Source organism: Danio rerio, chromosome 21, assembly GCF_049306965.1.
Source record: "Danio rerio strain Tuebingen ecotype United States chromosome 21, GRCz12tu, whole genome shotgun sequence".
In the NCBI taxonomy this organism is placed as follows: domain Eukaryota; kingdom Metazoa; phylum Chordata; class Actinopteri; order Cypriniformes; family Danionidae; genus Danio; species Danio rerio.
The window spans coordinates 41812501-42037500 of record NC_133196.1 but is presented as its reverse complement, the minus strand read 5'-3'; the positions used below and the strand labels follow the sequence as shown (position 1 = coordinate 42037500).

The window sequence follows — 225000 nt, the reverse complement described above, 5'->3', positions numbered from 1 at the left end:
GGTTAAATGTAGAAATTTGTCATCATTTATACATACACACACACACACACACACACACACACACACACACACACAAAATATACTATTAATTTTCTTTTAGGCTTAGTCCCTTTATTAATCTGGAGTCACCACAGCAGAATGAACCGCCAACTTATCCAGCATATGTTTTACGCAGCGGATGCCCTTCCAGTTGCATCCGATCACAGGGAAACACCTATACACTCCCATTCACAAACATACACTACGGACAAGGTTTAATACCCAGTTCACCTGCACCTGTCTTTTGACTTGTGGGGGAAACCGGAAACCCACACGAGTACGGAGAGAACAGGCAGACTCGACACGGAAATGTCACTGACCCAGGCGGGTAGCAAAGAATTCTGGCCCAGATTTGGCATAAAGCTGGCACAGCAGGCATTTGTCTGGCACTGGCATGCAGCATTTGGGCCAAACATGGCCCAGGTTTTGCTGAGGTGGAACCGTCTTACAGGCGGCACACAAGAATTGGGCCAGATATCAAATTTAGTTTTTGGCCTAGATGTTAAAATGTATATGTGGGCCTTGTAAGTTCAACCTATCTTGAACCACTTTTAAAATACATTTAAATTATTTTTGTGTAAAGAAACAATTCTATCAATCAGATTGCTTCAAGAAACAGCGCAGCCATAAAGCGAAATGCTTCGTGGGTTTATAAAAACATTGGAGTCGCAATAACACACCAACATATCTGGCCCAGTTCAGGCCCAGTTATGGTCCATGTTTGCCTATTTTATGTAAGCCAGACTTGGTCCAATCATGTACCGTAATTCACTGTGGCATGTGGGCCAAGCAAATGCTGATGGTTTGGGCCAGATCTGGGCCTAGAAATTTTGCTATGGGGGAGCCTAAGTTTCTAACCAGCAACCTTCAGGCTGTGAGGCAATCGTGCTACTCACCATGCCACCGTGACGCCCCACATAAAATACATATTTTTAAATAAAGGGTTAATGACTTACATTGTATTTTTGTATTTTTTTGTTTCTTTCAAAATATCAAATATTCATTCATTCATTTTCCTTTGGCTCGGTCCCTTTATTAATCTGGGGTCGCCACAACAGAATGAACCACCAACTTATCCAGCATATGTTTTACACAGAGGATGCCCTTCCAGCTGCAACCTTGTACTGGGAAACACCCATCCACACTCATTCACACACATACACTACAGCCAATTTAGTTTATTCAATTCATCTGTACCACATGTCTTTGGACTGTGAGGGAAACAGGGGCCCCCAGAAAACACCCACGGGAACACAGAGAGAACATGCAAACTTCTCATAAAAACGCCAACTGACCCAGCCGTCTTTTGAACCAGTGACCTACTATTTGAGTGCATGAAAAAATTTCAAATACTAATGATAAATATATGCAGATATACCTAATGTTGCATCTATGGTTTTTGCTGTCTGTGGTATTTTTTAAGAGTTGATTGAAATGAGCTGTTCAAAAGAACCGATTCGCGAAAATGAATCAGACCTCCTATTACCGCAGGCACGTGCTGCATTTGGTCCGAGTGAAATGTATAAACCGCTGCTGATTGGCTGCTCGAATCACATGAAGCGTCTCAAGTTGGCTGAATATTTGCATATCTCAATAATTGGTGTTTATCTCTGTCACTCAGGATTTCTTCATTCCGATTGGCAGCGCTGCTTTGACACCGCCCATGTTTTGGCCAAAATGTCGTCTGGGTAAGGCTGCTCGCTCGCTCGCTCTAGTCGATACACACAACTCTTTCGAGGAGGAGTGAAAAATGGCGTCTCCGAAAACAGTGCCCAAAGATGCACAGGTAAATATTGTTTTAGAAAATGTGTTTATCATTGCGGTGCGTGTTTTAATTGTCATTTTGAACATAGCGATTATATTGGCATGTTTGAGTTGCGGCTGTGTAGTTTATTTGCTTGAGTTTTTCTTCATTGAGCGCTTACAGACGTTAGCGCGCTAACGTTAACGTTAACTCGTCCCCTTGAATCAAGATTGAGATTTAATTTGAAGTAATGTATAAAAATGTTTTGTGGATTTTGCATTTAACATTAAATACTTTAAAATGTGAATTAAAATTGGCATTTGAGCATCGCTGTAAGTATGCAATTTTAATGCTAATAACTAAGTTTACAGTTATAGAATGCAAATTTCTCATTAATTTTTTATTTGGAAATTTTATTTATCTTTATATATTATTAATAATTAGTGTTATATTTTTGAATATGTAATTGTTGTAATTTATCTTAAAGGTTATGATGCAGATTCTTAAAGACATGGGGATCACGGAGTACGAACCCAGAGTGGTCAATCAAATGCTGGAGTTTACATACAGTAAGTAAGCCTTCAATTTTTACCAATTAAATATTTTTTTTTTTGTTTAGTTTTTTTGGAGGAAAAATTAAAAGAAATTTCACACAATAAAGCTCCTAAATTGAAGCAGGAAATGTTTACATGTGTGTCTATATATGTATGTATATGTATATTATTTTTACAGTACAAATAGGTAAACACTTCTTAAATCAAAATAATACCCCTAAGTGAGCTTACTTTTCGAGAAATTTTAATTAAAACAATTGTGTCTTTAAGCATGAACAAAAACCTTATTTTTCACATTTTATCAAATCCAAAGTTAACGTTTTTGGTTTGCTGATGTTTTTGTGAAAACAATGTAACTTTTATAATGGTTAATGATTGAAGAATTTATTAACGTTTACACTGGAAAATTATTGTGCATTGTGATCAGAAGTACAGTAAATTAATTACACATATTAGTTTGAGTATTCTTTTGTCAAACAAAGGTAGTATTGAATATTTGGAGGATTGGAAATTAAGTTTTGCTGATGTTTTTATGTAGTGAACATATAGATTTGTAATTAATTGATTGCTCTTCAAATGGTTTAGATTACAAAACAAATCTACAGAAACTTTGATTAACATTTATGTGCTAGTAAATTTACCTAATTATAACTTAACATTGCTAATTTTTTTTTCAGGATATGTAACCACTATTATTGAGGATGCCAAAATATATTCTGCCCATGCCAAGAAGTCCAGTGTGGATGCAGATGATATAAGGTTAGCGATCCAATGTCGAGTGGATCAGTCCTTCACGTCTCCTCCGCCACGAGATGTAAGATTCTCTTGATGAAGTTTTTCATTCATGAGTTGTGACGCTTGACTTCAGCTATTTAATAATAGTGATGTTTGGGGTATTGTTTCAGTTTCTGCTGGACATTGCGAGGCAAAAGAACCAAACACCTTTGCCTCTGATCAAACCGTACACAGGTCCTCGTCTCCCTCCAGACCGTTACTGTCTCACTGCACCAAACTACAGACTAAAGTCCCTCCAGAAAAAGGTATTGTTTTAAGCAGTATGTTGTGATAAAATACATTGTCATTCCGATGTAAAATTAGGATTTGGTGACACATGAATTCTCAGGTGAGTAACATGTTGTAGTAATATATTAATGCTGTCACACAGAAGTCACTTTTGAATGATGTTATCCAAAAATTCCAGATTATTATTCAAATTATTATTTTTTGATTTTGATTTAGCTTTTTTATGTGTATGGAGCAGCATTTACTGCAAACCGGATTTTCATGATCTGCTTAATTACATCAGATTTCATATTTACTGTAAATATAACTTAATATTTTAGGTTAGAAATTCGTATGGTATGAAAACCTTTAATTGAAAGAAAATGGGCATTTTCTCATCATTCTTAAACTATAAGAAATCTGAGAGATTTCTGTTGAAAGATTGTCCAACTCTTCAAAATATTCATAAAGATGTGACAAAATTAATCCATATTTAAGCTATTTAATTTAAGAATTTATGTTTAAATCATGGTTGAAAAGTCATTCAATGTTGACACAATTCTCTCAGATTTGATAAAAAAAAAATATATATAAATTTGTGTTTAAAAAATGTGTTTGGGTGATCGCTAAGCTTTTATTGTGTGTGATCATGTGTATCTTATATGGTGGTGTTTTACATGTCTAGGTGTCTTCATCCGCGGGCAGGATAACAGTCCCACGCTTGAGTGTTGGGGCGGTCTCCAGCAGGCCAAGTACTCCAACACTTGGTCAGTTATTTTTATTTGATTTATTTTTGATACACATATTACTATACACTTTAAATTGCTTAACGGCACACAGGACAGTTTAGGTGCTGATGATTTCTAATGTACATTTGTACATAATAAAACAACAATAATAATAAAATGTGATATACAGTTGAAGTCGGAGTTATTATCCCTCCTGTTACATTAGTTTAATATTTTTCCCTGAATTATTTAACAGATTTTTTCCAACACATTTCTAAATCTAATAGTTTTAATAACTGATTTATTTATTTTTTTGCTATAATGACGGAGAATAAATATTGCACAGGCGGGTGAAAAATGTCGCCCATAACTCTTTATTAGGGTTGCAATGCAATCAATTATTATATAAAATTTGAAAAAATGCAATCTAAATTCGCAAGGCATCGTAGAATTATAAATCCAGCTGTCAAGTCTAAAATCAGGGTCCAATCCCAATTCTATTTTTGTACCCATATTTAACAACATTAACAATATTAACATTATAGCAGACACTGTAAAAAGCTCATTCCCAGCCACTAGACTTTTCTGACAGGGTATTCGAGTGTCATCGAGTGACGGAATGTTGTGGAACTGCTGTACAGGAGTTATGATTAGGGATTATAGATCGAAATTTTGCGATGTTTATTTTAGCTTTTTTTTTAAAAAATTTATTTATTTTATTTTTTTTACTTTTTTTTTTTTAAAGCATGATGGTAAAACACGAACGTGATTATGAATATATTAAAACATGTGCTTGTTTGTTGTAAAAATTCGTAATAATGATAAAAAATACTAATTTGGGGATCTACTTCCGGGTGCAGCTGTGGCTGGTGTTTTCTGGGAAATTTTTTTACCCCTTGGTTTCGAGTTTGGTCCTGAAAAATCTTCATTCAAAGTGGTATCTACCCCTTGCCCTTAGCCCTACGCCTTTAAGCTAAAAAGAATTGGGATACCCCTACCCCCTTCACAGGAACGCGCAAAACAAGCGGTAAGGGCCAAGGTGTGGAATTGGGATTGGGCCCAAGTCTTCTGAAGGACACAATGACTATACGGTGATATATTTACAATTCACACACTAGTAAATACTGACATTTTAATTTGTGAGGGAGTAAATGATAAAATAACTTTTTTTTTATTCAAGTTTTTTATTGTTTTCTTCTGGTTCATGACAAAATAATACAAACGCATATTACAAATGATCACTGGTAGGCCTACTAAATGTAAAGCCAGGATGTGCACAGTGGTAACTATGGACAAAGGTAGGTACTACATTATAAAGAGAACCTGGTGAGTAGTTTTAAATGGTGTTACAAGACTTAAGTCACATAAGACCAATAGTCTTCCCACAATGCAATACGTACAGGGACCCCTGCTTTGTCCTTATTATGTAATTTGTAAGGTAAATGTTCGTGCAACGCTATTTTAGTCATTATATTGACCCATTCTTTTAACTCTGGAATTTTTGGAGTTTTCCAGTGTTTTATGATGACTCTAGCTATCACTGAAATACCCACCATGATCACTGTGAACTCTCCCATTGTAATATTTGGCCTCTGTTCCCTAACTCCCAGTAAGCGTAACCTTGGTGACTGTGCTTTAATGTTTTAAAGTTTGAAATGGTCATTTTGATACACTTTACGATTATAATTGTGATTGTTTTGACAGCTTATAAACTCGAGAAGCACTTCTCTGAGTGCAAATATTATTTAGAAGTCCATATCACATTTAGTTTTAGTAGTAAGATGTTTTAAATTTGTTTTGTATAAAAGCGAAGGGTTTAAATTTTAAAATGTAATGTACAAAAATCCACTGATTATCCCTTTAAAATGACAGTGTCTTGTAGAGTAATGTCTTATATTTTAGCTTAAAATATCATACTGTTAGTTCAGTATCATAATTTGTATCACATTAGTGAGTGTTTTGTTACGCCCTTGAATAAGTACAAAATCTCAATCAAGTTAAAGGATTGCCATCGTGCTTTTCACAGGTACACCGTCAGTGCAGACAGTGGGGACAAAAGTGGGAACACCAGTGTCACTGACTGGCCAGCGATTCACCGTTCAGATTCCCTCATCGCAGACTGCCTCGGTCAAGTCAGGTATCAGCTTCTACATTAAAACAGTTGCCTGAGCAAATTTGAATAATTTTGTAGATTCATTTTAATTTGTAATTTACAGAGTTCTAATAAAACAATGTATGGCCTATGATTTTTATTGAATTGAAAACGAGGAAGCAAAGTTTTGAAGGAAAATATTAGTGGCAAAGTTTCAAATTTACACAATTTATTGATTTATAAAAAAAAATCTGAGTGTTTCCTGAAAGGGCTTTTTTGTGGTTTAGAATTTAATGTTATTAAAGCAAATTTTCCATATCAAACAGCATTTGATGCCTCTGGATATAAAATCTATTAAAAACTAAGTGAATTTTTTGTGTATGAATGATGGTGACAAAAACGGCTACCCCTGATTTTTTTTATTTTTATTTATTGTTAATTTAAAATTTCTGACTCATTTATCGTGATTCATGGGATTTTAGTTCATTCCGTCATTGTTAAGTCTACAATTTTCATAGTGGATTTTGCCTTTTTGTTTAGTTTTTATGTACTGCTTTGATTCAGACATTTAGTTTTATAAATTTACACAGTTTAACCAAATGAAAGTTTGTAATTCAAAGTGTCATTTGGGTGATGTTCTTGTGTCAGTGCTCAGTGAGAAGACAACATTAAACATTTCATGAAATTAAAATTCACAGTGTTTGTTTTGTTAGAGCACACTGACTACGTTTACATGGACACCAATAATTTGATTTTAATGCGATTAAGACAATACTCTGATTAAGAGTTGTGGATAACGGCGTTTTTTTTTATTTTTTTTATTATTATTATTTTTAAATTAATTTAATCAGATTAAGATTCATAATCGAACTAAGAGAAATCGAATTAAGATGTGGAGTATGGCGATTTTAATCGCATTATTGAAGTGCAGTACAGACATGTAAAAACCTTAATCAAACTATTACCGTCATGAAGGACTTTTCACCGCGTTTTGCGACAGGATAGTCCACACACACACACACACACACACACCTGTTTTACACGCTTTGCCCCTACCGAGTCAGTGCAGAGCACAGACACCTGCATTGTGAAATTTCCTGCATTTCTTCCATTCAGCATGTGGTATGAACTTCCATTGAAACATCGCTTCCAGCAGTACATAGTTTTATCCAATATTTTGTTTGTCATGGAGGGCGTGCATAAAATGCTTGTGAATAAAAGTGAAAGTGCCAAACTGCAGATAAAAAAAATTAACCCCTGAAATTGTATCAAACTCTGGAGGAAATGCGGATAGCGCGGTGATGCAATGACGTTAATCGAATTATGTGCTATAACATGTAAAACGCGATCATGAAAGTAACACTCAAAAAGCAACTCATGTAAACACCTTAGTCTTATTATTCTCTTAATTAGATTAAAGCAAATAATTAGATTACTGATGTCCATGTAAACGTCACGTGTTGAGGTGAACAATTAATCCATGCAAGTTAATCTACAGAATGTTTTTAAAAGTCATTTTTAATCAAAATTGAACCATTTGCATCTGTTTTGAAACATCCGTTTAAATCATTAGTTAATCATCCCCTCAAATCATTAGTTTGCTATGAGTGAAATAGAGAAGAGTGCAAATACCTTCCCACTCCTGTGTAGTTTAAAAGTCTGCACGAACTTAAGCTGTTGATTTAAAAAAAAATTTTTAAATAAACACAGTCTGTTTTAGGAACAATACAATTACGTTAACAACTTTTTAAATTGGTTTTGTTCACAGCTACTCCTACCACTCCCACAGTGCAAAATGTCCTCATCAACCCATCTCTCATCGGCTCCAAAAACATCCTCATTACCACCAATATGGTGTCTCAGAATTCATCCAGCGAGTCCACATCTCTGAAGAGGAAGCATGAAGATGAGGATGACTATGATGCCTTATGACCTGCTGCACTACACATGCGAGTCATGGAGGCAAAGGTGATCCTGTAAATAAGCTTTCCATAACTCTGAACTTGCTTTTTCAGTAGTTTAACCTTGTTTAGATAATCAAATTGTAACCGTCAACTGCCAGTTACTGCTCATTTTTAAGTATAAAAAAAATAAAACTGATAAAATGTGTTTGGTGTTTTTGTTTGACTTTGTCGACTGGTGCAAAAGATCATAGCCCTTTTCACACAGTGATACCGGTAAATATCCGGAAAATTTCCGGAACGACCTTACCGGTATATTGAAAAAAGCGCTGTTCACACAGGCGAGGACGTTACGGAATTTTTCCGGAAAAGAGCATTCACACATCCATTCCAAAATACCGGTAAATTCTGACATCATTCACCACAAATGAGCTTTAAACGGCTGCGCTTGTATTTGTAAACATTTGACTAAATTACAAACTCTGTGGATGATCAATATTATGAACAACTTTTGCAGGATCACTTTCGCATTTCGAGATGTTCATAATATGTGCGTATGCAGGCGCTCATAGGCGCACGCAAAGCTTGAAGGTAAACAAACAACGGCTTATCATAAGCATCTCATCGATGATTATTAACACAGTTGGCATAAAGAAGAACATATAAACGTGATCTGACTAACGTCTAGCAGCTAAATGTGTCTGGAAAAATATTCAATGGCTTTTATTCTCACAAACCGTGCGGACGTGAATGCGTCTGACTGTGTGATTGGCTAAAGCAGACGTCTCACGTCAGCACGTTCTAGACGTACACGCGCTTATTACGGCAATCTTCCTTCTGCATTCACACAGCGCAGCATTCCGGCAAATTGCCGGTAATGTTACAACTTCTCTTTCCGGAAAATAGCCAGAACGAATTTATCGGTATTTTCAAAAAGGACCTGTTCACACATACAACCTTTCCGGAAAATTGCTGGCAATTTTCCGGAAAGGTCTGTATGTGTGAAAGGGGCTCTTGAATGCCCTGCCTTTCAAAGATGATTCAATTTTAATTCGTTACATAAATCTAGCTAAAATAAAATGCAGTTTCATTGGTAAGACTATAGAAATGTTGTATTCATTTATATTAGTTAATGTCATCAAGCTGAGCTTTTTTGTCATTCTGCTACATGTGTGGACATAAAGTGGACTGAATTGAAGTGTCTCGAAGCACCATGGTGCTAAATAAATAAACAATCATAAATATAAACACCACACTGGATGTAAGAGCAAATTTTACACCTATACAGAACTAACGAACTGTAGCGATAATCATGTATAATATAAGCTTAACTATAACCCAAGTTTTTCACACAAAACAAGCAATATTTTCCACAAAATAGGTATTTTAAGGTTGAAAAAGCAAGTGGTGCTTTAGTTTAGTTTATTTGTTTACAGGGTCAACGCAACATTAATAATCATTACTGTAAAATGTGCTAGAGTTAGCCAAGTATGGCTAAAAAATGTTAAAGTCGCACCTAAAATAGAAGCACAGCTTAACATACAATACACTATCATATATAAAATACAATTAAAAGAGTAAAAACAAAAACAGATTGATGGCAGCAGAAGAGGACAGAAAAGCCAAAGACAAACCGTATAAATAAGTGTCAAGAATGCAGTACTAATGCTGATTTGTCAATAACCAATTTTTAACATGAGTTCCATTCCCTAGCAGCTTTCACTGAAAGTACCGACTGACTGAATTTACTTTTTTTGAGAGGAATAATACAGTCCCCTCTTTCACCACCTCTAGTAGTTCGTTGAGCAGTTGTTCTTATAATAACAAACTGATTTAATGGTGAAGTCGGGATATGTAAAGTCTTAAACATTAAACAGATATGTACATATTTAATTAAAATTTCCCAACTAAGCAGGTTGTATTACTTTAATATTGAACAATGGTGAAATTCAAGTGCGACATGAATCATGATCCATTCACAAGTAAACACTGTATATCTCATTGAATCCTTGTAAGATGGAGTTTGAGTAAAGTGTCCAGTGCATATAGAGAGGGGATTGTTTCTTCAGGTGGTTTGTCAAACCTACTCACCTGTGTGTGGCACACTCAGAAATGCGCAATGCTTTTCTAGAGAATTATAGTAATTATATATATTAAGGGTGTCACGATCCTCCAAATCCTCGATTCGATTACATTTTTGATTCTAAAGTTACGATTCGATTTTCGATTATGAATAATTAATAATTAACAAATTAATTATTAGTTGCCTACCATTTAAACTACCTGACTTGCATGGTCTTTGTTTTACCCATAGACAAATCATACAGTAAATGAATAAAGGTAAGTTACACACATAATTACCACCTGTCAATCACTTTTTTCTGCGGGACTTGTGAATAGGCAGTGATCTGTGTCGTTATAATGGCGTCGGAAAAAAGGTGCACAACCAACAGACACCAGCCAACAGTATCTGAGGTGTTCGCTAAAATGATTAAGTACTTGTGTGAAAGTAAAAGATGGAAGCAGTCTACTGACTCGCTGACTGCGAGCGCATGACAATGTGTGTGCGTCTGTATCTGTGTGTGAATGAGTGTGTGTGGTCACGTGATGTGCGTTTTCAGCGGTAGAGAGGAAGGAGGGCTGCTCAGAAATGCTACACGCCAGTGTGGATGTGGATCGTTGTCGTTTTAAAATGCCATTTAAAAACAAAGACATATTAGTGTAAACAGGGCCTGAGTGTGTATTTTACGCGAGCGGATTTGCAACGGGTGCGGGGCGGAGGATCGCGATGCGCCCATCGTCTATCATCCCAACCGTAATAGGTACATAGCAGAGCTTGCAAACAGTTTTTTTTTGTCGACAACACGAACGTTGTCAACATAACTGACTGGAAATCCAAAATACTTCCACACCGGCGACTTCATTGAAAGAGGAGAGGGTTTAAGTTCTGTCGACGGGTCTCCAGTGTCTGCAGTTTAACAAGCACTTCAACAAGCATGTTTTTTTCCCGCTTGGCAAGCCAAGCTAACTTGACATGGGGGCGTGGCAGCATCGACGATTCTATTTTTTGATTCGATAATTGAAGTCGAGCATAAATTTAGATTGATTTCGATTAAAAATCGAAATCATGACACCCCTAATATATATATATATATATATATATATATATATATATATATATATATATATATATATATATTTATATATTTATACATATATATATATATATATATATATATATATATATATATATATATATATATATATATATACACATGTGTGTATATATATATATGTACAAGAAATATGTATTGTAAGAGTTTTTGTTGTGTAGTGAGATAAATGTAAAAAAAATGCATTTACTTACACGAACAAACAATGAACACTACAATAATAACAGTATTTATTTAACTGTGTTAATGTTACTTAATGAAAATAAAGTTGTTCATTGCTAGTTTAACTCTAGGTGCTTTAACTAATGTTAGCAAGCCTTAATTTGGATTTAAATAATACACTAGTAATTGTTGAACTATGATTGGGCCCACACTGAATCTGCACACGCAGAAATCTACAGATTTTTAGCCCATCATACATAAGTCTTTGTATTTACTTGCGTAACTGTGTAAATTCATATTTTATTCAGTTTATTATTGTAATATAACAATATTAAAATGTTCATAAGATTTATTTACAATACAGTTTGTAAAGTAATATGTTCTGTCTTTTAGTGGAGATATTATGACTACTTTAAAGAGACTTGTTTTGTTTACCAAAAAAGTGAATCTAATTGGATTTGCATTGTAAACAATAAAGTTACAAATTTATTTTTATTTTATACATTAAGTTTTTAGTTATGATACTCCTAAAATCATTCCGCATAAATCTTCAGATTCTGTCTGGCCCTAACTTTGATAAATAAACCGGTGACGTTAGTAAATACAGAAAAATAAAATAAAATGAAATGCCAGCAGAGGGAGCTGGTTAGACGGGACAAGGTTTGTGATGTTTTACTCTTCGAATACTGTAGAAACTGCTATGATATAATTATTTAATAAGCAGTTAATACACTCACCCGGCGTCCTTGACTCTGATTCACTGATGCTAGCTGTAATATTGTATTCATTGTGTATTTACATGCAAACTGTAATTTAAAATAAAAACAAAAATTAAATGGTTCCAGATTAAGAGTGAATGAGAAGAATTTCAAAAACATTGATTAGGTTATTTTAAATGCATTGCACAGTAAAAAAAAAAAAAAAAAAAAAAGAGGCCGCTTTCTACATGTAAACCAGTCAAAGGTCTAACGTTAAGATCATTATTGCTTTTGGGAAATAACAAAAACATTAATATTGTCACATTGTGATATATTATCTGAATGTATTTTAGAAATAAATTTATTACTGTGATTCAAAGATGAATTTTGAGCTTTATTACTTAAGTAGCACAACAAGTAGTGATGTTCAGAAATCTTCTTAATGAGGATGATGCTCAGACATTTATTTTTCATTCTAATTTTTTCATCAGACATTCCATTAGAGGAAAGTCCTTACCCCAGGTGGAAGAGTTCAAGTATCTTGGGTTTTTGTTCACATGTGAGGGAAGAATGGAGCATAAGATTGACAGGCAGATTGGTGCTGCAGTAATACGGTCGATGTACCGGTCTAAGGGGCTGAGCCGAAAGGCAAAACTCTCAATTTACCGGTCAATTTAAGTTCCTACACCTATGTTCATGAGCTTGGGATCATGACCGAAAGGACAATATCTTGGATACAAGCGGCCGAAATCAGTTTCCTTTGCAGGGTCACCTGTGAGGAGCTCGGAGTAGAGCTGTTGCTCCTACACATCAAGAGAAGTCAGCTGAGGTGGCTCGGGCATCTGTTTCAGATGCCTCCAGGACGCCTACCTAGGGAGATGTTCCAGGCATGTCAAACCGGGAGAAGGCCTTCGGGAAGACCCAGGACACGCTGAAGGGACTATGTCTATCGTCTGGCCTGAGAACGCCTCTGGATCCCCCCCCGGAGAAGCTGGAGGTAGTGTCTGGGTAGAGGGAAGTCTGGAGTTCTCTCCTAAAGACTGCTGCCCCTGCAACCCGGCCCTGGAAAAGCGGATGAAAATTACATGACGTGATTATGAAGTGACAGTAAAACATTCCATTGTGTTTAATTGATCAATTATTTATAATTTCTGTTCTTCAAAGAATCCTGGAAAGTAAAATGAAACTTGGTTTCTACAAAAACATAAAGCAGAAAGGATGCGTTCAACATTTAGCATAATGAAAACTATTATTATTGACTGAGCATGAACATTAATTGTAAATAAGCTTTATAAAAATAAGTGGAGTAACAGTGCTTAAAAATCTTTAATTCACTAAAATACCTCTTTAAAATTAAATAATATTTACTGTTTTTTTGCATTTCTAAACGAATAACACCTCATACTACCTCTGTAGTTACCTCATGCTACCTCCTTAATATTAAGACAGTGTCACTTTATCATATATCATATTTTTGCACTATATACTGTTTTGCATCTGCACAACTCCTGGTTTGCACTCCTTATCATGTGCCCTTAATTGAATTGTTTACAAATCTTAATTTTCACGTATATCTTTACATTATTTTATATGTGTAACATTAATTGTATTTATTGTAATTTCTATTTTAAAATGTAACTTTTTGTATCAATAATATCTGTTAGTCACCTAGGGTCTGAGAGTAACACAATTTTCAATGTATGTCCTGTAAGGGCAGCATAGTGGCGTAGTGTGTAGCACCGCAAGATGGTCGGTGGTTCGAGCCCCGGCTGGGTCAGTTGGCGTTTCCATGTGGAGTTTGTGTGGGTTTCCTGCGGGTGCTCCGTTTCCCCCACAAGTCCAAAGACATGTGGAATAGGTGACTTGTCCGTGGTGTATGTGTGTGAATGGATGTTTCCAGTGATGGGTTGCAGCTGGAAAGGCATTTGCTGCATAAAACATATGCTGGATAAGCTGATGGATAAGCTGGCGGTTCATTCCCCTGTGGGACTAAGCGAATGAACGAATGTATGTCCTGCACATGTGCTTGAATTGACAATAAAGTTGACTTTGACTTGCAGCCTCTGTGATGAGAAGATACTTCTTTCATTAACAACGAAAATGTTTCCAGAATGTTCACTGGTTCTGTTATTGATTCTTTCTCATTGTTTCTTTCCAACACGACAGTCTACTGATTACATAAAGCAGTGAAACATCGTGTGAAAGAACCACCGCGCAAATGTTTGCTGTTTACTTCACTACAGCCACTCACGCAATTACTACATATTCCGGCAACTCTTACATAAACCGCAGGAGCTACTCTCTGATTGGCTGAGGAGAGTGTCAATCAAACTTCCTTCACCCAATAGTCTCATTACTCGCTCTCAAACTATGGCGGCCATGTTGTATCCGCGGGGGATTGGAGGAGGCTACTCGGAACCGAGTCCGTGTTCAGTCGGGAGTGGACGGTGAGGCTCTCGGGCTTCAGCTACTCGGGGTTTTACACCATCAAACATCGACCGACACTCCTCGCCATGAGCCGTCCGTCCTCTGCGGGTGGAGCGGCCGGAGGACTCGGAGCTGGAAAAGCAGGAGGAAGTAAGCATGGAGGTTCTGGAGGAACAACTGCCTCTGCTGCCGCCGCCGCCGCTGCTGCCGCGGCCGCCGCAGCAGCTGCAGCCGCCGCGGGGGTGTCCGGCTCCGTCGCGGGTTCTGGTACGGTTCCCGCAGCAGCTGTAGCGCTTCCAGTCGCGGCTCTTCCGGGACAGTCCCCCGAGCTGACAGCGCTGTTTGAGTGCCCGGTGTGTTTCGACTATGTGCTGCCGCCGATCCTGCAGTGCCAGGCTGGGCATCTGGTGTGTAACCAGTGTCGGCAAAAGCTCAGCTGCTGCCCGACCTGTCGCGGCCCTCTCACGCCGAGCATACGGAACTTGGCAATGGAAAAAGTTGCATCTACTCTGCCGTTTCCGTGTAAGGTAAGAATTGCGCGTTCACGACTGTCATAATAACCAATGCAAAGTCGCCTGCAGTATTGTTTCAGTCAGCACTGCATGATGGCACGCATGAGTTTAGGAAGTGTAACTAAAACTCGAGATGCCACAGGTGCATTGGCTATCATATCAGATCAGTGTTTTTGTTTATGCTGCTGAAGTGTGTTTTTTCATTGGTTGAATATTATAGTCGGTCACTTAGGTAGTTAAATTGAGTTTTTAGTTGGATGAAATAACCGAAATTGAGAGACTTTAGTAATTTAGTGGCTTCAATATTGCTTCAACCAATGGCATCAGTTAGGAGGCGGGGCTTTGACTGTATCCAACCAATGGCTGGCTAAGGAGGCGTTGTGTATCGGGGAGACCTGTTTGAGAACAAACATTTTGTAATTTAGATGGTTGATGTTGAGGGCACATGTCTAAAAATTGAGACTGACATGGCTTAATCATGAAAACTAGTCCAATTTTATGATACTTTTGTTTTTTTATTTTATTTTTATGTTATTAATTATACTATAAAAAACTTTTGATCTACTTGAAGTGCTGTATATTGTAGATATCAGTCCATTTAATATAATGCAAGCTAAATTGACTGTCAAAGTTGAATTAAGGACAGCAACTACATTTTCTCTCAGTTGACTTGTCGTATTAGTAAATACTATTTGTTAGAAATGGCTATGCAATTTATCACACATATTTAAACCTTTTAAATCTTTTTATCCATTTTCTTAATTTTGTGAATCAAATTATTTTTGTTTTCGAGTTTGTTGTTACTTCCTTAATTATTTTATAATAGAATGCTGAACTTACCACATGTTGTGTGACAGTTGATGTGTAATAATAATCATGCTTAAAATAAAAATACAGAAAGCTTGATTTAATTGCATAAACTCAAACTCGTTTGTGCATTAATGCAATCACATATGAAATAATTTTTCTTTGTCACACTAACATCTCAATTTCAAGTAATACTTTTCTTTTGTGATTTATTCAGTCTATTGGCTAAATTGCAAATTACGCTGGATCACAAGTGGCTTTTTTACTGAATTTTCACCAAATCTCTGCAGTTGTTTAGTATGAAACTGACACGGACAGTTCACCCGAAAATGAAAATTCTGCCATCATTTACTCAGTTTGAGTTTTGTTGTTCTGTTGAACACAAAAGAAGATATTTTGAAGACTGTTGTAAATCATTGACTTCCATAATATCACATTTTCCTTCTATGAATTTCAATGGTTACTAGTTTCCAAAAGTTATCAACAGAAGAACAAAAAACAGGTTTGGAAGTCAAGGGTCATTAAATGATAGCAGAATTTTTTGTTTTTTTGGGTTGCACTATCCCTTGAATTAACCTCATTCATTCACAATTACACATCTAATTCTGAATCTAGAAATCTGACAAGAAACAAACATGACTTGATTTTCGAAATCTCACATTTTAGCAGCCCAGTTACTGAAACCATTGATTTGGTTCAGATGTTAGAAATCTTGTTTAGTATACCCACTACCAGAATAACTTTTTGTTGAATCTGAATTCACCCTAGATTAGTTCTAGCTCTCCACAGTTTTGAAAGTTTTCTTTTTATTGTGATTGACCTGAAACCCTTTTATTGCATCATCAGTGCATTAAAGTTGTATCCTCTGTTATCGCTGGCCTGTGAAAGTTGATCACTACTCTTGTTCCCTGGGCTAATGTTTCCTCCTTACAGTGGCTGTAATCAGGACGTGGCGACTGGTACTTGATGTAGAGCAGTTTCTAAAGTGATACCAGCCGTCAGCGAAGGAAAGTAGCCTTCAACGTTTGTGGTGAAAGTAAAGCTGCATCTGCTGCTTGTTTTTAAAAGGGCTTTGTCTGTTCTTCAATGGTCAGCTATAGCAGCATTAAAATGTATGTGTGTTTGTGGATGTATGTGAATTGTGTAATTCTGGAATTGTGCCATGTGCTAAACTAAACAGGTTTCTGACACCATTACCTCTTAACATTATTTTGTATTCACCTTTGACAATTAGTGTTTATACCAATGCTCTTGTTCTGACAGTTAGGGGTAGGGCTGCACAATATCGTTTTAGCATCGATATCATCGATAATGTGCGCATAAGCAAGAGTTACATTGTATGATCTGCAATGTTGAGTTGATATTATAGTGTAACCCTAATAGAGTAAAAATGTATCAATTGCCTATGATTGTAAGGATTTCAGGAAAGTTTAAAGCATTCAGAGTCAAGAAATGTTTATTGTTTGTGACTTAATGAAGGTTAAATTCATAGTTCATAAATTATTAATATGATCAATACTATACAGTCCTGTTTTATTTTTCATTATTCCTTTTCTTTAGCTGAATACTATTAAAAAACTCCCATGAAATGCACTGTTTATTTCACTTTTATCTTTTGATCTGTTATATTAATAAATGATTGAAAAAATTTTTTCCTCCATGTGCTCCGGTTTCCCCCACAAGTCCAAAGACATGTGGTATAGGTTAATTGGGTAGGCTAAATTGTCCGTAGTGTATGGGTGTGTATGGATGTTTCCAAGTGATGGGTTGCAGCTGAAAGGGCATCCTCTGTGTAAAACATATGCTGGATAAGTCGGCGGTTCATTCCACTGTTGCGAGTGCCGACCCCAGATTAATAAATGGATTAAGCCGAAAATAAAATAATTGGATGAATGAATGAATGAATGAATTTTGTTTATTAAACTTTATGCAAATAATAATCTTAACTAAATGAATGACTGATTTCCAAATAGAGCTAATAAAGTTATCTGGTATAATGGAGTTTATATCGCAATATATATTGCAAAAAAACAAAATGTCACTATGTCAGATTTTGTTTATATCGTGCAGCCCTAGTAAGGGGTCATGAAAATAAGTTGCTTATTTATTGGATGCTGGTCCGTCTGTGTAAATGCTGAGCACATTTAGTATCTTTTGGTTAAAAAAATTTTATTTTTTGATCGCTGAGGACATGATCATCTAGAACCTACTGTGGTCAGGAAAAATCCCATGAATTTCTCATGAGAAATTTCTCACGATTTCTTCTTTAGAAGGTTAACTGACTGAAACTCAAAAGAACATATTTTAAAGAATTGTTAGAAATTGAGCAGTTTTGGTTACCAGTGACAAAAACAAAACACTAATGCCGAGTTCAGACTGCTTGATTTTCAAACTAGTCGTGTCACAGATGTTTTCACACTGCATGACTATCTGGGCTAGCATTTCGTCGCTGCTTTGTTTACACTGCAAGATGGATCGGCAACATGGACATTCACATTGCATGACTTTACTATAGGGAGAATCGCGGACAACTTCAACCAAACTACGTCTCACAGCCAAAAACATGTAGTATATCTTTTGTTATTAACTACATAATGAGAAAGAAGCCTTTAATGGGGTAGAACACGTACATGTTTGCTCACCTGGGTTTAAAGGGAATTTGCCATTTCTCCTCAACGTTGATAATAAACTAATTTCTTTCTGTATGTAACGTCAAACAGACACGGTTGCTCCTGAGTCCTGTCAAACCTCCACTAGTTTTCCCTCCATTTCGTGAGTCCAAATAAACCGAAAAAGAGCGCTTTTAATTTCTTCTCCAGCCTCCCGCTGGCCTGCACAAGTGAAAGCTGCTCTCTCATTGGCTGTAGGCGATGGCTGATGTTATTTTCAGTCAAAACTCCATTCACACGGCATGATTTGAATCACCGACAACTCTAGATATTTAGCACGCCAAATATCTCGCAGGCATCGGCGACTCATTGGCGATTCTCTCAGATCGCGTCTTTGATCGTTCATACTGTGTGATTGTCACTCACGTGCACGAGCAGCGATTTGCCTGTGATTTCAGGCATTTGTCAGCGATTTCTCAAAACCTGTCGGCGAGCCAAAATCAGGGCTAAAATCACGCAGTCTGAACTAGGCATAAGGTACCATTTACAACAGTGTGTTTTCAATTTATAGCGGCATTTTAGATTGAAAACGCTCCATTATCACATTGAGTTTCAGAAAAATTTCTTCGTGCACACTTTACAGTCTAACATAACTACATGCAATGTGAATAACATCATGGGATAAAAGGTATCTTCTCCATGTTTAAGGGAGTTTTTGCCCTAACAATCTGCAACAGTGATGTGCAAAATTTCTATTTTAGAAATGCTTTCTTTCCGTGGCATTGTGGCAGAACAACAGCATATACTGCTTTGACAAAAAAAAAAAATCACCTCAGGTACAGTTTCTGTGCTTTATTCAGTGTTATAGGCTTCCAATGGGACTTTTAAGTACCGTTTTATGGGACGTTTATCACCATACTGAAAGCAGCAGCAGTTCATCCACAGATCTTGAAAATAAAATAGCTTGCATAAGGTTTGAAATTGAAAGTCAGAACTGTGATTCAGTGCAAACCAACAGCATTAGTCACTCGGTAGCCTATTATTAATGTTAATTAATAATAGACTAATAATTAATGTGGCGACGCAGTGGTGCAGTATAGTGCTGTCACCTCACAGCAAGAAGGTCGCTAGTTCGAGCCTTTGCTGTGTCAGTTGGCGTTTCTGTGTGGAGTTTGGAGTGTGGAACTTCCTCCAGGTGCTCCGGTTTCCCCCACAGTCCAAAGACATGCGGTACAGGTGAATTGGGTTGGCTAAATTGTCCGTATTCTATGAGTGTGAATGAGTGTGTGTGTGTGGATGTTTCTCAGAGATGGTTTGTGGCTGGAAGGGCATCCACTGCGTAAAAACATGCTGGATGAGTTGGCGGTTCAGTCCACTGTGGCAACTCCAGATTAATAAAGGGACTAAGCTGAAAAGAAAATGAATGAATGAATAATAATTAATTAATGTAATTAAGGTTGTATTAGTCGAGTTAGGGGGGCCTTTCGTAACTTGCGTTGTCCTACGCACCTTGCGTTATCCGTGTTAGGCATGGGCAACAGTATAAGATTACTGCTCTAAAATATGTTCTTTTTATATGGCTGGGTAAAAAAACAACTACTTTCCCCCATGAACACAATATATTTTATTTTAAGAAACTTTAAAGTATTTTGGAAAAGGAACATGTCAGGCTCAATAATTAAAGTAAATAATTGACTATTGCAACTACTGATATTGGGACACTGGATCATTTTTAAGCCGCGATTCATCAGTGGATCGCTCGTATGTCAGCTTATAGACAAACCAGCTGATCGCTCCAGTTTCCCTATTAGGAGTTGTACTCGGTAAACAGCGGTGACTTCTATCATGAACTGATCACCGTCATGGCCAATCACAGTAATTTCTTTTGAGCATGTGAACTCAATGGCAAATCAGTGCTGTTTAAAGAGCCCATATTATACATGAAATAGGGTCAAATCTTGGTTGTAAGTGTCTCCAACAACAGTTTAATATGCATGCAAGGTCAAAAAACACTTTCATGGTCTTATAATCTGCATTTATTTTTACCTAATTGTCCCAGCGACTCCCGTATGAATCGTCCAGTGATTCATTTGTTCCCAAACCCCTCCTTAGCACGAAGCTAATCTGCGCTGATTGGACCAATGACAGTCTGTTGCGATTGGTCGACTGCCTTCAGTGAGAGAGTGAAATGCCCAACAGCTAATCAGCAGTAATCACAGTTCATACACGCTCGATAGTGTAGGCGTGGATTTTAGCTGCCAGTGGGTCAATGTAAATACAGATGATGGACTTGAAAATACAGACGTCTATCTATTTTATTGAGCAAAAACAGTTGAGGAGATCTTCTAGCTTGTCTCACTCTGCTCTTTTCACAGACACACGCACACACACACACACACACACACAAACACACACACACCTCCGGACGACAGCACACGCACACACAGACACACACACTACCCTCCTCCATGGAGCTCCGTAAACAAAGCAGCACGAGTCGCGTTTTAAACGTGGCTTTGCACCCGATATGAGAATATAGCGAGTTAACCTGATACAGTACACGCGGTTACAAGTAACAAATCACAACTAAATACATTTGCAAGTTAGAGTAAACGAGGCAACTTTAATCGCACGTACTTACACTTGAGAAATGGAGGACCCATCCTGACATGTCCATCAGTAAGTTACTCTTTACTGATCCTTTAACAAACGCAGATGAAGTATTCTTTGTAGCATGTAGTTTCCAGAAGTTTCCAGTAGGTTCCAACTGCTTGGCTATAATGCTGAGGTTTCATCTTTGGGTAGAGACTCAATAATATCCGTCTGCAGTGTGACTTCAATCGACCGGCATGTTTGTGTGTGTGTGTTTGTGTGTGTGTGTGGGTTTCTGTGTTAGAGGGTGGGGCCGCAGGTTTGAAATCTCCCGGGTTTGTGCGTACACGTGAATAACTTGGTTTTGTTAATACGTCATGGCGAAACACCTAATGACTCGTTATCAAGGCGACTCGTTTGAAGCACTATGAGTCGACTCTTTTATAGATGAATTAACCGTTTTAATCACTGTATTCTTACAGATTTAAGCCTTAGCTGGATACTTCACTTCACTTAGAGCTGTGTTACAAACTACATCGAAGGGCATTTTCAAAAACCCATAATATGGGCTCTTTAAGATCGTGCTCAAATGTTAGCGGCAAATGAAAATTTTTTACATTTCAGTATCGTGGTATTATTTTTGTTATACCTTCTGAGTTTTACTGTTTCTCCAACTCTATATATTTAAAAATATAATTCATACATTTTCAAGTTATTACATTTAGCAGGTTTACACAGTAGTTTCTTTTACCTCCTGTTTGAGTGCACAGATTATTGTCTAACAGGCATTAGAGTCGCTGTAGATCTGTGATAATCAGACATTCCTATCTTGAGGCCAGAGCTCACAGATCTGTTACGTAATGTGATCATTTAAAATAAATCCCTCACAGCATGACGACAGCTCTTTATTACACCCAGTTTGCTTTATCAATTCATTAGAAGTCATTTTACATTACTTACAGTTTGATTAAAAGATAATGAAGACCAACATTTAATTTTTTTTAGACTAACATCTCTGTAAACCAACAGCGTTCAGCTGCGCGTCTAGCTCTGCCTTTTGGTACCCTTTCTCGTGTTTGGTACCCTTTTGAAAGGGTGCTGAAAAAGTGGTACGGTACGGTTCGGTACGCCTTTTGACAGTGAAAACGGCCATAAAAGCACACCAAACCGAACCATACCACTCAGTGGAAACGGGCCACTAGTTACAGACAGACTTTATGTGCGAGTTTTGCGTTTCATCTTCACCACCTCTGGCCAGAATAACAACACACGCGAAAATGACTGCCGTGGCTAGCAGGGGTCCGTTCTTTGTACGTGGATTACTCAGTTAGCTGGATATGGATATTGACGATTTGACACGATCCAGGATCGTTTCGTTCTTCAAAGCTGATCTGAGAGTTGTTGTCATAGCAACAGTTCTGCTAGCTCAAACCTGATCGGGAGCAGGTTCAATTCATATAAACAGGATTAGATCGGGTCAGTTCAAGCAAAGATAATAGAGAAAGTACCGAATTATGATATTTTCTTACAGTAGTAGTTACTTGGGAAAATAGTAAATATTTTTAACTATATATATAAAGTTATAGTTATTAATAAAATAAATAAAGTTATATTAACAAAACTTATGCAATCTGCACCCTCGAAATGAAAGTACAAAGAGAAAATTTATTGACATGAACTTTTTAGATCGCTTTAGTACAATTTGTGTATGAGAAATGCAGAATGTGACTTTTAAAAAAATAAAAAATATATTAATTAATGCAGTCATGAACATGTTGTGACAGTTAATATGCCAGTGATTATGCTTCACAAAAGTTGCAGACACCTTTACCAATATCAAAATGCTTTTGTAAACATCCAGTTATTCCATACAGCGATTAAAAAAACGGCTACTATAATAAAGAAAATCTTTTTCAAATGTAGAACTAAATACATTTATTTGCATTGAAATACATGATGAATACTCTTGACACATGAAAGTGTAAAGCCTGCAGCTCACAACAAATGTGGAAGGTTATTGCGTGTCATATTTAACAAACGGTTTACTGCTAATTTAATGTAATTTTGCTCACATGGATAATTGAATATTAATCAGATGATGTCATTACGCTGCTGTGCCGTCAGCCAATCGTTGAATTGCTGATCATGATTTGGAGGTTCGATAGATCTGTCCTTCACAACACACGCAGCGATCTCAGATCAGTTCATCCAGACATTCTAATCTGATTCGCAAACTTGTTTAAAGAACCAAATTAACCAGAGATCAGTTATCAAGATTAAAAGATCCAGGATCGGCAAAATCATCTTAGATCATTTAAGCGAGGTATGAAGAACGGACCCCAGCAGTGAGAAGATTGTAAATAAAAAAAGGATGTTGCCAGGGTGTTTTTTTTTTTTTTTCTTCTTGTGCATGCCAGCCGCTAGCTCCCTATCTGAAAAATTATTTAGCATAGTGACAATGTAGTCATCCGACTTCACAATTTGTAATGTAGCAGTATGTATTTGACTAATTTATTTTGACTATTGATTTTAGTTTTTGACTATCAAGACTTTTTGCCTTAGGAAGGTTGGTGAATTCAAATAAAGTGGTTAAATAACATAAATCCTAATAATCCTAGGATTGTAAAAATATTCAATAATAATCGATACCGAAATATATGAAACATTATATTGTGATGATTTTTTTTTGCCAAGCCCAGCTTTCTCGCTTTCTTACTTTTTATCATGTTCAGTTTTGCTGTTTGTCTCTGTCACTCTTTTCTCCTGTTTGTTTTCTTTGGTTGTTCTTTCACTTTTATTTCTTCCTTGGTTCACTTTTCGTTTGTTCTTTTATTAGTTTGTTCTGTCTTTTTCACATTGTCTATGTATCTTTCACTTTTGTTTGGTCTTTGGTTTGCCCTTTCTTTTTTCTGTTAGGCTTTTGCTTCTCTTTTTTTTCACTGTCAATGCTTCTTCTTTTTACTCTCTCCTTTGCTTTCTATTCCAGTCTGTTTAGATTTTTAAAATCTTTTTGCTTTCTTACAATTTGTTTGTCTGTTCTTTCATTCTCTCTTGTATTCTTTTATTTTATTTGCTCATTTTTTTCTTCTCATTTTTGCGTTTATTCTATTTTTTTGCTCTTTTTCTTGTTCTTTCTTTCCACTTTTCCTTTGGTTTTTCATTCATGTCTTTTTTGCCTTACATTACTACCTTCCAATTTTTGTTTGTGCTTTTCATTTCTCCCTTTCTATTCTTCCTTTCATTTGTTCTATTTTTTTTCTTTTCTCTAATTTGCTTTTACATCTATCACTTATTTTTTCTTTCAGTTTTTTTATTTTTCTTGCTTTGTATCTTTCTTTTATCTCTCCTTCTTTTTCACTCACTCTTTTCCTTTGCTTTCTTTCCTTTCTTTGCTTCACTTTTTTCTTTTACTCTCTTTCTGTTCTTACACTCACTCACTCTTTTTTCTTTCCTTTTTTCTTTCTGTCCTTTACTCCTTTTTTTATTATTTAACTTTTTTTTGCTTGTCAAATGCACACCAGATCCCTGTTCTCTCTCTTTCACACACAGACACAACAGGTGTTCAACAAATATCCGTGAGCTAAACCTGAAACAGGATCCGCTTCTCCCGCACATTCCTACCCATGATTTATTTGGGTTTATAAGAAAGGAGTGGAAAAGGAAATGGGAATCTTGGCTGTTCTCCGATGTCTCCGCAACTCGTGTAGGACGTCCGTTTGGAGTCAGGCTGAAAAAAAGAGCAGTTCCTTCTTAGCTGTCGCTGAGCCTCTGTCAGACTGGCACACGTAACCAGATTAGACATGGAGACACTTAGTCCCCCTCCGGCTTGGCCATTTGTTTGGCTGCACGGGTCTATTTTCAGCCTGTTCTGCGGCTTTAAGACACAAGCTGCTGTCACTATGAATAGAGGCGGGTGCACGCGAGGGGAATTAAAGGCTGTGATGATGCCCATGAGGCAGTGTTTGGAGAAGTGAGCACCCCAGTGTGGTGAACATTGGCGACGCTGAACAATAGCGCGCATGTATGGTATTATTGATTGCAGATCTGTGTGCAATGCTGGGCCGAGCATCTGTGGACACAACATTCAGAGCAATCTTATTGAAATCTGTGGTTTTTATTTATACTTGTTTACAGCATTCTTTCTCAAATAACTCTAGGCAAAAAGCTTGATCGTTAATATGTTTATATTAAGTCATAGATAATTAGCTGCCTATTTATATGTTTGTTTGTTTGCATATTGATATTCTTGGCATTTTCAAATTAGTTTGATCAACAAAAATGGTATTTGCCAGTCTTTGCTTTTAAATCCAAATAAAATCAACATGTACTGTAGCAAATGATCAGTAATGAACAAATAAATAGTTTATTATTTAAAACTTTAATATACAAAACTACTTAACGTGTTATTGTTAATAATGTGTAAGTTTGGTTTGTAAAAATGTAAATGAATGAACATTATGAATAATAAACAATTATTTATTGAAATATTAAATTACAGTATATTCTTATATTTGATTTTATTTGACAATTTTACCAAAAAATATACAAACAAGTCCAGTTAGACTAATTCATACAAATTTTAAAAACTGTCGAGGATAAAATACACAAAAAAGCCGCAAGCTTATTTCCCTTGTGGTCCTCGAATATTCTTAAAAAATGGACGAGCAAATCATTAGTGGATTGCAAACATCAACAGCTCAGCAACTCGGCACAGCAAAAAACTTCAACTTTTAAACAACCACTTTTTAATTTCCCTTTTAAAAACACTCTCAGTTTGAATCTCTTTAAAAATGGTGGGCAAAATATTCCAAGCAGCAGAGCTCGTACACAAAAAAGAATTTCTACCTGATTCACTCTTGAATCTGTATGGGTAAATATCTCTGCTGTGTGCTCTTGTAGAATGACTGTGCACCTCGCTGACTAAAACATAATAATTAAGAAAATATTTTGGGACTGTTTTCTTTCAAATCTTAAAAACCATCACTAATTTTAATAATTTTACCCTCTTCTCAACTTTGAAAAAATTACTTTGACTATAATGTTCATTATTTAAATGTGTCATTGGAGGAACTTTCATAATAATTCTACATAACTTATTTTGGGCTGTCTGCAATTTATTTTTCATTTTTTTTAGAACTACCGCTGTACCAAAAAGCTGCAGCATAGTCAAAGTATGGCTGCATTAATGCACTAGCTAAAATTTTTAGAATTTTGGTATCTAGGAGCACTGCCTGTCCTGCTAAAAACTTTATTCTAGAACAAATGTTTGAATGGACTATACCAGCCATCTTTTAACCTGTCAATTTACTATCTAAAATGCAACCTAAGTATTTCACTACCTGTTTTGGAGTAATAAATTGATCCCCTACTTTTATCTTTGCCCTGACACATTTTCTTAATTTTGCAGCTGAACCAAATAAAATAAATTCAGTTTTACCCAAATGTAAGTACAATTTATTAAGACAAAACCATTCAGAGACTATCTCAATTTGTTTACTTATTTCGTTTTCAATGAATTCACTCCTCTCATGAGACAAAATTATTGCTGCATCATCCGCATATAACAAAAGCTTATTTGAACAAGCCATTTTCAAATCATTAATATATATTAAAAAAAGCAACGAACCTAAAACACTGCCGGACCAAAACGGACCTAAAACATATTGTTAAATATTGGATTAAAAGTAATGCAATATTAACAATTAGTAAATTATTAATTATTTGTAACTATTTTGATTATTGTTAGAAATAATAATATATATTATATAAATGTATTAATAAAATATATAAGTGTTCGAAAATATTGTCATACATTATGAACACCTAAAGGTGCAGTAGGTGATTGTCTCTAGAAACATTTTTTGTTGTGCTGGTTGAAAGTCTCTTCACATTCCAATAGTAATGATTAAAGTAAATGATCTAAATGTGTTTTTATATTGTGGGTAAGTCATAGGACGATACAAAAATGTTTATCCGTTTAAATAATGTCGGGCTGATAATTCCTATAATTCTGATAAGTAGCCCAAACTGTCGGTCAACAAATGTAGATTTGTACAACTGTGCACCTCGGTTCACGCAGATCCGCAAATTGCGCACTCGCGCGTTCTTGTGCACACCCGACAGTCACAGCGGGATGACTGAAATTACGGGAGTTTTCCAGGAGAGATTAAAAAACGGGAGGATGGCGGAAGATGGGTCTGAAATACGGGAGACTCCTGGCAAAATCGGGACTGTTGGCAGGTAGGGTAATGTTATGTTTTAAAACTATTATACTGTTGATCTGAAATCTTCCAGGGAAAGATTGATGTGACTATTTTCAGTTTCAGAGGGGACCTTTTACAGCATCATTTCATTTAGTTTAACATCAAAACATCAGTAAAAAGCGCCATTCCGCCTAGCCTGCTTTACTGAGGTGAAGTTGGTTTTATATTCACATCACATCGATTGATTTATTTATTTTTTTTTAACTATATGATGACCTGGGACGCGCTTCCTATATTGTTCAACATGCTACTCTGAATATTCGCTCAGAAATAGGATGCAAGTATGGCTTAGTTATAAGTGTAATTCCTGTGTGCCGCTGGCCAACCACTAAGCATACAGTAGTCACTTAAGGACAAGTCCAGTAATCATTGCATGCATGAAATATTGGATATTATGAAAGTTTAACTTGCTACACAACTGAAAACATGCTAGGTATAATACAGTTTTTCATTGGAAATTGTAGTATTATAAAGTACTGTAAAGCTTTCTAACTGGCAGATGACTGATCTAGTGGGTTGCATGTTGTCATTTTTAAGGTCTGTGTGTTCGTGTTTTAGGAGGTGTGGCTTTGGATGACAGGGCAGGGACTTTATTTCAAAGATATTATGCTAATCGGTTGGCATAACAGGATTTTGGAGAAATAATTTTACTAGTTTTTGTTGAAAGATGCTAGTATTCAGCTTAATGTTTAATATTAAAGGCTCAACTAGGTTAATTAGTTATCTAGGCTGGTTAAATTAATTAGGCAAGTCGTTGCACAACAGTGGTTTGTTCTGTTTCCAATCGTAAAATAAAATATATTCTTAAGAAAGCTAATAATATTGATCTTAAATGATTTTATTTTAATCATTTAACTGGCCTTGTAACCATCTGATTGACCTTTTGTCCATGTAGAACAAGGGTTCTCAACCTTTTTCACTTTGAAGCCCACCTCCCTCTCTGAAAATTTTTTGAAGGCCCATATTGATTGTCGAAAGAAAATGCTTATTTTAAAGCTTTATTTATTAGCAAAACATTTATTTTCATTCATTCATTCATTCATTTTCTTGTCGGCTTAGTACCTTTATTAATCTGGGGTCGCCACAGCGGAATGAACCGCCAACTTATCCAGCAAGTTTTTACGCAGCAGATGCCCTTCCAGCCGCAACCCATCTCTGGGAAACAACCACACAAACACTCATACACTACGGACAATTTAGCCTACCCAATTCACCTGTACTGCATGTCTTTGGACTGTGGGGGGAAACCGGAGCACCCGGAAGAAACCCACGCCAAGGCAGGGAGAACATGCAAACTCCACACAGAAATGCCAACTGAGCCGAGGTTCGCACCAGCGACCTTCTTGCTGTGAGGCGACAGCACTACCTATTGCACCACTGCCTCGCCAACATTTATTTTGCCTTTTATCATTTTATTTTTCGACATCTTTTTATAAAAAAAAAAAAAAACAGACAGGTTCAAAGTTCATTAACTTTTTTTATTTCAGTTATTTTTTTTTTTACAACTGCAGAGTATTTGGGCCTTCAATAAATGAACCTGACAGGACAACATGGAGATGGCATAAAAACAGCTGCTGCTTTGAATTAGACTGATTAATATTCATCTGTTGATCTACCATTCATATCCATTAAAAAAAAATGTAAAACATTGTAAAAACACTCTAAATCTCTTGAAACGCATAGATCCGAAGGCGGATTGGTTTGTAGCTGGACTTTATTGGAGTTCGCTGATAGAAACAGTGAACAGCTGTTCACTGAAACACCATAAAGCAGGGGTGTCAAACTCAATTGCTGGAGGGCCGCAGCCCTGCACAGTTTAGTTCCAACCCTGCTCCAACACACTTACCTGGAGGTTTCAAACAAGCCTGAAGGACTCAATTAGTTTGATCAGGTGTGTTTAATTAGGGTTGGAACTAAACTGTGCAGAGCTGCGGCCCTTTTGGAACGGAGTTTGACACCTGTGCCATAGAGTCTCACTAAATCCTACTGTACGGGCGCGCATACGTTATAAAACACTCAGGACGTTAGTTTGGACAACTATGCGGATATTTTAAAGTGTTCATACAAAGAGAGCAAGCATAGTTTGTGAATCAATGGACTTGTGCGACTCTGATACAGTATGAGTCGCAAACGTGAGGCTCGCCGAGCAGGTTATTATTATAACCCTAATCATCGTTACCCTTACATTTGCTTGACGGTTTGATTTATACAACTGAGAATGTAATCCTAGTTGACGCGCAGCGGTTGAAAATTTAGACCACATGTCTGTATTTAACCGTGAGGCTGTTTTTGCTGTCCGAATTAGCTTATTTAATCACAGAAAACGGGAAATGTCCTTACTGCGATCATTTTAATAATGAAATCAAATAGTTATAGTATAATATTTAAGTTAATTTTAATCTCGCGACCCACCTGCCGGATCGCTGAGGCCCATTAGTGAGCCGTGGCACTTTGATTGAGAATCCCTGCTGTAGATTCCGGTCAATTTGTGCAGGTTTATTTGTGTAGTGCTTTTCCCACAATTTTCATTTCAAAGCAGCTTTACATAAGGTTAAGGTGTTGACTATATAGGCTTTATATACATAGTTAACCTGTAATTGTACAAAAATATGGTGTATAATTCAAAAAAGGTTGTCCGTATATTCAATGAAGTGATCTGATCATTACAGTAAATAAGAACAGTTTGTCCTCAAAGTCCTCTCAGGGTTTGCATCATCTATTCAATTCCTCTTAGGGTTGGCATCATCTCTTCAAGGTTAGGTTATCATTGAAACAAAACAAACATTGCCAATTTTGCTTAGAGTCGTTTAAGGAACACAATTTAAGGAAGTTAAATGGTTAAAGTTAAAGGGTTTTAAAGGGATTTTATTCTAGCCCAACTAAAATAAATAAGACTTTCTCTATGGGATAACAGGAAATATTTGAAAAAAAATTGCAGAGGGGCTAATAATTTGCCTTTAACTTTATAATATTATGGAAGGTTTATTGCCTATTTAACATGGTCTTATTGTACATTTTACTTTTTAATTTTCCTTCTCGAATATAGGCTTACAAACCCATACCTGCCGCTGTTCATAAAACGCACACATAGACAAATATGTCACATGCATTATAATACCAATTTGTATTACACACACAAATGCACCGAGCTCTCCAGGCACTCACTGTCAATTAAGCAAAGAAATGGAAGGATTAATGAGAAATCGGCAGTTTTCACACTTGAGCTGTGCTGAGAGGTGGATCAAAAGAGCATTTTAGCGGCCAGCGTTTCCTCCCCCTCTTGCAATCTTCATCATATCACTGGAGGAATGAATGTGAGCCGCCTGTAATTAATTTCACAGATGAATTGCTCGCAGGGTGACTCTTTCGAACCCTCTGCAGCTGCAAACACACACAAACACACACACTGCATGAGTGTGTTTGCAGGAACTAGTGTTGTCACAATACTGAAACTTCAATATGTATCCGTTTTCAATACCGCAGGGAAATTCTGCCACCGCATTAATTTAAATGACATTATTAATGCATGTCTTAATTTCTACGTTTGCCAGAGTTAAAAGCTCATGCACGGTTTAGTCAAGCGTTTATTTAGGTCAAGGATTTAGGTCAGTTAGCAAAAGTTTGATTTCCGACCTTTCGTTCACACGACGTCGGTGCTGCTGGTGCCCTGAAATGGGCTTTCACAGAGACGTTTCACGAACGGGTCACAGAGTGGAAACATCTCAAAACACTGCCTCTCGTGTAGTTGTGTAGATAGACAAAACGCTGCCATTTTGGAGTTAATCATGCCACACAATACCATGTGTCTAGAAGTCACTACAAGTTTAGCTTTATTTTCATTAGGCTACATGTGTATGTAAATATACAGCGGAACAAAATGGTTGTTTCTCAATATGTATTTTTAACTGATCTTTTGTGTTTATGTTCTCGTTTAATGTCATCATCACCCGCCAAAGTTCAGTTTCAAAACTCAAGAACGCAAGAACAAGGATTCATAACAGAACCCGGATGCATTCTTCATAACAAGGATTCATCTAATGCAGACTTGAGCACCAAACTCACTCTAGAAGTCTCAGAAGTCATTGGGCGAAATAAAGGAGATGGGAAGCACAGCATTTTATATAGATTTTATTACTAACTTATTTATGTAACTTATTCATCTCAGGAGATTCCCTAAATGAGATGGTGAAAGTAAACATTCACTGGACGTAAAAGCAATTTTAAACCTATACATAATTAATATACTGGAGAGTTAATTTAACAATACTAACAATACATATGGTATACTAGAAATATTTAACTAAACATAACCGAAGACAGACTAAACAAGTACTTTTACATAGGACCGAACAATATTATGCAAGATATTTGGCAAAAGATGTACTTATGGTTGAAAAAGCAAGTAATGCACCATCATTTTTGGTACATTCACAAGTAAACAGTCGCCCCTTTCACTCATACAGGCCTTTGCCCCCTCAGAAAGAATTTGTGCCACCCTAGTTTTCATAAAGGATTAGTTCACAAAACAAAATTCTTTCTGTCATTAATAACGCTCCTGTCATTCCAACATTCAACCATTTATATTTTATAATTTGAAATGGCAATTAAATTATGAAAATTGTGAAATTAAAGCTAGGCCTATAGTCCAGAGATCTGGTCCCCTCGTCAGGTCAGGGTGCGCCCGTATATAGTCTTTAAAGCGCGCACACGGCAGCGGAATGGCACTCTAAACTCACACGGGAGAAAACTGGACTAGTGGGTGTCATAACGACGAGCAGCCTAAGTCATTTCATGTTTTGGTTAACTATTTCTTTATATACAACTCTCTTGAGGTCTAAAGGGTAAAAACGCTGAAGAAACTAGCAGTTAAATAATTTTAGCGGTAACTGCCAGTCATTTTCACGTTAGTTTTTCAGTTAGGGGGTACGCAGCCTAATACAAGTGTTTAGTGCACTGCAAAGTCCCACAGTAGTCTACACTATTAATAATGTTTTAATTTATTATATTCATTAGGGCTGTACAATTAATTGAAAATCCGATTTCGATTTTGGCTTCTAACGATTATGAAAAACCATTAATCGAGATGAACAATTATTCCATTACATATTATATTTACGCGAGCGCTTTAATGTTCAAATAGGTGTCAAAATGCGATGTTTAGTAATTATTCATATTAACCCTTATTTGTGTAATAAACAAACGAGTTGGGGATCAAAAGAAACGTGAAAGTTAAACCATTAAAGTGACCGCGCACTATTCCTGCTGTTGCCTGTTTTGATCAGTAGTAATCAAATAACACAAGGAGAAAATCCCTCGCTGCTCTTGACTGAAGGGCTTTTGCAGCTTAAGTGTTTTTCTTACAGTGAAGATGCTAAAAGCACAAATTATTTCATATTTTTATTCTATTGTATTTATTTCTCTTTCCTTTGCAGGGAGGAAAATAACTGCATACAGTTGAAGTCAGAATTATTGGCTCTCCTGAATATTAGCAGCAACGCTTTTCCCCCTAAATTTCTTTTTAATATTTTTTTTCAACACATTTTTAAACAATAGTTTTAATAACTAATTTCTAATAACTGATTTCTTTTATCGTTGAAATGACAGCACATATTTGACTAGATATTTTTCAAAATACAAGCATTCAGTTTCAAAGTGCGATTCAAAGGCTTAATTAGGGTAATTAGGCAAGTCATTGTATAACAGTAGTTTCTTCTACAGATAATCAAAAATATATATTGCCTAAAAGGGGCTAACAATATTGACCTTAAAATAGGTTTCAAAATATTTAAACCTGCTTTTATTCTAGCCGAAATAAAACAAATAAGACTTTCTCCAGAAGAAAAAATATTATAGAAAATACTGTTAAAATTTCCTGCTCTGTTAAACATCATTTGGGAAAAATTTATTTAAAAAAAAAAAAAAAAATTTGACTTCAACAGTAATCATTTTGAATAATCGTGATTACAATTATGACCAAAATAATCGTGATTATGATTTTTCCCAAAATCGAGCAGCCCTAATATTCATTATTATCAATATAATTAAAATTAAGCTAAAATTGATCAAACGCAGAACCCTTTTGAATGTTTGCTTTTATTTTGACATGGTAATTTATACCGCTATTTGCTCATGCACACCAGAAAATACATTGTAGGCCTATTTTAACAGCCAAAATACAGTAAGCATATCGATTTAGTTTTGACTTTTAGCTCATGGCCCTAAAAATGAAAATGTAACAAGTTATTAAAATAGGCTTAATAAATAAATAAAATGACAAAAAGGCCTAAAAGTCTAATGGTTTATGATAGCATTTTTACAAATGCCAACCGAACATATCACACAAAATAAAAAATAAAACTATGAAAAAAAGTTATAGCCTATTGAGTTGCGTGTAATCCATGCCAAACTTTAACCGGTTTTTATGGTAATAACTGTGAATTTAGGTATCTCTTTAGATATTTTTCTAATGACTTAAAATGTAAGCAATTAACATATATTTTTTAAGTGACATTGGATTGCTACATTTAACTTTTTCCTAACACTGATATTAGTTGGGTAATGAAGCGTGATGACTTGGTTATGCTGATTTCACTATGTTTATTTACCATTTAGTCTAGCTTGCATGTGTGGGCACATTTTGATGTCTTTACCTAAAACTTTAAACATTTTTATTATTTGAAATAAAACGGAAAGAAATATGGAGAGTAAGATATAATTTAAAGCACTTGTTTGGCACTGAAGCCAAGATCTGTCTGTGTTTATGTAAACCAGGGGTGGCCAATCCTGTTCCTGGAGATCTACCTTCCTGCAGATTTCTGTTGCAACCCTTATCAAACACACCTGTCTGTAATTATCAAGTGGATTTCAGGTCCTAACTAATTGGTTCAGGTGGGTTTGATCAGGGTAGGAGTTACTGTACAGGAAGGTAGATCTCCAGGAACAGGATTGAGCAACCCTGATGTAAACGGTATCGCCTTCATTGATAAAATCAGTAATGGCGAAACTGTGCATATTATTATTATTACTATAAAAAGTTAATTACTGCCTTAAGTCAGTAACTTGGACAGTAATGCAAAGTAATAATAAATACGTGACTAAATAAAAGAAACAGGGGGGGGACCAAAATCTAGTGCCCCCTATGGGATTAAAATGCCCCTCAGTTATGACTTCCTGGGGGCCTGGAATAACTGCTATTAATCAACATAAATGGAAATCACATCGACTGAAATGAGTCGCTGAAAACTCTGAATAAAGTAAAACTGTGGGAGTTGAGACATACTGTAACAACTAATTAAAGTAAACATTTAATTGTTTCAAATATTTTATTTATATGTATTGAAATATCAATGCTTTTGATTAAAAAAATTGGTCGGATGAACTTAAAAGAGCTAAAAGAGACAGAAATGAAATGGTGATTGTATCTGTGAAGGCAGAACGGATGAGCAAAGTGAAGTGTTGAGGTTAATTCAGAGTGCTTTTAAAGGCATCTGTTGTGTAGCGCGTGTTGACTTTACACTTAAAGGATCTCTGTAGGGAATATAGGGCAATAACTGTTTACTGACATTTCACGCACCATAATAAAAGTTCAGGCCTTCAGAGATGATTACAGTGGGCGATGCTGCCCTCAATGTTATCAAGTAAATATTGTTAGCAGTTGCTCTGGAGAGACAAATGATTGATTATGTGCTGCCCTTTTCTGTTTGCTTATGGGAAAGTGTGTTCTCTTCTTATGTCTATTAATGTGAGATGAGCTTTCACAGTATAAAGGTATTGATTATAATTGTGAAATTGTAATTAATGCATAATTAAATATCATCACATTTATTAGATGTGTTGCAGTATACCAAGAATTTCAAATTTTGATACAATACCTGAAAATGAAGCCATTTTGATATGTCAAATCTGAAATCTGCCAAGTAAGAATTGTCCAACACAGGCTAATTGGAAATATGTACGTCATGCATACGTTTCACTGCAGTTTCTAGATAAAACGAATGCTACAAGGCTGTATCGTGACAACTTTTGGTTCTTTTTCATATTAACGATATTTACGCTCTCATATTATCGACAGTTCTCTGCAAAACACCCAATGAAAATCACAATTTTAATGATGTTTATGATTTGTAATTATGTTTGCCTCAGTCAATATCCTTGTGGACAACTTTTTCTGAATGTCAGTTTGTTGGGTAGCTCATTATGTGTAAAATCAAGATGAAACTGTGGTCGCTTTGTTTTTGAAAACATTATTGGTTGGGTTAGGGGTAGGGTCTAGATCAGTTAGGTGTCCCAGGAGATTAACTTTTCAGATAACGTTATCCTAAAGCTGCAGTCATTCTGGACTTCTCACCTTATAGACTTCCATTCATACGCACACGAATACGTCAGATGGGAAATGTAAGCTCGTGCGTCAAGTTTTGCAGTTCACTGTGCTGCACAGTTCAAACTGTGAACTCGTGACGCGTGACTGCATGAGACCAATCGAAGATCAAAACATGACCTCTTTGGACAGAAATTTTAAATGTGGATTAATCGCTCGCTTTTTGTAAATGTCCAATCATCTTGTTCAATTTCGCAGCTCTTTACAACAAAATTTCACATGCTCAAACTCTAGTGTGACTGCGGCATAAGACAAATAAAATATTTTTACAATAAACTAAAAATAATTGTTTAATTCATTTTAAAAATCTGTTTCCTAACAATTAACTAGTATCTTTTTTCATTTACTTGAGTTAAACCCCTAGGAATGACTCAATTCTAAGGATTTTCCATCTGACCTGGTCAAACTTTTCCTTGACCTGCCAAATTTGTCACTGCTCCAGCTGAAAGAAATGGAGTAAAATGTAGAAAAATTAAAAGCCTTCATTGTTTTGACCCATGTAATATTCTAATAAATAAGGCACCAATTTTAAATAGCAGTGAAATTATATGTAGTGACAGCCCTAATGTGGTATCTAACACTTGAGTTCCGGCTAAATTGTTTTGCTTCTACTAAAAAAAGAAGAAAAATGTCCATCACAGCAGCGATTACACATTAATAGAAATTAAGGAGCAGGTGTTGCTGTAATTTGCGTTTTCGTTAATTAGATGTTGTTGTTGTGAAATGATCTGCTCTAACTAGGAGCGTGTTACTTTCAGAAAACTGAATATTTGCCATAGGGCAATGCATCCATGAAAAAAATAGTTGTGTTATCATATTCCAGCTCAAACTCTCTTCCACAGCAGATTTACATTAATTTGCATTTTATTATGTGGAATTGTGAGATATTTCTTATATTGACAGTGGAATGAATTATACATTTATTCATTTTTGGAACTGTTTGTCATAATATAATGGAATATATGCATAAGTAACACAATTATGACTTGTATTTATTTAGACCAAAGCACTGCAGCAGTATTTTCTGGAAAAGGCAGAAAGAGTGCTCAGTTAGCTTTTTTTATATAACGCATGGCAATGAGGAAACTAATAGCAATTCTCACTGCTGCTTTTTGCTGATTTAGTGGATAGTGCCGTCATACTGTCACTTGTAGGTTCAGATGCAGTGAAACATTCTTCAAAATATCTTTATTGTTCAACAGAACAAAGAAACTCAAAGATATGGAACCATTGAATAGTGAGTAAATTACATTATTGGGTGAACTATCCCTTTAAAGGTCCCATAAAATGAGTATCTGGATAAAAATAGACATAGCTGAATAAGGGTGTACTCACACTATGCTATGCGAACTGTGCCCAGGCCTGTTCCCGGATTGTTTGAGAAGTGTGAGTGCTCTGAATTGGGCTCAGGCACAGTTCAGTTGGCCGGCCCTGGCCTGGTTGGAAGAGATGTACCAGAGCGCGGTTCACTTGGGCTTTGGCGCGATATGCTTGTAGTGTGAGTGCAAAGCACGCCTGAGCCCAAAACTGAAGACTAGACGTGACTTTTATGGGACTGTTTCATATGCGTTTATCATTCTTACTGGTAAATGACGCAAACTGTCATAGATTATTAAAGGGCCATGAAACCCCCTCGTTTCAGCAGGGTGTTTTCACACCTCTATTTTGGAAAAAGTCAGAAAAGTGGGCGTGTCCAGCTCTGTTTAAGGGGGAGTGTTGGAGAAAGAAAAGAGGCATGGTGTGGTAGTGTCTATTTGGGCGCGCTGAGTTTCAGAGTCAAAACACACACAGGGGAGAAAGTGATGGTTTTCACATGGACATCTGTAATCGAATTATTAAATGGTGGACTTTAACTGCAGTTTGGCTCTTTCATTCAGGGAATTCAGTCATGCCCCTTGCAACAGACGAGATATTTGATTCAAGGAACTGCTGTAAGCGTGTATTTTTCATGCAATGTTTGATACCGCACGGCGAATGAGAAAAAAAAAAAACCCCTCAGCATCTCCCGGAAACACACGGCAGTTAGCGTCAGAAAGCCGCGTGTGTTATTCCGGTCACAAAATGTGGTGAAAATCCTACATGAGGTTATAGTTTGGTTGTAGTGCTAACATGTTTACACTCGGTGCAATAGTTAGTTTGATACGAACAAACTGAATAAACAAAGAGCACTGGTCGCTCACTAACCAAATCTGTAGAGTCAGGACAATCACCAGCAACTAGAGCCGCGTCTTTATTAAGAGAAGACTACAAGCCAATCCGGATCTCAGCGTTTGCAGATGAGAACAGCTCTCAGGTTAACAATGTTCCTCCTTAGACACGTAAGTTATTGTTGTCGCGCGTTGCGTACACTGTTAATCCACACGTGACTCCAGCTGAGCTCTCACAGAGAGAAAATGAAATAAAAACTTAACTGCAGCAAACTATAAAAGCAACACTTCACGCTTGTTTTGCTAACAAGTGGCTCTGTCTCTGTCGTCTAAACACTGTGACAGTAATGAATATTAATGACGTTGCACAATAGAGCACGCTGATTGGTTTGAACCAAGCCTTACTCATGCATTAATGCATCACACTGTAAAACGTAATAAGATACACTCTGGCACAGACGTCCAGTCTGCACGCTGGAATACACGCTATTATGTCATGGCCGTGACGCAGCTTCAAAAATTCGTTTCAAACCGGAAGTACGAATTTGCTTGAAATAACGCAAAAACAACCAATTTACACTTTTTAGTGTAATATAGGTGTCCTAATAGTGTTTTTAGCAGTGTGGGACACATATACGCATATCAACAGCTCAAAAAATGTGTTTTGGTGTTTTGTGACCCTTTAAAAAGACGCAAACCTGTTACTGCACAACAGCTGCACCTTCAGCAAACCTCCTAATTCCTGCAGCACGAGGACTTGTTTGTGAGCGTCAAAAGTGGCTGATCCGTTCGGCGAAATATTTAACTGCGTGACACTGCATCCCAAAGGACTAAAACGATATTCCTAAAGTAATCTCCACTGTGCTGAGCGAGCATGCTTCCACTGAACAGCGCCTCGTCGATGACTTAAGCGTGCTCAGTCGCGAATGCAATGTGAGTGCTGGCCATCGGGGGAGACGGGAGGGGGAACAAGCGTTCTTTGGCTTGATTCAAGGCAGCAGTACATACTGTGAGTAAGCTACCCTAAGTGTTCAGTACATGGAAATGGCCGCCGTGTGATGATCATTGTTCTCTTGTTCTCATTTAAATCACGCAAGTGAAAAATATAGTGAAAACAGGCCAATTGAAAACATTGTTGCATTGCAAACAATGACTGTAAAAAATATGGACGACGCGACAGCCCTTTTTCCCATTGAACGCCTTGAGGGCAAAACGCCTGCTTGACGGGCACAAACTGTCGCAAAAGACTGCTGAAATTGGAGCCTGACATGCGCAGAAGGATTGTCTGATGGAGCCAGAGGAGGAGCCGCGAAAATGAGCAGAGTCGAGCTTCCAATCAAACGCTTTATGTAAAATCAACTACGCCCCCCGAACTTCTCAGCATGCGTTTGCTGTCATATCAACACAAATGGATGTAATAACGTTAACAAATATGAGGGTTTTATATATTCAATCGCGCCAGCTCCAGGCCGCAGCGCATAACTTACTCGTGGTGTCGCGGGCTGATTCCGCCTCGCATGCGGCAGCGCCTGCTCGCTCGGCCGCCGCATCTGGCTCGATTGACTCGGACTGGAATCGGGCAGTGAGTCCAGGCACCCGGAGTAGGTCCAGCAGAGGTAACATTAGTCAGTCTGAGCTCTAAGAGATAAGTCTCCGGCAGGCGAGAATCTAGCCGGAACTGTGTTTTGCTTTCTGGGTGGCTAGGCGTGTATCAGCAAACTAATAAAGCCCGAAAAAAGCCCTGAACTTAGCGAATAAACAGTGTTCCACCAGGATCATGTATGTCAGAAACTATAGTTTACTGCTGAACTCATTTTGTCATGGTAAAATAACACAGAAATCGAATATAACATTTCAGTCTACTTCAGTCTCCTGCCGAAGCTCAGACGCCGCGCTTTGAGAAACTGTCAATCACAGCTGTCAATCACGATGACACGCCCAGCATTAAATTACTGCTAAAAACAAACTGTTTACAAAAATTAAGATCTGCACCTATTTCAGCACAATAATCAGTGCCTTAATCGACCAGAACTTTCTTTCGGGACATTTTATTGCAAGTGTAATATTTTTTTTTATTTGGGCTCAAGTCTCCTTCATTAACACGGAGGAGGCGGGCTTTATGACTTGTACTGCAGCCAGCCCCCAGGGGGCGATCTAACGGCCGAAACCTTCACTCAAACGTAGGCTTGCGGCACACTTGATTGCAAATTGGATCATTAAAGTGCAATCCCCCAGCGTTTAACCTTAAAGGGCCATGACTCTCTCCTCTTTCGGTTAAAGTCTACTTCAGAATTTTTTCAAAAGATGCATGATTAATGGGCGTGGAGCTCCGCGAGCATCGGGCAGGAGTGGGCGTGGCCAGCAGGGGAGAAGGGGAGCGAATAACTGCTGTTGTCAGTTAGCTCACAAAATGAGACACAAAGAGGAGACGCATGAGTTTATAGTTTACAAAGTTAAAATGCAAAGAAATGAACAGTGATTTAATGCCCTGCTACATTTGTTATTTGTAATTTTATATACAGACAACAACAACTTATATCATTATAAAGATGTGTGTTCATGTAAACACTATAAATGAGGACTTCTCCCTCAATCCCTGTATCCAGCAGACTCAGTGCAGCAGGTCTCCTGACCTGTCTATTTTAACCATTAACCCTTCTGGTAATCTGGAGGATTTAGGCAAACACAGCAGCACAGCGATGTGTCTGAATGTGAATGAACTCCTGATGAAAGGCAGCGTCCGCCATTCTCTAATTCTCGGGCTGCTCTCCCAACAAAAATGCTTGCAGTACACACACAGCTTTGCTGTATGATCGGCCCTGACAAGATCGCGGGGGAAAGCATGCAACAAACCCCGTGGATGATGGAAACAAACGCATATGAGCCTTCATGAACGGCTACATACTGTGCCGTGGTTTCCGTGTCTCTCAGCTCGGGCTTGACACTGGCAGGTCTGGCAGGTCTCACAAATAATTAAGCAGCCGGCTCTTCTCATAGAATAAGAAAACTCTGCTATGAATAATAATGAGAAACCGACGCGTCATCATTGCACTTGCAGTACTGTGCTACGTCGCCGATTTTGATCCCGCCCCAAAAATCATTTTAAACCCGGAAGCTGAAATTAGCTGACAAAAGCTCAAAATTATCCAGTTTCCCCCACAATTACAGCTGACAGGTGCTAACATTTTCTTAATTGATGCTCAACACACACACATCTGTTAATACAAAAAAAAAGTTCTCCGTGGTGTCCTGAACCTTTAAAACTGTACATACCTTAGGAACGGTATAACAGAACATTTTAGTGGTTTAAAAACCTTGAAGCTTTCCAAACCACGTTAAAACTTGAAACCGGTTATTGTCCCATGCCTCTTTATCCTCTATAATCTTTATTTTAAACACACACAAAAAAAAAACTCTCAGTTTACAGAAAATCTAAAATCAGCAGTTCGTCTTTTGGCTGTATTCAGTAGCTAACAGATTTCACAGCTCGTCTGAATTATCCATTTTCCTCCTCCACTTCATTTTGGAAGCCCAAAGTAATAGCACGTCCCCATAAGCACAGTGGTTACATTTCCTGTGCAGCTCTTTAATATAAGAACGGAATTGCTTTTCATCTCGTGCTGCGCAATATCATCCTCGGCTCCGTCTTTAAATTGGATTATCTGATGCAGAGGAATGCGGAGCACCCCTTCTGCTCTCTCTCTGGAAAACGGTATTGACCTTTGGTGCCGCGTCAGCAGCAGTTTGTATCATTGATGCGTCACTCCACGATTCTGCTGTGCGTTAATGATGGACGCAGCCATCCTTGACCACTTTCTCTCTGCTCGGCCTGTTTAATGATGCTACTTCTGCCTTGCGTTCGCTTCTGCCCCGTAGGGCTCAACCTTCACCAATCATGCCTCAGTGGCCACAAGGAAAGTGGCCCGTGGTGAAATCTGGACAGGGTAATGGGGTACAACGATCCACTGAAAACGCAATTAATCGTTTTAAAGTTAACTGGCTAATTAAGCCCATTGTGACTACTTTAATGAAAGCTTCAATGATAAAGAAGCATCCTTTTTACACTACACTATTTTTGCATTCTGTGTTTTTTTTGGGGGGAACAGAAGAATTGTTGCTGTGTAAATTAGTCATAACTTAAATCATTCTAATGAAATAGTTCACCCAAAAATATAAACTACCCCATAATTTACTCCTTCTCAAGCATCCTCTGTCAATATGACCTTTTCTATCAGACAAACACATTTAAAGCTTTAAGTTTTAGCTGAGCTCTTCCATGCCGCAGGATAGTGGCTTTTATTTTGAAGCTTTTAAAAGTCATCAAACAAACAAATACGCCGCCGGGGGGTCAAAGCTAATTAGTCTGTTTAGGTGGATTGATGGTGTTTGGAACAAAAATATTTTAAGTAAACGGGTATAAACTGAAACGCTGCTTTGTTTACACTTTGCATGGCCGTATCAGAACCAGACATGAGCCAACGCAAGGCGACAACACAGTTGGGTTTTGTTGGTGCTAGTTGTTTGGCGTCAGCTTCGTGTGTACCGGCCCTAAGATGCATTCGTAGTGGAAGCTCCGGGAATATTTACTTACCATGGGAACCACTTCACACACAGTTGAACGAGAGAAGACTATGCTAACCAAGAAAACTTATGCCTAGTTCAGACTACGTGATTTTAGCCCCGATTTTGGCTCGCCGACAGGTTTTGAGAAATCGCCGACAAATGCCTGAAATCACAGGCAAATCGCTGCTCGTGCACGTGAGTGACAATCACACAGTATGAACTTTCAAAGACACGATCTGAGAGAATCGCCGATGAGTCGCCGATGCCTGCGAGATATTTGGCGTGCTAAATATCTGGAGCTGTCGGCGATTCAAATCATGCCGTGTGAATTGAGTTTTGACTGAAAATAACATCAGCGATCGCCTACAGCCAATGAGAGGGCAGCTTTCACTTGTGTGTGTGCATGTGTGTACCTGCTGCAGGCCAGCGGGAGGCTGAGGGAGAAGTTAAAAGCGCTCTTTTTCGGTTTATTTGGACTCACGAAATGGAGGAAAAACTAGTGGAGGTTTGACAGGACTCAGGAGCAACCGTGTCTGTTTGACGGTTCATACAGAAAAAAATTTGTTTATTATCAACGTTGAGGAGAAATGGCTAATTCCCTTTAAACCCAGGTGAGCAAACATGTACATGTTCTACCCCATTAAAGGCTTCTTTCTCATTATGTAGTTATGAGACGTAGTTTGGACGAAGTTGTCGGCGATTCTTCCTATAGTAAAGTCATGCAATCTGAAAGCCCCTGTCCCCGATCCATCTTGCAGTGTAAACAAAGCAGCGACGAAACGCTAGCCCAGATAGTCATGCAGTGTGAAAACATCTGTGACACGACTACTTTGAAAATCATGCAGTCTGAACTCGGCATTGTTGGCTCGGCATTACTGTATAACATTTTATCATATATTATTAATGCATGTGTCTACTAGAGCTGCACGATTCTGGCTAAAATGAGAATCACAATTATAATTTTTTTTGCCTAAAATAAAGATCACTATTTTCTCATGATTCTGTAGATGTAAAATAAAGGTTAATATGAGTGGGCTATTATTATTGTTATTTTTAAACGTGGTAAAACAGCAATAGGCTTTGTGTATGTCTACTGTTGGTTAAAATGCTAAATTTTGTATACACTTGATAACAGACTTTAGATTTGTACTGGTCATTAATGCTGATTAGAGCTGCACAATTAATCGTTAAAAGATCGCAATCTCAATTCGACCCCCTAGACCAGTGGTTCTCAAACTGTGGTACGTGTACTATTAGTGGTACGCAGGCTTCCTTTTAGTGGTATGCGGAGAAATGAAATATGTCATGTACATGCTACACACATTTCAAAATTCATCAAAAATGATGTATATAATATGCCATATATGACATATAGCCTATATTTCTGAGGTAATCTGACACTTTTTTTAACTGTGCAGAGTTATAGCTGCTTTACTGGGCCTACTACGCTACTGTATTTCAATACTGCTAATTTTGGTGGTACCTGGAGAGACAATTCTTTTCTGAGGTGGTACTTGATGAAAAAAGTTTGAGAACCACTGCCCTAGACGATCTTAATCCAGCATTTCTTCGATTCTGCCAATCATATTTTCAAGTTCAGGAGAGAAGAAAAGGCGGCTGCACGAGTCTTTTCATTGTTTCACACATGTTGCTCAGTGACATTGACACCTCCAAATAATGTTGAAAGAGTCACATACTGTATTTATAAGGTATAATTCACCTAAAAATGTCATTTTTGTCTTAATATAATGTTGTTTTCGCGATCGGGAAATCACACGTGATGTGTGCTGCCGACCGTGAGCTGTTATCACAGAGAGGGCACGCACATGCTGTACTTAATGATAGACACGCGCGCGTCTACTTTAGTGAACAGAACCTGCATATATTGCGAGTAACAGGTAATACAGTTGTAAAAATTATTCAGTTTCTGGCACAGAGTGATCGTTTGGGAGCTGCGCGCGAAGTATGAACAGCACTTAGCAATCAGAATGAAACCGAAATTTTCGTGAATGCAGAAGACTGGGTTGGTATTTTTGCATTTCGGCGGGTTTTGGATACCTTTTGGGCTGGAATCAGTCAGCTACATCTGGCAACACGGTGTGCGCTTTCGGTTTCATTTTCACTGCTAAGAGCGGTTCACTTTCCGTGCGGCTCCCAAACGATCACTCTGTGCCACAAACTGAATGTTATTTACAACCTTATATTCAGTCTTTTCATGTTCTGTTCACTAAAGTAGACTTCATTCAGAGGGTGTATTTATAAGATTTAAAGATATAAATAAAAAGTGTGATTTTGCATTCGCAAATACATTACATGAAGACAGAAGTTACATTTTTGGGGTGGATTATATCCATTAAATACAGCATGTGACTCTTTCAACACCATTTGGAGGTGTCCACGTTGCTGAACAACAAATGTAAAACAATATGAAGACTTGTGCGACCACCATTTCTCTCCTTAACTTGAAAATATGATTGACAGTATCGTAGAAATGCTGGATTAAGATTGTCTAGGGGGTCGAATCGAGATTGCGATCGTTTTACGATTAATTGTGCAGCTCTAATGTCTACATTCGTGACCTTCTGTGTGATACATAGGCATGGGACGATAACTATTTTCAAGGTAACCGCGGTTTGGAAAAGTCAAGGTTTAATACGGGCAAAATATTCTACCATACCGTTCCTAAGGTATATGTACGTTTTTTTATTCTTTATTTTTTTTTATTTTATTTTTAATTATTTTTAAATTGTAAAAAAAATGTGTGCTTTAGAAACTAATAAAGACAGCAGAAGTCGATGATTTATTTTAATTATTAGGCCTGGCATGTTTACTGTTCCAAAATATTTTTAATGTCTCTCAAAATAAAATATACTGTGCTCAAAGGGGAAAAAAGTTTTTCTTTTTTACCCAGACATTAAAAAAGGACATATTTTAGAGACATAATCACAATACCGTCAAATCTCGAAACGGTGATATTTTTATCCAAGGTTATACTGTCAGAATTTTATACCGGGCCTTGCCTATATACAGCAGACCTGCATAACATGTATTCAGTTGCTGCCTGAAGTCAATGAATTAGGATTATAATAAAAAAGATAAATACTTGTTACAAAAACGCATTGATCTGCTTCATAAAACCTGCATTAACCAATTTTTTTGGTTTATGGGTTCATTTTACAATAGATTTATGTGCTAAAAGCCACCCTTAAAGCTTTTACAGTATGGAACAGCCAGGATAAAATATGAAACTCTTTGTCAGCCCAAAGAAAGTCATATACACAGAGGTGATGGCTTGAGGTTGAGTAAATTATGGGATAAATTTTATTTTGGTGTGAACTATTTTCTTAATTTTTTACAACAGTTTTTTTTTTTTTTTTTTGCTATTTAAAAAATGTGTGTAAAATGTTTAAATGTCTGAAAGTTAATATTTTATACAACAGTTAGTCTTTTTTTTTTAAACAGAAGTACGGAAACGATATTTTACTAATGGTAAATTCAGAGAAACCAATAATACCTTTCATTATAATTAGACCAATGTTTAATTACTCTTAATGAATATTGTGTCTGGAATTATTTAACTTGTATAAAGTCATAAGATCAAGCTCATCATCAGCTTATGTTTGGGAAAAACAGCATTAATGTGTCCACAAGGAAAATGGCCCATCATGGAATCGAGACTGGTTAATGGAGTTCAACGATCCACTGAAAAATCAATTAATTGTTTTAAAGTTAATGGGCTAATTGAGCTCTTTGTGACAACTTCAAAGAAAGCTTCAATGATAAAGAAGCATACTTTTAACCTTCTTAATGTAACGGTATTGCCATACTATTTTGTGTTACTTTGGAACAGAAGAATTGTTGTTGTGTAAAATAGTCATGACTTAAAGGAATAGTTCACCCAAAACTAAAAATTACCCCATAATTTACTCACTCTTAAGCCATCCTCTGTCTATATGACCTTTTTTATCAGACGAACACAGTCGGAGTAGTTTTAAATTAATATCGTGGATAGTGGCTTTTACATTTAGCTTACATTGTACAAACCGTTTCCTAAAAGCTTGTTGTTCAAGGGTGTTTACCGTTATTTACACTTATGAACCGCATTATAGGACATTGATCTCTGCTCTCTCCAACAACTTTTCATGTCATGTTTATCGGAGTGTCTATTGTCGTCATGTTTACTAGATTGAAAGAATATATTTGTCATGTAAATATTGGCACAAAAACTGTGTAGTGATCTGCCAATACTTTTGTTTCCTGTTATTTTCTGAAATTATTTCAATATTTTTTATTTCCTTAAAAAAAATATGCGAATAAAAATGGCGAAGAACGCAAAAAAGAACCTAAGTCATACAGATTTAAAATCGTCAATTTTGTAAGCATTTCTGCCATTCGATAGTGTTTAATAGATATTTAAAGGTGCAGTAGGTGATCTTCCACAATGCTAACAGCTTAGCATAAATCTCTGAATTAAAGTCCCTCCCCTGCTGTCTAAAAAAAAGTGGTATTTACTTGTGTTTTGTTGTTAAACTAATTAAAATCTACATCATCGATGCTGTAAAAGGTTCCTTATGAAACTGAAAATAGTCTTATCAATCTTTCATCGGAAGATTTTATTGGCTGAACGACACTTCTGTGAAAATATAACCCGTTTGTAACTACATCTAACGTTACATCAGATTTGCGTGAAGCTAAAACATTACCTGTCTAAGAGAAATCCTTCTGCCATTGTGTCATCCTTTCTCCAGTGTGCAAAGGTAACTCCAATATTGATTCAGGTTTTAAAAAGGTTTTAATTCAGCAGGTTTTCACCGATCGTGCGCGTGCTCTCGTAAACGTGCAGCGGTCGGCAGAGCTGCGTAAAAAAGGCTGCGCAGTTGTTCAAATATGCATTCGCTGACAGACAGTTTCGGCTACTTATTGGAATTATGAGAGATGTCGGTCCGACTCTATTTAATTGGATGAAATTTTTTAGTCTTATGCCTTACCCAAAATATAAAAATACATATAAATACATTTAGATCATTTAATTTTATCATAACTATTACACTTTGAAGAGACTTTCAACCAGCACAACAAAATGCCTCAAGACAATCACCTACTGCACCTTTAATTGCCAAAAAAGTTTCTCATTAAGCTTCCGAGCATCTGTATGTGAATTAAAACAGCTGTACCATAGAGTTAAACGTGGATTTTCACATTTTGCTGAATTTGATGTGGTTTAACCTTGAGCCCTCATCCCATAAGCTTTGTTTAATGTCCATTATAGCGCAGTCAATGAGCTCTTTAGTCAGCCGTAATCAATCCCTTAATGGATGACCTTTCCTCATCCCATTTAACTAGCGCGCACTTACCTTAAATCCACGGATGGGTTAAATAAGCTAAGTGAGGGCCTCATCAATCCTTTTTGGCGATATATAGCTTAATATCTCCCCTTCCCAGATTAGATCCTCTATTTGAATGAGGTAAAAGGAAGTCAGGCGAGATTAATGGGATGGCTCAATTGTCTCGTTTCAATCATCTTCTCTTTGTAGCCCTTCTTCTTCTACATCCTCGTCCAGCTGCTGCCTCTGTCATTGGGCCATTCACTTAACGGAGCCTTTTAATCAGGGGCCGTTTGGAGCGGCGCGAGCTCTTTGAGCGACCGGGAGCTTGGGCTATTGTGTTTGGAGTGAATGAGTCCCAGGAGGCTAAACTGAAGGAGACGCCGCAATTTGTCATACAGCGGGGATCAAATTGAATGAAAGTGCAATTGAAGCTTGTTCTACTCAATTAGGATTCGAGGAAATTGGAGATATTGATGGTGGGACATGCCTCTGGACGCATTTTTAAACCTGTGATTTGTGTTTCCTGTCACGATGTGTAGTAATATTAATGTTAGAGACTGGGGTGGATTTTTGTGGTTTAGTAAGATTTGAAAATATTTCCCAAGCCAACACAGGGAGAACATGCAAACTCCACACAGAAATGCCAACAGGTCCAGCTGGTACTTGAACCAGTGACCTTTTTGCTAACCACTGAGCCACCATGTTGCTCATGTCCATAATAAATTATGCTTAATAATATTACATTTTATTTATTTAATCATTTGATTTAGTTTTATTTTCAAGTTCAAATCAAATTAAGCATCAATCCATCCATAACGATTTTGGAAAAAAACGAATTGGTTTTTCTGCTATTTTTATGTATATATTGCGATATAAATAACATTTCACCAGATGACTTAAATTTGAGGCGACAGTGCTAACCACTGAGCCATCATGCAGTGTTGCTTGATACAGCTGTCCAAAACCCACCCGAACGCACACAAAAAAAAAACAGCCAAAATAAACGCCTCATATAGCATCTAGTAGAGTTAATTTGTAGCCTCGGTTTCCTGTTATTTGCTGACAGGAGTGGTACCTGGTGTGGTCTTCTGCTCCTGTAGCCCAGCTGTCTTAATGTTTCACCTGTTGTGCGTTCAGAGATGCTCTTCTGCATACCTTGGTTGTAATAAGTTGTTATTTAAGTGACTTTTCTATCAGCTGGAACCAGTTTGGACATTCCTCTGACCTCTGCAGGGTCCTAAAAAGTCTTAAAATGTCTTTAATTTCAAAAATCATATTTTATGCCTTAAAGTCTTAAATCCACTGAAATATTGTGTTGTAGGTCTTAAATCATTTAAACGGGTCTTAATTTTCCTATGTCCATGTAACGCTATACCTAATTGGGTCAACAGCTATCCAATCCCTCACAATATAGTTCAAAAAAGTTTTAAGAAATGTTCATTTATTAAAGCTATTTACTTTTTAATATGGATTAATTATCTTCCTTACAATTGTGTTTGTTTTTGATGCTTTTTTTTACGGCTTCATCTTGACTATTTAATCTTAAGCGTTTGGCCTTGTGTTAGTCTAAAAGTTCATTCATTGTGGTCTTAAAATGGTCTTTAAAAGGTCTTAAAGTCTAAATTCTGACTTGATGAAACCTGTAGAAACCCTGCTCTGGCATCAATGCATTTTGCCCACACAGAATTGACTCTCACTGGATATTTTCTTTATTTCTGACAATTCTCTGTAAACCCTAGAGATTGTTGTGCATGAAAATCCCAGTAGATCAGCAGTTTCTGAAATGCTCAGACCAGCCTGTCTGGCACTAACAAACAAGCCACGTTCAATGGCCCTTAAATATATATACATACATACATACACACACGCACGCACGCACACACGCACGTCCAAAAACCAAGTAGTTCAATTTACTCACTTAATATGATTCCACTTTTATTTATATATATATATATATATATATATATATATATATATATATATATATATATATATGTATATGTATATGTATATGTATGTGTATGTTTATATGTGTGTGTGTGTGTGTGTGTGTGTGTATATATGTGTGTGTGTGTGTATATATATATATATATATATATATATATATATATATATATATATATATATATATATATATATATATATATATATATAAAATTAATGTCAAATTTTAAAACCTAAAACCAGTGAAAATGGCAACCTTGTTTGTGTGATATTTTTTACTTGCACATCTTTGTCACACAATTGTAAAGCACTTATGCCAATACACAATAACAAGCAATGTAAATGTGCATTACTTACTAATACTTTTTTGTTGCATTCATTACTTTTGGTCTCTTTGGTCTTTTCTAACTACAGTCTAATTGGTTTCATGCTGTTACTAATGCTATTAGATTTTGTTCAGACAACGCAAACACGTCTGCACCTTATAATAAACTACAGGATGTTTTATTTTTCCTGGATAGACATGTGCAACCCTGATGCTAACACATGTTAGTACTTTGGTTCTGATTGTCATTAGTAATGTCTGTAAATGTTGTCAGTTTGACACGGCCTGTCGTTGTTCCCCTCTGAATGGATGTTTTATTGTGTTGGAATTTCACATCAGAGGTTTATAATACAGCCTGGTGTAAATGCCGCGCGAGGCAGCGTAATGAATAGTGTTTAGGCTAAATGATTTGTGGCAGAATATAAATGTAACATAACGCCAGACATTTCCACGCAGATGCGTGTCGACTGCTGCTTCCAATCTGCGAGGGGAAAGACTCCTATAATTCATCCTCTCTTGTCTTTCCCTCCATCATTTACATTTCACACTCCGCCGAGCCGAAAATTTCCACGTTCCTCAGCTCTTTACATTCTGCTCATGTCGGCGTAAGAGCTGCTGTTCTCTCTAACATGCGCAGAAAAGAGAAATGGGAATGATTTCAGAGAAAGCACACACTGGCAGGCTGCCAATCTAGTCCCGTCAAGAGTCTCGCTTGGCTCGGAGGCTGATGGGCGAAGTTGATTGATTGATTGACAGTCGGTTTGCTCTCCAGTTTCTTCAAGAGAAGGCAGAAATGGGTGCCAGTTAGAAAGCAAGTGATAACAATTGCAGTTTAGCCTCTCCTTCGGTTTGGATGTGTTTGTTATATTCTATGCAGTGTTCAACACGATGTAAATTCTGTCATTATTCAACTATTCCCAACCCAAAAGAAATGGGAAAATGGGAAAACCCCAAAAGTGAGATTGACGGAGATTGCTCTGCTCTGTTGAGTTTCTTCAGGGGAAGGAAAACATTGGAAAGGTCTGTAAGAAATTGTTAGAAAGTCAGCTGTAATAACTGTTATCTTAACCTTTAGTTTGTATCACTTTAAACTTGAGGGGTGGGACAAAATAAATCCAAATGCTGAATTATTGTGATAATTATGGCCATGAGATATTGCTGATACTATGGTGCCAAGTATCAATATTTATTTTATCTAATTTTATTTGGCCTAAAATCAAACTCTCGATTCATTGAACATTTTAGCTTGATTACGATTAATGAACAATTATTTTATTTTTTGAATGTTTTGGTCCTTACTGACAAGTTTTATACAGTAATGCCGAGTTCAAATTGCTTGATTTTTAGCCCCGATTTTGACTCGCCGACAGGTTTTGAGAAAATTGGCGACAAATGCCTGAAATCACAGGCAAATCGGTGTTCGTGCATGTGAGTGACAATTACTATGATCTAGCAAAGACGCGATCTGAGAGAATCGCCGATGTGTCGCCGATGCCTGTGAGATATTTAGAGTGCTAAATATCTGGAGCTGTTGGCGATTCAAATCATGCCGTTTGAAATGAGTTTTAACTAATAATAACATCGGCAATCACCTACAGCCAATGAGAGAGCGGCATTCACTTGTGTGTGTGTGTGTGTGTGTGTGTGTATGTAGCTGCAGGCCAGCGGGAGGCCCAGGTGAGCAAATATATACATTTTCTACCCCATTAAAGGCTTCTTTCTCATTTTGTAGTTAATAACAAAAAGATATACTGCGTGTTTTTGGCTGTGAGCTAGAGCTGCACGATTCTGGCTGAGAATGAGAATCGCAATTATTATTATTATTATTATTTTTGCCTAAAATAAAGATCACGATTTTCTCACGATTCTGTAGATGTAAAATAAAGGTTAATATGAGTGAGCTTTTATTGTTATTCTCAAACATGTGGTAAAAATGCAGAAGGCTTTGTGTAGATGTACTGTTTGTTAAAATGGAAAATTTTGACTTTTAATGGTGGACTTGAAAAGACTAGATTTGTCCTGGTCATTAATGCTGATGATAATTAGTAAGACATATGCTTGCAATCTGTAATTTTTTGCTTAATTTTTCACTGACGTGATTTTCGTGAATACAGAAGACTGGGTGGGTATTTTTGCATTTTGGCGGGTTTTGGACACTTTTGGGGCTGGAATCAGTCAGCTACATCTGGCAACACTTTGTGCGCTTTCGGTTTCATTTTCACTGCTAAGAGCGGTTCACTTTCCGCGCGGCTCCCAAACGATCACTCTGTGCCACACACTGAATGTTATTTACAACTTCATTACCTACTATTCACAACCTGTGCAGATTCTGTTCACTAAAGTAGTTTTCATTCAGAGACGCGCTCGCGACCGCCCTCTCTGTAACAGCTGATGGTCAGCTCACGTCACGTGTGATTTTTTTGCTGTCATAAATACATTACATGAAGACAGAAATGGCATTTTTGAGGTGAATTATATTTTATAAATACAGCATGTGACTCTTTCAACACCATTTGGAGGTGTCCTTGTTGATGAACAACGTGTGTAAAACAATGTGAAAAGTTTTACGGCCACCTTTGCTCTCCTGAACTTGAAAATATCGCAGTCTTTTTACGATTAATTGTGCAGCTCTACTGTGAGGCGTAGTTAACACGAAGTTGTCAGCTAATTACCCACCATCTGCCACTACCCATCATGACCTCTCTATCATCCCTATCAACCGAATTGGCTCTATCATCATCTCTTCACTCCATCTATAGCTGGTGTGTGGTAAGCGCACTCGTGTTATTGTCCTGTGGCTGCCGTCCCATCATTCAAGTGGATGCTGCACACTGATGGTGGTGTGGAGAGACCCCCATTCCCCCGCCCCCAAATTGTGAAGCGCTTTGGATGGATGGTACAAATAAATCTAAAATAATTCAAGTCAGCTGTTTGCTGCTTTTTGTGGCAGTTTGACAAGTTGGCTTTTCTGTTACAAGGTAATTGTAAACCCACCGCAAAAACAGTCTTATTTGCTGTCTATATATATATATATATATATATATATATATATATATATATATATATATATATATATATATATATATTAAATCAAGAAGCATTTTTAGACAAGCAAAAATGTTTTATGAAACAATATGCCAAAATGAAGTTTTTCCTTAAAACAAGAAAATAATCTGAAAATATTCACTTAATTTTGGCATATTGTTTCTTAAAACATTACCATATTTTTGCTTGGTTATTGATTTAGGAATTTTTAGACATTTAAACTAGAAACAAGACAAAAACTAAAAAAAGCATTTTTTTTAAAGTGCAACTCACTATGAATAGTCTTTTAATTCACTTAAACCTTTGTTAACTTTATTAATGAGAATGAAAGCAAAGCAGAGTAAGGCCTTTTGCAAAGCCTAAAGCATCTGCTGTTTAAAACAAACAAAGCTCTGAATCGATTCAAATGAGAATAGCAACGTTTTTAGAACTTCTCAGAATCAATTTCTCAACCACAGCTCTATTTAAAATCTTTGTAAAAAGGCAAAAATAGAAATAAATATGAATAAAGTGGTTTAGACATTGACACACAGTCAGTAACTATGAACAGAATGACGTTAGTCTTTCACTCACTTATAACATTGATCAGCTTAAAAAGAAGTGCAACCAAAACTACTTGATGCATGAGAACAAACCCCAAACATGAGGATGAGTAAATGCTGATATTAATAACGGTTTGAACTGTCTAAATCTGTAATTATAATATTCAGTTAGTTTTGTAACTGATTGGGATAGACAAGTGCAGTTATTTATTATAAAGGTTAAATACAAATTCCTACAAATAAATACGACTATATGAAATTACTCTTTACTAATATTGCTGTAATTAATGACCAATCCACCTAAAAACAAACAGAATTAATATTACTATAATGTAAATACAAGGATATGGTGATTTTTTTTTTTTTTTTTTTTTTTTTTTTTTTTTATGCCTGAGGCTACTTTTTGAACTCTTTAAAGGCTTGAAGAGGGCAAAAACATAAAATAAATAAATAAATAAAATAATTGTTCATTAATCGTAATAAAGTAAAAATTTCATTGCGAAACATTAAAACAAACACAATATGTTGATGTTTTGTTGTCTTCTGTTTTTTAATGTGGTTTTTGTTTTGTTTTTCTGTTTAGTTTGATTAATGTTGTTTATTGTTTGCTTTCTATCTATAGCTTTTTTTTTTTACTTTTGAAGCTTTGACAGCAGCAAAAAATGCTGATTGTTTATCATATTGTTGTTAATTTCATTACGAAACATTAAAACAAACACAGTATGTTGATGTTTTGCTGTCTTCTGTTTTTTCTTTTTTAATGTAGTTTTTGTTTTGTTTTCTGTTGAGTTTGATTCAGGCTGTTTATTGTTTGTCTTATCTATTGTGTTTTTAACCTTTTTTTTTTTTTTTTTGGCAGACAATAAATATACAAAATTGTCAGATAAAAATGTCGTAGTAAAAATAACGTTAATGTTGTTATAAATAAGGTTGCTGTTCAAATGCTGTTTTTATATGTTTTTTAACTCGTCTCCTGTAAAATAAAAAGCCTTCAATCGATGCCCTAAACCCCTATCAGTATGACCTGTCTCACCGAACATTAAATTTAACCTGCAATCACGGGTCAGTCTTTCTTGCCCCATAAATCCGTGGTTTAATTGAATTGCCTTGTTTTGAGAAGGCAAGTAAGTCCAGCTTTCTCTGTCGTCTCCATCTCAAACACATCCTCATCATGGGCTTCAGAAAGAAACACACCAGGACTGTTGAACTGTGTGCGCGCGTGCGTGTGTGAAATATTCTCATTATGGCTGGGTGTTATGGCAGTGTATAGTGTGTGTGTCAGTGCAAATGTCAACAAATATGCAGTACTGCTGTCGGCTACATTATGCTGCTCTCAGCATGACTGAAAAGGAAAAATCTGACACACCACCAAGCCCCCCCAAAAAAGGTAAAAGGTGTCAAAATGGTAAATGCGATGTATTAGTATTTTGTTATTGGAGTTAGGATAAATAATAATATCTGTTGATGTTTAATATTAGCATTTTCATTTATCTGTAAAAACATTTTAATAAAAATGAAAACAAAAATTATAAAGTACTATGGAGTCAGATCAGTCTCAAAAAATAATACATTTACAAAATAAAATCCTTACATGCACGGCACAATTCACATTTACAAAATACAATTTGTAAATTTAAAACAATTCATAAATACAACAAACAATTTGTGAATTCACAAGTAAAAATCATAAGTATTTTTGCCAAATGGATTGGATTACAAATTCGATTAGTGTATGTTTAAATCATGTTCTTGTTAATTTAAATTTGTGTATTTAAGAATTGTGTTTTGAACTTAAGAATTGGATTTTGTAAATTAAATGTGGATTTATGAATAATATTATATAAATGTATTAATTTTGAGACTGATCTGGCTCCATAGAGTACATTTTGTAAGACCGTATACGGTATATGCCGAGCTAGTGCTGTTCGCATGCTGATACACTTCCGGTGACCTGTTATCGTGAACTTTTTTCCATTTTATATGGTTCCTTATACAGCATCGATGTTGTAATGTCATTAAAATACATTCAGTTAAATAAACATTAGCATTTATTTAGTTGCTCAAGCGTAAAACGAGACAAAAAGCCGTTTACTCGCACGCGCCCGTCAGAATCGGCAGGCTAACGCAGAAACTCCATTGAATATACTGGGGTAAAATAAATGCTCGGATATCACTCAGCTAGTGGAGATCGCTGATTTTTAAAGAAAACAGACCTTAAACGCACCAGATTTTGCATTGGCATTCAATTCGCCGGAAGCGCTTAACCCAGGTTACTGGCAAATTAAAAGTCCTATTAGCATGCTTCGGCATATACCCCATTCAGTCTTTATATTTTAATTTAATTACGTACTAATTTATATTCTGTTTATTTTTAATGCATCTTTAAATTTTTTATTTTTTTTTTTAAATGATAACTATTCTTCATTTTCAGCATGATTTACAGAACACATTTACTAAAACGTGACAACAGTTCATTTTAGGTCAACTTTTGTTTATGGAAAATATCAAAATCATGATTATTTCGATCAGTGTTGTTATCACAGTTATTCTAACATATTTAAGCGGGCCATATACCAAAACAATATATGTGAGTGATTTGTTTAAATGATGACACATATGCCGTAATATCAGTACAAAATATAATATGTTACATATTTTTAGTTCATAATATTTCAGCTTAAAGTGACACGTAAAGGTTTTACTAAGTTAATTTGGTTAATTAGGCAAGTTAGGGTAATTAGGCAAGTCATTGTATTACAGTGGTTTGTTCTGTAGCTGAAATCAATCTTAAATGTGTTAGAAACATGAAAAATTGCTTTTATTCTAGCCACAATAAAACAAAAAAACTTTCTCTAGAAGAAGAAATAATGCAGTACATACTGTAAAAGTGCTCTGTTAAACATCATTTGGGAAATATAAAAAAAGATTATAATTTTCACAAAAAAAAAACTTTGAAAAAAAAAAAACATGGACTTTGTTTGATTTGATTATAATTAAGCACAGTCAGTAGCAGGAAATTAGGCCACTGTGACTTTAGGAGCTGTCAATTTAACTTTTATTAAATTATTTATTCATCTTTCTTTAATGGTAGTTATTGAAAATAAAGTTGTAGATTATTAGTTTATAAACTTATAGTTAACTAATGTTACCAACTACAACTTTACAACTGGATTTTAATAAAACATTATTAAATGTTGAAATGTAATTAATAAATGCTGTAGAAAATTAGGTAGTAACTATATTCACTAATTAATTAAAGTACCTTTAAATCTTTAAACAATCACTGTTCTTCAAACCTCTAGGTTTTATCCATTTTTAAAGAAAGTTTTTAATAATTTTAAATATTACAGATTATAGAATGATCAATTATTTTATATTAATTTACTCATGCAAAACTTTCAAAATCATCCAATAAAACTATAAAACAAAAAACAATCATTTTGACCCATAAAATGTATTTTTTGATTTTTACCAAAAAAAATGTCCCTGCAAATTAAGATTGGATTTGTGCTTCAGCATCACATATATCACCACAGAATTAGACTATATACTGTAGATAATTCTTGTTAAGAAAATGTCAAACAGTAGCCTATCAGTGAATAATTATATTAATGGCTAAACAATATAAAATAGAATTATTGGCCACATATTATTCAGTTATCAATATCAAATTATGATACAAACGATTATATCACATATTATCTTTAAAAATATAATAACTTTTATTCATTTAATTTGATTTTTTTTTTATTTTAAAAATGTGCGTTTAACAAGTATAAATAATTCAATAAAATTAGTTGTTATAAACGGAACAATTTCTCAGACCTGAATGCGTTTAAAATCCTTATACTGTCACATGTCTCTAAACACATGCAAATGATATTTGATGTGCAAATGTTTCTGTTGCGAATGATAATTATGTTGCGATTTCGATGCTGAAAATATAGTGTGAAACCCTACTAGCTAGTTTTTGTAGTATCAAATATGTGGTATCATATCATCAGATGCTCTGGGAAAACTAATTTCTTTAAAAACTGGGAATGTTTTATAACTTACCTTTAACTCTCAATACCTTGCCTTCTATTTAATAGATGCACTCTCTTTCCTTTTTTATTTGATTTATTTTGGTAGTCATTTTTTTGTTTGTTTTGTTTTTAACTATTACTATCTTATACTGTTTAATCGTCAACATTTACTTTCAACATTGACAATGTATCTGAACATGATAGTTGAATGTCTGCATTCAGGTGGTTGTAATTGCACTTTTATTACTCGTTTCCATTTTTTCCACCTTATTATTCTTATTATTATCATTATTATTTTTTCTTTTTTTCTTTTATTATTACTATTTTTGTTTTCCTTTTCTCTTTTATAAAAAAACTATAAAAACAACAATGATGATATGTAACTAAATGTTCTGAAATAGTGTTTGTTTTTTCGCAATAGAAATTTTGAACATAAAAATAATATGAAAGAATGACATTTGTAAATTACGTATTTATTAACATGAACAAACTATGAATAATAAATTAATACAATAGTACAATAAATGTCATTATTACATGTTTCAAAGTTTTTATTAGTGAGATATTTTGGTGCTAGTTTGATGAAAGCTCTGCAAGTTTAATTGTTGTGCAAAACAATGCAAATCAGAGACCGGCTGTGCTGATGGGGTATATGCACACTGACTTAAAATTTTAGTCAGCCAGCCACAGCACTTCTGGTGAACGTCTTTCCTTTAAAAAATCACCACGGCTAAGGTCTGATTTCATTAAAAATCTGAGATTTTTCACTACCCCATAGATATACAAAATAAAGCGTGCACAAGAAGCACTGCATTAAAATGCATTTCCCCCCAGCATGTCTATAAAATATGACCGTTTATTTTATCTAAGTATTTAAAAATAAATAAATCAAATAAAAAATAACAATATCATCAGATCAGACTAAATTGGTAAATCCGTAATACATTATCCTTAATAATAATATTAGGTTTTATTTATGTGTTTATTTTAGTTTTATTTTAACATTTTTATTTTTTTTGGGTGTTTAAATTAAATTAGGCATCCTTGATCATGATTTTGGACAAAACTGATTTGTTTTCTGCCATTTTTATGTATATAGCGATATAAACACAATTTCAGCAGATGGCTTGAATGGCTCTGTTTGTAAAGGATTCATATAAACTGAAATGCCTCTTCTACTGCAGTCATGTCCCAGAAGCCTCTGCTTGGGCTCATGCATGTCATTGTAATCAAATGAGAATGTGAGTGTCAGTCTGTGTCTTCTGTACGCCTCTAATTGTGCCCTCCTGATTGTGCTGCCAGTCATCATGAGGCTAAAAATAGACAGGCCTAGAAGCCAAGAGGTTTGTGCGCATGTATATGTGTGTGAGAGACCACTCACCCGGAAAGTGAAGGAGGGTAAAGATGAGTCGAATGCAGCGCGACAGATTGTCTCTCCATGTGCATGAATGTAAATAAAAGCTGCGGCAGCGACTGCTGGAGCCACAGATGTGTGAAAGCATCCAGACTCTGAGCTCAAATCCTATTGCAGGAGGTCAGAGGAGACTGCGAGGAGAGAAAGAATGATGAAATGGACAATAGGGGATAAAAATGAATGCAGGTGTGGAGAGAAATTGTAGTCTGCAAGGCAGGAATCCAATAGCTTTAATGCTGTTTACAGTAAGAATGCACTGATGGGATTTTTTTTTGCTCAATACCTATTGTAACTATTGACCTGATAAAGATATTTGTCACTTGCTTATCTGTTTACAATACTAGTTTATTAGAGCATCAATTTAGTTTGACTGAACATGGACTGATTTCAGTCAATGATCCATCAGATTGTTAAAGGGTTAGTTCACCCAAAAAGGAAAAATAAGATTTTGATGGCATGGTAACTTTATATAAAAATGTCATGGTTTCACTTTATTGTGAATACTGCTTTAAAAAATTATTTTTAAATGTCTGTAAAAAAAACTACATTTAACAGCAGGAAACATGTCAGGCTGATTAATTCAAATAAATCATTGACTTCTGCTGTCTTTATTAGTTTCAAAAACACAGATTTCTTTACATTTTAAAACAGCATCTTTGGATATCTTTCTTTTTTATGGATATAAAGTAAGCCACTGCACTGTTCAGGTCCATAGCATGCATGGATGTTCGTGTATAAGAGATTTGTTTTTCCAAATGTTTGCCGAGGTACTGGGCTGACCAGTAACTTTTCATGTCTATTTCTGCTGGAGATACTGTTGCTGTAAAAAACTAAATAATATAGTCATAAAACATGTAAAAAACGTACATGTACCGTAAAATGGTATAACAGAAAATTTTACTGTGCGTTCACACTAAAGGCTGAGAGAGCTATAAATTAGCATCAAAATTAGCTACATTGATCTTGTATTTAAAATGGCCAATGCAGCAAATCAGTTACATTCCAGCATAAAAAAAAAAAAAAAAAAGATTTCTCGCGTGAAAATGTTGATTTGAATTAATTTAACTATGGAAAATCAAGTTGTTGTGTGTCGTGTAGCTTTGCTCCACTTATTCAATATGGGTCAATGTCTAAAATATTTTGAAGCAGCAATACTGGAGTCCGTTCTTCGTACCTCGCTTAAATGATCTAAGATGATTTGGCAGATCCTGGATCTTTTAATCTTGATAACTGATCTCTCGCTAATTTGGTTCTTTAAACAATTTCGCGAATCAGATTAGAATGTCTAGATGAACTGATCTGAGATCGCTGCGTGTGTTGTGAAGGACAGATCTATCGATCCTCGAAATCATGATCATCAATGCAACGATTGGCTGACGGCACAGCAGCGTAATGACATCATCTGATTAATATTCAATTATCCATGTGAGCAAAGTTACATCAAATTAGCAGTAATCGGCTTGTTAAATATGACACGCAATAACCTTCCACATTTGTTGTGAGCTGCAGGCTTTACACTTTCATGTGTCAAGAGTATTCATCATGTATTTCAATGTATATCAATGTATTTAGTTCTACATTTAGAAAATATTTTCTTTATTATAGTCGCTGTTTTTTAATCGGTGTAAAGAATAACTGGTTGTTTACAAAAGCATTTTGATATTGGTAAAGGTGTCTGCAACTTTTGTGAAGCATCAAATCACCGGCATATTAACTGTCAAAACATGTTTATGACTGCATTAATGTATTATTGCTTTAAAAAAGTCACATATTGTGCATTTCTATTATACACAATTTGTACTAAAGCGATCTAAAAAGTTCATATCAATAAGTTTTCTCTTTGCACCACCAGATGGCAGTCTTTGTACTTTCATTTCGAGGGTGCAGATTGCATACGTTTTATTTATATGTATAACTTTATTTATTTTATTAATGACTATAACTTTATATATATAGTTAAAAAATATGTACCATTTTCCCAAGTGTATATAACTACTACTGTAAGAAAATATCAGAATTCGGAACAGTAATAATACTTACTGTATTATCTTTGCTTGAACTGAGCCGATCTAATCCTGTTTATATGAATTGAACCTGCTCCCGATCAGGTTTGACCTAGCAGATCTGTTGCCATGACAACAACTCTCAGATCAGCTTTGAAGAACGAAACGATCCTGGATCGTGTCAAATCGTCAATATCCAAATCCAGCTAACTGAGTAATCCACGTACGAAGAACAGACCCCCGGTTTGTATTGTCCTTATCGTTAGCATAAGATTCCCGCCATTTTTAAAGAAAAAAAATAACATTAATGCACATCAACTCGCCAGTAACTTTTTTTTATGTATGTCCCTGTAAGAAAACTTCCGGCCACTGTAGTAATCAAACCCTTTGGAACAACTGTGGTCGCAACCAAAGTTCACAAGCCTGTGTTCTCTGGACTCCTCTCAAGCAGTGGACATCTACATTTCGATTGCTTGCCGCAGAACTGCGTCATAGCGTTTTACCATAAGTTGACTTGATTTCAACTCTCCTCAAAGCCCAAACGGGCAAACATGCACATACTCATCAACACCTTCTCCATTGAAAATGAATGACTTACGCTATATTGATGCTCTCCCGCATTTAGTGCGAACGCACAATTAGACATTTTAAAACCGCCCTGAACATTAAAACCAGTTATCGTCCCATGCCTACTATTTACTAAAGTCGTTTAAAACCTTTGTTTTATCTATTTAGTAGCCACTGACATCCATAGGAAAAACAAGTCAGTGGTTTTCAAAATATCTTATTTTCTGTTGAACAGAAGAAAGAAACTGGCAAAGGTTTGAACGTCTTGAGTAAATGATGACAATTTGACAATTTAAGATTATTTGACAATTTTTTGACAATTTGACAAAATGACAATTTTAATTTTTGGCTGAACCATCTCTTTAGGTTGTGACGTACAGAATAGTTTCTAGATTTACATTAATAAATTTCTCTCAGTATCTGTGTTCATGAATAATAAAAAGCATCTTTTACAGAATGATTGTGTTCACTACAGTCTCTGGACTTGCTGCATTTAACAATTTATATTTTCTGATTCTGAGATTAGGCATGGGTATAAACATTACGATCATGATTTCTAACAGGATTACAGCACGCTGAGAGCGTATATTAGTAGCCTTTTGTTGTCGCTTTTGGCATCTGATAGAGCGTTTGAACCCAGAAACTGTGACGAGTGACATTAGATTTAACAAGTGGAAATACAAACGTTAGAAAAAATAGGGGGAAAAAATACTATAAATAAATTTTAAATATGTATTTATTTTTTTATTTAACAGTCAGATTGATTTACAGAGACTTTTTTTTGCTATTTCTGCACAGAAGTTTTGTAAAAAAAAAAAAATGTATGCATGTGCGTACATACATTTTGGATTTATGCAGAGCGATTTTAGGAGTATAGGAGCTGTTATTTAAGAATAACAATACAAATTTAGTTAGACCCACTTGTGTGTTAAATGGTTAAATGAAGCAGGTCTCTATAATAAAACATACAAAATATTGCTTTACACATTGTACACAAAACATATAAATATTTGCATTTTAATAAAACAATTTTACTAAAATAAAAAAATAAATATAATATAATTCTGAATATTTTCAACGCATTTAGATGAGGAAATAGACTGAATGACAGGGTCAACAATCTGTGGATTTCTATATGTGTGCAGATTCCGCGTGGACCTGCTAATTACTTTAGTGCAGCTAATAAAAACAACCAGTGCAGATGGTTTTAAATAAATCGAATTAATATGATTAATGAGCCAATAAATGCTATTATTAACAATCATAAAAATATATTTTAAATAAAAAATATTTTCCACAAAAAAATATTATGTAGCAAACATTGATCTTTTCAACACTGTTGATGATGATAAAAACATTGCAGTAATGGTACTGAAAATGCCATCACAGTAGTAACTTAGAGTTATTTCAAGTGATACTAACTGTTCTGATTTTATGTTGGTCTTATAAATGCAGCCTGGATGACTTATTTAAAAAAAAAAAACATTAAAAACATCTACATAAACATGTCTGATTATGTTATTCACATCGGTCTCCCATCCCCAAAATGCACGTACATTCATCTTTTCCCTAAGTATATATGCATACAGAACGTTCTCATATCTGCCCTTCAAAGAGCCACAGGGAATAAATGCGCCCAAATCTAACATGAAAGACCTGTAGATTACATTCAGCTTCAAGTCCCCAAATGGCTGTGCTACAGGCATGAGAGATGTGAAAAAAAACAGCAGAGGAATGGAGATTTGAGAGCCCCCCTTCACACACACACACACACACACACACACACACTCCTCCCCCTCCTGTCGTGTGCACGCGAGCTGCGCTGCCAGTACTGCAGTCCACAATGTTTTTCTGCGTCCGCAGCTCTGCTGAGTTTCACCCTCCAGAGCGCAGCAACAACAGACGAGAGACGGAGAGCGAAAGAAAGAAAGGAGAAAACATTGTTTGGCAGGGATTGCACTCGCCTGTAGGATCTCGGACAGATTGAGCAGAGCTCGAGGCTTTACTGCGACCACAACATCTCGCCTGACAGTCTTTAAAAGCTGATCAATTTGAACCGGAATCTGCAGTTCATGGAGAGCTGAGAACGAGCCTGATTTAGTCTGTGCTTTTCCTGAAAACTCGGGAATAAGAAATCGTGTCTGGAATGAGAGCAGAATTTCAATTGGGATTGAGGTGTTTTTCGACAATGACAGCTTCTGTAGAGCCACTGAATCACAGCGTGGTCTCTGTCTGGTTCTGTCAGGGCACAATGCAGTCCGTGGTGTATGTTTTGAATCAATAGATTGTTTGTTTGGTTGTGCAGTTGTTTTTGTGCATGTGGACGAGGAGGCAGCGTTGCTCTAACCGCTTGAGTTTTTGGCAGTGGATGCGAAACGTGGTCTGTGTCCTTCAGGGCACAAAAGCATCCTTGTCAGAGGCGCAGGTAAACGGAGAGGCGTTTGGTGTAATTACTCAGCGCTGGCGTACACACTTGCACTTGTTCAAATGCACTCGTGGGAGATCAGTCTGTTTTCGCTCGAGTGAGAGAGTACAGTGTGTTCAGTTTGCCTTCTCGACTTATTGTAGGTCAGTGGGTTCATTCTTCCCAATTTCGAACATTTCAGACTTTCGACGTTAGCTGCATGTGAACCAACAGACCCCAAATAGTCATCTTGTTTATTTTGGAGGGTTATTTTGGAGACTGAAGCTAGAATTAGGGTAGGCTAATTTTGTCCGTCGAGGCAAAGATTTTTGAGTGGAGCGTTATTGTAGGGTTGCGGTGATGTTGTGCCCAGCCTCCTGCTTCCCACTCCTGAGGGATTTGTCCCAGTTGCGATGCCTTCTCGGTTGGCCTCGACAACGAGGTGTTTGTGTCACGGGCACAAACCGACCCGTTTGTCATACCAAGCCACTTCCAGGAAGCAAGGTGAGTACTCGAAGATATGAAGAGCATTGTTTAATGGTCAGTGTAGTATTGCTGTTTCAGTATATAAATATTATGCTGTATTGAATGTTTGTTTGCTTCTGCTTGCTCTAATACGGAAATTTTTGACAAAACTGATAACTTTTATTATTTGGAAGTCTGTAACTAATATAAATCAATGTTTTATAAATGGATACAGATACTGTGGAAAACTGGTTTTATTTTAAAACATTAACTGCAGAATACAGTAAAACTGCAAAGAAATATCTTAAAAAGGACATTTCATAATGATTTACATTTTTACAAACTGCAAGTCTGGAAGCCTCTTTTTTTTCATGGTGATAGATGTATACAATATTGAAATCTTGTTCCCCCTCCAGCAAAAGCTGGAATGTAAAGTGTGCGTCTGCAGTTTGCATCTATCAAAAGGCTTATGGCCAGCAACAGTGCACATGGTTCAACCGGCAATAAAAAAAAAATCCATCATTTATCAGCCAATCATTTAATTCTGTACTGAAAATAAGCATTTGTCATCAGATAACAATATTGCAGGCAATACATTGTGGATTACTAGCAGTGGTGTAGTCCTTAAAAAAAAGGTGGTGTACTATTACCCACCCAATCCAAATTTTAAAAGTAGTCAAAGAAACAACAAAAGTCAATGTGTCTTTGATTCATTTGATGTATCAAACAAGGAAACAAGTGTTTCTATAGCAAAGAACTGCAAATATGCAGATATTCTAACAATCTATTGATAAACACACCTTGTGCTCACAGTCTGTACAGCTGGGGTTTGCTGACTAACTGAAAAACAAGTTTAGGAGCGGGATTCTGCCGCCGTTTTTATATCAAATTTAAAGGGGACTGAGGCGATCAGTTAGTAGTGTACAGTTCAGAAGGTAATCACAAAAGTTTTAAGGGAGGCTGAATGGAAATATAGGAGGGCTAAACATTTACAGCGAGACCCCATTCAGCTGATTTGTTGTGATCTTCAAAAAACTCAAACTCAATACACAAAAATTAGGGAAGTCTAATCACTAAAACCAAGTGAGTATACCGAGGTTATGATTCTCAGAAGTCGTAATACCCAAACAGCTTGTGGAAAAAAGTGAGTATATGTGCGTAGGACTACACCACTAGAATATTAGTGTTTTTCTTGTTTCCACGTGTCAGCTGGCATAAAGCCTACACATTTACTTCTACAGCAAACCATAGATTTAAATGTGATAAAAGAAGTTATCTAGTTAAATGTGTTGGCAAGTTCGGAACAGAATGGGGCATTAACCCATTTCATATTGACCTTATTCTCCGCAGACGAGTGGGCGCTGCCATTTGAATCTTTTTGGCACGAGACTTCCAGTTTCATTCACTTCCATTCATTTTAGACATTAAAAACTGCTTGTTTCGTTGTTTGTTGCAAACTGATATTTCCTTGTTATACTATTCTACTTGGTCTGTATAGTCATGCAAACATTTGTTTGTAGAGCAAGTAGTTTGACCGTTTTTTGCCGTTTATTATTTCTTTTCATTTCTCCCATAGGCGACTGAAGCGGAAGTTCTAAGACAATCGCGAAAACAGGCGCACTTCCGCATTTAAGAATAAGGTCAATACGCTACTTGCATGAATAAACTAGCACTGTATATAGGAATTATAGTTGTAAAACATAATATTAAAGTGGACATTTTATAACAATAAAGTTGCAAAGAAACTAGCCTCAAAGCCTGCATTATAAAAAAAATCGTATTGTGTTTTAAAAGCCTATTATAAAACTATTCTCAAAATACATTTTAATGTTACTTGAGGACCACAACATTTTGATTTCCTGTGATATATTGTGATGAGAAACGATTTCACCAATTAGGAAACAATTATTTTAGAATGATGATTAGACTATTGCATGATTGATTTCTTTTACTTTGAGCCAAAGATAAGTACGACATAACAAAGATACTAAATAATATATCCCGTGCTTTGTTTCTAGGAGAACAGAAGTAGAAAGAGAATAATCAAATGTAAAATACTGCATAGTCCTCACTGTATGAAATACAATTATAGCTATAAAGTTGATTACTTCACCAGAATTCTTCAAACTTACTTGGAATGTTTAAACCTATAGGCCTTTTATTCTGGTTGATTTTGCCATTTAATCCACTAATAACATTCTCTAAACTGTTGCCTGCTTAACTATACTAGCTACTTGATATCACACATCCACCAATATGACCATTACAAATGCCAATGCTGGACAGATATCGACCTTTTTCTTTCATGTATGAGCAGGGGCAGTCATTGGAACCTTATTGGGTTGAGATTTTTGAATGGATTTTTATCTATAAAAACAGCTTATTACGCTCTGATACAAACTTGTATTTTCTTATTAATTGATTGTTTATTATTCCTAGTGCTTTCTCCAATGGCAAATGAATCAGAAGTTCTAAAACAATCGCAGAATATAACTTGCTTCTGCATTGTAAAGTCAATACTTTGCAGCCCCTTTGTCACACTTAAAATGTCCTAATAGTACCAAGTCTCAGATGCCATTTCTTTCCAGCTCAATGCAGATTATACTGTTCATACAGACACATTACACTAATTGCTCCGTAAAAACATTAAATGTAATTGAAGAACCGAGCCTAGAGCGAGAAGCTGGCAAGCAAGAATCCCCCTCCCCCTTTCTAACCTAATTACTCTGGCCTTCACTAGGCCGATTTCAGCTTTCCAACTTTTAACTAAATTGCTATTGATTCCAGAGTGGGAAAGCGAGTGTCTAGGCTTCCATTGCTCCAGTTGAAGTGGTTGTGACGGCCTGCCGCTGATCAGGAGAAATCCGATTTCTCAGTGCCTGATGCACAAGCCTTTCGTTTGGGCTGTTCGAAAGCCCCCACAGAGATGATTGTAATTATGACAGGAGCCCGACTGCTTCCCAGCAGCGATGAGGTCATGTGCTGACATTGTGTCTTATAAGAATAGTCCAAGATGACTGTGGCCTCTCTTGGTCTCAGGAGTGCTCCTCTTGCCATTTCATATGCGCTCACCCTGTCCTTGAGGGAGAAGGGAGGAAGAGATGGTAATGATGCCATCTTGTCTGTCCTGGGTTCCCTCTCTGGGGATCTGAGAGCCGAGACACCATCCTTTTCAACTGACACTTTGGTGATGGCAACTCAAGGTCCTCCTGCTTGTTAATGGAGGAGAGATAAGCCTGCCTGCCTCATTCATTTGCTCTGAATAGGTGTATGCGAATCATCAATAGTTTCTTGAAACGAGGCTACCTAGCTCTTCTCAACTGTCAACAGTGTAGGTCAAGGCATCAGTCAATTGGGGAAAGATACCCTTGAACTGGATGGTACTCAGAGTACAATGTTTTCTTAAAGCTTGATGTTTTCTTAAAGCTTCTTAAATTTCTTGGATGCTTTCAGTAAACCCTATTTGAATCTTGCAAGTCTTTTTTGTTTGACCTTTTAAGACAAAATGGTTGCAGTGAAGTATTTATGGTTTTCTCTTAAAGGGTCACGAAACACCAAAACACATTTTTTGAGCTGTTGACATGCGTATGTGTCCCACACTGCTAAAAACACTATTAGGACACTATATTTCACTAAAAAGTGTAAATTGGTTGTTTTTGCGTTATTTCAAGCAAATTCGTACTTCCGGTTTGAAACGAATTTTTGAAGCTGCGTCACGGTCATGACATAATAGCGTGTATTCCAGCGTGCAGACTGGACGTCTGTGCCAGAGTGTGTCTTATTACGTCTTACAGTGTGATGCATTAATGCATGAGTAAGGCTTGAATCAAACCAATCAGCGCGCTCTATTGTGCAACTTCATTAATATTCATTACTGTCACAGTGTTTAGACGACAGACACACCACGTTGTGTTGGCAAAACAAGCGTGAAGTGTTGCTTTTATAGTTTGCTGCCGTTAAGTTTCGTTTTAATTTTCTCTCTGTGAGAGCTCAGACTCACGTGTGGATTAACAGTGTACGCGACGCGCGACAACAATAACTTACATGTCTAAGGAGGAACATTGTTTACCTGAGAGCTGTTCTCATCTGCAAACGCTGAGATCCAGATTCGCTTGTAGTCTCCTCTTAATAAAGACGCGGCTCTAGTTGCTGGTGATTGTCCTGTCTCTACAGATTTGGTAAGTGAGCGACCAGTTCTTTTTGTGTATTCATTTTGTTCGTATCGAACTAAGTTAACTATTGAGTGTAAACATGTTAATACCACAACCAAACTTTAACCTCGTGTAGGATTTTCACCGCATTTTGTTACATCTAAGTTTCTAAGTTTTGCATCTAAGTTTCCGGGAAATGCTGAGGGTTTTTTTTTCTCTCATTCGCCGTGCGGTATCAAACATTGAGTGAAAAATACATGCTTGGAGCAGTTCCTCGAATCAAATATCTCGTTTGTCGCGAGGGGCATGAATGAATTCCCTGAATGAAAGACCCAAACTGCAGTTAAAGTCCACCGTTTAATAATTTGGCAAATAATTCGACTACAGATCTCCATGTAAACACCATCACTTTCTCGTGTGTGTGTGTGTGTGTGTCTGTGTGTCTGTGTGTGTGTGTGTCTGTGTGTGTGTGTGTGTGTGTGTGTGTCTGTGTGTGTGTGTCTGTGTGTGTGTGTGTGTGTGTGTGTGTGTGTGTGTGTGTGTGTGTGTGTGTGTGTGTGTGTGTGTGTGTGTGTGTGTGTGTGTGTGTGTGTGTGTGTGTGTGTGTGTGTGTGTTCATTTTGACTCTGAAACTCGCGCGTGCCCAAACAGACACTCCCACACCTTCCCACTTTAGTTCCTCCGACACCCCCCTAAACAGAGCTGGACACGCCCACTTTTCTGACTTTTTCCAAAGTAGAGGTGTGAAAACACCCTGCTGAAACGAGGGGGTTTCATAGCCCTTTAAGGTGTAGGATTAATTTGTTATGCATTAAGAAATGCAAAAATGAAGCTCCACACAGCTAGACTAATTAGAATGTCAAGTATTTCAGCCTAGGGAAAGACTTAACCTTAAAGAAAACACCCTGTGAAGACTGATTTTTACATGCCCTTTTTATGTTCTGGTTTCTTATGTTAATTTGATTAAATTAATCTATTTCAACACACTAAACCAATTAATAAATTGTCAGAATTTATTGGCATTCATCAAAATAAGCATCTGCAATGACTTCCCCTCTTGGTTAAAGTGGCAAGATATAATTTGCAACTTAAATGCGGAAATGTGTAAATAATTCAGTAGCTAAGCTCAGGGTCTTGTGCGTCTCCACAGGGCTAGCTTGGCACAGCATCAAGGGTGTACTAGAAGAGCACTTCACTTATTATTTCATCAGGTCTCTAGAGCAATGCATGCTGGTTATACATTTAAAGTTTTAATTAAAGTGAACAAGGCTAGGAAGATGGACAATTTCATTAGTTAACAGTGACAAATTGTTTTTGTTTGTCATTAGTTCTGTTCATCGGAATTTATTTGAACTTGAGCTCAGCAATTGTTGACCAGACATTCTGCTGTGGCGCTGAATTAGTTAAGTTGTTCACCCTAGGAGCTAATCAATGCAAGGAAAGTGATATACGAGGTTGTTTTGCAAAGCTCACAGCTGGAATAGGCTGTAGTAATGGCTGAGGGTTTTGACTACATACACGCTAATCGGTGTACCCTAAACAACTACTCGATACTATGCCTTTCTACCAGATACAGCAAATACCCAAAGCTCCAACAGTCTCCAGACAGAGGCTTTATCTCTACCGTACAACCGTAGGATTACCGTTCAAAACAAATCCTGTCATTCTCTCATTAAAAAGGTAGATAAGAGGATAACTGTCTGATTGAAAGGGAAGAAATGGGACACATGAATCTTTAACACCTCCAGAAGTCAGATTGTTTGATTTATAAAAGAAAAGGCTGGGAAATGAGGGAAGGATTAGCGAAATGAATTCGAGGATATTTGGACACAGGCCATGTCTTAATGAAAAGACAGTTTGGAAAACCCAGTGTATCGTGAAGGAGATCCAATGATTCTTTCTCCCAAGCTGCTGCTTCTTAACGGCTTTTGACAATAAATGTCAGTGTTTTAAGGCAGTTACGGCCTCTGGGGCCTTCTGGCCCACTGGATAACGGCTGTCACTCATTGATTTTTGCTAGGCAGCTAGTGACTTACCACTCAGATTAATAATTAATTTGGCAGATATTGAAGCGCACCCTTGGTGGGGGCGTTGCCTGGGCTAAACACCCACACCTCCAGCCTTGCACTAACTTGATAGAATAGGATTGTCCTGTGGCACAAAGATTTTACTTTAATTAATAAGGATTTTAATTGATTTCAGGAAACTTAATAAGGAATCAGATAATACTTGAAAATGTTTTCTACCTAAATCTTTAAATTAGTTTTTTTTTGTGTGCGTGTTTGATAATTACTCTGACTTGGTATTAGATCTTCACTGTCTAGACATAATTGTGTTGACCCTTTGTTAGAAAGCTAGTAAGTTTACCCTTTTCCTGGCCCATTCATGCAGGAATTGTCATACTTTTTTTGCTTTTGTGTATGATTGGTGTGACTTTTAAACCTTTACCCATAATTAGAGTTGAATACCTTTGTCTTTTATTGCAGTTCTGCTAAGCTGATTAAATTCCTTGGAAAGGGCATTTATCAGGTCTTTATTGTATTTCAGCTTTTGTTGTTGCAAGTCTAATCCTGTAGGCCAGAGATAAATATTGGTCTTAAGAGTGCCATGAAAGTCATGCAGTGCACACATTTCAAGCAAAGTGAACAGATTGGGGGGAACATTCATATTTGACCTTCACCAATATGCCTTTCCTGAGATAATCAAAGAGAGAGCCTTGCTGTGCTATTCATCTCCAAGTAATACGATCCGTCCCACTCATTTTCCCAAACTGTATGGACATGTGAATAAAAAATGAGAGGGTTGTCACAGCTTGACGCATGATTAGCACCAACGTTGCTTCTGTGGCAAGTACACACAAGAATAGACTGATCACACTATGTAATTTATGGATTCGCTTCAAATGATACTGACATATCTCAGCACATGGCCTAGTTCCCTCTTTGCTATACTCGTATATAATTCCCTGTCTACTGTGTCCTTTATCTGCCCTTCTGAAATCCCATCATCATCCTACTTTTCCCCTTTTCCCTTTGTCCTCTCTCCATTCCTCAGCCTTCCACTAATCTTTTCCACAATTCTGTCTTTGTCCTTTATCATCAGTTACTCTTCCTGTGTTTTCCCATTACTTACCTGAGCACTTGGTCCATTTAGATCATTTAGTTTTTCCCTCTTCCCAGAAGTAACCCATTTATGTTTTTATTTTCCCACAGTATTCCTCAGCTGGATGTCTGCTGTCTCTTCACCACAGCGAGAAGCCAGAGCATGAAGAAGTGTGTGAGTTTCGTCCGTACACTTGCCCGTGTCCAGGGGCCTCCTGTAAATGGCAGGGCTCCCTGGAGGAAGTCATGCCACATCTCATGCATGCCCACAAATCCATTACCACCCTGCAGGGTGAGGACATTGTCTTTCTGGCCACGGACATCAACCTACCTGGGGCAGTGGACTGGGTCATGATGCAATCGTGTTTCGGCCACCACTTCATGCTGGTTCTAGAAAAGCAGGAAAAATACGAAGGACACCAACAGTTCTTCGCCATCGTGCTGCTCATTGGCACACGGAAGCAAGCAGAGAACTTTGCCTACCGCCTCGAGTTGAATGGCAACCGTAGGCGGCTCACGTGGGAGGCCACACCACGTTCAATCCATGACGGTGTTGCAGCGGCCATCATGAACAGTGACTGTCTTGTTTTTGATACCTCCATTGCCCATCTGTTTGCAGACAATGGCAACTTGGGTATCAACGTGACCATCTCTATGTGCTGAGGTGGCAGAGTAGGACTTTTTCCTGTAAACCAAATCTTGGACAGCCTCTGCTCTCTATTAGACTGCAGATTCTGAAGACAATGGTTGGGAGATGTATACATTTGTGTATATTTCTGTTCAAGAGTCATCTGCTAAACCATTGCACACTTCCCAATTAAAATATAGTGTGCTAGACCGATGGCTGGAGCTCTTCTGGAGATGAAGAGGAGAGTGTGGAGGTGTTGGCAATCAGTTGAAGGAATTGGTGCAATGGAGATTTTCTCTTGCACGCTTCAAGGATTCAAACACCTCATCCTTCAGAAAATATCTAGGGTAATGTTCCGGTTGTGGATTACCACATTTATTCCCTGGGATGCCCCCTGTCCGGCCCAAAATCCAATCTTGACTAATGAATCTAGTTTAATGGAATCAAAATGCTAACTTGGAAAGAGTCTGGGCATGGTGTAACATTTGCCTCAGAAACTTATATATGTAAAAAAAACTGCACTGACTACTGTGGTTTTCCTCCCAGGACATGGAGTGGAACCATAGCAAATGTATGTGGCAATGTAAATGGTATCTTCTGAATTTCATGGTTGTATGACTAGATAAAACAGTGCCCATGGTGAAAATAAGGTGAGCATGGTGGAAATAAAATTTGGCAAAAGTGACTACATAGCCGCCATGTTTGATAGGCAAGAATTTGACCTCTTCACTATTTTCCCCCCATTGCTTTCCTGTTTCTTTTCAAAAAATCTATTCTGTTGGTGTTTCAATACAGATGATGACTACTCTGAAAGTTTATTTTGGGGTCCTCTGATAAACCTATCCAGAGAAAAGCGGAACACTGGTACCAGCAGTAATCATGATCTAATGTCACATCACAAATATCCCTTGATAAATGTATATGATTATTGTTTGAAGGGATGTTTGACTTGGAAATTCTAAATTAGTTACCCACCCTCATGCAGGATGTCTCAGCTGTTCTCTTTCAATACATCCTATATATAAGGTTTGTTGAGCTCCTAAAAGCACCATACATATAGCCCATACAACCTGTGCAGTATATTTTAAGTCTTCTGAAGCCATATGATAGCTTTGGGTGACAGCTTATAATAGTTTTGCCTTTGTATTAAACTCTTTGTATGAAAAAGAGCAGCTTTCACATTGTGCTGCATGCCATATGGAGCTCAAAAGACATGAGGGTGAATGAATTATCAAAGAATTTTCATTTCCGAGTGACTTATTACTTTAAATGGGTGTTCAAACTGTTCTTTTTAGTCTACATTGTCACCAATGACTGTATGTCAAAGATATAACCTGCGCACAAACAGCAATCTGTTGTTTTACTGTTGATGAAGTGTCAGCATTTGACTGTTTTTGTTGTCTTTGTACTTTTCTTTCATTGTTTCACGATGATCTGTAAGATTAAGGAAAGCTTTTGTAAATATAAACCGCTTTAGTTTTGTTGGTATCTGTTGTTATTGTTAAGTCTCTTTAAAATGATCGTTTAGTCTAGACTGAAGGCTTGTTTACTTGGCTTCTTTTAAAGATCTGAACAGTTTCTCCGTTCTCCCATTTGGTCAATGAACCCACAATGCCTTATTTGTATACAAAACTCAAGAGTCTGCTGCCTTTTCGGACTCCGCGTTCAGGTCACTTTGTTCCAAACCTCCAGTGTCTTGAAAGAGACTTGCATTTTATACAAAGTGGCATTATGTGTGGGAAGGACATGAGATGTTCACAGGTTATCCTACGTTGCCCCCCAAAAACTTGCTGCAGTAACAGTTTCACCAACACCGTTTGAAACCCAGCCTCTTATCAAATACCTCTGATGACTCCGGCGATGTCTGTGCGAGAAGAGAACTGATTGTCTTTGAATGTGGATGGTTCCGTGAAGAGATCCCAAAACTGATGCACAGTTCTCACCCTCAGCTCTTCTTCTTTCTTTGTCTGCTCTCTCTGAAAAAAATATTTAAAATGTAAATTAAATGTTTTATAAATCTGTTGTTTTGTTCTATTGATTAATTTGTTTTAAGAAATAACCATGTGTTCTGGTCAGCGTGTCTTCTCATGTGGATGTCCTCAGTTCGTGTGCTCTCTACGTTCAGTTGTCATGGCAACTAAATATGTTAATGAGAATGTAGCCCATTCATTCCTTAAAGAAAATGAAACATTTACGCACACACAAAAAACTCTTGATGAGTCTGAAATTCTACTTGGACACCTTTTGTAGATGACAAAAATCTGTGAATGTTTAAAAAGACTAACCCAAATATTCGATGACCTCCGTCATTTAAAGTTCTGTATAAAAATAATCAAAAACATTTTGAACAGGGAGAAGTACCTGCATGTAAATGGCGAGCCCTGAAGGATGCTCCAAGCTCCAATTTGGCAGAGTGATTCCCATAGCTAAGAGCTGAAAATGCAAAATAAAAGTCATTGGAGACAAAACTAATCATTTTCAACTTGCGCATTTAACCCAACCAACCGGCCTAGATTTTTAAATCACACACAAACGCATTCCGTTGCCCTGATTCCGATATAATCGTCCACCAGTTGTAGCTTGTTGTAGATCCTAGACGGAGACAAGGCATACCATGTCAAAATAGACCACCAGCCATCTGTCTCTCTCCCACGGCATTTTAGACTCCCCTACCCAGAAGTGAACACCAAACTGAATAAATGCATTTTAATGAAGTGAGCAGGTGGTTTTCTGAGCCGTGCTCCATGCCTCGCAATCAAGCCATCACGATCAATATTGAGCACTACATCCTAATGAACCTGCGAATAAACAAGTTCTCGTCAAGGATTAGAATACTTAACATGTATAGCGATGAAATTAAAGAGCTGCATCCATTGTTTCCTGTGCCAACACTTCAAATGCATTATGTAGAGGGAAAAAACGATTTAAAATGGAAACAGAAGTAACGATAAATTCTCATATCACTGCCTTATAAATACGTGTGAGATTTGCAAACGAAAAAAAAGTAGGACTGTGAGGATTGGCCAATTATAAATTTACAAATTTGGTAAAAGCCAAGGTAGGCATTTACATAACTAAATGCACAGAAACAATTCAATTTCAACAATTGTATTTATAAAGCAAAATCTAAAACTAAATTCTCACAAAATCTGTGACACCCATTTGCTTTTTTTATATTCTGCTTTAATTTTATGTTTTTATGATTTGTTTGAATATTCATTCATTTTCCTTTAGCTTAGTCCCTTTATTTATCAGGGGTCGCCACAAAGAAATTAACTAATCCAGCATATGTTTTACACAGCAAATGCCTTTCCTGTTACAACCCAGTACTAGAAAACATTTATTCACTCTCATTCGCACACATATACTCTACGGCTATTTAGTTTATTCAGTTCACCTATAGTGCATGTCTTTGGACTGTGAGGGAAACCGGAGCACCTGGAGGAAACCCACGCGAACACGGGGAGAACATGCAAACTTCACACAGAAACGCCAACTGACCTAGCCGGCACTCGAACCAGTGACCTTCTTGCTGTGAAGTGACAGTGGTAACCACTGAACCACCGTGCCACCCCTTAGTTTGAAGATTTTTTTTTTTTTTAAATAATTGTATTTATAAATATTATGGCAAATTACAGTAAAAAACAAACAAAAACAATTATACTTTAAAAACGGTGTAGATAGTACCAACTTAAGTACATAAAATAAAATAAGAAAAAAACATACCAACAAATAAAAAGGTAAATAATATGGCTTAACAAAAAAACTGCAATTGTCAATCTGTTTTACACAATACACTCTACTTTGAACTAAGAAAAAAAGGACTTGATCTATATTTAACAATAAAACATGTTCGTAGATAGATTTCCTAAATGGGTCCCAAATTTTCCAACTTTAGGAAGAAGAGGACATCACAAATCTACTGTGTTGAGATTGGAGGTTTCTGATCCTTCCACCTCAGCAATAATAGTGTGTGGTCAGGAGCACAATAAAAGCAATGCACTCAGATTGTATCTTTGTAAGATTATGTGAGATTGCAAAAATCCCCAAAATGGCAATCAGTGGGCAAAGAGAGATGGATATACTCAAAAAACTGAAATTGTTTTAAAAACAGTGTAGTTGAAATATAATTTGCCATAATAAATAACAGTGTTGCAGAAACCATACATGGTAAAAGTACAGAACAAAATATGTCAAATTAAGTTAAAAAATATTTCTTGTCATCATGGCAAATATATATATATATATATATATATATATATATATATATATATATATATATATATATATATATATATATATATATATATATATGTGTGTGTGTATATATATATATATATGTGTGTGTGTGTGTGTATATATATGTGTGTGTGTGTGTGTGTGTATATATAGATATATATGTATATGTGTGTGTGTGTGTGTGTATATATATATATATATATATATATATATAGTAAATAAAATTTAACTAGATATTTTTCAAGACACTTCTATACAGCTTAAAGTGACAATTAAAGGCTTAACTAGGTTAATTTGGGTAACTAGGCAAGTTAGCTTAATTAGGCAAGTTTTTGTATAACGATGGTTTGTTCTGTAGACTATCGAGGAAAAAAAATTGCTTAAAAGGGCTAATAATTTTGTCCCTAAAATGGTGTTGAAAAATATTTAAACTGCTTTTATTCTAACTGAAATAAAACAAATAAGACTTTCTCTAGAAGAAAAAATATTATTAGACATACTGTGAAAATTTCCTTGCTCTGTTAAACATAATTTGGAAAATATTTAAAAAAGAAGAAATAAATTTTGAATGGGGCTAATAATTCTGACTTCAAACTGTATATATATATATATATATATATATATATATATATATATATATATATATATATATATATATATATATATATATATATATACATACATACATATACATATACACACACACACACTTGTGACACAGTATGGTAAATACTGACTCTAAATAAAATGTAATTAATTAAAAAAAACTTAAATCCTGCTACATTTACAGACAAATTATCAATTGTGTTCTTTTTTAAAGATAGAGTTGCAGATTGCCTTTTACTCACAGATGTCAACATGGACGTCAAATGTTCTGCCATCTTCAGGTTATTATTGTTCAATTTCATGTAATTGTTCAGTTTATTTTCCTACTTTGTAACAATGGTCCACATCAGTGTTAACGTCTTGTTGACAAACTCATACGTTTCAAATTTATCAAGGGTTTAGTATGACCCAGCTAGGGATAACAATTTAAAGTGTGAAAAGTCCTTATGCGAGGTTAACACCATTAATGTGATGATAACCCTGCTCCAGACCAGAGTTTTAGTAACCCTGGGTATAACGATGCTTTTAAATAACAGGTGTGAAGCATGTCCTTACCTGGGGTTTAAAACAGTGGATAAATATAATCCTGGATTATCTGTAATCATGTTTCACACTGCACTTAATTTGACTGGGGTTAACAAATAATCCTGGGTATTCGCCAGTAGCCGTTTCACATCCGTAAACCCCAGGTTAACATTCTCATTCACATATTTGTAATCGCTGATTGGACAAACACCAGGCTGCCTTTTCACACAGCACATTCTTTTCAGTTATAAAAAATGTCGCCACGTATATCTTTAGCTGTATCAAGCCTCACAAGATGTGCAAAGGCAGGAAAACAAAGACAAATTTACAAATACATGATAAAAGGAGCAAATAATGTTATCTCACCATCTCCTGATCACTCCAGTTTACATGCTTCATTCATTTTCCTTCAGCTTAGTCCCTTTATTCATCAGAGGTCACCCCAGCAAAATGAACCGTTAACTTCCAGCATATGTTGTACACAGCGGATGCCCGTCCAGCTGCAACCCAACACTGGGAAACATTCATACACACTCAATCACACACACACACACTAAGGCCAATTTAGTTTCTTCAAGTCGCCTATAGCGCATGTCTTTGGACTGTGGGGGAACCCGGAGCACCTGGAGGAAACCACTACGAACACGGGGAGAGCATGAAACTCCACATAGAAATGCCAACTAACCCTGCCGGGACTCTGAGCCACCATGCGACCCCAGTTTACATGCTCTCCATCTTTTAATATTTCTTACTTTTCTCCTAATGACTGCTGTTTACATGATAAGCGTTTCCTGTAACTGACATGACATGAACCTCGCTGCTCAATTTAAAAAGACGAAATTATTCAAGTCTGTCAGAAGATTGAGATATTTTGATTAAAACAAGTTACAAAAATGTAAAGAAATTAATTTTACACAAGACAAATAACATACAATATTAAACATATTTTGAGATTTTATCCATATTTTATTTTAAAGACACGTTTTTAAAAGGCAAAAGCTGAAACATTTGAATGCTCACAGAAACTGACAGCCATTTTTGTAATGTATACAATCTTGCTTTCCTCTCAAATTCTGCTGTCCTTTTCTGTTTTCACAATCTTAATTTGTTTGAATTTTACTTACCAGAATAAATAAGTGTTGCTGAAACCTGATATTCTGGTCATAACAGGTTCATACACCACTATTGTGTAAAAGCACAAGTAAAGAACAAACTACATGTCAAATTATTATTTTATAAAAATAAATTTTTATATAGTTTAATAAATACTGTGACTCTGAATTAATATGTCATTCATTTCAAATAACTTAAATCCTGCTACATCCAAAGACAAGACGAACTTTGGTAGCTGTTTATATTTTTAAGGCAAGTTGCATTAAGGACTGGCATTTTTTTTTAAATCTCACTTTTTTATTATCATATTTTTTTAAATAGCTTAACAGGGTCAGTGATATAATCAAGTGATTCAGCTATGGAAGTTTAGTACAAACAGACATTTGACCTTTAGCCTTGAGTATCGACTTGAATGTTTAGTGTCAGCGACAGATCAAGATCAATGGAGTCGCAGTCAAAGCTCTCCTGATTGGCCGATTATGGACTGCTCCAACACAATCTCACAGCTATTTGTATTTTACATCTGTAGAATTAGCAGTGGTGGAAAGAGTACTGAAAAATCATATTCAAGTAAAAGTAGCAGTCTATAAAATCTCTCGATCATTGTGTGTAAAGATTTTAGACATCTTCTTGCACACTTTAATGCTTCCAAATGATTTTGCTGCATTTATGAAGTGCACATGTCTTAAGGTGGTTCAGTATAATGCAATTTACTATCTGTGATTTGATTGGACTGGAATCACAGGTCTGAATTTTCTACTTAATTTCCACAGACAAGAAAAGATAAAGTAGTGACTGCAGGTTAAAGAAAAGTAGTGGAGTAAAAGTACCGATACAGCACTAAAAATGTACTCAAGGGAAAGTAAAAGTACACATTTTTAAAACTACTTAGTAAATTACAATTCCTGAGAAAAAAAAATACTGAGTTACAGTCATTTGAGTATTTGTAATTTGTTACTTTACACCACTGAGAATTAGTGGCGAATTAGCATGAATTTTCATGATTTTATTTTATTTTTGGTGACAGTTTGTCTGAAAGAGATTATATTAGTTCATGTGAATGATCTATTAAAATGTAAAATAGTTATTTTTCCTGTAAGATGAAGTTATCTGTCTACTCCTCTACAAGTGATTCCCAATAAGTTTCCTTGATCTGTCAAACATGAAAGAAGATATTTAAAAGAATGTTGGAAATCGATAGCCATTAACATCCACAGTAGAAAAATGGAAGTCAATGGCTGCCGTTTCCAACATTCATCAAAGTACCTTCTTTTATTTTAATGTAAATGATGGTAGATTTAATGTTTTATTTTAACTGTCCCTTTAAGGTCAAATCAACTACTCAAAAGTAAAAAAAAATGACTACGCTTTTTTTAAACATTCAACTCAGTTTATTACTAATTAATTTAGTGTGTTTATTTATTACAAAAATGTGTGTATTTCTGTATATTTTCTTTATAGATTAATGTGAACATGGCTATTGCCATCATTAAATTATTAGCGATGGAATGCTGTTTACTGTCAAGCAGGTACAAATGCACATCTGTGTTTTCTTCCCTTTTCTTAAATTTCTTTAAAGAGAGACAATGTAAGAATTTTTAAAGATCTACAACTTGTGTATTTTATTTACTTGTGTATCCTGATTTTTGAACTTTAAACTGTTCATCAAGATATTTTTAGTCTTTGTACTATTCAAAAAAACTATGTTTATATATCAAACAACTGTATTGTGTATTGTATGTAACTTCAGGTGTTCATCATTAAAACATTTTATTATTTAAAATACACAAAATACACACTCATTAAAAATGTGCAACATTTCCAAGGCACACTTAAAACTACTATTTTTGCTACATTTCTTAATTAAAAAAAAATGGACTTTAACTTTAGCTAAGGGTGCTTTCACACCTGTAGATCAGTAGTTTTGTTCCGAAACAGGGTTTAAAATTGTTACAATGTTGTTTTGTTGTTGGTGGATTTCGCTTTCACACAGAAAATTTATAACAATAATAAAACAAGTCAAGTGCAAGTCAACTCTCCTCCCTTTGGACAGAGCCTAAAAAACAGCTAGAATTATGCATTACAAGCTTTACATTATAAAGAGAACTAACAGAGGAACCGAGACTGCAGTCAGAGCATGAAGCAGGTGAATTCTGATCTTTCTTTTGAGGTGTCAGTACAGAAATGAACATAATTGGCCTAATACAAAATATTATAAGATAAAAATGTGAAAAAAAAATACCAGGTGGTAATTTGGGTCAATTTTCTAAACGGATAAACAGCACTCGCTATTCTTTCAGCATGCGTTCACTTTCATATTCGACAGGAAACACACATAGGAATGACATCCCACTCAATGCATCATTCTCTCTTAATATATTATATACACTTTACACCTAACCATAACACACTTTGATATTGGCTGGTTCATTATTTTGTTGGATCTGATTCGTATTGCATATGTTGCTTTGTTCACATATGCCCAACGAACTGAGCTAACGGGGAAAAAGCACCAGGTTCCAAGACAAACATCTAAGGGTGCTTCCACACCTGTGAATCGATTCAGTTGTTCCGAAACAGAGATTACAAATGTTACATTGTTGCTCTTTGCTCTTGGAGCGGTTTGCTTTCACACTGCAAAGTTTCTAATCGGCCCAAAAGAGCTAAAACAAGTCACGTGCGAGTAAACTCTCCTCACATTGGTCAGAGTGTCAGGGTTTATTTTGCAGCGTCCCGCTAAACTGTCAGGAGAGGTGGTGGTTTGATGGTGATTGACAGGGTGCACGTGCGCGATGTGTCTGAGGAGAGATGCGGTGGGGAGGGGTGAGAAGGGTGCACGACGTAGCCTATTTGAGGACCGGGAGGGAGACGCGAGATTACCGGGAGATCATCACTCGTTTGCGGGCATCCGGAGACTCACGAAACTTCCCGCCCTACTCATAATTCTCTCTTCATATAGCCGTAAGCCTATTACATATCCATAAAACACTGTGATATAACCGCGCTCGGATCGGATCGCTTTCTCACTGTAATCGAACCGCTCCAGGGTTTGTTTCAATCGAGCCGAGACCACCTCATTCAAGCAATCTCGGAGCGATTACTTTGGCGCGGAACAGAGCGCGATTGCCCTGTTCACATATTCCAAACGAACCGCGCTAACTGGGCAATCGAGACACGTTCCGAAACAAAAGTGTAGGTGTGAAAGCACCCTAAGTGTGAAAGCACCCTTAAAGGTTTTGTACGTATGTTTTTGACTTTTCTAAAGCATAAAAATACCATAATATGTTTGCAGATATTCAAGAAAAATTCCTATTAAGTGAACATTTTTATTTATTAGTAGAACAATGCTGAAGTCAGATACTCTGCACATTATGAGTTATGTTTTCTTTTAACCCACCCAATGCCAGTTTGGACAATTATATTTCAGCACCCCAGGTTGCCTTGTCAGAAAGGTAGAACAATGCTGAAGTCAGAAAGGCTCTCAAAGCAAACATCCGTTACTGAAATGAGACCTCTGGTGGACAGTGGCAGACTCCAAAATGAGATTCAGCTTCACATGAGGTGGTTATTATCTAGCAAATAATATAAATATTACGAACATAAACATTAGGTGAGCACGTTACATTGTAACCCCGTGTCCTATCAACAAGCTACATGAGGAGATTTGCAGTGATAAGCAGTTAAGCTGTTTGCAACTGACGAAACACAACATAAATTTAAATACAGCCATTTAGAAGCACAGAATAGTGCACTTACTGCACTCACATGGAAGGTTTATGATCTAATAATACATATTAAACCTCTTTAACATTATAAAATATACATGCTGAATCACTGATATTTGTTGGCTTTCACTGAGTCACAGGTCTATTGTAAAGAAGTTGAGTTCAACTAAGTTCAATTTCAGATGGTTTATTTTATTTTCAAGATCTGGGGTAAACTATCTGCTGCTGCTTTCAGTAGTATGGCAATAAATGTCCACATTCAACACTGAATAAAGCACATGAGGTGGAAGTAGAAGTTTTCTCTAGTTCAGCTGCAATAAATAGTAACTTTTCTTTGCTTAAAATCAAGATCACTATATTCTCACGATTCTGTAGATGTAATATGAGCAGGTTATTATTATTGTTATTTCTAAAAAAATATATAGTAAAATAATAATATTAGGCCTATGTGTAGGTCTACAGTTGGTTCAAATGCTAAATTTTGTATACAGTTGGAATGGTGGACTTGAATAGACTTTAAAAATGTCCTGTTTGTTAATGCACGATAAAACGATGACATCAGAATACAACTATTCATAATTCTAATGTTGAATTATTATGTTTGGGACATATGCTTGTCATTTGTCATTGACAACATTATTAAAAAAAAAATTTCACTAGTAAAATGAGACATTTGTCATTATCAAGCTCCGTCATCCCTCATTATATTCAACATAGGGTACAGTATTTACGCTAACACAGTAAACAATTATTATCATGCAAAACACTGTGTTCGCTATGAAAGAAAAAAAAAACCTTAAATGCTTGTAATCATAACTCTAAAATGCTATATGGTCATTTAAATGATGTGCATTTCACTTTCACTTCCAAATGTGACTCATGACCGCTCTGTGCAACAAACTGAACGTTATTCACAGCCTATGCATGTTTGCTCACTAAAATAGGCATTATTGGCGAGCATGCACATCCTCTCAGTAGTAAACAAACAGCTCGCAGTCAGCTCACGTGTGATTTCGCGGTCGTGAATACATCATTACATTAAGACAGAAATTACATTTTTGGGTGAACTATACCTTATAAATACAATATGCATCTCTTTCATAGCCATTTGTAGGTGTCCACATTGCTGTGAAGACTTGTCTGACTGCCTTTATGCTTCTCTCCTGACCTTGAATAAATAATTGGCTGAATCGTAGAAAAGCTGAATTAAGATCGTGTAAGGTCAAATCGAGATTGTGACCTTTTTTCAATTAATCGTGCAGCCCTAATAGAAACCGTTTCAAATATATCAATTCAAGATGTTGATTAGAACAAAAACTATGTGGAAAATATTCCTTCAAAGACGTGCCGTTGCTTTTATTTAGAACACGATTTAAATCAGCCTTTAGGCTCGATAGTCAGGCTCGCTCCTGTTGGTCCTCAATCTGGCAACCTGCGCTTGTTTTGATCCAGGAATGTAATACCTAGTTCAACCACTGGGTGTACTAGTATTAATCTGGGGTCGCCAAAGCGAAATAAACCGCCAACTTATCCAGCATATGTTTTACGCAGCGGATGCCCTTACAGCTGCAACCCATCTCTGGGAGACATTTAGACTACCCAATTCATCTGTACCACATGTTTTTGGACTGGGGGAAACCGGAGCAGCCGTAGGAAACCCACATGAACGTTCGGAGAACATGCAAACTTCACATAGGAACGCCAACTGACCCAGCCGAGTCTCGAATCAGCGACCTTCTTGCAGCACTACCTACTGTGCCACTGCGTCGCCTACATTCAATGTCTTTTAATAGTTAATTTTATTTTACAAATGATTTCAGGTTTACAATTGACAGGAATTCTTCGCATCACCTTGACTTTGGAGTTCATCAGGACATTTATTCTATTTTATTCTTGTTACAGTATTTGTGCTAACTTAAAATGAAATCTATTTATTAGTCAAATAAAATGTGTGTAATTTAACATTGAGTGGCCATTAGTCAATTATTCCAGAAAGACTTAAAAAAAGTGTGAAACATTTATTTACATTTTTGTAGTACAATACAATAAAAACATGAATATTTTTTACATCAAAAGAAAATGTAAACTACTGAGTTTGATCAGTTTCGCCTGTGTTCTCTTTCACGACTGTGATCTCTGTGTTTGCCATTACCTCTGTCTCTCTCTCTGTCCCTGTCTCTCTCTCGTTGTCGGACTCTCTCCTCATCTCTCTGTCTTCCTCCGTCTCTCTCTCGTTCTCTGTCTCTCTCCCCATCTCTCTGTCTTCCTCCATCTCTCTCTCGTTCTTTGACTTTCTCCACATCTCTCTGTCTTCCTCCGTCTCTCTCTTGTTCTTGGTCTCTATCCCCATCTCTCTGTCTTCCTCCGTCTCTCTCTCGTTCTCGGTCTCTTTCCACATCTCTCTGTCTTCCTCCGTCTCTCTCTTGTTCTCGGTCTCTATCCCCATCTCTCTGTCTTCCTCCGTCTCTCTCTCGTTCTCTGTCTCTTTCCCCATCTCTCTGTCTTCCTCCATCTCTCTCTCGTTGTCTTTCCCCATCTCTCTGTCTTCCTCCGTCCCTCTCTCGTTCTCGGTCTCTTTCCCCATCTCTCTGTCTTCCTCCATCTCTCTCTCGTTGTCTTTCCCCGTCTCTCTGTCTTCCTCTGTCTCTCTCTCGTTCTTTGTCCCCCTCTCTCTCTCCTTCTCTGTCTCTTTCTCTCTGCTGTGTTTCTGCATGTCTTCTGTCTGTCTTCTTGCCCTCTTCTCTCTCTCTTTCCTTCTCTTTTAACTGCTCCTGCTCATCTGCTCTGTCTCTTCTATTAGCCGCAGGTCCTTTCACGCTGTATTTCTCATACGCCACATCCTCCTTCTCCTTCTTTACTCTGATAGGAGAAGATGCAGAGCTTTCAGAGCGCCCCTCACGTTTCTCCTCCTTCAGAGCCTTTTTCTTCTCTTTCTTCTCCTTCTTCTTTTTCTTCTTCTCCTTTTTATCTGAAGCATAACAAACAATGTTTATCAATACATTTGTATCTCTTGTGACACTTAAAATACTAATCATTTGTCAGACTTATGTATTATCAGATTAATGCTTATATTTCATGAGTAGTTACATATTCCAGACACATTTATTGACATTTACATTTACATTTAGCAGACGCTTTTATCCAAAGCGACTTACAAATGAGGAGAGGGGAAAAAATTTACACAACTAAGAGCAACAATGAATAAGTGCTATAGGCAAGTTTCAGGTCTGTAAAGTCTAAGAAGGGAAGTATTAGTAGTATTAGTATTTTTTTTTTTTGGTACAGTTAGTGTGATATTCAGAGAGGCAATTGCAGATTAGGAAGTGAAGTGGAGACTAAATAGTTGAGTTTTTAGTTGTTTCTTGAAAGTAGCGAGTGACTCTGCTGTTCTGATGCAGTTAGGGAGTTCATTCCACCAACTGGGCAGATTGAGCGTAAGCGAAAGTGATTTCTTCCCTATTTGGGATGGAACCACGAGGCGACGTTCATTCACAGAATGCAAGTTTCTGGAGGGCACATAGATCTGCAGAAGTGAGAACAGATAAGAAGGAGCAAGGCCAGAAGTCACTTTGTAGGCAAACATCAGAGCTTTGAATTTGATGCGAGCAGCAACTGGCAGCCAGTGCAAACGGACTAGCAGCGGAGTGACATGTGCTCGTTTAGGTTCATTGAAGACAACTCGTGCTGCTGCATTCTGGAGCAGTTGAAGAGGCTTGATAGAGTTAGCTGGAAGCCCGGCTAGTAGAGAGTTGCAGTAATCCAGTTTGGAGAGAACAAGAGCTTGAACAAGGAGTTGAGCTGCATGTTCAGATAAGAAGGGTCGGATCTTTCTGATGTTATAGAGTGCGAATCTGCACGATCGAGCAGTTCTAGAAATGTGGTCAGAGAAGTTTAGTTGGTCATCAATCATTACTCCAAGGCTTTTCACCATTTTGGATGCAGTAATCCATCTGGATTGAAAAGTTATGGTGAAGAGTCGAGTTGGCAGAAACTACAAGCATTTCCGTTTTTGCGAGGTTCAGCTGAAGATGATGATCTTTCATCCAGTGTGAAATATCCAACAGGCAGGCTGAAATGCGAGCTGGAACCGAGGGATCATCAGAATGAAAAGAGAGGTATAGCTGGGTATCATCAGCATAGCAGTGGTAGGAGAATCCATGTCTCTGGATGACTGGTCCTAGAGATGATGTGTAGATGGAGAACATAAGTGGCCCAAGAACAGAGCCTTGAGGTACCCCAGTGTTTAGATGCTGTAGGTTGGACACCTCTCCCCTCCAAGACACCCTGAATGACCTGTCAGAGAGGTAAGATCTAAACCATTGTATAACAGTGCCCGCAACGCCCAGTGACTCGAGCGTAGATAGCAGGATCTGGTGGTTGACAGTGTCAAAAGCAGCTGACAAGTCCAGCAAAAAAATTTATTGTGCTAATTTCTCTGTGTTCATGTATTCAAAGCAGATTTATGTATTACAGCTTTGGTAACACTTATCACACAAAAAGGTTGTATTAGTTATGTAAACAATTCTGTTTATAATTTTAGTGGACAGAATGTCAAAGCGCAGTCTTGGAATGGAGGGGGTCTGGTTCAGGGACTATAGTTATTTGCAGACGTTGTTGTTGTTCTGTTGGCCTCATCGAACATGAACCTTCAGCATGCACTGGGGCGGTTTGCTGCCGAGTGTGACTCGGCTGGGATAAGAATCAGCACCTCCAATTCCGAGGCCTTTGTGCTTCACCGGAAAAAGGTGGTTTGCCATCTCCAGGGTGGAGAAAAGTCCTTAGGAGTTTAAGTATCTCAGGGTTTTGTTTACAAGTGAGGGAAGGATGGAACGTGAGATTGACAGGCGGATCAGTGCAGCGGCAACAGTAATGCGCTCGATGTATCGGTCCATTGTGGTAAAGGAGGAACTGAGCCGAAAGTCAAAGCTCTCGATTTACCGGTAAATCTATGTTCCTACTCTCACCTATGTTTATAAGATTTAGGTCGTGACTAAAAGGATAAGATCTCGGATACAAGCGGCCGAAATAAGTTTTCTTCACAGGGTGGCAGGGCTCACCCTTATAGATAAGGTGAGGAGCTCTTTCACCCGAGAGGAGCTTGGAGTAGAGCCGCTGCTCCTCCACATTTGTAGGTGTTTAACTGAATTGCTTTAATGCATTCCTGCTTTGTGCTCACATATACACTTTAGTCTTAATAGTACATAACCAGGGTGGGCGTTTTTCTGCTTTCTCGAATTGAACGCAGTAAACCAATCACAACAGACGAGTCTTCTCACCTTTTTTAGGCTTCTTCACAGGTACAGCGTACTCTTCCGCAGACTCTTCCTCAGAGGATGAAACTGGTTTAGGAGCACATCCCTCCTCGCGTAATTGTTTAGTGATGTCATCAATGTCATCAGTGTCCTTCGGTGGTCGATAATTCGCTACGTGGTCCACACGTATGGTCCGGCCCTTAATCTTAACAGTAGATAAAACAAATAGCAAATACATAAGGCAATGACATGATGATATTATTTCCTAGATGTATTATAAAAATAAACTAAATATATGATAAACATGTTTTTAATATCTGAATTACAATTCATTTGTATTTTTAAATCGTATTATGCATTTTACATGTAAAACTAAGAAATAAATTAAGAGACCACTTGGAAAGTCTCTGTTTCTCTGAACTTAGAAAATATTTATGTGTTCGAGTTTTAGTTTTGCTCTGCAAAAAACAGGTGACATTCTTCTCAATTTAAAATAAATTTGTCATTTAGAGCTTAAAAGGACAATTGGAAAAAAAAAGCTGCCATGTTTTAGGCATTTTTCTGGTCATTTTTATTTAGACAACACACAAAATATCAATGCTTAACTGCAAAGGAGTTAAGAAAGCCATATTTGGTGCAATAACCCTGATTTTGAAAACAATGAAAACATTTATTTTGTCAATTTAAAAAACTCTAAATTATTTTATATTCGAAAGAAATGTTATTAGACTAGAGAGTGGGGCGGGGGTGAGAGCGTGAGAGATGAGAAGCAGCACCTGTTGCCGCACTGGTTTTGAGTCCCACAGAGGAGCTCTTGATAATAAAAGGAGAAGAGAGGACCAGGCCTGGACACTTTGGGCCCTATCATATGCAAAGCAATTGTTGTTTGCTAGTTTCAGCTCGACACGAGTCGTTTCGACGTTTTGCACCACGGTGTTTAAATAGCAAATGCATTTGCGCTCATATGTGCGCCCATAGGTGTTCAGGTCTAAAAAAGGAGGCATGTTGAGGTGCATTGCTGGCGCGTTGCTATTTTGAGGAACTTAAATAGAAGGTTCAAATGGATCAGATCAAAGCTGGTCTATTTTCCAGCGCAGAGCGCATTAGTTGTGCGCCTCGCTTACACATTTCTTAATACACAGAGTATGTACAGCAATACGCAAATATCTTCACAAATAAAAAAAATAAAGGATTAAAATATTACAAAAATTATTATTTTCTAGCCTACATAAATATAAAAAACATACTTTCATTCTTCTTTATCTCGGGGGCTTTTTCAGTTTATTCATAACAATTTGCTTTTGTATAATGTTATTATTAATAGTAGTAGTATTTATTATATGCATATTTAAATTTGTTTTACTAAAAACAAGCTTAGATTTGTTCACCTGTCAGGTTTTAGACCATATTGGGCACAGCATGTGTATTTGGATATAACTCAGTTTTTTGACCACACTTTATTATTACTGTTCATTTATTCGTTTGCTGGAAATTAGAATTGAATTTAGAAGTAGTTTTGAAACAACTCTTTGTGCTTAACAAACAAAATTAATTATGTATAGGGCAATGGAAATCTGTGCGTACAACATTTTTCCCTATCCATGAGAGTGAAAGAGAAAGTAAACAATGAGGAGGCTCATCTCTCATTCTGGCGCTGTAGATGCTCTGTTTAACTGTTTTCTTTCTAGTGAAGCCTTCAGTTTTTCCACTTACAAAGTCCGCCATTAGGGGTGATTTTAGGATTTTCATTTTAGGGGGGCTTACCTCCTTATATGGTGAAAAAAAAATCTATTATAAATATAAATATTATAAATATAATATAAAGCCTAATATTACATTCATAAGTAGTAATTTAATAGTGTCTAATATGGGTTGTATACTAGTATTCCATAGACAGGCATAGCCATTTGAGTTCTGAATAAGGCAAATAGGCTCAACCCACCTGTTCACTGTAGTAAAAAGCACTTTCTATAGTCAAGTGCATTTTTTGTTTCCAGGTATTAAATAAATAAACTGCCACTTTTTTATTGAACTGACACACACACACACACACACATGTGTATATATATGTGTGTGTGTGTGTGTGTGTGTGTGTGTGTGTGTATATATGTATATGTGAAAAGTTTAGATGCAAAAAGCCATTTGATATTTTCTTCTAAAATGAGTGATAAAATAGTGACGAATAAGTTATTTTCATTGACTTTGAAGTTAAATATATGAACATAAACATAGGAAGCTGAGATAAATGCTCATTTTAGGAGAACGTTTCAGATGGCACTTAGAGGTTTTTGCATCTGAACTCTTCTGCATCTGAATAAAATACAATTCAGGTTGAAAAAGACCACATCACTAAAAAGACACTAGAAAAGCGTTTCACCTTGATTCCGTTAAAGTTATCGACAGCCAGAATAGTGCTCCTCTGATCTTCATAGCACAGGAAACAGAATCCTTTGGATTTGCCAGTCTTTTTATCTCGAACCAAGTTGATGTTGGCAATCTCTCCATACCTGACATTCACAGAGGAGGATTAAGCTTTACTAGCAAAGAAAATAAATACTGACGTCTTTAGCACAAAAAGACATGTTTAAAATGAACACTCTGGCTTACTGAGAGAAAACACAGATGATGTCTCCTTCTGTCAGCTCATATGGAAATCCACCTGCAGATTGATATTAATATACATATTTACATTACTTAAAATAAATACACACACACACACGCACGCACACGCACGCACACATATATATATATATACATATTTATATAAATATATATATACACAAACACACACACACACACACACACACACACACACACACACACACACATACATACATACATACATACATACATACATACATACAAGTCAAAATTTTTAGACATCCTGAATTAATAGCTGTACATTTTCCCCCCCAATTTCTGTTTAATGGAAAGATTTTTCAACACATTTCGAAACATAGTTTTAATAACTCATTTCTAATAACTGATTTCTTTTATCTTTGTCATGACGGCAGTACATAATATTTTACTAGATATTTTTCAGGATACTAGCATTCACCTTAAAGAGCAAATTAAAGACTTAACTAGGGTAATTAGATCAACTAGGCCAGTTAGGGTTTTAAGGCAAATCATTGTATAAAAAAGATTTGTTCTGTAGACCATCGAAAAAAAATATTGCTTAAGGGGGCTAATAATATTGCCCCTTAAATGGTTTTAAAAAATAATTTAAAACTGCTTTTATTCTAGAAAAGATTAAAGACATCAAAGTTTCTCCAGAAGAAAATAGTCAGAAATACTGTGAAAAGTGTATTTCTCTGTTAAACATCATTTGGAAAATGTTTGAAAAAGAAAAAAACACACATTCACAGGAGGGCGAATAATTCTGACTTCATGGTTTGAATTGCAATGTTCTGTCTAGTAAATGAATGCAACATAAAAAATACAACAATAAATGTAAATCACTTTGAAATTGTACAAGGTCAGATCACTGTGTACCAGTGTGGGTTTCTGGAGGACTAAAATCATGCCATTGTCTACAAAAACACACATTTAGTTAAACAGATGAATGCTGCCACCATCTGGCAGAATGTAAATATAGTCCATCCAGACAGCATCTTAGCTTCCATAACAGGCATGCCCAAAACTCAGTCCTGGAGGGCCGGTGTCCTGCAGAGTTTAGCTCCAACTTGCTTCAACACACTTGCCTAAAAGTTTCTAGTATGCTATTTAAAGCTTGATTAGCTTGTTCAGTCAAGTTTAACTAGGGTTGGAGCTTAATTCTCCAGGACTCCGGCCCTCCAGGACCGAGTTTGGGCACCACTGGTCTATAATAATGATTGCCGAAGTGCTGTGACAGATTGATCTATCTTTTGGTCCACAGCCATAATGTAACTATGTAATAATGTTCATCATTTCCTCACCGATGAAGACCCAGGCGCTGTTTTTATAGACTGAATGCCAGGACACAGTCTCTTTGATGCCCAGCTGAGCTTCTCTTTCATTCAGTTCATTGATCAGCTTCACTTTGGTCAGTGGACTACATTTAATGAAGAAAAAAAAAAAACAGAAAAAAAGACAGATAATGAATATATGTTTGCTTGTTCATTCATTTTGTGGGCCACAATATGTCATTTTGTTTATTATTCTGTTATGGTGACTAAACCAAAATATGAGAAAATGCAGTATATTCAGGATTAGGGCTGCACAATATATTGCTTTAACATCGATATCGCAATGTACAAATATGCAATAGTCACACTGCAGCATCCGCAGTGTTGAGTTGTGATTACAATGACCAGGAATTACATTTCAGAACATAATTTTTGGAGTCATCGCAAATTTGAATCCTAACAGAGTGAAAGATTTTCATTTGGATGCGTTTTAAGGAACTGTGACAAGTGAAAGTAAACCAAGAAATTTTAGTTTTATAGTTTAGAGATTTAACAAAGAATAAAATTGTTTCTAGTTACTACAATTAATACAATATAATGTTATTTGATTAATGTTAGTTTAATATTCTTAGACTCCACAGAAAACCATAAAACACAAAACAAACAAACACATTCTACTGCATTTATCTATGCTTACAAATTGTTTATAATGTTTCATGCAAATATTTGAATTGTTTACACAGAGTTATTTAGGTAATCTTTTGTGAAATCATATTTATATCGCAATGTATATTGCAGAAAACTAAAAACCGCAATGTCATTTTTTTTACCCAATGTCGTGAACCCCTATTCAAGATTCATTATGACTTTGACACTTTTTACAGCCTAAAATCTTTAAAAATTAAAGATGTCAACACAATAAACATTGATGTATATGGTTTTGTTATGCAAGTCAATAGTTTTGTCCCACTGATAACATTTCTTCTATATTCAACATACAATGTAAACTGATAATTGGTCACAAAAGATTATCGTTTTCGTAAAGGAATCATACATGTTTATATTCATTTTTAGACAACACAATACCAATGTTTTAAATAACGACGAGTTAAGAAATCTGAATTTAGTAGACAAAAATTGACTTTATATCACAACAAAGTAAAATGATTATTATTCTGACCAGTTGTAAGCTTATGAAAAAAGATATACTTTAATGAGTTGATAAAACTAAAAATGATTTCTCAATAACAAGTAAATAACAATTGAACAACGTTCCACGACAAAACATTTCTATTATAAAAAATATTTTAATTATATTATTATTCCAGTAAAACACATGTAACTGAATGTTAATGTTTAATGTAACAGTTTTCGTTTATATTTATGCTAGCTTTAGCTGTTGCTGCAAACCAGAGGCTTCTGGCTGTATCGACATTTCATTCCATGACTGAATAGTCTAATTAAATTCTCAAACGTACAAGAAACACGGTATAACAAATGTATTGAAAATATTTTAATCAAACGCAAACATTTAACTCATCACTTACTTCATTTTGGTGAATCGAAGTCACTCCGGAAATAGTTTCTTTTTCGCAGTCCACACGTGGTGCCATTGTCTTCCGGTTTAGACAAAAGGATTGTGGGATGTGTATTTGACTGACTGTCCATACGGCGTTTTTGTAGTAAAACCATGCTAATTGCAAAGTAGCTAAATTATTTCGCTAAATCATTAAAACAGTGGTAAATAATAAAAAAAATGAACAAAAAACAAATAAACAAACAAACAAACGAACGAATCATGCTTACAACACTGCTAAAAATTAATAGTTTCTGTCAGTTTGATTGAATTATAGCCTACATTTTCCTCAGTTTAGAGGCTTAAATGGTTGAATTAGCAAAAATTTCAGCAATATTTACTGCATTTTTGTTATTTTGTACCTTAAACAGGCTCTAAAGGAAACAAAGAGAAAACTAGATGTGATGATTAACTTAATGTCTTCATAAAAATAGGCTATAGCATCATATTTGACAGAAATGATTTATCAAAATAAACAATTCTTTGTTGAAAAGCTTTATTAGAAATATCATGGAAAATTCTAACATTTATCAAACCAATCAACCAAGATGTTTAATCAATAGGGTTTTTCAGCCAAAGATAAACATCCGGTGAAAGCTTAATGTGACTATTTTCAGTTTCATAAGGTTCCTTTCACAGCATCGATGTTGTAATGTAATAACACTTTCAGTTAAATAGACTTAAGCATTCATTCAGTTGTTCAAGAGTAACAAGATAAAAGACCGTGTACAGATAGCGCCGTCAAGATCAGCAGGCTGCAGAAACTTCATACCAGAAAATACTGGGGTAAACATGTTGGGGGAAATGTCATTTAAATCAGTGATTCTTGTCCGGTCTGAAACCCACATATCGAATATCTAACACGCAGTAAAGATCACTAATTTTCAAAGAAATCAGACCTTAAATGTGGCAATTTTATAACAGAAAGACACTGAAAGCCCTGGGGCTGCCTTACTAAAATTAAAAGTCAGTGTACATATACCCCATCAGCACAGCAGGCCTCTGATTTAATTTAATTGCACACAACAATTTAACTTACAGAGCTTTCATCATAAAATTAGCCCCAAAATGTTATCTTACTAATAAAGACAGATTATTTTGAGGTATAATGACATGTGACTCTTATGTAAGCAATATACTATTGTGAAATATTGATTTCCCTTTGTGGCCATATAAAATAACACAAATGTTCCAAACTAGGATTTACACTGCATAATTTATTTTCTAGGATTTTTTTTTTGGCATGTTTCTAGTCCAAATATCAAAAAATTACTCTTATATCAAGAAGCATTTTCTAGGTAAGCAAAACATATTGTCTTGTTTTGAGAAATAATATGCCAATATTAAGTGATTTTTTCCTTAAAACAAGCTAAATAATCTGCCGATGGGGTGAGCAAAATAATCTTGTTTCTCCTTTTGACATAAGATTTTTTTTTACCCCATTGGCAGACTATTTTGCTTGGGACTTGTTCTTTTTATAGAAGTTAGGGTTAATTACAAGTAAAGTTTGACAAAAAATTGGGTTTCTCTTGTTGATGTACATTAAGCTTTTTTCATGCTAAGCATTTTAGAATGTCCCCTCATCGATAATTGTAAAATCTTAAAGGCAACAGTGATATGCAAAATGTCTGTCTTCTTTCCTGTCTTTTAATAACTGCTAGTTCAAGAATAAGCAAAATAATGTTACCTTGTTGTTGTTGTTTATGAAAAAAACTTGATTGCCAACCTTTCTCTGTTTGAGTTTAACAAAAGTTAATCCCATAATTTGCTCAGGAGTCATGGGGTGTAGAAAACAGGCTGATCGAGTAGTTTCTTTTTGAAGTAAGTAGTTTCTTTTTTCAAGTAATTGTTTAGCATTAATCTCCTAGGACTTAGTGGCCACATACGTGGACAGTACATTTTAGCCCTTAAGTGGCTATTTAAAATACTTTGAATGTTTTATATTTTGTCACAGACAGTGTCATCCTGCAACTGTTTTGCAGCATATGAAATGTCCCAAACACTATTTTTAACTGTCCAAAATGGGGAAAAAATGTATATGTTATATATGCATTAAAAACATTCAGGAAAAAGTGTTTTTTGTAAATTCAGACCACGAGTCCACATATATGGACATCATTTTTATCTAAAAGTACACCATATCAAAAGATAATAATTATGTTCCTATATGCCAAAATAGCAAAGAGAAATAAAAAATGCATGTAAAAAAAACACCTTGGGCCTTGAAAGGTTTATTATTGGTATGTAATTGCATTTCTCATACTTTAAAAGGGCTTACTGAGCTTGCATATGAAGCATATACTTTAATGGCACTGCAATGGCAGATAACATATATAACAATATTATAAGAAATAACTTAAAAATGACATTGTTTTACTGTTTGGCATAAATATTTCAAGGACCCTTAGATACACATTTTTTTCTGTCAGTAATATTAAAAATGAAAAAAAAAAAAAATCATAATTTTGGCCAACGCATGCTTATCTACATCTAATTTTGGTGGCACAGTGGCCAGTTAGCATTTTTGTGTGGAGATTGCATGTTCTCTTGTTGGCGGGGGTTTCCTCCAGGTGCTCTGGTTTCTCCCACAGTCCAAAGACATGGGCTACAGGTGAATTTGATTACCATTGGCTGTAGTGTATGAGTGTGTGTGTGTGTGTGTGTGTGTGTGTGTGTGTGTGTGTGTGTGTGTGTGTGTGTGTGTGTGTGAATGTGAGTGTGTGGGGGTGTTTCCCTGATTTGTGGTTGGAAAGGCATCAGCTGCATGAAACATATTGCAGATTAGTTGTTGGTTCAATCTGCTGTGGTCACCTCTGATAAATCAGACTAAGCCCAAGGAAAATGAATGAATGAATATTTAGGTTTAAATGAATGCATCCATCTTGATAAAACCCATGTTATATAAAATTGTATATTTTATTTGTACTATATTGTTTATAATTATTACTGCACAGAATCAGTTTCAGAATGAACCGAAGTGAACAAGTGGACAATAAGGATGAATAATCTCACTGACCAATCACTCAAATTCATTCATTCATTTTCTTGTCGGCTTAGTCCCTTTATTAATCCGGGGTAGCCACAGCGGAATGAACCACCAACTTATCCAGCAAGTTTTTACGCAGTGGATGCCCTTCCAGCCGCAACCCATCTCTGGGAAACATCCACACACAAATTCACACACACACTCATACACTACAGACAATTAAGCCTACCCAATTCACCTGTACCGCATGTCTTTGGACTGTGGGGGAAACCGGAGCACTCGAAGGAAACCCACGCGAAGGCAGGGAGAACATGCAAACTCCACACAGAAACGCCAACTGAGCCGAGGTTCGAACCAGCGACCCAGTGACCTTCTTGCTGTGAGGCGACAGCACTACCTGGCGCCACTGCCTCGCTAAATCACTCAAATGTAAAAGTAAACTTTTCAAATCATCAAACCGCTGTCAAATCTGATTTTGAAATGTTAAACCCAAATATCCAGAATATGTCAGAATTTCCTCTTCAGTTTGTTTGCAATGTCTCCCTTAGATGTCTACTAGCTATAATCTAATACTGTCAAAGTAAATGGTTTGTTTAGCTCTCACTCTGTATAAAGCTTTTCAATGTATTTTTTTCTGTTGTGAACAAATACATATTGCATAATAATTGACAAAAACACATGTTGAATATGTTTGTTTAATGCACAAGTCATTTATATTACAATTGGAAAAAAAACTATTGGGAACAAAGTGCTTTGGTTACATTTCAAAAGTAATGTGTTCATTGCAGGCGGAGAAGGAAAGCAAACAAATGTGCTGTTTTATTTCGACAGATACTCTGGGCTCCACATCCATTAAGAGACTTTTACAGTTTCCTCTCAACAGCGGACTAAAAGGACAATCCCACTCTGTTTGGAATATTTTCCGGATGTTATTCCGGTATTGTGACAGACCCACAGTAATTTAACTGCGTGGCCAGAGTCTTGTCATGAAACTTGTCAGCATGTGCAACGGTCAGGTGGTCTTTTGTGCGTCCGTCCCCTCCCTTGGAGCGCCTCTCACGACAAAACCCTGCTTTGATATAAGCAAAGAGTTCACAGATCTGGTCCCTCACCTCTCGCTGCCAGCAGGCGTACACCAGGGGATTGACAAGAGAGTTTGTGGTTCCCAGCAACCACAGATGGTTCTCCAAAAAGTAATAAAGTTCACAGTCTGGACATGAGACCTGCACAATACTGACCACAAAAAATGGACACCAGAAGAGGGTGAAGCATCCAACCAGCACGGCTACAGTCCGCAGGGCTTTTACGTGACCCCAATAACGGCTAGACGTCAAAAACCGTGAACTTGCTTGCTGGGCACGGATGCGCTTCTGGTGGGTGCAGGCGATTTTTAGGATATCCATGTAGAAATAGATGAAGACTGAGAGCAGCGGGAAGAAAAACATGCAGAAGACCACAACAATGCTTTTGGGCTCGATGACGGAGAAGAACGTGCAGACCTTCTGATAGTTTTCCTGCTGCATCGGTTTCAAAATCCCAGGAGAAAATCCCACCAGTGATGAGAGAATCCAAGTGAAGACCAGAGCCCCTGTGATCATCTTCTTATTCATTAACTCCGAATAGCGGAGCGGCAGTTTTATAGCCATGTAGCGATCCACCGAAATCATGAACATTGTTAGGATGGAGGCTGCAGTCGGCGCCATGATGAAAGTCATTCGGAACAAACAAATGCCCTTCTCCATTGAGGCCGTTGTTCCTTGGAGAGCATCAGTGGCGATGCCTGTAATGGCCACACCGACTAGAATGTCTGCAATGGACAGGTTTAAAACGAAACACCAGCTCTGGTAGCCTCTTTTGCGGATGAGCATGATCAGGGAAATGGCAACTAGAAGGTTGGTGGAGATAATCAATATGGATCCCACACTAAGAATACAGCCAGTGGTCACTACTACTCTTTCAATAACAGCGGGAGTTGTGAGCTCTGGACTGGGTGATGTTACTCTGAAATTCTCCTTCATAGTTTGCAAGGAAGTCTCCTGAGTCAGGTTGAAAGCGATCATTGTTGCATTAATAGCTGACCCAAGAAGGTTTTAAGAAGAGAAAATAGACACAAGGATGTTGATGTTTCTTCATTCCCATTGGGGAAAGCACAACATCATCCTTTTTCTGCTGTTGTATTTTCGTTTATCTGACCCTTGTTCTGCCTGGCTGTCATCCAGGTCCCATCAGAGCATACTTCCTACTGTGAAGAGACTTTATCCATGTGAATTTGATTATGATGAAATTTCAACCTAACCTTATTGAAGTACAAAAACGGCTCTTGTGAAATCCTTATCGTTGGCTCTTCGTTAAGAAAGATCCTCAAATCACATCTCAATTTCCAGATGTTCAAGAGTGTTCCCTGCCTGAAACTGTAACCAGAAGTAGACAAACTCCTTTCCCCATTCTTCTCATTGTAGAAAAGCCCAATCGATTCAACAGAGAACACGACCCAACTGCAGAGAAGATGTCCAAAGATTCCAAACTTCCTTTCATCGTCTCTTGGGATGTGATTTTCCCGTTCTTAGGATGAAGACAAAGACCAGAACTTATTCAAAATGTGTACATTTTGTCTGCTGCATATCTGAGATGTCTTTCTACCAGCATGGGATCGGTCTTCAAACTAAAAGGGGGAAGAGAAACTGATGAACACGGACAGAGGGTTTGGTTTGGAGAGTGGGATGGGAGGTGGGTGGACACTAACAGCGTGACTGTGATTACTCATGAGTGAACTCTGAATAAACAGAATCACTCATGGGTGAATAAACATTTACCATATCCAAACCCATTCACACTTTATCATAGGAACCAGGGTCATAAGACAGATCGGGACATATAGGAATCAGTTAATTCCACAATAATGCGCTGACCTCTTTAAACTTTCCTCTGGAGTCATGTGAATAAGGCATTATTGTTTTGAACAATCTGAACACAGTCATTCATAACACGGAAAGATCTTTTTATGTCAATGCTACACAATAAAGCCTGGCTTTCAGCGGCTCAACAATGTGATGATGTTTTTCACCCCTACTAGACTGTTCACTGCTATTGAAAGCCTATTTTGGTCAGCAGTTGTTGCTACACTCTGGCCACAGAAAGCTTTTGGATGTGTTTTGGGCTAACTGTGCCCTGCCCTCACCTACAAATCACTGCCCATCTTTACCTTCAGCTGGCTTAAGAAGGAACGCCTTGGGCTTTTCAAAGGACCACTAAAGATCCTTAAGAGCAGTGGGCAGAAGATGTCTTTAAAGGGGAAACTGCTTTCCATGTTTTTGTGCTGTGCCTACTGTTTAACTTCACTCTTCTGCCTTCACCCAGACAGACACAACTGTGTCTCCAATGGTGCCAGGTGAGATTTTGATCATTTTGATATACTTACATGGGAATTTAGGGTATGGTGTATCAGAAATGATGAGTTTGTGTCTAACACACTATGCTACTCCTGAAACAGCTTACACCAGTATTATGTTTCAAATTTTTTTTGCCAGGAAATGAGATCACCTTGTTTGTGTAAAATTAGACAGAAGCGTCAATGAGGTCAGGATGTCTCATTGTACATTTACATGTCTATGATCTAGAAATGCTAGAAATATCTAGAAATTTTGCATGCCAGGCCAGTATAGGCATGTGATGATAACTGTTTTTAAGGTATATTGCGGATTGGAAAATTCAAGGTTTTGAAAACGGCAAGATTTTCTGCTATACCGTTCCGTGTTTATTATGTGTAATATTTTTTTTTCACATTTTTTAGGACAACAGTATCTCCAGCAGAAACGATATCCAAAGATGCTGTTTTAAATTGTAATGAAATCTGTGTTTTAGAAACTATTGAAGACAGCAATGAGTCATTTGAATTATGTAGACATGTTTACTGCTCCAAAATATTTGAAATGTTTCTCAAAATAAAATATATAGTGCTCAATGGGGAAAAAGTTTTAGTTTTTTACCCAGAATTATATAAAAATATTATATATATATATATATATATATATATATATATATATATATATATATATATATATATATATATATATATATATATATATATATATATATATTATTTTTTTTTTTTTTATTATTTATTTATTTTTTTTAGAGCAATGATCAAAATACAGTGAAACCGTGATATTTTTATCCAAGGTTATCATCCCATCAGAATCTTATACCGGCCCATGCCTAGAGTTGGCCATGTCAGCTCCGACATATAACATTATTGTCTTGGTTGCCAAGTATTCATGCATGCCTGTTCACTGAACATGTAATAACCATCGTTTCACTGTTTTTGCAGATTTACATTGTTGTTGTTTATGCAAAACTAAAAAAGTCATGTTTAAAAGTCTGCATTTTAAGTCTCCAAGATGCTTTTGTTGAGTAAATGAGAAACCTTTTTTGAATTTGTGTAACTATAGATATTCACATGAATCAACTATCAACTACAAAAAAAATCTACAGAAAAAAAATCATCCCAAAGCACTCAAAAAATGTGGAAAAATATTAAAAAGCCTTTATTGACATGGCTATGAGGTTACCTTGATGAAGGCAGTTGTTTGCTGAAATGTGTAGTTTTAAGGCATAGCCATGTCAATAAAGACTTTTTAATGTTTTTTCACAATTTTAAATGCCTTGGACTGATTTTTGCTGTTTATTCTGACGAGTCCCTTACCCAAAGAGCACTGACACATTATTTAAGCTACCCCTGAGCAGTTTTTGTTTTGGATTGTTACAAAACAATAAAATTTTAATGTTAAGGATTTAAAGACGTAGTGTGCACAAAAATTAAATAAAGATGTTTTAATAAATGGAGCAAAAATGTTTAAAATTTTGGATGGAAAGGCCTATATTCACAGGGACTTTTAGCTGCTTTTTCAGATGCTTCTGGTGAATGCCATTATTAAAATTAAGAACTGATTTATTTTAAAACAATAATCTTCACTGCCTGATTGAGATACAGTATGAAGTAGATATCACACCGGACAAGAAGCTTTGCATTAAATTGCATTGTTTTATGCCATGTCTAAAATATGCACATTTATTTTACCACAGTATTTTTAATAAAGTTTCTACTCTTGATTTCACTGGTTTAAATGGTCTTTCGTCTCACTTACAGTCAACTTTATCAAATGAAATGAGTGTAGTTAAATAAATAAAAATACTGAAAGTTAATTTACTTATTTGAAAAGAGTTTTAAACTCAGTGTTGAAGGTAATTATAATTAAATACCTCATTACTTCAACTTAAATGGAATAAGTTCACAGTACTTATATAGATTATTGTTTTTTTTTAACTGGTAACACTTTACAATAAGGTTCATTAGTTAATGCATTTACTAACATGAACTAATCGTGAACAACACATGTACAGCATTTATTAATCATAATTGAACATTTACTAATGCATTATTAACATCCAAGTCCATGCTTGTTAAAATTAGTTAATGTAATATGAGTTAACATAAACTAACAATGAACTACTGTATTTTCATTAACATTAACTAACATGAACAAATACAGTAGTAGATGTATTGTTCATTGTTTGTTCATGTTAGTAAAAGCATTAACTAACATTAACTACTGAACCTTATTGTAAAGTGTGACCTTTTAACTCAAATGGTTTGTTGCAATCGGTTACCTCAAATGGTTTGAGTTCTCATTTATTTGGTTTTACTGTGCTAAAATTGCTTCGTTTATTCAAACAGAGTAAGTTCACAGTACTTAGGGTTAGTTTTTTAACTAAAATGTTTTTTTTTTTGCTATTGGTTTCCTCGAATGGTTTGAGTTACCTTAACTTTTTGGGTTTTACACTGTAAATTAATTCTAAAGTCTAAATTTAACCAATTATAATTACATTTTCAATGATGTAAAAGGAAATAAAGGTGATAAAAGCCACATACACCTCTCACCGAAAGTCTATCGGTGGCTGAAAAACACTTGCCGTGCATATAGCCCATTGACATATGGTGTAGACTCTGGTAGTTATCTGTTGTTGTTTTTTTTTAGAAGAAAAAGTTATATAAGAGACTCAAGAGTGCGTAATGATAGATAAAATGTTGAAGAATTATATTTAAAAGGATCAATTATCCTCAGTGTCTTGGCTATGGGACTCATGGGACTTGCTCATGAGCCATAGAGGGTGTAAGAAAGTGTTGTTTATTCACTTCCCTACGGTGCCGAGAAATGAACCATTGAGTCACACGTACAACTTTTAAACCTTTAGGCCACAGCTGCTCCATAATATAATAAATCCCATGTATGACTGCCGAACTTTAACCAGCGTAGGGTAAAAATGTAGAGTTTCAAGCCTGTTACTCAAAAAAAAAAAAAAAGACCATACTTCCATACTTTCACATAACTTTTCTTTAAAAGTAACTAAGTAACACATTTAGTAATATAAAGTACCATTGTAATATATATTTTCAATACTGACTGTAACTCTTCTGTGTGTTGCAGGAATCTGTTATCAGTTGTTCAGCAGCTTTACCAGCGTGTGATGAGGCTCCTTCGCACCACTCTGTGACATCACAGTCTGTGACATCACAACACACACAGCAAACTAGAGGGAAGGTGAAACCACAATGACCGTTTATAGACTATTTATCATCAGATCAGCATTACTGATATAAACTGTGGACATCTGTGTGTGAGAATACAAAAAATTCTTAGCATCATTAAAGCTTTAACTCCTTTTACAGTTACTCTGTGTTCACGGTCTTTAAAGGTGCATTTAAATGCTGTAAGAGAGATTTACAATGGGAGGTTAATGACACTTTATGTGATCTCTTTGCAGGTTGAGGTGTTCATTGAATATGATGATGGTGTGTATTTGTGGAAGCACTGCAGTCCTGTTATTAATGGACAGATTTTACAACATGTGATAAGCCATTTATACACTGATGATGTTTATATTCATAAAGAGTAATGCGCAGATGCTGTGTTGAAAGAGGCAAGAGGGGATTTTTGGCTGAACAATGAGATGCTATTATAACTATCTATTGTAGTATTTAACATCCAAAATTAGGTATCGAGAAAACTGACTGGTAAGCTCAGAGGTTTCAATCAAACGGTAACAATTGCAAGGGTAGTTGAAATAAGTAATATATATAAATACTAGTGCTGTCAATCGATTAAAAAAACTAATTAATAGCACCTTTTTTTGAAAATGAATCGTGATTAATCACAAGTAATCGCATTTAAAAGCCTGAATTTTGTAATTTTTGCTATTCAAATGTAAAATTAATGTAAACGCAAGACTATTTAAATTCAAAATATAATTGTTTATTAGAATTTTTCTTTAACTTGTAACACAGATTTTTTTATGTAAACAACATATCCACAACAAACCATCAAGATCCTGGCTTGACAGCCATATTTATTGCAGAAATTAAAACACAGGCATGTTAATGCCATTTGAATTTGTATTCAATAATGAATTTCACAATCAATAGTGTTGCTTACACAAGCAAGGATGTTACAGATTTTTTCCGGAAAGCACCATTCACACATCCATTCCAAAATACTGGTAAATTCTGACATCATTAACCAGAAATTACCTCTAAACGGCTGCCATTGTATTTGTAAACATTTGACTACATTAAAAACTCTGTGGATGGATCAGTATTGTAAACAACTTAGATGAAAACGTATAGAGAAACACTTTCGCATGTCGAGATGTACATGATATGTGTGTGTGCTGGCGCTCATGGGCTGTTTCACGGGCACACGCAAAGCTTGAAGGTAAACAAACAACAGCTTATCATAAGCATCTTATCAATAATTATTTACACGGTTGGCAATAAGATGAACATATAAACGTTATCTGACTAATTTCTAGCAGCTAAATGTGTCTGGAAAAAATATTCAAAGGCTTTTATTCTCATAAACCGCGCAGACGTGAATGCGTCTGACTGTTCTGATTGGCTAAAGCAGACGTCTCACGTCAGCACGTTCTAGACGTACACGCGCTCTTTCCAGCAATCTTCTTTCTGCGTTTACACAGTGCAGCATTTCGGTAAATTACCGGTAATCTTACAACTTCTCTTTCCAGGAAAATAGCCAGAACGAATTTACCGGTATTTTCAAAAAGGGCCTGTTCACACATACACTTTTCCAGAAAATTGCCGTTAATTTTCCAGAAAGGTCTGTATGTGTGAAAGGGGCTATTGCCATAAAGAAAAAAAATATTTCCAAGTTGGATTCGAAGTGGACTGCAAAAAAAATAAAAAATGCCAAAATACAGGCGTTGCAGATATGGAAAATTATAATAACAATAAAATATTGAATACAAACAATTGCACTCATTGTAAAAGTGTATTGCTGTGAGTTGAGAACGTTAATTATAAAGTAGAAACAATTTTACTCAGTCCTCCTTTAAATTCAGACAGTTGCTAAAACAGTCCAGTCTTTTCTTTTGAATGATGTGAGCTGAGAGTGCAACGCAATCTCCTGGCAATTAGTAACTTTCTGATTTAGTGGCTACGTTTAGGCAGGTTTGTTGCTAAGAAACACGTGCACGCACACGCACACACTGCGCGCAGGACAGGGCAGGCGGATCGACTCCCTTCAGATTTAACACGCATGTTAGTTTTCATCAAACTTGCTTCTAAAGCAAGTATGGCTGTACTTTAAGCGTTCTAAAGTATGGCTGTACTTTACAAGGATTCTGACACAACAACGCGAAGCAGACACTTGCGTGTAAGGGGGAAACACGTCAAACTTAATGACACATTTGAGGGCTCATGCTGAAAGGCAGAGAAATGCGCTTTCTGACAGCTCGCGACATCATGTCACTTTCTGAGTACATTTACATAAGACACCAATACTCCGGATTTAATATGATTAAGATAACACTCTTATTAGGAATCTACGATGTAAGCAGCGATTTTTGATTATCTTAAAGGACCACCGAGTTACGAAATGCGGAGGTTTTTCTTTCCGTTCGCCATGCGGTATAAAATTCTATTAAAACAGAAGTCGAAAGTTAAAAATGAAACACCCGAAATAGCATAAAACTCTGGAGAAAACGCTGAAGAGCCTTGTGATGCGACATTAATTGTTTCATACTGAAACTTGCCTTCAAAAAGCGCTTCCTTGGTCTTCTTATACATATTTCTTTGCACGTTAAACACACATCGACCACAAGAGGAAATAAAAAAACTGCAACTGCGTAAATTTTTTTAGCGCGTTAAATACTTCAAATTAATCGCATGCGTTGGCGCAATAATTTTGACAGCACTAATAAATACATTCTATTTTATCGGAAATATGCAGATTTATACTGAGTGATACGTTCAGTGATGACTGAAATGTGTAAAGATGAAAATGGAATAAACTTACTAAATGTTGCTTACAACTTTGGGCGTCTGATTTTATTAGATTTTTGTTCCATTCTTTGTATTTTGCTTAATACATCTGAATTGAGTTGGCAGATGACATTTGTTACAAGGGAGACGCTGACAAAGGAAGTGCAGATTCAAATGCACGTTTAATAAACAGAGAATGGCCAGAAAGGTGGTAATGTTCACAATCAGGGGCAAACAGATTAATACAGGAATTCTAGAGTCGAATACCAGGCGAATGATCAATACAGGTAGGCAGCAGGCAACGCAAACAAACAAACAAAGGCTCGGTACACAGCAGACAAGGCAAGGAAACTGCATCATAATGTTAATTTAGAACCGTTTGTGTGTGTATGATGCGTGACTGGATCTTGTAGTCCATAAATGGCAGATTTGTAGTCCGTTGAGATCTGCTTAAATACCAGTGATTTGCACAGGCTGGCACGCTGATAATCATAACAAAATTTTTCATTCATTCTTTTTCCTTCGGCTTATTCCGTTTATCAGGGTTCACCACAGTGGAATGAACCGCCAACATATTCAGCATATATTTTACACAGCAGATGCCGTTCCAGCTGCAACCCAGTACTGGGAAACATCCATTTAACTCATACAAGGAGAACATGCAACTCCACACAGAAATGCCAACCAGCCCAGCCGAGATATAAACCAGCGGGCTTTCTGTGAGGCGACAGAGCTAACCACTGAGTCACCGTGTTGCCGGAGATTACATTTTTTTATTTTAATAATTTATCTCTGTCTAATTTGGTTTTTCAAAAAAGTTTGTGAACCTGAATAAAACATTAGATGGAAATTGCATAGTAAGGTTAGTGATTAAGCTGGGATTTACAAGCTATCCTGGCCCTATAACCTTGACACAGCTGCATGAAAGCAGGCTAAATTAAAACATATTATTGTTCATATGTGAGCCTGGATAACAAAATCATTTATCGTCTGATTAAATACGCTTTCCAGTGATAAATTTGAGATATGAAAAAGCCTACACAGCGGCCTCTCATGGATTTGCGAAAACAAAAACTGCAAAAATACGTACCTCCCGGGACGTATTTTGCTGTCTCCAAAAATGTCCACAGGACTATATTTTCAGATTGAGCCTGGGTTGCAAGCAACAAGCATTTAAACTTAAACACGCTCAAATCAGCTGATCAAAAATATAGGACCATAGACCAAAAAAAAAAAAAACACGACAATAGAACTAAAATTGTCAAAATGACCCAGTAGTATGTAACACCTCCGTTCAGGTTGATTACTTTAAACACTCATTTCGGCATACTTAATACAAGTGTTTCCAGGAGGCTGGTGGTAACCTTGCTCCATGTGGTTAAGATGGCTTCAAGAAGGTCACCAACGGCCTGGAACTAGCGCCTGTTTTTGTAACTTCCCTTGCCATCCATCCCCAAATGTTCTCAATGGGATTTAATCAGGAGAGCATGCAGAATGGTCATTGTAAATTGCAGCATTGTCCTGTTGAAAGATCCAGTCATTTTCTGCACAGACGAGGGTCCTCAGTCAAGAGGGTTGCCCGCTTCAATATGTATAAATAACCAGCAGTTGTTTGACAGGCCTGTTTAACCTGAAGCTCAATTTTCAAAATTTTATTAAAAAGCACCCCAGATCATGATGGAGCCTCCAAAACTGCTGTGTAGAAAACATCTCCTGTGGAATCTTGTTTTATCATGCCAGTAGCGTTGGAAACCATCAGGACCATCCTGGTAAAAAAAAAAAAATCCTCAGAGAATAAAATTTTCTTCCACTTTGCAATGCCCCATGTTTGGTGCTCCCTTGCAACTTCCGAGCAGGCAAGCTTGTTGTGTGGGAGAAGATGTGGCCTTTAAAAACATTTTTTGTTCTTTAAGCTCTTCTCTCAAAGATGTCTTCTCATGGTTATTGGGCTGCAGTCAGCATCAGTGAGGACCTTAATTTGGGTTGAGGATCTGCCTGTGTCTTCTAGGACAGCCCTTTGGATCCTCCGGCTCAGTGCAGGTGAAATTTTATTAGGTCTTCCATTTGACTTTTTTGTCCCATAATGCTCAGGATCTTTTAAGAAATTTAAAATGACGGTCTGACTACATCCAACTTTGACAGCAATGACGCACTGTGAGAGCCCTTGCTTGTGCAGCTCAACAATTCTGCCACGTTCAAAGAGAGAAAGCCTTTTTGCCTTTGCCATCTTGAGATCATGTGTGATACAGGCCAAAGGAAAATGACAGCAAAGACAGTTTTGCACAAAATTGAGCTATGCACACTGTAAAAAAATAAACGTTATTTTACAGGTAATTGTCTGTATTTTTTTACAAAATTTTAAATGTTTTCATTATACAGTGAAATACCTGTTATTTTACAGATATGTTCTGTAATAAAAAATTCTCACATTAAATTTAGTTATTGCTTGTAAACCCGGGGAGTGACACAAACAACTGAGGTAGGATCCAAATGCAGGTTTAATCAGTGGTCAGGCAAGCAATGATCAATACAGTTGCAAACAGCTATATGGAGACAGTCCAGAATCGTAATCAGTAAACAGGTGAGAGGTCAAAAGGCAGGCAGCAGACTAAGATGAAAAGGCTAACAAGGCAAGGGTCAAAACACAAGAAACAAGACAAGGAAACCGCGTTGTAGTGTTACTATAAAGATAACAAGACTCGGCAACGTGAATGAGTGTGTGTGCTGCTTAAATGGAGTGTGTAATCAGTCTTTGACAATCCTCAGGTGGTGTGAGTGTAATCAGTCTAAATGAGGAAGCAGGTGTGTGTGGGGGCGAAGATTTGTAGTTCTGCCAGAGAGAATGTTTTCCAGTGACCTCTGGTGGTTAGAGATCGCTGGTGATTGTGACACTTGTATTTTGGTATTATAATATTTTTCTACTTTTTAAAGGAAATTTGATGTATTTTTAGAGAGTAATATTTACAGATTATTCCTGTAAAAACAAGGAAAAAAAATCAGTCAAATAGTTTTTTGTGAAGATAAACATATGAAGAAATTAACATGAGGTTGATAAAGTAAAACAATAGCCTAATGTTTGTAGGCTGCATATAATGCATGCACTGTAAACTATTAAATGTTTATTTTACTACTCTAACAATGTTGCTATATGAACTGTGACGATCACCAGTGATCTAGCGGCTGTTGAAAAACAAAAAAACACACGTTACTTTAATGAACTATAACTCCCAGCATGCACCTCGCACACATGGGTTCCTAATTCTAACTGATTACACAGACAGTCAGAAGATCGTTATGGACTGATTTCAAGGACTATAAACACACACACAGGCACATCGTTTCTGAGTCTTAAACTAGTGAGCATTATGACGTGTTTCCCTTTGTCTTGCCACATTTGACCCCTTTACTTTGTTAATTTGTTTGCCATCTTTATGCTTGGGATTATCTGTGCACCTGTTTGTTCCTGTTTCAACCTTTAATTGCAAGATGATTCTGTTAATAAACTGCTATTTGATCCTCAACTTTGTTGTGCAGGCGTCCTCACATGACACTAACCTTGTTTTTGTTGCTAAACGATGACCAAATTTGTTTTTTGTAAAAAATTAAACAGATAACAGTTTTGTATTTTCTCAAGAAAATAGTTTTTAAGTTTAACCTACATATCCTTAAAATATTTGTTCAACTATATTATAATTTATAGTTATATTTACAGTGTTTTATGACAGTGTTTTTCTTCCAGTTTTAAAGGTATGTTAAAAGTGGAAATTTTTATGAAATATTTAGAGATTTCATCCATAATAACATAAATTAATCCCTATATTGCATTAATACCATGCATAATTACAGCAAATATCCTTATAATCACATTAATTAATCTGTATAATTACAGTAATAACCTTTTTAATCACATTAATTATCTGTATAATTACAATAATAACCTGGGGTTTGGGGTAGGTTTACGGTAATTTTCTGGCACCCCTGCTACAAAAAAAATTACTGTTTTTTATGTTTTTTACAGTGTAGTCCTAATTTTTTATTCAGCTGATTAGAGGCTGAGTTGAATTGCAAGTTTCATTTAATTGCCTATTCTCTGTTTTTTGCACTTGTGTTTTTATTTGGTATTTTAAAGAAGTACTTACAACCTCCAACAGTACAAAATGTGAACACTTGAAATGTTTCTCCCAGTCTTAAGATTTTGCTCAGGAGTGTATCTTCATTGAACATGATCTTAATATCCTAATTATTTTTGGCATAATAGAAAAATCAATAATTTTGATCAATACAATTTATTTTTGTCTATTGCCAATAGGTTTGATGAATACATACAATGGGTACGGAAAGTATTCAGACCCCGTAACATTTTTTACTCTGTTATATTGCAGCCATTTGCTAACATGAATTAATTTTTTTTTCCTCATTGAGAATGGCAGAGGATCCCCAAATCCAAGTGTGAAAAACTTGCACCTATCCCAAAAAGACTCAAGGCTGTATTAGATTAAAAGGCTGCTTCTACTAAATACTGAGCAAAGGGTCTGAATACTTAGTACATGTAATCTTTCAGTTTTACTTTTTTAAAAATCGCAAAAATGTCAACAATTGTGTGTTTGTCAATAAAAGGCGCTGTGTGTACATTAAGGAGAAAAAAAAACGTATGATTTTAGAAAATAGCTGCAATATAACTGAAAAATTAAAGAGGGTCTGAATACTTTCCGTACCCACTGTATATTATTGCAGTTGTTAGAACTATAAGAAATCGCAGATTAAGTTGCAAAGGTTATGTTTGTGAGAATATGGTAACATTATATAGGCTAAAGTCAAATTCAGGCATTTTCTTTTCATGATGGCGTGCCTTTTGTTAGGTGATGTAGATGAGGAAGTATTAATACTCAGATAAGCATTCCAGCATGAAAGAGTCTTTCAGGACAGGTCAGACCCGCTGGCTTTTGCTGACGAGTGTCTGGCTATCAAGTGATGGCATCTGATATTTGTGTAGGCTGCTAGGTTTAAAGATAAACCACGCTCTCACGGTACTACGCTCTGAAAAAAAAAAAAAAAAAAGTATTTGTTGGTTTGAATTGCATTATGGGATCTTGATGTTTCCTCCAAAAGCTTTTGATGATGAAAAGTGACTTTATGATATTTTCTGTGTTTGGGAAGGTGCAATGGCACAGTGGGTAGTGCTGTAGCCTTACAGCAAGGTTGCTGGTTCAAGCCTCGGGTAGGTCAGTTGGCATTTCTGTGTGAAATTTGCATGTTCTCCCTGTGTTGGTGTGGGTTTCCTCCGGGTGCCCCGGTTTCCTCTACAGTCCAAAGACAAGCGCTATAGGTGAATTGAGTAAACTAAATTGTCCATAGTTTATGTGTGTGAATGAGAGTGTATGGGTGTTTCCCAGTGATGGGTTGCAGCTGGAAGGGCATCCGCAGCATAAAACATGTGCTGGATAAGTTGGCGGTTGGACCCCTAATTAATAAAGGGGGTAAGTCGAAAAGAAAATGAATGAATGAATGAATGTGTTGTAAATTAAGGTACAAAACCTGGTAACAAACTGCCAGCACGTTTTCTGTTATTTTAATTCTCTCTATATTATTTCTTAAACAATATCTTGTCTCAAACTACTAAAAATGCCCATAAAAGTCACTTTGTTAATCTGCAGTGTTGAATTTTCTACATTAAAAATTGACAGAGCAGAGATAAAACTCCCATAATGCAATTCACAACCATTAATAAACAGAAAACACCAAGTGAACAACAAAATACGAAACATGTTGATTAACAGTTATTTTTTTACAGTGCATATGGTTTGAATATCGCTGCGATTCTTAGCAATGGCCCGTTCCTGTTCATAAAATAACAGAGTCGACCGAAGAATCGTCTCAGGTATGTGAGCTCACAAGGCGATTTTTAGCACTGCACTTGCTATGACAGAGCTTCAAAGAACCAAAAAATTGTGTATAATGTCAAAAAGTCAACATTAATATCCAACTAATTGATTACATAAGAATCAATAAATAGACCCTTGGATACTATATAAATAAAAGGTTGTAAACCAAAAGTCAAGTCTGCTGATCAAAAGTAATGATGTTATAAATAATGTTCATTTTCTTGCACAGAACAGTGGCTTTTCTTCATAAGACCTCAGTGTACATACAGTATATTGCCAGGAGTCTTGGGTATTCATTTGTTTTGCCTGTGTAAGATTTTTCGACTCTTAAAGCACATTATTTAGTTGTTTACTTTCTTATGAATTACCAAGAACAACATACACTTTTAAAAACGTTCTACTAAATAAAAGTGATGGCATGGTGGTTGGCACTGTCACCTCACAGCAAGAAGGTTTAAGTCTTGGCTGGGTCTGTTGGATATTTGTGTCTGATGTTCTGCCCATGTTGGAGTGGGTTTACTCCGGATGCTTCGTTTTCCCCCACAAGTCCAAAGCTTTAAGTGAATTGGGTAAACAAAATTGCCCATGGTGTATGAGCGTGTGTGAAAGAATGTGCATGGGTGTTTCCCAGTACTGGGTTGTAGGTGGAAGGGTATTCGCAGCATAAAACATTTGTCAGAATAGTTGGTGGTTCATTTCACTGCAGCGACCCCTGATAAATAAGGAAAATGAATGAATAAAAAGCCACCTACATCTAAGCCGCCTATCTGCAGGTTTCATTAAGTCAAATATAAGACTTTTTAAGACCCCTTTAAGACCATAAAGAATGAAATTTTAGACTTATACAGAGTTAATAGTTAAAGTCTAGGGTTTTTTTTCCCTAATGGCCCAGTGTTATCATGAGGAATTCGGTAATTGTTTTTAGTTTCTTTTTTCCCTTATTAGGGAATTTCATTAGGGGATTTTGCAGTAAAAATGTCTAACAGCCATTGTGAACTGTATGTATTTGCAACAAAGAATTTTAAAATAAGGTTTCATTAATAAAAAATAGGGTTTCGTTGGGATGTATTGTTGGTCATTGGATGAATGTCGGCCCGACTGAGTATAGCTTCACTTGTGCAAAGCAAAATTAAGACCTGTTTAAAATGATTTAAGACCTACAAAACAATATTTCTGTGAATTTAAGACTTTTTTAAGGCCTTAAATTTTGTTTTGAAAATTTAGAACATTTAAGGACCCTTGAATGTGAGTAAATTAATATTAAATTAAAATTAAATTTAATATTAAATTAGAACTGTTCCTTTAACTACATACATTAATACACATAACAAAAATAGCTGACAACTGTTATTATACGAAGCTCCACGCACAATTCACATCTTAGCTGTTTTCTTCAAAATTAAATCGCTTAAATCAAACAAACCTCACTGATTCCTCCCTCTTTTATGGACAGGGTGACATTGAAAAAAGGGGTGTCTAGTTTTTTCAAACTTCCGGGCGGGAACTTCCGGTCGCAGTGAATTGAGTTCCTGCTAGAAAGGCACATGATGGGAAACTGAAAGCCGTTTGTGCGCTCCTGTCGGAGTTTGACTGCGAAAAGTACAACAATCCTACATGTGGTCGAGACGATGGAGTCCAAAATAAAATAACAGAGTCGACCGAACCACCGGGTCTCAGGTATGTGATCTCAACAGGTGATTTTGACTAAAATATCGCCAAACTCAGTTTAGTACTTTATAATGGTGCGAGTAGTTCTGCTCCACCTGGCTAACACTTACAAGCCGTTAGATGTCCGTTATGAAACCAAGCAGAGCGACCTTCACACTTCGCTTACCGTAAATATAGACCATCTTAGTTACACTAATGCATTAGTTTGCAATGCGTGGCTGTTTTTAATATAAAGCTATGACCTTAAAAAGTTCAGCGTTGCACGGTTTCGAGAAAATAGGCGAGCGCTTGCTTGCTGTCACTCAACCTCATTGGCTTCGGAAGTAGGTGAAACAACACGTCATTTCGACCAATCAGGATCACCGAGAAAAATATTGACAGACGCCGCAGCCAATAGGATTTCCGTAATTTTCCTATGGCGCTTGCAATGAATCTTTAATGCGGCTCGTCTTATTCCGGTGCACATATGTCTTTGCATCTGGGGAGACGGGTTGTGACACAGACGGGTAGCGCTATGTTGTACAATGTGAGGTTAAAAGAGCTGGTTTGCTCTTATTTTGGCTTTCTGCTGTTTTTAGTGGGACTCCATCAAGCCGAAGGGGCCGCGACAGAAATGGCAAACCTGAACTGGAAGCCGTTTGTCTATGGGGGAATGGCCTCAATTGTCGCAGAATTTGGTGAGTCTGTGCACCTGCTGTTTTTACATCATCCTCCTTATAATCTATTGTTAATCACTTCTTTAGGTTTGCACGGCATATTTTCGTAATATTTGTTAATATATAAAACAAAAGTGTCAGTGCAAATTAGTATTTGAGATAAATATATATGTTATATTTAATGTTTTTATTTTGTTTTCACTATTAACTGCTTGTTTACATGTGCAATAATAACTGATAACAAGGTAATAATAATAATAACAACAAGGTTTATTTATACTGTTTGGCACAATTTTATGGAAAATTATAAATGATCAACAATAACAAATATATTCAATGTAATTATTACTTAATTACACCATTATTACTTCTGTCTATTACAACTATTAGTTGCTTTGCTGAAATATACTGTCAGATAGGTTCATACGAGTATTAATTTTAGTATCTCTTTAGTTGGAAGAACTGTAAAACCATTCGTTAGTGCATGAATAATGTTCATCGGCCGAACATGAAAAACAACATTCCCCAAACCAGTGATTGAGCTATTTATAAAGCTAGTGTTTAAAATAGGGTGGAACATAAGATGAGGCAATGTACACACTGAAGTTTATCCTATAATTAAATCTTTCAGGTACGTTCCCCATTGATCTCACAAAAACGCGGCTTCAGGTTCAAGGGCAGACGCACTGTATGGAGGTTCGATACCGTGGGATGTTCCATGCTTTGTTAAGGATTGGACGAGAGGAAGGCGTCCGGGCATTGTACTCCGGGTGAGTGCTGCTTATTTGATTATTCTGAATGGCAACAAATGCTTGGCTTGCACAGTGGATGGTGTTTATTTCACTGTCAGTGGTGTTCAGTATGCCACTCGGGACTTTCGCACAGGGAACTCATTTTTAGGTAATAGCCTTCATGAGAACTACAATTTCCCCTCAGGCAATTTTCCTGGATGTTTGCTTTGTTTCTAGGTATTCCGAAGTGACTTATGCAGGCTATCTTAGCTCAACTGTTTTTGTTGTTTTGTGTTTCGTGATAATATAGATTCAGTGTAGATATTAAGGTTATGATAGAAATGTATCTATTATGTTATTAAAAAAAGAAAATACAATCTCACAGCGACATTAACATTTGCTTGTAACACTTTAATATACTGTGCCAGAGTTAGACCCTCCTCTGATTTAATACCCTTAAAAGGGGTTTCTATAACTAAAATCACTTTCAGCAGAGTGAACAGGTTAAAAACAGGTGTTTTTCTTCCTATAGTTTAATCGAACTGTGAAAAAGAGTGTATGTGTACTTTCTGATGTTTTCTTTCCCTTTTAAAGGCATATTTGCATCCCCTACCATGGTTTAACATTTTAAATACAGCTGATAGCTGTAATAAACTCTAAATATAGATGATATTCAGTTCACGAGGTCTGTAGAGGAGCTGAGTCAAGTGAAACTGGCCCACTGCTTTGGCATGAGCAGACTGTAGTCATTCGCACTGGTCTTGTTTTCTATGTCCCAGAGCATCTTGTTTTTCAAAACATCATCTCCCAGATTAATGTGCTGTTTCTTTTCCTGGCCAGAGGTTTATGGTTCATATGTTGCTGTAATTTCCCACTATGTTTTGACCATTTTATGGTAGTTTATGAATAATAATGTTACTTTTATAATGTTATAATGTTACTGTTAATTTATTTTTGCATCTTTTGCAGTAAATTAGAAGAATTTGTTTTAATAGATTTAAATGGACCTAATTTATTTCATGCATTTTATTTAGGGAATATTTTTTTATGTACTGTATTTAGATTAGGATTAAAGTAAAACAAATAAGAGCACCTTATGCTCAATGAAAGAAATTAACGTGTATCATTACTGGGCCTTACTGGGTCAACGTTTTTTAAAGTTTTAAAAATAACTATATGCTGACAAGTATTTTCAATTCTTTTCTTGATCATCTTTCTGCCATGAATTGTTTTTTAAGGTTGGGTACTTTTAAGGCTTGTCACAGTAGCACCAGTCTTTTGACAGCATTATTCATATAAAACAGCATTATGATCATGTTTACTTAAGGCACAATGACATCTTTCAACAAGTTTCTTTGCAATCTTTCTATTCCCGTGTTTATACAACAATCTGAAATCTATTTGAATCAGACGTGTCAGTTCTTTTACTGTTTCGGTTTTCCAGTTTGTCAGCAGACTTAAGTGAACAGATTAAACTATTTAAATGACGACAAGGACATCCTTCTAATCACACAATAGGACTTTTGCAAGCAGCAGGAACAAGTGTACTGCATAGAAATGTCCTGTTGGTGCATTATTTTTGCAAACTTTGCATTTCTGGTGACCTAATGTGGCTCATGCATAGTTGCGTATGCAGGTACATGCTATTTTGATCTTTGAGGTCAGTCTGCGTTAGTGTTGTATGATTTACTGATACTAAAAACGTGATACCCTGGCTCTCAAAATGATATGATTCTGCATTTGTTTTTTTACCAGTACTTTTGAGTGACATAAAGATGTCTTTTTAAGAAGTACACTTTTTTTTTTTTTTTTTTAAATATATTTATTTATTTATTTTTTTGCTATTTTAAATTTTTTGTAGGACATCACGGACAGTTAAAAATGCATGTCATGTCATCCACCCATACATTAATATATCTATAAGTAGAGCATCTCATAGCGCAAAGCATAACTAAACCTTTAAATGTCCATGCTTAATCAGTAATCGATAAGGTCTATCAATTAAAGGGTTATTGACAATTAATCATCAAGTAATTGTTAGCATCCCTAAATAAAATAAAGGATACTCATTAAAAGGGGAGTTCATCCAAAACTGAACATTCTGTCACCATTAACTCGCATTTTACTTGTTCCAAACTTTTTTTTCTGATGTTGAATAACAACATCCCATAACTTGTAGGTAATGTCTTTGGTTGTTGAAAACTTGAACAGTAAATGCTGAATTAAGATTGTTCTTTTGTTTATTATTTTATCATTTTTATTGTCAGACAGCTAAAACATTTCACAAAATGTGTTAAATCAGCTGCACAAAGCGATTGGCATGCTGAAAATCCTATAAAATTGATAAATAAATGTTTGTCATTTATCATAATATTTATCTATACTAAATGATACAAAAAAATATCTTGATAAATTTTTTTGCCATATCGCCCAGCTCTATAAAAAAATAATTATAACATAAATAATAATGCTGACTATCAGTCAATTTAGTTTTAAAATGGTTCTACTTTTTTTCAGCTGACAGCAAACATGGAGTGTTCATTAACAGATAATATTTTTTTAAAAATGCTAGTATCGTTTTAGTATTAGTATCCGTATATTTAATTTAGGTATCATATCGAAGTTAACATTTTGGTATTGTAACAACACTAGTCCATGTGCAAGTTAGTTAATGATGCACTCCTCCCTTGTGCTTTGTTTGATGCAGCAACGATTTCTCTTGCACAGCACAAGCCATTGAAATAAACAAGTGTCATAGTGCAGCGCTTTCCGAGCCCAGTGTGGAAGCCTCTTTACAACATGCAGTAATGATGGCTTGAGGAAGAGTAAAACCAGCACACTGAACACTGCTGGCCAGTGCAATGCAGAATAACCTTTTTTTTTTTTAACTTGTGTTTCACCCCAAAATTTTCATTTTAGTCAACTTTCATATATTCCTATTTTTAATGATCTAAAAATCTAGATTTAGGCAGCTTCAAAGTAATCCAGAGAGTCTAGGGTCTTTTCTAGAGAAATTATCTGTAGTAGTTTGTAAGTAACAGTTAATGCTTAGTTTGTTTCAGTTCAGGTGATCTGTGTTCATGACCTTTATTTTACAACCTCTCATGAGACCACATGGGTCACTCGTGATAGATTGTTTACAATTCAGGAAAATGAGCACAGTCCAGAAGCTGAATGATTCTTCATTGATATTAATATTTGCTAACTGTTTTAAATGTTTTTAAATGCAGGTCAGGACTGTTTTTTCAGAACAATATGCTGCTGCTTAAAAAGGACAAGTTGTGTTGTATTAAATGTTTGGTTGTGGGTGTGTCTAAATTAGCATGTCAGTCAATATGATGTAATTTAATTTTAAATAGTGTTAACATCTTTATTGTAATTAACCTTGGAGAAGTCTTAAGTACATGAAATACATTTAAAATAAAATCTGCATAATGTTTATGTTTTATCACCACTTGAATGTAAAGAGACGCACACATGCGTTCTGACATTCACTTTATCTGATCGTCTAATATTTCATTCTCAGAAGTCTGGTACATTTTTTTTTCTTATGTTTATCTTAAGCAGACGTGTCAAACTTCTTTCCTGGTGGGCCACAACCCTGCAGAGTTTAGTTCCAACCTTGCTTTAAAACACTTGCCTCTTGCTTGTAGGTTTCAAAAAAAGCCTGAAGCTTGTTACTATGGGATAGATAAAAATATATGTATAACGTGATAATTTTTTATTATTGATAATTATGTGATAATTATTATTATTGATAATTTAAAAATCTGTTACGCTAACATTACATAGTTTTAGCATTTGCTTTTGCATTTTTAGGCTAATCATTTCAGGCTTGCCTTCAATAGGATTTGCCTGAAGGACTCCATTAGTTTGGTCAGGTGTGTTTAATCAAAGGGAAAGCTAAACTGTGCAGGGTTTGGCACCCATGCTGCTCTAAAAAAATAAAGAACAATTTAGCAGGAAATCTATTTAAAGTTTTAAAAGAAAAGTAAAAAGCACTCTATTTCTGTTTGAACTCATTTGCAGAAAACTTTGCATACATGTTTTGCATGATATTGTTATTGACTTTCCTTTTACATCTTGTGAACTTTAGACAAAAAGCATGATATCTCATATCCTTTTTGTTTATTTTTTATTTTTTTGAAAACTCAAAACAATACTGGCCAAATACGTTTCTCTGGAACTTTTTCATTGTTAATCTCCATATAATGATGGTTAGTCATTAGTTCATCGTGTGATGTATTTAGGCCGGTCTTTTAAACCCAACTTTTTAGCCAATTATCTATGTATGGAAGATATGCATTGTCCTAAAGTGGTGTCTTTCCTCTTTGTAGAATTTCACCTGCCCTTCTCCGACAAGCTTCTTATGGCACGATCAAGATCGGTACATACAACACACTAAAGAAACTGTTTGTCAGCCATCCAGAAGGTAAGCTTACAGAAAACTAAAAACACGCTTAGAGCAGCTCCTCGAATCAAATATCTCGTTTGTCACGAGGGGGATGAATAAATTCCCTAATGAAAGTGCCAAACTGCAGTTAAAGTTCACAATTTAATAATTTGGCAGATAATTCGATTACAGATGTCCATGTAAACACAGTCACTTTCTCCCCTGTGTGTGTGTGTGTGTGTGTGTGTGTTTTGACTCTGAAACTCAGCGCGTGGTCAAATCGACACTCCCACAACCTCCCTCTTTTGCTCCTCCGACACTCCCCCCTAAACAGAGCTGGACACGCCCACTTTTCTGGCTTTTTCCAAAGTAGAGGTGTGAAAACACCCTGCTGAAACGAGGGGGTTTCATGGCCCTTTAAGGCCCCGTTTACACTATTGCGTTTTAGTTTTAAAACAGCGTTTTAGAATGAAAACGATCCACGTCCACACTCGCGTTTTACCCAGCGTTTCTGAACAGCTCTCCGTCCACACCAAAACGCTGAAAACGCACATCACGTGACCACACACACACTCTTTGGCAAGCGCTGCAGCATTTCTACCCAGATGAGAGCTCTGCTAGTCGGACTTGTCATCAAGCATCTCCCGCTGGATCTAATCTCACTATATTTATTAAACGGGATATTTCATTCATCTTGTTGTCTTTAACAACATGTTCCCTGACTTTGGTCATTGGAATCTATTACTTGTTCTCAGGTAACGTGTTTTGGCTGAGTGCAAAGATAAGTTAATGATTAATGTAACCACGTACATTCTGTATATTGACTGATCGCTTGCCTTTATTTCCTATAATGTATAAACTTATTGTATGTTATACTTTTATAATGGCCATTATCAATTATTAAAACTGATATTCAGCAAAAGAGAGGGTATGTTTCGTATTTTCACTGAAATTGAAAGGAGGCAGTTGTTTATCGGCTCCGTTTTGTTATAAATATCCACACAGTGAAGATGACGCTCATATATGCAGCACGACACCTCAACATTTCTGCTGTCTGTTTAGTTGTTAATATTAAAATGAAAATAGGCAGTTATGTCACGTGTACATTTTATTGTTGAGAAAGTGAAACAACGTAGCCAGGGTGATGTGAATGAAGTTATAAAGTACATTGACTGTTCCCTTTGAAGATTTACCCGTGTCCTCGGTATAGTCTGTTTTCCATATCAAACTGAAAAGAAGAGACTGCAGCCTTGATACTGAACTTACACGGAGAAGATACAGGACTACTTAATATTGAGGAAAAGCCCCAATCAGAGAGGCGAATGTCTGCAGCCCCGCCTTCGTTTTCAGATGTCTCCGTTTTCCATCATCCACACTGAGACGGAGCAGCAGCGTTTCAGAATGAAAACGGCCTCTCCAGCGTTTTCAAAACGCTCCGTTTTTGGCGCTCGAGAACTCCGGCGTAGTGTGGACGGATGGCGTAACCGTAGCAAAACTTATGCGCTTTCAAACTAAAACGCATTAGAGTAAACGGGGCCTAAGATCTTTTATTTTTTAACACATTTCTCTACTGTATAGGGCCTATTAAAATATAGCCCCCTCTGCTTTTTCTGAGTGATTTGGACTCTATTTTAATGGATAATTACGTTTCAAAATTCAAATTCATTGAAATTATGAAACTTGAACGATATAACAAAATCGAATTAAAAGATTAATAATAAATGCATTTTACGGCCCTGTGAAATTTTATTTATTCTAAGATTTCTGTTATTTCCCATAAAAGTTGTTTTTTGCTATAATTATTTAGCTTTCCATTTTAATGATCTACTTTAATAATCAAATAAAATGACCTAACAAGAAAACGTCATTCATTATTACCATTTAATGTAAGTATTGTTCCGTTGTTATTAAGGGCATGTTATATAAAGGTCTCACGTTGATTTGAAGTGTTCAGTATCAACTGACTAATTTTAGTTGCAGCTTTTACATCTTTATATATATCTTTATTTATACTGATGGCGTTGTTCTGAAACACACTAGTCTATAGATAACATTTGTGAAATAAAAAAATATGTTTATTTTGCTAGTTATTGTTATTAAGTTGTTAAGTTGTAGGATTAATCAGTGCAAGTTAATCCACTTTAAAAACAATAGTCTGTTTTGGTAATCTTCAGTGAAAGTCTGACCATTTGCTTTATCGTTTGGAGTGGTGCTGCTTCTGTTGACGTCAATCTAAGGGCTTCCATAGCAACTGCATATTAAGAACCTCTCCTACGTTTTGCTACGAGGGGTCTCAATTTTCCATTTCAGCAGGAAGTACATTAGCATACTGAAATAAGTCTCATCCTCTTCTGATTCATGCGGACTTTAACATATTAGTAATAAAATTTCAAATTGTTTTTTTTTTTATTTCACAATTATTATAGTCACTTGAGATGCTGCTGATATTAGCCTTCTTATGCTGCTATTCTTTACTAGAGGTCAGACGATATGGGTTATTTTCTTCCCAATTCCGATATTAACATATTTCTTTATTCACCTTTTATCTAAAAATATTCAACTGGGCAATAATTAGATACGAAAAAGATAATTTCATGTATTAAACATTTATCGAAATGTTTCAAGTAAAAAGAGCAGAAGTTAAAAAACTATTTAAATTACATTTGATTCGATAGTGGATTTTAATAAAAAGAAAAATTGTAAAATGTGTGCATGCTAGTAGGGCTGTGCAATTAATCGAAAATCCGGTTGCGATTTCGATTACGGCTTCTATTGATTATGAAAAACCATTAATCGAGATAAACAATAATTCCATCATATACCGCCTCCTTTCCAGTTCCACGTGAAAGTGACTGAAATATGTGCTGTAATGTAACTTTTGCAGCATGGGATGCGCATCATTCATATTTTTTAAAGCGCGAAAGAGCACGTGCTGCTGTGTGCGTGCGCGCTGCACTTAGCCTCGGACAGGTATTGTGTGTGTGTCTGTCTGCGCGCGGTCTGCGCTTAGCCTCGGACAGCAGAGCACACACACATCTAACGCCATCTTAATGCGAGCGCTTTAATGGTCAAATACATGCACTGTTTAGTGATTATTCATATTAATCCTCATTTGTGTAATAAACAAGTTGAGAATCAAAAGACACATGAAAGAGAAACCATTTCGGAGCCGCACTATTCTTAAAGTGACAGCGTGCGATATACCTGCTGCTGTTTTTATTATTAATCAAACAAAAGGACAGAATCCACTCACTGCTCTTGACTGAAGGACTTTTGTAGTTAAAGTTTTTTCTTACAGTGAAGATGCTTAAAACACAGTTTAAACATAACAGTTTTAATAACTCATTTCTAATAACTGATTTGCTATGATGACAGCACATAATATTTTACTAGATATTATTCAATATACTAGTATTCAGCTTAAAGTGACATTTAAAGGCTTAACTAGAGTAAATAGGCAAGTCATTATGTAACAGTAGTTTCTTCTGCAGACAATCAAAAAAATAAATTGCTTAAGGGGGCTAATAATATTGAGCTATTAAAATAGGTTTCACAATATTTAAACCTGATTTTTTTTCTAGCTGAAATAAAACAAATAAGCCTTTCTCCAGAAGAAAAAAATATTATAGGAAATACTGTTAAAAAAATTGCTCTGTTAAACATAATTTGGGAAATATTTGTATATAAAAAATAAATTCACAGAAGGGCGAATAATTTTGACTTTAACTGATAGTCGTGATTACAATTATGACCAAAATAATCGTGATTATGATTTTTCCCATAATCGAGCAGCCCTACATACTAGGTTTGGGTCGATAGATGATGCCATCATCCAGCAGCAGCAGCAATCTGCCTAATCTCTGCCCAATCATGCTAGAGTCTTGCAGAAAAAGTGATTGACAGGTGGTAATTTGTGTGTATCTTATCTATTTATTTATGATTTGGTCATGGGTAAAACAAAGACCATGCGGGTCAGGTAGTTGAAACAGTATACTACAAATAATTAATTCGTTATGAATTAATTCATTATTCATAAATAATTCACTGCCTCCTTTACGACAACGATGTCATCACCCATCGTGATGTCCACATTAGACATTGTTTGATGCCAGATTGGTCGACATCGCCCAACCGGAAATTCTTACCTATATATAGTTTACCTTAATTTAATTTTTAATGGAAGAAAGATTTTTTTTATTATTGATGAATATTTTTTGTTATTAAATGTAACCAAGACCATATTTTACTGCAGATTAACTTGCACAAGTTGTTCACAACAAGAATTGGAATGTGGCTTAGCAGAGTTCTATTAATATGGCCAATTTAAAGAGATCAGAGGGTAATTTAACCATATTAACAATGAAGTTTAATTCAAGCCTTCTGAACATAAATGTATGAACTCTTATACATGATGGAAAGATTTAAGCTTTTAACCTCATATGAACACTGAGGATGCACAAACATAAGTTGCATCTCAATTCTAAGGCTTCGTCCTTTGTAGGGCTCATTCAAAGGGTGATTGCGTCATTGTGGTGAAACATAGTCTAGAATTAAACACTTCAAATGCAGCCTCAAACTGCTTTCTTCATTTCTCATATAATGAAATGTACAACTACGGCAAGATTCGGCACTGATGACCGCAGTGTTTTTTTTTTTTCTTTTAGTTTTTGGCAAATTGTTTTTATTTCACAGGGCAATTGAATGACAGGAAGTGAAGTGGGAGAGGGGGGATTAGATCAGAAACCATACATGAGCCGGGAATCGAGATCTGGGCTATGTATTGGCACACTAACTACTGGGCTATCCAATTTTTTTTTAAAAGGAATGCGCATTAGACTTCTCTTGCGATTAATTGCTGATGCTTTTATCTCAATATACGGTATTATTATGGTATTGACCTAGGAAAATTACTTTAAAATAACCAAAAATGACTTGGTGTATTGGTTTATTGTGTCATGTTCAGAGTAAGTAAATGTTTTAAACAAGTTAAATAAAAAAAAAGATGATAGTGTACAATAGGTAATACTTTATTGTAGGGCTGCTCGATTATTGGAAAAATCATAATCACAATTATTTTGGTCATAATTGTATTCACGATTATTCAAAACGATTATCAGTTGAAGTAAAAAATATTCGTCCTCCAGTGAATTTATTTTTATTTATAAATATTTCCCAAATGATGTTTAACAGAGGGATTTTTTTTACAGTATTTCCTATAATTTTTTTTTTTTCTGGAGAAAGGCTTATTTGTTTCGTTTCGGCTAGAATAAAAGCAGTTTGAATATTTTGAAATTTATTTTAATAGCTCTATATTATTAGCCCCTCTAAGCAATACATATGTTTGATTGTCTGCAGAAGAAACTACTGATATACAATGACTTGTCTATTTACCCTTATTAAGCCTTTGAATGTCACTTTAAGCTGAATACTAGTATCTTGAAAAACATCTAATAAAATATAATGTACTGTCATCATAGCAAAGATAAAAGAAATCAGTTATTAGAAATGAGTTATTAAATCTATTATGTTTAAACTGTGCTTTAAGCATCTTCACTGAGTTTTTAATTTTATTATTGATTAATAATAAAAACAGTCGGCAGCAGCAGGAATATCACACGCTGTCACTTTAAGAATAGTGCGGCTCTGATATGGTTTCTCTTTCAAGTGTCTTTTGATTCTCAACTTGTGTTTATTGCACAAATGAGAATTAATATGAATAATCACTAAACACCGCGCTCTGACACAAATGTGCATGTATTTGACCATTAAAGCGCTCACATTAAGACTGTGTTAGATGTGTGTGTGCTTTGCTGTCCGAGGCTAAGCGCGGCGCGCACCCGCAAACACACACACGCGCTACCTGTCTGAGGCCAAACAAGGCGCGCACACACACAACAGCACATGCTCTTTTGCGCATTTTTCTTTTGCGAGTTTTCACACGTGTACAACTGGAAAGGGGGCGGTACGTGATGGAATAATCGTTTATCTCGATTAATGGTTTTTCATAATCGTTAAAAGCCAAAATCGAAATCGGATTTTCGATTAATTGCACAGCCCTACTTTATTGCAGATTGTAATTGGTATATTATTAAATGCATTATAATAAACAACATGTAATGTAAAACTACATGTAATGCTTTGACATGCAAAAAAAAACTTTCAAGTTAAAACAAGTTTTCTTCCTAACCATCGGTGACATACAAAACAGATTTCGTATGCTGCTTAGTTGTGGCAGAACAACAACATCTTATTGTCTTATTGCGACGCATGTGGTCAGGACATGGTGATTGAAATAGCTGTATTATGGTTATGTTAAAGTGGATTTACTCAGATAAATCTTATTTTTAAGTAAATTTTACACAGACCTACCAGCTACCTATGATGTTAACTCAATGACAAATGTTGTGAGAGCAGTATTACAAGTCGAGATTGCATTTATGTAATACAAGCATGCGAATCTCTTTGCTTGCATGTCGATTTCCTCTGTTGGTGCACAAAACTTCTTCCATGCCCCCTTCTTGCTGCTCAAGTCGAGATGTTCTTGTTTGCTCTTAAATCAATGCTGCTGAAGTGTGATCTTGTGCGTTTATGTAACGAGTATGTCTCCAACATTTGTTTGATTTGCTAGCAATATTTATGAATGTCTCCAACAGACCCACTGAGTGGCATTATTGTGTCCTGAAGTAAAGTGAAATGGCTATAAACTCCAGCAAGATAAGAGTCATTGTATGCAGAACCATAGACCTTTATCTATAAATAAAATATAATTATGGAAACTGTGGTCATCTTAACTGAAAGCTATGTCATGTTTGCTAGCCTCACACAGTCTGTCAGACTGTCAGTCAGCATGTCACCTTAAAGGGTTAAACAAATAACGCACAGCACTACGATTACAGAAAAGTTCGCAATGTTATAATTTACTTACCTTTTAATACGTTTTGGTGTGATTTATAATAACCCGCTGTTAAAAAAATGGACAATGTTTCAAATGAGAAGCTGTAATGTAGCCATGGCGGGATGAATTTTGGTGTGGCGCCCCGCCATGGAAGAATGATTGCAGCGGAAACTATGAAATCAATCTGTACATTTTTCAAAGACACTCCAAAAGTTTACATTTTGAATGCCCACAATATTAATAATGTACAAGTTTAAGTTTGTTTTCCTGATCTGTTATCAGGAATATCAGCATCTGTCTAATATGTATTGTTTGAAAACTGAAATCCAATTTTACCTTTTGCTCCACTGTTGCAACCATTATGCTGCATCCTCGGCTTTCCTAATACTGCAAAACATGGTGTAACCACCATCACTAATGTGCGGTCCAAACAAAAGGTGCTGAAGCGGCAGACAGATGGACATATCTCTAGCATTACCTTATCTGGTGCTGGCGCCAGCGCATTTCCATCTGACATGGTACAGAATCATCTCTTCTCTGCAAACAGAATTTGTATTACTTGAATCCTTGCCATAAGCACTCAACGAGAGGTCACAGCTTGGCCAACAGTGTTTTTTTTGGTGTTTAACAGGCTGAATGAATCTGATTCTTTAATGTGCTGAAGAACATTCTGAATCTAATGGCTGTTATTGTTTCTCTCTCTCTCTCTCTCTCTCTCTCTCTCTCACTCTCACTATTTTTTAGAAGAGACGATGGTGATTAATGTGTTTTGTGGTGTGGTGTCAGGAGTTTTGTCTTCCTCTTTGGCAAATCCAACTGATGTGCTGAAGGTAAGTGTCATATGCCCCTTTCACACATACAGACCTTTCGGAAAGGTGTGTATGTGTGAACAAGGCCTTTTTAAAAATACCGGTAAATTCGTTCTGGCTATTTTCCGGAAAGAGAAGTTGTAAGATTACCGGTAATTTGCCGGAATGCTGCGCTGTGTAAACGCAGAAGGAAGATTGCTGGAAAGAGCGCGTGTACGTCTAGAACGTGCTGACGTGAGACATCTGCTTTAGCCAATCAGAACAGTCAAGACGCATTCACGTCCGCGCGATTTATGAGAATAAAAGCATTTGAATATTTTTCCAGACGCATTCAGCTGCTAGAAGTTAGTCAGATAACGTTTATATGTTCATCTAAATGCCAAACGTGTAAATAATTATCGATAAGATGCTTATGATAAGCTGTTGTTTGTTTACTTTTAAGCTTTGCGTGTGCCCGTGAAACAGCCCGTGAGCGCCAGCACACACACATATCATTTACATCTCGACATACGAAGAGTTTCTCTATACGTTTTCATCGAAGTTGTTCACAATACTGATCCATCCACAGAGTTTGTGATGTAGTCATATGTTTACAAACACAAGCGCAGCTGTTTAGAGGTCATTTCTGGTTAATGATGTCAGAATTACCGGTATTTTGGAATGGATGTGTGAATGCTCTTTTCTGGAAAAATTCCGTAACGTCCTCGTCTGTGTGAACAGCACTTTTTTTGATTTACCGGGAAAGTCGTTCCGGAAATTTTCCATATATTTACTGGTATCACTGTATGTAAGGGGCTATAGACTGTAAAAATGCTCTTCTTTGAGTTTGTGTCTTGTTTCTTGTCCAAATGTTAAACAATTCTTAAATTAAGAAGCATTTTAGACAAATTTAGAAATATAACATTGTTTTCAGAAGTAACAAATCAAATCTGTGACAAAAGTGACTTGTTCCTTGAGACAAGCAAAATAATCTGCCATTGTGCCAAATAATCTTGTTTTTGATTTGGGATAAGAATATTTTACTTACGCCAATATAATTTTGACTTATTTTTGAAAACAAAACATTCTTTTTACTTGTCTAGAAAATGCTACTTGATTTATGAACTTTTGGACTTGAAACATGACAAAAACTCTAAGATGCCTCTAATGTAAAATAAGATAATACTCATACCAGGGTTCTTAAATGCACAAAAAGCTTGATCTATGGTTAAAAAGCAGCAGCTCTGATTGGCATAACTGTTTACATAAATTTGCAGTATTAAAAAAAGCTGTTTTAGTTACTAATTTAATTTCAATATAACAACATATATTAATATCTGTTCATAAAAAGGCTGCCACCAAAAACAGCTGGTGATGAGTCAACTAGTAAATATTGTTACGTAAAACATGCCTGACGTCATTTCTCCAAATAAAAAAACAAAACACTACCATGGTAACTAATGATACTAAAATATTGTAGTTAACATTTATTTCACTAAAGAGGTAGTAAAATTGCCTTGTGTACTTTATCATTAAGAACAAAAACAAGGGTATTTCATACCCTTATTTCATACCGACATTATATCGGTAAAGCCTTGATATCGCAATGTGTGTATCTGCAATAGTCACATCGCAGAATTAGATTATTTATTGAAGATTAAAAGATAAAGATGCTATTATATAGTATTATCTTTTTATTTTTTATACAATGGCCATTATGTTGTTTTATGTTTGATTGTTAAATTTCTGTACTCGATTGCTGTTGGACGCCCCAGAAAACCATAAAACACCATTTAATTTTGCTTGTTTAATTTTTGCATTGCATAGAAAAAGACTTGATGATTCCAGTCGATCTAATTATTGAGCTCTTTTCAAATTGAGCTATTGAGCTTGTGCTTCCTCCCACTCCATTTTCAAACATGTTGAAATTAAATTTTTTTTAATGATATTTTATGTATAATATTTTGTTCGAAAATAAATAAATCAAATCAAAACAAAATTGAAACATTTTTGAAACTTCTGTAAATTTCTATTCTAAAATGACTGTAACATTGCATTTTGCATGGCCATAATTTAATAAATACAAGAAATAGATTTTACAAATAATCAAAATGTAGTGATAAATGCCAAATATATATTCACAATTTCAAATACCAGATTTGTATTTTAATATGTTGAATGATTGACTTGGGCTGGGTGTCAAAATTGTATTGGTAATTATTGTCTGTACACCATTGTCAATAACGCCATAAAGAAAAGGCTATAGTGTATGTTTTCCAGTTTAGCGCTTCACGCTCTCTATGCACTTGCATTTTTCAAGCTCAACTTTTCAGAATGCTGCGAGCGCACTGTGATTCATGCAACTACAACTAACCAGTCAGCTTTAAACTTTGTATGGAATATACACATTTCGGTAATAACGGTAGACTAATTACCTTAAACAAATGCAAAGCAGTACTTTTCTCCATAAATAAAACTTGTATCAGAACTGCAGTAAAGCAATGGTGAAGGAAACCACGCACCTTGCACTTTTCACATGCTTATAGGCACAATATGTAAACATCCTCTGGTTGGGTTGCATCATCACCCCCTCAGGTCAGGTCAGACAGCAGCAGTGAGAAGATTGTGAATAAAAAGGATGTATCAGGTCGCCAGAGTGGCTTTTTGGTTTCTTTTCTTGTGCATCCCAGCCCCTAGCACCCTATCTGAAACAATGTAGTCACATGTAATCTGTTAGCATTAAATCCAGAGAATCGACTTTATTTGTAATGTTGCAGTATGTATTTGCATAATGAGGGTTAGTTCCTTTACTTGAAAGCTCAGATTTGATTATCATAATTTTTGTTGACAGAGGTTAAGGTGTACTGTATCATTATTAACCTAAAGATTGCTTTGACTGTTCAGCGTTTACACGTTACCATTGCATATACTTAGCAACATTTTATTTATCGAGTTTAAAAGTCTCTTTAACGTATGTTTCTTTTATTATAAGACATAAGAGACGAGATATTTTTGTAATTTATTTATTTTTTACTATTAAAACTATTTACCTTAGTAATGTTGGCAAATTAAGATAATGTGGTTGAAAAAAAAATGATGACTGGATGTTGTTGATAAATGGATTGTAAAAAAATATTTAATAATTACTGATACCGATTGATATGAAACATTATATTGTGATATTCTTTTTTGCTACATCTCCCAGCCCTATGATTGATATTCAGCAGCTATTCATCCTTCAGTGGCTACGTTTACATGTGCGTTGTTTTCTTCAGTCACTTTAAAATCACTTCAAAATTGATTGAATCCAACTGTAGTGTTTACATGAACACTGAATGTTGTGCTCATTTATGCGTCACAAGATTCAAATCATATTTGATTTTTTGACAAGCACATACTGCATTTATGTACATGGTTGTCTGCTGTTTACATGTCCTGTCACCACTACCGTCACACATAGTCTTGGCTCTAAAGAGTAGACTTAATATTTATATATATTTCAAGTCATAATTAAGAGACCGTGAGGTCATGAAGGTTTGTGCCATCCTGCTTGTATTCATCAAGCAGAAAAATTGCCCATTCTTGTGGCCAGAACAGGCTGTCTGTGGCTGAGAGTGTTAAGTGGGTTCTGCTCCACTTCACAAATGGAATTTTAGAACAACTTCACGGTAATTTATGACACTTCAATCTGCAAAAACAACTGCCCTTTCCATGCGTCATACACACCATCTCTTCGTCAATGAACATATGCAGTTCATACCAGTTTGCTTTCTCAGACTGCTTTAGGGATAGGTGACAATTTCTTTCTGTCAATATGATACAAATACAAAACAAACAAACAAACAAAAAAAACCTTGTTTCAAGAATTTTTAGGGTTCAATGCTAAAACTTTTTCAACTGGCCGAATCAGGCAATTGGTTAAGATTTTTACTTGCCCTGATAAAATTTTCACTGACCCCACCAAAAAACCCCAAAACAATTTAAAAGCTATTTCTTAGCCACTTAATTTAAATAACGTGTCACAATAATGTTTGTAAATCAAGAATTTGATCACAAATTGAAGAGCGGGGAAGGGAGGCGGGGTGGAGCAACAACGCTGGGAAGCAATCACAAATTGAGGAGCGGGGAAAGGAGGCGGGGAAGCCTTCTCAAACTGAGGAGTGATCACAAACCAATAGCAGCGAGAGCTTCAAAGTAGCCAGAAATCATTCATTTTCAATGAGATTCGGCGGCGAGAAACAATGTGGCGCGTCTTCTCCGGTGTGAGCGTTGAGGATTGTTGAAATCAAATCAACTTTATGGTATGAGCTATGATGCGGTTTGGCGGCAAACAATCAGAATGAAGTAGTCCACCGCTTGAGAGGTGTACAGAGAACACAGACCTGTGAACTTTGGTTCCAACCACAGTTGTTCCCAAGAGTTTGATTATTGCGGTTGCCAGATTTACAATTATTGAAAATCGTGACGATGCGGGGCCTGTCCGCTACGCCACTGGTTGTACACGTAAATTTCTGTTTCCAAGATGTTAGAATTAGACACTTTCTTTTTTCAATCTTTATAGCTCTGGGGGAGGGGTTTGTGCAGGTTTTCTTATTTGTTACTTCAATCCCTGTCATTTAGCGACTTTTACGTGCTTGCCCTGCTATTGACAAAAAAATGACATTGCATCTGATCACATATCTTGTCTTTCCAGTGTCCTCTTTTAGTTTTGCTCTGGGTTTTGTCTCGATTTTCCCGTTTTTTGTAACCATGTCCCCTGGTTGCCATTTGAAACAGCCATAAACAAGTTTAATGTTGTTTGGACAATCTTTTTGAACATACACAGTAGCTGGAGCAAACTGGAAATTTAAACATAATTCAAACAGATCACAGTTAATTGTACTTTGAGTTTAGAAAGCAGTTTTTAAGATGCTTTTATTCCCCCCATTTATTTTAGATAGTCATGGAAAAACTGCCCAGAGGCATCGCATATTTTTAAGGATTGGCATTGTGCATATTAAAAGTTTAAAGCATACACACACAATATTGTATTGTTTTTAACTTTTAATGAAGTTGTTTTATTGAATTGTTTATATAATGAAGACTTGTTACAATAACCAGCGATCGAGCGACTACAAATCCGCCATCTATGGACTACAAGCTCCTGTCATGCACTGCACACACTGGTTCCTAATCCTGATTGCAAACACTCACAGCTGAAGCTGCTCATGGACTGATAACAGGACTATTTAAACAGCGTGCACACACTCACACACATCAGTGCTGAGTCTTATTATACTGATTGTGAACATTGCAACACATTTTCCTTGCCTTGCCTTCCGTGTTTGAACCTTGCTTTGTTTTGTGTGTTTTACATTTTCTGCAGCCTGCCTTTTTACCATCTGCCTGTCTATTGACCACAACTCTGGATTGCTCGTATACATCTGTTTGTTCTTGAGTTGAGGATTGCTTGTCTGACCATCCCTGTACAATGAACCTGCATTTGGATCTGCGCCCCTGTTGTCAGCGTCCCACTTTACATTACAAGATTATTTAGTGTTTTAACATTTGATTATTCAAGTTGTATATAAATAATGATTAATGTTTATGAATAATGGTAGTGTAGGGTCCAGCCAGTTGGTCCAATGACGGTATCCAATGGTGGATGAAGGTTCACTGCATGTTCGGTCTTTCCAGTGCACAATGTTGATTTATATTAAACTTAACTCATATCTGACTCCAATTTTAGTATGAGGTGGTTTAGAATATTAATATATTTATCCTCATTTTATCTGACTCCAATTATAAAACATTGAGAAGATTATTTTGTTTCCTTTCACATTATTTTAGATTATGATTGAATATTCTTTTGATTTGTTATTATACCTTATTCTCATTTACTCAGATTCCGATAGCATCTCGAGTCTTGCACCAGCCGGGTATACAATCTCTTAATACAAGCTTGTCAGTCTTGGTCATTAAACAGAGGCGATTAACCACTCTCCTAGAAAGGCAGAACACTACTTACTCAATTTAGGAGATTTTTTATGTGGTCCCCATAGATCTGTTATCTACTAATTCAAGACAAAGTATTTTAATAATAATCGCGCAGGATTATACTATTGTAGATGAAGGCCTAAATATCCACATTTAAAGTAGTTTCAACAATATTTTGTTGTTCTAAATAGTTGGCCTTTTACAGTCCAAGTATACATGAATAAATGCCAATTTGTTAGTCGGATCTCTACCAACATTGTATAGCGTGCCACGCTGCTCCGTCTAACATGTTTTAGTCCGTTACTAACCTGTACAGTGGCTTGTAGTGCTATGAACAACAACATTTATCAGTGATAATAACACAAGGTTTGAATAATTCAAAACATAATTTATTAGTCAGGTAAATGTATTATGCCAAATTCAATCAGTCAATTTATAAACGATCAATACAAAACATCAAATTATCAAAGATAAGTCCAAGATTAAAAGATGCATTCCTGACTTTTTACATAACGTGTAAATTTTACATAACGTGGAGCCTAGGCTCCATGTTATGGGCTGATCTGGGTAGGCAGAATCGCGCTGAGTCTTTCTCAACCCTTACCTTAAATAATCCAAGAATTCCCCCAAGGAAGGGGGTGTGAATAACAAAAGGGAAAGTCACACCCTTCACAGTGGTTCAAAAGATGCCTGAAGTTATATATTTATTGTTTTGATTATGTCTATTTCTGAGAGAATGAGACCATTGTACCAATCGCACTGAGACATTTCAAATGATATCAAACATGATAGTTAAAGTCAGTGTGGTTAATCTAGAACATTCAAACATTGAAATGACCATATGCGTGAGTTGGGGGGATGAAGCTGAGTTTTAGCATACTCAGATGCAAACGCAGCAGGAGCTGGTTTTTCCCGCATTCCCCCCTGGTGGGCTGTGGAGTCCATTGGCCCTGTCTTCAGCTCATGTTTTGAATTGTCAAAGACATTAAAAATATTTGTAATATTTCAATTCTTACAGTAGACTCTCCAGAAAACCATAAAACACAATTTTTTTTTGCTTTTTTCCTTTATTATATTTATACAAAATAAATATATAAAATAAAAAATTGTGTACGATTCACTCTTCTACATAAACATCTCCATCAGTCTAAATTAATAAATTCTTTTCAAATAGAGCTATTGAAGTAATCTGGTTGCAATTTTATCAAAATATAAATATAGGTCAAAATTAAATATGCTCCAGCCCTTCTACACACTTTTCAAACAAACTTGGTGTGGCGGTGGCATTTAGTTCTGCTTTGGAATATAAACGTTATATGAAACATTTAACATGTTTTGTTGTTTTTAGAGGTTTTTATTGTTAACCTATTCGTTCATTATAATTTTAATAGGCCACCCTTGCTTCACATGTTTAAAAAGTTTGCTATATTGAACAGAACAAATTATTTTGACATTTTTTATTTTTACTGTTAACTCGACTCAAGCTTGTTTAACGTGAGATTATTCTGTTTCGCACAGATTCGCATGCAGGCTCAGGGCAGTCTGTTACAGGGCAGTATGATGTCCAACTTCATGAACATCTACCAGACGGAGGGCACACGAGGCCTGTGGAGGGTGAGTACTGACATGACTTTCACATCAGCCGTTTTAACATCCCAAGATCCATCAGTGTGACCTTTATACACTTTGCATTGATACAGTGATGTTTTGATCCTCCTCAGGGTGTTATTCCTACTGCACAGAGGGCAGCCATCGTGGTCGGTGTGGAGCTGCCAGTCTATGACATCACCAAGAAACATCTGATCCGTTCAGGCCTCATGGGAGACACGGTGTTAACTCATTTCATGTGAGAATCTCGATTGTTGTCTGTTCAATATTTGATTTCCTGGTTGATCTTGCGATGAACTTGCATTCTGTTTGTACAGTTCCAGTTTCACGTGTGGCCTGGCAGGCGCTCTGGCCTCTAATCCGGTGGATGTGGTGAGGACGCGGATGATGAATCAGCGTGTGCTCGCCGGTAACCCTCTGTACAAGGGCACGCTGGACGGACTCATGCAGACCTGGAGAAATGAAGGCTTTTTCGCTCTCTATAAAGGCTTCTGGCCTAACTGGCTGCGTCTGGGGCCGTGGAACATCATCGTATCCTTTAAAAATATAGTAACATGGCTTCAAAGTGTTATGAAGCAAATTAGCTCAAGGGGAAATATTAATAATCTTCTTAATAATATTAATTGTTAGTAGGTTTGATCAATTATAATATTTAGATTAGCTCTACGCTTTTACTTGACACCTCTGGGTCAAGTGTTTAATTCTTCAAAGAAGATTAATTTGTAGGTTATGAAATCTTACCATCCAATTCTGAGAGCATGAACATCATCATTGACATCAGTCAAAACAATAAACCTCTTTAAAGTATAATATAAATAAGGCTTTTTTAACAACCCTTGTGTACTGTTCAAATTGACTGCCCTTTCATTATGTTTGTGGCTCTTTTTGCCCCATTGACTTTCATTTTAATAACACTTCTTGATTGCAAAGCCATGACAGCATATACTCATGCGTTCTTGATTGTTGGTGGTTTTTCCTGTTTAATAGAGGTAAAATTTGTAGTTTTTACTGTTGATCATCAGTTAGCAGCATTAACCCTTTAAAAAGGCCTGTGCAAAAAAGGTTTATTTCTTGTTATATAAAGTTCCATAGAGTCAAACAGATTGTGTGCATAAATACACTGACGATGTTTACTACAGTACGTTCTGAGAGCTGAGCTGCTTATTTAGATGTACTCAGACGTATCGAGATGAGTGTGCAAAGATCTCCTCACTCTCACAAGTACACTTTACTCCGTTTAGAAGGCAGAAACTAAGCTTTTTTTTGCACTGCATCTGATGATATCAATCATAAAATCAAAATCGCCATTAATTTAAGTCAAAGGGGTAATACAGGCACAAACAACAAAACGGTAGTACATTTGGCAAGAGTGTATTGTTGAATTTTTTTTATATTTCAAGATGGTTTCCTAAAATTTGTCAAAATAAAATTTGTCACCAAAAATTATTCTACTTGCTGAAACACAGAGAAAGTTGTGGCCAAATTGAGGGTGTACTCGCACTTGGCTATTTGAACCAAGCCCCGGCCCTTTTCCTGGTTTATTAGACAAGTGAGGGCCTACTCACACTATGCCATCCGTACCGTGCCCAGGCCCGTTTCCCGGATCGTTTGAGAAGTGTGAGTGCGCTGAATCGGGCTCAAGCACCGTTCACTTGGCCGGCCCTGGCCCGGTTGGAAGAGGTGTGCCTGAGCGCGGTACACTTGGGCTTTGGCGCGGTACGCTTGTGTGTGAGTGCAAAACACGCCAAAGCCCGAAACTGAAAGTGATACGTGACTTTTAAGGGGTTGTTTCATATGGATTTATTAATAATTCTTACTGTTCAGTGATCGCAAACTGCCGTAGTTTATTAAAGACGAGAACTCCTCACAGCATGACAGCTGCGCACCTTCAGCAGACCTCCTCATTCCTGCAGCACGAGAGCTTAATGATTGTTTATGAGCGCCAAAAGTGGCGGATCTGTCCGGTGAAATATCCGACTGCGTGTCACCGCATCCCTATGGACTGCTTGGCGAAATATTTGACTGCATATCACTGCGTAACAAACGACTGAAACGATATAACTAGAGAAATCTCCACTGTGCTACTGGGTGAGAGTGTATGGCAAGCCGTTTTAGCATTTAAACCTTGTTCTGACTATCCATAAATATATTTAGAGATATCTCTAATTATATTTTGACCAGTCATAATTATAATTTGACTAGTCAGATTGGAGATATCTGCAAATATATTATGACTGACTAGTCATATTCCTCCATTGACTTTCATTGAAAAATATTTGCAGATATCTCTAAATGAGTTTTGACTAGTCACAATTGTAATTAGAGATATCTCCAAATAAATTTTGACTAGTTAAAAATCCAATTCAAGATATCTACAACTGTAATTCGACTATTAGTAAATTAATTAGAGATATCTTCAAATATATTTGTAAATATCTCTAAATATGACGAATTAAAGATATCTCCAAATGTATTATGACTAGTAAAAACTCAGTTAGAGATATCTCTAATTACAATTGTTACTAGTCAAAATTTATTTGGAGATATCGCTAATTACAATTGTGACTAATCAAAACTCATTTAGAGATATCTGCAAATATTTTTCAATGGAAGTCAATGGAGGAATATGACTAGTCATAATATATTTGCAGATATCTCCAATCTGATTTCGTACTAGTACAATTGTAATTGCAGATATCTCTAATTGTCATTCTGAGTAGTGGAATTATAATTATGACTAGTCAAAATATAATTAGAGATATATTTATGGAGTCAGAACAAAGATTTAAATGCTAAAAAGGCTTGGCATAGAGAGCGCTTCACTGAACAGCGCAGCAGCGATGACGTAAGCGTGCCGAGGCCCGATATGGTGTGAGCGCGGGCCGTCGGGGGAGACGGGAGGGGGGACAAGCGTGCTTTGGCCCGGTTCGAGGCAACTGTACCTAGTGTGAGTACGGCCTGAGAGTGGTCAGAATTGCACTCAGGCGTGGTTCAGTTAGCCAGCCCTGGCCTGGTTGAAAGAGGTGTGCCAGAGTGTGGTTCAGCTGGGCTTTGGCTCGGTGTGCTTGTAGTGCGAGTCTTAGACTGATTACGAAACTGAAGACGCGATGTCACGTCTTGTCTGTTTGAAAGAGAGTGTTTGTTGAGGCTCCTGTTGATCTTTGGTAAAGTAGATGCTGAAGTTTTACAAAAAATCTTGGATAAATGAAAAGATAAGGTCACAAGCCTAGGGTGTGGTTGGGGAGAACTGTTAGTTCAGCATCTTCTCTTGTAACACATGGTTGCAAGGAGTTTGTGTTATCTTAAGGGCAGTCTCTTTTATAGGGGACGGAGATTGGGAAGCTGAGATAACCAATGAGAGTTAACTATCACAGGAAAATTATTGACGTGTTTGATCAGGGTTGGAGCTAAATTCTGCAGGAATGTTGCTTTTCAGGACCAGGGTTGGTGACCCCTGCCCTAAACCCTTGAGCACTTGATGACATCTACACTGTTGTGATGTCACAATCGCATTGCATTCTTGGACACTCACTGGCCACTTATTAGTTAGTACATGTCTAACTGCTTGTTAATGCAAATTTCTAATCAGCCGATCACATGGCAGTAATTCAATGCATTTAGGCATGTCAACATGGTTAAGATGTACTGCTGCAGTTCAAATAGAGCATCAGAATGGGGAAGAAAGGTGATTTTAGTGACTTTGAACATGGCATGATTGTTGGTGCCAGATGGGCTAGTCTGAGTATTTCAGAAACTGCTGATCTACTGGGACTTTCACGCACCACCATCTCTAGGGTTTACAAAGAATGGTCTGAAAAAGAGAAAATATCCAGTGAGCTTCAGTTCTGTGGGCGAAAAATGCCTCGTTGATGCCAGAGGTCAGAGGAGAATGGCCAGACTGGTTCGAGCTGATAGAAAGGCAACAGTAACTCAAATAAACACTCATTACATCTGAGGTGTGCAGAAGAGCTTCTCTGAACGCACAACATGTCGAGCCTTTAGGGTCATGGGCTACAGCAGCAGAAGACCACACCGGGGACCACTTCCTCAGAACAGGAAACTGAGGCCACAATTCACGCAGGCATACAGACTATAGAAGATTGGAAAAATGTTGCCTGGTCTGATGAGTCTCTATTTCTGCTGCAACATTCAGATGGTAGGGTCAGAATTTGGCATCAACAACATGAAAGCATGTATCCAACCTACCTTGCATCAACGGTTCAGGGTGGTGGTGGTGGTGGTGTAATGGTGTGGGGGATATTTTCTTGGCACACTTTTGGCCCATTAGTACCAATTGAGCATTGTGTCTACGCCATTTGTTGCTGACCATGTTCATCCCTTTATGACCACAGTGTACTCATCTTCTGATGGCTACTTCCAGTGGACCAAAATGTCTAAGGGATATTACCAGTACATTTTTGAATCTATGCCACGAACGATTAAGGCAGTTCTGAAGGCAAAAGGGGTTCCAACGCGGGACTAGTAAGATTTACTCCCACGGGTAAAATCTAGTTATCGAGGGTCCATGTAAACTTCCCTCGTTCACTTGATAAAGTGGAAGACACTTTTGGCTGTTAGGGATTTCTCAAGGGAACAAGGAAAGGAAAGTTAGCTTGTGCATGTCTAAAGGTGGATTGGAACACGCCTTTTGTCTTCAATGAGCATTCTGATTGGATGTTGATGAAAATGTTACAAGCATCTTACAATGCTAATATGCTGCACAAGTATCAACATCTTGTTTATCTGTATTAGTAAAACAATTCTAATTCAAGTTTTACCGCATAGGTTAATACACAAGCAACAGATAATCAATAAACTCTTGATAACACAGACGATGGTAATACATGCTTGTATGAATCATGACTGAATATATAAAAAGGTCATAATCTTAAAATGGACTGTATAGAAGTGGTTGCATTTGTCTTTTCAGTATGGAATAAGCACATTTCTTTTTGGTAAAGCTTTTTAGATGATGGTGTCAGTGTAATTAGGTGTTTAAGATATCTATAAGCTTGTGTGCTCTAAAACAGTGAGAAAGTTTGCATTTATTAGATATAAAACTGATATCAACATATAAAGCTTGTAGTTTCACTTCCACCTAAATGGATCAAAGGTTTTATTCACATAACCTCATACTACAGTTTTTCATCAAATCATAACCAATCAAATGCTCTCTAGTATCTGACATGCCCCGCCCCCATCAAGACGCTTCTCATTTGCTTTTCATTTGATGCATTTGAGCTCAGTCACTCTCACTGTAAGTGCGATGATTAAAACAAAAACACTATTGGTTGTTTTTAAGGGGAAGGAGCTACACTGTCACACCCTCTCATCATGTTTCGGTTGAGATCGAATAAAAAATGCATATTTTAAAGCATACCATGGGACCTTTAAATGCCTACATGATTGTTGTGGAAAGAGTATTTTTGTGTTGTTTTTTGCTAATTGCAATGTGGTGAAACTGTGGCGCAGTGGGTAGCAATGTCGCCTCACAGGAAGAAGGATGCTTATTCAAGTTTGCATGTTCTTCCCGTGTTGGCATGGGCATTCTCCTGAGGCTCCGGTTTCCCCCACAGTCCAAAGACATGTGGTATAGGTGAATTGAATAAGCTAAATTGGCTGTAGTGTATGTGTGTGAATTCAAGAGTGTATGGGTGTTTCCCATTGGAAGAGCATCCGCTGTGTAAAACATATGCTGGATAAATTGGCAGTTCATTCCACTGTGGCGACCCCTGATTAATAAAGGGACTAAGCCGAAAAAAATGAATGAATAATTGTAATGTAAATGTTTACCCAAAACCAAATTCTGTTATTACTCCCCTTTACATTGCTCCAAACCCGTAAGATCTTCAGAAATGGAATTAAGATATTTTAGAGAGCAATGGTCCTGAGATGTTCAAACTCAAAAAAGAATGGTGAACGTCGTTGAAGTATTCTAGTGGTTCAACTTTAACCATACAAAGCTCTGAGAACACTTGTGTGCCAAAAAACTTGCATAAATGACTTGCACAAAATTGTTCTTTAGGCTTTGTATGGTTACAGTTGAACCACTGAAGTTAAATGGAAACATGGAAGTTACATGGTTTTGACAATGTTTTTAGTTGCTTTTCTGATCTCAGATTTCATTTAAAATATCTTCTTTTTTGTTCTAAAGATGAACTAAGGTATTTTGGGGGTTTGGAACGGCATAAGGGTGAGTAAATAAAAATGGAATAATAAAAGGATTTTCATTTTTGGGTGAACTAATGCATTTGTGGTGTTTACATGGCTCGAACACTAGAGGTCAGCACATTGCAATCTAAGGTCTGACACTCTGACCCATAGCCATTTTCACCCAAGCTGAGATGCTTTCTTTACTGCACTAGGTTAGTATATTATTTTTGCATTTATTTAATCTAGAAAACACTAAAACCACAATATTATGAGTTTAATTTCACTTTTATTTATTTTTTTAAACCTGCGATGGCAAAACTGAATGTATTACTCAAGTCTGCAGTACTAATCATCTTCTAGAAATCATTCTGATGCTTTAAGTGTCCAAATAATCTGTCCATTGTGTGGAATATAGAGGTTTTATTTTCTCAATAGTATTTAAAATAAAACAAAAGTACGTTTATTTCAATTTTATTTTATCATGTTTTACTTTTCAACAGTAAAGCTCTCTTTGTACATTGGAGGTAGGGCTGCACGATATTGAAAAATCTGACATTGCTTTTATTGGGCTGCAAATAGAGGATTTGAACAGTTTTATTTGGAAAGAGTTAATTATTAGATCGACTGAGGCGATCAAGCCTTTTTCTATGTGGTGCAACTGCATGAAATATAATAAGTTACAAGCAATAGAGCAAAAATAAAAGTAAAAAAAAAAATAGTGCTTCATGGTTTTCTTGGGAGTCAACAGAATTGAAAAACTAAAATTGAACAATCAAACATAAAATAACATTTATGTATAATTTTTTTTTACAATATAGTTAAATAGTATTTATTAATGAATTTATCCTTTAATCCTTAATAAATAATAAAATCCTGCAATGTGACTATTGTGGATACACATACTGCGATATCAATGCTCAAATGAAATATTGTTCAGCCCTAATTAGAGCTGTCTAGAATTATGAAAGTCAGAAACATAATTAATCTTTTCAACATCCACTACTTTGTTTACAAGTTATCTCCAGTCATAATTTCAATTTCCTTTTGGATAGAATAATATAGATTATACCCAACCCAGGGTGTCTGCATGGTCTTGCAGTCTGAAAATGTTTTATCTCAAAAATAAAAATTTTAGGCCTCAAAAAGTCTTAAATTTACTGAAATAATGTGTTGTAGGTCTTAAATCTTTTTAAACAGGTCTTAATTTTCCTTTGTTCATGTATCACTACCCAATTTGGCCAACAGCCATACAATCACTAACAGTCTATCGCAATAACTTTAAACTTTATATTTAAAAATGTTATTTTGAACTATTTACCAATTACTTTCTATACAAAAACATTTGTTTAAAAGTGCTCCATGCATTTACTGCTGAGGACCCCGACCTGGACAGATTGCTGTGCATAGATTTCATTTATTATATTTTTAAAACGTTTGAAACATTTGTCCATTTTTAAATTTTATTTTAAAGAAAGTTTATGTTAGAAAGAAAAGTATGCATACAAGTAGAGCTTGCTCGTTTTTACACAATAGATAAAATATGAAATATTTTATTTGAAAATCTAAAATATATAAAAACAATATTAAATTAATAGTTCTTTAATGATTAATGATATGATTATATTAATAAGGAAAATATTTCCCCCCCCCGTCTGGGCTATTTGAAAAATAATTAATGTTAAACTCTGTGTGAGTCTTAAATTGTGTTCATAATGGTCTTAAAAACGTCTTAACGTCTTAAATTTAACTTGGTGAAACCTGCAGAAACCCTAGTGTTTGCATCCATACACACACAAATGCATTCAGAACTGCATGCCAGTTTGCAGTTTCTTGTGACTCACCCTTTATAATTTGGTCTACTAAAAATATCCAGTCCATATATGTGCCTCAGAAAACACTGACTATTGTATGTTTATTTTTTTGCATGCAGTTCAACACATTCACTACACAGATGGTAAAGTCACATTCATAACCCAGATCAACATGATTGACGAGCACCTTTGCTGAAAAGCAGTGCACGAAACACTAAACTTTGCTCCAGGCAAAACATAATTCACATTGTGTAATGAACAGAAAATATCTGTGTGCATGTGTGTGTACACTACTAACATGTATGTGATGGATTAATTAAGTGAATACAGTGTGTTCTGATCTTTCTGTGATCCTTGACTGAAGTTTCAGTTCTTCATGACCTTCGAGCAGCTGAAGAAGCTTCCATTGTAGCCGAATCTACAACATCTCTGAAACGTGTGTGTTTGTGTGCTTGTTTGTGTGTGTATGGGGCTTCTGTCTCTCAGCATTCACCATCCCTTCATCTACGAGTATGTTTATTTAAGAACTTGTTTTATTCTGTTCTCATTTGTGTTGTACATACTTGACGTATTTAAACGCTCTCCTTTTTGCACCTAAATGCTTTATTTTTGACTCCTGGCAGCTACCGTATCGCTTCCGTCAGCTGTTTTACAGGCCCAGTGGTGTTTTAATATATGCTTGGTCAGCTAGGAGCCGCACTGGTGAATATTTGAGGTAAAGGGCTTTAGCTTAAACTGGAAAACCACCAGGCATAGTTTTCTCCACACTGGCTTGAGAGTCCGGCTTAATAGCACAGTTGTCAAAGTTACTGAAGACACGTCCATTAGGTTGGGATATAAAGCAATACTTTGGGGTTTACCTCCATGCAAGCAGATGTTTTACATCTTAGCCCTGAGGAATATTTGAGGTCGGCAGACTCCAAATCAGACTTTTCGCATATAGACACGACTTCATGAGGAATGTTGTTTTACTGTATATGTAAACTGTTGATATGATGGGAATCATCAATGTTACAAAGTTTAATACAGCCAAAATTATTACCAAAGGTAATATAGTGATGTGACCTTCATATCCTGGAACTTTGAGTTCAGTGGCTCTTATTCATCATAAAACAAAAGCAAATTTCAGTGTCGTTGAAATGAATAGTTCAACCAAAAATGAATGAAAGGTTTGTTGCAAATGTACTGACCTTCGGCTAGTTCAAGTTGTAGGTGACTTCCTTTCTTTAGTAGATTTGATTGTGATGGTGATTCATATATTGAAAGTCAATGACTACTAGTACTTATATATTCCCAAACCCCCCCAAACAAGCAAATGCAGGCCTTATGAAGTGAAATAGTTGGGAAGAAACTGGACACTATTTACAACAATATAACCTTTTATCTACAGCCTCAGCAAAAAGAGCTGAGCTCATTCATGACTTTAAAGAGTGCCAGATTTCTGTCATGTAAAGATGTATACAGGTATGTGAACTCTGTATGTTTACTATAGAGAGGGATGATATGTGCATTGTATTGATCACCAAAATGGTACTTATTTGTAGAATCCCAACGTTTATTAAACCTCATTGCACTATGATGTGCGCTCACCAGACTCAAACTTAAAATAGTAGGTTTTTTTCTGCTATGTAAGTCAATAGTTGGAGGTTTCCAACATTCTTTGTGTTCAACAGAACAAAGAAACTCAAACTAGTTTGGAACGAGTGACGAGTGAGACGAGTAAAAAACGACAGAATATCTATTTGGGCATGAACGTTTCCTTAAGTGGTTCTAATCTTTTATGAATTAGTCTTCTGTTGAACACAAAGAATAATATATTAAATTGTCATCTGTAGTAGTAAAAACAAATACTGAAGAAGACAGTGGCTTCAACAGAAGATTGAAAGTCAACCTGGTTTGGATCGAGTGAATTATTGCTTTATTTTTTGACAATTTTTGTAATCTAACCATTGATTTTGCTTAGACTGAGTGTTGTAAATAATATTCAGTTTATTGCACAGATTAATCAATTTGTTTTGGAAGTCCTCATTAATATTGTCAGGAGCCATGGTTATTAATGTTGATTTAACTCTATATATATTTTTTTTACTCTCAAAGTGCTGTATGTATTAATTTGCATTATATGATTCACCAAGGACTACAGTTTAAGCTAAGAATCTTAAATAATGTTCCCCTGAAGAAAAAGTGTCACCCACACACCTTTGGTGAACTGAGTAAAGGAAATTAAGAATTAACTTAATCCCTTTAAATCTTTATCAGACAGAAAAAAATTCTGGCTGTGTATGTTTCAGTGTATTATAAGGCCTGTATTATGTTTAAAGATTTATTTCACCTAAAAATTTAAATTATTAATTATTCACCCTAATGTCCTTCCAAACCTCAGAGACTGTGTTTGGAAAACACATTAAAGTGTTTTTGATGAAATTTGTGAGCTCCCTCATCCTCCATAGACAGCAACAGTCCTGAGTTGTTCAGAAAAATACCAAAAAAAAAAAAAAAAAATTCATTCTCAAAACAGTCTGTATGCCTTCAATGGTTTAATTGTAATATTATTAAGCTATTAGAATATTTTTTATTTGCACATGAAACAAAAATAATGTCTTTATTCAACATTTTCTTTTTCACAGTTTCAGCATGAGGCATGCGACATGAACGTGCACACTATACTGACACTGAGAAGAAGAAACCCTTGAATAAAGTCTTCATAATTTTTGTTTTATGTGCACACAAGTATTCTCATATAGCTTGAGAATAGTCCAACTGTAGGCATATCGTCTGTTTTGAGGATGCTTTTTTTTTTCAGGACTCTGATCAAGTCAGGAATCTTGCTGTCAACGCAGGATGAGATTCAGTGAAGCTCTAAGATTTAATCTAAAATATCCTAATTTGTGTTGTGAAGATGAGCGTGAATGTTTCCCTGGACTGGCGCGTAATCAATAACGTTCATTTCATTTTTGGGTGAACTAACCCTTTAAGATCTGGGTCAGGAGTTTTTTTTTTTTAATCTTTATTTGCTTGAACATGCACTGCATTTAAAGCATTTGTGATTATTGCACAAGATCTGTACTGTTTTATTTGACTTTTTTTCTTGCTTTTTGTTGCAGCAAGGTCTTTATTGCCATGCATTTATTGTGTGTGTATGTGTGTGTGTGCGCGCGTGTGTGCGTGTGTTCTGAGAAGCACATGTAAAATGTCAAATATTTTGGCAGCTGTGTGTAAATACTGCTTCTGTATGATAGAATAAAATAATAGCATATAGTTTTTTTTGTTTTGTTTTTTCGTTTTAAATCGGATTTTGTGGAAAAAGGGGTTCGGTATAGTATTTTGGGTGCTTGCCTCTTTGCCAAAGTGTACATGTATTGAACCAGAGCTGCACTGTTAATGCTGAGTTTTTAAAAGTGACACATTATTATAATTATTATTAATGTTATGATCGGGAAAAGTACTGTTACATATTTATCACTGTATTTCGTCAACATATTTCAAGCCTTACCACTTCCTGCTTTTATATGTATGCCTTTGCCTGATTGTTTCATGCCTCTCGGTGTGCAAGCCAAACATTCTGCTATGATTTTACTTTGCTCTGTTGTTCTTTTAACATGCTCCTAAGCAAATTCAATTGTACTGTAAATCTTTAAGCAAACATTCTTGATTAAGTTATATTATGACTGAAAGGGGACATGTTTAAAAGGTTTAATGTACTGTATGTAACTGATGGGTCATTCTAAGGGGTTTACCTGTTTGATACACTTCCTTCCAGATCTTTCTCAGACTTTGGCTTTCGCTAGATTGGTGAATTCAGCATGGTGCATGCTATATTCTTCTGAAAATGCTTATTTCATTACATGTAGCAAAGACCAAGAACCACATTAACCCCCCATATGCCAGTGTTTTTACTTTGATTTAGCCCACAAATCATATTTTTTTATTTATTTAGGGAATATTTTATTCATGCTGTTATTGTTTGATTTCTTTTATAGAGGTACTTTGGATTTGTTGTTAATTTAAATGCAGAATGTTTCATACATTGAGGAAGATGATAGTTTATTGCCCCATCTCAGCTATTTATTTGATAAATGAGATGATGGAAATAAGCGGAATGAAATTTATGGTGTATAATAATACGCACTAACACAGTTTGGAAATGCCAAAATCAAATACTACAGTATATAATGTAGTAACATTCATCCCCTAACACTATTTTGACTTGTTTTTTTATCATTCTTTTCCGTTTCAGAATGCAGCAATAGCCACATTTGCTTGCCATTGCCAAATTTAATTGTGATCCACTGTTTGGTTAAGTGTCTCTGGGAAACACGGACATTATTTATGATCTGTTGCTTGAATAGACAATGAATTGTATTACAAATGCCTGTTTTTTTTTTTTGTGGTTGGTTTGACTTATTTCTCTTTGTCTGATATAACTGCACCCTGACAATAAATACAATGTTCACTGAATCTCGGTTGTTGTTCATGTCATTAGTCTTTTTGAAGCACAGAAGTTAACAAATGCTCAAATAATTAAATAGCAACGTCATATGGGTTTAAGCCAATGGTCTCAAACTCAATTTCTGGAGGGTTGCAGCTCTGCATACTTCAGCACCAACCACCTCCAACTCACAGCTGCTTAATAGTCTCTAGTAGTCTGGAACACCTTGACTTGTTGGATCATATGTGTTTGATTACGGTTGGAGCACTCTACTGTGCAGAGCTGCGACCCTCCTTCCAGTTTGAGAAGTTTTATAATGTTTATATTATAGGTTTAGCAATGGAGGTGCAATAACTATGGGGATGGAAGATGTTTTAAGGAAAAAGCTAAAATAAAATTCAATTCAATTCAATTCAGCTTTATTTGTATAGCGCTTTTACAATGTAGATTGTGTCAAAGCAGCTTCACAAAAATGGTCATAGTAACTGGAACAGTGTGGTTCAGGTTTTAGTGTTTAAGTTCAGTTCAGTTCAGTTCAGTTTAGCTCAGTTCAGTGTGATTTAATCATTACTGAGAGTTCAAACACTGAAGAGCAAATTCATCGATGCGCAGCTCTACCAATCCTGAACCATGCGAGGCAGTGGCGACAGCGGAGAGAGAAAAAAAACTTCACCTGATGGGAGTGAAGAAAAAAAAACCTTGAGAGAACCAGACTCAGTTGGGCACGACCATTTTAATTTCTCCGCTGGCCAAAAGTCTTGTGCAGAACTTCATTCGCCGTGGTTTATGCTGGAAGATGGCCTCAATGAAGACTCGTCTGTCCCTGGAGCGTCGCTGAATCAGACACATGTTCTCCACTCCCCACGACCATCAGCGCAGCAGCAGCTCAGGATATGGCCTGGTCCCGGATATGGAATCCTTGGGATCATCACGTCGCTGGTCTTGGATCCAATCAGTGACTCCGCCTAATCTGAGGACCTCGGGATGAGTATCCCCAGGTGAAAATAGAGAATAAAGAGAATAATTAGCGTAGCTGCTGTTCATAGTGTATATAAGCAAGATGCAGAAGCCAGTGTGGAACCCGTTAGGTGATGCATTGAGTGTATGCTTTACTAAACAGATAGGTCTTTAGTCTAGTTTTGAACTGGGAGAGTGTGTCTGAGCCTCGGACGTTATCAGGAAGGCTATTCCAGAGTGTAGGAGCCATGAAAGAGAAGGCTCGACCTCCTTTACTTGATTTTGCTATTCTAGGTACTACCAGAAGCCCTGAATTATGAGATCTTAAGGAACGAGTTGGTTCGTAGCGAGACAGAAGGTTGGTTAGATAAACAGGAGCTAGATTATTTAGAGCTTTATAGGTGAGAAGTAATATTTTAAATTCAATACGAAATTTAACAGGCAGCCAGTGTAAGGAGGATAAAATTGGGGTTATATGATCATATTTTCTAGACCTGGTCAGAACTCTGGCTGCTGCATTTTGTACTAATTGAAGTTTGTTAATAGAGGATGCTGGGCAGCCAGCTAATAGAGCATTACAGTAATCCAGTCTCGAAGTCATAAAAGCATGGACTAGCTTTTCTGCATCTGAGATGGATAGCATATTTCGTAATTTAGCGATATTTCTCAGATGAAAGAAGGCAGTTTTTGTGACATGGGATATTTGGTTTTTAAAAGTTAGATTGCTGTCTAATATGACACCCAAATCTTTTATAGTAGAGCTATAGCTAACTTTGTATCCCTCTAATTGTAAATTGAGTTGCGAGATCTGCTGTGTGCAAGATTTAGGCCCAATAAGTAATAATTCTGTTTTGTCTGAGTTTAAGAGAAGAAAATTGTTGGTCATCCAGTCTTTGATGTCTTTGATACACTCAGTTAGTTTAGAAAGTTCAGACGTCTCGTCAGGTTTAGTGGAAATATATAATTGAGTATCATCTGCATAGCAGTGAAAGCTGATCCCATGTCTTCTAATAATGTCTCCCAGTGGTAGCATGTAAATTGTAAACAGTAAAGGGCCTAAAACTGATCCTTGAGGCACCCCATACTTTACTGGGCAGATTTGTGAAGGCTGTCCATTAAGATTCACAAACTGGTAGCGGTCAGTTAAGTATGACTTAAACCATTGTAGAGCCTGTCCCTGGACACCTGTAGACTTTAAGCGATTTATGAGGATATTGTGGTCAATGGTATCAAATGCCGCACTAAGATCGAGTAAAACTAATAGCGAGACGCACCCTCGGTCAGCAGCTAAGAGTAAATCGTTGGTTATTTTCACTAAGGCGGTTTCTGTACTGTGGTGAGCCCTGAAACCTGACTGAAACACTTCAAAAATATTGTTCGTCTGCAGATAAGAGCATAATTGAGTGGAAACAACTTTTTCTAGTATTTTAGACATAAATGGAAGATTAGAAATAGGCCTATAGTTAGCTAAGTTGTTGGTGTCTAGTTGCGGTTTCTTAATAATAGGCTTAATAACAGCTAGCTTGTAAGAGTAGTAAATAAGTAGTAAATAAATATTTAATAACACAAACACATTTGAGGAATTCCATGCAAATTGTCAACATTGCCATGAAAATATAAAGTATAAAAAATATATAAAAATTAAGTTTTTAACAAAAAAAAAAAAAAAAAAAAACTGATGTTTTTGTTGGCCTAAATTTGACTACTTTAAAATCACTCAAATGTCTTTGGTAAAATAGTTTGAAAATGTTGACATGTTGACCTTTGAAAACATTGATTTGTCACATCCATAATTTTACTTCACAATGCAAAAATTAGTACATTTAAATTGAAAAAATGTATTTTTTAGAGTGCTTATATACTCATCCTTCTGATTAGTATTATTTCTTTAACATTGAGCAGTGTAATTCACAGAATTTCTACCGAGTTTGTTACAGTAAACACTTCTTTTTGGCCGTATCCATAATGCAGGTTTATTTCTTTTTTTTAAAATATAAAATGTTTACATTCATTGATATTCTTCAGATTTTTTTAACAAAACAGGTGTTACGTTTAATACAGTGTTAATGTTAAGGCTACATCCTCTGTGAATTTAAGTTTTTACTGCAAATATATCACATCCATCATACTGGAATTGCTCAGTTGTATATAAAATATACAAATTAACAACTAAAACATTTGAATGATTATATGCATAATTGTGGTAAAACATAAATAAAGTTTATTTAAAAAAAACCCTAATTTTATTAAAAAAAAAGAAAATATTATAGTAGCTTATAGGCCAAGAAAATAATTCTCAATTCAACCACAAATTATGTTGATCTATAATGGATAAAAACACAAACACCTAAAATATTGCTTAGTATTGTGTTTGTGTTGAGAATTTAAGAACAAAAGTTTATTTCTAATAAATTTAATAAAATACATAAAATGTATTTCTAAGTATAATTAATAAAATATATTAAAAGTCTGCTGTCAGCATTAGAAGTTATTCCTGTTTTTATTTTGTTTTTTTTCCATGTTTTTCAAAATTGTCATAGGACAATAATGGATGTTGTATAATAGCTTTGGACAATGATGAAAGCAAGGTGATGATCCACTTTAAATGTTGACGGTATGCTTGATCGCATTATGGTTTTAATTAAACATATTAAAATAATGCTAGTATGCAGGTTTTGAATGCATTATGTAAAAAATGTGTTATGCAATAATCTGGAAGAATTCTTTCTATTTTATTTCAGTAATGTTTGAAAACTTTGACAGGTGGGTAGAAACAATAGCTCTTCGTCACCTCCACTGTGAGAAATTTGATCTGAGGGAGGAGAGATTGAGAAAACACGCCTCTCCTCATTTATACAACTTTACCGGAGAGACGTCAGGAGTAGTCGGGCAGCGGCGCACCGGGGCTTCGCGAACTTCACAACAACAACTGAATGTTATTTCTCGTTCAAACTTCATACAACTCGCAGAAATGACTCTTCCTTACGGCCAAAGCGTGACCACCCTGAGGACCGTGACCGTCGCGGAACCGAGCAAGCAGACCGTCCTGACGTCTCCCGTCGGGTTAAGCGAAGGTTCGACGACTTACCGGACGGTGAATCTCTCGGGAGCTCAGTATCAGCCAGTCCAGTACATGAACAGTCAGGTGGAGGGCAACTTTATGTACGGGGGCGCTCGGTACCTGGTGCCCGTCCAGCAGCAGCCCGCCGAGTCCTATGTGTACGTGCGTCAGGCGCCGCGCGTCGTACAGCCGGTTTACTTACAGAACGTTCAGCCGGTGAGCCTCAGCAGCGTCGACGAGACCGACGTCAGACAGGTGGTGAGTTTTTAATATTTTCCTATTGCTGTACATCGTTATCCAAATGAATGAGTGTTAATATATCTCATTATTGCATTTAAAAAAATGACGTGTGCTGTTTGTTCAAACTACTTATTTAAAATGAACTGAAATAACACAATTCTTCAGGTGTTTTTTTGATACAACCTAATTAATTTATGCTCAATTCACTTAAATTTATAGAAAGTATTGTTAACTTAATTCCTTCACGTTATTCTAACACAAATACATACATTCTTGCAGCTTATTTTGTTGAATCAAATTAACTTTCTAGTCATTTCAACTTAACTTAGGCCCCTATATCAATAAAACTGGCTAAAAATATTAAAATAAACCTGGCATTAACTTAGTTGACAAAACATTTGTATAGGCATGAATTTTTGGATATCTATTTTAAAGTGTAGCAGTAGGCTAAGTGTTATGCAACTAATTATAATAGACAAAAAATTAAGAAAATGTCTAAAATAAGATGTGTTGGAGATAAAGGGATAGTTCAATTCTGTCATCATTTACTCACCCTTTACTTGTCACAAACATGTATGTTTTTTCTTCTTCTTCTGAACACTAAAGAGGTTATTTTGAAGAAAGTTGTAAACCTGTAACCACCGACTTCCATATTTGTTTTTCCTGCTATGAAAGTCAATTTTTGCTGGTTTGAACATTCTTCAAATTATCTTCTTTTGTGTTCAACAGAATACAGAAACTCATAAAGGTTTTTAACCACTTGAATGTGAGTAAATCGTTAGTAATGTTTCATTTTTTGCATGATCTGTCCCTTTAAATATCAGCAGTTGTTGAAAATATACTGCTCAAAAATAAAGGGAACACTTAAACAGCACAATAACTCCAAGTGTTCCCTTGTTTTTTTGAGCAGTGTATTTTGGTTCCTTTAGCAGATTATACATTGAAATTCGACATGAATGCACCTTATCAATCTTTATGGGATTTAGTCTCAAGGTACAGATTAACTAGTGCGCCACATCTTCACACTGTAATATTTAAAGCGTCAGGTATGACTATTGGATGCATGCAGCTACTAAATAATTCAGATGATTGATTCATTTGTTCTTGCCTTTATCTTTATCTAATTACAGCTTTTATTTTTAGCACAATTGGCAAAGCAAATTTTTGATATCAAGCATGTATGTGCTACATCTGACATTAATCAGCCCTTACACAATCTATTATCTGCTCAGTTGTGAGTGTGGATTTAAATCATATTTTATATCTTATATATTTTTAGAGTATTAACAATTTATATTTTATTTTAAAGCCTAAACCTTCTTTTTGTGTAAAAACATCAACAAGATTTAAATATTGAGTACACTATAAATCCATCTTCCAGTGCTGTACCCTGAATGAATCACTGTTGGAAGTCTGTGATATTAATAATTAATTTTTTAGGCCTGTCGGAACAGATTTTCTGAAAAACTTCATTGTTTTGTCATTCGTTTGGGTGTTTACATCATATCTATAATAAATGAAAGTCAGGCGACTATGATACACACACACAAACAAACACACACACACACACACACACACACACACACACACACACACTGCAGCTAAGCTTGGTTGTCAGTTTACCTTTTAGCGCTAATTAACACTGTTCACACACATTTCAGTCTTTCGCATGATGACAACCAACAATTAAGTAATGTAATTACATATTCAAAAGTTCTATTTCTTAATTCTAAGTCTGCCGATGACATATATGGCATATTTAAATGTGTATCAGAGTTTACTAGCTCTACTGTATGCGTGGTGCAGGAATTCACAGGGAATGAGGTGTGTCCCCTTGACTTGGTGTTGCCAAACCTTCCTTTAAAAAACAGCAAATAAGAACAAAGCAACAAGTAAATCCAAACTCTTTGTTTTGCCAAAGCATCACAACATACTTTTTAGTTTTTACTCCATTAACAGATTTGTTTAAACCTAAAGATGCTAAATAAATATAGCTTAAAATAGGTGGACATGATAACCTATTTTAAGCAATATTTATTAAGCATCTTTATGTTTAATAAATATTGCTTAAAGTAAGTGGACATGGCAACATTTTAAATGTAAACGTTTACCATGTAAACTGTGCTTTTGCTTAACTTGCCAAACGTAAAGTTTTTGCTTGCTTTTACTGAATAGAAATAAACAAAATGCTAAATGTGCATGACAACATAATGTTGCTATGGTAAACTAGGTGTCAATCATCATAGTTCCAGCAATTCATGACCTCTAGACATGAATTATTATTAAATTAAATGAACTATCATTATTTATTATTAAAATTGGCTTTCCCCTTTGAATTTTCCCCCTCTGTATTATATTATATTATATTATATTATATTATATTATATTATATTATATTATATTATATTATGATATATGTTTATTAGTAGCTTTGCAAAGTGACAGTGACTTAATAAAAATCATATCAAAATTAAATTTTTTGAAAAATATCTATGAAAAAGAGTGTGACATTTGCAATGTTGTTGTTGAGTTTTTGTTTTGCGTCCTTAAAATGTGTGTTAAATTTGGACTCAACATCCAGAAAATACCAGTCTAATGGGTTCTGTTTTTTAAATGTTATTGTAGGCCAATAGTAGTCATAATAATGCAAGGAAAGTGTTTGGAGGGAGTTGCCCTGTATCGTAACAGTTGCTGTCACTCAGCCTGCAGTGATAAGGTGACAGGTGTATATTGGAAGTGCTTACCACACAAATAAACACATTGCTTTATGTGGCAGAGTTTTTCATTGTAGTCAACACCCAAAACGATGTTACTGATTTTGATGTAAATCCTTTAAACTCCATTATAGTTTACAGCAAAATGTAAAAAATTGTCAATGTTTTTAAGTCGGCTTTGAACCAATATATTCACACTGTCTTTCTGTCATTATTGGCTAAAAGGAAAATTAGATTTTTATAGTAGTAAATATATATTGATATTGATATTTTTTAATAGACGATTACATTAAACAGTTATAAATCAGTTTAGGGCAGAAAACAAAAAGTAAATCAGAGCATACATAAGAAATTTTGTGCACTTTTGGTGTTTGGAACTGCGTCATTACAAGTAATAATCAGGAAGATGTTCAGATTGAGGAAACGGGCCACAAACTGTTCACACTTTATCCCTCAGGCAGACGCTGCAGATCTTTATGCAATAAAACATCGAGGCATGAAAACAGTTTTTTCCCCTCAGGCCATCCAACTTGAAAATCTAGCACCTCAGTTGCTACCTATTTTTATTGCCAGAAAAATACAGTTCTATTATTGTGTTTATGCTTTCTATAACCTAAAAAGCCACTTATTATGCAAGTTCATACTTTTATTTTTTATTCATACAGTTAAATCTAGGGCTGGACAATAGTGAAAAATATGCGATGTTGTTGAGTATTGCGATAGATCTTTCTTATGATATAACATTTTCTCTTGAAGCGTTCTGTTTTATTGGCTATCACTGTAAACAATATCCATAAATTAGCAAATTTCCGTATTTTGTGATTCATATTTTTAATTATTTTCCCCATTTATGCTTTTGAAATGCATTATGGCACCTTGATTATTTTTAACAAGTTAAACAAATTATTAAGTGAAACAAATTTAAACAAAAATAACAAATTATTTTTTGACAAGTTGAAAAGTGGCTTTTATTAGCATTTTTAATAGTTTAAAGTGATTTATTGTCTGAGTTGATGTTGTATATAATACTACAAAAACTTTGTAATAAACTTCCAGCACATTTTGAGTTATTGTACATACAAATTTCTCAATATAATATGCATTATTTTATTTTAAACTACAAAAATTTCAGCAAAAGTCAATTTTGTTAATTGATGTTGAATTTTCAACATCAAAAGTCAACAGAGCAGAGATTGACGTCCTATAATGCAATTCACAACCATAAATAAATGGGAAACACATGTGAATCACAAACCACAGGAACTGTTAATTAACAGATTTTTTTTATCGTTTATTTCATTCATTCATTCATTCATTCATTCATTCATTCATTTTCTTTTCGGCTTAGTCCCTTTATTATTCTGGGGTCCCCACAGCCGAATGAACCGCTAACTTACCCAGCACATGTTTTATGCAGCGGATGCCCTTCCTGCTGCAACCCATCTCTGTTAAACCTCCATACACTATGAACAACCCTCCATACACTCTTACACACTATGGACAATTTAGCTTACCCAATTCACCTGTACCGCATGTCTTTGGACTGTGGGGGAAACCGGAGCACCCAGAGGATACCCACGCGAAGGCAGGGAGAACATGCAAACTCCACACAGAAACACCAACTGACCTAGCCGAGGCTCGAACCAGCAACCTTCTTGCTGTGAAGCAACAGCACTACCTACTGCACCACTGCGTCGCCCTGTTTATTTATTTAATGGTATTAAATTAAACTATATTTTTCTAAATTAAACATTTTATAAAATTAAAACATTTTTCACATCTTATTATTTCTAATTCAGACAAAGAAACTGTTTTTAAGATGCAAGCATTTAATGTTTAAAACACTGAGTGAGTAAAATCCTCAGCAGATATTCTGACTCTGATTGTGCTGTTGTTAATTCCTTAATTTTGTACTGATTAACTTGTTCAATAGTTAACTTTGATTAAAGGATTTGATCCACTTCAAATGTTGACTACTCTACATGTAATTTTATTGCTTAGTTGTTTTTTCTTAATTTAATGTCCTCTCTGTCCTCTTGTGTTGATATGTATGTACAGTATATACCCTGAGCTCTTTTAAACCAAACAAATTTCTTGGGTGTTTGCGCATGTAAAGCTCATTCTGCTTCTGATCATTTTAAATCAAGTATGTGTAGAAACACTGAAGTAAACAAACAGCAATGTGATCACCCTGTAAAGACCACTTTATTAAATCTTACATAATAAATTAGTAGCAAACCTGTTAAACAGGTCAATGCAAGTCAGTTCTTGAACATTCAAATGTTCAGTTGTTGAAATGAAGAGAAGAAGCTGGTGGGACATGACAATGGGAAGATGGGCTTTGCTATCCAAATAAAGTCCAAATGAAGATGTTTGTTATCTCTTGCAGTTGCCTTTAAACACCCAGAACTGTCTTTCAACTTAAAATTCCAATTACAGAATAAAAGCACAATAAAACCACACAGGCTGGGGTAGATTCAAACAAAAGTCAACTATACAATGAAACTAAAATTGGACTGACAGCTTGAACTTATTGGCCTGATCACAGAATAAATTTTCAGTCAATTATGGATTATATCCGCTAGTTGGTGAACTTCATGACAGGACATGTTGTGTGCAGCAGACGCACAGTTTAAAAGAGCTTTGGTAGAGGAAAGACAACATTGTATTGGCAGTGTTTTTCCCCATGAAAAAAAGAGAACTTGATTTTGCGAAAAAAAATATTTAGATGTTTCCTTGTTTTCTGCAGTCAATATTTTAAACAAAATCTGTTGTCGTTTGTTGTGTTGTTTTGCATTGACTAAATGCATCAATTATTGGCTTCCAAATGTAAATGGTTATCTGTAGCTTTATATTTTTGCGCACTGGTTACTTTTTTTGTATAAACATAACTAATATTTATATAAATATAAATAGTTTGAAGAAATACACATTGCACAGTATGTCTGATAATGTTTTTTCTTCTGGAGAAAGTCTTATTTTTTTTATTTTGGCTTAAATAAAAGCATTAAAAAAATTTTAAAAGCCATTTTAAGGTCAAAATTATTAGTGCCTTTAAGCTAATTTTTTTTCGATAGTCTACAGAACAAACCATCATTATATAATATCTTGCCTAATTACCTTAACCTGCCTAGTTAACCTACAGTAATTAACCCAGTTAAGCCTTTAAATGTCACTTTAAGCTGTACAGAAGTGTCTTGAAAAATATCTAGTCAAATATTATTTACTGTCATCATGGCAAAGATAAAATAAATCAGTTATTAGAAATGAGTTATTAAAACTGTTATGTTTAGAAATGTGTTAAACAAATCTTCTCTCCGTTAAACAGAAATTAGGGAAAAAATAAACAGGGGGGTTGATAATTCAGGGGGCTAATAATTCTGACTTCAACTGTAAGGTTATGTGTCTTAATGTGTAGTTTTTTTTGTTGACTTATTTTTTATTTAATATGTCTGTAAATCTAAACCCATTCAATTTCAATTCAAATTAAGGAAGAAAGACCTGTGAGACAGAATGTTATGCAACTCTGCCTGATTCATTTATGATATTTCTTTTGTTTTTACTATTCAGAACATAAATGGACAAACAACAGTCTTCAGCCAGTTATCCAGTCCAGTCAAGAGTCCTGAACCATCTGAGGTAACAAAATAACATCTACCCTCCACTCTAACAAGCACATGTTCAGTAGCATCTAATGAGCAGTTCCAAGCAAATGTCAAGGTTGCCATGAAAAAAAAGTTGTTTGTGTAGGCTTTTTTACTCAAAAATGTCTGGCATTGTTTTTAAAACAATTTCATTTGCTTTACCAAAGTCACACAAGTACCGATTTCACATCTGTCAGATGCATAACTGATAGATGTCACATGCGTAACGCAGCTTTTAAATGCAAAAAGTACAACCTCATATCAAAAGAAATAGGGACAGTATGGAAAACGCATACAAAAAAGAAAGTGATTTTTTATTTATTTTTTATTTTTTAAATACATATTCCAATTTTGGTTTTTGCAATATATTTTCTGGTGTTTTTAATTTTTAAAAACCATTTTAAGGTCAAAATCATTAGCTCCTTTAAGTTATATTTTTTGATAGTCTAAAGTACAAACCATCATTATACAATAACTTGCCTAAATACCCTAACCTGCCTAGTTAGCCTAATTAACCTAGTTAAGCATTTAAATGTCACTTTAAATTGTATAGAAGTGTCTTGAAAAATATCTAGTCAAATATTATGTACTGTCTTCATGGCAAAGATAAAATAAATCAGTTATTAGAAATGAGTTATTAAAACTATTATGTTTAGAAATGTGTTGCAAAAATCTCTCTGTTAAACAGAAATTGGGGAAAAATAAACAGGGGGCTAATAATTCTGACTTTAAATGTATATAACGCTGGAATTGCTCAATACTTTTTAAATACATTCATATGGCTTACACATAAACATACACAGACACACATCTAAAGTCACCCTTGTCCTGTTTTCTTAACCTCATTCCATGTAACACACAATCAATATGCAGTGTTATGCACTAGTAATGGGTAGTTCACGAACGATTCGTTCATTTTGAACGAATCTTCGATATGACTCGGGAACTACGAGTCCTCTCAGGGAGTGATTTGTTCATCCGCGCGTGCGCACATTTGTGCAGGTAGTATCGTTAATTTCAAGTCTTCATCACAGAAGCCAATCATACGCGTTTAGAGCCGGAAAAAGAATTGATTCGCTCACCTCTCGAGTCCTCTATTTGGTCTGAGTCACTCGTTCATCACGAGCCAATCATATGCGTTTAAAGCCGGAAAAAGTTGTCATCCGTTTATCTCTCGAGTCCTCTATCAGGTCGGAGTCACTCGTTCCTCAAAGGCCAATCATTCGCATTTAGAGCCGGAAAAAGAATTGAACCGTTCATCTCTCTAGTCCTCGGGTTTGAGTCATTCTGTCACGTGATGAACGAACGATTATGGCTCCTATCGGCTGTGCATTGGTTAAGATAATATGTGACTGTCAGTGTAACGTGAATAAACCCCTGACATATGAAGAGGTGAGCTGAGCAAAGAGGCAAAAATGCCCAAAGACAAAAGAGCAGGTCAACATTGAATTATTATTTTCTCCTTCTTATATTCTACTTATGACTTATTTGATGTGTGATCAACCTTTAGGGCTAGTTGTAGATGTGTTTGGAAGCAATTCGTAACATTTTAATAATATTTTGGCAAATTGAACCATATGAACGAAATGACTCGAAAAAAGATTCGTTCATCTTAATGAACGAGACTCAAAGATCCGAGTCAGTAAAATGATCCGAACTTCCCATCACTATTATGCACACACTTTCTCTCTGTTTTTTTTTTTTTTAAACTTGTGAGATGAGCCGGGAGAACAAGCTTTAGTGCAAGCCAGGCTTTTGTGTGTGTGTAGTTGCACGCACATGCTAATATGACAACAATTTCAGCGTTTGAGCATAAGTGAAGTACCTGCAGGGTGTAGGGTGTGTCTCACTGAAAGAATGGACTCAGTAATTCCCAGAGGAGACAGAGTGTTGACGCCCATTTAGATTGGACCCACAGTAGTCATAATTTTGCAAGGAAAGTGTCGGAGGGAGTTGTCCTTTATTGTAACTGTTGCTGTCAACCAGCCTGCAGGTGATAAGATCATGACAGGTGTATATTGAAAGAGCTCTGCTGTGTACTACACTCAAACATGTTGATTAGTTTGGCAAAATATGTATTTTGACATAATTCAGCAATGAGCTTTAAGGGTTTTCTGGGGTGACTTGTTTACAAAGAAAACAATGGTGATGGTGGAGCACATGCTTGACATACAAAAGTAAAATTTCACATGTAATTTACATTTCTGAGCTGCTAATTTGTGAAATTATTCTCAGCATATTCAGTTATATTGATCTTTATTTCTATAGCACTTTTACAATGTAGATTGTGTCAAAGCAGCTTCACATAGAAGATTATAGTAAATTGAAACAGTGTCCGTTCAGTTTTCAGTGTTGAAGTTCAATTTAGTTCAGTTCAGTGTGGTTTAATATTCACTGCTGAGAGTTCAAACTGGTTCAAACAGCTGCTCAACAAGCCGCAGGACCCGAACAGATTTCTGCGGTGCGAGAATACATTTCCGGATAAAGCGAGGGAGCGGTCGGTAACAGGTTTAATTTGGGACGGGAGCGGGCCATCTAGCAGTATTGCTCCCGACTCCCGAGCGGGCACGCGTATGTATGTGTGTAAATGAAATAGCGCAATGTTGTTTTTAGCTTGTTTGTTGCTGTGTGTGTATGTGTGTGCGCACGCGCAAATGAGGTGTGTGTGTGTGTGTGTGTGCGCGCGAATGAGAGAGAGAGAGAGCTTTGTCTGTGTGTGTGTGCTTGGTGCTTATGTGTGTGTGTGTTTAAACAGACAGCTTGTTATAGGCTGTCTGGACTCCGTATAGCTGGGTGGTTTTCGGTTTTGTTCTCCCCCCGCTCTTTAGCGGGATCGGGCGCAGCAGGTAGAAAACGGGGCGGGTCGGGCAGCGGGACAACAAATGCTCAATGTAAGCGGGAGCGGTCGGGTTCGGACTAAAACCTGGTGGGTGCGGGCGGGAGCGGGATTCAAAATTTAGTCCCGCGCAGATCTCTATCCCAAACCATGCAAGCCACTGGCAACAGCGGCGAGGAAAAAACTTCACCAATTGGCGAAAGTGAAGAATTAAAAAACCTCGAGAGAAGCCAGGCTCAGTTGGGCACAACCATTTCTCCTACGGCCAAACGTCTTGTGCAGAGCCGCAGTCTAGGCGCCGGAGACTGGAGAACACTAGACATAGAGGTTACCGGCTGGTGTACAGGCTGTCTGTCAGAATCAATGTGCGGACTCGTCTGTCGCTGCGGACTTACAAGGATCAGTGTCATGCTCTCTACTTCCCCATGACCACCACAGCAGCTGCTCAGGACACGGCCTGGTCCAAGATTATGGAAACCTCAGGAATAATGAAAAAATACTAACATAAGCGCAGTTGCCGTTCAAATTACAATGTCTTTAAGTGTTCCCGGCTCCGGTTGCCCAAATTAATGCAGACTAGCAATCCTTTAGAGCAGGGGTCTCAAACTCGCGGCCCGCAGGCCATTTGCGGCCCTCAGTGCAATATTTTGTGGCCCGCGCCGACCGCTGTACACTGACAGAATCAGCGCTGATTCTATCCGTACACAGCGGTCATTGGCATTCCCCGCCCGCCGTGTAAACAAAGGGGCGGGGATGCCGGTGACATCACCACGCACCCCGCTTCTTTGTTACACGCTGTGATGGGCGGGAAGTGACGGGAGGGAACTCGCGCCGGCCAGAACCAAGGTAAGCTGTTCCCGCCCCTGCCTGCCACTTAGCTACCTATCTGCAGCCTGCCACCTACCTAGCTACAGCCTGCATCTTATATATATTATAGGTAGATACAGACTGGTACAGACTGATGTGACTGGAGTGGGGTGGGGGTGTTTTATTTATACATATATATGCCTTTTTTTTAGGTGAGGGCAGGCACGTGCACACATAGGGCTCAACCTGTGCAGTGCACATGCCCTTTTTAGTCTTGGATAGAAAGTGCCCTTCCAAAATGATCAAAAGTGCCCCCGCGACGCGGCACACCTTCGGTCCCGCCCTTTAGTAGGCGCGCGACAACACCGCTCTTGATTACACGCGCGACAACACAGCTGATCAGTACGCGCGCGATAACACCACTCTTCAGTACGCGCGCGATAACACCGCTCTTCAGTACGCGCGCATCCACTCTGCAGATCTGCACCAATCACCCCCCCCCCCAAGTTCCATACTGAGGGTCTCAACTGCTTCCTCTCTAAAGCCAAATGTGGTTCAGATTTGTGAAAAGAAGCGCTGTCAAGTCTCTGGCAGCAAGGAGTAGGCAAAAGATGCCATGTTCAGAAGAACTGTTCATAATCTTCACTCAATGTTCTATTAATGTTCAGGACACTTCATGTTCAGAAGAAATAATTAAAACTGTTAATAATGACATTTGAGGACTTTTTTTTTTGTGAAATCCCTTATGCGGCCCAGCCTCACCCAGACTTTGCCTCCTGCGGCCCCCAGGTAAATTGAGTTTGAGACCCCTGCTTTAGAGGATTTTATTTCAACAGAATTTGTGTTTTATGTTTATGCTAATGCAAAGAGATGTGTCTTTTATCTAGTTTTAAACTGACAGAATGTATCTGCCTCCCGAACTGTGCTAGAAAGGCTGTTCCTGAGTTTAGATGCCAGATATAAGAAAGATCTACCTACACTAGCATATATGAGTACAATATTAAATTTTTGCACATACATTATCCAAATCCAAATCTGAAGCTAATCTAACAAAATAATCTACGATAATGGTCAAAAATGAGTACAACTAAATGTATATGTCAGGGAAAAATCAGGAGAAACCAAAGATATAAAAAAAGTTTAGTTAAAAACCTTGTAGTTTGTAATTTGATTTAAATGTATTTTCTTTATGTTTCTAAAGATGTTAGATGACTGAAATATTATTTTATTAAATATATTCATTTAAAGGCTGCACAGTGGCGCAGTGGGTAGCACGTTCTCCTCACAGCAAGAAGCTTGCTGGTTTGAGCCTCGCCTGGGTCAGTTGCCATTTCTGTGTGGAGTTTGCATGTTCTTCCCGTGATCGATTGGGTTTCCTCCGGGTGCTTCGGTTTCCCCCACAAGTCCAAAGACGTGGTACAGGTGAATTGGGTAGGCTAAATTGTCTGTAGTGTATGAGTGTGAATAAGTGTGTATGGAGGTTTCCCAGTGATGGGTTGCAGCCGGAAGGTCATCCGCTTCATAAAACATATGCTGGATAAGTTGGCGGTTCATCCCACTGTAGCAACCCTAGATTAATAAAGGGACTAAGATAAATTGATAAAATATTCATTTTCAAAATGCAGTGTAATGTGTATTTAAATAGTGCATTTATTGTGTATAAACCCAAAGCGCTTCACAATGAGGAGGATCTCTCCACACCACCATCAGTGTGCAGCATCCAGTTGGCAACACTGCCAGTGCACTGACGACACACCAGCTATTGATGGAGTGGAGAGACAGTGATAGTGCCAATTGGGTGGATGGGGATAATTGGGAGAGCATGATCAGTAAGGGCTTATAGTGGGAATTTGGCCAGCACATCAGGGTTACACCCCTACTCTTCTACGAGTACTGCCATATTAAATGACCACAGAGAGTCAGGGCCTCAGTTTAACGTCGCATCTGAAAGACCGCACTCACTGACAGTATAGTGTCCCCTTCACTATACTGGGGCATTAGTACTCACACAGACCGCAGGTTGAGCGTCTGCTTCTGGTCTCACTAACACCACTTCCAACAGCAACCTAGTTTTCCCATGTGGTCTCCCATCCAGGTAATGACCAGGCACAACCCTGCTTAGCTTTAGTGAATTACCGGTTTTGGCTTGGAGGGTGATTTAGCTGGTACTCATTTATACTGAGCACTGTATATTAGATATTAGAAGTTATTAAAAAGGTACAGGTCTAAAAAAAACATTTTAAGGACAAAAAGAATAGGCCTATTACAGTAAAGATTATTACAGTAATAGCACAGAGAAACAATATTCCTTCCAATATTAATATAATATAATATAATATAATATAATATAATATAATATAATATAATATAATATAATATAATATAATATAATATAATATAATATAATATAATACTATTGTATTTTCCGATCTAATATAAATATTTTTATACAAATCTTTATATTGATATTTTATAATGTGAGCTAGCATTAAAGCCTTTTTTATAATAAATAGTAATAATTACAAAATAAATAACACATTTAAAATGCCACACACTGGCTGTCCATTCTCTGTATTTCTCCTATTAAAGCAACTAATTTGCAAAATGTGTTTAGACTTGATTTTTAGTAATGACATAAAGTAAATTAACCACTTATAATCCTAGTAAATTATGTTGCATGATTCATTTAAATAATCTCCTCACTTCAGCTTTGAAAGGGAAACACCTGCAAATGTATTTGTTACGCAACATGGTCAGCCGCCACACCTTATTTAATCCTCACAGTTGTCTTTTAAGAGTTTGTGCTTGTTTGAAATGTTAGTGAATCTGGACATATGACATTCAGGTTCTCAATTGATTAATAACTCTTTTTTTTTTTTTTTGAGTTTGGATGTTACAATTTAGAAGCTTGGCTTGGATACATTTTAATAGACTTTTAGATGCATATTGCAAATAAGTTGTTCACTTTTCTTGCAGTTATAATTTTAAGCAGTCCTTTTATTTCATCAAACATGATTTTTGTGCACTCAAAAAAGAAAGTTTTTTTTGTTCTGTAGACTATCGAAAAAAATTGCTTAAAGAGGCAAATAATTTTGTCCTTAAAATGGCTTTGAAAAAACTAAAAACTGTTTTTATTCTAGCCGAAATAAAACAAATAAGACTTTCTCTAGAAGAAAAAATATTATCAGACATACTGTGAAAATGTCCTTGCTCTGTTAAACATCATTTGGGAAATATTTAAAAAAGGGGGAGGAAAAAAACAACGGGGGCTAACAATTATGACTTCAACTGTATATTGTGATATGAATACAATTTCATCAGATGGCTTGATTATTTTTATTTGGAAGGAATTGATCATTTTAGATTGAATGGGATGATTCTAGGGCAGCGCATCTACATAAAATATAATAAACAATCTTTGAGTATGGATAAATACAATAAGATAAAAATAAAAAAAACAGTGTTTTGTGGTTTTCAGAGGAGTCTAACAGTATTTAGGTAGAGCAATTTATTAAGCAAATGTAAAATAATAGTGTGCAGTCTTAATTGTATAAATAATTCAATAAAATTAATCAATATTAAAGTTACAATTGGTACAATTTCTTTAAAGAAAATGCTTTTAGGTGGCACGGTGGCTCAATGGTTAGCACTGTAACCTCAAAGCAAGAGGGTCGCTGGTTCGAGCCCCGAGTTGGCATTTCGGTTTGGAGTTTACATGTTCTCCTAGTGTTCACGTAGGTTCCCTCCAACCGCTCTTGTTTCCCCCACAGGCCAAAGACATGCAGTATAGGTGAGTTAAATAAACTAAATTGTCCGTAGTGTATGAGTGTGCATGTGAATGAGTGTGTATGGGTGTTTCCCAATACTGGGTTGCAACTGGAAGGGTATCTGGTGAATAAAACCAACACAATCTCACAACAATTCGTAACTTTGTGATTTCTAATTCGTATCGTACAATTTAATACGATTTGCTTATCGGGTTTAGGAGCAAGGTTGAGTGCCACATCTCTTTTTCAAAATCATACATTTTCTTACAGCTGAACCCGTATGAATTAGATACTGAACTGACAAAACATAAAATACTTAAACATATGCTGGAATAGTTGGCAGTTCATTCCGCTGTGGTGACTTCTCGAATAGAGACTAAGCTGAAGGAAAATGAATGAATGAATGAATGAATGAATGAATGAATGAAATGCATTTAAATTCCTCAAACCATCACAGGCCTCAAAAACATGCAAATTACAAATTATATTTCCAGACTTGACAGTACATATCTTGCTACAGTATGTGACTATTGCAAATGATCACATTGCGATATTGTTGCTAAAATTATATATTTTGCAGGCCTAGTGACTATTTTATTAAATTATTTTGTGCATCAACTAACTACACAAGATTATGTAAGAAAAAAAAACGGTCCCACTTCATATAAAGTGTCCTTAACTACTATGTACTTACATCAAAAAATAAATACAATGTACTGACTTTGTTTATAATGTGTTTGAGAACACTTGTGGTGCTTTTGAGTTGGGATAGAGGTTGGGTTATGGACAGGTTTGGTAGCATGGGTAGGTTTAAGGGTGGGTTAAGGTGTAAGGGATTAGGGTTAGGGTGTAAGAGATGGTCAACAGTGTTGAAAAGTGTTGTACAAAAGTTAATTACAGATGTAATTGCATACATGTATTTAATCAAGCCTAAGCACACAGTAAATACATGTATTTACACAATAAGTACATTGTAACAAACTATTAATTCCTGTGTAAGTACATATTAGTTAAGGCCACTTAATATAAAGTATAGGACCAAAAAAAACACACACAGATTCACATAATATTGATTATGTTTCTGCATTTAAGCTGCTGTAGAAGAAAATGCATATACTGTGTTAGCTTATATATCTCTCATGAAGTCTAAACATTGCTAACACAAAAAAACCAGGCATCCCCAGTCAACAAGCGGGCCTTTTGAGCTTTTTCATGCGCAAACAGCAACTTTACGCACAAAAGAAATTGCAAAACGCATAAAACCCCCTTGAGTATTATCTATATGGGTGCAGCATGCAGATTTTTCTGTGGTTTTTAACCCATGAACATGAAGGTCTTGTTAGTGTGTTTCATGTACTGTAAGGTTGAATCATGCGCCTTTCATACGGCCTCTCCTTAAGTTTGAAAAGCATTACACTCAGTGATTTAAAGATAGCTGTCACAGGGTTGTGCTTGAAGACATGCTGGGACAGGAGTTGGGAGTTCATCATCAGCTTTAGGTTTCGTACACAGAGGAGGATTTAGATTTAATTAGGCGTCTTGCACTCATCACATTTTTGTTGTCTAAAATATTCGGATTGTAATGTGAATTTGCATTGAGGATTTGTTAGGAGTTTCACATGATGTCATTATGATGTAATGAACAGTGATGACACAAAATGGGCTTGATTACCTGAGTATTTTGTGGGAACAAAGTAGAATACTGAATCTATTTAAAGGTATGTATAAATGGATATGCATTTATCTGACAATTTTTTTTTTTATTAGTTAGATGGCGACCAGAAATCAGTTTTTTTTAAATGTAGATGTGGGTTTAGGAAACAGTTTTGTTGACAGTCATTTATATATTTGAGTTTCAATATGGTTAATTTTAATAATGCTTATATTGCTTTTTTTCTTTTTTATAAAGGCAATTTAGAAATACAGTAGTCTGTAATCATGACTTATTATTATATAAGACTTAAAGAGCAGAGTTGAAGCCTTCAGCACATTTCAGCACATTTTCCCCATGATTTGACTGTTTGACAGCTGCCTCTGAAAAGATCTTGATTTCTGCTCCACTCTTGCAAAACAGTCACTTAGAGCCAAATCTCAATGCAAAAGCCATGTGAAGTTTCAAAGTCACATTGCAATGAGATTACAGTATGTAAAAATGTAATGATTATTTTCTAGGAAGAGTCCTTGGGTGTTTAAATCATTTGAATTAAGTGTTTTAAAATGTTAAATAATTAGCTTTTAAACTCTGATCATATGATTTTAAATGGCAAAACTATTTTCAAATGTTTAGTATTGAAGGTAAGTCATAACGTAATTTTAACTCATTGGAAATATGGGCCTCAGCATTTTTGCGAAGTAAAAAATACATTGCCCTCGATACATTTCGTTGCCCATTTCAGATGGCAAATCCAATAGAAGGCGCTGTGTACATTTTTGCACATCTGAAATGTTACTTAGGGTACATTTTAGCTGCTTTTCCACTATTGGGCTGAACGGTTTGGTTGTGTAACCATTCCATTTCTTGTCGAGTCCACTTGCCTCAGAAAACCGTTTCATTTTCCACATTATGTAACTCTTTGGAATTTGAAACAAATGTATCAGCCATTGGCATGGTAATGGAAGTGTAATGTAAACAAGCTATAAACACCGACCAGATATTTCTGTTTTTGAGACTCCTTTTTTCCCGTTATTTACATTTTTGAATAAAAAAATTTTAGAAATAAATAGCTCTTTGGAGCAACTAGCAGCTAAGCAACAGTGTGGCGACGTCAAACGCACACGCACACACACACAGACACACACACTGCCAGTCTAACACGGTTCTGCACAGAGCCAAAACATCCATGAGAGAAAAGTGCACTGCAACTATATAGTTTTACCTTGATTTTGCATTGCTTCTATCTCTCTAATTCCTATCTCTTTTGTTGAACCGTGTTTCACTGGACTCAAACTAAGCGCTCTGCATTCAATTGAATTCAATTCATCTTTATTTCTAGTGTTTTTAAAGTGTAGATTATGTCAAAGCAGCTTCACATAGAATTAAAACTTTGTTAGTCCAGTTTTCAGAGTTGAAGTGCAGTTTAGTTCAGTTCAGTGTGGTTTAATTTTCACTACTGAAAATCCATACACTGAAGAGCAAATCCATCGATGCGCAGCTCCACAAGTCCTAAACCAAGCAAGCCAGTGGCGAAGAACAAAACATTACAGTTGACAGAAATTAAGGAAAAAAAAAAACCTTGAGAGAAACCAGGCTCAGTTGAGGGTGACCATTTCTCCACTGCCCAAACTTCGAGTTTCAGTCTAGGCACCGGAGGCTGGAGAACGTTAGACAATTCATGGAGAAGCTGCAGGTGTGAGTAGGTCACCGGTGGGTGTATAGGCTGGCTTACGGGATCAATGCGGACACTGGATCTTTTTAGGAACCAGTCTCACGCTCTTCACTCCTTCATGACTGCCACAGCATCTGCTTAGGATATGACCTGATCTAGGATTATGGAGACCTTAGGATAAGGAAAAACAGACTAGCAGAAGCGTAGATGGCCTTCGAATTATAATGTTTTTTGGGAAGTGTTCCCAGTTCTGGTTGCCCTAATTAATGTAGCCTTACAATCCTTTAGAGCAGTGGTTGTCAAACGTTTTTCATCAAGTACCACCTCAGAAAAAAATTGTCTCTCCAAGTACCACCAAAATGAGCAGTATTGAAATACAGTAGCATAGTAGGCATAGTAAAGTAGCTACAACTCTGCACAGTTAAAAAACTTGGCAGATTACCTCAGAAATATAGGCTATATGTCATATATGGCATATTATATACATCATTTTTGATAAATTTTGAAATGTGTGTAGCATGTACATTACATATTTAATTCCTCTGCGTACCACTAGAAGGAAGCCTGCGTACCACTAGTGGTACACGTACCACAGTTTAAGAACCACTGCTTTAGAGGTTTTAAATGTCAAAATCATTTATGTGTTTTATGTGTATGCTAATGCAAATAGATGTCTCTTAAATCTAGTTTTAAACTGACTGCCTCCCAAACTGTACTAGGAACTGTGCTTGGGAAATGGCAACCAAAATTGCCATTAATACTGTCATTTTTTGACAGTGTAGATAAGAGAAGCAAATGTGTTCCATGACAAATCATACCGTTAAGTTGTTCTGTGGTGTTTATTTGGTGTTGCACAAAAAACAGCATGAAAATAGTCCTTTATTCATCGATATTATGTCACTGTAAATATCTTTAGTGTGAAAAGGAACAAATGTTGTTTGAGTCACACTGCCCCAGAAAGTAAATAACATAGAAACTGCTGCCAAACTGTTAAAGTACATTTTTGCGTATTCAGATAAATGTAGGCACATATTTCCAATGAACATGTGTTGGTACATTTTATTTACTATTAGAACTTTCATCATCACTTAATAAATAGACTGGAATATTGATTAATTGATTTAGGGCTGCACAATATTTTGTTCCAGCATCAATATCGCAATGTTCAAATTTCCAATAGTCACATTGGGATTAATGTATCATGACCCAATATAATAGGTTCTAATAGTATGGAAGATTTTTATTTTAATGTGTTTTTAAGGCCTGTGATTGAGATTTCAAGCTAATTAAAACCATTTAGGCACAAGAAAATATCATGCTTGCCACTTTAACTAAGATGAATTGCGTTTATTTATACAATGAAGACTATATGGTGTTAATTTACATTTGATTATTGCATTTTAAACTTCAGTGCTGTTAACCTTCACAGAAAACCATGAAATACTGTTTATTTAATTTTATTCTACTGTTTTCATCTATGCATTGTTACATTGTATATTTTTGCATAATTTGGTATATTTTATGCAAATGTACTCATCCCAATTGATGTAAAATTATTAATTCTTTCCAAACGGTTGTCAAATTATATTCTTATTGCAATATAAATAGCAGAAAAACTAAGTATCAAAATGTAAATGCAGCCCTAGATTGATTGATTGATTTGATTATTATTATTTTCTTTACAATGGATAGTGAGAACACGTTTCTTGTTATTTTGTTTTATATTCATATAAATGCACACAACCTGCAGTCCTTTAAAACCTTTAAATGTTAGTCCTCTGTATCTCTCCAGTGGTTTTACACAACTTTATTTTGAAAGCCGAGCTCCTGCTTCCTTTCAATGCAGACCAGAGCAATGACCCGCTGTTCTCGCTCTGGAACAGAGAAGCTTTTGGCTCACACGTTGACCTATTTTTGCACACAGTACAGGTATTGTGGAAGGCAGAAGCCGGAATGAACATCCCGCTGTCGCAGGTTAACTCAAAAGGATAGTCTCTCCTCATAATTCCCTGGGAACTGGCTCATCATAAAGCTAGATAAGATAGGATATTGAAGTTTGTTCAGTTTGCCTCAAAGCTGCAGGGCTTATTTTGGACTGATTATTCGATGTGCATAATTTGCATCGTAACAAGCATGGTAATTTTCGAAACACTTGCACTGTGCACTTACACTTGCACAATTCAAACAGGATACTTTTTGAATACGATAAACATCTTTAATCAAATAGTAATTGCAAATCGTCAAGAAGTTCATGTGTTATCAGACAGTCGTAAACAAGAATGTGCCCTTTGTAGTGGCCTTGGACTAAACCAAACACTCTTAACAAGTCAAATCAATTATTTAGGTTAATTAAGCAAAACTGTTATGGATTCAGACTGTTCACTTGTAAATTTTGAAGCCAGTACAGCAGTATTCATTTTGGCAATGATAATAGGGATGAAATATATTTGTTGTTTATGACTTGAAACAAACATTCTAAGTAGACTGAAAACTATGAATGAATGCGTGCGCTCTGATTTGCTCATCTTATGAATGACCAGCGCAATGCATCGTTCAAACAAATTAGAATAAAAATTCATGTTGGTTAGTTTTTATGTTTAAAACATTGTTTTATGTTTTATGTTATGTCTTTTTTATTTTTGTCTTTTTTTCATCATAGATATTTGTTATCCTGTTATCTAATGATATCGTCCCGACTTTGTCTTATCTTAGGCTTGGAAATTAAAAGTTGTCAACATAAATGTTTACCATTATTTTTGTTGATTAAAAATAACCAACCCAGGCTCATTGCTGATACAAACCCAGGTCTACATTTCTGGGCACAGCAAAATACATAACCGGAGGTACATCTGGGAATACCGAAAATCCATCTGTATGGAGGTAATTGGTCAGCTGGTAACGCTAAAAGGAACAGATGCTGTTGGCACCGTTATACCGCGCCATAGCAGTTGTTTGAAAGAGGAAAAGCAACCATATGTACCTCTAGCTACATAATTCGCACTCTCCAGAAATGTAGACAGGGGGTACATTTCCACAATGTGCCTGAATTAACATTGCCCTACAAAGGATTTAAAGGCAATTTTAAAACTTTTTAAAACTGCTGTTTTTAATTTTTTTTAAAAACAGCAGTTGGCAGTTCTTTCTTTCTTTCTTTCTTTCTTTCTTTCTTTCTTTCTTTCTTTCTTTCTTTCTTTCTTTCTTTCTTTCTTTCGCTGTTCATTTCTAAAATTAAACCAGTAGCAAACATCAAGAGCTTGCAAATCTGAATGTGAGAACTTGTGACAATAATATTTGTAAGTGTACTTTGAAATTTACACTCTCAGCTCAGATGTGAAAAACTGAATCTCTCTGTTTGCACACACAGAAAATAATCAAAACACCCGTGAATTCAAAGTTGCAGATTAATAGTTATGAATTTGTAAAATGTCATTCACATATAAAATGACAGATAGCAAATTTACCTGAGCACTTTCTTTAAGTCTCGTTGTACAGCCACTAAATCGGCACTCACAACCTCTCAGATTTGGTAATCCAAGTTCAGATCCTCGCGCTGTGACTTTTTTGATATTCCTGTTGCAAAACTCACTTGTGCACTTGTAGATGGGGACTGTGGCATGAGGGCTAAAGCTATTTTATTGGCCGATGCCTGATCAATGACCAATGTTTGGAGTCAGTAGAATTTAAATGTTTTAAATTAAGCTTCCCCTGCTCACCAAGGCTGCATTTATTTAATCAAAAATACAGTACGAACTGTAAAATTGTGAAATGTTACTGCACTATAAAATAACTGTTTAAAAGTAGTTTATAATTCAATTGAATAATTCATTCCAGCAATTTTAATGATGAATTTTCAGCTTCATTACTTCTTCAGACACAAGATCCTTCAGAAAATAATTTAAAATACTATTATTATTATTATCATCATCATCATCATCCTACTCATCATCATCATCATCATTATCATTATTATTATTATTTTTTAATTATTATTATTATTATTATTATCATTATTATTATTATTAATAATAGTAATAAAAGCATTAATGACTGAAGTAATAATTTTTTTAAATTACATTTTTATTAAAAATTGTAATAACTTTTTTTACATTTAATAAATGCTGCCTTGATGAACATAATAATTTTCTTTAAAAAAAAAACACTCACAAAACTTTTGACTGGTAGTGTATATATTCATTTGGTCTCTTTTTCTCTTTTCATTTACTTATTTATTTTTACATTTTATTTGCATTACTTGATTCGATTTTGTATATTTTTAATTTCATTTGATTTCTAATACAATTTCTAATATATGTATATATTTTACAAATTTAATTTAGTTTTTGTTAAAAAGGTTTTAATTATTATTTCATTATTTTAACTAGAAAAAAGTTACTCAACATTATTCAACTCTTTACCTTCATGTAGTTAATTAATGTCAATTTACTTTTATTGTCAGTGATTTGATATTCATTAACTACGTACATGAAGGTACAGAGTTGTACAATGTTTGTTGCGTAATCAACATTTCTGGTTAAAATAATAAAACAAGAATAAAAAAAAAACCCTAACATTTGCTTACATTTTTTGCTTAAGCCAATATGATAAATATTAGTGGTCATAGCATTTTTATATCTTTATTATCATGGGTTAGGGTTAGTCAGTTGATTAGTTAGTTAGTTAGTTAATTAGTTAGTTAGTTAGTTAGTTAGTTAGTTAGTTAGTTAGTTAGTTAGTTAGTTAGTTAGAGATCACAGAGTGCACCCTGATGAAGAACATCCATCGCATTCCTGCACAGAGTTTCTTGACACTTCTTTACTAGTAAACAGCTGAGTGAAATTTGCATATAAGAGAGACTTGAACTTGTCTGAACCGCTCTGGGACATCTTCACTGCACTGACTCCTGCTCATTCTTCATAAAGAGCAGTTTGTTAAACTTTCAACTCTAAAGTGACTTCACCTCTAGTCATTAAGTGAAACTATAAGCTCCACTAAACTCTTTTATCTGCCCTCGCTTGCAAAAAGCACAACCTGCTACGACTCGTCAAGCGCCAAAGTTAACTCACTGTATGGCCAAAGTACGTTTCAATCATTGATGGTTTCTTATCTTCCTAATCTTACAGAAACACACCCAGACTCGATGTTTAATTCATGTGACTCCACAATCACTGCTAATCCTGTAAAAATGTAGTAACATGCGCAGCTGAGAACAACCCTTGGTGCAGCTTCAAACCGGTTTTAAACACACGTGCGCATATATTCACACACACACACACACACACACACACACACACACACACACACACACACGCATGCACGCACGCACACACACACACACACACACACACACACACACACACACATCTCTGTATTGTAAAATTGTGGGGACATTCCATAAGTTTCCAAAGTTTTTTATCAGTATCCGCTTGTTAAGTGTGACGTCACGCGAATCGGCTTTCGGGTCCAATCGCTCTATTCAACTGAATGGGGAGACTTATGAAATGGCAATAATAAACGTTTACAAAGCGATTTAATGCATTCGACAATGAGGATCGCAGTATATATGTTCATGCCTAATATCTGATGGCCAGAAAGTTATTAATTTTTTTATAAATTGTACACACACACACACACACACACACACACACACACACACACACATACATACACACCCACACACACCTCTGTATTGTAAAATTGTGGCGACATTCCATAAGTTTCCAAAGTTTTTTATCAGTATCCGCTTGTTAAGTGTGACGTCACGCGAAGCGGCTTTCGAGTCCAATCGCTCTATTCAACTGAATGGGGAGACTTATGAAATGGCAATAATAAACGTTTACAAAGCGATTTAATGCATTCGACAATGACGATCGCAGTATATATGTCCATGCCTAATATCTGATGGCCAGAAAATTATTAATTTTTTTATAAATTAATTTTTTTATAAATTGTAACATTTTTGGTATTTGTTATGCAGCAAGCCCGGAGATTTTTGTGTACACTATGACTTTATATAAAATTAACTTTAATGTGTGATAGGAACAAAATGTGATCATAAACGAATGATTTCTCCACTCAAATGAATGTCGCCTTGGACCCGGAAACAGTATTACATACGTCACAAACACGTCACCACTTAACAAGCGGATATTTATGATTTTCGCATGAACAATTTACAGAATCATTTCAATATACATGTACTGTAAACATTCTTTTCTAATCACCCTCCGCCCCATTCCAACTCTCACTAGGCAGAGCACTTAAATGGACATCATTTTGAGACTTTGAGCTGATGTGTAAAATAAGAGGAAAAGTTTCCATTGTTTTAAAACTGTACAATCTGTATTTTCTAATGTCATACCCCTACACTACCTGACAAAAGTCTTATCGTTAATCCCTGTTGTAAGAGCAACAAGTATTAACTTCTAGTTGAACATTTGGAAAAGTGGCAAAAGGTAGATTTTCCAGATGAATCATCTGTTGAACAGCATCCCAATCATCACCAAAACTGCAGAAGACCTATTGGAACCCACAGGGACCCAAGATTCTCACAGAAATCTGTCAAGTTTGGTGAAGGTAAAATCATGGTTTGGGGTGACATTCAGTATGAGGGCGTGTGAGAGACCTGCAGAGTGGATAGCAACATCAATAGCCTGAGGTGTCAAGACATTTGTGCTGCCCATTACATTACAAACCACAGGAGAGGGCAAGTTTTTCAGCAGGATAGTTCTCCTTCTCATACTTCAGCCTCCAAAGTTCCTGAAAGAAGGTGCTCCAGGATTGGTCAGCCCAGTCACCAGACATGAGCATTATTGAGCATGTCTGGGCTAAGATGAAGGATGAGGCATTGAAGATGAATCCTAGGAACCTTGATGAACACTGGGAGTCCTGAAAGAATGCTTTCTTTGCCATTCCAGATAACTTTATTAATATGTTATTGCAGAGATTTATGGATGCAGTCCTCCAAGCTCATGAGAGTCATGCACAAATTAATTCTTTTTCCACTGCAACATTATATTTTATACTGTACATTATTTATATTAAGTGACAGGACTTTAAGCCTAGCAAAGTCAGACCTTACTGTCCTCATTAAATAATTAAAAATCAAGGCACAATCATATTTTATTTTGGTAAAATAAGCGTAATCTACAGCAGTGTTTCTCAACTGGTGGTTCGCGACCCAAAAAGTGGGAACATTTTCAGTGGGTTGCGGAGTGTGTAGTCAAAAAAATAGCAAAAGTTTAATTTTAAACTTATTTTGACTTTTATTTTGAAATGCATGCACAACAGCCCGACCGTTTGACACGTGAAATTTCATTTAATTACAGCAACAAATATGTCAAAGCGCAAGTACGACCCCGAATATGTAAAGTATGGATTTACATATATTTACGGTAAAAAATACTTAAAGCCTCAGTGTGTCATAAGTAGTGAGGTGCTCTAACAAGAGAGCATGAAACCTTCTAAGTTTAAATGACATTTAGAAACCAGAAAACATGTTTTATTAACAGTTTAGTTCATGGTAACTGAACCTTTCCTTACGCTAACCGCTGTTTACAGTATTTGTCGTTTGTACTTGGTAATGTTTCTATAATTTGATACATTTTATTAAATGACAGCAACAAAATATTGTTTATTTGTTAGTCTTTATGATTTTCTTATGATTTATCTGTCACTACTTGTGTATGTTAACAAATAAATACAAATTATTTATAATTCCTAAAATTGTATTATAGTTTCAAAAAATTTGGGTCGCGGCTTGATGACCATGTAAAAATGTGGGTCCCATGGCCAAACCAGTTGAGAACCCCTGATCTAGAGGCATTTGCCTTTCATATAAGCCACTTCTGATACCAAATGAACCACTAGAAGTCAAGTTATTATGTGTTGTTCCTAAAACTTGGATAAGCGACAAGACTTTTGTCAGGTAGTGTACACTATCCCTAAACAAAACCAAATATTGTTTACTTTTTAAAACAAAAACAAAAACTCATTCTGTATGATTTACCTGTATAAGCTTTTTAAGAAATGCAGACATCAGCTATGTGCTTATAATTTACCAATTTTCTTGTAATACCTATGTAATTCACTTTGTCATTATGTACATTTGGGTCCTGATATGTCACAAAAACATGTACACACACACATGCTCACACACACACACTGTAAACACTAACACTGCTGGGTTTCTCTCACAGAATGAGTGGAATGTTCTGAAGGTTGGACACACCCGCTGTTAAAAACACTTGTCTCTCTGTAAAAGCTCTCTAAACAGATGCTACGCCTGCAAACACCTGCTCCAGCTTCTCTTTTGAAGACCTACAGCTTGTTACTTAATCATACATGTAAGTGAAGAGTGATGTAGTTTTAGGGAATGCTAGTCTATAGTAGTTCTAGCTAGTAAGATTTTCATTAAATAAAGGGGGTAGTTCACCCAAAAAGGAAAAATCTGTCATCATTTACTCACCCTCAAAAGGGTTCCAAACCTTTAAAACACAAAAGAAGATATTTTGAAGAATGCTGAAAACCTGTAAGCATTGACTTCCATGGTGTTTGTTATTCCTACTATGGAAATCAATGGTTACAGGTTTTTGTCTTTTTTTAAAATATCTTTGTGTGTGTGTGGGTTTAACAGAACTCATAAAGGTTTGGAACATCTTTGAGGGTGAGTAAATAATGAGTAAATTTTCATTTTTGGGTGAACTATTCCTTTCATATAATGCTCATAAGTCTGAGCAGTGCCATTTACTGATTAATTGTGAATAAACGCATAGAAAATAAGAGATGGTGTTGCTAAAATAATTTTTTTGTGCAGGCGTGCTGTTTATTTTATTTTAATATCTGATGAAGACCTTTAGGTTGAAATGTTGTCCAATTAAATTGTCTTTTAAGATCTAAAGTGGCAGTGTGCTGATTCTGTTTACTTTTTCTATTGTGTCTGGCTCGATCACGCATTTGATCTATTTTGTTGTAGGTTAATGTATGTAATGTATGGTGCTTGCATATGTAAGGACTATTGTGTGTGTGATCGTGTGGATATATACTTATATTTTGTGTACATGAATGCTTTTATTTCAGTATAAGTGATAAGTTTTTGTGGTCTATTTTAATGCTTTTGTTGTTGTTTGTGAGGCACTTTGAGTTGCATGTATGTTGGAAAAGTGCTATACATATAAAGTTTATTATTATTATTATTAAGTTATTATCAAGCACCTGCCTTTAAGATTTTCTTAGATGCGCACTGATGTCTTTCTTTCTATATATAAATTCAAACATTCATGTATATGGGTAAACACATGTAGAAAATGCTTATTTAAACTAATTATATATGACAAAATAATCTGTAAATATTAATACATGACTATTTTAAATGACTATTAAGTATTATAAATTTGTATTCTACACAAGTATGTGTGTACATTTATTTATACACAATGAATATACACAGTCAATTATGTAAATACAAACTTTTATTTTGTATGCAATTAGTCAGGATTAATAATAATACACACTAAATGGACTTTCAGTGCTCTCCAGCCTCCGGCGCCTAGACTGCAGCTCTGCACAAGATGTTTGGCCATTGGAGAAATGGTCATGCCCAACTGAGCCTGGTTTCTCTCAAGGTTTTTAATTATTCACTTTCGCCAATTGGTGAAGTTTTTTCCTCGATGCTGTCACCACTGGCCTGCATATTTTGGGACCTGTAGAGTTGCGCATTGATGGATTTGCTCTTCAGTGTTTGAAATTTCAGCAGTGAATATTAAACCACACTGAACTAAACTAAACTGAACTTTAACACTAAAAAACTGGACTGACAATGATTAGAGTAAATTGATTATAGTTTCAATTTACTATAATCTTCTATGTGAAGCTGCTTTGAGACAATCCACATTGTAAAAGCGCTATAGAAATAAAGATGAATTGAATTAAATTGAACTAAATATTGTTAAGTTTAATCATTTTAAGTGTTTTAATGTTCTTTTTATTTTTTTATCCCCATTGGCAAAGAGTTTAACTTAACTTAACTTAACTTAACTTAACTTAACTTAACTTAACTTAACTTAACTTAACTTAATTTTGGAAATATTTTTTTATTTGTTTTTATATAAAAACATAGTTGAAAATAGTCAATATATGATCTTATTTGTCTTAAAAATATGATATGTTGATACACATTTTGCATCTTTTAATTTAAATGCAAAAACATGTGCCAGAGTGATTTGCAGTTCATTTCACTGTGGGGACCCCTGACAAAGAAGGGAAAAGGCTGAAGGAATGTGAGCGAGTTAGTAAATGCAATGTAAATCCAAAAAGATTTTGTCTTTGAACTGAGCACAAAGAATATTTTTAATATTTGTCATGTGTGGCAGCTTCACATCTTGTACTTGTCTTCATAATTTTACACACTAAAGTGTTTTCCAGTTACACAAAAATGCATGCGCATACTCTTTAATATAGAAAGGAACTTAGTCATTTGGATAAATTATAAACAGTTTTGCCAATAAGACTATTTTTAAACCTAAAGAGACTCTTATGTGTCAGTTTAAGTTTTAATATATGCAGTATATGATTCAGGATGAAACCAGACCCTGGGTGAAGCGTTTGATTTCTTTCTCTCACGGATCAGAGGAATCCAGCTCGACCACTCGACACACCTTGAGGTTTGGATGTTACTGGACGACTGACAAAACTCTTGCCCGTGTCGTGTGTTCAGTGCTGTGCCATTAATCATGTTGAAACATTACACAAAGAAGGCAAAAGCATCGATCAATCATCAAACATTATTAGTGTAGTAGGGATGAAAATGCTGTTGATTTTATTATGGGTGTATCAAAATAAAAAAAAAAACTTAAGCTTATGATATGATAAATGTTATCAAATGTTTACAGTAGAGTTGATGGATAATTGTTTGTATTTTCAATATTGCATATTGCAACTTTTTTATTTTCTGAATAAAAATCGGTAAACAGGTAAGACATTAGAGTTTTTTTATTTCAAAAAACAACACAAAGAGGTGCCATGCATTCAGACATGTATGTATATACATTTTTAGACAATACCACAGTTTTAATTATCGAAGGGTTAACATTTTTGTGAGGTGGAATAGCCCTGATTTACAAACACAGTAAATGAGAAAATGTATTATTCTATGGCCTAAATATACAGTGCAAATGGCCTAAATATACAGTGCAAATGGCCTATTGTCATGCTCTGTATGAATAGTTTTATTTAGAAATGTCAAGATATGTTATCAGACTTTTTTTAGAATAAAGCAAATGCTAACATTTTACTCAAACCCATACCTAATCCAGACAAACTGAGAATTTTCAAGTAGTCTTAATTTAATTTAATTTAATTTAATTTAATTTAATTTAATTTAATTTAATTTAATTTAATTTAATTTAATTTAATTTAATTTAATTTAATTTAATTTAATTTATCTTAATTTCATTTCATTTCATTTCATTTCATTTTATTTTATTTTATTAACCATTTATTTCATTTTATCAATCAATAATTTAATTTAATTTAATTTAATTTAATTTAATTTAATTTAATTTAATTTAATTTAATTTAATTTAATTTAATATTTTTTATTGTATTTTCCAAAACATTCCCCAGCTCATATATATATATATATATATATATATATATATATATATATATATATATATATATATATATATATATATATATATATATACCATTATAGAATAAAACAAATGTTTACATTTTACTCAAACCCATACATACTAAATCCAGAAAAACTGAGAATTTTCAAGTGGTCTTTAATTAATTAAGTTACTTCTTTATTATTATTATTTTTATTTTACTTTATTTTTTTTTTAAATAATTTTTATTTTGTTTTATAAACTTTTTGTTATATTTTCCAAAATATCACCCACCCCCTTTATGTATATACAGTATATACATGTAAGATACATGCGCAAAAAAATCCACAATGCAAATATTGGAAACATCACAAAATTACCACTAACAATGCTAACAACAACTTTGTCTAGGAGGCCTTAAACATTTATGGCCCACACATCATTTAATATTATCTGCTATAAAGAGCATTGTTTAAAAAATAATACAGCTAAATTTGTCTGGTCTGTATTGATCTTTATGGTGTTTTTACATTCTCTTTTTACTAACTATTGACCAAAGTGTGGACTGGATGATATATTCATCGCTAACAGTCTAGTTTAAAGAATTTAACACATACTTATAAAAGTCAACCCTCGTTTCTAAGCACACATGTTGTTGACTTCTTGTGAAAAATGTCTGTCATTTTAACATACTATCTCATATGTGAGAATGTTTTTGGACGTGTGAAGGAAGAGCAGTGTTGATCCTGGAGAGGATTTGTTTACTTAGCTGGTAAATATTAACCCTACAGCATAGCATGGTGTAGCTCAAAAGCTGTGCACTCCTGCTCAAAAATACCCCCTTTTTACATTGCAATCATGTTTTATTTTCCAGTCGGAGTTGGTGGAAACTTCAAGCATTCACGAGGAAGTCCTGGACCTGAAGCAACTGAAGAATGGCATCTCCACTGAGATTAAGACCGAAATACAGGAGCCTGTCGCCAAACTGGACAACCGTTTCTTTGGCGAACTCCTTGCCGAAGTTTACCGGAAGAACGTCGATATTCAAACTTGCATTTCTGAGCATGTGGCCAAGATCCGAGGAAGGTAGAGGAGCTTTTGATTATTTTTATTTTTTAAAAATGAGCATATCCTTCAGGATTTTACATACAATATTGCGATAAAAAAAATGTGACATGAGAACAAAATTGGCACTTTCTGATAAAGTGGCACCAAATATTAAAAAGTAAAATGGAATTTGCTGAGGTAAGAGAAGACACTCTGGTGCTTTTAATTATAGAATAAACTGCGTGTGAATCCCATAAAAGATTTGTACGTAGTATCCATGACAACACCCATAGATTTCTGAAGGGCGCAAATGAAGCTTCAAGTGGGTGTGGCCTACCAGTGCCACTTTGTTCGCGCCTCATTGCTTGGTTGTATACTAGCAATAAAGTGTTTAGTGCATTAAAAACACTGTTGTAATACATTGAGCCACTAACCATTGCTCTTATGATGGTTTTTCTAGAAGAGGAAAACGCAAATTACTTCCAAATGCTTCAAATAGTCTGTGTTAGTAAATGCAAGGCTATTTATGAAATCCAGCATAACACTGTATGACTGATGACTGTTTTATAGCCTACAGCTAATCTGTCAGATTCCGGAGTGCATTAAAGTTGTAAAGAAAAATATGAATGATTAATTATCCTAAAGAAAACAAATACATTTATAGAGATGGTATAAGTAAGTCATTTCACTCACCTGGGAAACAAAGGCCACGTGAATGGTTTGTGAGCACAATTAAGTGCACACAGCATGCCATATCATCTGATAATTGTAAGAAAAAAAAAAAACAACTGACTTTGTAAAGCCACATAAAACAAAGCAAAATATGATGTACAGTTAAAGTCAGAATTATTAGACCCCCTTTTCATTTTTAAATATTTCCCAAATGATATTTAACAGAGCAAAGAAATTTTTACAGTAAGTCTGATATTTTTTTCTTCTGGAGAAAGCTTTTAAGAAAAAAAAAGCAGTTTTTAATAACAAAAAAAAAGCTTTAGGTCAAAATTATTAGTCCCTTTAAGCTATATTTTTTTAGATAGTCTCCAGAGCAAACCATTGTTATACAATAACTTGCCTAATTGCCCTAACCTGCCTAGTTAACCTAATTAACCTAATAAAGCCTTTACATGTCACTTTAAGCTGTATAGAAGTGTCTTAATAATAGCTTGTCAAATATTACTTACTGTCATCATGGCAAAGATAAAATAAATCACTTATTAGAGATGAGTTATTAAAACTATTATGTTTAGAAATGTGTTAAAAATTTCTCTGTTAAAGTTATGACTTAAACTGTATATGCCAAGTGTAACGTTCAAAAATAAGAGTCTAAGAGGATCCAGATGCGAGTGATGAAGTTTATTTGACAAAGTCAAAATAAACAAAAAATGATAGTGACAGGCTAGGAGGACGATGAACACAGGGCAGGAACAGACAGGAAAACAGGGTCCAGGTAAATCTCCTCAGGGGCCTGAGCACAGACAACACACATAAGAACAGGTGTAACGAACTGACTAAGAAACATAGAAACGTTGCCCTGATATAGGCCTAATAATGAGCCTCAGCTGGCGTGTAATCAGCCCAGCTGAGTGTCGTCATATCACATGAGCATGACAAATACACATGGACAACCAAAACAAAACAAACCCACGTGATCAAACATACACTCCGGAAAAGCGCACACACCTGCAACCATGACACCAAGTTTAGCGGCTAATCAGCTGGAATCAGCTGAGGTGAAGTGATGAGGACCAGCGAGACCTAGCTGTCACTCAAGTGGCCACATCCTTAATTATGCAGGCTTAATATTATTTAATATAAAGGAAACGGATGAGTTATAAAAAAAATCACCCCCTCACAGTTTTGAAGGGCAATATTAGCTATATGAACCAAAATCATTCTTTGTACCAGGTTGTAAACGCCTTTTTCTGCTGTAGAGTTGGCCATTTTAACAGTGGGGTCAATAGGATTTTACTCTATATGGAGCCAGGAGTAGTGGAATTTCGATGAATTGCACTTTCAGTTACTTCTGTATTTGCTTCACGAGGGAGAGCAGGAGGTTGCCACCTGGTGAATCCAGCACAGATGATCAACACATTTCTGGGAGAAAATAATACTGATCCACTTTGATGACTGACTTTGGCGAAGGGATTTTAGAATGAACAAAACAACATTTTTAGATGTCGTGCAATGTGGTCGGTTAATGCTGCTTCATTGCAACCATTTTTGTTATGGAAAAAGTTTTTTTTAAAGATGGCACATTTTAGGGCTGCACAGTATATCGTTTCAGCATCAAAATCGCAATGTGGTCATGCACAAAAGTCACATCGCAGGATATGCTATGTTGAGTTTATATTAGAATCTATTATTTGCATGTGTTTTTGATACCTGTGATATGTATAATTATTTTAAATCAGGTATAAGAAATTTGACCATTCGTGACCTTAATTACGATTAATTTTATTGATCTAAATTTTTTTTTTTATTCTGTTACTGTACTTGAATACTGTTAGACTCGATAAAACACTTATTTCAATTGTATTTTCTTGTGTATAAAATGTGTTTTTCTTGATAGTATTTATAGATTGTTATGCATGAAAATACGCACAACACGTGCAAATACAGAAATGAACTGCAAATAGCATTGGGGGGACCCCAAAAAGTTTAAAGATATATTTATAGATATTTTATAGAGATGCAAATAGTAAACATTAATTAATCAATCTTTGACTAAACACGCGCATGAAAATACTTACAACACATGCAAATACAGAAATGAACTGCAAATAGGACAAACAACAACGAAAATGTGTTGGAGGACCCCAAAAATTTTAGAGCATGTTTATCAGATTTTACTGAGATGAACTTCCACTGCAGAATCATCCCAAATTGATCTAACATTGTACATTTCTCCAAATAGAGATACTAAGTCATGTAGTCTTCTGGATGAGACGTTAAATTGTGGCCCCGATTCTCTGTGGTAGACAAAAATCCCAGGATGTATTTTAAAAAAGAGTAGGGGTTAAATCCTGGCATCCTGGCCAAATCTGCCCTCCTAACCATCCCCATATCATGATCGGCTTCATCACTCTGTCTCCTCTCCACCAATCAGCTGGTGTGTGGTGTGGTGTTCTGGCGCAATATGGCTGCTGTTGCGCTATTTAGGTGGATGCTACACACTGGTGGTGATGAGGAGATTCCCCCCAATGTGCAAAGTGCTTTGAGTGTCCAGAAAAGAATTATATAAATGTAAGGAATTATCAGTTGTTACTATCATATGGTAAAATTGTATTCATATTGCAATGTTAGATTTTTCTGATATTGTGCAGCCCTAGCACACTGCCACTGTTTCAACCTACATATGGTCCTCATTAGGTCACATAGGAAACACAAGAGAGCTCAAGATATAGTCAAACTCTACACATTACACCTGCAAACAATAATCAAGAAATCAACATTTAAGTAAGCAAAGAAGAAAAAAAAATACACACCCACATACATACAGTACATACATACATAAACACAAATGAAGAAAAGAGATTTGAAGTCAAAATCCAAATTCAAACCCCTAGGCGACAGAGTATTTAATGTTGGAAATTAAAAACTTTCCATCTGCGGTAAAATTTTGTCTATATCAGCACCCCTTAACCTTTTCAATGCCTAAATAGTGTAGTGTCGACAGCTTATGTTTCAATCCATTAAAGTGAAGAGCAATAGGATTTCATTGATCATTTAATCGTATAAAACTTTTGTGTTCAGCAATGCGCATTTTGAAACACAGCTTTCTTTTACCAATTTAAGCTAAACCACAACTACCAGTTTTGTTAGCACAAAAACTTTTAAAACAAAATCACATGACTTTTTTGATACGCATGCTGGAATTAATTCGGTAAATGTGTTTCCATTGTAGTTTTATTCATTCATTCATTTTCCTTTGGCTTAGTGTTTTATTTACCAGGGATCGCCACAGTGGAAAGAACCATCAACTATTCCAGCTTACATTATCGTATTAATACACACACTCATGCGCTATGGCCAATTTAGTCTTTAGACTGTCGGGGAAACCAAAACATCTGAAGGAAACCCACGGGAATACATGGAGAACATGCAAACTCTACACAGAAATGCCAACTGGCCCAGCAGGGACTTAAACCAGTGACCTTCTTTCTGTGAGGCAACAGTGCTAACAACTGAGCCACTGAGCATCTTGGAATTTTCGTTAAGCATTTCTTATGTTATAATAGAAAGTGATGGACACATAGCTACTATGCATCAGTGATGTAAACTATATTTGCAATATGGAGTGTATTTAGAAGTTATAATAAAACCACAAAATGCAAATGCCCTTTTTTCTCATACAGAGTTAAGATTATTCATTCATTCATTTTCCTTCTGCTATGTCTCTTTATTCATCATGAGTTGCCACAGTGGAAGGAACTGCCAACTTATCCAGCATATGTTTTACACAGCGGATGCCCTTCCAGCAGCAACCCAGTACTGGGAAACACCCACACACACTCAAACACACTCATACACTATGGCCAATTGAGTTTATTCAATTCGCCTATAGCGAATGTCTTTGGACTGTGGGGGAAATTAGTGCACCCAAAGGAAATCCACGCCAACACTGGGAGAACATGTAAACTCCATACAGAAATGCCAACTGACCCAGCTGGAGCTCGAACCAGCAACCTTTTTGCTTTGAGGAATCAGTGCTAACCACTGAGCAACTGTGTCACCCCAGTCAGAATTATATTAAATAATATATTTTTTACTTGCTTTGCAATAACAGTGAATGGTGCTCGCGTTTTTGAAGCTCTAAAAAGTGTATTCATCCATCTTTAACGTAATCCGTATGAAAACCATATACAGTTTTAAAAATATTTCGTACAAAAACACATTTCTTTGTTTTCCGAAACCATTTATTAACTCAGTGGAGTCCTAGTTATTGCTTTTATGTTGGATAAGAGCCTAAAAATGTTCTTAAAAAATGCACAATTAGCTGCTATTTCGAAACAAGGGAGAGATCAGAAAAAGAAAAGAGATCATATCTCCCCTGTCCTTGCCTCATTGCACTGGCTTCCTGTAAAACTCAGAGTTAGTGTGTTTTTCTTTTAACATATAATGCATTTCACTAGTCTGCCCTGGTCTGTATCTGTGAACTTAATTGGCCATATACAGCTTGTAGGCCATTAAAGTCCATATGTGCAATGCATTAAGGTCTAATGATCAGTTCCTTTTGTCTGTCCCTTGATCTAGCTGCAAATCATAAGGTTGATGAAGCTTTTTTGTGTCTCCCTTTGAACATCAGGGTTTCTCCATCATTGGATGCTTTTAAATGTAGTTTAAAGACTTTGTTTACTCCCTTGTCTTTGAGTGATGCATATCTGTATTTCAGCAATTACATTTCTTTTCGTACATTTTTAATACAATAGTTTTATTTTTAAAAGTTGATTCAATATTTTATTTTTATTCAATATTTATATCGTAAAGCACTTTAACTATCGATCAAGGATGATCAACTACGATTATATAAAATTGTGCTCTATAAATAAAGAATCTACTGTCATTATTTACTCACTTTTCAAGTCATAAAAATGTTTAGTTGTTTTCAGTCACATTTTACAATTAGGTTTCATTAGTTGATATATTTGATAGCATGAACTACTTATGAACAACACTTATATAGCATTTATTAACCCTTTAGTGTTCCTGTAAAATTTAATTAATGCTTAAAAAAATGCATACACAAACTAAATTGATACGTCAATCAAAAGGGCAAAGTTCAGTGGCCATAGACAACACACTACCGAACACATCATAGTTTTGATTGCTCCAGCAAATAATTTGAAATGATAGCGCTGCATTCCTTGGATGTTTATCGTCATATAAATGGGTTGTGGCCTAAATATTTCAATGAATTGGATTGGCTGGACCCTTTGCAGTTTAATTACACCCTGTTTGTTGAAATGTTATGGATCTGTGGACAGACAGTTTTGTTATTGTTTTTGTGATTATAGGTATTTTGACGAAGACACTAATTGGTACTGCTACTGTATGTTTATTGTGTCTTAAAAAGGTTAGAATAGTTTTAATCACAAGAATCTCAGCTTTTGAAAGATATATGACATGTTTAGTCTTTTTGTGGGAAGCCGTTATATTTAGCGATGTTTCCCCATAAACATGCTATGTACCACAGGTGGAACGTCGGAACGGCAACTGGTTAATCATAGTTCAACATTTACTAATATATTATTAAAATCCAAATTTGTGCTTGTTAACATTAGTTAATGCACAATGACATGAACTAACAATGAACAACATTATTTTCCAATAATTACCATTACCAAACATGAACAAACACTGTAATAGAATTATTGCTCTTTGTATGTTCATGTTAATAAATGCATTACCTAACATTAACCAATATGACCTTTTTGTAAAGTTTTACACTGTTTTCTGTTGAACACAAAAAAAAGGTATATTGAAAAATATCAAAAGCATTTATATTTGCAGCCAGTTTATCAGAAAGTGCCGATTTTATTCACTTAAACTGTGCTTAATTCGTTCATGTTTTATGTTATATTCCAATTTTTACATCTTAGGATGGAAACAGTTTATGATGGCTTGAGGGTGCATAAATTATAAGATAATTGTGGTATTTAATTGTAGTATTCCTTTAATGGAAAATTTGTGAGATTTGCCTGCAGATAAGCTTAAACAGCAGTTAACTCTGTCAAGCACTATCTAGATGATTGAAGGCTTGACACACATTGAGATAACCTATTACAGGTCATTATCTTAAAGGGAATCTCATCTGTTTACTTTATCTACAATCACTTTCTTGAACGGCTCTTTAGAGTTATCAAAAACCTGAAAGAGCTACGCCTTTTCTAAAGCTGTCTGAAAATTCAGTGATTCATTTTGTATTAAGAGATTTTGTACTTAACACCTCGGAAATGATTGTGAGAACAGCAACACCTCTTCTGCATTTTTTTTTGGTCAATTTGACTCACTCTGATTGTTCTTTGTCTTGGCAGGAAACACCTTCTAGACTCCACCATTGACTACAAGGTAGGGAGAGGCAAATTTGTCACTTTTTGAAGTGTTTTTTCCTGTTAAATGCCTGTTAAAAGTTTTAATAATGGATGTTTATAATCCCAAGCATTGACTGCTGGTTAATGATATATACATTTCTATATGCACGTGTGTATATATGCTCCCATATGTGTTTTTTTCTTGTGAGAGCATAAAATGACAATTGGTCAAAATATTAAACATATATATATATATATATATATATATTACTTATATTTCATTATTTATTTAGTGTTGAAAATATACAATAATATTATAACTGTGTTTGGAATAGTCTTTATTTTTTATTGATTATAATCACCTTATTATATCTTAAAATAAATCATCATGATTTTTATTTTTTATTATTAAGCATCAAATAAGGAAATATGCATTAATTATTAATTATTATGAGAAAAACCTCACAAAATCTGTGCATATAAATGTGCATATAATTATAAAAACACATGCAATTATTAGTGAATGAGACTCGTTGACCTATATTGTGCATGTTGATAATTTCTTTTATCATAAATCAGTCAATTAATATATCACACATTGAAGAATTGCGGGTACATTTCAAGCATTTTCCATTAATTCTCCTTAATTTGGAATGAAATACAACAAATAATAATTTACAGTAACTGAATGCATTATTTATCTAAAATATTGCAAATGCTTAAATGTGATAGGGAAGATTTAGTTCTGTTTCTAATTGTTGTTCAGCTTAGTGTAAAATGTTATAAACTTCTAGCACAGTTGACAGCATTAGAGTTGACATTTTCTATCAGTGTTTTATAGATTGTGATAACTGATTTAACAGTTGACCAGAACGTTGCGACAACCACAAAATTTTTTAAATGTTTCCTTACAGTTTTTTTATCTTAAAAAATGCAAAATGTACCCTCAATTTTCTAATCAATCATCCATAAACACTAAAGTTGTAGGTGTCTGTATTTGTGTGTGAATGCAGATGGAGAAAGAGGAATTTGAGAGTCTCATACCTAAAGGAGTGTCTGAACTGACTAAACAGCAGATCCGCTACCTTCTGCAGGTAAGAGCAGATAAACACATGCCCAATCCCATCAGACCCGCACACACCCCTCAGTTAACCCCACCCACAGACTTTCAGAAACCCCTCCCAGGAACATATGTTCCTTCAGGCACAACGGGCTTCACACTCAATCTGTTCACTTCACAGGAGAGAACAAAAAGAAAGAAAAAAAAAAACAACTTTTATATTCTTTAAAGTAAGGGATAGTTCACCCAAAAAATGAAAGTTCTGTCATCATTTACTCACACTCAAGTTGATCCAAACTTGTCTCAGTTTCTTTCTTGTGTGGAACACAAAACATATTTGATATTTTGAAGAATGTTAGTAACTGCACAGTAAAAAATATTTTTTAGTTAGCAGTTTTCCATATTTTAATATTACTTAGTTCTTCATATTCATTTATTCGTTCATTCATTTAATTTTTGGCTGAGTCCCTTTATTAATCCAGGGTCGCCACAGCGGAATGAACCACCAACATATCCAGCACATGTTTTACACAGCGGATGCCCTTCCAGCTGTAACCCATCCCTGGGAAACATCTATACACACTCATTCACACGCATTCTTTACGGACAATTTAGCTTACCCAATTCACCTGTATCACGTTGTTGGACTGTTGGGAAAACCGGAGCACCCGGAGGAAACCCACGCGAACACAGGGGGAACATGCAAACTCCATACAGAAATGCCAACTGACCCAGCCGAGACACGAACCCTCGCCATTGCATCGCCTATTTCTACATATATTATTTCCAACCCAGGCTCATTCTGGAAGCATAGCCCCGCGGACGTTTTTTGGAGACTGTGAAATATGTCCCGGGAGATTTGTATTTGTGCAGTTTTTGTTTTCGAGAATTTGTTTGCGTCCGCGCTGTTCTCGCGTAAAGCCGCCGGAGGCTGGAGGCCGCCGGAGCCCTCTGTCGAGCGACCGTCTGTCCGACTGACTGACTGACTAAATGACTGAATGATTGACTGGGCGGCCGGCCAATCGGCCGACCCACCCTCCTCCTCCTCCTTCCCTCATTACCCAAGCAACGATTTAAAAAAGCCGTCCAGATAAAGAAAAGCCCTCGTCTGTTTTTAACTGCGTTTTCGGATTTCACCACATTTTCGCCCAGTTATGTACTCATTCACTTTATTTTTTGGATTCTGTTTTTGTCTTACCTGATTTCTGGAACTGCTCTTCCCCGGACTCGAACCCGGTCATTGCCGTCATTGCGGCTGGCTCCCCTCCGGATCTCCGCTCTGCCAACGTACACGACAAACTAACCGGACAAACTGGTTGCGGCGGGAAAGGCCTCCACACGGAGTTGAGCTATCAGCCGGCGAGCGCGAAGAGAAGCGCCGTCACACTGCCTGTAGCGTTCACTTGAAAGAATGAAATGCAGCCATACGTACCTCCGGCCACGTAAATCGCCGTCTCCAGAACTGTCTGTGGGGCTATGTTTTCAGAATGAGCTTGGGTTGATTATTTTTCATAGATTATATTATTTCTAAATAAAATCTTAATAAAAGTCACTTTGTTAAACTATATAGTTGAATTTTCAACAATATATGTGGATTGAGCAGAGGTCAAGGTCTTATAATGCAATTCATAACTATAAATAAACAGAAAATAGAAAATACTGAAACTGTTAATGAACAGATATTTTTACAGTGCAGGCAGCATTATCTTTGTATGAGTTCCATTGCAACTACATGCCATCTAATTCTCATTAGAGTATCAGTAGACTTAGATTGGTGTTGACATGGACTTGCAAAGTTTTTATAGTCAGTTAATTGTCTATTGGTAGAGCAGTGTCAGCAGATAATGAGACAGTCTACTAATACTCTAATGAAAATTAGTTAGCATGTAATAGTAAACAGAATGTGCAATAGGGATCAAAGGAACTGGTTTGGTACTTAAATTTACATTTTTGGGTGAGCTTGTATAAACGATGTGCTGCAAAGTCAACTTTGAGGTCAGACTAAGTGCTTTCTATAATTAGTTTAGAGACTTAAATTCATATGCCAGTAATAGTTAAAATTTTTTTAAACATCAGTATATTCATTTATAAAACTGGATAAATATAAAAAAAAAGATGTCTATTAGTTAAAACTTTGGGGTAATCATTTCTTATGCTCACAAAGAATGAATGGATTTAAATGAATCAAAAACACAGTAAAAAGGCAAACATTGTGAAGGGTTATTAAAATGCAAAGAACTTCCTACTTGAATATTTAAACATTGTAATTTATTCCTGTGATGGCAAAACTGAATATTTTCAGCATCATTACTCCAGACTTCAGTGTCGCATGATTCATCAGAAATAATTAAATATGCAGATTAGCTGCTAAAGAAACAAGTCTTATTATTATTAATGTTGAGCGTGATGTTTTTATAAAAACAGTTATATACTACAGTTTATAAATTTGAGATGAGTAAAAAGAAAATCATACTAACAGTAAAATGTGGTAGTGTTAGTGTGATGGTCTGGGGCTGTTTTGTTGCTTCAGGACCTGGAAGACTTTGATTAAATGGAACCATGATATGCAGCTGTGTACAAAAAATATCCTAAAGGAGAATGTCCGGCCATCTGTTAATGACCTAATGCTGAAGTGAACTTGGGTTATGCAGCAGGACAACTGATCCAAAAGAGTAGCAAGTACACTTCTGAATAGCTGAACAAAGTGAAAATAATACTGGAGTGGCCTAGTCAAAGTCCTGATCTAAATTCAATTGAGATGCTGTGGCATGATAGGTAAAAACCCTCCAATGTGGCTGAACTACAACAATTCTGCATAGATGAGTGGGACAAAATTCCTCCACAGTGCTGTAACAGACTCGTTGCAAGTTATCAAAATCATGCATGTTGCCCTTAAAGGTGGCCCAACCAGTTTTTAGGTTTAGGGGGCAAACACTTTTTCACACAGGGCTGTGCAATTCTGTATTTTGTTTTCCCTTAATAATTAAAACCTTCTATTAAAAACGACATTATGTGTTTACTTGTGTTATCCTGGTCTAATAGTTGAATTACTTTATCTGAAACAAAGTGCGACAAACATGCAAACAACTAGTAAGAGGGGCATACACTTTTCACACCAATGTACATGGTATTAAATTTACTTTCTCTCTTCTTTCTCTATCATCTAGACTCGTATGACAGCTGATAAGACAATGCATCTGGTGATGACCACATTCAGCAGTCTTCGAGAGGAGCTAGTGCACATGCAGGAGGACCTGAGGGTGAGTAGGATGCTCCTGCCACTGAACCAACTGGCAGCCCTCTGTCCTGTAGGAACAGCCTTCAGTTTCCACTGACGATATAGTACATATCAGATGAGCAGATCAGGTTCTGCTTGTGGGCGTGGGTTTGTTTTACTACCCAGCTTTCAGCTGACCTTGTGTTTTTCAAGGTGTGATGCGTGTATAAACACATTCAAGGGTATGATGATGTAACTGCGGCACAAGAGTTTCCAGCGCTTTAAAATTATGCTAGCTGTATTTTGAGGGTAAAAGTGTTTTATAAAGCATCAATAACAGAGTTGATATTTTATCCCGTTTTGTGCTTTAGCTCAAAATTCTAACCTCAAATCAGATAGTCTTGATATATAATTTTTAACAATATACAATATTTCACAGTAACAAAGTTGACGTATTCATCCACTATTGGTGTGTCCTAAACATTTTGTATGAATTAATGACATTCAAATCTTCCCATCAGAGGAAGTACCATCACTTGGGGGAAGTCGCATGCTTGTTCTAACAGTGCTTTACAGATTGTTATGCCTTTTTATGTAACAGGGTTGACCAGAAAAACACTCAAAAAAAAAAAAAAAAAAGGAACATGGTAGTACAAATAATGTTTCTTAAGAAACAGTTTTGTACCTTTGTAAAAGTTGTACCTGGCTGTATATGGTACAGAAAATACCCATTATGAGACTGTTCTGTTCCTTTTATGGTACACTCTCAGAAATAAAGGTATATGCGTTCTGTCACTGCGGTGGTACCTTTTTCGAAAGGTACAATTTTGTACCTAAAAGGTCCATATTAATATCTCAAGGGTCCAAATTAGTAGCTAAAAAGTACAAAAGTGTTCCTTTTAATTTTTTTTCAGGTACTATTATGTATTTTTGAGGTTCAAATATGGACCCTTCAGGTACAAATGTGTACCTTTTGAAAAGGTACCTCCCTTAGTGACAGCTCGCCCACCTTTATGTCTGAGAGTGTGTACAATTAGGTACACAATTGTTCTCATATAAAAGGTACATAAGTGTTGGACAACTCCTGCTTTATTACAACATCTTTGAAAATAAATACTACAGAAAAGTATGCAATTTGTTTGCATAATTCTTTTTCTATTTTAAAAGTAAGTAAATTAACTTTTAAGTGATAACAATGGTATTGTGTGAAAATTATAGAATTCTTTTTTTATATTGTACATATTTTTGTAACATTTTTTTGTGAAAAGTGTTGTGAATTGTTTAGCAAAAATACATCCTTGGATTTATGTTAAACTATTTTTTATTCTCTATTGTCAACGGAAAAGGTGCATTTACACAAAAAAAAAACTTAAAAAAAAAAAAAACATTGCTTAAAAATGTAGTGGTAACTTCATGGGTCAGATTTGTACCTTAGCTGAAGGTACAATATTCTAGCTGCAGGTTTTAAAAACCAAGGGTACATTTTGGTTTCCTATGGTACAAATCATGTCCTTAAAGATACAAACTGATACAAAAGGTACTGCCTCAGTGACAAGGGTTTTAACTTCTTTAGTACGACATTGTACCGTTTTTTTGAGAGTGCAGGAAGAGACACATCAATTTTTTTTGTAACTAAAAGGACAAATCATACAGAAAATAGATTAAAATTTGACTTAAATATTTCATGGTAATGAATGCCTGCCTTTATTACCATCAGCAGGCATTTGTTAATCAATTTGTGTTGGGAAATCATGAAGGACCTGTTTGAAACCCAGCATTTTTTACATTTTACAATGTACTTCTTTGCAAGTTGTTTGAAAGGGCTTTCAAGAAAAAAAATTAAATAAAAAAAAATAAAAAATAAAAAATAAAACTCTGCTCTCATCCAAAAACAAACTCAAGTGTCTTCAGTATTTGCATTAATATTTTAAGCAAAAGGTTAAACAAAAGAAACATTTTCCCCTTTTTTGCTTATTATTACTAAGGGTGCCAATATATACAGTATATGGAAAGCTTAACTTGAATCATTTACAAACAAGAAGGCTACATCACAAGCATATCACAAAAGGCCAGAATGCTTTGTTGGTACTGCAAAAGGTCACTTCCCAGAACATTCATTTCCTGTTTGACTTCACAAAGCTTTCTGCTCAATTAAACATAAACCATCATAGGATCACCACAAATACATGCGGCAACTTTTCAGTAGGTGAGCCAGCATGGAGCAGACAGAAGCTTTTAATGATTTTAATGAGCAATTACGTCACTGTCTGCATTTGCCATTATCCACCTATTATCTACCTACTTATAACAATTGAAGTTATTTAATAATTACTTAATTAAACTGAGTGTGCAGTCTCTAATAAAGCTAGAAGTACTGCAGTATAGAACTACAATAGGGTGCATTATGCTTGCATGCATTTCTTCTTCTTCTTCTTTTTCTTCTTATTATTATAGTTTTTCTCGTTTGCTTTGATGCAGTTGTCAACTGAAACTCCACATTTTCAAAACAGTTAACACACAGGTCTAAACTGCGGCACTCATGGTCAAAATGACACATTTTGCTTGCAAAAGGCACATATCGTGTCAAAACATTTAACATATGCAACAAAAGCTAGTTTTACCTTCAAACAACACAACTTGCAAACAAGTATATGAGCTCTTTCAATTAATCATTACACAATAGACAACAAAATACAAAATACAAAACTCAAAATGCACCACCATTGCTTGCCATTGTAGCTTATAGCCAATGGCATTTGTTGTCTCTATTTGGGCTGTCAAATTCGTCTTTTTGCAAAGAATTGGATCAAGAATAAGATGTGCTTTGATTGAATATATATTGAATTCATGACATTTTTCAAACTGTGGCTGAAAACTGAAATACTGTATATATAAAAAAAACAGACAAAAGTAATAAAATACTGTAAATATTAGAGAAAACACATGTAAACTAATATACAGTCAAATCTATTGGGAGTATAGGACATAGCCATATTGACCACCACCATCAATGCTGGCACAGAACAACACAGACCTTCCATCATTTTTATAAGGTTTGCAGAATGATGGCTAATTGAAGATTTGTGTGAAGGAGTGTCAAACCGGTGCTTCAGTGATTTCATACTGATGTTGGTAGTTTTTAATAGTTAGGAATAGATGGATTCTGTTTGGTTACCAAAACTAAAACAATGGAGTTTGGACTGCTTGAATGACATCTGTGTTAACTGTTTGGAAAAATGGTAGGGAAAATGTGTCAACCCAATGAGAAAGGGTTTACACATTTGCAAGACTGGTCCTCTGCTCTGCTGGGATAGTGATAATGAAAATGAAGAGGAACCTAGTTTCTTTAACCAGGTCAAAGCAAACTAGAAAAACTGTAATACCAAATTCAAATAAATATGATTATTGTAATATTTCACTAAAAATATTTCTGAACAATATAAAGTATATCTAAAAGTACACTACTAATATTTATACCTTAATACCTTCATTCGTTTAACTTTATAGACAGGTGTGTAAATAGCAACATGCTTTATTATTATTATTAGTGCTTTTTCTATGGGAAGCTAATAAACAGTCTTCTGTGTTTGAACATGTTATATGAGCCCAAACATAGAATAACCCTAACTCAGAACAGATGCAGATATAAGTTCATGTTGGAGCAGCATTTACTGTCGCTTTAGGAACTGAAAACACATGAGCATGAGCTGCACTGTAATAAATGTCTTTTTACAGTTGCCAGTTGCTCATGATTAATAGTTTTTCTTTTAATTTTGCTTTCAAAAATGCATTATGGGACTTTGATCTTTGACTACTTATAATGTTTAATAAAAGAAAGTTTCATAAAGTAATTCTTTTTTTTTAGAAGAAAAAAAAAAGTAGTTTGTAGATTGAAACAATTTTATATTTTTAGGTTAGTAATACGTACAGTACTGTGTATTTGTAATGTGTATTTATATAGCGCATTTATTGTGTATGGCCATACACTCAGAGCGCTTAACAATAATGAGGGGGGTCATTCCACACCGCCACCAGTGTGAAGCATCCACTTGAATGATGCGACAACAGCCAAAGGACAGCTATTGGTGGAGTGGAAAGACAGTGATAGGCAATTGGGTGGAAGGGGATGATAGGGAGGCCATGATGGGTAAGACCCGTTGGAGGGAATTTGGCCAGGACACTGGGGTTACACCTCTACACTTTACGAGAAGTGTCATGGGATTTTTAAATGACCACAGAGATTCAGGACCCTGGGGCCTCATGTACAAAGACTTGCGTGGAAATCTTACTAAAACATTGCGTACGCACAAAGCTGTAAATGTGCGAACGCAGAAAAAAATTCAGATGAATGAAACACTGCGTACGCCGAATCTCACGCATATTCTTTTGTACATCTGAATGAACGTGAAACTGAGCGCAACATGCACGAGCACAAAACCCCTCCCTGCCTCCTCCCCCGTATGAATATGCTAATGACTATGCTAATGGCAAAACCCAACGAAAAAGCAATGGCAAAATCAAGCAAAAAGAGAAACTTTGAACAGAATGTGAATTGGAGGTGCTGCTTTCGGAGGTAGACCGGAGAAAGGCGGTGTTATTTGCAAGTTTGTTCTCCGGAATTAACAACAAAAGAAAAAAATAGAGTGGGAGAGTTTAGCTGATGCAGTCAACACAGTTGGGTCTGAACATCGCACTGAATGCATTAAAAAAAAAGAAATAGTGTGGTTTATATCTGTAAAATGTGGCAGGACGCTTACTAGACTCAGTGGCGCTACTCGTAAGACGCATGTGATCATGAATTGACACGTCCGAGCATGATCTCGGCTCGAATCCAGCGTCTGATGAACTCTTTCTTGTTTTTTCCCCCGCTACATATCAGATTTTGCCAACTATTTATCACGAGAAAGACAAGTAGGAATCATCAATAAGTTCATATCAATAAGCATCATATTTTATTTGCACATTTATTGAATGGAAATGTTTCTGATTCACGCATGCAAATTCATCTTCAGATAGTGTCTTTATAGCAATGTGCGTGCGGTAGATCGCTCAGATTACATTGGGAAAACAGGCGACTGCTGCAAATTGTGCTTTAATGTTTTGCTGGTCAAATGTATGGTATGGAAACCTTATATACCTGCTAGATGAACCCGTCTCATACAGCTGCCATTGCAAGGCTCAGACACTTTGTAGAGAGGAATTTAACACAACTGCCTCTAGGAGTCGCCAATAGAAATAAAACAGACACGCACAAAAAATGTGCTTACGCCTGCCAGAAAGCTGCCGTGGAGCTGCGCACATTCCCACGTTCAGTTCATTGTTAGTAAATCCAAACGTGAGCGATTCTGAGCGTGAAACCTGGCGTACGCAAAGTTTTTGTGCGTACGCAGCGTTGATACATGAGGCCCCTGGTTTCCATTTCATCTGAAAGGCGGCACCCACTGACAGTATTTTCGTCCCCTTCACTATAATGGGGCATTAGGACTCACACAGACTGCAGGTTAAGCGCCCCTGCTGGCCTCACTAACACCACTTTCGACAACAAGCTAGTTTTCCCTTTGTGATCTCTTGTCCAAGTACTGACCAGGCTCAGCCCTGTTTAGCTTCAGTGCAATATAATTTATGGCAAAAAAACAAAAACAAAGCAAACTGATAAAAAGCATTCTGTTGATTATTGTTATTATATTATTATTTATTTTATCATTATAATTTGATGCATGTTATTTCCTGAACATCTTTTTTTTACTTAAAATGTCAATAAAATTAAATGTTAAATGTCAATAAAATTAAATTAAATGTTAAATGTCAATAAAGTTAAATGTTAAATGTCAATAAAGTTAAATGTTAAATGTCAGTAGAATTAAATGTTAAATGTCCAACATTAAGACCACATTACAATCCCACAATGCCAAACTATGTGAGGCTATTATTTAATATCAAGATTACAATACATTCCCACATTACAAGGTAGATGAAGTGTAGATAAAAAAAATCTGTGAATGTATTTTTGTTGAATTGCAAGATGAAGGTGTTTTCCCGCAGATTTGTGACGTTCTTTACTGCTTGTATTTTATTGCTATGAATCATCGTGATTTTGGCATAAGCTCAACGGTTTGTTGGACTGCAAGTGATTTCATCTCTGAGAAAAATGTTTGCGCCAATTGCTGTCTCTGGTGAAAAAAAAAGTGAGCTGTTGCTGCCAGATATTAATTACTACTAATAATATAATATTTGCTGCAAACCTATAATTAAATGAATAAATCAAGAGAAACATTTTTTCAAGCAAAGATAATTTACAGACTTCACTGAAAACATGTATTGATGCGTTTTTGGCATAGACAAAGTGTGCTGGTGCACATTTCTTGTCCACCATTTGTATATGTTGATCCAGGAGCATGCTTAGTTTGATTTCACCAAGTATTGACATGTTCTTGGATCGACATCTGTGTTGATCCTGGCACACCATTCCAATCTGTCAATCAGATTTAAAGGATGCGTTTACAGTTTATGTTAAGTTTAAGCTTAGATTTAGGGTTATGTGCTCCAGATATGGTGTTTGTTAAAATTTTTGGTCAATCAATATATTAGACAACTTACCCAGTTAAGAAAGTCACAGCTTGTCACGTTACAGTGATTATTGCAGTAGATAGACAGACAGATATAGACAGACAGGGTTATGAGACCTTTTGGTTGTTGATTAAAAAAAATTCAGGGTTGATATATCCTCCTGAGACCCCGCAAATTGACTTGTGTCATCTGTAGTGGACATTGTATTTTCATGACTTTTCTTTAAATCCTTTGAGCTACTCTGTCAAGTCCTGTTGTACTGTTTAGAGGACATCCTGGGCTTTCTAGTGATTTGTCATTTAATTGGCTGGTATGCTGGGAACCAATTCTTTAAAATGGCCGACATACAAAAAAGAACATTTTATGGAAAGGAGAGAGGCATGTATAATTTAGCTTTTTAAATGTTTTTTTTTTTTTTTTAACTAATATTATTACATATATATTTGTTTATTAAAGTGTCAGGAACAATACATTTGGCTCACAAAGCTGTTAACTTGTTTGTGTTTCAAAATATCATCCTTTTTTAAATGTTCATTATAGTGGACACCAGGTGTCAAGTTCAAGGTTAGGAAAAGGAGCGAGGACTCAGGTGCAGCAAAAATGGGTTTTTATTAATTATAAAATGAAAACAAAAAGGCAAAACAAACAACCCCGAGGGGGAAAACTCTAATAATACAAATAAACTAACAAACAAACTTGACTGGACTGGCAGGACTGGCAGGACAAGACAGGGCTGGACACAACACAACAGGAAACTATCGACGACGAACTGGCAAAGGACTGAAAACATGAGGGGGATTATAAAGCAAAAAGTAAATTGACACACAGGTGAACATGACAAACTAATGAGTAAACAAGGAGGGTGGGACTAAACAATAGACGGGAGAGCGCATGACACAGAGAGACAATACAAGCCATGCGCTCACATAACACAACACTGAAGCACACGACAAAAGCACGTGACCACAATGTAAACACCGAGCCACGTGCTTTGACAAAAGACGCAAGACACGAGCACACGATGAATGAAAACACTCACCGTGCGCTCACACACGCAGCGTGCATGCTTCATCCCAGCGCCGACCAAAACCGAAACCAACAAGACTAAGACGCTGGGAATGAAACACCACGCTGCTGACAGATGAACACAAACACGAGTACAAGAGCGCACGCGTCGCGCGCGTCGCACCCACGACGGCGCGCGCACACACAGAGACAGAAACAGGACCAGACATGGGTTGTGTCCGAGCTCTGCCACCAAAACAAGAATTTACAAGACCAGAGTGGCAGAACCCTGACACCAGGACCATGTTAATGTAATTAATGACTGCACGTTGTAGGAGGCAGAACTAAAGCAGAGAGGATTCTTTATAAGATAGTTGAGAATTAGAGACAATTAGATATTGACAATCAGTTTAAAATTGCTTTTATGTTAAATTTGTTTTGGATTAACGTCACTTCTTTTTTCTTTCTTTTTTTTTGGTGTTCGGCTCTCTTTCAGACTAAACTGTTTCAGGATTTTTTTAATACAAAAGGGAAAAAATGGCTTTTGTTTAGGTTTTGTTACATTAATATTGGATTAAAGTTTGGAGTTTGGCAGTTTCTAACCAAAATGGTCCTGTGTTCCACTACTGTGAACATGCTGTAAATTAAAAAAAGAACAAAATGTTAAAATTCTAAATTGTAGATTTGTTTTTACTTAAATGATGTAGAAAATCACAGCAAAAAAAAAAAATTATTTATTTGGGTCTCAGGAGGACATTTATATACATTTTGAAATGTCAACTTTTTGACATCTTTAACCCTTTGTAACGCAAAGAGTTATACATGGTAACTTCATTGACATTGATTATAATTTACTTTTTAATTTTAAAATCATTTTAAAAAGTCTTGTAATAACCCCCAGTAGGAGGATTTTTCAAGTAAGTATTTCAACAAGAGTGTCCTGTAAAGGGTTTAAATTTAAGCTTCTAAATTTTAACCAATTTTAGTGCCTTAAACTTCAACAACTGGCAAAATTGAAAGCATTTCTCCATTGCAAAAGTATGTAAGTCTGTTTTTTATTGCCCTAACCATGCACAATGACATGGTTGGTTGCATTTGGATTTACTGCATGTGTATTGTTGTGCAGCGTCTGGAGAGCGAGAAGGAGGACCTGGAGAGAGATCTGAACTTTAAAGCAGATCAGGCTCAGCAATATGACAGACTACTGGAGACCGTTCGTGAACAGAACAGACAGCTGCAGGTAGGGGCTCCAGCATGAACTTCACTGTCAACAATGCAAAACTCAATTATGACAATTTTAATAAATCTGGTTTTCTGAATATTTAATAGGGGCATGTTTTCTGAGATCCACCTACAATAGTTTTGACACATAAAAACATAATTTAGAGGTAAAACAGCTATAAAGGCTGTCCTGTTTGACTATTCTTATATTGTCACAGTTTAAATAGGAATCATAGACTGAAAAGTATATACTGGCTTATGTTAAAAGCAAATATCTTTTGCATATTTAACATTTCAGGATTCAAAAATACAGCTCCCCAATATAAATTAAATTGTTCTCCAATATAAAATTTGGTCCCACTTTTTATTAAGTGGCCTTATCTATTCATTCATTCATTCATTTTCTTGTCGGCTTAGTCCCTTTATTAATCCGGGGTCGCCACAGCGGAATGAAGTGCCAACTTATCCAGCACGTTTTTACACAGCGGATGGCCTTTCAGCCGCAACCTATCTCTGGGAAACATCCACATACACTCATTCACACACACACACACACACACACACACACACACACACACACACACACACACACACACACACACACACACACACACACACACACACACTCATACACTACGGACAATTTAGCCTACTCAATTCACCTGTACCGCATGTCTTTGGACTGTGGGGGAAACCGGAGTACCTGGAGGAAACCCACGCGAACGCAGGGAGAACATGCAAACTCCAAGGCTCGAAACAGCGACCCAGCGATCTTCTTGTTGTGAGGCGACAGCACTACCTACTGCGCCACTACATCGCCCGGCCTTATCTATTATAGAATTAAATCCAAATATAAATACAATGGACTAAAATGTATGTCTGTTTGATTATGCTTCAAAGATGGATCCTGCTGTAATTTAATGTAAAAATGCATAAATGTTTAGTATCCATATATATTTATAATCTGTTACAACAGACAATGCAGTTACTCAGACTTGTCTGGTGTGACAAAATCTGGTGTGAAAAAAATATAGCTGTCACATCATTGTCTTTTCATACTTTGATAATCATACTTTGTTTGCAAAATAATCCATGGTAAGTTGTAAGGGTGTACTGTAAAGATTCACTGAACTAATCATTTGATCAAAATCACAATTCAGTTTCCTTACAATATTTTTTAACAAAATGAGATTGAAACTTTATTTAGCAAATGAAAACGTCTCCTTTTATCAGGTTATTGCTGCACGTTTTTTTTAAGAAATTGAAAGACTGTATAACAAACCAAAATGTCTTGTTACCTTTGGAGAATCTTTAACCTTTAGTTTCTGCATAGACCTGCATTGGCTTCACAGTATTTACCTGCTGCTGTATGAGAATATGTTGAATTTAGCCACACTATTATATAATAAAGTAGCACATTATGTACTAATTGGCTCCAATTAACACTGCTTTTAGACTAACAAGAAAATGTAACAAATGATGAACTTTTATGTTCGTTCAAAAGATGAAGGGCAACTAGCTTTAAAAGATTAGATTGATCTTATAATAATGTTTAAATCTTCCTTCATTCTCTCAGATGTCTTTGAAGGAAAGTAACAATGCTCAGCGGACTTTGGAAAGTCAACTGCTGACCTTCCAGAGCAAAGACCCGACTAAAGACTTCCGCATCAAAGAGTTGGAGGGCAGCAAGAGGGCATTGGAGCAGGAGAACGAGCTGCTCAGGAAGAAGGTGGGCAAACTAAGGGTCAAAGTGAATGTTGGCATCAAACAGTCTTTTGTTCTCCATTTGTTATGTACAGTACTTAACATTTGAAGTAGTTTAAAAACATTCATCAACCTTGCATCATTGTCTTAAGACAAAACTACACCTGTTCTTGTCTTTACAATTTAAGAATTAAAAAAAAAAACTCAACTTCAGCTTGACTACTGCAACATAAAAAATAAAAAAAATAAGTAATTAAATATGTATATGGCAGAGAATGAAATATTTAATCATTGGCATTTGCTATTGGTCAATCTCATATGACTGACAGACCGTCATGCCATTTTACAATTTTTCCTCCCTCCATCACCAAAGAAATTAAATATGAAACATTAAAAGGCATATTACTTTATAAAAAAATTATAATGTTGTGATTAGATAAATTATTTAATATGCTAACTGCAATGTGCTATTTCATGAGGAAAAACATTTAGGGCCTTATCATACACCCAGCGCAATAATGTGCAAGACGTGTTTGGCATGATTTGTAGCTATTTTCAGACCCGCGCAACCCTAATTTTCAAGTTTTGTGCCACGTTGTTTAAAAGGCCATGAAACCCTCTCGTTTCAGCAGGGTGTTTTCACACCTCTACTTTGGAAAAAGTCAGAAAAGTGGGCGTGTCCAGCTTTGTTTAGGGGGAGTGTCGGAGGAAGAAAAGAGGCATGGTGTGGGAGTGTCTATTTGGGCGCGCTGAATTTCAGAGTCAAAACAAACACCCACAGAGGACAAAGTGACTGTGTTTACATGGACATCTGTAGTCGAATTATTTGCCAAATTATTATATGTTGGACTTTAGTTGCAGTTTGGCTCTTTCATTCAGGGAATTCATTCATGTCCCTCGCCACAAACGAGATATTTGATTCGAGGAGCTGCTCTAAGCGTGTATTTTCATGCAATGTTTGATATCGCACGGCGAATGAGAGAAAAAAAAACTCAGCATTTCCCGGAAACTTAGATGCACTTGGCAGGTAGCGTCAGAAAGCCGCGTTTGTTATTCCGGTCACAAAATCCTAAACGAGGTTATAGTTTGATTCTAGTGCTAACTTGTTTACACTCGGTGCAATAGTTTGTTTGATAGGAATAAAATACGAACTGAATAAACAAAGAGCACTGGTCGCTCACTTACCAAACCTGTAGAGACAGGACAATCCACAGCAACTAGAGCCGCGTCATTATTAAGATGAGACTACAAGCGAATCCAGATCTCAGCGTTTGCAGATGAGAACAGCTCTCAGGTTAACAATGTGCCTCCTTAGACACGTAAGTTATTGTTGTCGAGCATCGCGTACACTGTTAATCCACACGTGACTTCAGCTGCAGCTCTCACGGAGAGAAAATGAAAACAAAACTTAACTGCAGCAAACTATGAAAGCAACACTTCACGCTTGTTTTGCCAACACAACGTGGCGTCTCTGTCGTCTAAACACTACGACAGTAATGAATATTAATGAAGTTGCACAATAGAGCGCGCTGATTGGTTTGAACCAAGCCTTACTCATGCATTAATGCATCACACTGTAAGACGTAATAAGACAGACTCTGGCACAGCTAGACGTCCAGTCTGCACGCTGGAATACACGCTATTATGTCATGACCGTGACGCAGCTTCAAAAATTCGTTTCAAACCCGAAGTACGGATTTGCTTGAAATAACGCAAAAACAACCAATTTACACTTATTAGTGAAAGGTGTCCTAACAGTGTTTTTAGCAGTGTGGGACACATATACGACTGTCAACAGCTCAAAAAATGTGTTTTGGTGTTTCGTGACCCTTTAAATAGCAAATCAGTTTGCACCACTTTGTGGACTCATGAGTGTGCTGGTCTAAAATAGAGGTGTGTTAAGGCCAGTGGTGGAAAGAGTATTGAAAAATCATACTCAAGTAAAAGTACCATTACTTGCCTAAAAATGTAGAGCAAGTAGAGTAAAAGTTGTAAATCTGTTGTTAAATATTACTCAAAATATGAGTAAAAAGTAGCCCTTTTAAAAGTTCTCCAAAAGTGTTTCAAACAGTTTGCTGCATTTTTAAATTGCCCATGTCTTGAGGTAGTTCATTATGATGCGATTTGGAAAAAAAAAGTAGTGACTGCAGGTTGAAGGAAAGTAGTGGAGTAAAAGTACAGATATAGCACTAAAAATGTACTCAAGTGAGAGTAAAAGTACACATTTTGAAACTACTTCGTAAATTACAATTCCTGAGAAAAACTACTCAATTATTGTATCAGTAATTTGAGTATTTGTAATTAATTACTTTACACCACTGGTTAAGGCACATTGCTGGTGAGTTGTTAATTTTAAGAACTGAAATAAACTGTGCCCTTCACCAAGTCAAAGCAGGTGTAAAGTCCAGCGCAGAGTGGCTAAATATGAGCCTAGTGGGTTCAAATGCTTACACATTGCTTAATACTCATAGGACATACAGCAATACAAAAATATCTTTACATATGAAAAAATTTAAGCATTAAAATGTTACAAATATTATTATTTTCTACATAAATATAAAAACCACTACCTCCATGCCTCATCTTTGGGGGCTTTTTCAGTTTATTCATGAGAATTTGCTTTTGTATAATGTTATATATATTTGTTTTAATAAAAACTAGTTTAGATGTGTCTACCTGTTGGGTTTTGGAGACATTTGTATTACCATATGGGGCATAAGAATAGGATGTGTTTGGATATAATGTTTTTGACCACACTTCGTTATTATTGTTCATTTATTAGGTTGTTGGAAATTATAACTGCATTTAGAAATAGTTTCGAAACAAATCTTAACAAACTAAATTAAATATGTAGGCTAATGCATGTCTTCAGTGGAGTGCATACAACACTGTTTCCTTATACACAAAAGGAGTCAATAGTAAAAGTAAAGAGAAAGAGAAAGTAAAGAGGCTGAATGGAGGAGGCTCATTCTTAATCCTCGCACAGTTTTCTTGCTAATAACGCATTCAGTTTTTCGTTTACAAAGTCCGCCATGTAGATAGCAAATGTGCCATGACACAGCGCAACTGACTCTTAAAGGTAATGGGAGATGAGACTCTGATTGGTTTAATACTCAAAACACACCTATAACTCATTAAGAGAATAAGCACAACCCCGCTAGACCATGCTCCAGGGTGCAGGACGTATTATTATTATTTTTGCATGTTATACTCGAAACACACCCATAACTCATTAAGAGAATAAGCACAACCCGGCTAGACCATGCTCCAGGGTGCAGGGTGTATTTTTTTGCCCTTCAAATAGCAAAAGTGGATTCAGACACGCCCTTAAGGCTTTTGCATCATGCATTTTAGAGTTTGTGCTTAGATAATTAAAACAGAGCCCCTAATAGTTTCTTTAAAGCCTTAAAAAATTATCTAAAAATATTTGTCACCTTTACTAACGCAAATATTAATTAAACAATTATATACACTAACAGTATAAAAACTAAAAAAAGGTTTTCTAAAATTTTTTAAAAGATTGTAACAAATTCTGTTTAATATATTAGGTATATGTTTATTAATGATCTAATAGACATATAAACCTATATGTTTTGGCTAAAACAAGGCTACATTTGGGCTGTCAGTGAAAATCTAATATAAATATAGAGGAATGAATCAGTGAAGTCTGCCAAATTTGACGACTAGTCTGTTTTGGACCATTAGATGTCCTTTAGATTTCCACTGACAGCCCAAATTTAGCCTTGGCTATTAGATGTCTATTAAAGAAAAATTGCTTGGTGGAAGCCTGCAAATTACTACATGCAGAACCAGTTAAAAAAAACTTTGCATATGCATAACACAACTCATAATATGAATGAAAAAGATAACTTATGGTTCATTGAATTTTATCCATCACTGCTCTGATGGTGCTATTCAGGTTTTCAATGAAAAGAACCAGCTTGGAGTGAAATGTTTGTGACTGTTTGTGAATAAGTCTGCACTAGTCGTACCACATGCTTGTGTGCAGTCAAGTGTGGAGCAAAGAGAATGCAAGAGTAAGATGGCAACTCATCACATTCAATTCACACTGCAAACACACAGCTTTTGTGGATGGTCAATCATCTTGTCTGAAATATACATGTTAAAATATATTATGCGCTAGCATTTATTAAAAGGATAGTTCACTCACAAATGAAAATTCTGTTATGTACTCACTCTTCCCTTGTTTCAAATCTGCTTGAATTTCTATCTGTTGGGAAAAAAAACAGCCCTTGACTTCCATAGTATTTTTGTTCCTACTATGGATGTCAGTGGCTGTTTTTTCTAACATTCTGCAGAATATCTTGTTTTGTGTTTAAGAAAAGACAGATTTTAGAAGGTTTGGTAGAAAAGTTTAGAACCTCTTAAGTGTGCGTAGGTTCAGTTTTTTGGAGTTAACTGTGCCTTTAAAAGGTCTACCATTACACAAAGTAAAGATTCTAGACATACCTCAGTTTTTCTGTCATGGTATATCTCCCTTTTCAGTATCAGGGGGGTAAAACTAAACATAATTGTGTGTCCTTTTATTGAATAGTGGTTTAGTGAAAAATTGTCTGTGATAAATGTAATCATAACTACAACTTTTAAAAGGAAAAAGCAATCTCAGTCAATCATGCAGACTGTATAGTCGAGCTCTATTACTTGTACACTGTAATATTAAAGGCTACAATTAACAGCAGGCTAACTATTCAGTTGATTTATTATTTATCTGAAGATATAATCATTGCTTCTCAAATAAATATGTATGCAGAAATGTAATTGAGCATCAGGCAGTTTTACCTTACTGTTTAAAAGTCATTAAACATCAGTGAAAAGCATCTTTGAAATGTAATTTAGGCTTCACAACTTGTTTTCATGCCAATTATTTAAATATATTAATTATATACAGTAATTAAGACACCACTTATAGGTTTATTATGTGTTATATAACATATGATGTGTATTATATGTTAATTATTTATATAGAGTTCATCTTATTAGTGAATTATATAAGCTGTGGGCAGTGAATTACTTAAACACGTAAATGTAGATGTCTTTTCCCATTTGAACCACTGATTGATTAATTACAGGAGACGTGAGATGTTTATTTATGTTTATTTTGTTTCATAACTTGTATTAAAAAGACGGAATTGTGGTGTTTATTAGTGCTCCAATCTGTCAACAATTATTGTTTTATATTCCTAATAAAATGAAACATTTTTTCATCAAAAGTAACATTTTTGGTCCTGATTATGCTACATTACTTGTTTTCACACATAACTTAAATGGAGCTGATTAAAAGATTGATCTTGGCATGTAAGAATCAATACTGATTTATTGAAGATATAAAACACATTGTGTACATTGGCTAAAAGAACACCAAAACACCCACTTAAAGTTAAGTTGGTAAGTAAAATACCTTAAAACTTTATGTATTTCTTTATTACTTATATCACTTTATTTTAATGTATGGCTTTATTTATTATCATTGAATAAAAGTAGGCGACGCAGTGGCGCAATGGGTAGTGCTGTCGCCTAACAGCAAGAAGGTCGCTGGTTTGAGCCTCGGCTGGGTCAATTGACATTTCTGTGTGGAGTTTGCATGTTTTCCTCACGTTCGCTTGGGTTTCCTCCAGGTGCTCTGGTTTCCCCAACAGTCCAAAGACATACAGTACAGGTGAATTGGGAAGGCTAAATTGTCCGTAGTGTATGTGTGTGAATGAGTGTGTGTGTGGATGTTTCCCAGAGATGGGTTGCGGCTGGAAGGGCATCCGCTGCGTGAAAATGTGCTGGAGAAGTTGGCGGTTCATTCCGCTGTGGCGACCCCGGATTAATAAAGGGACGTAGCCGACAAGAAAATAAATGAATGAATGAATGAATGAATGAATACAAGTATAATTAGCCATCTTGAATGAACTATAAAACTTTTATAGGAGAGATTTTGATGTTTGTGTTGATTTTTGGTTTTCTCCTGCACAGTTGGCAGGGCAGTGCAGTAGCTCCACCATCCAGATCAAAACACAAGAGCTGTCCAGAGAGTACGAGAAGATGCTGAATGATCTACGAGAGGAGAAAGACAAAGAACTCAAGAGCCTGCGGGTAAATACAGGAATAAAATACAAATGAAAAAAAAAACAAAGAAAAAAAAAGTTCATCATTAATGTTGTAAACAATTTTGCTGCTTAATATTTATGTGAAAATCATCGTTTTTTTTTTTTTTTTAATTGGATTTACATGATTTTGTGGCGATTTTTTTTTTCTGATGGATGAAATTAACACAGGTTTTATGTTTATTTATTTGTGACCCTGCACCACAAAAGCTTATGTTAATGTGTATGGTTGGCAATTGTTAAAAATAAACTGTACAGTAAGGGTCAAAATGATAAATCTTTTTATTTTATCTTATGTTGTGCCAAAAATTATTAGAATATTATGTTCAGATCATGTTCTATGAATATAAATTGTAAATTTCCTGCCATAAATATATATCAAAACTCAAGATGTGCCTCTGCCAAATATTGTCCCTTCATAACAAAGTATATGTCAATAGTAAACATATTTATTAAACCTTTAGATAAAACATCTCAATTTCCATAATTTGACACTTATGACTGGTTTTGTGGTCCAGGGTCACGTTTTATGCTGTTATACTGGTAAAATTTAATGTGTTTGCTCATTAATTTAAATTAATTCATATAAAACTAAATCTTCTCACTAAATAAAATATGAATTTCTTTTTAAAAACCTAAAAACCCTGTATGTGAATGCCAATTTAAACTCCTAAATACTTTCCATCTAACAACTATTAAGTTTTACTTTTTTTTTTTAGTCTCAGCTTATAAAGATTCAGTCAGAGAGCACCATAATACAGACCACCGACACCAGCAGTCTGGAGCTGCGTATCTCTGAGCTTCTGTCCAAACTGGAGCAGCGTGAAAGCGTCATCAGACACCAGGAAGAGGTACGTGATGCAGGCATTAAGTGCTTTGTCAGTGTTGTTGTGTGTGTTTGTCATCAGTTCAGTCATGTCTTGCGGCTGCGCGACATTTTCTTTGATTACGGCTGTCATCAACAAACAAATTCGACAGCTTGGATGCTTGTGTTGAGGCGGACTCTTCTTTTGTCTATTTAATGCTTGGCATGCTATGTAAAATATTCAGAATTATGCGTTTAGCATTTAAGGAACTAATCATGGAGCCAACTGTGCTTGTACTGTACAAAGACATGTTTATTAGAAAATGTCAAAGCAATCAAAGGGCGTGCCTTCAAAATGATCCAATAGCTGCTTAGACCAAATTTTAAACAGGTTTTAGAAATGAATAGAGCATAAGGAAGAAAACTCAGAATAGAACACCACAGCCTTCATTAAACCACAGGTCTAGAAGTGTAGTTCCAACCACACAAGACTGCGACACTTTGCGAATGTTTGTTGGAATGATGGATTCAAGAAACACAGAATCACAGAACTATGTTTGTATCAACACAACTTGGGATCTTAGTTGGCTCGCGATAGTTTTGGAAAATGCATCCCCTGCTGAAAAATCCAGCTTAAACCAGCCTAGGCTGGTTGGCTGGTTTTAGCTGGTTAGTTTCCAGCCATTTCCAGCCTGGTCTTAGCTGGTCAGGCTGGAAAATTACCAGCCAAATCTAGCTTGACCATCCTGGTTTAAGCTGGATATAGCTGGTTTTGGCTGGACTCCCAGCTTGGCTAGGCTGGTCAAGCTGGTTTTAGCTGGTCATCTCCCAGCCTGACCAGCTAAGACCAGGCTGGAAATGGCTGGAAACCCTCCTGGAAGTGGCCAAAACCCCTCTAAAACCAGCCTGGTCGACCAGCTTAAACCAGCCAACCAGCCTAGGCTGGTTTAAGCTGGATTTTTCAGCAGGGTCCCTGTCCATCATGCACTGTAAAAATGCTTTTCTTGCTTCATTTTTTGTAATTTTTCTAGTCCAAATATTTAAAAATTCTCAAATCAAAAAGCATTTTCTGGATAAGCAAAAGATATTGCCTAGTTCTAGGAAATAATATGTCAAAAATAAATGAGTTTTTCCCAGAAAACAAACTAAATGTCCTTTTAACATAAGATTATTTTGCTTACTCCATTGGCAGATTATTTTGTTTTGTTTAGGAAAAACTTGCTTAATTTTGTCATATTTTTTAAAACAAGTCAATAGGCCCTATCATATACCTGTAACGACGGGGAGTAACACCAACAACTTGAGGTAAGATCCAATATGCAGGTTTATTCACAGTCAGGCAAGCAATGGTCAAATCAGGTATGAACAGGTATGTGCGGGCAAATCCAGAGTCGTAATCAAGGTACAGGCAATAGGTCGTAAGTCAGGCGGCTAAACAGGATAACACAAGGCTAGGGTCTAAGCACAGATAAACAAGACAAGGCTGACGTGAAACTGACGTTTCGACACAGTGTCGAGATCCCGAAGCGCAAGTGTTTCGAAACACTGCACTGAAGCATGATCCAAAACAGCCAGGTCACGTGACTAAAGTGTTTCGAAACACTTGGTTACGTGACTAAAGCGATTCAAAGCATTGATCATTTCAGAGGCGTTTCAAGACCCGGAGAATCTGCATTTGACTGGCATGATCAAGAGCATAACTGTGTCTTGTATGGCTTAGTGCAGGGGTTCCCAAACTTATTAGCTTGCGACCCACAAAATAACAATGTAAGTGACTCGCGACCCCCCAATATCCTCTGAGGTGGTTATATATACAGAAACCTTGCATGCAACAGCGCACACACACCAATACACCCAAGTTTATTCTTAGTTTAATGTTAGTTTTCATGTAAATCAGAGCTGTAAATGTGCCAGAAAGTTTAACCTGATATTATAAAACCAATCTGCTGCATCTGACGCCATTGGTGTGTCTTTAAAATTATGTAATTACCCCTGGGGTCGCAATCCAATAGAACTAGTAACTATAAGCTACTGTAGTAACTATATAGTATATATTCACTATAAACAACATTTTTTCTTTTCAGTAGTTTATTCATAAAGTATGGTAATTCTTATGGTTTAATATAAATAAATACATTTTTGGAAATCATCAGGCGACCCCCCTTCATTGTCCCGCGACCCCTTGGGGGGTCCCGACCCCCACTTTGAGAACCACTGGCTTAGTGGACCGTGCGTGTGCACTACAGTACTGTGTTACAAATTTGTTTTGGGTTCGAATCCCGACTAGTCCAAATACTCCAAAATCATGATTTTATATATTTTAACCATGTTACTGTTTTATGGTGTAGTCTAGATAGGATACAGCTGCGGATATGCCATCAATTTAGCATCATTTTTGTAACACTGTAAAACAATAATTCATATTTTTACAGTACTGTGATGGGTTTAGGTTTTGGATAGACGTTAATAAAATACAATGGGAAATTTAATTAATAATATAAGTAATTATTGTTAACTTCTGGCCACAACTGTATCTGATCTAGCAACAACCCTGTTTTACAAATTTATTTACAAAGGTGTTTATTCGTATGTCAGAGCAATGTTGAAACAAAACGATACAATAACAAAGCATTACCAACTGGTATTAAAGAATTTCAAAATAACTGTTTCAATCTGGATTCGAACCCATTATTCCCGCATGGTGGTCACAAATTCTAACCGCTCGACTAAACCATTTGCAGATTCAAGGCTACAAAGTGGGATTTCATACCCTAATTTGCTCAACTGTTCTTTGCTGAAGCTGTTTCAGTGAAATACAAATAAAATGACCACTAGGTGTCACCGTAAAGTGGTGTTTCGAAACGTTTCGAAGCTTCGACACATTTGCTTCGATAGTTTCAGTGTTTCACGAAGCCTCGCTTTGCCCACCACTAATTGTAATGTTACTGGTACAGCTAACAAAACTCGGCCAACTGGAAGGGTAACAGAGTGATTTAAGTATGGTGTGTTATCAGTTTTTGACAAGGTTCAGCTGGTGAGTGTAATCAAGCGAGATGAATGAGCAGGCGTGCGTGTCTGGAAGAAGTGCATGTGTGAATAAGTAGTCCTGGGGAATGCGAAAGTGAAGTTCATGATTATAGTGGCAACCAGCGATCTCCGCAGAGCGATCGCTGGTTATCGTAACAATATCCAGTGAAAAATGGCGCAGGTGACGTGATTTGTTGCTATGTTCAAACCAGCGCAACTGTTATTTTCACGTTTTTGCTCCTCGCAATGTTTAAATAGCAAATTCGTTTGTGCCATTTTGTGGACTCATGGGCATGCTGGTCTGAAAAGGAGGTGTGTTAATGCACATTGTTGAAGTGTTGCAATTTTGAGGAACTGAAATATACCAGGCTATTGACCAACTAAAAGCTGGTCTAAAGTCCATTGCAGAGTTTTTGTAAATTTGAAAAGCGCGTTAGTTACAGTATGTGCCCATGCGGCTCCAAAACACACATTATTTAATACACACAGGATGTACAGCAATACACAAATATCTTTACATATGAAAAAATAGTAAAGGATTCAAATATACATTATTTCTACATAAATATAAAAATCACTACCTCCATGCATTCTTCACCTCGCGGGGGCTTTGGAATCTGGCTCTGTTGTAGCCCGTTTAGTCATATAAATTTGCATTTGTATAATGTTCATGTATCATGTCTGTTTCTGTCTGCTAGTGAAGCTGTGGTTCTCATTATGAGACGCGTGATTTAGATCCTAGTTTGGCGTTTTTTCATTTCTTCCATCTATGCATTACCTCAGCTTCATTACTCTTGAGGAATGTCAATTGAGACCGTCTGACTGACAGATATTGTACCTCTCCACTTTAATACTGCAGTTCCTCATTCTCACCATTAACGTTTGTCTATCAGGAGATCAGACGACTCAAACTGCAGAAGACCGACAGCTCCAGCAGCTCCACGAGGACCGTCGTTACCAAGAGGTGTGTGTTTATCGCATACAGTATGAACAGTTGGAATACAGTGTAAAAATGAAATTGCTAAATGGCCATTGTTGGCTCTTTCTTGTCTCAAAACAGATACATGAACCAATACCCTATTTTGGGTCTGCTGAGTGACGATTATCAGTACACTGCTCCTATAAAAGAGGACAGGACTATGGTCATCGAGAGGACAGGAGAGGTCAAGACTCGCATTATCTAGAGTGTGTAAGACTCTATTCTGAATTTTCTTGTCGGCTTAGTCCCTTTATTAATCTGGGGTCACCACAGTGGAATGAACCGCCAACTTATATACGTTTTACGCAGCGGATGCTCCTCCAGCTGCAACCCATCACTGGGAAACATCCATACACACTCATTCACACACATACATTACGGACAATTTAGCCTACCCAATTCACCTGTACCACATGTTTTTGGACTTGTGGGGAAAACCAGAGCACCCGGAGGAAACCCACGCGAACACGGGGAGAACATGCAAACTTCACACAGAAACGCCAACTGATCCAGCTTAGGCTCGAACCAGCGACCTTCTTGCTGTAAGGTGAACGTGCTACCCTACGCCACCGTGCAGCCCACACTGTAAACCCTAATGTTGTCTTTACCTAAACAATCAAGCAAAGTTGACTGAACATTACTTAAAATTTAGCACTTTGGTCATGTCACCTAAAAATATGAGCTAATTTAACTTATATACAATGAAAATGCATAAACTTAAGATTTTAAGTATAGTAAGCTCAAAATCACAATTAAAAGTGTCCACTAAATGTAAATATAATTGTAAATGTAATCCTTGAAAAAAATAGAGGCAGTTTTTAATGTCGTCTTGATTGTAAAACTCTAATATGTGCAACCTTTTAGCAAGGTCTCTTTTTAATTCTCTTTTTTTTCTTTTAAACATTTTTTTTTCATGGTATATAACTACACACACAGACACACGCTGAACTGAACAATTTAAATATAATTACCAAACCGACAAGTTAAATAAACTTAAACATGCAAGTTTTGGGAGACTCCGTTTCTCAATTAAATTGAGGCAACGAGTTTATTCAAATAATTTTGTTCAGTCAGCTTATTTGGGTTTTCAGTGCATGTTTTGACCAGTCATTTAAAAAGTAATCTATGATATTTAGAAAGAAGTGTGTGTGTGTGAATGTGAGAGTGTATGGGTGTTTCCCAGTAATGTGTTGCAGCTGGAAGGGTATCCACTGTGTAAAACATATGCTGGAATAGTTGGCGATTCATTGTGCTGTGGTGACCTCTGCTAAACAAGGAAAGGTAAAGGAAAATGAATGAATGAATAAATACATTTTGAAACAAAAGGGAAATTGCAATGAGGCCGGCAAATGCATTGCACCACATTATATATATTATTGCATTCAGTAGATTTAGAAAGCATGGGGCATGGTTAATATAGGTAACTAAAACTAAAAAGCCATACAAATAAAATAATTGTTGTTATATGAAATAAATAAAGTTAACCATAAATTATTAAATAAGCTAAATGTATAATAAACATTAATGTGTCTTATTTCAGCTGAAAGTTTAATAGTAAAGTCGCACAACTTTAAATAAAACTGAAAAATAATCTTTGGATTTGCAAATAATAGTTACAGTATGTGTTTGACTAAATGTTTATTTTAATCACATTTCAAATAAAAAAGTGGATGTGAATAATTAATAAAATTATATCTTATATATCTTAATATATTTTAATATTTTAAAATCATATTGATCTCATAATTTTATCGGTTTAGGTAATAATATATTTTAATTTTGCACTGACACTTTTCCTTGCAAAATTTTTATAAAACTATGAAGACAAGCTTTACTTGTTTTCCATCATGCCACACCTATTGCAGATTATTTATCTTAATGATGTGTTTGTCTGGCAACAGAACACTGAAGTGCTCTGGTCTGTAGTTAATAATAGATTTGTCACTGGGATAGAGGACACATGCTAAATTATTGGGCAGAAATAAATGATTATAATGTCACTGACCTCTCTTTAATGCAAGCGACCTCATTATTTTACACATAGATGAGAAAACAAAATGACGCAATGAAGCAGAATGCATATTTAATCACATTTGTGCTTAGACAATGGCAAAAAATACCCATTGGACCAGCTATCATTTCTAATACAACACATTCAATGCAATTTGTGCTGGAAGTTGCAACATTTCGACTGCACATTTCCCTTTTTGCCCAATGTGTTGAGTTGACAGACCTCATAGTCATCTTTTCAGAATGGATGAACCCATTTTTCAAAGTCTCCTTGTTGGGTTTGCTTTCTGGGAAGGAAGCCAGCATGTCTGTATCCATCGAGTATCCACATATTTGCTTCAGAATGAGGGCAGGCTGGGCTGAGATTCAACATTTACTACAAAGAATGTCAGTGTGGTTTGCCAGCAACGTTTTATCATTCAGAAACTGTAGTATACTAGGACTATACAAAATACACCCTGAAACCTAAAAAAAAAACTGGCACTTCTTGCGCATTGGAAATCAAAACTGACAATGTTTATATTGCAAGCACACATTCTTTAGGTAGACAATTAACTGAAAATAAATTGTTTTGGTAATTTTTAATTTAGTCTGATTTGCTTAAACGTTTAAAGAGGCGGTTCTTCTGTTGACATTAGTTTGATGCCTTTAGCCACAATATTCATAACCATGCCCCTCTTACCATTTGTTTGGTATGAGAGAATGGTTCACTAAAAGTCTCTGCAACTTCTAGTTCACCCAGATTTACACTGATATAAACCCTGAAAGGATGTAATCTAAATTGAAACATAAAGTCCACAATATCAGGTTAAGAATAGAGCCTGACTGATTTTTTGTGACCGATACTGATATCAGGGTGTAAACAAATAATGATATTGTTTATTATAGAATTTTACAGCATATTTTTTAATGCAGTGGTTCTCAAACTGTGGTACGTCTACCACTAGTGGTACTCAGGCTTCCTTCTAGTGGTATGTGGAGGAATCGTGGAATAAATTAATTAAAAAATGCATATTATAGTACAGTGCCAGCCAAAAGAACATTTACCCATTCCTGTGTCCAAGTTTTTGGCTACTGCTGTATACATAATACAGTATATACAGTTGAAGTCAGAATTATTAGCCCCCCTGTTTATTTTTTCCCCAATTTCTGTTTTAGGGACAGAAGATTTTGTTTAACACATTTCTAAACATACTAGTTTTAATAACTAATTTCTAATAACTCATTTTTTTTTATCTTTAATGACATAATAATGACAGTATATAATATTTTACTACACATTTTTCAAGACACTTCTATATAGCTTAAAGCACAGGTGTCAAACTCAGTTCCAAAAGGGCCGCAGCTCTGCACAGTTTAGTTCCAACCCTAATTAAACACACCTGATCAAACTAATTGAGTCCTTCAGGCTTGTTTGAAACCTACAAGTAAGTGTGTTGGAGCAGGGTTGGAACTAAACTGTGCAGGGCTTTGGCCCTCCAGGAATTCAGTTTGACACCCCTGGCTTAAAGTGACATTTAAAGGCGTAACTAGGTTGATTAGGTTCACTAGGCAGGTTAGGGTGATTAGGCAAGTTATTGTATAATGATGGTTTGTTCTGTAGACTATCGAAAAAAAAATAGCTTAAAATGGCTAATAATTTTTTCCTTAATGTTTTAAAAATAATAATAACTGCTTTTATTCTAACAGAAATAAAACACATAAGACTTTCTCCAGAAGAAAAAATATTATCAGACATACTGTAATAATTACCTTGCTCTGTTAAACATAATTTGGGAAATATTTCAAAAAGAAAAAAAAAATTCAGAGGGGGGCTAATAATTCTGACTTCAACTGTACGTAAACATAATATATACAGTACTATACAAAAGTCCTAAACACTATACCAGCTTTGTTGGCCTAAGACTTTTGCACTGTATATAATCAATCAATCTCTTTATTACAAACAAAAAGAAACTATAGGAAATATATACAAAAAAAAAAAAAAAACACCGGCAACAGCATAACATTTCCTCTTCGAGCAAAAGTATGTTTATTGTGGCTTCTTTAGCACCAAGCACAGCTTAAACTGTTTTGCTTTAATTGTCCTGACATTTTCTTAAATAATGTGCTGTTAAATATTAGGCTTATTTTAGCATTTTCCAGAGTTTGTCTATAGGTTTTTTTTTTCTGTCCAGGTGATATCATACAGCCCCTATAATATTCAGGTCTGGACCTCATGAAGGCCAGTTCATGACTGTTGTGTTTTATCAACATTGTCTTTCGCACGTCTTAAACAATTAAATCAAAATAACTTTCATTTTTTTCCCAAACAAAACATAACATCAACTGAAAGATACTTCACCCTGTATAAATCTCAATAAAATTATATATAATCTACACTTATTTACAAATAATTTACACTTATGACTTATGGTTATTGGGTAATGGGTCATATATACCCACTATATCATCAGAAAAACAACAGATTTAATATTGGCCTAACATTTTGGACAATACTGTATATATAAACATTTTTTTAGAGTATTTATTCAGAAAGCACAGCTTTTCCAAATGTAAACATCTGTAATAAATAAATAATTATAAAGAAAATTACTCTGAGTTGGCATGTTCTATCCTATTATTTATTAATATATATTTTGTTTCTTGCATGTGATGTTCGGGGCTCTGTAATTAGAACAATTAAGTAACAAATAACACAATAAACAGGAAATTTTGTCATAGAAAGGCTAAAACATTTTCTTGTAAAATGAATTATAATTATGTTTGTTGTTTTTTATAACTAGTCATTTCTAAAGTGTTTGTTTTCTGTTTCTTTCTAACAGGAATTTAAAGGATAATCTTGAGGCTTCCTTGTTTTCCCGTCCTGACTTCCTCTGCATGCAGCCATCGTCTGCTTCCAGTGCCTCCTATTGGTGGTGGTGACTTTTATCATTTTTAGGCTTTGGAATTGAATAACACATGAAATTTGAAGCAGTACACTTTATGACACAGCTGATGCTATATTTTTTCATAAGATCTTTCTTTATTGCGATGTAACGTGACTACTGATAGTTATTTTTATATTTTTTTGTGCTGTCTCTTCATATGATGCGCCACAACCTTTGGCAGACATAAACACTACTGTAAGCATGTGCATATTTGGAGAGAAATTATTTACTGGTATCATATACAGTGCCTTAACTGGAAAAAATTAAGCATCGTTCGTAATGTAAAAGGTGACTTTTGGATTTCTTATTCATTTGGGTATATTAATTATGGAAGTATGTTGTTGTTGTTATGATAATGTCAAAGGTGATACTTTATACACTTTAAAAAGCTATAGATTAATGTAATAGGGGTTGACCACCCATTATGGTTTTTCAATGGCAAATGTTTGGGTTCAGTAAGATTTTTTGATGTTTTTGAAATGTTTATTTGATAAAAAATAATATTTAAAATATTTTGGCATTTGTTATATTATTAACTTTCTGTCTCAATCAATTATTTATTTCTGTTATGTAAAGTCATTACTTCATTTCTCAGCGTCATAGAAGTTTCTAATATGATGATTTGGTTGTCAAGAAACATATAGTAGTGTGAATCAAATTATTCACTAAAATGAATTACTTTTGATCAGTGTAATGCATTGTCTCAGGTATGAAAAAAATCTTACTAAACTTAAACTTTTCAAAGGTAATAAGGAATCATTATGGAAAACCCTTTTCCCCCACAGAATAAAAAAAACACATAGCATCTCTATCTTAGAATACTAACTTTTTGTTGCAATTCTGAGTTTATGTCTCACAAAATGACTTTTTCCTCAAACAGTTTAAATAATAAACATCTGAATTGTGAAATAATAATAATACAAATCTTCAATCATTATTAGTTTTATCTGACAATTCAGACTTTTGCTCTCCGAATTAATAATGAATGTATTTGCAGTTGACTTTATTTCTTGAGATTGCAAGTTTATAGATTATTGACTCATACTACTTGCATCTTACTAACTTGCATTTCAGAAGTCTTCTCGGTAACACTTTATAATAACTACACTCTATAAATCCTTCACTAAGCGTGAATTCATTATTTGTTAAGCATTAACTTTACATTAATAAACGTCAGTAAACGGTTTATAACTGCAGCTACAAATGCTGTATTCTTGACTTATAAGCACCTATATAATGTATTTAATAATTGTACTTTCATACTTTGTAAATGATTTATATTTCATTACTAAATAAATTATTTCATTATTTACAAACCATCTGTATTTAAGAGTAGTTGAGGGTTTTTAGGATCATTCAGAATGAGTTAGTAAATTATTAATAAACTACTGAAATCAACATTTATACATCTTATTATTCAGGCATATACTAATAGTTAACTAATATGTTAATAAATGCTTTATAAACTTAACTTCATGCAGTTTTGTGACCTAATCTAAAGTGAGGGCTATTTATGCTTTATAAATCCCTTATAAATGACTATTAAAGGCTCAGAATCAAATGAACAATAATCTTTGCAATCTTATCTAAAAAGTAAAATTACTGTAAAGTTTAAACATTGCTGAATAACAGTAGTGTCAAAATACAACATAAAATTGGATAAAACAACAACAACAATATAATAATTTAACAATATAATAAGATGCAATGATTAAACTCTACAGTGATTTTATGTTAGATACGTTTGCAAAGATTTATTTTTCATTTGAAGTACAGTTTCATTTGTGTATCTTTTAATGAATAGAAATGAATAATTTCATTTTTCTTGTTTAGAATTTAACAGAGCCTTTATTTGTCATTTAAAAGAGGTTTAAGCATAAATAGTCCTCACTTTAGATTAGGTCACAAAACTAGATGAAGTTGAGTTAATAAAGCATTTGTTAACATACATAGTAACCATTAATGTATGCCTGAATAATAAGACATAAACGTTGATTTCAATAGTTTATTAATCATTTACTAACTCATTCTGAATGATCCCAAAAATCCTAAACTACTCTTAAATACAAATGGTTTGTATATATATATATATATATATATATATATATATATATATATATATATATATATATAATATAATGCAATACTTCATTTAGTAATGAAAAATAAATCATTAACTAAGTATGAAAGTACAGTTATTAAGCACATTATAAATGTGGTTATAAGTCAAGAATACAGAATTTGTAGCTGCAGTTATTAACTGCTTAATAACGCTTATTAATGTAGAGTAATGCTTAACAGATAATGAATTCACTATTTGCTAATGCTTAATAGATGATTTATAGTGTGTAGTGTAGTGTTATTATAAAGTGTTACCACATTCTCTAAAAATTTGCAGTTGCATAAGTCTAAACGGCAATATACAAATTTACAATTCTGAGAAAAAGGCAGAACTGTGATCATTCATTCTGAGGGGATTTGCATTCATTCATTTTCTTTTCGGCTTCGTCCCTTTATTAATCCGGGGTCGCCACAGCGGAATGAACTGCCTGGGGATTTGTGTCTTGTCATAATTGTCTTTTTATTTCTCACAATTCTGCCTTTTTTTCTTGCATTTTTTAACATTTACCAATTCTTATGTTCCCTAAATTTAGTTTCCTTCAAAATCATGAGTAGTGGCCAAAAGTGATTTCCAGCAAAGGAAACTTTTGTTTATGATCTGCATTTCAGCATTTTCAGCTGTTATGATCAAGGAAACATGCTATTAATAAAATACAAGAGGGAAATAAAAAAAAAATGAATAACTGATTAAAGCCACTCCATTTCTTTCTGTACACGCCATTGCTTTCTTTTCTTTTTTTAAAAATACATTTTTAGCATAGTCAAACAAAACCCTTATTCTTTCATAATATATTGTTTGCCTTTTTTGCCCATTAAATACCAAGCAAAATTTGTCATACTTTATCTGGTTTTATTCAAATATACACTCATTAGGCTGGAAATGAAGAAAGTCTGGGATCCATTTTTGATGAAATAACACTGCATTTGAGCCCTCTGCACTTTCAGGTAAGCCGAGAATACAAATGTTTTTGCGCCTTCCACTGTTCTTCATCTATGTGGTCAGTAAGTGACGCGATTTAACTTTCCAGCGTGAGAACAAGAGCATCTTGCAATTTTCCAGTTGTTGAGAATGAATTTGTAGGAGCTCAGCTAGAGGGTTAAGTTTGCTGTCTATCATTTTTTAAATCGATACTGTCATTTGTTGAAACACCTTTGCCATGCTTAACTCAAAATCACTGCTAGTTTCACAGGGTTCGGGAAAGAGTTTTCTTCTTGGTTTTCTTTGCAGCATGAGGCATTTTCAGAAAAGATTAAAAAAATAAAAAATTAAAGAGCCATTATAAAAAAGTTAAAGGTCAAAAAAGTCAAAAAAGTTGTGTGAAATTATAATTAGTATTTCACTCATTGGTGCGGGAGCATGTACTCGCCCTCAAGTAGTTCTAAACCTTTATAAGTTTCTTTTTTCTGCTGAACACAAAATAATATATTTTGAAGATTTATGGAGCCATGGACTTCCATAGTAGGAAAAAAAGACACAATGGATTTCAATGATTACTGGATTCCCCCATGTTTTGGAACAAATTGAGTTTCATTTTTAGTGTATGTTGCAGAATGTGACATACATACATACATACATACAAAAAAAATTCTGGAAAGCCTACTTGTCTGCTTTCTTCTTCTTTTGTACAGAGAAGCTGATATCTTGGAGAGGAGCTCCTAAAATAGCTACTAAATAAACCCAAGTCGAAAGTTATTGAACCTAACAAAATTTAAGGGACAAAAATCCAATAATAATAATAATAATAATTCCTTACATTTATATAGCACTTTTCTGGGCACTCAAAGTGCTTTACACAGTGGGGGGAATCTCCTCATCCACCTCCAGTGTGCAGCATCCACCTGGATGACGCGACGGCAGCCATTTTGCGCCAGACCGCACACCACACACCAGCTGATTGGTGGAGAGGAGACAGTGATGAAGCCAATTGAATATGGGGATGGTTAGGAGGCCATCATGGACAAAGGCCAGTGGGCAGATTTGGCCAGGATGCCGGGGTTAAACCCCTACTCTTTTTCAAAGGACATCCTGGGATTTTTAACAACCACAGAGAGTCGGGACCTCGGTTTAACGTCTCATCCGAAAGACGCCGCTCACTGAGCAGTATAGCATTCCCGTCACTATACTGGGGCATTGGGACCCACACAGAGCGCAGGTTAGGCGCCCCCTGCTGGCCTCACTAACACCACTTCCGGCAGCAACCTAGCTTTCCCATGTGGTCTCCCATCCAGGTACTGACCGGGCGCAGCCCTGCTTAGCTTCAGTGGGCGACCATGTGAGAGTTGCAGAGAGCTAGCTGCCGGCCATTTATGAACCTTATGTCAAAATACAAGTGAAAAAAGGATGAAGCAAATGACAAGGGTTTCCAGAAAACTCTTTGAAAAAATTTCTTATAGTTATAACATAAAATGTGGGCTCGTCCAGGATAAATATGTACAATAACAGGGAAAGTACTGGCAGCTCATTACCCATTTTTCAGTAAATTTTTTTTTGTAGAGCCTAGACAACAACATTTTGAAGATTTATGAACCTGTTGACTTCCATAGTAGGAAAAAAATCCCACGATTACCGGATTCCAGCATATTTTGGAACAAGTGGAGTAAATAATGACGGAACATATTACTTTTTTAGGGAAACTATGCCTTTTAAAGGAAAAAAAGAGGAAAACATCAAATTCGGATACACTGTAAAAATGCTGGGTTCTACACAATCCCTTCATGTTGTCCTAAAACAAATCTATTGAGTTAGTGTATTGAGCAAAAAACAATTAAGTTGTCGCCCCAAAAAACAACAAAAAAAGAGTTTTGTTGTTTCAGCTCATTTTAAATTAGTTCGAGCAACAAAATTAATTTGAGTGTATCACCTTTGGCCACTACTATTTTCAGTTGTTGTGAATAAGTCAATTTATGTTGAAATTGTGACATTACCTTGTTTTTAATGTTTTGTTCCTTGATGGAAGCTTCCACAAACACCAAAAAGACTTTAACACCAAACAAAGAAAGAAAAGCACATATATTTGTTTACAAAGCTGTCTGTTATAAGTCAATCATGAGGGTGCAGATATGCTGGAATGGAGTCCTAATATATAATGTAAGCTGGTGAGGGGTTTTACTGCATCAAGCTTTCAACCTTTTTGTCTGAACATCATCCGGAAGACATCTTTAAAAAAAAAAGCTGAGAAACTTTAAGACACTGGCAGCTAATCACTGTGCAAATATAATAAAATATAACAGTTTCACATATTTAGTTTTTTTTTAGCGTGTATTTACACTTTAATTGTTTTATAATACCTCAGTCTCTGCTACATTCACTTTTGATGTTAAGATTAAACTCTACGGTTTACCAAAGTGCCACTTGACATTTTGAATAGTTTGGAAAAAGATCTTGTATGAGAAATAATAGATATTCTTACATCCCTGGGTCTAGGAAGTAACATACATACAGTACATAAAAAAGTATTCGGGAAACCCTACTTGTCTGCTTTCTTCTTTTTTTGTCTTAAGCCGCCTTTCCACTGCACACGACATTTTGGACAACGACTGTCGGAATACGCCCCCTTGTGGCAGCCGCACAGTATTTTCAGTGTTGTCGTGCACCACAGGGGAGAAGGTGATTCTCAACGGTGTCCGAAATAAAGGACTGCAAAAGCAATAGCCTTTATTCTCTGTGCGTTTACATAGTTTAATGGATGAATGAATATACTAGAAACTCATAGAACGCTAAAATATTGGAGGGAATGTGGAGACAACATTAAAATATATATATATTTTTATTACTTTCTTACTTACATTTATGAACAGAAAAGTTTTTCTTTAATATAGACTTTTTATAATTCAAAAAATAACCAAACAAACTCCTATTTCTCATCTCGCGCGCACGGACCTGCTTGGACAACACTGGAATACATCATATCCGGTCGGCAGGTCGCATACGGTCTAGTCGCAGGAGTTCAAATAATTCAACGGATCCGCAGCTCAATTTGGATCCGAATTTTCCGCATACGGAGATGATCGGAACTCAACGCAGCTCCCGGACTGCTCTCCATTGAAAATGAATGACTTCCGGTCTGTCGCTTGTCGTTTGTCGTGTGCAGTGGAAAGGCGGCTTAACAGAAACGCCAATATCTCGGAGAGGAGCCACTAAAAATAGCAAACAAAATAGCTACTAAATCCAATTTGAAACAAAATTAGAAGACAAAAATATGATTATGTCTCTATATCAAAGCACAAGTGAAAAAGGATAAACCAACTGAAAAGGGTTTAAAGAAAACTGTATTAATGTATGTTATTTATCTAAGTTACTTTCCAGACCAGAGATGTAACATAAAGTGGGGGCTCGTCCGGGATAATTATGTACAATAACGGGGAAAGTACTGCTCAATACTCATTTTTCAGTACTTTTTTACAGAGCCCTGACAATACATCATTTTCAGTGTTTAAACATATCAATAAGTAACTTTTTACTTTGTTAAACTCAACAAAACAATATATATATATATATATATATCAGAGCAGAGAACATAAATCATAATAGAATTTGCATAAATACATAAAAAACTATTCATGTGCTATTATGTTATGAGCTTTTGACAACTGTAATATTTTACATTGTAGGGCCTCTAAAAGCATCACTATTTAGTC

At 35.9% G+C, this 225000-nt stretch overlaps 6 protein-coding genes and 2 long non-coding RNA genes across 14 annotated transcripts; 5 read left to right on the top strand and 3 right to left on the bottom strand.

Annotated features, from left to right (window-relative positions):
- Positions 1-1672: 1672 nt before the first annotated feature.
- Positions 1673-8268, top strand: taf9 (TAF9 RNA polymerase II, TATA box binding protein (TBP)-associated factor). 2 transcript variants are annotated; one of them, NM_001044395.2, is made up of 7 exons: positions 1673-1825; positions 2271-2352; positions 3015-3151; positions 3243-3377; positions 4025-4106; positions 6094-6204; positions 7928-8268. In NM_001044395.2, the coding sequence occupies exons 1-7, from the start codon at positions 1790-1792 to the stop codon at positions 8089-8091; spliced, it is 747 nt and encodes a 248-aa protein (NP_001037860.2). In that variant the 5' UTR covers positions 1673-1789; the 3' UTR covers positions 8092-8268. The 2 variants fall into 2 exon arrangements, 1 of the variants encoding a protein (NP_001037860.2); XR_012396453.1 differs by lacking the exon at positions 4025-4106 and having other exon boundaries at positions 1751-1825.
- A 4206-nt stretch (positions 8269-12474) lies between these two features.
- Positions 12475-15049, bottom strand: LOC141379899 (uncharacterized). Its single transcript, XR_012396863.1, has 2 exons — positions 13762-15049; positions 12475-13155 (listed from the first exon to the last, which is right to left on the bottom strand). It is a non-coding gene; the product is annotated as an uncharacterized lncRNA (long non-coding RNA).
- siah2l (seven in absentia homolog 2 (Drosophila)-like) lies at positions 14462-74353 on the top strand. 2 transcript variants are annotated; one of them, NM_200427.2, is made up of 2 exons: positions 14462-15047; positions 71815-74353. In NM_200427.2, the coding sequence occupies exons 1-2, from the start codon at positions 14607-14609 to the stop codon at positions 72364-72366; spliced, it is 993 nt and encodes a 330-aa protein (NP_956721.2). In that variant the 5' UTR covers positions 14462-14606; the 3' UTR covers positions 72367-74353. The 2 variants fall into 2 exon arrangements, with proteins under 2 accessions (NP_956721.2, XP_073790436.1); XM_073934335.1 differs by lacking the exon at positions 14462-15047 and adding an exon at positions 63418-64490.
- Positions 74354-84537: 10184 nt separating this feature from the next.
- rbmx2 (RNA binding motif protein X-linked 2) lies at positions 84538-93280 on the bottom strand. 2 transcript variants are annotated; one of them, NM_001025166.1, is given in 7 exon segments: positions 84538-84745; positions 84794-85507; positions 87816-87996; positions 90169-90298; positions 90399-90450; positions 91712-91827; positions 93229-93261. In NM_001025166.1, coding segments are annotated over 7 exon segments (1305 nt in total). In that variant the 5' UTR covers positions 93234-93261; the 3' UTR covers positions 84538-84638.
- A 42-nt stretch (positions 93281-93322) lies between these two features.
- Positions 93323-105627, top strand: LOC141379897 (uncharacterized). Of its 2 annotated transcripts, XR_012396860.1 has the most exons (4): positions 93323-94555; positions 95031-95078; positions 97075-99631; positions 102729-102973. It is a non-coding gene; the product is annotated as an uncharacterized lncRNA (long non-coding RNA). The 2 variants fall into 2 exon arrangements; XR_012396859.1 differs by lacking the exons at positions 93323-94555; positions 95031-95078 and adding an exon at positions 103066-105627 and having other exon boundaries at positions 98900-99631; positions 102729-102842.
- On the bottom strand, positions 96925-112937 carry gpr119 (G protein-coupled receptor 119). Of its 2 annotated transcripts, none has more exons than XM_021473442.3 (2): positions 112883-112937; positions 96925-98905 (listed from the first exon to the last, which is right to left on the bottom strand). In XM_021473442.3, exon 2 carries the CDS (start codon positions 98301-98303, stop codon positions 97173-97175), a length of 1131 nt encoding a protein of 376 aa, XP_021329117.1. In that variant the 5' UTR covers positions 98304-98905; positions 112883-112937; the 3' UTR covers positions 96925-97172. The 2 variants fall into 2 exon arrangements, with proteins under 2 accessions (XP_021329117.1, XP_073791576.1); XM_073935475.1 differs by having other exon boundaries at positions 96925-98805.
- Positions 112938-112975: 38 nt separating this feature from the next.
- slc25a14 (solute carrier family 25 member 14) lies at positions 112976-146596 on the top strand. 2 transcript variants are annotated; one of them, NM_200164.2, is made up of 9 exons: positions 112976-113136; positions 113706-113804; positions 114415-114553; positions 118852-118946; positions 126547-126632; positions 134085-134180; positions 134288-134412; positions 134492-134705; positions 142509-145396. In NM_200164.2, exons 2-9 carry the CDS (start codon positions 113741-113743, stop codon positions 142548-142550), a joined length of 861 nt encoding a protein of 286 aa, NP_956458.1. In that variant the 5' UTR covers positions 112976-113136; positions 113706-113740; the 3' UTR covers positions 142551-145396. The 2 variants fall into 2 exon arrangements, with proteins under 2 accessions (NP_956458.1, XP_017208245.1); XM_017352756.4 differs by lacking the exon at positions 112976-113136 and having other exon boundaries at positions 113585-113804; positions 142509-146596.
- A 3804-nt stretch (positions 146597-150400) lies between these two features.
- Positions 150401-219156, top strand: pof1b (POF1B actin binding protein). Its single transcript, XM_002666059.8, has 13 exons — positions 150401-150843; positions 157110-157178; positions 180403-180614; positions 187610-187643; positions 188620-188700; positions 191834-191926; positions 200582-200695; positions 202253-202405; positions 208360-208479; positions 209210-209341; positions 213216-213286; positions 213383-213507; positions 218137-219156. Exons 1-12 carry the CDS (start codon positions 150496-150498, stop codon positions 213504-213506), a joined length of 1551 nt encoding a protein of 516 aa, XP_002666105.7. The 5' UTR covers positions 150401-150495; the 3' UTR covers position 213507; positions 218137-219156.
- The last annotated feature ends 5844 nt before the right edge of the window (positions 219157-225000 follow it).

Excerpts from the sequence above, each read along its gene's own strand:
- taf9 (NM_001044395.2), top strand. The coding sequence starts at position 1,790 with ATGGCGTCTCCGAAAACAGTGCCCAAAGATGCACAG. Across the intron at positions 1,826-2,270 it reads CAGTGCCCAAAGATGCACAG|GTTATGATGCAGATTCTTAA; the intron begins GTAAATATTGTT and ends TTTATCTTAAAG. Across the intron at positions 3,378-4,024 it reads TAAAGTCCCTCCAGAAAAAG|GTGTCTTCATCCGCGGGCAG; the intron begins GTATTGTTTTAA and ends TTACATGTCTAG.
- siah2l (NM_200427.2), top strand. The coding sequence starts at position 14,607 with ATGAGCCGTCCGTCCTCTGCGGGTGGAGCGGCCGGAGGACTCGGAGCT. Across the intron at positions 15,048-71,814 it reads CTCTGCCGTTTCCGTGTAAG|TATTCCTCAGCTGGATGTCT; the intron begins GTAAGAATTGCG and ends ATTTTCCCACAG.
- rbmx2 (XM_005170268.5), bottom strand. Across the intron at positions 90,451-91,711 it reads CAGCGCCTGGGTCTTCATCG|GTGGATTTCCATATGAGCTG; the intron begins GTGAGGAAATGA and ends ATCAATCTGCAG. Across the intron at positions 90,299-90,398 it reads ATCATCTGTGTTTTCTCTCA|GTATGGAGAGATTGCCAACA; the intron begins GTAAGCCAGAGT and ends TGTGAATGTCAG.
- gpr119 (XM_021473442.3), bottom strand. The coding sequence starts at position 98,303 with ATGATCGCTTTCAACCTGACTCAGGAGACTTCCTTGCAAACTATGAAG.
- slc25a14 (XM_017352756.4), top strand. The coding sequence starts at position 113,594 with ATGTCTTTGCATCTGGGGAGACGGGTTGTGACACAGACGGGTAGCGCT. Across the intron at positions 118,947-126,546 it reads GTTTGTCAGCCATCCAGAAG|AAGAGACGATGGTGATTAAT; the intron begins GTAAGCTTACAG and ends ACTATTTTTTAG. Across the intron at positions 134,706-142,508 it reads TGGGGCCGTGGAACATCATC|TTCTTCATGACCTTCGAGCA; the intron begins GTATCCTTTAAA and ends CTGAAGTTTCAG.
- pof1b (XM_002666059.8), top strand. The coding sequence starts at position 150,496 with ATGACTCTTCCTTACGGCCAAAGCGTGACCACCCTGAGGACCGTGACC. Across the intron at positions 187,644-188,619 it reads ACTCCACCATTGACTACAAG|ATGGAGAAAGAGGAATTTGA; the intron begins GTAGGGAGAGGC and ends GTGTGAATGCAG. Across the intron at positions 202,406-208,359 it reads ACGAGCTGCTCAGGAAGAAG|TTGGCAGGGCAGTGCAGTAG; the intron begins GTGGGCAAACTA and ends TCTCCTGCACAG.